The sequence below is a fragment of the Dromiciops gliroides genome, chromosome 1 (assembly GCF_019393635.1).
Source record: "Dromiciops gliroides isolate mDroGli1 chromosome 1, mDroGli1.pri, whole genome shotgun sequence".
In the NCBI taxonomy this organism is placed as follows: Eukaryota; Metazoa; Chordata; class Mammalia; order Microbiotheria; family Microbiotheriidae; genus Dromiciops; species Dromiciops gliroides.
Window position 1 is genome coordinate 630,716,395 of NC_057861.1, and position 245,709 is coordinate 630,962,103.

The following is a 245,709-nucleotide window of genomic DNA, read 5'->3' on the forward strand; positions in this document are numbered from 1 at the left end:
GATTTACATTGAGTGCTGGTAAAAAGTTTGAATTGCACTTAAAAATGCAAATGGGGGGGGCAGCTAGGTGGCACAGTGGATAAAGCAATGGTCCTGAATTCAGGAGGACCTGTGTTCAAATCTGGACTCTGACAATTCACACTTACTAGCTGTGTGACCCTGGTCAAGTCACTTAACCCTCATTGCCCTAGGGGGGGAAAAAAGCAAATCGGGAACTGGAAGCCTCATGAAACAGGGCCCAGTAAAAGGACTGTGCTTAGGACTCTTGGATTCTGTGTCTGGCTCATTACATGAAACAGAGAGAGAACATGCCACCTCCTTAGGCTTTCAAATTTCAGTACCTTAAAGAGTATCAAAAACAAAGTATTTTTCTTAACAGAGCTGGTACTGGTCAATCTATGTAGGGGCAGTTCCAAAATGACAGGAGGGTGAAGGGTAATAATAATTTTTTTTTTTTATTTTTAGTGAGGCAATTGGGGTTAAGTGACTTGCCCAGGGTCACACAGCTAGTTAAGTGTTAAGTGTCTGAGGCTGGATTTGAACTCAGGTACTCCCGACTCCAAGGCCAGTGCTCTATCCACTGCGCCACCTAGCTGCCCCAATAATAATTTTTAAATGATAATAATAACAATAATGTTAATATCATACTGTATTTATCCAGAAGTCAGCCTTCAAGCAACTCACTTATCTAGAATGGGTCCCAAAAGGGCCTATCAAAGTTTTTTGAATGCCAAATAGCTGTCAAAACCCTTTGCTTTGTGGGAAGGGCTTGTTATCCCAGCAAGCCATTCCACAGTTCTCACCACCTTCTGGCTTTCAGCAGACAATTGTGTGTAAATATTTTCAGCAAATTAGGAATAGTACTCTCATGACAGCATGAAAATTTGTCATTTGGCAGCAGAAAGAGACAAAAGTATGGTGGATGCTGGAGTTGTAGCCCAAGAACTGGGTTAAGATACAGGATCATATTTGTCGGGAAAATTTTTAAGTCTGACAGAAGAATGAAAACAACAAAGTTTTCCAGGCTAAAGCAGATAGGTTTATTGAGAGAGGATTAATCCCCCAACAAAGCTGGTCATCCAGGCATTGGACCTGAAAGACCCAGAATTACAAAATCCATGGGTTTATAAACCCTTCCAAAGTTACACTTGTACAGTATTTTATCATTAGTTGTGCTCCTAAAATTAAAACATATTCTTAGGAAATATGAGGAACTACCTAAATGACTATAAATGTCAGCATTATGATAACAATAGGGTGGATCATTGTTAGGCCACTGGTCAGCAGTGTGAACTCTATAGGAAAGTATGTCACTCATGATTACTAAAATATACCATTGCTGACTACTAGATCTTGTGATATTACCTAATGCTTGACATTGGAAAATCAGGAAATATGAGGAAAGACTTAACCTTTTTTTTTGTTTGTTTGTTTTGGCGGGCAATGGGGGTTAAGTGACTTGCCCAGGGTCACACAGCTAGTAAGTGTTAAGTGTCTGAGGCCGGATTTGAACTCAGGTCCTCCTGAATCCAAGGCCGGTGCTTTATCCACTGCGCCACCTAGCTGCCCCCAAGACTTAACCTTTTGACCTTATGTAATCTAAATGTAATAATATCTAAATATAATAAATCACAATTTTTTAGTTAATATATTATTATCTTAATCCAATCACTTATAACTATGGTGAATCTCTTATAACTAAGGGATGGGGAAAATCTCACTCACCTATTTACTGTGTGAATGTGTGCAAGACAATTATCCCCTCTGGGCTTTGGATTCCTTATCTATAGAATAAGATGGTTTTATGAGATGCCCTCTGAGGTCCAGTTTTAAACCTATGATTCTACCAATGATAGTTCCAATGCCTTTGAAAGATGCGAGAGGGAGTCACACAACTCTGCCCACTAGCACCATTACAAATTTCTTATTTCAGGGAGGGATTTTTAAACTTTTTTCTATCATAGACTCCCTTTGACAGTCTGGCAAAGACTAGGCCCCTTCTGAGAATCATATTTTTCATTGCATAAAATAAAATATATAGGATTGAATTAAACCATTGAAATAAAAGATTTAATTCTTTTCCCCATTCAAATTCATGAAATCTATCATTGGAACCCTGGGTCCATTTTAGTATCTTAGATTTAGAACCAAGAAACTTCAAGACCATTGTCCAAACCCCCTCATTTTTCAGATGAGGAAAGTGAAGAGTAGAGAGGTTTAGCGACTTGTCAAAGGTCCCACAGGTAGTAAAGAACAGAAACGGTCTTTTTACTCCAGGTTCAGGGTTCTTTCTGCTTACTTGTTATATAAATGTGTGTGTGTGTGTGTGTGTGTGTGTGTGTGTGTGTGTGTGTGTGTATCCTCTCATAGAATATAAACTCCCTGAGGGCCATGATTGTATTATAGTTTGTCTTTGTATTCCCATTAACAGTTCTTGCAATTAGCAAACCCTTACTGAATGCTCTTTGGATTGGATTGAATTGGATTTTGTGTAGGAACAAACAGTTTTAGGATAAACACCATTATCTCCCCCAAGAAAGCATTCTCTTATATTGTAGTATAGAAAATGATGCCTATAATGATGATCATGGGATGTCAAGAAATGATAAAAGTCATATGCCACATACTCTTTGGAAAAAGGGGCGGATCAGTCATATAACAAGATCCAAAGATAACATAGATAACCCAGAGATTCCCAAACTTTCTCAGTTCACTGGGCAATTAGTGTTCTTAGTAATTTTTTGTGGTGCCCATAGACCAAAAGAAATACCTAATGGGGGCGGCTAGGTGGCGCAGTGGATAGAGCACTGGCCCTGGAGTCAGGAGTACCTGAGTTCAAATCCGGCCTCAGACACTTAACACTTATTAGCTGTGTGACCCTGGGCAAGTCACTTAACCCCAATTGCCTCACTAAAAAAAAAAAAAGAAATACTTAATGGTTCTACTTATTAAGTTGTTATGTGCAAACTACTCAACAAGCATTTAGTTGTTATATGAAAAATTAACACAAATAAATTAAAAGAAAAAATCAATATTTTTATTTCATTCTTCAGTAACCACATTTATTTCCTAACGGGATATATGTGCCTGAAGGGTATACTGCATGGCTTCTCAAAAGTTGGAATCAGAAGACACTACCACTCTTGTTTCCTGTTCCATATTGATTTTCATTCCTTTGCTGTGTTGTGTTGTGTTGTTTCAGTTCTGTCCAATTCTCCATGGCCCCGTTTAGGATTTTCTTAGCAAAGATACTGGAGTGATTTGCCATTTCCTTCTCCAGCTCCTTTTTGCAGATGAGAAAACTAAGGCAAATGGGGTTAAGTGACTTGCCCAGGATCACACAGCTAGTAAGTGTCTGAGGTCAGATTTGAATTCAGGAAGATTAGTCTTCCTAACTCCAGGCCCAGCACTACCCACTGTACCACCTAACTGCTTTTTCAGTCCTTCATACTTGCTTTTTATTACGGAAATTGTTGAAAGTTTAGCTTCTCAAAGATTTGATGCTGTAAATGAGAAAGTTTGAGAAGTTAATGGCTGTAGCTGAAAGCACAAGTCAACAAAAACATCTCAAACATTTGAGAACATCATCAAAAGGAATGTAGCACGATCTAATGTTGAAACTGTGAACTACTTCAAGCTAGTAGTTCACAGGGTGTTAAACAGATGTAGAATATTGCAAAGAACACTGGAATATTTGAGATCCTTTGAGGGAAACAGCAACATTCAACAACTGAAGTGTTGGACCCACCAAGAAAATGACTCCAACAACAAAAACAACAAAGCACATAGCCCAGTGCCTAGCATATAACAGGAGCTTAATAAATGCTTACAAAACAAATCATAGAAAAACAAAACAAACACAAATAAATCATAGATGGATAGGTTAAAAATCTGCCCTGGGGCAGCTAGGTGGCACAGTGGATAGAGCACCGGCCCTGGAGTCAAGAGTACCTGAGTTCAAATCCAGCCTCAGACATTTAACACTTACGAGCTGTGTGACCCTGGGCAAGTCACTTAACCCCAATTGCCTCACTAAAAAAAAAAATCTGCCCTGTAGGAGAAAGTACCCACAAATATGTAATCAGTGTATGGCTACACTGATGCATATAAGCTTTAAAGCATGCACAACATAAGAAGGAAATGTGTCAGATACCTTTATTTTATTGATACATTTAGTTTTAAACAACAGACACATTGTAACAAATACACATCTCAAACACTTGGCCTGAAAACAGTTCATTAAAACAGCTTGTTCTCTATTTGTGATTGATAAAAGATGTTACATTCTAATTTTGTAGTTTTAGAAAAAGGACATTTTAGAAAGAATCCCACCAAAAAGTTAAAATTTTTAAGAAGTTCTGTTGCCTAAAGGTTGTTATCTAGAAAAATCAGCTTCCCAGATAATTAGCATTTTAGTTTGAGAAGCACTTTCAAGCTTCATTTTAGGAAAGACATTAATATGCGGAGAATATCTAAGGTAAAGAGACTAAGATGATGAAGAGGTCCCAGTAAGGACTGATTGAAGGAACTAGTGATCTGATATCTATACTTTGGGAAAGATTTGGGTGAGGGAGGGAACTCCTAAAAGATGGCTGAATATTTGAAAGTCTTTCACATGGAAGGGTGATTAGACTTATTCTTGGCCATGAAGGCAGAAATTGGAGTGATGGATGAATGTTTTTGGGAAACAGATGTGGGCTTGACATAAAGAAAAGCCTAACAAATCAGAACTATTATTCAAAAATTGAATAAGCAGACTTGGGAAAGAGTGGTTTTCCCCCTACTAGAGGTTTGCAAACACAGGTTGCATAAATCCTGGTTGTGGCTGTGGTGGAAGGGATAATCAGTCAGGTATGGACTGGACCAGTTGGCCTCTTCTGTCTCTACCAATTCAGATTCTGTGATTCTTTCTATGCCAGGGTTCAGCAATGAGTATTTCTGAAATTACAGGACTTTAAGTGTGTATTTGTTGTACTCTTACTGAAAATAAGGTGTAGACCAATGTCTCTTCTGTTCTTTCTACAATGTGATTATAGTATTCAAATCTACAGGTCTCTGAATCTATGAATGCATTGAGAAGTGATCTGAGAGAATAACATACTGTAGTGTGAGAGCTCAGCCATCTATAGCCAGTAGAATTCACATTTTACCATTTGGAGTGACTTTCCATTTCATGTAATCTTTTTTTTGGCGGGAAGGGGGGGGGCAGGGCAATAAGGGTTAAGTGACTTGCCCAGGGTCACACAGCTAGTAAGTGTCAAGTGTCTGAGGCTGGTTTTGAACTCAGGTCCTCCTGAATCCAGGGCTGGGGCTTTATCCACTGTACCACCTAGCTGCCCCTGTGACTTTCCATTTTATCCTCTGTATCAGGGATTCTAAACCTCAGGTCCATGGACCCCTGTAAATTTCAGGGGGAACATGAATTTGGATTGGAAAAAAAAATTATAGCTTTATTTTCACTAACCTCTAGCTGAAATTTATCATTTTCTTCAATTATTTAAAAACATTATTCTGAGGAGAGGTCCATAGGCTTTACCAGACTGCCAAAGGGGTCCATAACACATAAAGATTAAGACTTTCTGCCCTATATTAAATTGGAACCCCAATAGAAAAGCTTTAACTGAAATTGCTTCAGAGCCAATGCTGAGCAGAGGCTACCATACAGGGTAGAGTTTAGATTTTTGCAGGCTGAGAGCTGACTAGGGGCCATTCTCATAATATAGGTTACATTATAAAATGGTTGGGGGCAGCTAATTGGCTCAGTGGGTATAATGCCAAGCCTGGAGTCAGGAAAACTCATCTTACTGGGTTCAACTCTGGCCTCAGTTACTTACTAGCTGTGTGACCCTGGGCAAGTTTCTCTCTCTCTCTCTCTCTCTCTCTCTCTGGCAGGGCAATGAGGGTTAAGTGACTTGCCCAGGGTCACACAGCTAGTAAATGTCAAGTTTCTGAGTCTGGATTTGAACTCAGGTCCTCCTGAATCCAGGGCCAGTCCTCTATCCACTGCACCACCTAGCTGCCCCTGGACAAGTCTCTTAACCCTGTTTGCCTCAGTTTCCTCATCTGTAAAATGAACCAGGGAAGGAAATGGGCAACCATTCCAGTATTTTTGCCAAGAAAATCCCAAATGGGGTCAGAAAGAGTTGGACACAGATGAACAACAAAATAAAAGTCTTGGAGAACAGAGGACTGGGTTAGTCGTTTAAATATGGCACCACCTGGTGGACAACTGAAATAGCGCACTCAGATGATTAAACTGATGGATAAATAAGGCGGTGATGACTCTATAGCTCCCTGCAAGCTTAAGAAAAGGAAAACAAGCTACTACAAAATAACACCAAGAGGATGAATCTGCTCCTGAATGTTGACTTCTCGTTAATTGGCACATAGATTAGGAACAATGAATTCAAGCCTTGGAAGAAGGTACAGCTAAAACCTAGGGTTCTTATATGTCCCCATTCCTGGTCCCACTGCTCCAAATATGGTGCCCCAACTGGTGCTCTCCACTTGGGGTCCTCTCTCCCTACATATATTCCATCTGATATCTTTGTGCATTTCCTTGCTGCTGACATATATTCCCTCCTCCTCCTGCCTCAGCTCCTGCAGTCTCATATTTTATCCCCTTCTGGACAGTTTTCTTGCCTCCCAACTTGACAAATAGCTATAATTTTCTCTATTCACTATAATAACATCCTAATGGATGAAGTATATAGATGTTCCTCAGGCCCACTCGAGTTCTTAGGCCACAAGAATATGTTATGGGCCCAGAGCACCCCAGAAGTTCTCTGGGGGTACATCAAAGAACCTTCCCCTTGAGAAACTAAACCAAAGGACAGACACACCTAAAGAGATAAGTGGAATAGGATCCCTACAGAGCTAGCTTTGGAACCACCACCCTTCATTCCAGTCTCCCTCATGCCTGGGGAAATAAGATTAGGTGTGGCTGCTGCCTTTGTGGCCTGAGGACCAGAGAGATGGCTTGAGAGATCCCCAGCCATCCCTCACCCAACTCCTCCAGCCACCTCCAGTGGGGGATGGTCCTCCCTCAATAGGGGAACTTTCCACAGTTAGATGATCACCTCATCAGACCACCATCGGACCTCTATAAAAGTATCTGCCTGTCTCCTGCTGGAGGAGATTGGTATCTCAGAGCCACACTCTGTGCCATGCCTTTCTCCCCATGAGAAGAAGTCCAAGGATTTCTCTCTTGGTTTCCCTTCCCCAGCCCCTGAATAAACTATTATCTTATTCTATTGGATTTGTGTACAAGAGGGTGTCTTTTTTTTTTTTTGGTGAGGCAATTGGGGTTAAGTGACTTGCCCAGGGTCACACAGCTAGTAAGTGTTAAGTGTCTGAGGCCGAATTTGAACTCAGGCCCTCCTGACTCCAGGGTTGATGCTCTATCCACTGCACCACCTAGCTACCACTAGGGGGTGTAATTCTTTAAAGAGGAATTCCTAAAGACCCCAAACCCCTACCCTTTCCCAAACTCCCCTACCCTATTTCCCCACAACATATATTTGAACAATAGGACCTTCTAGAGGTGATAAATATTATTTGGCCTTGTATTTGGCAGGTTTTTTTCTTCAGGATTCCCTTTTGTCACAAATCCCTCTGGCAGGTGGGTAAACATTATTCTCCGAATAAGAATAATGTTTTTAAACGCATAAAATAAAACAGGATCATAAAGGAAAGCAATTATATTGAAAGTTGTCAAAATAATTGTATAAGATAATGGACTTGAGTCAGTTCTGTATGAAATGATGGATTTGAGTTAGATTAAACTCTGAGGATGGGGTCTGGAAGATACCCCCATCCCCAGTATAGTTAGTTTCTCTGTCTTTGCCTAAAGTTTTATTGCTTGTCAGTTCTCACTGTCTCCTTTAAGTTTTATTACCAATTAGCACCATTTAGCCCCTGCTTACTTGTTAGCTACCTCTTAGTTTTATGGCTTGTAATAAAAATAGTGTCTCTGACCAGTCTGCCCCCCCCCCACACACACATGTCAGAACCCCAGTCCCTGTCATGGATTAATTGCAATCAGATAGGGGAATGATTTCTGCCTCCCCTTTTCTTTGACATTCCTCAGACTTGTTACACCACCCCTCCTTCCCTCTGTTTGACCTTGTTCCCCCTCCCTTTCCCTGCCTTGTTCCTGGAACACATATGCATGTCTCCATACATTGATCACAAGCTAAGCACTCACCCTGGGTGAGACAGGATTGGGCATTAGCTTGTGAGCTCACCCTAGTGGGGACTTTCCTCCCCAAAATTCTTACAAAAATCCAAAGCATGAGTCTATTATTGTAACTCAGTCTGTCATTGAGTTTGCCCGTTCTCATGAGAATGTAATAAATCTGTCTCTGCTTGACTTGGTGGTCTCCTCGACTTATTTGGGTAAACTGAAGCAGTTTGTCCCAAACAATAATTAAAAAGCAAGTTCATGGACTCTAGTCTAAGAACTCCTGCTCTATATAATTTGGACAGGTGCTACAGAGTGACAAAAAATTGGAATCAGATGTAAGGAGGAAATTAGGTGGGACAGCATTTGGGAAGTTCTACACTTCTTTCAGTGACTTCAGACTGCTGCTGCAAAAGCACATTTCTTTACCAATATTCTCCCTGTGATGCTACATGGCTACAAGTCATGGAATGCCATACCAGTCTTGAAAGGATCCAAATTACAAGTAACTCAAAAGGGTTGTTGTGTCATGGGGAAAATAGGATAGGGGGTTTGGGTTTTGGGGTCCTTAGGAATTCCTCTTTAAAGAATTACACCCTTTTGATGTGGGCTGGAATTTGGGGTCAAATTGATCGTGAGTCATCCCAAAAGAATTATAAGACTCAGTGACTCAGTTTCCCAAGTTGTATTGCAATACTGTGGGTGACCACAGGGAGAGAACCAGAATAGTTGAAAGGTATTTCTCAAATAAGGAAAGGAAAGACAGTTATATTTATAGTATGGATAAATTGATTATCAGTCTCATTATAATAATCTCCACCTTGGGGAGGTACAAGGGAGGGCCTGTCCTACTTATTATAACATTCTCCACATAGGGGTGTTACAGGGGAGGGTTTATCCTAATTTGGAGTTCCTGGGGTCCTAAGCCAACCCCCGAGGCAGGTACCTTTTTCTGTGGAGGTGTGTTTTGGGAATTTACATGTCATAAGGTGAATCTGGGGACAAATCTGACCTTTTCTGCGCATGTCTCTTTCTGATTGCCATGGCTAGTTTCAAAATATAATCATTTTTCTTTAGAATCTCTATAGCTTTGTCTTTTCCTTTATTGTTATTTTGTCCTGACCCATTCTGGTCCGTTATGGATGCTGATTACTGTGGATATGAGAACCTAGCATTTTGACTTGCAAGTTATCCATTAACCAGGATCTAACTCCCTTTTGGAGCTAATATCTGAATTAAAGCTTGGGTCTTAAGTTTTTCTATTAACCCTTTTTTGCCTCCAACATCACTCTTGCACACAAAAGCAATTAGAATAAGATAGTAGTTTATTCAGGGGCAAGGGAAGGGAAGGGAAACCATGAAAGAAATCCTTGGACTTCTCATAGGGAGAAAGGCATGGCACAGAGCATGGCTTTGAGATACCAATCTCATCAAGCAGAAGACTGGCAGGTACTTTTATAGAGGACTGATGGGGGTGACCACCTGACTGTGGAAAGTTCCCTTAGTGAGGGAGGACATTCTCCACTGGCAGTGGCCGGGGGAGTTGGGTGAGGGGTGGCTGCAGATCTCTCAAGCCATCTCTCTCCTCAGGACGCAAAGGCAGCAGCCACACCCAAATTTATCTCCCCAGGGGCAAGGGAGACTAGAATGAAGGGTTGGGGTCCTGGAGCTAGCTCAGTCCAATCTGGTTCCATTTATCTCTCTAGGTGTGTCTATCCTGGTTTAGTTTCTCAAGGAGAAGGTTCTTTGATGTGCCCCAGAGAATTTCTGGGGTGCTATTGATGTGGGCTGGAATTTGGGGTTAAATTGATTGTGAGTCATCCCAAAAGAATTACAAGACTCAGTGACTCAGTTTCCTAAGTTTTATTGCAATACTGTGGGTGACCACAGGGAGAGAACCAGAATATTGGAAAGGCATCTCTCAAATAAGGAAAGGAAAGACAGTTATATTTATAGTATGGATAAATTATCAGTCTCATTATAATAATCTCCACCTTGGGGAGGTACAGGGAAGGGCCTGTCCTCATTATAATATTCTCTACTTAGGGGTGTTACAAGGGAGGGCTTATCCTAATTTGGAGTTCCTGGGGTCCTAAACCAACCCCAGAGGTGGGTACCTTTTTCAGTGGAGGTGTGTTTTGGGGGTTTACACGTCATAAGGTGAATCTGGGGACAAATTTGGCCTTTTCTGCGCATGTCTCTTTCTGATTCCCATGACTAGTTTCAAAATATAATCATTTTTCATTAGAATTTCTATAGGTTGTCTTTTTCCTTTATTGTTATTTTAACCTGACCCATTCTGGTCCGTTATGGATGTTGATCACTATGGGTATGAGAACCTAACATAAGTTATCCATTAACTAGGATCTAACTCCCTTTTAAAACTAATATCTGTATCAGAGCTTGGGTCTTATATTTTTCTATTAACCCTTTTTTGCCTCCTACATCACTATGGGCCCATAACAGTTGGTTACTAATGATGATGAGCATGAGAAGTCACCTAAAAGTGATCAAGGACATATATAATTACAAAAGAAAGTAGATTTATCAAGTAGCAGAAAACCTCCATTTAATGGAGCAGATCTTTTATGTAGGACCAAAAAAAAAAAGCTATGGACATTAGTTACATAGGATGAGAAAGCAATGGGGGTTGTTTTTAATTGCTAGTAATGAGAACTACAAGATTTACTGAGAACTGATTCCCCACCCTGTCCCCTCTTTCCCAGTCAAATGAATTGCCTGGGGGTAACCAATCTTTGTCATTTCCAGACTCTTGATGGATTTATGGACCTTCCCTCAAGCAATTTATCCCCTCCCAATGTTTCCCCACCTTACTCCCTGGACTTTATGTTATTATGTAAAAAGAGTCCACCTACATTAAGTAGTTTCTATCCAGAGTTAGTAGTGTCTATACTTAACTTAGGAGAAGTTCCATTGTTTCTTTTGTTAAAGGTTCATTTACATTAAGTAGTTGTAAGTCACTCTGGAGCAATCTTTTGGTTCCCTTTTTGTTCTGTTACCCCATTAAAAACCCTGTCCTCCATTCCCATCTTTGGGTATTCCTAGCTTCTGAGCTTTGTGATACCACGAGCTATAGTTCCTCTGCCCCTATTAAAGACCTTATTTCTTCTATATTGTTTCCTTAATTTCCAGGTTAACAGTAACCACACCAGTGAAATTGCAGATCCATTTAATTACCTAAGAATTTTATCTTTCTGTCATATTGACTTGTATAAACCAAGAGAGAAGAGGATTAAAATGTTACTGTCCAGTGGGTTTTGTTGAATTGTTTTTTCTTTCTTTTTCAAAGTTTAACCCTGGGAAGCACACATTTGGTTGTATAAACCCACGCAAAAAAGGCTTGGGTTCTAGTCTTAGCTTTGCCAACGAATTACTGTGTGACCTGGGGCAGTTCCACTCTCACTGGGCCTGTTTCCTCCTGTGTGAAATAAGGAGGTTGCTTTACAGGTATCACCCCTTCATATTCAGTTCAGCCCTGTCTTCTGTGAATTTCTTACTGAGATAGTTCTTATGATTTCAAAGTATTATCTTCCCATGTAGGAATGTAAATGGTTTGATCTTTTAATATCCCTCAAGAAGTCTTTTTCCTGTTTACCTTTTTATGCTTCTCCAGGGTCTTGTATTTGAAAGTCAAATTTTCTATTCAGTTCAGGTCTTTTCATCACAAATGCTTGAAAGACCTCTTTCTCATTGAAATCCCATTTTTGCCTCTGAAAGATTATACTCAGTTTTGCTGGGTAAGTGATTTTTGGCTGAAGTCCCAGTTCCTTTACCCTCTGGAATATCATATTCCATGCCCTTCGGTCTTTTAATGTAGAATTTTCTTTGTAGGGCAGACAGGGTGGGGTGTCTTATATTTGGGGCTGGATTTGGACTTGGGGACTCCTGGGTCCGTGGCTGGTGCTTTGCCACCTAACTAATCCATGATGACATCATTAAAATAGGGTTAAGGTGTAGGAGGAATAAACTGGGGGAGGGAGAAGGGGAGAGATGGTCTGGGGAGAGGTAGTTCACAAGAAGGACACAAGAAAAAAGCTTATGGAGGAGAGTAGAAGAGGGGGAAGGAGTTGGGGAGTGAGTGAACCTTAATATCATCAGAACTGGCTCAAAGAAGGACTAACATACATACTCAAGTAGGTATAGTAATATATTTTTGCCCTGAGGGGAGGAGAGGAGGGAGAAAAGGGGAGGGGGGAAGGAGGAAAGGGCAGATTGGGGGAGAGAGCAGTAAAAAGCAAAACACTTTCAAGGAAGATGAAGATGTTCTACATTACTGCACCAGTATGACATATTGAATTGCTTGATCTCATAGGGAGGGTTGAGGAGGGAGGAAGAAAAATTTAGAACACAGAATTAGCTCAGAGACCCTGATCTCATTGGAGTGGGTTCATGGAGGGAATAGCTTTCATACCCAATTGGGAGGAGCAATCTATTTAACCCTGCAGGAAAATAGGAGGGGAAGAGGATAAGGAAGGAAGGGTGAAAAAAGGGAGTACAGAGTGAGGGAGAGGATAGTCAGAAGTAAAACACTTTTGAGAAGGAATAGGTAAAAAGAAGATAGAGTAAATGTCATGGGAAGGGAGTGGGATGGAGGGAAATAGTTATGATGATTGATTATAATGGCAAAACCGTATGGTACCTACTTGGCTGGGCTTTTATGAAGAAAATTCTCTGTCAAGCTTAAGGTACTATATACAGGTTATGATGAACAGGATACTATCAGAAAAACCTGGAAAGACCTACATGAACTGAAGCAGAGTGAAATGTACAGTATACAAAATAACAGCAATAGTGGGGGATGATCTGCTGGGAAGCATGTGGTTATTTTCAGCAAGGTAATGATCTAGCATAACCCTGAAAGACTTATGAAGATTGCAGCCCATCTGCAGAGAAAGAACTGATGGTATCTGAAAATAGATGGAAACACATTAAAAATTTTTTTTTCTTTTCCTCTTTGACAATTCCTTAATCTGAAGTTTTGGGGTTTTTTTGACTGTTTTCTCTTACAACTAGCTAATATGGGAATTTTTCCATGACTACTCATGTATAACTTATTTGAATTGCTTGAGTTCTTGTGGGTGGGGGGGTGTGAATGGAGGGGGGAAGAGAAGTTGGAACACAAAGTTTTTTTTTTTAATTGATGTTAAAACTTTTTTTACATATATTTTGGAAAATAAAATTCTATTAAAAAAATAATGAGGTTGAATCAGATTGATATCTAACGTTCCTTGCAATCCAGCCTTGACTACGTCACTTGGACCTCAGTCTTTCTCCGCCTTCCCGCCCTCTCCCCAGTAACATGATGGGTAGGATCCCTTAGTTTCTTCTCGCCCAAATAACTCCAATCACGGGAAACAAGCTCTTTGGCTTCCACTGCACGACCCCGCCCCCACCCTTCTCTCGCGAGCCCCACATTCACGCCCAAGTTCTCGCGAGCGTTCGGGGAAGGGCGTGTACCCGCTGATTCGTCACAGAGGGAACAAGAGACAAGACAAAAAATAAAAAGACAACTAGCGTCGCTGGCCGTCCCATTCGGTATTTTCCTTTGATTTTTCCATTTGCATTTTGTTTCAGAGGTCCCATTCATTTTAAGAAATTAAAAGGAATCGGACGCGGTTGTAAACCCAAGGGGCGGAGCAGAGCTGAATGGCATCGAATCGGGGTTGAGGAGGGACGGTGCGCAAGTGGCCTCTGGGACTCGCTGTTGAGCGCGGAGGATCCCTGGGGGACGGAAAGCGTAGGAACAGCTGGGGGACTCGCTGATCACCACAGTCTGGAGTGGGGCGATGAGCCAAAGGTGCAATCTAACCCTTAACGGAGCTCGAGTGGGTGCTACAGTGAGTAATTACGCTTCCGGGACCGTCGTTACGCTAAGGGGCTGTGAGGAGGGACCCAGCGCTGATTGGCTGATCCTGGCACAAGGGCAGTGGAGGGTATGTTCAGGCTATTTGCCCTGCCATAACTGATTGGCTGGTGTTGGTCAGGTCCCGCCCTTCTCCTCACTCTCTTCCTTACTGGCCATGGGGTGGGTGGCTCCGCCCTTTCCCCAGATTGGCTTGTCTCAGAGTCTGAAAACGGCGTCCACGTGCATGGAACTTCCCAGATGGATTTCAAATGAATCCTTTAAGTTAGGAGGGGGCGGCTTCTTTGGGGGACGGAAAAGGACTCTGATTGGGGAGGCCCTACCTTGTTTCTGATTTCACTGTGTGACCCCCGTGTATGTCGTTTCTTCTTCAGGGCCTCAGTTTTCTTAACAACAACAACAACAACAACAAACCCACAATGAGTGGACTACAGAAGGGGCTTTAGTCCCGTGAAATAAAACATGATCAGATCAGGCCCAGAAAAGCGTCGGATGACTCGCTTGAGGCCGCACAGCTCATCCAACTCCAGCTCTAGTGCCCTTTCTGTCACATCGTGACAGACTGGCCAGGTTCTTAGAGATCACCTAAGGCCAGTTTCCTCCTTTTACAAAAAAAGAACTGAGGTGCAGGGAAGGCCCAAGTCACACAGTAGATTAATGACAATGCTGGGTCTTGCTTTTAGTCCTGTGTTCTATCACTAGGTCCGGCTGGGGTAATGAATTGTACAAGAACTATCCTCTTTAGGAATTTGTTCAGTCAATCAGTAAATGTTTATTAAGTGCCTACTTTGTGCCAGGCACCATGCTAGGGTCTAGGATTTGTTGTAAAGAAGTACTTTGTAAACTGCAAAGTGCTAAAGAGATTATTACAAGCTGAAAGTTCCAAATATTTGTTATCTAACTTTGTGGATAGCTAGCTTTCCTGTGTGACCTTTCATTAGAGCTCTTAAAATACAAAGAAAGGATTACTAAAGTATACCTGACTGTCATTTCAACTCAGCAAGTCTGCTAAAGTGGTAGTAGATAGAGGAATGTAAGATTCCTGTTTTCAAGGAACTTTGAGCATTTGTTTAAAGCCAAGGCATAACTGACTACCTGTTAGGACTTCTTGTAGAGGGTAATCAGTCCTACATCGAATGAGAATTTGGACAAGGGGGATCTGAGACCCTTTGTAGCTCTAGGTGCCATGCTTTTAGTGAAACTTGAAGAGAGAAAGAATCTTTAAGAAAAAAAAAGCCAAACTGCAAATAAACATTTGGAGAAGTAGGAAGAACCAAGTAAGTGCTCTCTGGTACTTCAGATTGGAAAGAGGCATTAAGAGAAGCAGGGTAGTAGAGAGGCCAAGGTGGGAAAACAGCCATAGGACGCGGTTATGAAGTGGTTTCTTAATGGTTGTGGCTTTGGTAGAATGTCAAGGGAAAGAAACCAAACTGGTAAACATCAAGAATAGAAGTAGCTGAGAGGAACAGTGATGTGCTCACACAGCTTATATGTGAAGGAGAGAAGAAAGGAAGAAGCTTCTAAGAGACTGTAATAACCAAAATATAATAGTTTTATGTGATGTTACAGATAATATTTATTCCTAACTATTTTTCTTTATGACTGGAACTGATCCCCAATGTTGGGTTTTAAATATATTTTTTTCCTTTGTTTCAGCTCTGATACTGGACACAATGGATCCTGAACTCTCTGAGGTCCGACACACTATACAAGAAGTTCTCCATATTCTTTCATCTTCTAGGGATGGGGTCCAAATCTCTGAGGCCCTGAGGTCTGTGAAGCACTACTTGAATGGAGTGCAGAGCACAGTCCTACCCAGAGAGAGGGAAGAATTTTCTAAGACATACTTTTCTACCTTCCTTCGATGTCTTGTCAACAAATTGAGCCCTGATTGGCTAGAACTGCTACCTGCAGGCCAACTAGAGGAACTGTGGGATAGCTTTTTTCTAGAAGGTCCAGCTGACCAAGCCTTTCTGGTGTTGATGGAATCCATCATTGTTACTGCTGGGTAAGTATAGTTAGCTGGATTTTGTGTTTTGAGATTTTTTTGTTTGATTTAAGCAATGACTTAAATGGTGTAAGACAAAAAGGGTTACCAGCTTACTGATCTTAATTCTATGAATAATCAGCCATTCTTACTTTTCTTATTAATAAACATTTATCTAGTAATTATAAAATTGGACCATTTCTCATTATCTTCTTTCAGACATTTTTATGTATCATGGATATATGGAGTGGGGCAGTATTAGGTAAAAGAGGAGTATTAGGTAAACAGGAGAAATAATTTTAAAACATTATTTTATCCCTTTTCTATTCGCGCCCCCCCCCCCCCCCAAACACACACACACATTGGGGAGGAGGTAGGAGTCCATCTCTGTAAGAAAGTGGGTAGCCTACTTCATCATTAGTTATGAGAAGACATATTAATGGCAGTTCACATTTATATAGTGCCTTTTTTCTTTTCTTTTTCTTTTTTTGGTAAGGCAATTGGGGTTAAGTGACTTGCCCAGGGTCACACAGCTAGTAAGTGTCAAGTGCCTAAGGCCGGATTTGAACTCAGGTCCTCCTGAATCCAGGGCCAGTGCTTTATCCATTGTGCCACCTAGCTGCCCTATAGTGCCTTTTTTTCAAATGGGTCTGAACCTTTGATTTCATTTGTGTGAGGGAGACTTGAAACTCCTTCTACTAGTATAGACCAGCAACCCCTCTATAATTTATAGTCTTAGAGAACTGCTTGGGGGCACTGAGCAGGTAAGTGGTTTATTTACCCATTGTCACATGGATCAAAGATTTAGAGTTGGGAGGGTCTTAAAGGCCCTCTAGAACAAACTCTTCATTTACAGGTGAGGCCCTGAGAGTCTAAGTGACTTGCTCTAGTTGATCCAAGAGGTGGCTAAAATAGGATTTGAATAAGGGCCGCTGTGGTAGGCCCTGGGGATAAAAAAACACAGTAGTTGTACTTAAACCTTCCTGTTTCTAAGACCTGTTCTTTATCCACTCTTGTCCCATTTAACAACAACCCTGTGTAAATAAATACCATGTTTACAAAGCACTTTCTTCATAGAAAGCTTCGAGGTAAATAGTACAAATATTATCATCTTCATTTCACAAATGAGGAAACTGAGACAGAAGTTAAGTGATTTGCCTATGTTCCATTTGTCTATGGATCACCTGTCAGAGACAGGATTTGAACATAGGCCTTTTGACTTAAAAGACCAGAGGTCTTGGGGCAGCTAGGTGGCGCAGTGGATAGAGCACTAGCCCTGGAATCAGGAGGATCTGAGTTCAAATCTGGCCTGAGACACTTGACACGTACTAGCTGTGTGACCCTGGGCAAGTCACTTAACCCCAATTGCTTCACCAAAAAAAAAAAAATAGAGGCATGACATGATCACACCTGTGCTTTAAGAAAAGACCAGAGGTCTTTCTAATGTAGATAATTAGTTTTTTCCCCTGCAAACAGAAATATTTGTCAGCATTATGGAATTTCAGAGTTGAAAGAGACCTTAGATGTGCCAAAGCAGAAATCCCACCTATAACATCCCTAGTCCATGGTTATATAGCCTTCAGTCTAAGACCTTCAAAGTTGGACCTTGAGAAGCATCCTGGATATCTCTAATTCTTAGGAAAACCCATCTAATGTTGAGCCAAAATCTCTCTACCTTTAATTTCCTTTTCTTTTTTTTTTTTTTTTTTTGGTATGTGTGTGTGAGGCAGTTGGGGTTAAGTGACTTCCCCAGGGTCACACAGCTAGTAAGTATCAAGTGTCTGAGGCCGGATTTGAACTCAGGTACTCCTGAATCCAGGGCCGGTGCTCTATCCACCGCACCACCTAGCTGCCCCTCTAACCTTTAATTTCTACCCATTTCTTCTAATTCTGTCCTTCAGGGCCAACTAGAATAAATTTAAACCCTCTGCTCCATGAAAACCCAGCAATTTGAAGACATGAATCATGTCCCCCACCTAGGCCTCCTGTTCTCCAGACTAACTCCCTGCTCCCTGCCCCCTGCCCAGTTTCTTTAATATTCCTATAACAGTTTCAAGACTCCTTCCTATTCTGGTTGCCCTCTTCTAGACATGCTCCAGCTCATTGCCCCTTCTAATATGTGGCACCCAGAACTGGGCACAGTGCTCTGGATTTTGGTCTCATTGAGAAGACTATGTTGGGGCTGTCATCTGCATTGACTTGGACACTGTTGCTTTGGTTAATGCAGCCCAAGATTGCATAAACCTCATGGGCGGCTACATATAGAGCTGACTCTTTGAGTTGGCAGTAAAATGATCTGGTTGTAGAAGACTGCTTGACCTTGTCCTAGTGCAGCCATCTGTCCTCAGAGTCAAAATTGTATTTCTAGAGCAGTGCCATCCTGTAAAAGAAGGCATGTCTAGGAATTGCAGATTTTGAGTTGTTATGCGTTTATACAGCTTCTTTGGGAGGTGGCATGGCTTGGCACATTGAGAGCTGGCCTCAGCAAAGCTGGATTCAGGCCGTGCCTCTGCCATCCTGGCTATTTCCCTAGGCAAGTCACTTAGCATCACAGTATACCTGGTACAGATTGCAGAAACAGCTGAAGATTCATACGAGGAGTTTCCTCACACTGATGAAATCATAGGTCCATACCAAAGAGCAATAACAGGAAGACTCTCTTCTTTCTAGAGAAGCTCAGGATTGTGTGGTGACTTCTAGCTCATGCCTCTTGGATTCAGAGATGCCGTAACCAGTCGTCACCATCTGTCTCCTCACTGTGGCCTTTCCTTTGACTTCCCTTTTGATTATAGTCCGAGCTATCGTCTGATGAAAATGGCCCAGGTGCTCACCAGGTTCCTGAAGAGGGGCAGACTGGCAGAACTGATGTGGGAGATGTGTCAGCCGCCGCAAGTGCCCCGGGGTTCCTGCCTTCTCCAGGAGACTTTGCTCAACAAAGTTGTATGTCTGCCCGATCACCTCAGTAACCAAATGAAGGAGCAAAGCCCGTCCCTGTTCTTTCCCCAAAACTACTTTCCCCTGCTTGGGGAAGAGATGATCCAGGTGCTCCAGAGGATCTCTGTCTCCCTCAGAGGTGAGCACAGCCATTGGCCCTCCTTCCTCCCAAACCATTCAGCAACACTGCAAAAGGCAGCTGGGATTTGTTGAATCATTTGTCTAGATTTAATTTTGTTGTTCAGTCATTTTAGTTGTGTCTAACTCATTGTGAGTCCATTTGGGGTTTTATTGGCAAAGACACTGGAGCAGTTTGCCATTTCCTTCTCCAACTCATTTTACAGAGTCAGAAACTGAGACAAAGGTTAAGGCCACACAGTAAGTGGCTGGATTTGAACTCAGGAAGATGAGCCTTCCTGACTTCAGGTTGGGTATTCTATCCAGTGTGCCACCCAGCTGCCTTATGAAGTCCCAGAATAAATTCCCATATTACTAGAGAACCTTTATCTTTCCCTCCATTCCTCAGGGCAAAGAGAGTGAACACCAGCAAGTTGCTTAGATTTTGACCTCTGGACAGCATGGCTTTTGTCTCTACTAGTGGGTATTTGATAAATCAGGTCAAGAGTGAGGCAGCTCAGGGGGCAGCTAGATGGCGCAGTGGTTAAGCACCGGCCCTGGATTCAGGAGTACCTGAGTTCAAATCCGGCCTCAGACACTTGACACTTACTAGCTGTGTGACCGTGGGCAAGTCACTTTACCCCCGTTGCCTGCAAAAAAAAAAAAAAAAAAAGAGTGAGGCAGCTCAGCTCTTTCTTGTTTGGTTAAAGGGGAAGTCACCTGCTATTGTAACAGCAAAAACTGTTTCACAGTCCATAGTAGAGAAGCAGAGATTCTTTCTTTTCTCGTTTCTGTGGCGAGTTTCCATGAGTCTTCGTTTACTATTCCAGTTTGGTTCTTGAAAATATTACCTAATATACCTTTGGTAATTAACATTATTGTTGAATAGTTATTGAATGATCCTCACAGAAGTCATAAGTCAAGGCCTACAGCTGGAAAGAGCCTTGAAGGCTGTGTAGTCCAACTCCCTGCTTTTACTGTTGAAGAAACTAAGGTAGTAAGAGGTTAAGTGATTTGCCCCATGTCACACAGGTGGTAAGTAGTAGAGATTGTATTTAAACCCAGAGCAAGTATTCTTTCTGTAGAACCATGCAGCATAGTCACAGTGTGATGGCAAAACAGACGATTCTAAATACGGGGCCTTCTGAGCTTTTAAATCTAAGCATCTTCCAGGTTATGTATTCAAGGGAGAATCAAATGATTTCCTTGAGAAATTTTCCTGTGTTGTAGGACTAGGCCCCCAGCTATAAATTTACTCAGACAGGGCTCCTCGATTAATGTGGATCCCCTCCATGTGAATGACAGGCTGTAGGAGCAGTCCCAAAGGGAAATGACTCACCTCGTTTTGACTTCTAGTTCTGTGTCAGAAAGTTGTTCTTGCCTTTGCAGTTGATGGTTTTCCTCTCTGTTGTCAAAGTTAAGCATCAGTGCTGTGTGTGAAGTTTGCATGTTGTGGGACTGCCTCTTTGTGAACCTTTGGTACTCTGCTTTACCTGGTGTTTATTTTGTGTGTGCATGCTGTCTTCCCCCCAAAGAGGGTAGGAACTGTTTCATGTTTGTCTTTGTGTTCCCAGCACCTAACGGTAATTAACATATAGGAGGTGCTTAATACCTGCTTGTTGATTGATTGTGATACTCGGGTCTGTTACTGTCTTTTTCTATGTAGAGGCAGCTAGGTGATTCAGTGGAGAGAACATTGGATCTCGAGTCAGGAAGGTCTGAGTGGATATGTGGCCTCAGACATTTACTAGATGTATGACCCTCATCAAGTCACTTAACCTGCTTCAGCTCAGTTCCCTCATTTGCAAAGTGGGAATGACAGTAATAGCACCTATTTCTCAGCTTATTGTGAGGACATATCGAGATGTTATTTGTAAAGTACTTTGTAAACCTTAAAACAAACAGAAATGCTATCACCAGCAGCAGCAGTAGCATCATGGACCTGTGGCATCCCCTTGCCTTGCCATAACTCATCAAATGTTGATGCTGGAAAGAATAACTTACATATTTGAAGGCATATAGCTCTGTGTTTATAAATGAGGATTCTAGAAGTAGATAAGGAAAGCTCTATGAACCTGGCAGTGCTTTTCTTGAAAGGCCTTTGTTTCAGCTCCTGGTTGGTGGGGAACTACAGAGATTTTCCCTTCTTTGATCCTCCCAGGCTCTCCTGGCCACCCCCATGCAAGTCTAGGGCCTTATCACTTGAGAAAACGAGTGCTCTGGAGGCAGGGAAATAGCCCATTAAATGACTTCAACAACAGATCTGTACTTCCTACTTGGTAATTCATTCAGAGCTGTTTCTAGGGTCCCTCTGGTGGCTGCCACCATTGGTTAGGTAGTGCCTGGTGCAGGACCTTGCACATGGTAGGCACTGAGTAAGTATTTGTTGAGTAAATGGACAAGTGAATCTCTGGGTCAGCAGGAGAGTTCAGTGGGGACAGGGTGGCTGTTAAGTATGTAAATTTCCCTGAATTTTATGGATTTTTTTTTTCCCTACTCTAGGAGGCTTGGATTGTTCCATCTCCTTTTTATCTCAGATACTAGCAAAAGTCTGCATCCATGGGAGACAAAGTGAGTACTTTGTAATCTTGGTTATAGGAACAACTTATGTTTTAATAGTAATTTCCGCTTGTGCATTCGCTATCGATCCTTCATGCAGGGAGGCATTAGAGGATCTCAGAATTAAAAAGTTGGAAGGGACCTGGGCATCCATCTAGTCCAAACCGTACATGAAAGGAATCCCTGCTATAACATACCCAGCAGCTGGTCATTGATAAGCTTTTGCAGCTCATAAGTGTCTGTTAAACTGTGATGTCCAGAACACTGAACTCAGTGCTACAGATAAGATCTTTTTTTTGGGGGGGGGGGGTGAGGCAATTGGGGTTAAGTGACTTGCCCAGGGTCACACAGCTAATGTCAAGTGTCTGAAGTCGGATTTGAACTCGGGTCCTCCTGAATCCAGGGCTGGTGCTCTATTCACTGCACCACCTAGCTGCCCCTGTAGATAATATCTTACAAAGACAGAGTCTTGTGGGACCATCACCTTCCTATTCCTTCACAGGGGAGCCAAAGAGAGTTTGGGTTTTTTGGCTGCCATGTCACATTGCTGATTCTCTTGAGCTCACAGCTCCCTAAAACCTCTAGGTCTTTTTCAGAGCAGCTGCCTTCTAACTGGGCCTTCTCCATCTGGTGCTTCTGATGCTGATATTTTTAGACTTAAGTGTTAGACATTACATTTATCCCAATTGAATTTTATGTTCTTAGGTTCAACTCAGTGTTCTACCCTGCCAGTCAGGGTGTTAGCTGTCCCTTCCAGGTTTGTGTAATATGAAAATTTGATTAGCATGTCATTTATAGGTTCATCCAGATCATCAATAAAATCATCAGCACAAGAGCAAGTAGAGATCCCTGGGGCACTCCACTGGACACCTTCTGCCATGCTGACATTAAGCCATTAACGACTATTCTTTCAGTCACTTCATTGTATTTTTATCTAGTTCACATCTCTTTATCCTCTCCACAAGAATAATAGGAAATATTTTATCAAAAGCTTTACTAGGGGCAGCTAGGTGGCGCAGTGGATAGAGCACCGGCCCTGGAGTCAGGAGTACCTGAGTTCAAATCCAGCCTCAGACCTTAACACTTACTAGCTGTGTGATCCTGGGCAAGTCACTTAACCCCAATTGCCTCACTAAAAAAAAAAAAAAAAGCTTTACTAAAATTTAAGTAAAGTAGCCATAGCATTTCAGCTGAACTTTTCTTGCTCTGACTCCTCTTCATAATGCTCTTTCTGCTCTCCAGGGTCCTGATGAGGGTCAGGTCTCTCCTCCTCCTCCTTAGATCTTTTTTTCATTCAAGTCTGACCTTATACAGCTACAATACCCTCAGCCCTTGAGAGTGATGGTTAGAGAGGCATTCTTCAGTTTCCTCCACCTCCTCTGGGGTGGAAATCAGCTTCCCCCTAAAACACAGATACCAAGTCCCTTGGCACTGGCAGAAATACAAACATTGTACCCTCAGTACACGTCACTACAACGTTTTCCCTCTTCTCCATATTACTTAAGATTTTCAGCCTTGTTTCTTTGAATTGCCTATGGGTGATTACACCTCAGTCCTAAGCACTTGGTTGAAATGTTTTCAGCCAATTAGCTCCTCTTAATAACTTGATAAACTCCACTCAATTTACTTTCCTTAGTCTTCACAGTTATACCCTATCTCCCTTTCTGCCTTGCACCAACTTACCTGTTTAGTCATTTTGCCTCCTTCCTCCCTCTACTCTCTAGAACATTTTGCTTCGTCCTTCCAATTGTTCTGTTTACTGCTTAGTTTTTCTTACTCGTGTTGCCTTGTATTGCTAACCACCTTCTCCTTTTCCTTCTTGAGGTACCCTGGAAGATTTTGTAATCCTCCTTGAGTGTCTTTAAATTTCCTTGATCCTGCTTCTCTTTCCAACCGGAAGAGGAATTGAGATAAATGTCTGGTTTGGAGATTGTCATCCTTTAAATTTTACTCAGTTTCTCCCAAGTTTTTCTAAATTTCTTCTCAAATTCAGCCTCTGACCTACTTCACTTAATCTAAACTATTTAATTTCTTTTTCCTTACTTAGATCAAGTGTTTTTTTTTGTTTTTTTTTTTGGTGAGGCAGTTGGGGTTAAGTGACTTGTCCAGGGTCACACAGCTAGTAAATGTTAAGTGTCTGAGGCTGGATTTGAACTCAGGTCCTCCTGAATCCAGGGCTGGTGCTCTATCCACTGTGCCACCTAGCTGCCCCAAATGTTATCAGTACTTTTTTTTTTTTAGTGGGGCAGTGAAGGTTAAGTGACTTTCCCAGGGTCACACAGCTAGTAAGTGTTAAGTGTCTGAAGTTGGATTTGAATTCAGGTCCTCCTGACTCCAGGGCTGGTGCTTTATCCACTACACCACCTAGCTGCCCAGATCAAGTGCTTTTTTATCCCCGGCCTTCTCTCATGGAAGCAAGAACACATTTAATTATATGTTATATCACTTCTTTAGATGTCCTGGTCATTTATTACCATTGATTAGTATTTATTAATTTATACATGAGAAACTAAAGTTCAGAGATTTGAAGTTATTTGCCTGGGGCCATATAGAGCCAAGATGAGAATCCACAAACAATTAATGTGAAAAAGTTTCCAAAAGGACCTCAGCTGTGCTTCACCTTAACTAACAACTGTATTCTTTCCATGGAATGCTCATCCTTCCCTTTGACAGCCACTCTTAGAAGCCTCTGCCTGGGGCCTTCTTCTCCTTACCAGTGACTCCCTCCCTTGGAAGGGTTCCAAGCATGCTTTACCTCACTCATACTTGGACTGTCTCCATGAAACCCTCCTCCTCATCTGCTGCATTGTTCATGATGTCCATTTCTCCCATTATGTGCTGTCTCCCCCTTGAGAAGGGTAGGGACTGTCTGGTTTGCTTGTATTTGCCTCCCCAACGTTTAGCACAGAGCCTGTCAGGTAGTGAGGGCTTAATAAGCGCTTTATCTCTCTGTCCGTATATCTCTTCATCTGTACATTCTTCCATTTAGGGATTTTCTTGGGCTGTAAACTCAACATGGGTCATCAGTATGATGGGGCACCTAAAAAGGCCAATCCAGACCTGGTTGAATCCAGAGTACAGGGGGTGATAGTCCTGCTGTCCTCTGTATGGCTTGTACAGGGCCCCGTAGCCCTGGTCAGACCACATTTTATGAAGGATGTTGTTGAGTGGGTACTCATCCCGAGGAGAGTGACCAGGATGGCTGGAGGTCTCAAAGCTGGCCCATACCAGAATTGGCTGAAGGAGCCTAGAGAAGAAAAGACCGGAGGAGGGGAGGACTTGATAAATATCTTTGGGTCTTTGGAGGGCTGCCATGGGAAGAAGGGCTAGTCTTGTTCTGCTTGCTCTCAGTGGACAACACTAGGGTCAGTGGGGCTGGGAGTTGCAGAGAAGCCGATTTCAGCTTTAGTTGTAAGGAAAACCTTTCTTACATCCAGAGTCCATTGGGCTGACTTTGGAAGCAGGGCTTCTCCTCACAAGGGACCTTTTCTCTTTTTTTTAATAATTAAAAAAAATGTTATGCTTTTTAAAAAATGTCATGATTACTTTCTAGGGATGGCCTGCCCCTCCTCCCCTTTGAATCTTTGCTTGTGGCTAAGATCACTGGAGCTCTTCAAGTGGAGCCTTGATGACCAGTGGGTGGAGAGGGGATCCTCAGACATAGGACTATAGACTTAGAATCGGAAGGGACCTCTGAGGTCGTCTTGTCCAGACCCTTCGTATGGGCAAACTGAGGCACTGTGAAGGTCAATGGCTGCTTCAGGGTTACACAGCTAGTTAGTATCTAAGAATAGGATTAGAACCTTGGTCTCCTTGCCCTAGACTCAAGTGCCCTATTCATCATACCTCAGTGGCTTGGACTATGGCTTCCGAGGTCCCTTTGAACTCTGCATTTTTGTGATTCAAATCATCCTTTTCATGATCAATATGTGGTTCAAGTTAGGTAAGGATTGCAGAGGAAGAGCGCCTAGAAACTTGCTCTTAGAAGTATTTGCTTTGAAATATTTATAGTCTCTGCTCCTGGGAAGGACTTTATTTTTCTGTCCTGACTCCATCATATACACATTAGATGTACCTTCCTTGGGAACCTGGTCTAGGAGTACGCCAGGTCACTTGTCTTTGTGTCTGTTTTCCCTTCAGAAGAGATTCTGGGAGTGTTGGTGCCCCGTCTGACAGAGCTCACCCAGGCTGACTGCATCTGGCAGAGGCTCAGTTGGCGTCTTGTGGAAAGTGTGCCAGATCGGGGGATGGAGCCTGTAGTGTCTGGACTTATCCAAGAAGCTCCAGGGTAAGAAATCAAGAAAACACTGTCCTAACATCTTCAGAAATCATTTTTGTTGAAAAGCATTGGCCCAGGGGCAGCTAGGTGGCGCAGTGGATAGAGCACCGGCCCTGGAGTCAGGATTACCTGAGTTCAAATCTGGCCTGAGACACTTAACACTTACTATCTGTGTGACCCTGGGCAAGTCACTTAAAAAAAAAAAAAAAAGAAAAGAAAAGCATTGGCCCAAACTATTCACATGATGATAGTGGTGCCATTGGGAGACTCTGCTGGTGCTGGGAGCTGCTCCAGCCATTCTCCCTGTAGCCATACCGCTGCTTTAAAAAATAGAGAAAGAGTCATGGAGAAGAGCTTTGACTCACTTGGCTAATATCTTCACTGGGTCTCCTTTTGCTTCTTTAGAGTCTACCTAATATGTGATTATAATGGGATTCACTGGAGTGGCCACCTTAATTTTTCTTGTTGATGTTTCCTTTTTGTAAATGGGTTTTTAAATGGGTTGTTTGCCTTAACAACGATGCTGCCTCTGACACCACCTGTGCGACCTTGGGCAAGTCATTCACCTTTCCATGCCTCCATTTCCTCATCTGTAAAGTGAAGGAGTTGATGTGGATCAGAGGTGTTGAACCCAGGCCTGTGAACTGTGCAGCCAGAACCAGATTAAAATATAATTGGGAAATACTTGACAAAACAATTAAAAATACCACAAAATTTAATGTTTGTGGTTTTCTTAGTCATTTGTGGCCCAGAGGGATCCTTACATGCATTTTCAGTGGCCCTCATTTCCATTTGAATTGGACACACCTGGGCTAGATGGTCTCTGAGGGCCTGCCCAGCTCTTGGTTTGTGCACTTTGTTATGGTGAAACATTATCTCTTCTTGACACTTGTGCTTGTACCTGATGATTCTGAGATGCAGGACCAGGGCACTCTAGCACAAGTCTTTGCTGACAAAGGCAATGCTGTTGGCACGGAGGTTTGTCCCTGAGGTCTCCTGAACACCTGAGCCAGAACACTCGGTGGGAATGGCTGGGAGTCCCATGATGGATTCGAGGGTGCTCCTTTTGGACAAAGGGATTTCTTTGGTGTGGCCTTAGCCCCAGGTGACCCTCTCCCACCATACTCCTCCCTGGGCCTGACTTCTTTTTTTTTTGGTGAGGCAGTTGGGGTTACGTGACTTGCCCAGGATCACACAGCTAGTAAGTGTTAAGTGTCTGAGGCTGGATTTGAACTCAGGTCCTCCTGGATCCCAGGCCGGTGCTCTATCCACTGCGCCACCTAGCTGCCCCCTGACTTCTTTTTTTTTGTAACTAGAAGAGCCGATAGTTCTGAGTTTGTATGGAGCAGTTTCCCTTTGGACATGTTCAGAAATGCTGAACGTGCTCAGGTGGCTGGTGTGCTGTCAGCCTGCTGTTCTTCTGTCTCTTTCAGGGCCAGAGTTCTGTCTCAGTTACTGGGGAACCTGGTGATGAAGAACAAGAAAGCCCAGTTTGTGGTGACCCGGAAATGCCTGTTGTTGCAGTACAGATACCCAGTGAGATTACGCATGGAAGAGGGTGGCCTACAGGTTCATCTGAGTGGTCTGTGGCTTGCTTGTCCACAGGCACAAAATTGTGTGCCTTTTAAGCAAGTACATATTTTACTGTCCTTGTTAAAAAGGCACATATTTTTGTGTGACGTGTATATTCAGCTACAAGAGATATCCCAGCATAGTGAATTTCTAGAAGGTAGGCCTTGGAGTCAGGAAGACCTGGATCAAGTGCGGTCTCTGATTCATACCAGCTGTCTGAGAACAGACAAATCACTTGCTCCCATGGATCTGTAGGTGGCTCCCTAACATTACAATTTATAGACAAGTGCCTAATCTGGTGAAGTATGGGGGAGTGGGGTTAATTTCCACACTGGGAGTCCCTTACACTAGTGAGATGCCAGGTCTAGATTTTATTGCAGAGTTAAAGCTGAGCTTTAAAAAACACAAACCAAGGGGCAGCGAGGTGGCACAGTGGATAGAGCACTGGCCCTGGATTCAGGAGTACCTGAGTTCAAATCCAGCCTCAGACACTTGACACTTACTAGCTGTGTGACCCTGGGCAAGTCACTTAACCCCCATTGCCCTGCAAAAAGAAAAAAAAATTAAAAAACACAAACCATCAAAATGTTTTAATGGATTGGTAAGGTCATCTATGTGATCACATCTTCTATTGGCACAGGTCCTAATGCATCTGTGTTCTCCTACCTTGTACAGTTCTCCATCTTCCATGAAGGTTCTACCCAACCTGCTAGAGGCCTGCCTTCCTCTACATCTTTTTTTTTTTTTAATGTTTTTGTAGGCCTCTTTTATTCTGAGGTCTTGCTACATGACTGACCTACCTCTGTTTCTGATCCTGCTTGCAAGTCACCATTGGAAGCATATTACAGCTTACTTTTACACCTCCCCCATCTTCTCTCCCTTGATCTTTGAATAACTCACAAAAATTATCATGACAAATATAGCTACTAAAATGACCATTTACCTAGGAAAAACTGTTCATGGTGACCATTTGTTCCAAGGATGGCTTACAGAACTGGGAGAGGTAGATGGGATGGGGAGATGGAATGGGGAGAAAGGGGCTGTGACCGAAAAGTTTCAGGACAACTGTCCTTAGGTGTCCAAAGTGTGCCAAAGGCGTTATAAACCACTTAGAACACATGTTCCTCTCTGATGAGATCTCAGGTTTTTATTCCACAGTCGATTAATCTGCCAAGTCTGGGTTTATTTGAGTGTTTGATGTTGATGGGCATGATAACATTTCGTCGGCCCAACTCATACTCAATTTGGATGTTTCCTCCAATGACAAAGAGTCATCCATTCATGTCTGTTCATCCTGTGAGTCTCGTGTCTGTGTCCTTTCATAACTTCTCCATAGGTTGGCTATCCGGTGTGCTGGGGACCTTCCTCAATTTATTTTGATGTTGCTCTCAGTTGTACATGCATAGACAAGACATGACCTGAATGTAATGAAGAATGTAGAATCTTTTTTTCCTCCTGCAAAGAGAGAGGGCCAAGAGGACTAAAGTTGTTTATAGGTAGTTGATGACCCAGGAGTAGGAGAGGCCTGTTTTCATTTGTTCAGGAATCGATTTGCCGAAAGAGTCATTGGCAGAATTGGAACTAGATTTCTGCATTTTTGATGTTTCATCCATTGCCTTAAACCCATTTCTAGGCAGGTATAGATATGATATGCATTTGATTCTGTGTGCCTGCATATGTGAGCAGTTCGCCTTCAGGGCTCTGTAGCCATGGGTGGGGCTTGAGTTCTGAAATTTTTAGTTAGAAAGGACCCATGTGAATTTTGTTGCAGACTGAAGTACTGCAAAACCTCCTCGGGTACCTGGCTTTGGACAGCCATCGGCGCACCCTCCTCTTACAGGTAACTGCTGTTAATTCCTTTTTCATTCCCTTTTGGGCTTTAGGAGGCAGCTCTTCTGAGGAAAGTCATTTGTCTGAGAGTGGTCAAATCCACTGGGCAGAAAGAAGCACAGAGGGGAAGAGGAAGACAATTTATGCACATCTGCCCAGTGGAACACAGCTGTTACTTCTTATTCAGCTGCTGGCTGGCTGGCTTATGAGCTTCTGTTCTTCATATTTTTACTCTTTTATCTCCAGTGACCAAAGCTGAGAATGGTTTTCAGTCTGATATTCTGAGAGGGTGTGTGTGTGCGTGTGTGTGCATGTATGCATGTGTACATGTGTGTATGTACATGAGACTGTATCCTGTGAGAGGAACAAAAGGATGGTTGGGTAAGAGAGATTACACCTGACCTGATGCCCATGTGGAGCAGGTGCTGAAGGACCTCTTAGAGACTTGGGGCAGCAGCAGTGCCGTCAAACACTGTCCAGTGGAGCAGCAGCTTTATGTCAGCAAAGCCATCCTGATCTGCTTGTCCCACCTGAAGGAGTCGGAGATAGAACACATTAGGGAAGGTGAGGGTGCAGGGCTGGGTACAGTCCTCACCTATTATATGAGTGATAGTGGGGAAGAGTGGGGAGGAATTCTAGTTGTCCTGAAAAAGGGGACAGCTGATTTATTCTTCCAGTGGCATCTGGGCAGATGTTTGGACTAGGAAGTATGGAGTTCAGCTCCTCAGTTCTTCTTTGGTTCTGTCCTACATTCATTTCAGAGCTGCTGACCACCATGATGGGAGGTGTGCAGTGCCATATCGAGAGTAGTCTGCCCCAGGTCCGACAGCTGGGAATGATTGTAGCAGAGACCATCAGTTCCCGGATACACTCTGAGGGGCCCCACCTGAAATTCCAGGTGAGCAGGGGAGGGAGCCCCTTCATTCTTAGTGGTTTTTATGGCAACATAATGTGATTGTTCATTTTACTGTGCAGCCCAACTGCAAATAATAAGCTGGTGCCCTCCATTTCTATAACAGTTTTATCTTTTTCAAAGTATTTTTCCAGTTCTTCTCTTAGTTTATGCTCATTGCAACCCTGTAAGGGAGGCAGAACAGGTGTTATTTTTTCCAAGTGACATGAGGTAGCTGAAGGTTAAAGAGGAAAATGACTTGTCCCAAGATCACCCAGCTACTTAGTGTGAGCCAAGAACCCAGTTCTCCTAATTCCCAAGCTTATGCCTTTTCTGTCGTATCATTATCCTTCCTTGAATTTCTTCTCTGGAAGTTGGCAGTTTTTTTCTCCTCTGGGCAGAGGAAACAGTATCATTATCAGTGATCATTGAATGCCTATGGATTTGTTTTTTCTATCCATGACTTGCTATGTTCCAGGCCAGTCCATGGAGAACAGATGGGAAGCTAGGGAACAGAACTGCCTGATTGTACTTATGTGTGGAGTGGCAAGGGTGGAGCCCTCTGAACAAGGGGCTGGATCTGCGATCCACATCAGAACTTCAGGGCTCCAGGGCCTATTTAGTTAACATCCTCTTCCATGGTACCACATAATGTGGTCAGTGGAGTGAGCATCATGAGATAGGGTTATCAAAATGAGATCTAAGGGGCAGCTAAGTGGCACAGTGGATAAAGCACCCGCCCTGGATTCAGGAGGACCTGAGTTCAAATCCAGCTTCAGACACTTGACAATTACTAGCTGTGTAACCCTGGACAATTCACTTAACCCTCATTGCCCACCAAAAAAAAAGAGAGAGAGAGAGAGAGACAAAGCTATAACATGGTCTCTTCCTAAAGGTTAAATATATCTAAGGGGAAGAACTGTCCTAGACTTTGCTCTGGCTTCACTTACTCTCACTACCAAGAATATTGTACCTGTAGTTTTGCTGAATGAAGTCATCTAAACCCAACCCAGGCAGCTTGGTGGTGCTGTGAATAGATCACTGGACCTAAAGACTTCATTTCAAATCCAACCTCAGACACATACTAGATAGATGATCCTGGGCAAGTCACTTCATCTCTGCCACAATTTCTTCATCTGTAAGATGAGGACAGTAATAGCACTTACCTTCCAGGGTTATTGTGAGGTTAAAAGGAGATGATGTTTATAAAACATGATGTAAATGTTAGCTTTCATCTATCTATCTAATTATTATTGTTAATCATTATTGTTATTGATTCTTCTTCTTCTTCTTCATCATCATCATCATAGTATGAAGAAAATAAACTGACCAGAGAATTGTTGTCCTTGGTGAATTTGAAGCCTGTTGAGGCCAGCCCTCCAGCTTCTGGGTAAGTCATTTCCACCCCCTTTGTTCCTTGTATGTTTTCCAGCTAACATGTCATTCTGTTTGTTTTAGAAATTATTGTGTCTGAAGTAGTGTTTGCATCATAGGCATGGAATGTGGGAGTGGGAAATAAATAGGAGCAAGCAAGACCCTTTCTTTTAGTGAATTTAGACCATTAGCTCAGAGGGAAAGACACCTGCACTGGATCCGAGCCTGATCCACTTTTTTTTTTTTTTTGGAGGCAGTTGGGGTTAAGTGACTTGCCCAGGGTCACACAGCTAGTAAGTGTTAAGTGTCTGAGGTCAGATTTGAACTCAGGTCCTCCTGAATCCAGGACCAGTGCTCTATCCACTGCGCCACCTAGCTGCTCTGCTGATCCACTTTTCTTGTTCTCATGTCCACAGGGATTCACAAAGGTCCCCTGTCATGCCAGCACCTGTCGTACAACCAGCCAGTCTGAGCTCAGAGGGTAAAGCATGCGAAGAAGAAGAAAAGGCCCAGGGGTCTGACTCAGATCTAGACAGGTAACATATCCATATTGCTGCCAGGGAACATGTGGTGTTTTGGTAGACCCTGTAAACTGCCCCTCTGAGAGTCATACACTGGGGAAAAGGCGGAGAACCGTGGGATATAGTGATGAAAGCAGTGGTCAATGAGTGTGTCCTCATAGCTATGTAGTGCTCCTTGCCTTTGCCCTTTGGCTGCTAATGGAGATACAGCATGTGACTTCCAGGTTATTTACTGATTTCTCCCTTGATTTTTCTTTGCCAGTGATGACGAATTTGTCCCATATGACATGTCAAGGGACAAAGAGCTGAAGAACACCAAGGCTCCAATGTACATCCGGGATTGCCTGGAAGGTTGGAGATTTCCGTGGGGTCACTCGTTCCTAGGGGCTAGGCGTCCAGCCTGTGGTGGCTGTTCCCCTTTAGTTCTATCCTCAGCCTTTACCTTTGATGCTGCCTTTGACTGACAATGAGAGGATGTCTTTGAGTGGAAGCAGACCATCCTACATTGATTTCATTGTAGGGCTCACTCTCTCGGATGGTCAGGCAGAGCTCTTTTATGTTCAGGGTTTGCTTTCTTTATTCTCTGTATCTGTGTCCACCCACCCCATAGTTTTGTTCCTCTTCCTGCCTAGTCAATTCCACTTGGCCCTTAGTGTCTCTGGCATGTGGGCCCTGTGCAAAACTTATTTCCCTCTTCCCTTCTTTAGCACTAATGTGGAATACCTGGGACAGTATTGAGCCTCTGTGTTCAAGTAGTTAACTCCTTAGTAAACTTTCCCAATTCTAGGGCCTTCCTTGGTTTGGGGGGACTGCTTTGTGCCACTGAGCAGTGAGATCCTTCCTTTGCTTAGGTGGGGCCTTGCTCCTGGAGGTGTGGAAGGGAAGCCACTTCCTACAGCTTTTCTTTACAGACACGGATGGGTCCACCTGGGGCCAAGAGTGGCCTGTCTCAGTGTGTATTTTGGTTTTATGTAGCACTGACAACTTCTGAGGATGTGGAACGCTGGGAGGCGACACTGCAGGTTCTAGAGAGCTTGATCAGAAGGAACCCAGCCGCAACAAAAGAGGTAGGGCTACTTCCAATGACAGAGCCCCTCCCATTTGAGGCGAGGTGCATTCAGATTTCTCAGTGTGGATGACGTGCTGGCAGTGAAGCACGCTCCACCCAGGATCTTTGAAGCCCTGCTTGGATTTCAGCACAGTGCTATGAGGAGGGTAGAAGGCTCAGTCTCTGAGGTTAGCTTGCAACAAGGCCATTTGCATCTGGCTTCTGTTTCTGCCACATTCAGTTTCAGGTTCTCTGCCAGGGACTCTTTTGTGCTCTCTCTTCATCAGCCCCGTGAATAGGACACAGAAGCAGTCACTGGAAGCAGCATAAGAGCAGCATGGCTTAGAGGGCCAGTAGAGCATCCCCTTTGACCTCACTGAAGGGCAGGGAAGTACAAGTTGCTAGAATCTAAGTTCCATTCCTTTATATTTTTGAGGGGAGGGGCACAGCTAGACTATATAAAGGTCATGGGGCATCTAGAATCTTGACTGTCGGTAGCATCTAGAGACTTCATTTCAGGCATACTGAGAACACTCTGTGCTACCATGGAGTTGCCAGGGCTTAGCAGTTTTCCTGGCCCAAGAGTCAGAAGAGGAAGGGATCTCCTAGAGTAGACAGCTGGCAATTCTAATATCTCTGTGTCCCCTGAGCAGGTGAGTACAGAATTAGCCAAGGTACTGCTCCATCTGGAGGAGAAGACCTGTATGGAGGGGTTTGAGAAGTTACGTCAGCGAGCTCTTGTGGCTGTCATTGTCACAGACCCAGTACAGGTAAGTCCCCACCACGGATAGTATGTCCTTAGACATGAACACAATGGTGAACACAATACAGAAAAGCAGTGAGTGTCAATATGGGGACATGGTATATACTTTTTAAAAAAATGAATTTATTTTGGCATGACCAATTCTTGAGGAAATCTTCTTCATCATCTTCGTGATGACGGGGTACCTTTTCTAAAGATTTATCCCTTTAAGGAGACATTCTAGAATTTTCTAGGAATAGAACTCATTGGCCTGTAGTTTTCAGACTCTATTCCCATCCCTTTTAAAAAATTAGGGATAGTAATTTCCAATCTCTAGTCCTGTAGTACCTGAAGTAGGCATGGTATATTTTTAAGAAGGACTATTTCAGGGGGCAGCTGGGTGGCGCAGTGGATGGAGTGCCGGCCCTGGATTCAGGAGTACCTGAGTTCAAATCTGGCCTTGGACACTTGACACTTGCTGGCTGTGTGACCCTGGGCAAGTCACTTAACCCCCATTGCCCTGCAAAAACCAAAAAAACAACAAAAACAAACAAAAAAGGGACTATTTCCTTTTTTTTAAAATAAAATTTTATTGATGTCATTAAAAAATATCACTATAATTGTCTCAGGTATCCTTCCTCCCCTCCCTCCCACCCCCAATCCCATATAACACTGTGGGGGTTTTTGGGTTTTTCTTCAGGGCAATGAGAGTTAAGTGACTTGCCCAGGGTCACATAGCTAGTTAAGTGTCAAGTGTCTGAGGCCGGATTTGAACTCAGGTCCTCTTGAATCCAGGGCCAATGCTCTATCCCCTGTGCCACCTAGCTGCCCCAACAATGTTTTTGAAAGACAAAAAAAGAAGAAAAAGAACAAGAAGATTATTAGTATAACTGATTAGTATACAGAAAAATGTGAAAATATGTGCAGTGTACCACACTCATGCACCTCCTTCCTACCTTGGAGAGTGGTGGGGTACGGTAGACTTGGAGTAGTCTTCTCAAATCTATTCTTAGAGCAATGCTTATTCTTTGTAATTTTGCAACGTTCAATTTTGATTTTTTTTGTGGTTATTCTTTCCATTTACATTATTGCTGTCATTGTGTATATTGTCTTCTTAGCTTTACTTACTTTGTTCTGCATCAGTTCATGTAGAGCTTTCCATGCTTCTCAGTATTTGTCACACACATTTCTTTCTTTTTTTTTTTTTTTTGGTGGGGCAGTGAGGGTTAAGTGACTTACCCAGGGTCACACAGGTCCTCCTGAATCCAGGGCTGGTGCTCTGGTGCTTTATTCACTGTGCCACCTAGCTGCCCCCCACATTATTTCTTTTTTCTTTTTTTTTTGGTGTGAGGCAATTGGGGTTAAGTGACTTGCTCAGGGTCACACAGCCAGTAAGTGTTAAGTGTCTGAGGCTGGATTTGAACTCAGGTACTCCTGACTCCAGGGCTGGTGCTCTATCCACTGTGCCACCTAGCTGTCCCGCCCCCCCCCACCCCAATTATTTCTTGTTCTAATTTTTTTTTTTAATTTTTTTTTTTTTAGTGAGGCAATTGGGGTTAAGTGACTTGCCCAGGGTCATACAGCTAGTAAGTGTCAAGTGTCTGAGGCCAGATTTGAACTCAGGTACTCCTGCCTCCAGGGCCGGTGCTCTATCCACTGTGCCACCTAGCTGCCCCCCCCCCCATTTTTTCTTAAGCACAATAATGTTCTATTATATTTATGTACCATAATTTGTTTAGCCATTCCCCACTGATGGGCATCTACTTTGTTTCCAATTCTTTCCTGTCACAAAAAGTACTGCTATAAATATTTTGGTATATATGGGGATTTTCTGCTGTCAGTAGTCTCTTTGGGGTGTAAGCCTAGTAATGGAATCAAATCTCTAGATCAAGGGTATGGACACCTTAGTCACTTTATATGCAAAATTCCAATTTATTTTCTATAATGATTGCACTGATTTACAGCTCCACCAATAATGCACCAGTTTGGGGGCAGCTAGGTGGCACAGTGGATAGAGCACCAGCCCTGGATTCAGGAGGACCTGAGTTCAAATTCGGACTCAGACACTTGACACTTACTAGCTGTGTGACCCTGGGCAAATCACTTAATCCCAATTGCCTCACCAACCCCCCCCCCCCCCCAAAAAAAAAAAAAAACCAATGCACCAGTATGCTTATTTTCCCACCACTATTATCCCCCCCCCCTACACAGGCATTGACTCATCCTATCCTTGAAATGAAACCTCAGGGTTGTTTTGGTTTGAATTTCTCTTATTATTAGCAATTTGGAGGGTTCTTTCATATGATTCTTAATAGTTTGTGATTCTTTTGAGAACTCTTTATATCCTTTGACCACTTAATCTGTTAGGGAGTGGCTTTTTGTCATACACACAGGCATGCATGCACGCGCGTGTGCACACACACACACACACACATACATATACACACATACGTTAATTGTTTATGTATCTTGGTTTCCAAACCCTTATCAGAGAAATTTGGTGCAAAGACTTTTCCCATTTCACTGCTTCTTGAGAAAGGGCTGTTTCTAACCAGACCAGGATCAAGGTGCCTGTCCCTAGAGATGTAGAGTACTATATAAGCATGTCCAGAGCTTTACTGATGAGCAGAGGGTACCTAAAATTTGATTGGCTTGTCCAAAGCACTGGATTGTGATTTCTCTTTCTTGCCATCTGTAGGTTGCACAATATCTGACTTCCCAGTTCTATGCCATGAATTACAGCCTCCGGCAGCGGATGGACATTCTCGATGTAAGTGGTACCCAAGCTTCATTGTGTCCTCTCCTGTCAGCTCCTTGCGGCATGAAAGTAGTATGTGGGAGCAGCAGATGAACAAAAGAGATGAGGTGGGCATTAGGATATCTGGAGGGCCTGGTGGTAGATGTTGCCAGAGTCTAAGTAGGCAGAGATCAGAACCTCCATGAGGACTTCAGAACAAAATGTTTTGGAGAAATTGAAAAATGAAAGAGGATTGAAGAGTGGGAAAGGTGGGTGATTTTTAGATTGTGTTCTTCAGAGAAAGGGGAAATGGGGCATCCAATAGTGATGCCATAGTTTGTTAATTCCCCAGGATTCCTGTAGGGAGGCAACAGTAGGAGGAGAATGGGGAGGAGCAGATAAATGATTTGGAGAGTAATGTTAATATGCCATGAAAAAAATAACTCCTTTTCTGCATCTTCTCTCTTTCCACCTCCAACAGCAAAACATAATGACAAAGTAGGGTCACACTAATGGATGTAAGGTTAAAGTTTTGTGTTTACACCAATATCTGGCCTCTTACAAAGTATATAAGTTCGGGGCGGCTAGGTGGCGCAGTGGATTAAGCACCGGCCCTGGATTCAGGAGTACCTGAGTTCAAATCCAGCCTCAGACACTTGATACTTACTAGCTTTGTGACCCTGGGCAAGTCACTTAACCCCCATTGCCCTGCCAAAAAAAACAAAACCAAAACCAAAATATATAAGTTTTTGGAGAGCAGAGATTGTATCTTATATGTAGGCTTGTTTGTGTCACTTTGCATCCTTGATTACATAACATGTTAATTTTGGGAGATGAATATTTCCCTTTGGGTCTGGGCATGGGCACTTTTGGACTTGGTATTTTGACTTTCATTACAGCTGTTCTAGTCTTAAAGAGAACAGTAAATTTCCTGGGTCTCTCCCTTTCTTCCCAGGTGTTGGTTCTTGCAGCTCAGGAACTCTCAAGTCCCAAGAGTCTAGAGAAAGTCATGATCCCTGGTCCTCCTGAGCCAGGTATCCAGCTCCTGCCGGCCCCACTGACCCCCAGTCTCAATAAAGTTCCTTCTGAAGACTGGAGGAGAATTGTGGAGGAAAGGATCAAAACCAAGACTCGTCGGTTTGCCAAGGTAGAGCCAGAACCTTTGGGGGATGGAAAAAAACAATGTGGTGGGGGAGGGGGAAAGAAAGGCCAGGGAGGGAGGGGAGAATGTGTGTGTGTGTGTGTGTGTGTGTGTGTGTGTGTGTGTGTGTGTGTGTGTGTGTGTGTGGTGTGTATGCGCACATGTGCATGCATCAGCAGCAGGAAGGGCAAATCTGGATAACATATGCTGCTGCTGACATTCTATGATTTAGAAGTTTATGTTACAAATTGAACAATATGATATGAAGTTTGGGGATAGTCGTACTTAATTTATTTTTTAAATTAAAATTTTGAAGATTTCCATACATCTCTGTTAGTAGCACTTAGCACCTTCCCTTAAGTAGGTTGGGCTGTTGTGTTATATGATCTCTTTTGGTGAAGTGTGAGCCCCTGGGGTGGGGCTGGGGGGAGGGGAGTCTTCCTGTCCTATGTAGCTCCATTCATTTTGCATGCTTTCCATTTGGCACCATTTCCATCATTTGTGATCTGGTCCTGCTCCACAGTGGGCTGAATGCACAGGATCTTTGGAGGGGACATAGGGCAAACACAGGAAATCAAGATGTGCATCTGTAGCAGCAGCAGAGGCTCAGGGCAGGATCAGCCTTGGAGTACCAGCCTTTTGCTTGGCAAGGGTCAGGTAGGGAGGGAGGAAATGGGAAGAGCTGCCATTTAACCCTTAATCTTTATGGCAGGGGCCTTCCAGAGCCGACACAGCAAATGGACCCAACAAGCTTAATTCTGTGGTGGGTTATTTCTTCTTCCCTCTCATTGAACGTTTTGACAGGTGAGTGGGGTTTCCTGCATGCTTGTGTATTAGGATGGATGGGAGCCACAGAGGGCATACTGTTGAATTCAGTAGATTTACTTGAACTGGATGCTCATCAGAGGTGACTAAAGCATGGCTTCTGCCCTCACAAGGGTAGTAATAGTGGTCTCTTTGGTGCAAGAATAAAATGAAGCTCATTCCCAAGTTTGGAGGCCTGGTGGTTTGGTCACTGGGCAGGATTGGCATCTGCTCCTCTCCTGTACTTATGGAGGAGCTGCTTGTATGTGTTAACAATAGTACTTATATCTGTTTTTCAAAGTGCTTCACATCTTTATCACATTTGATCCTCATAATTATTCCTGGGATATGATCTTAGTTTGACAAATGAAGAAGCAGACTGAGAGAGGAGGCAGAATGACTTGCTAGCAGTGACAAAGCCAGGCCCAGAACACAATACGTCTCCTGCCACAGTGGATGAAGTGGTGGATCTGGAGTAGTCAGGAAGACCTGGGTTTGATTCCCTCCTCTTACAAATGCCTTCTACTCTCTGAGCCTCAATGACCACATCTGTAATGGGGATTTTTTTTGGAGTGGGGGGTGGTTTGCAGGGCAATGAGGGTTAAGTGACTTTCCCAAGGTCCCACAGCTAGTAAGTGTCAAGTGTCTGAGGCCGGGTTTGAACTCAGGTCCTCCTGAATCCAGGGCTGGTGCTTTATCCACTACGCCACCTAGCTGCCCCCTATGACCACATCTGTAAGATGGGACTAATACCTGTATTATCTGCCTTATTTGTGAGGTTCAAATGAGATAATGTATTTGCAGTGCTTTGCACATTTTAAAGCATTATCCAGATACCTGTTATTTTCACTAGGCTGTGCTACCTCGGTTTCACTTATGTTTTATCTAACTATATTGAAAACCACTTTATAGGCCCTGTAGCACCTAGTACAGAGTACTGCCTTCTGTAGGTACCCAACAGAATCCTTGGGAGGCAGGGCCGGGCAGTGTGAACACTAGAGGGAGGATTGATGTATCCATAGTGGCCTGAGTACAGAATAGTAGAGAGGAGACTGAGCTTCTCTGGATGGGTGTTCACTTTGTTGGCCCAAATACAATTGTGTGGGGAATTGGGCCACCAGGGAGCCTTATCATTTCATCCCTCTTCAAGCAGTTCAGCCCTAAAAAGGAATTGGGCAGCTGTGAGTCTTTCTCTCTCTCTTTTTTTTTTTTTGCTGCAGATGGGATGGGGGTGGCCTCTGATGTGGTGCAGGGAGCTCAAGGCTCCAGCTTTGGGGCAGCTTTTTCATTTTCTTTGCTTCATGTGATGGAGGAGGCAGGCTTTAAGGAACTTTGTTTGGGGAGTTTCCAAGAAGCCAGTTGCTTCTCCTTGAGTGGGCCCAGAAAGGAATGGACCCGATATCTGGAATCCAAGTTTAGCCAGTCTGGATATGAGAACTCACTCAGTTCTTCTGTATTGCAGGCCTCTGGTGACATTTGACCTTTTGGGAGAGGATTCTTTGGTCCTGGGAAGGCTAGTTCACACCGTGGGAATCCTGATGTATTTTGCCATTAATACCACAGTAAGTAGAGAGGGAGGTATGAAACCTGGACCTGTTCTTGCAATGCTTAGAGCTTCTGCCTACATGGGATGAATTGGGGAAATGGAATTACAAATCCTGAGCAGCAGATGGATTGAAGTTTCAGCTTTCTTAGGAGCCAAGTTCTACTTGAAATTTGACTAAAATCGGGCATTGGATGCTACAGGGAATAACATCAGAGCCAGGAGGGACCTTAAAAAATACTCTAATCTCACCCTCTTTTTTTTTGTTTTGTTTTTTTGGGTTTTTTGTGGGGCAGTGAGGGTTAAGTGACTTGCCCAGGGTCACACAGCTAGTAAGTATCAAGTATCTGAGGACACATTTGAACTCAGGTCCTCCTGAATCCAGGGCCAGTGCTTTATCCACTGTGCCACCTGGCTGCCCCCCCCTTTTTTTTTTTCCTTTTTCCCCCCACCCTCTTATTTTACTAAGAAGAAAACTAAAGCTCAGGGACAGTGAGGACCTTGCTCGCGTTTAGTCTCATCCTTGAACTGGGCCAGGATTGCTCTCAGTCAGCTCCTGAGTAGATGGACACTTGCCTCTGAGCTCAGAGGAGTAAGTGTAGGTATTAACTTTTATTAGCTCTAGAGTGAGATTCTGTTACCGAGCCTTATTCTGGAGCCTGAATAACCTGTTAATGAATCCAGGGAACTGAATGAAAGGCCAGCCCGAGAGCCACTCCGTAGAGGTCACCCTTAATGTTTACCTTTTGCATGCCAATTCCATGGGATGGCACATGTCCTAACAGCTTGATTGATGTGTTTCTAGGCAGCTGTACCAATGGGGAAGGCGCTGTTGGAGTTTGTGTGGGCTCTTCGGTTTCATACAGATGCGTGAGTATCCCTTTTCGGTAGCTCCCTTCCTGTCTTCAAAGAATTTTTTTTCCCTTTTTTTTTTTTTTTTTTTTTTTTTAGTAAGGCAATTGGGGTTAAGCGACTTGCCCAGGGTCACACAGCTAGTAAGTGTTAAATATCTGAGACCGGATTTGAACCCAGGTACTCCTGATTCCAAGGCCGGTGCTTTATCCACTATGCCACCTAGCTGCCCCATCTTCAAAGAATATTGAGATACAATGAGTGGTTGGGGGGAGAACTCTTTTGGTGGGGGCAGTTTGGCATATAAGTAAGCTGCTTAAATATCACACCATCCTTTTCCAGAAGAGAGAAGTATGCAGTCAGGCCTTCAAAGGGACTGGTGTAGATGAGGAACAGCTAAATCTGGGCAGTTCAGGAGGCACAAAATAAAGTCATCACTGATCTCTTTAGGGGTCTAAGTGGAGATTTTTACCAGGTGACCTGCTGGTTCCTTTTGTAGGAGCTTTTGGGGCTGGTAGCCTTCTATTCTAAATAGGTAGTAGAAAAGGTGAGAAGCCTGTGCCCAGCTGTGGGAGTCAGCCTTAGCGGACAGTAAGTAATGTCTCTAGTTAGTCAAAATCTCCAATTCCTGAAGTGCCGTCTTGTGTGCCAGCCACTTTAGGACACAGTGATGATGTTTTTATTTGCTCAGACCTTGGCTCCAGCTGGGGAAACTTGCCAGAGTTAAAGGCAGCCAATGTAGCATGGGGAGAGAGACAGACATTTGAAGCGGACCCGATTCATCCATTTATTGCTGTGTGCTAGGTTTGTGCGTCAAGGCCTCCTGTATGCCATCTCCTCAATACTCTGGAGTGTTCCTGCAGAGCGCCTTCTAGGGGATCTGACAGATGAGCTCCTAGAAACCAGGTCCTGGCTGGCAGGTAAGCCTTACTATATTTACTGAACCCTGCCTGGCATAGGACAGAAGGTGACTGTGGGAGGGACCCCTTATTGGACAGCAATCTTCTGGATAGCTGACTGGAAAAAATGCAGCAGGATGGAGCTGTCAGCAGGGAGAAAAAGACTGACTCCTGACTCAGTGATCTGCTGCTAATAGTAATGACTCAAATCTTTATAGGACTTAATACTTTACAAAACATTTTCCTCACCATATCTGTGTGGTAGTAAGTGTACATGTTATTCTTCCCAATTGCAGCTGAGGAAACTGAGCCTTAAAGTGACTGATCCATGGTCATGCAGGAGTAAGTCCTTTCTTTAAGCCTGGGTCTCCTGTCTCTAAAGTTCAGAGCTTTTCCCATTCTTTCATGTTGTCACAGTCTGGTTCACACAGAGGACCAGCACATGACATTCACAGCCACGTTCCAGACACACGTGGTCAGTGCAAGGCAACTAACAGTAACTACTGTATCACTGACTTGAATTGAATTTCAAAGGAACAGGAAGTTCTGAATTCCTCGTTATTGCTGCCATTTAGGGATCTTGTGAGTGTTCAGGATTATTTATTTCCCAAGACCACGGGAAGGTGGAAAGAGTGATTCTGCCTTGGACTGTCTAGTCTGTTCATGTGGTGCTTGTGAAGAGGGAGGCCCAGCAGTGGGAACCTGAAATGACACGTTGCTGATTTTGGAGAGGAATTCTGGGTGGGTCCGTAGGGTTTCCTTCCAGAGCAGCAGGACATGGCTGCCTGTCACCACAGGGAGTTTGTTTCTAAAATCTACTTACTGGCTCTAACAGGCCAATCTCTTTTAATCTAGATTTCCCTAGGAAATTCTTAAGCCAATTCAGTGATTCAAGTGACTTAATGAATCACCATAGAAGGTTAATTCAGGAGATAGGATCTATGAAGAATGAATTTTCACATCCAGGCCCCCAAACTCCACAGACCTCAGTCCTAATAAACAGAGAGAGGTGGTATACCAGTATGGTGCCTGTTGCCCTCTGGGCACTTTTATTTTAGGAAAAAAAAAATTAACCAAAAATATTTTAACTGATCCTTAATAAATAGGGCTTGAGAATTATCAGCTCATTTTAGGTATAGATGGTTGAGACTGGAGCCTGTGGCTAGCATGTGGAGAACCCTGGTAGCTGATTTCCCAGGTGTCTTCTGTCTTTCTGAGAAGAGACTGAGGACATCCTCCCTAACTTTCTTAACATAGACAGACCTCCTGTTCCTTCCTTTGTCAGTCTCACATGGCTGTCTGTGGAAGAGGTATGCTAGTCCCCAAGTCCATTGTTGCCTTTGTACATTCCGACTTCCCTTGGTTCAGTGTGGCCCTTTCCCTACATTGATTTAATTTGTTCTCATAAAATTTGTTCTTTGCAAATGCTTCCTGCCAATGTCCAGGGGAGGGAATTCCCCTCTTATTCTTGGCAGGTAGGGAGCTACATAGTGACTAGGGGAGGTGGTGGGAAGACTTGACTCTTCAGTTGATGGCTTTTTGGTGCTGCCATTCTTTGTCCGAATGCCCAGAGCTGTGGCAACAGTGCATGAGGCAGAGCCTTCTCCCAGAGCAGCACCAGTCGCTAGGGTGGCATAGAAAGGCACTGATTTTCATTTAGAAGATTGGATAGCTCTGGGTGATGTCAGGCAAATTGAACTCACTGTGCCTTAGTTTCCTCAGCTGCAAAAGGAAGATAATAACTTATTACCTAGTTCACATTGTTGTGGGAAAGTGCTTTGTAACCCATAAAGCGCTACCTAAGCATGAGTAGTTATTCCCGTGACAACAGCACAGGGGAGGGGAGCTTTAAAAGGACATCAAGGGGAGCAGCTAGGTGGTGCAGTGGATAGAGCACTGGCCCTGGATTCAGGAGTACCTGAGTTAAAATCCGGCCTCAGACACATGACACTTACTAGCTGCATGACTCTGGGCAAATCACTTAACCCCCCCATAGCCCCACAAAAAACCCAAAAAAAAACAAACAAAAAAGGACATCAAGGGCAGCTAGGTGGTGCAGTGGATAAGGCACCAGCCCTAGATTCAGGAGGACCCGAGTTCAAATCCGGCCTCAGCCCCTTGACACTAGCTGTGTGATCCTGGGCAAGTCACTTAACTCCAACTGCCTCACCAAAAAAAAAAAAAAAAAAAAAGGACATCGAGGCACTTTGTAGCCATGATGGAGACTTTGGTCCTGTCCTTTTGCTTCCAGGGTAGTGTTGAGCTGGGGTTGGAATGTTGGAGCTAGACTGGCAAAAATAATCCCACTCCCCAGCATGAGTCCTGGCTGGGCAGGACCCAAGGCTGTGCTGGGAGCATATGGCCTGTGCGTACAGGATTTCCTCCTGTGGCCTCCCTGCTGTTCCAGTCTCTCCCCACTTGGACATCCTGAGTGCATCCTGGTTTTTACTTTGCCAAACTCATTAAAATCCCCTGAAATAATAGGTGCCAGCAAAGATTCCCATGCATAGCTACAGGTCTAGGAGATAAGTGGCTTTTGTGGGGAGGAGTTAAAATTCTAGAATTTATCCCAGACTTGCCCTGGGTAAGTCTCCAAATTGTATTCCTCATCCATATAAGAAAGGAGATAGTACTCATTCACTCAATCAACAAATAAAACCCCCCAAAAGTGCCTACTGTGTGCCTGTTGCTTACAAAGTGTGAGGTAGCAGAGGCATCATCCTGAAAGGTGTCATGTCTCTTGAGGTGCATAGACGACCTCCACAGTATTAGCACTGACTTAATGCTCTGAGCTTTCCATATGCCACAGCTGCTGAGATGGCAGAATTCCCCTTCAAGGATAGGTACTTATGTTTACACTTGACCCGGAATCAGGAAGACCTGAGTTCAAATCCAGCCTTAGATGCTTACTAGCCATGTGACCCAGTTAACTTCTACCTCAGTTTCTTCAACTGTAAAATGGGGATAATAATAGTACCTACCTCCCAGGGTTGTTGATAAAATGAGATATTTGTAAAGCTGTTGGCAAAACTTCAAGTGTTATAATCATCATCATTATCGACAACTTTCCACACAGCAAATATAAGGTAAATGCTGACTAACTCTTCCTCCAGAACCAAGTCAGCAGAGCTGATCTTCAGGCCACTTGTTTTACCTTAGGCCTCTCTGTGGCTCCTTTAATCTCTACTTAAGATTGACTAGATAGGAGAGAAAGTTGGCTCTCAACTCAACACTCAACACTCAAATCCACAAAGCCTGAGGTAGCTTCAGTAGATAAAAGGAACCTTTCTTCCACTGAATAGCCTTTTGACTGCTAGGAAGCTTACAGCTGGAGCCCTCTCCCTAACTCACATCACTTGCTAGAATTCTTGTGTCCTTTCCCTGCCCTAGAGTTCCCACTGCCATGATGGCAATTCTTTAGTAGGAAGTTATAAATCCCTTTTTCAAAGATGGGGTGGAGGGATGCTGTCAACTATGCTCTGTGCCTCCAAGGTGCTCTCTCCTTGGAGTCTTAGAGACAAACTTAGAGGGTTTCCTCTGGAAGAATACAGGTAATTACCTGCTAGTCAGAGCAGGAGCTGGGGTAGAGCCAGAGGTCCTTGTGGGCTGCTCTCAGATTTTTTTTTTCAAGTGGAGTTGTGATTTTCTAAGTGAAGCTGCCCATCATATTCAGTGGAGTTATCTGGGCTTTTTTTGTTTCCTGGGTAGCCATCCTAGGACTTCACAGTGCATTGTGGAACTCAACTTCCAGGCTCACTAGGTGGCCAGTTTGCTCCTATTTAACCAGTTCTCAAATTAGAGAGAATATTTTATCTTTGAATGGGTAGGATGATGGCTGGGGCCTGTCAGGGACTCAGGCCCTTTCCATTTTAAGACAGAAGTGTCATGAATATATGATTTTGTTTCTTTTGCAGCTGTAGCAGAGAATGACCCAGATGAAGACTGTAGGAAGCTGGCCATGCAGGCACTCCTCCTTATGGAAAAGCTAAAAGACAAACTCCAGATAGATTCTTCTTAGTCCAGATGCCCTTAACCTGGCCCCACAGGTGGCCTGATAGCATTTTGGGGCCGTCACCTGGCTGGCAAAGAGGAAGGCAGGGGAGGCTTCACTGAGAGTCAGGGAGAAACAAGGGCCTGGCCTGACATCTGGGCTTTGTAGTGGCAGCCAACTCTGTGAAATATTGATATCCGGTACTGAGTGTACAGATGCAGGAAAACGCGGTAGAGTTGCTGTCTTCCTCCCCTCCCCCTGCATGCTCAATGTGCTATTTTTAGCCTGGCAAGTTTGAGTCTTCAGCTAAAAATACAGCAAGCCCTGGACAGCCACTGGCTCTGTACCCAAACAGCAGGAGCAGAGAACTGGTTGCTCATGGTGTGGAAGGAGTCACTTGCATGCCTTAAGAAGCTAGGTCCAAGAAGGAAGGGTTTTAGCAAGAGACTTAAAACCTCCTGTGAAATTTCTTCACATTAAACCCCCACCACAAAGCTCCAGGCTTTTTTGTTCTAAGGGCATGGGAGGGAAAGGAATGGAAAAGAGGATGAGTCATTTCTAATGCGAGATTAGTTCTCTCTGATGAAAGAAACCTCCCCAGGACTGGATCTGAAGATTGTGTGGAGGCCCCCAGTGTAGACTGGGACTTCCTACCCTGAAGCTGCTTTTCTTCTCCCATCTTCTCCTTCCCAAAGGCACAGCTGTGGGACAGAATGAAGGTTCTCCTCTTTACTTGCTCACCTCCCACCCAGTGGGGGTCTTGAAAGGGCTGGGCGTATCTAATGAAGGCGCAGGCCCTGTGTCTGTGTCTCTGTGGGGCACAGCCCAGGTTGGTTTCCCCAATGGGCCATGCGGCAAGCTCTGCTCAGACTGGATTTGTTGAGGTGATCAACTTGCTAGGCTAATTTCCTGTCATTTTCATTCCATCGCACATTCACCAGTTTACAGCTATAGCACTCTTCAAGTGTGCTGTAAAGGAGAAGACATACGCTTTGTGATGACCCTGAGAAAAGAGAAAGGGCCAAGGGCCTCTACGGCCAGAGCTAGAATGGCCGGGGGAGGGGGGGTTCTCAATGGAGTCCTGGGACTCAGCACCCTAAAAGAGAAACGTGGAGCTAAACCTGCCTATTAAAGAAGCTAAGCAGAGGCTGGCAAAGGTTCCCTAGACACAGCTGGATTCAATTATGAGATGTCTTTGCACCGTAAGATTCCAGGGAATGGATTCAGAGCTAAGGCAACACCAATTTGGGAAGCAGCATGAAGAGCCAGCCACCCTTCCTGCTGGAGCACAGAGCCCCAGATCCATCGTCCCTCCCAATACAAGGAGATCCCACCGGACTCTGCCAGCTTCAGCTCTGCCTTGTCTTTCTGTTGCTGTAATAGAAAACTGGCCTAGAAGTCAGGGTTCAAGTCCTTGGACACATACTGGCTGTGGGATCTCGGGCATGTAATCTCACCTCTAGGGATCTAGTTGTCTCACTCACCAGCAGAGGGCCCAGTGCAGCCAGAACCAAATGAAAATGTAACTGGGAAATGTCTCACAAAATAAAAATATGATGCAACACCATGTTAATTTTTGATTTTCCAAGGTAATATGTAGCCCACAGGAAATCAGTTTCTTTTTGAGTTTGACAGCTACTTTTCTGGGTTACTCTTAAAAGAGTTGGGGTATAAAGAAGGTGCTGCTGTATGACCCTGGGCAAGTCACTTAATCCTCATTGCCCTGCCCCCCCCCAAAGGTGCTGCTACCCTGTATTACTAGAGGGAGTTTCCTTACTTGAGAGTACCTTATACATATGATGAAGTCGCAGGTCCAGTCCCCATTCCTCTCTTTTTTTATACAAAATTATTGTACTCCCCCACCCCTGGCTGAACTCCAAAAGACAATATAATTTTATTCCTTGGGTAGTGGATACTTTTCATCCTAATATAGAAATGTCAAGGGAGATGATAAGGCTCTGTGAAGACTGGAACCCATATAGTACATGGGTCATGGAGCCTCTCATCCAAAGGCAAAGGTCCCATCCTACTTAAATTTCATAGGATTTGAAAGCATAAAGATAAACAACTTTTTAAATATAAAATCCGGATTTTTTTAAATGTGGAAATTTAAAAACAAAACAACCGCCACTACCAGCAAAGTCTCTCTTCCCTTCAGGCAGCTCCATGCCTGAAGTTTCCTAGCTCTTGCTACAGCTCTGGTGCTTAAATAAGAAAAAGGTTTTTTTGTTTTTTCCCCCAGCAAAGAGTGGGTTTTTCTGCTGTAAGAGTACACAGGTAAAGCAAGTAGATGATGCAGGGTGCTTTTACTGCTAACTTCTGGGTGTCTGGGCAGTTCAGGAGTCATCCTCCACTTCCTCTATCACTTCCTCATCTACCTCCTTGCCATCTTCCATGCTATTATGGCGGATTCGCTCAGGCATGATGCGACTCAGTGGGATGCCCAGTCCTCGGTGTACTGCATCCATGGTCCGTTGGTTCACATAGTATGTCAGGTTTGCAGATGGAAGCCTCTTCCGGATCTCCTCAAGGTATTTGTAGGCCTGTGTCAAAAACAACCAATTATTTGCCTTCCACCACATCTACAACAACTAAGGTAAATATCCTCCCTATGTATCATGTTAACATTAACTAGGGTCAGGAAAATCTCTATTCACTGTAGTAGGTTTGGAAAAGAATTCAGAGTCCTTGGGGCAAGAATAATTTTAATAAACTAATAAATATTTTTGAAATAGTCATAGTCATACCTAGGAGTTAGTGAGAAATTACTTCTTAGCTTTTGTCAAGAGCCTGTGATATCATGTCAGCAAATTATAAGTATGATGTACATTAATATTTCACTCAATGGTTGATGTCAATTCAGTGATAACCAGATCACTAGATCACTAAAAGCTGCTGACTGAGTTTGAGAAAACGTTCTATATACTTGCTTTGATATCCTCCTCAGCTGTATAATAATTTTTCAACAACTTTGTATACAGAAACTACCTACTATTCTGCAGGTTTTATTATATTTAAAAACAAGGACATCACTCCGTAAGCAGAACTGTCTGTATGAGACTTGGATAAGCAAAGGCACAATTATGTAGGAATAACAATAGGAAAAAACAGATTGAGGGGATAGAACTCTAGGGCTTCCCACCCTACCCCACCCTAGTCTATACATTTGTTCAGGTAAAATAAAACAGCCTTTAAAAATTCCACTTGCGGGGCAGCTAGATGGCGCAGTGGATAAAGCACCGACCCTGGATTCAGGAGGACCTGAGTTCAAATCCGGCCTCCTACACTTAACACTTACTAGCTGTGTGACCCTGGGCAAGTCACTTAACCCCAACTGCCTCACCAAAACAAAACAAAACAAAACAAATTCCACTTGCACAGGCATATTTATTGGACCTCATCTGCTGTTTCTTAAAAGAGACTAAGACAGTATGGGGAAAATTGGTTTTTTTCCTAGCCAATCAACCAATGTTTTAAAAATGTTACACATAATATATATATGTGTGTGTGTATATATATATGTATATGTATATAGATATAACCTATATCAGATTACCTGCTGTCTAGGGGAGGGGGGGAGGGAGGGAGAAAAATCTGAAATTGTAAAGCTAGTATAAACAAAAGTTGAGAACTATCTTTACATGTAACGGAAAAAATAAAATACCTTATATGTAAAAAAAAAAGTTACACATATATATGTATATCTCACTAGAGCTGCAACAATTTATGAGTCATTGTCCTAAATAAGTTTATAATCTGGTAGGAAATATGACATATGTCTGGGAAAATATAACATGTATTGACAAAAACCATAATTACTTAAAGAGTTTAGGGGAGGGGACAGCTAGGTAGAGCAGTGGATTAAGCACCGGCCCTGGATTCAGGAGTACCTGAGTTCAAATCCAGCCTCAGACACTTGACACTAGCTGTGTGACCCTGGGCAAGTCACTTAATCCCCATTGCCCCGTATTAAAAAAAAAAAAAAGAGTTTAGGGGAGGAACATCACTTCTAAGGAGGTAGGACTTCAACTAGGCTTTGGAAAATGATTGGGATTTAGGCAGAGAAAAATAAGGGTGTCCAAATGAACTGCATGAGAAAAGTAGGATGATGGGTTTGAGGGACATTTGAGTAGACCAGATGAAGTATAGTTCAGGTTCATGTAGGATCATAGAGGAAATAATGTTGGAGAGGTAAGCCAGAAACCAGATTGTGGAGAGTCCTAAATGTCTGGATCTCCTGTGGTATATGGAGAATCACTGAAGATTTTTGAAAAATATCTTTTGATAATTGTGTTTCAATATATTAAATGATCCCACAGAATACTCCCAAGTAAATATCCCATGCTGTAGTATTCCTGAAAAGAATTAAACAAAAATAACATAAAAGAATAATTGTGATTGATAGTACATGTAATTTCACGTTAGTAAGTTTCCATTTGTTAAAAATAAAGGATGGGGGGGCGGGGCACAGCTAGGTGGCACAGTGGATAAAGCACCGGCCTAGGATTCAGGAGGACTTGAATTCAAATTTGACCTCAAACACTTGACACTAGCTGTGTAACCTTGGGCAAGTCACTTAACCCGCATTGCCCCACCAAAAAATAATAATAATAATAATAAAAGAAAGGAAGGCTGTGTGGCTTTACAAATGAACATGAACAACTGTTCAATGTTTTTGGTCTGAGTTTTGTTGCCATTTAAAGTTGTTTTCATTTACATAGGTAGTTGTAGTAATTATATATATTGTTCTTTTGGCTTAGTTTCATTCTTTGCCATTTCATAAAGTGAATTCTTCATAAATATAATTTATTATGACTTATATTTCTTTACTTTTACATGTCAGTTTGTTTAACCATTGCTCAATTAGGCCCATAGCATGTTTCCAATTTGTTGCTTTTACAAAGAGTTGCTATGAATATTTATACATGCATGAGGTCTTTTCTTATTAATAACTTCCTTGGATGAACCATACTATTTCTTTTGTTTTTGGTGCTGTTGTTTTTCTATTTTGAGGTTTTTCGTCATTGCTCTGATTTTTCTCTTATAACATGACTAATGCAGACACACACACACACACACACACACACACATATATATATATATATATATATATATATATAACCTATATCAGATTACCTGCTATCTAGGGGAGGGGGGAGGGAAGGAGAAAAATCTGAAATTGGGAAGCTTGTATAAACAAAAGTTGAGAACTATCTCTACATGTAATGGAAAAAAATAAAATACTTTATTAAAAAAAAAATTTAACCTCTGGAAAAAAAAACTTCCTTGGGATATAAATTCAATAGTAAGATTACTGGGTCTAAATATTTTTAGCACAATTTCAACTATTGTTTTCATGAATCCATCAGCAGCAGAAAAAGTGCCTGTTTTCTTTTATCCCTATCGGTAATTATTTTTACAATTGTTGTCAGTTTGACGGGTTTGAGGTGGTATCTTAAAGCTGTTTTAATTTTCACTGATTATGGGCTATTTTGAGCACTTATTTATTTATTTGTTTGTGTAAGAATTGATTGTAATTTGGGGACTCCATCTTTGGCTAAAATTAGAAAGTCTCCGGTGTGCCCCAGCTCTCTCCGGCCAGTGGGGGTATGCAAGGAAACCCTGTGTCCCAGCCGGCCTTGGGCGCCACCCCTAGGGGTGCCAATGAATTAGCTCAGAGTATATGGGTGGTCGGCCTGGGTTTCCTGTGAGAGAAGGGTTTTTTATTCTGGGGGGTAGAGAAGAGGGGGAGAGGAGACAAGGGGAGGAGATGAGAGGGCGGGGGAGGGGGAAAGGGAGAGGGAGAGAGGGAGAGGGAGAGGGGGAGAGAGAGAGAGAGGGGGGGAGAGGGAGAGGGAGAGGGAGAGGGAGAGGGAGAGGGAGGGAGAGAGGGAGGGAGAGAGGGAGGGAGGGAGGGGGAGAGGGAGAGGAGTTCGAGATGACAGGTGAGAGTTAAACATGGACGTGGGGGGATAGAGAGAGTTAAATGTGGGGCAGCTGAGTAAAGTGGGCGAGTTTGGGAGCTTGCAGGTTGTGTTTCCTCCTTGTCTTTGTCCTTATTTCTTTTTTTTTAGTGCCGCAAACGGGGTTAAGTGACTTGCCCAGGGTCACACAGCTAGTAAGTGTTAAGTGTCTGAGGCCAGATTTGAACTCAGGTACTCCTGACTCCAGGGTCGGTGCTCTATCCACTGCGCCACTTAGCTGCCCCTTTGTCCTTATTTCTAAACCCTATTTTTTGTGTGTGGTTTTTTTTTTTTGAAGGGAGGCTTTCGGGTCTTGTTTCTTGTCAGTCTGGGAGCAGCAGTTGGGGAGGGGGCAGTGTGGAGGAGAGGAGGCTCGGGACCTAGAGGTCCCCTGTTGTTTTCTGAGTTCCAGTGTTATGGCTAGCCTCCCAATTGGCTCTTCCCGTGTTGGATTTGGCCTTTACATTTGTTTGTTTGTTGCGGGGCAATGAGGGTTAAGTGACCCTGGGGTCACAGCTAGTGTCAAGTGTCTGAGGCTGAATTTGAACTCGAGGCCAAATTTGAACTTAGGTCCTCCTGAATCCAGGGCTGGTGTTTTATCCACTGTACTACCTAGCAGCCCTGAGCACTTTTTTTTAAAAAACCATTGTAACAGTTTACATTTATATATCTGTAACTCTTCCTCAGACCTAGCCTTTTGATGTTACAAAGTACTTTCTTCCCAATAACAGTGAGACAAAAAGTACAAATAGTATTGTCCTCATTTTGTAGATTTCAGAACATTTCAGTCATTTCAGTTGTGTCTGATTCTTTGTGATCCCGTTTAGGGTTTTCTTGGCAAAGATACTGGAGGGTTTTGCCATTTCCTTCTCCAGCTCATTTTGCAGATGAGAAAACTGAGGCAAACAGGGTTAAGTGACTTTCCCAGGGTCACACAGTTAATAAGTGTCCAATTTGAACTCAGGAGGATGAGTCTTTCTGACTCCAGGCCCTACACTCTATCCACTGTGCCACCAAACTGTCCTTCAGTGATTTACCTAGTCATAGAGAGCTAGAAAATGGCAGGTGGTATTTAAACCTAGGTCTTCTGATTTCAGTGCTCTTTCTACAAATTGTGCTGCTTCTAATAGTAAACAGATACACTCTTTTTTGTCTACACTAGTCCCTACTGGCTTCTTAGGGCAGTAACTGAATCCTTAGGAGTCTTATCAGCTAGAATGCTTTCATTTGTTCTCTCTCAACCCCCTGATTTGATAGACTTGTACCAGGTACCCTGGGGACATAATGGAGGTTTACTACCCAAGTTACCTTAGTCAAGTTGTTTTACCTAAATGGATAGATAGGTAAATAAGTGTCCTTATCTGTAAGATGAGAAGATTAGACTAGATGGTCTGGAGGTTTGAGCACTTACTTTGAGAAGTATTTGCTCATATCATTTGACATTAATCTATTAGCAAATGGCTCAGAATAATACAATTTGTTTACAATTTCATTGAAGATGTTTTTTTGCAGATATTTGTTCAAGTCTGTATCTTATTCTTGTTGCATTTATTTGTACAAAAGCCTGTTGCTTTTATATAAAGTAACCAGTTCTGTGTTTTGCAATATTCTCTGTTGTGGGTTACAGATCCATCCCTTGTCACAACTGTGAAAGATGTAACCTTCCATTTAAGAGCATGACTATGTTGGGGCAGCTAGGTGGTGCAGTGGATAAAGCACAGGTCTTGGATTCAGGAGGACTTGAGTTCAAATGTGACCTCTAGCTGTATGACCCTAGACAAGTCACTTAAAAGAGTATGACTATGTTAAATTTGTTTTTCCATTTATAATTTATTGTGTAGGCTAATTTTGCCATATAGCCACCCAGTTTTCCCAATGGTTATTGCTAAAATAAAATTCTTTCCCCGGCACCTTGTGATTTGGGCTATGTCAAAGATTAGCGTGCTGTAAGCATTACCTTCTATGACTTGCTTACCTAATTTCTTCCACTGTGCAATTTTTCTTATTTCCTTGTTGATAATTACTGGTTTATTATAGGATTTGAAATCAGGTAATACCAAATCTCCTTCATTCCTGTTTCTTCATTATTTCCCTTGATACTCTTGAAATTTTGTTTCTTATGAATTTTTTTGCTAAGGCCAGGGACTGGTTTTGCTTTTCTATCCCAGTTCTTAGCATAGTGTCTTGCATATATTAAGTGCCTAATCAATGCTTATTGATAAGCTGATTTGGAAGACCAAAGTAATAGAAGCATATTCACAGGAACACTTGGATATAGGAGATTATACCAGCAAATTCCTTATATAACCTTAACAAGAGGAAGCTACTAATTCAACACTCACCATTTGGTATTCTTCCATTTGTAAGTAATGTTCCACAAGGAATCCATAGACATCCCCTATCCGGATAGTACTGTCCAGATCTGGCTCTTCTAGGAGAAGTTCACATTGCTTAACTGCCTCCTTTGGGTCTTCTGTGTAAGTCCTGGTGAGAGGAAAGGGTCATTCTGAACCTTACATTCCTGATAAAGCAGTTAAAGGGTTACAAATTCACCACTTGGGTTGGTTCATAAAGCATGTAAAATCTTACCAAGGAACTATCCCTGGATATAGTGAAACTATCTTAGAGCTCCTCCACGGGTCAACTTTTTTTTTTAATTAAAAAAAAAATTTTTTTCCCATGGATCAACTCTTAGTCAAGGGTACTTTCCTTATGAATATAAGTGATGGTGTATTTTTATTTTTTATTTTATTTTATTCATTCATTCATCTATTTATTTATTTATTTTTGCAGGACAATGAGGGTTAAGTGACTTGCCCAGGGTCACACAGCTAGTGTCTGAGGTTGGATTTGAACTCAGGTACTCCTGAATTCAGGGCCGGTGCTTTATCCACTGCGCCACCTAGCCGCCCCCACCCAGGTGTATTTTTAAACAAACAATCAATAAACCAATATTGATTTGCTTTTGTTCTTCCTTAAAGAGTAGTCACCTTGGAAGACCACATATGTAGTCCAGCCATGCTATAATTCTTCAAAAACTTCCTGGCAATCCTCCTTTAGGAGATGCTTTCAGAGGTATTTTATAAGCCCAATCCTCTAGTCCAATCTTGTTTTGACCAAAAATGCCATTCAAAACTCATTCTTCTATCCAGAGCTTGGTGTTGCAGTGGATAGAAGCTGGGCCTGGAGTCAGGAAGACCAGCCTCAGACACTAGTTATGTGACCCTGAGCAAGCCATTTAACCTCTGTCTGCCTCAGTTTCTTCATCTGTCAAATGTATAATAGCACCTGCCTCTTAGGGTTGTTGTGAGGATCAAATGAGACAATAATTGTAAAGCACTAAGCACAATGCCTGGCACACAGTAGGCCCCATAGAAATATTAGCTATTATTATAGCTGCTACTCATCAGATTTGACCCCAAAATAAAATCTACTTTCAAAGGACAAAGATTTACCATCGATGAGGATTTATAGAAGAATGTGCCTCTGGCTTTGGACGTGATTACCATTAATAATGTGAGCAATGGTAACACTGTTGGAATGAGTTATATGGCTTTGAAAAGTGACTTCTCCCGGGGCAGCTAGGTGGCTCAGTGGATAGAGCACCGGCCCTGGAGTCAGGAGTACCTGAGTTCAAATCCGGCCTCAGACACTTAACACTTACTAGCTGTGTGACCCTGGACAAGTCACTTAACCCCAATTGCCTCACTAAAAAAAAAAAAAGATTAAGAAAAGTGACTTCTCCAGCAGAAAGATATCAAAAACCCTAGTGCTGTCTTCTGTTTGTGGTAGAGGAGATCTCAGTGGTTGTTCTCAATATCAGCATTCAACGAATCCCCAATATACGTGACAAGTGATCAACCAGCATCTGCTTGAAGACTTCCAAGGAGGAGGGCCTACTACCTCTCCAGGCAGTCCATTCCACTTTTGGATAGCTCTATTAGTTAGGAAGTTTTTCTTAACATCAAAACTAAATGTGTCTCTTTGTAACTTCCAGCACTGCTCCTGGTTTGGCAGTCTGGATCTAAAAAGAACACATCTGGGGCAGCTAGGTGGCACAGTGGATAAAGCACCGGCCCCGGATTCAGGAGGACCCGAGTTCAAATCTGGCCTGAGACACTTGACACTTGCTAGCTGTGTGACCCTAGGCAAATCACTTAACCCCTATTGCCCCGCAAAAAAAAATAAATTAAAAATTAAAAAATAAATTAAAAGGACACATTTAATTCTTCCTGTGATTCTATACCAGTAATAAGAATTACCTTCGGGCTTGGATGAATCTTTTCACAAGAGTCATCTTACTTTGTAACTGTGCTAGCTTGGTCTCTTGCTCCATGGGACTCTTTGCCTTGGCCTTTGAAAGGCACTTGTAGGCCTCAGTCAGTGCTCCATGGGCTTTGTCATAGTTCTGGTATTCATCAATTTCCACCTGTACAGAAAAAACAACAACCAAGAATGCCTGAGGTTTGGTCTCCCCTATATATTCCCATATACCCAAGAAAATGGAAAGCAAATCTATACCTGGGCACAGGCATCATAAAAGCCAGCCAAAAGATCCAGGGCCCTTCCTTTGGTGTAGAAGCTGATGATGTTCTTCATAATCTCTGGTTCTTTGCGCCAGTCCAGAGACTGCAAATAGTTGGCGGCCATGATATAAATTTCTTTTTGCCTAGAGACGCCCGCAAAAAATACAATTTTCTCCGTGTCCCCAGACTTCAGCAGGGCTCTCATGGCCTGGACAGAGGGAAGATGGCAGAGGCCAACATTAGCATGATGGGGCTAGGAGATAAGATAACTTGAATGGAAAGTTCTCTAGCTGTGCTAAATTCATCAAAGAAAATCTCAAAAACTGTAGGGTTATTTGTTTTGTCTAAGTAGGGGAGATCTCAATATTCTGTACTAAGAGTGAATTGCTTCATTATTCTCCTAGAGAGGCTTTGTAGTTATTTTCAGTACTGATCCTGACATCTGAAAACCTTTTAATACCTAGTAACCAAACTCACTGGCTTTGTTCACCCCACCCTGTGATAGCCTGCTATCGGTCCTCCCAGCCGTGGCCAGGTTTACCTTTAGTTTGTTTCCCGCTTGAGTGTACTTCTTGGTAGCTAAGTGGTAGTTGCCTTGCCGCATACAGCAGTTTGCAATTTGTTCTAGCAGTTCCCGACGTGACTCCTCAGAAAGGTCTTTGGAGTCTTTAGAGACTGTCATCTTTTCCGCCATCTCCTCTGTAATGATCATGTTTTGCTCTAGGCAAAGCTGAAGGGCATCCTGGTACTGAAACGAGACCACAGAAACCAAGACCCTGTTGTCACTTGTGAGTTGCTGACCACGATAGCTTCTTTAGGGCAGAGTGTGCTCACAGATCTGCCTCAGTCCTTCCTTGGATCTCTGGGCAGGCCTGCGTACTCTTCTCATTTTTCAGAAAGAGCAGGTTCTATTGATTGCTTAGATGGTGACTAACATTGACGGCTAAGCCTCTGAGGACATCTAGGGAAAGAAATGAGTTGTTGACACCACCAAGGGAGCAATGCACAAGACTTGGCAGCATCACAGGACCCTCTACTGCTCTACTTAGCACCTACCATGGGAAAGCAACCTTATTTTCACTGGGGAAGATGGAAGCCATGATGATTTTTTTGTCTCCATTCTATAGTTAAGGATTGGGATTTAAGTGAATCACATAAAATACCCAGTGAAATAGCCCCCCAAAAGAGAGGAAGGGACAAAAATTGCACATAAGTAGATGAAGAATGGAGGAAAGTAACATATCAGAAGTCGAAGTCAAAAGTATTGCCTATTTGTGAGTTGTTTTCAATATAGATGTGAGAAATGAGAATTTTTTTCAATTTGCATAGGCAAATTATGTCTAATAAACCATATAATGCCTGTGGAAATTTTTTTCTACTTGAAAAATACTTAAAAAAAATTCTTATATCTCACTGGCTACCATGTGAGGCCATGACCATAGAGTACACTTACTTACAGCTGCAGTGGTAAGCCCCAGTAACACAGAAGCAAGGGGAATTGATTTTATGTTCCTCTTTGTACCCTTTGGATGGGGTCTCCCTGGCTACTTCTTTGGATGGTAGCCATGTAAGGATACTTGTCTCTTCATAGCAATGAATAAGAGTACGTTTTGATTGTGGGGCAAAAAGGATGAAACCAGATTCAGAAATGTGACTGAATCTATAGGGAGGAATGGGCCAGAGTCTAGGGTAAGGGCGGCCCTTTAAATAATGGCCTGGCTTCCTCTTTCTGTTCTCTTGGGCTCAGGAGGGGCTGGAATCAAGGTACTTACCTTCTTGGCTGCGAGCAGCAGCTCCACTGCCTTCTCATACTGACTGTGCTCAATGAAGAAGTCAGAGCAGCGAGCCAGGAGGGCTGGGTCTGACTTCTCGTCCAAATCCTCGGCAATCAGCTGCAGAGCCACAAACTGCTGGGTGGCAAATGCCAACTCCAAGGCCTTGGAGAAGTGGCCAGCCTGCACAGGACAGGATAGCCCCTTGAGTTGGCATTCCAAGCACCCAGGAAGCATTTCTTAGTGCCTACTGTGTGTTAGGCACTGGAGACACAAAGACAAAAATGAAAAGTCTCTGCTTTCGAGTGTAAACAGAGGCATGTAGACAGGAAGATACTGAAGTTTGCCTTAGAGCATAAAGTGTAAGATGGGTAGTTACATGAAGAGTTATATATAGGCTTAACATCTCTACATGAACTGCATAAAAGGTCTATGATTTCATCTGTAGAGGGCACGACCAGAGTAAGTACTTTTTCTTACTGGTATTACTTTCTGGTATTACTACTTCATTATGACTTAGGAAATAAGTCCAAATACTGGAAAGCTGTCTGAGGCTTAGAGAAATTCAATGAGTTGTCCAAGGTCACAGTGCTCTGAAGTGGGAGGGTAGATTTTTTTGGGGGGGGGCAAGGCAATGAGGGTTAAGTGACTTGCCCAGGGTCACACAGCTAGTAAGCATCAAGTAAGGCCAGATTTGAACTTAGGTCCTCTTGAATCCAAGGGCCAGTGCTTTATCCAAGAGAGGGTAGATTTTTAATCCTCATCTTGACTCCAATAAATATATTCCATCCACTATATCAATGCCACACCTCTATGTACACTGCCATAGCATCTAATAGATAAAATGATAAATGATATGATATGTGGACTATGTATATATACAATTTGAACTATTTTTTGGGGGGGGCAGGGCAATGAGAGTTAAATGACTTGGCCAGGGTCACACAGCTAGTACATGTCAAGTGTCTGAGGCCAGATTTGAACTCAGGTCCTCCTGAATCCAGGGCCAGTGCTTTATCTACTGCGCCACCTAGCTGCCTTATTATTTGGTGTTTTTTTGTTGTTGTTGTTGTTGTTGTTGTTTTGTTTTGTTTTGTTTTTTGCAGGGCAATGCAAGTGTCTGAGGCCAGATTTGAACTCAGGTACTCCCGAATCCAGGGCCGGTGCTTTATCCACTGTGCCACCTAGCCACCCCCTGCCTTATTATTTGAACCATTAAATACAGATTAAATGTAGAAAAAAAAAAGTCTCTGCTTTCTAGGAGCTCCTGGCCTATTGGGAAATAATGTGTGTGTCTATGTCTGTGTCTGTGTCTGCCTGTCTGTCTATCTACCCATCCATCCATCCATCTAGAATTAATTGAAAATAAATACAAAGTAGTTTAAGAAGGGAGGATGTTGGTTGCAGGGGATCAGGCATTGCTTGAATTGAGTGCAAAGGGAAGAGCAGGCTTCCAAGCAGAGGACAGGAGAGTTCATGCTAGTGTGGGCCATAGCCAGGGGTAAGGTGCTGGGATAGATGGAGCTTAGTGTTAGGAAGTTCGTTTTGGCCAGCCTGTTGGTGTGCAGGAAGAGAAGAATTCTATTATTAGGCTCAAGGTGGGAAGGGCTTTCAATGTCAAACAAGAGTTGCTATTTGATGCTATAGGAAGCTGCAAGAAGAGAAAAGTGACCTGGTCAGAGCTATACTTAAAGAAAACTAATTTGGCAGCTGTGTGGAGGATCTAGTAGAGTGGGGAAAGACTTGAGGCAGAGATATCAAAGAGGTTCCTGCAGTGGTCCAAGAGAAAGGTAATGAGAGCCTCAACTGTGGTAGTGATTGTGTGAGTAGGGAGAAGGGGTCCGACAGGTACCATGTGGGACAGGACAAGGGTGCAAGGATGTGGGAGTAAAGGACATAGTGGGATTAGCTGAACTGGTTAATTAGAGGGTGGAGACTAAAAAAAGTGAAAAGGCAGGGGTAATTGTCAGAGAAAGAATGGAATGTTGAGAGGCATGGAAGGTCATGATGAGGATGAAGAACAGGTTTAGAAAACAGAGGGAGAGACAGAATGAGAATAGGTTTTCATCAGATACAGCATGGGTTCTTAATCTTTTTTTTGTCATTGACTCCTTTGGCAGTATGGTAAAGACAGCCCCCTTCTTGGAATGTTTTTAAACACATAAAATACAGAGGATTAAAAATAAAATAAAATTATAATGATAGATATTGAATTTTTTAAAAACCACCAACGCCACAGACCTAAGAATCCTCCAGCTATAAGTATGAAATATACTTGGGGTGCTGGCGCCCCCATGGGTAGAGACTCCAATCCACAAAAGAGTCTGATGCTAGGGAAGCCATTGTGGGGCATGAAGGATGGAGAGTGGGGAGAACTCAATGTGAAGGAGTTTACTGAAGTATGGATGTTCCTGGAAGAAGGAAAAGGGTCGTGTAGTCGCTAAGCTCAGGTATTTCTTCAGATCAAGGGAAAGCAAGTGCTTTTACCACCTGGTAAATTCAGCACTCTGAAGACAAAAGCACAGCCACCCCATCCGAGTTCTACAGACACTTAGAGAAGCTGAAATGAAATGAACTCAGACCCCCTGAACATACCAGAAGGCAATATTCTTCAAATTCAAGTTTGGTTAATAGATAGGAACCTTGTTTACCTTGTGATACAACATGACTGCTCTGTCCATTTGTTCTCCCTTCTCCTCATAATATCGTGCTGCCTCAATCATGTCTTCTGGGGAACTCAACAAAGCCAAATTCATCAGTTGGTCATCTAAGTTGTTCTCCTGGCAAAAAGAGAAAGAGAAGTCCCTCAGTCAAGTTTCCTTATCTGATATATTCTAGCTTCTACACAACTCTAAAAATGTTTCTGAAAGAGTCTGTGCCCTGGCCAAGTTTTGGGGGCCCTACCTTACATAAACGGATGGCATTATTAAAGGCCTGGGCCCTGGTGTAGAAGTGTACAGCCTGTTTGATTTCCTCCTGGCTTTCATATTGACGGGCCAGATGATACGATGCTGCCCAGTTCCCTGTTTCATTGGCTATTTCAGCAGCCTGAAAAGAAACCCATATTAAACTTAGGTTAGCTTCACTTTTTACCTAAACAAGGGCAAAGAGCCATCCCCTCTCCTAGCTGTCATGTATCTTTCAAAAGTGAATTTACCTTTTGAATGTTGCCTTGGAAGCAGTAAATGCGGACAAGAGAGAAATAATCCTGAGCCAATTCATAATACCGTAGTGCTGATTCCATGTCTGCCTGGCTTTCTAAGTATTGGGCCCACCACTTCCACAGGCTCCTGCAAAGCACAGTAAGACCACATTTTGCATGTTTCTGTCAATGGGGTCTAGTCCTGGCCTCCCAGGCTCATCTGAAAATGAAGCCCTTCTAAGCTTCAACTTGTTCCTTCAAAAAACATTCCTAGCCAACCAGAACATTGTACATAGTAACAGCAACACTGTGCTATGATCAACTATGATGGACTTAGTTCTTCTCAGCCACACAATAATCAAAGACAATTCTAAAGGACTCTCCACTCTTCACTTTGGGGGGGGGGTGTTTTTTGTTTTTCTCTTTCTCGTGGTTTGTCCCTTTTGATCTGATTTTTCTTTCACAACATGACTAATGTGGAAATTTGTTTAACATTATTATATATGTATAACCTAAATCAGATTGCTTAATGTCATAGGGAGGGGGAGGGAAAGGAAGAGAGGAAAAAATTTTGGAACTCAAAATCTTAGAAAAATGAATATTGAGAACTATTTTTACATGTAATTGGAAAAAATAAAATATGATTGAGGGAAAAAAATAGCCTAGCTTTCATTTCCCATCCTTGGAGGAAATCTAATAGCCTCAAAATGTGGGTCACCAGATGTCAGTAACAAGAGGTCTAAGCTCAGATTCTGCTCCTTAGGGGTTTATCTTCATTACTGAGGAGTCCCACTGTCATCTACACAGCACTATGAGTCACATGACGAAAGATGTTAGAAAGCATGGAATAAAAACAGGCTCCATTTCTCTATAGTTACTCTCATGTTGTTGCCCAAAAGAATGTTTTATGTAACAAATGACCCATTTAGGGAACGAGATGGAAGATCTAGCTGAGAATGTTGCTCCTACTGTCCTGAGAAAATCTCATTTGAAAAGAAAACCTTATGGATGAGAAACTCTAATTAGATCCACTCACAGACTTGTGATATGAAGATATATTAAGACCTAAAAACTAAGTCTCCCAAGGTAGATTCTATGTTCTTCATGGGCCCTGTGTCCACCAGGCTTAAACCCAGACATTACACCCAAACCACACTGACAGAGAAAGCAGCTTCTATAACAGCTTCAGTCATGTTACAAACACTTCTGATTTCTCAATGCCCAAACCTCTAGGGACAGGCCAGCTAGAGGACTTACTTATCTTTCATTTTATTGATGTAAATCTCCAAAGACTGTAGATCTTCTGAGAGCATCCTTGGCACCTCAAATCTATGTGTGTCTGACTTTTCATAGCTGTTAAAAGAATAATAATAAAAGAACAATTAGACCTGACACATGCAAGCAGCACTTACATCCATTACAAGATCTAATTTTTTTATTTTTATTTTTTTGGCGGGGCAATGAGAGTTAGGTGACTTGTCCAGGGTCACATAGCTAGTAAGTGTCAAGTGTCTGAGACTGGATTTGAACTCAGGTCCTCCTGAATCCAGGGCTGGTGCTCTATCTACTGTGCCACCTAGCTGCCCAGAAGATCATATTCTTTACCACCCTTTTTGTTCCCCAATAGCAACAGAACAGAAATAGAAAATAAAATGAATGAGAAACAACATAAGCAAATGCAAGTAAATACTTGCCTAATGGTTGAATGTTGGTACTTAGGTCTGTAGTTCTGTTATGGATTTTTTAGGATTATCAAATCAATGACTATATTTGGGCCCAGCTTGTTACAGTGCTAGCACACTATTTATGCTCACTATGACTTACAAATGGCAACGAATCAAATTATATAAGGAAGAAACCCATTTGGGAATAAGATGCTTCTCTTCTGAAGATGGAGAATATCTTTCCGAACTTTGGGTAAAGACTATAAAAGGTATGTTCCCAAAAGTGGGCAGTTTCTCTCACAAAAAAATATGAAGTCCAATAAATAATAAAGCAATTAAAAGGAACTAATGTGTACATTCTATAGCTTCAATCACTCTCAGAGCTCATAAAAAAGGATGTTCAGTCATGTATTCTTTGGTCTATAGAATAAATGGATCATATTATTTATTAAAATGGAAAATAAAAATCCTATTAATTCTCCTGAAGCTCCTGGAATATCAGAGCTAAATCTGTGAGGGAGGGGGAGGTGTTAAGTTTTAAAGGCAGAAAGTATGATTAGCCTACTATATGAAATCACAAATTCTACTGTAGTGCTATTTAGCTCTCTTGTGATCTTAGCATATGGTGTTTATATCAATGGACATCATTCCTTGATAATTTTTTGAGAGGTCTATCTCACCAGGGTACAAATGGAGAAGTAGAAGCCCAAAGCTATTAATTAGCTAAGTGCCAAAAAATCCCAGAATTAGTCTGAGAAGAGCCAGGGCACCCACATTCCTTCCTGTTTCCCTCCTATGCTCCCCCCACAGGCAATGCTTGAACACCCCTGCTCTCCATCACTCACTAGTTCAGTGCCAGGTTGCAATCTGCTGTGGCCTCTAAGTGCTTGGCATAGTTGTAGTAGGTGGTACGGAGGTGAACTCGGTCATGGGTTTCAGCTATCTCCACAGCTTTCTGCCACTGGTCTGAAGCCTGGTAGAATTTGTTCAGTAAGTCATAGCGTTTACACTTTTTGTACAGGTACTCTGCATCCTCCTGGAGGGTGAGAATGAGAGAGAGAGAGAGAACGAACACACAATCAAACAAGAGGGGCAAATTTCCTAAGTCATCCCACATAAGAAGACTTCTGGTCTACAAAGGCAGGAAGGGCACATGGTTTGAATACATGGATCAGTATTTGAGTCTGTTAGTCCTTCCCTTTGAGGAGCTGAAAGTCAAATTGTATCTAGCATTCTTTTTATACCAAGAGTGAGCCAGCTGTGAATAAATCCCAGTGCACTTAAAAAGCACATTTCCCAGAGTCCCCTCCCCACCGCCTTTTTTTTCCCCCCTTGGCGAGGCAGTTGGGGTTAAGTGACTTGCCTAGGGTCACACAGCTAGTAAGTGTCAAGTGTCTGAGGCCGGATTTGAACTCAGGTACTCCTGAATCCAGGGCCCGTGCTTTATCCACTGCACCACCTAACTGCCCCCTTTAATTACTTTTTAAGGGGGAAAAGGAGGAGTTTTATTAAGTAGATGGATGTTATTTTACCACAAGGATTATTCAAAGGCCTTGGGGTTAGTCATTAATAGTCTGCTCACTGATCTTGCCTCAAGTCTCTCTCTTTGCAAATCCCCCATGCTAGTGCACAGGTCTGGTCTTATCATTCCTTCACTCAAATTCCATTATTAGCTTCCTCCAGCCTATAGTGGACAGCGAGGTGGCACCTTGCTTTTGTTATAGCTAAGCCAATCTCCTTTTGTTAACTATTAGATGATCTACAGAGTATCTCATGTTGTTCCAATATCAAGCCTAATACTGGAGGACTCAGCTGCATCAAGCTTACCTCGGAATGGTGCACTAACACACACCAGCCCTTGTGTCTGAAATACATTCTCTCCTCATCCCCATCTGCTGAAGCCTTTCTCTAACTTCAAGCCTCAAACCAAGTCTGTTCCTAAAAACTCCAAATAAAAGTGTTCTCCCCTTCCAAAGTCTTCCCAGAGAACCCTGTCTTCTTGTTTGCTCCAATCACATTCTAAATTTTTTTTTATTTCTTTGGGCATGTTCTTGTACTTCCTATTAGATTTTACAGAGGGAAGCAAAAGGCATCAGACTCTGATGAGGACTATGGCCCTGCCATCAGCAACAACTTTCTTGTGATAATCCAAGTTCCACATGAGTTGAATCTTTATAAGACTCATCAGTATTCCAAGCATGGAGACATTCAGTAATTTGCCAAGATAATTCAGTATTCTAGTGTCACAGACAGCCTACTGAGAAACCTGCTAAAGATCCCTTTAGCCTTTAAGTCAGGCCTCATATGTGGTTTCCTACTGAAAAGCTCAATTAAAGAGATAATAAACCTAGAAGTTCTTGTAGAAAATAAAGGATGCCCATCAATTGGGGAATAGATTACATGAATATAATGGAATTTCATCATATCCTAATAAATGATAAAAGGTATGGTTTCAGAGAAACCTGGGAAGACTTGTATAAACTGATGCAGAGAAAAATGAGGAGAACCAGGAGAAATATTTTTAAAATAACAACACTGTAAAGATAAATATCAATTTTTTTGTGAGGCAATTGAGGTTAAGTGACTTGCCTAGGGTCACCGAGCTAGTAAGTGTCAAGTGTCTGAGGCCAGATTTGAACTCAGGTCCTCCTGAATCCAGGGTTGGTGCTTTATTCACTGCATCGCCTAGCTGCCCCAAGATAAATAACATTAAAAGATTTTTTCCTAATCTCACCTTGTACTCTGATCAATGCAATGAGCAACCCTATAATGAACCATATTCCCTACCCATAGAAAGGAGAATAAGACATTTTTTAAACATGGAAATGCAGAAATTGTTTTGCTTGACTAGGAATAATTTGTTATAAGGGTTATATTTTTATTTTCCTATTTTTTTTTTCTAGGGGGAGAAGGAGGTGAGAGGGAGAAAAGGTTAAATACAATTTAGAAGTTCTTCTGTCTCTCTTTATAGGAGGCTCTGGTTAGTGTTGGTAGACTTTTGTTTTTTGGTGTGAGGCAATTGGGGTTAAGTGACTTGCCCAGAGTCACACAGCTAGTAAGTGTTAAGTGTCTGAGGCCGGATTTGAACTCAGGTCCTCCTGACTCCAGGGCCGGTGCTCTATCCACTGTGCCACCTAGCTGCCCCAGTGTTGGTAGACTTTTATTTCTCCTCAGCAGAGCCAGTCACAGGAATATGTATCAGGCCTAGTCACATGATGAAGAAAGGTTGAAATCAATTTGAAGTAAACCCCACCTTGCTGCTCCTAAAGTTGGTTCATTTAAGCAGAAACAAACTTCTGCTTGACATAGAGATTCAGTTCTAGTCGAGTCTTGGTGCCTGGCAGCTTGGTGACACAGTGAGTGTATAGGGTACTGGACTTGGAGTCAGGAAGCTCTGAGTTTGAATCCTGTCTCAGACATTTACTATTCATATTAACCTGGGCAAATCACCTAATTTCTGTTAGCCTCAGTTTCCTCATCTGTTCAATGGGTATACCTCATAGGGTTGTTGTAAGGATGAAATGAAATGATGTATGTAAAATGGTTTGAAAATCATAAAGTGCTATCTCAATGTAGTAGGAGATTGGCCAATGCTTGCTTAGTCCTTAACTGTGTGAAGCTCAATGAGGAGAGTGATAAAAGAACCCTTCCTCTAACAATTGGTTTATTTTTGTTTGTTTTTTTGTGGTTTTTTGCGGGGCAATGGGGGTTAAGTGACTTGCCCAGGGTCACACAGCTAGTAAGTGTCAAGTGTCTGAGGCCGGATTTGAACTCAGGAACTCCTGTGCCACCTAGCTGCCCCCAATTGGTTTATTTTATATTGATGAAAAAGCCTTTTAATTGGCCAAGGGCCCTAAGAACTGAGTGTGCAAAGAAAAGCCTCCAACAGAGAAGCTCTCCCTCTCCTCCTTGAGGGCCTTGAGGAGTGTCTAGAATACAACTGTCTTCTGTGTGTCTCCTTTCCTTTGGTACCAGTCAGATGGTATCTTCCCGCAAGCACCAAGGGCCTACAACCAGAGCAACCATGATGGTAGCAGCAGCAGTAGACCAGCTGAAGGGGAAACAGCCAGTCACAGAAAGAGAGGCCCCCAGAAAACAAAGAAACTCCTTGGCGTTTACCAGGCTGTACTCAGGGAAGATGTACAGTAGCCAACAAGCAGCCCTGTTGCAAAGGTTCCCACAAGGAACTTGTCTATTAGCCTCTCGGCTGCCTGAAATCATTTTGCATCTTTACTGTGCAGTGTTCCCTTTCTGTGTGGGAAGAAAACAGCCTGTTCCGTGCCTGATTTGTGTTTTTTTCTGAGCACCCTCTACTTCCCGCCCGTCCTACTGGGGAGGACCCCTGAGAGTAGAGGGGTGTAATGGGAGAACTTGGCCAGTGAGGGTCTGGTCTATCCATTATATAACAGTTGGATATTATTATTAATTAAACGACAAAGCGACAAGTCGTCATTCTCACTATCAGCCCTTGGCCCCTTATTGTGAAAGTCAGGACAGCCTGCCCTCCCCGCCCCCCCCACTGTACCCTCTGCCCCCCGTGTCCAAGCAGCCTTACCAGCATGCCCAGTTGAATCGCTAGTACAGCCACTCTAGCTTCCAGCTCTGCTTCTTGCTCTGCCTCTCGTAGGGCTTTGGCGCCCCGGGCATGGCCCATGTTCCCAAGGCACACCTTGGCTACATCGAGCCGCTGGGTTTTCACACACATGCGGGCCATGTTCTCCCAGACAGCTTCACTGCAAGAGAAAGGGAAAAGCAAATGTTACATTGAATGGGCTCAAGAAACACTAAAAGGGCTTTTTCCGGCAGTGAATATCTCCCCACGCCAACATGCCTCTCATGAAAGATGTCCTTCTCCCCTGTCCGGAGGATGAGAAATGGAAACACAAGAAGAAGTGCCTGGTGCAGAGTTCAAACTCGTATCTCATGGATGTAAAGTGCCTGGGCTGCTATAAAATCACCATTGTCTTCAGCCATGCACAAACAGTGGTTCTCTGTGTTGGATGCTCTATTGTCCTTTGTCAGCCGACAGGAGGAAAGACAAGACTTACAGAAGGATGCTCCAGAAGGAAGCAGCACTAAGGACTGAATCAAGATGAATAAGGAAGTGTAAAGAATAAAACAAATTTGGTACCAAAAGAAAAAAAAAGAAAAGAAAGAAAGAAAAGAAACACTAAAAGGTCTAGCTTCCCATCACAATCCCCAAGTAGAGCCTACCTCAACATCAATACTATTTGTTTTTTGTTTTTTTGTTTTTAGTGAGGCAATTGGGGTTAAGTGACTTGCCCAGGGTCACACAGCTAGTAAGTGTTAAGTGTCTGAGGCCGGATTTGAACTCAGGTATTCCTGACTCCAGGGCCGGTGCTCTATCCACTGCGCCACCTAGCTGCCCCAACATCAATATTATTAACTGGCATTTTTACTCCACTTTTGGTACTCCCTCACAAATAAAGCCTGAGACATTATCCAAATGGGGCAGCAGGGGATAGAGTGCTGGGCCTGGAGTCAGGAAAACCAGAGTTCAAATCCAGCTTCAGTCAGTTACTACCTATGTGACCCTGGGTGAGTCACTTTACCCTGTTTGCCTCAGTTTCCTCATCTATAAAATGAACAGAAGGAAATGGTAAACCACCACTCCAGTATCTTTGCCAAGAAACCCCAAAAGAGGTCACAAAGAATTGGAAATGGCTATAAACAACTAAACAACAACAGAAATTAGCTTCTGTCTTTTCTATACCACTCAAGATGGACATTCTAGAAAAAGTCAGAGCTATCTTTGGACAAGGCTGCCCATTATGTATCTTTGTGCCTTGACCTTCACAAGGCCAGCTGTACTCCAGTTCAAGACAGTCTGATAGCCTCCCTCTATCACACAAAAATAAAAAACAGTTGTGTCAAAGACCTCTCTGTTTCCTCAACTGAGCAACAGACTCATTTATCATCTGACACTTCAGGGTCTTCTAAGTGACTCATGGTGGAAAGGGAATTCAACTTCCATTTGGCTTACAGAATGTTACTCTCATATAAAGCCTTTGGTCTGTTAGATGGAAAACATCCAACAACTATTTGGAATTCAGAAAGTATCCTAACCTGCATTTTCCTTTCTAATACCTCTTTCTTGCAGCATTGTTTCAGAGACATAAAAGAGAAATATAGTACAGAATGGGGACCTAGGGGCATCTGGTGGCACAATGGATGGAACACTGGGCCCGAAGTCAGGACGACTTGAGTTTTAATATGGCCATAGACACTTACTGGTTGGATGACCCTGGGCAAGTCACTTAATCCTATTTGTCTCAGTTTCCTCAACTGTAAGATGGGGATAATAACAGCACCTAACTTGCAGGATTGTTGTGAGGATCAAATGAGATATTTGTGAAGTACTTAGCACAGTGCCTGGCACAGAGTAGGCATTAAAAATGCTTATTCCCTTCCCTTTCCCTGTTTCATGAATAAAAAGTACCATCTGGGACAGAACAACTGTTATTATGGGACTGCTGCTAATTGCCACTTTATTCCAAAGCACTGAACCTGGAGCCAGAGGAGGAAGGTTCAAATCCTGCCTCTGCTATTCTCTCTAGGTCATCTTGGCCATATCAGCACAGTCTAGTGGAAAGAGCACTGGATTTGGAGTCAGAAGAACTGAAGTTGAATCTTGGCTTTATTTTATTTTATTTTTTGGCGGGGGTTGGGGGGTGGGGGGGGGACAATGAGGGTTAAGTGACTTGCCCATAGTCACATAGCTAGTAAGTGTCAAGTGTCTGAGGCCAGATTTGAACTCAGGTCCTCCTGAATCCAGGGCTGGTGCTTTATCCACTGTGCCACCTAGCTGCCCTTTATTACTAGTGTTACTTTAGGCAAGAAGTATCACTTCGTTAGGTACCAGTTTCCTTATCTGTAAAATAAGGGGGTTGAACTAGACCAGAAGCATCAAACATACGGCCTTCCTTATGCAGCCCACAACACCCCCAAGTGCAGCCTGAACCAGATTAAAATGTAATTGGGGGGCAGCTAGGTGGCACAGTGGATAGAGCACCGGCCCTGGATTCAGGAGTACCTGAGTTCAAATCTGGCCTCAGACACTTAACACTTACTAGCTGTGTGACCCTGGGCAAGTCACTTAACCCCAATTGCCTCACTAAAATAAATAAACAAATAAAAATAAATAAATAATTTTTAAAAATGTAATTGGTAGGGGGTGCAGTGGATAAAGCACCAGCCCTGGAGTGAGGAGGACCTGAGTTCAAATCCGACCTCAGACACTTAACACTTACTAGCTGTGTGACCCTAGAAAAGTCACTTAACCCCAATTGCTTCACTAAAATAAAAAAAATGTAATTGGTAAATATTTGACAAAATAAATGAAAATATATCAAAATATAGATAATATTACATTAAAAAACTAAACCAATATGCAGCCTACAGGGATTCTTATGGCCAAATTAGTGACCCCCCCCCCATTTCCATTTGAGTTTGAACTCACTGGACTAGGTCAAAGCTTCTTAAACTATGGGTTGGGACCCCATATGGGGTCATGTTACTGAATGTAGGGGTCATGAAAAATTTGCCAACAGTAAAAGGTTATGGATACTTATTTTATATACCTATATACCTGGGGTCCCATAAAAATTTCTTGAGTGAAAAAGGAGTCATGAGTGGAAAAACTTTAGGAAACCCTGGACTAAATGAGTCAAATTCTAGAACTTCTAAATATTCCTATTTTTCCCTCCCCGCCTCCCCCGCCCAATAGGCAAGTAGTATAACTCCCTTGGGCATTCATTTCCTCATCTGTAAAATAAGGGGGTTGGACTAGATGATCTCATTTGAAAGCCAAAGATTCTAAATATTCTTATTTCTCTTCCTTTCTCTTCCTACCTTCTTTACTCTTTGTTCTTCCTCATTCCCTGTTCCTGATGATTGCCTTCACCTATAAGTCACACAGATGCAACGTGTTTCAGGATCTTAGCTTTGTGACCATATGGACTAGGTTTGATCTTTGGAGGTTTCTCAAAAACATAATAATGGCTCAGCCCCTTGGAACATCTGAATTAGATTCCTGTCTCTCTAAGGGCCCTGCTCTTCTTGTAGACACAAATTCACAAACACTTAATAGAAGACAGACTTGTGAATAGATATGAATAGTAAAGGAAAAAGGCAGAAGAAACAGGCTTCTTGGTTAGCTCTCCTCCCCAACTGAGTTTCACAACTAGTGCTTAGTTAAGAGTGAATACTTCAGGGGCAGCTAGATGGCACAGTGGATAGAGCACTGACAGTGGATTCAGGAGGACCTGAGTTCAAATCTGACCTCAAACATGTAACACTTACTAGTTGTGTGACCCTGGGCAAGTCACTTAACCCCAATTTCCTCACAAAAAATAAAATAAAATAAAATAAAGAAAGAGTGAATACTTCACTGAAGAGGCAGCATCTCCTAGGCATTCATTCATCAGCCTATTGTTCTTGAGGGTCTGCTGCAGGTAAGCCAGTTTAGCTTCTCTGTCCTCAGTATATCAGACTCAGTTGAGGGCAGGTATTTCTGGGTCTCCTAAGCAGCCTGAGCATTCTACAGGGTGTTTCCTTGACCCCTTCTCCAGATGTATTTGGCCCACCTCTGGCAGATTCCTATAGGGCTCCTTCGGCTGGCCCTCTCATTGGGCCCAGGCCTGGTGCTTTTCCATTTAGGCAGCCTCACCAACTTCAAACAGTCAGCTAGTGGCCAACTGGTAGCCAGCTCCACACACTTCTGTCTTCAGTGGGAAGCTCTCTCTCCCCAGAGGTTTTCCTCAAGAGCTAAGAGGGACAACCTATACTGACCAGGAAGCTCCTCTCACACACCTCTGCGTGTTCAGAAGCCCCTCGTCCACTACCACTTTGTTTTCCAAGGGGTGAGCAGGCCACAGCCACGTGGGCTTGGCCTATCTCATCTTGGGAAGAGAGTTCACAGACCAGCCCCAGGAGCTACATTCTACTCCTACCTCATTAAAATGTTTTTGCAGTCCCTTGCTAAATGAATGCATTAGAGGTGCGTAGGTGGTACACGGCACTGAACAACAGGGGCAGGAAATCTCATACATGCAGGTTACCTATTGAGGACACACACATTGAGCTTATATATCTTAAATTTGTATAAGCTTGGGGAAGCTAGGTGGCGCAGTGGATAGAACACCGGCCCTGGAGTCAGGAGGACCTGAGTTCAAATACTGCCTCAGATACTTGACACTTACTAGCTGTGTAACCCTGGATAAGTCACTTAACCCCAACTGCCTCACAAAAAAAAAAATTGTATAACCTCTATTATTGGATGCATCAGCAGATACTGCCTGGAACCCTTACATATCACATTGTACTTGAGTCTGGTGACTGGACAGATTATCCAGGCACTTCTGATGTTGCTTTTGTATATTAAGTTTCTCCAATCCTGGGAGTAGGTTCACTGTCCTGTGGTCCACAGATGGCCTAGGCTGGACAGAACTGTCTCTGGCCTCCCTGCAGGTGGCTTCCATTTTGGAAGGCTGCTGAAGTTGAAGTGCCAAGTAGAAGAAAGGATGGCCTCTAGATTCAATCCCTCAGATTTATACAGACACTGATTTATAGCATGGCCTCAGTGCTTTGTTTGTTTTCTTCATTTTAAAAAGGCTTAATTGTTTTTATTTTTTAATGAACAACTAAAAAAAATTTCTCTCCCATTACTCTTACCTGCATTGAGAAAAAGAAATATGAAAAACAAAGCCTTAAATACATAGCTGTATAGTCTGGTAAACAAATTCCCATATTTTCCATGCTCCAAAATGTCCCTTTGTGCATTTTCAATGCATCACATTTCTGTCAGGAGGTGAATGCTATGAGGTCCAAGTTTTGGGTCATAGTAGCTTCATGAGGCTCCTTTTCTCAGCCTCTGAATAGCATTCTTTTGGATCCCTTGGTTCCACTTCTACCCCCCAGCAGCCCAGTATGGAGATTCAGTCCTTGTAGTCCTGTGACTGGCTCATTTTTCTGTCCCCTTACTCAACATGCTGCCATCTTGCTATCTCCAATACAGGCACACCTGCTCAGTAGTTCCTCCTGCATGAGTGCCCTTGGGACTCCTCTGGACACAGGCGTGCTATTACTGAAATCAGTAATCATCTCTTTTCAACTTTCCTAAAATGCATCAGTCTTGCCTCACTGTGATTGTGAAGGTCACTGTGTAGCAAGCCCTATCCCTTCAAGCCTCACAGTTACTGATGCAAGGGGTGCTGAGTCCACAGGGGAAAGACCCATGAAATATGGTACCCATCCTGGACCTAATTTCCCAAAGCAGAGCCAGTGGACTTTAGCTTCCAGAAAATCAATGCTGAATTCTCTCAAGTGAACAGAGCATTTGTGCCTGTCCACAGCTGGAGGTCAGTCTTTCAAAGGGTAAATGAGAACAAACTGCTTATCTTTACCCACAAACCACTTGTGGGTAAACTTCCCAATTATGTATGCCTGGCTCCATTTTCCAAGAGAAGAGAAGAGGAATCCAATGGGTGGGAAATTCCTTCCCTATTGCATGTGCAGGAAGCCTACACTCCTACAGCCCCAACTCCTACACAAATTAAGAAGAGTGCTCATAGGTGCCCATGCTCCTTGGAGCCACTGGTCACACAGACAAAATAGCTCAAGAAAAATTTATCTGGAATACTTCAAGGTGTGGTTTCCGATCTGACTTCTTGAACATATGCAATTTTATCCTAAGTAAGTCTAACTAGACGTCATGTTGCTCCAGATGTCAAGCCTTCTCTGGAGATCTAGGTAAAAACTGAGACCCCTTTTTCCTTGTGTAGTCCTTTAGCAACAAGCTGTGGGTTTTAAAGAAATTGGTTCTCTGTAATTTTTTTGCAAACTGTTTCTTCTGTCACAACAGGACTAATATGAAATATATTTTATATTATTGCACATATATAACCTATGTCAAGTTGCTCACTAGGGAGGGAGGAGAGAAAAAGGGGAGGGAGAAAATCTGGAACTCAAAATTTTACAAAAAATGAATGTTAAAAATTGTCTTTAAAGGGGGCAGCTAGGTGGCGTAATGGATAGAGCACCGGGCCCTGGAGTCAGGAGTACCTGAGTTCAAATCCGGCCTCAGACACTTAACACTAACTAGCTGTGTGACCCTGGGCAAGTCACTTAACCCCAATTGCCTCACTAAAAAAAATTAAAAAAAAAAAACAATTTTAAAAAAAATTGTCTTTAAGGGGCAGCTAGGTGGCGCAGTGGATAGAGCACCAGCCCTGGAGTCAGGAGTACCTGAGTTCAAATCCGGACTCAGACACTTAACACTTACTAGCTGTGTGACCCTGGGCAAGTCACTTAACCCCAATTGCCTCACTTAAAAAAAAATTGTCTTTACATGTAATTGGAAAAAAATATTATTTTCAAAAACCTTTTATCTCTACTGTTTTTTTAATCTTCAAAACATCTCTCTCACCTGACCCCTTCTCTTAACTTTATAGTTATTACATAAGTTCCAACCCTTATCACCTTTCACTTAAGCTGTTGCAATGGCCTCCAAATTGGTTTTCCTGCCTTATTTCTCACTACTCCAGTTCAATCTTCAAACAGCCGCCAAAGTGATTTTCTTAAGTTCAGCTCTGATGATGTCATTCCCCTACTCAATAAACTCCAGTGGCTCCCTATGGCCTGTAGGAGAAAATAGAAACCCCGATGTGAGGCATTTAAAGCCCTTTACAGGCTGCTTCCCACCCATCTTTCTAGTCTCAGCATCTATTATTTTACTCTCGATAATGGCATTCTACCTTCCATCTCCATGTCTCAGCACTGGCTATCCCTCATGCCTGGAATATAATTGCTTCCAAGAATCCCCCTCTCTCTTCAAGTCAGCTCAAGGACCGTTTTCTACAAGAAGCCTTTCCTGAGCTCGCCCCAAAGCCAGTATCTCTCAGCCTTGGTGTCCTTGTCTGTAAAATAAGAAAACTGGGTCGGATGGCCTCCAAAGTCCCTTCTAGTGCCAGTCTATATTCCTGTGATACTTGTCTTTTCAGTTTGGCAGCAGGGAAATTTCTGGTGACTTTTTGTCAGAAACTTTGGTAGGGAATTCACTGATGTGCTTTGCATTTTTATGTTTGGATCTAGCCCTCGGGCCTTCAGAAAAAGAGTATACTTTTAAGAAATAAAATAATCCAAAAGTCCAACATTAACAAAGAAACAGATATCGTTTTAGCTATTTCCCTTCGATTCAAACCAGCCTCAGAGATCTTTCTACGAATAAAACCAAAGGGAATCTGCTTCGGACTCGTGGGGGCTATGATGCAGGATTAGTTCAGCAAAGAAAGAGACCTTGAGTTGATTTCTAAACTCAGAGGCCCCTCCCCTTGCATTCCATAACTGCTTCCTGCCCAGTGGCCCCTTCCTCCCAGATAAAACTGTCAGCCTTCACTGTGATACAGCACATCTTGGAGGCAGAAGAGGATCTGATCCTCTTCCCACCTGGTAGGACAGGCTGGAGTTTCCAGAGGCAGGAAGCCTGCCGAATAGGGGGAGGAACCGCCCTTTCTTGACCCAAAGAACTCCATCTCTGAGAGGAACAGGAAGGTGGAAGGGAAGCTGCCTCAGGGGAAACCCACGCTTTGGGCCATATTGTTCCTGAATGAGCCGGGAGATACTTTGAGTAAGTTCACTGAAAACTGATTTGCTCCATTAAATGCTCTTTTCTAGCACTTTTTCCTGATGGTCTTACTTATTTCCAGATTTGCAATAAGGAATTCTGAAAACTTGTTTACCAGAAATCTTGACTCCTGGGGACTCTGTGGGACACAGAGAAAGGATTATCATTGAAGGAATGTGGCAGGTTCTGTTTTCTAATCTTTGGGCTTCATGGATAAATGAGAGACCCAGTCCTGAATGGGAATGCCAGAGCCTCCCATTAGCACCACACACAGTGGATCTATTGTTTATTCAAATAGCTCTGGGAAATGGGAAAAGCCAAGAGATGATTTCAGTCAACTCTCTTGCATGCTGACAAAATATGTCTGTGGCTGGGATGGTAAATACTTTGCCCACTTTCCTAGCTCGAAGAATGTACGCATTCTCATTGTTTGTGTTTGTAATTTATAAGTTTCTTGAAACATGTGGTTTCAAGTTTCCCCAGTCACAGGTTACTGTGCAAAAGAGCAGGGAGACTGAAGCATTTTAGTTAGTAAAAATATGCCCTAAGTTTCTACTGCTGGGAAGAAATAAGATCCATTTCCAAATAAAAATAACTCATTTTTAATAATGTCCCTCCATCACAGCATTGCTTTTTCCCATAGAGCTTCTCTCTTAAGTTAAGTAAATTTATGCAGCATAAGTATGAGTTAATAAGGAAACTATGCCTGGTACGATCAAGACTATACTAGAGAAATATCAACATATATCACTTGGAAGTGAGTTTAACCCCTCTCAACTATTTATTCTGCTTTAATGGGGGGCATTCGGGTGTTCTCACAAATGCTGAGGAGGATCCTCATTTGACTTTGTGGGCTACTGAGCCAAGTTCAGGAACACTTAAGTGCTTAAAAAAATACTAATGAAACTTAAACCAATAATTATTATCTTTTCTATCTATCTAATTCAGATTGATTTCATTCCTTGCCTCTTAAGTGGAGAATTCAAAAGCTACCCAATTATGACTGGCTTATTTACAGAAAGATCCTTACCCCATTTCTGCTGAGTCCAGAGGCAGCTAGGTAAAATAAACATAGTGGACCTGAAGTCAGGAAGACCTGATTCCAAATCTAGCCTCAGATGCTTTGTGTGACCCTGGGTAAGTCATGTAACCTCCCTCAGCCTCGGTTTCCTCCTCTGTAAAATGGGAATAATAACAGCATCTACCTTCCACAGTTGGTGTGAGGATGAAATGAGATCACATTGGTCAAATGCTCTGTAAACCGTCAAGTACCATATGAGTGCCAGCTGTTACTATTACTAGGTACATACTATCGGGATTATTATCCCCATTTTTCAGGGGAGGAAACTGAAGCTCAGAGAGATTAAATGACTTAACTATGGTCACAGATCTATTAAGTATTAGAGGTGGGATATGAAGTCTTTCACATTTCAAGTAGAGAACTTTATCTACTGTGGCCAAATTTCCTCTTTAGAGAGAAGGAAGATGGTTCAGAATTTTCTTGAGGGTGTGGGGGAACCAGATTAATGATTTAATTGGTTCAGGGAACGCCTGTGTAGGAAACTACCTCTACTAGGGGGCAGCTAGGTGGCGCAGTGGAGAAAGCAGCAGCCCTGGAGTCAGCAGGACCTGAGTTCAAATATGACCTCAGACACTTGACACTTACTAGTTGTGTGACCCTGGGCAAGTCACTTAACCCTCATTGCCCTGAAAAAAAAAGAAAAAAGAAGCACTCAAGGAAACTACCTCTACCAATGAAGATCTTCCATTGTTTTGCAACTTGTAGTCTTAGAGAGTTACTGTGGCACTGAAAGGGTAAGTGACTTGTGCAGGGTCACACAGCCAGGACAGGTCAGAGGTAGAACCCGAACCCTGGTCCTTCTGATTCTAACACTAGCATTGAGTATACCATACCATGCCACTTTTCAGAAACTACGTGCATTAAAAAATACCCTAAAGACACAACAACACTCTTAAAGAACATGTTTTCTATTAAGAATTGCATGTGTCTTATTCTTTAGATTACCCAGGGCAAGGAATCCTATGCATTTCAATTTCCATCTTGATAAAATGGACAGAAAACCAAAGCTTGTTTTCCATCTCTATTATGGAGTTAGATATCTGCCAGAGAAATTCTACTGAAATATCAACCAAGAGTGGGATATTGAGTCTACTGATAAAATCTGGTAATTTAGAATAATTCTCTAAATCATGCCTTCATTGAAACTTTATGAAACTTCTTCCAGTTCTTTATGAAACTTATGTCCAGTTAACATAATTAGACAATTTCAACTGGAAAGATATTATTTGAGATGGCGCAGTGGATAGAACACCGGCCCTGGAGTCAGGAGTACCTGAGTTCAAATCCGGCCTCAGACACTTAACACTTACTGGCTGTGTGACCCTGGGCAAGTCACTTAACCCCAACTGCCTCACAAAAAAAAAACAAAAACAAAAACAAAAGATATTATTTGTAAGAGACTTTTCAATTCTTTTACTAATCAAAAATCTGGGTATCTTGTGACATATGTACCAAAAGAGGAGGCCCTTCTCTCTACTTACATTTGGGAAAGAAATTTTACAGTTTTTGCCTTTCCCCCTTTTCAAAATTTGCCAAATGCTGGAATCTAGTGAGTAGGTCAGCACTTTTTCTAACATTTTGCATTAATTTTCAACCCTCTGTATAAGACAGCTTGGGATTCTGATAAGACCTACCTGGGTATATTTCTCCACAATAATTTGATCAGTGACAAAACCATGTTTATTTGGGTTTTTTTGGTGTGTGTGTGTGTGTGTGTGTGTGTGTGTGTGTGTGTGTTTTGGTGGGGCAATGAGGGTTAAGTGACTTGCCCAGGGTCACACAGCTAGTAAGTGTCAAGTGTCTGAGGCTGGATTTGAATTCAGGTCCTCCTGAATCCAGGGCTGGTGCTTTATCCACTGCACCATCTAGCTGCCCCCCTGTTAATATGTTTTTAAGGTTTTCCCTTGGGCTCTTTTAATTTTCTTTTTTTTGGTGAGGGTGATGGGGGGGTTAATTAAGTTTGTTTTATATATGGTTAATACTGAAAACTACTCTAAAGAGTAGTTTGCCAATAACTTCAAAGTTAATAGAGCACTACTTTCCATTTATTTGTGGTTCTCTGAAATGAACCAATCTGGGAGCAGCCATAAGCTTCAAATTTACAGTGAAACTATTTGTATTTCCTAGGAAACATCACATTATCATGATTACTATTGTCAACAACAACAACAACAACAACAATAATAATAATTCAAACTTTATTTCCAAGAAGTGATTTGGGAGAACATTCTTATTTTTGTAGGGATTTCTCATTACCAAACCTTTAGAAATATTGCATGCACAAATGTATAGAATTCTAAAATTGAACAGGCTATCAATACATACCTCTTTTCTTCCCAAGAGGCACTTCTTACAGTATCACCACTGCTTTTCTCTCCAATTACTTATACCTTTCCCTATGCTGAGAAGGCTTTCTGGAGAAGCCCTGATATTTGGAAAACCTCAAAGAAATTCATGTATTAGGAAAAGACTCTCTAGAGTAAGGCTAAAATGGAATCACAGCCATCTTTTCCTTTGTGGTATGCTAAAGGAATAAGGAGTAAGTTAAGTATGTGTTGGGGCCTTATTATGATCACCTGTTTTCAAAATCTGCCAGTTGAAATTCAGATCTGCTACAAGCATCTAAGCAAGAAAAAGGAAAAGAGCTGAATCCTGGCTTGGTACATACGTCTTACAACATCATTCTTATGCTGGTATCTCCACAGAACAGTCTTGATCTTGCTTCTACCAAGAGAAACTACCAGAGAAATTGTAAGGGACTAGAAAACCCTAAGCTTTTTGTTTGTTGTAGCAGATTCCAGAACCCACTGCATTCTAAAAAGTTAGCAGCCCCTGCCTCCATCCAACTCTGGAGAATTTCCTGTTCTCTGCACTTTTACTTGGAAAAAGAACTCACAGCTGCACTTCATCAAATCTGAACAGGGAATGTAATAAAAAGCAGATGGGGCAGGAGAGGACTAAGGCCCTAAAATGGATGTGGATCTTTCGGAAAGGGATAGATCCTGTGTGGAATACATTAATAAGTCAGAGAGGCCCTCTCTCCCAAGGCAAAGAGTGTGACTGGAGGACTCACTTCTTAACTGTAAGATTGCACGTGAATTGTTGCCAAGCCTTTTCATTCTACTTTCCCTTAAAAGCTCTTCTCAGGACAATCAAAACTGTTCCAACTGTGCTATTAATATGAATATAAGTGCTATAGATGGAGTGCTACACAGTGGTCTCAGGTTAACTAAAAAGCAAGTTCTGTTTTTGTCTTTAGCTTCAACTGTTTGAAAATGAAAAGCAAATTGCCTCTTCCTGTAAGAAATGAATGTGTATTCTTAGAGCTGAGTTTTGTGCTAGTCCTTCATTTCATGAATTTCTATTAAAATTTCTATTAAAAATTCTAATTTATTTATACCCCTAAAGGGGATTAATCTGCAGACAAGAAAAGGTATCATAGGACTCAGCAGTTCTCATTAAACAAGTCTCTTCCTAGCAAAGTGATGCCCTTCCTTATATATCTCAAGTGCAATATGGTAACAACAGATGTCTGATGCCTCAAAACATTCTGGCAACACTTGAGACAGGAGCCATCGAGGAAGAGCATGAAGGTGGATCTCACATTCTCCACCTGGACGTAGGCTATGCATAATTGTTGAGATGCTCTTAGTAGTTTATTGTGGAGATGCTACCAGGTCTATTCGTGCTGAATGAACCTGATTTGATTACTTTCATTTCCCAAAGAGGAAGACTCAGTTCAAAGCAGTAATTGCTCCCTGTAACTCAGAACCTACCAACCAAATCTTATATTTTTCAATGGGTCCTTCTTCCTATTCTGGTAGGGTGCCTTCAGCTCAATGAAGGCTAACTTCTCTGGCTTTAGAATTTAAGGTGAATAGAGATGATGCTTTTTATTTATGACAAAGATTCTGTGGCCTGAAGCTTTTCTCATTTAATTTCAGGAGAATTTATACCATCCTATCATCACACATTCCCTCCTTCCCTCAAACCATCTCCCCCAAACCTTTCCTGTCCCCTGCCCGTCCCTATAAATAACTCACTCTAAGGGAGTAGACGTCTTAGAAGACAAAGTAAAGCAAGCTTACCATCTGCTAAAAAAGAACACTCCAGGAATACTCAGTGCCCCCAAGGAAAATAGGGAGAGCAAATGTTTGCTTCCTAACTATGGAAAAATCTCATCTGTTTCAGGGTTGGAATAATTACTTAGTCTAAACAGATGAACCTTGGGCTGGGTCCTACGGGCACAGACATCAGCAGCCCCACCCCTTCTCCATCACCACCATTCTTGAGAAACTGTAAGGAATGGAAAATTATGGAATGGTACAACTGCAGGTGCTGCTACTTCCCAGGGAAATTCAGAATATTTACTTTTAGTTTTCAAACTTGTGTGTGTTTGCTTCCCATGGAAATTAGTCATACACAAAGAGTCATTATCTGCCTCAGCAATGATAGGAAAATCCTATTCTAAATTAACGTCTCTGAACTAACAGTGCTTGAAGACTTCTTGACATAATATCCCCAAAGCAGGGGATAAGAGAGGTGGACACTTCAGGCTAATAACTCTGGAACTTGATATGCTTGCTTATCTGCTGAGTTGACTGATAAAAGCATAGAAACAGATATTGGTTTTATACAAAATACTGCTTAGTATAGATTTGGTCAAACTGAAAAAAGTAGTGTTATAAATACTTGATAATGTTGCTGTACTATTTTTACATGTGGCTCATAACTAAAATTGGCAAATGAGGGAGCTACTACAGACACAGTGCATCTGGAAGTCATCTAGGCATTTCACAAAGTTTCTCAAGAAAAGAGAGAGAGAGCTATAGAATAGATGGTACAGTTGGGTTGATTTCGAACGGATTCAAAGAACTATTGATTAATGGAGGGATGTCACCTAGGGAGTATGCCTCTAGTAGAGTGCCCCAGTGACATGCTCTGCCTTCTGTGTTTGATACTTTTATCAATCACTTAGATGAAGGCATAGATGGCACATCAAATTTGTAGATGATGATGCTTGAAGGGATAGCTAACATACTGGGTGACGGAATCAAGATCCAAAAAGATCTCAACAGTTTATAACATTAGGCTGAATTTTTAAAAAATTAAATCAAATGTAGACAAATGTGAAGTCCTACACTTACTTGGGTTAAATCAATCAATAAATAAGCATTAACTAGGTCCTTATTATATGTCCAATGACTGTGCTGAGGATTGAGAATACATGCACAAAAGCAAAACAGATTCTGCCCTCAAAGAGCATATATTCAAATGGGAGACAAAATATGTAAATATATAAGTATATCAAAGTGTGTGTGTGTGTGTGTGTGTGTGTGTGTGTGTGTGTGAGAGAGAGTGATGAAAACAAAGTAGTTTTAGGAGAGTATCCTTGGCATCTGGGGTTGGGGAGGGAGTACATGTAAAAGGTAGCATGTGAGTTGATTCTTGAAGGAAAGAAATGATTCTAAAGAGACAAAGGTGAAGAGACAAGTACATTTCAGGCCTGGGAGTCAGCCAGTACAAAGCACAGAGAGGAGACATGGAATGAGCTGAGTGAGGAACAAGCAGTTTGGGCAGACCATGTATAAGAGTAATGTAGAAGGAAGCTGGAAAAGTAGGTCAGGGCCAGGTTATGAAGGCTTTTTAAAGGCTAAGCAGGAGTTTCTATTTTATCCTAAAGTTAGTAAGGAGCCATTGGCATTTACTGAGTAAGAAGATGATATGATCATTCCTATGCTTTAGGAAAACCAGTCAGGAGGCTGCAGAGAGAATGGATTGGAGAGGGGAGAGGATAAGGAGACTATAAGGCTACTACAGTAGTCCAGAAGAGAGGTAATGAGGATATAAACTATCATGGTGGCTAGGGTATGAATGGAGAGGAAGGATTGGGCCCAGGCCTCAGCAGAGAAATTAGGGCTGGAGATTTTACACACACACACACACACACACACACACACACACACACATGTATGTATATATGTATATATGTATGTAGCATACATACAGAAGGACAGGCATGTGGGAAAAGGATTAGGTTTGTTTTATGTGCCCGTGAGGTCAGAACCAGGAGCACTAGAGAGGAGCTATAGAAAGGTAGGTTTCAGTCCAATAATAGGAAAAGAATTCCCAATAATTAGAACTGTTCAAGGGGGAAATGGGCTGCATCAGGACACAGTGAGTTTCCTTGCACCAGAGATCTTCAAGCAGATGCTAGAAAACCACTTGTTAGAGGTGTTATGACAGAAATTCTTATTCAGGCATTGGTTGGACTACACGAGGCCTGAGGTTCCTTATAATTGATTTTGATACGCTATAACCCTAAAATATGATTTTAAACATTTCATTTCAATTAAACAAATAATTATTTGCTTGATTTGATCTGAAATGAGACTCAGTCTGTGAAAATATATTGAACATTTTGTGAATAGGAGGAGTGATACCATTTAGTTCTTATGTGAGTCTGAAAGACAGACTCTGCCCTATTATCGTTTCTGTCATCGATGCAAAGCGATAGAGGACTAGTTATCTGTCAGGCTCAAGCACCTCTGCTAACGATATTTCTCATGACAAGGGTCACAGTGTTATCAGAATTGGTGCTTGGAGAGGAGACTTAGTCTAATGGAAAGAGAACTGGAACTGGGAAGAGAAGTTGTGAGATACAGGTTTTGTCCTAGTATTGAAACAAATAAGCAATGTAACCTTGGGCAAATCAGTTGACTTCTCTGTGACTTAGCTTTTTTAGCTGCCAAACAAGATTGTTAGAAGGACCAAATAGACAATGTAAAGCACAGGTGTCAAACTCGAAAAGAAACTTATCCATTCAGGCTGCATATTCACTTAAAAAACCACAAATTCACATTTTCTAAATTATATTGTATTTTTATCTATTTTGTTAAACATTTCCAAATTACATTTAAGTCTAGTTTAGCAGCACTGGGAGTTTCGGTGGACACATCATAGGTAAAACACTTCGAAAAGTAGAAAGTGCTATATAAAATAAGCAATTGCTATTTTTATTACTGTTATATGTGATTTGAAGGATTATTTTTGTTATCATCATTATTATTATGCTTATACTGTTGTCAGTGCTATACTTAAGGCCTATACAACTATTGTTCCAAGAACCATTAGTAAGATCCTTTTGTTTCTATCCATTCACAGATTCATTCATTTACTGCTTTTCATTCGGCATCATCCTGCACATTATTTAACATGTGGCCATGTGGCTAAGTGGTCCACAGAGTAAGATAACCAGGAATGAGGATGTTTCAGTCTTGTAAAGCTGATGGAACAGCCTCCAAAAGTATCTTACTCACAGCATAATGTTTTGTACACCTGCCTCCAGGAAGTATAGGACAGGGGATGAAAAGGACATACATAGTCATTTCCCCTTGGCAAGGATATAGTTTTGGCAAGGGTGACAATACTTATGTGCCCCAGTAAGCAGCAATGTGCAGTAGCAGCAACAGTCTGTGTGCTGGAGGAATGAAGAATAAAGCTGGAACAGATGGCAAATAGGGTATCGGGCCTGCAGCAATTCTCCAGCTTTCTTAAGATGCCAGTTGCTATGCTCAAATCTCAGGGTATCTCACTGCTGAATGAAGAAGTGTTAACACATGCCTTTGGTACCAATCCAGTAACTGGGGGCTGGATTGATAGGTTTCAAGAGAGAATGAATCAGGCTGTTTTGTTCCACAACATCCCTGGCCTTTCCTTTTTGGAAAGGAAGGTGTGGAGAGGGAGCAGTGAAAGGAGGTGGGTTTGGGAGTAAGACTTTAGAAGTCTCCCCAGTCTTTTCCTTTCAGGAAACACATCCTGTTAGTGTCTGGCTGCTGTGGCAGTGCCTCTGTTTGTTGCGATTGGCTACGCCCTCTAGCTCACCAAAAACAGCCTCAAAAACATCCATTTCCTTTTTGCTGAAAGACAGGGGGAAAAGACCATACGCACACTTCCCCGCAGCCGAATCCCTACTCTTCAGTATCTGCTCCTGGCTGCTGGGACACTGGGCAAGAAGCCCGGGCAGGGAGCACTTTAGCCACTCAAAGCCCAGGTCCTTTCTTCATTACACTCCTGCTCTGGGGTGTGTGCTTTAACTACCACCAGTTTCACTTACTGGGTTAAAGTAGATCAGGGTCCTGTAATATTGGAAAAGGGGTTTCTAAACTGCTCCTTTGCCTCTGAAGAGATTCTGTTTCCTTGATTTGCTGCACTGTGGAAGACCGAGACATTGGGCTAACACATATTTGATACTCTTTTCCTCCAGGAAGACCACAAGCTCAAGATTCTGGATCCATTGTGGGGGCACATTGGTCTTCAAGGGATGGGCCTTTCTGCTGCCTGGTTCAGCACAGGACTGGCATTCCTCAAAGTGCAGGCGGGCGGATAAGGCCGTGTCACCAGGACGGTGCTTCACCTTGGACTTCTATGGAATATTCTCATCTACCTCAGAATGTGCTAATTTGCCTGGTTGGAGTTGACTGGGAAGCTGACTTTGATAATGAACGGTGATGTTCTCTAGCCACCCCTAATACTATCTGGTGGCTCTTTCATTTCCAGTTCTCTTTCAATGTGCCACAGCTGGCCGAGCCCTTGGATCTTCTGCAAATAGACTGACAGTAACTGACAGTCAGATATGACTGTCCAGAAACTGGTGGCCACAGCTGTGTTAGTGGCCCTAGTCTCACTAATTCTCAATAATGCAGCAGCCTTTACTCCCAACTGGGTGTACCAGACCCTGGAGGATGGGCGAAAGCGAAGCGTGGGCCTGTGGAAGATATGCTGGCTGGCAGATAAGGGAAAAGGAGGGGCAGGCAGTGGAAGCCGAAATGCTCAAGGGGAAGAGAGAGAGTGTGAAGCTTTGAGCTGGGGCTCAGATTCAGCAGGATTCCAGGAGTCACGAAGTACTGTCAAACGTAAGTCTTCTGTTCACTTTTCCAGTTTTCCCCCCAGTAATGGAATACAACCGTTTCTGGGTAGGTGGCCCAAGTGAACCGCTCAGCTGGTGATGCTGCCTCTGGCCATCAGGTAGTGCAACTGAGTAAAAGTATCCACCATGGAATAGGCCTGATGATCATCTATATACAGCAAGGGGAAGTACTTCACTCATTTGGAGGAAACTCACCCATATATTAAAACCATTAGCAGAGATATCTACCCTTCCGGCCCAATCCACCCTATTCTTCAAGATATTTTATGCAAGTGATAATGTTTAAGAAGAAAAAAGGAACAAAAGACATAAAAAGTTTAGGGTTTGTTTTGTTTTTTCCTTTTACTGGTCTGTAGTATTGGCTTGGTGTTAAAGACATAAATGTGTCCTAATGACAAAGCCAGAAGAACCCCACTTTTTTTCGTTAAAAATGCCAGAAGTTGAACAAGAAAAGTTTCAATATTTTCATATACAAGTAAAAACAAAAATAACATATTTTTTAAAAAATCCATTAATAATTGGTTTTCTTAGATTTGCAGGGTTTCTACAGAACATGTGAGACATAAAAGAGAGAGGTAGAAAAGCTAGTTAGCAAGAACTGAATTTTGGAATCAAGTGGCAGAATAGGACCAGGATAATATGAATAACTGATAGAGAGGCAACAAAGATTTTAAAAAATCAATATTGCTTTGAAGTTAGGAGAACAGGACTCAGCTTTATTCCTAAATAATAGACAGTTTGCTATGGGCTGTTAGGCAAATTACTTTTCTGTATTTTTTTTTCCATTCTGATAAATTAAGAACATTAATTAGGATTTTAAAATAAATATTTTGAACATCCCAGGAGGTGCTAGATAAGTTAAAAAAGTCTATTAGTTATCTTACTCACAATTTAAATTTTATTAAAAAGTCTCTGTCCCAAACTTAGCATTTTGTCACTCTTAGAATTTACAACTGCAGTGAGTATGATTATTTTGGAACGAAGTTTGACTAAATACCCTTATCACGGGGATCATTTTAAAAAATAAAAAAATTTTGAAAATGTCGAGTGAAATTTTAAAGTTTCAGATTTTCTCCTATTTGATATGTGTGTGTGTGTGTGTGTGTGTGTGTGTGTGTGTGTGTGTGTACTTTAAAAAGGAAATGTGAAGCTCATGTAGTAACTTTTATAACATGTTTTTGGACCTTTTTTTCAAAAAAGTCCTTAAATAATACAACAAATTTTACAGGGAAATAAATTACATAAGTGGCTATTATATTTTAAAGTTGCCATCTTCTAACTGCTCTTCCAGACATTAGCTATCTTTTAGTTTCAGGGCTTTCTATCAGTTACATTTTTTTTTAATTGCATGGGGCACTGTAAAACCTAAGACCTCTATTCAGTTTTCCATTTTTTTGTTTTGTTTGTTTGTTTGTTTGTTTGTTTGTTTGTTTTAGTGAGGCAGTTGGGGTTAAGTGACTTGCCCAGGGTCACACAGCTAGTAAGTGTTAAGTGTCTGAGGCCGGATTTGAACTCAGGTACTCCTGACTCCAGGGCCGGTGCTCTATCCACTGTGCCACCTAACTGCCCCCAGTTTTCCATTTTTTAAAAAATTTAGTTTAATCTGGGTTGCACTGAAATCCTATGGGAGTTGCAGATAGAAAATTCTTTTGAAAACAATATAGAGAGGAAATTATTTCTACAAATCAAATACACCCACAGTATGTAGGTAGGATGGTTCCATATGTTCTCTAGTATTATTTAATTTTTATATGTCTCTTTTCCCCAGCTAGAATACAAACCCCTTATTAGCAGTGATGATATATGATGTTATGTACATAAGTGCTCAATCATTTTTTGTTAAATGAATTACTAAATAAGGTTTTCAAGGAAAATTTCAATCTGATTAACTTCAGATGAATGAAAATTTCAAATACAAACAGGCTGAATTTTTAAAATGCGTGTATTTAGCAAAGAATTCTTTCTTCTAGAAAGTTCATGTTAGGCAGGGGGCTTTCATGCAACTTGAGATTATTGTTATTGTTTGAACTAATTATCACAATAATACAAAATTATTCAAGAACATCACAGATTCTAATTCGTTTTGAGTTTTGACAGAAAGTCATGTTTCTAGGAATTTAGCAGTCTAGCAACAGTGATTGATATGAATCTTTTTTTTTTAAATCAGATACAAAAATAACCATATGCTACTTCCTAAAATGTACAGTAAGCTCGCATACATAGAGAGTAATATTACATTCATGATAATTCTGACATGATTAATCTTGATCTTATCACTAACTGCCCAGTACAGGCTAGTATGACAGAATGCTTATTAAGTGCATGGTTTTGCAAGCACATAGAAAGTGAATTGGTGATCACTTAGTAGCAGCACAGGCTCATTAAAAGCCTGCCAGATCACCGGATCATAAAACTAGAGATGGAAGACGTGTGAAAGGTCATCTAGTGCAATCCCCCTCATGTTACAGATAAGGAAAATGAGGCCTGGAGAGATGAACTCACTTGTCCAAGCCAGGATCTAAATTCTAGTTTTATGCCTAAAAGTTCAGCACTCTTCCTACTGCACCCCACTGAAGAATTTCACCTCTTTTTTTCTTTCAGAATAACTAGACTGTTAGATCAAAGGAATGCTGTAAATAGAAAATCTCTCACTTTCAGCAAGGCATTTGATGATGTTTCTCATATCCTTGTAGATAAGAATAGTATAGTTAGGTGGATTCAGAACTAGCTGAATGGCTAGATCCTAAGAAAGGTGAACTCATCACCTTGGAGAGATGACTCTAATGCGGTTTTGTATTTGACCTTCTTCTTGGATTACAGCATTGAATATAAAGATTAGCAAATTTGCAAATGATACTAGGTGAGGACAGCTAATATGTTGTATGACAAAATTATGGATCCAAAAAAATCTTAATAGGGTGGAATGATGAGCTGAACTATAAAGGATGACATTTTATAGTGTAAAAATAAAGGATGGGGGAAAAGTAGTTCACAGAGATTTTATTTGACTAGAAATTCAATATGGGTCAATAAATATGAGCCAATAATGTTCAACAATTATTGCCCCCCCCATGTAACATCACCACAGAAATTAAAAAAAAACACCATTGTTACATTAGGCTTAATTAACATAAGTGTTTTTCTTTTTCTTTTCTTTTCTTTTTTTTTTTTGGTGAGGCAATTGGGGTTAAGTGACTTGCCCAGGGTCACACTGCTAGTAAGTGTCAAGTGTCTGAGGCTGGATTTGAACTCAGGTACTCCTGCCTCCTGGGCCAGTGCTCTATCCACTGCGCTACCTAGCTGCCCCAGGCTTAATTAACTTAAGCATCATGTTTGGAACCAGGGAAGTAATAGTTCTACTCTTCTTTGCCTATATCTAGGGTTGTGCTCCCTTCTGGGTACCACATTTTAAGAGGGACATTTAGAAGCTGGAAGGTCATAGGATCACAAGAACGTTAGAGGACATTTAGCTTTGTTCCTTCACTTTATAGATGAGAACACTGAGGCCTAGTTAAGTGATTTATTCAAGGTCACACAGGCAGTATATGTTGTATGAGGCTGTTCAAAGATATTCAAATGGGGCAGCTAGGTGGCGCATTGGATAGAGCACTGGCCCTGGATTCAGGAGTACCTGAGTTCAAATCCGGCCTCAGATATTTAACACTTACTGGCTGTGTGACCCTGGGCAAGTCACTTAACCCCAATTGCCTCACAAAAAACAAACAAACAAACAAACAAAAAAACCCCCAAAGATATTCAAAGGAAAGTAACCAAGATGGTTAGGGGGAAACAAAACTATATCACAATCATTATAATAAATATGAAAGACTTCTCTCTCTCTTGTTCTCCAGTCCTACGTCATCAATGCCTGCTGAATATCTCTACTTGGATGTTCAATTGGCATCTCAAATCAACAACTCATTATTTTCCCCCTAAAACCCACCGCTCTTTCAAACTTCCCTTTTTCTGCTGAAGGCACTGCCATCCTCCCAGTCACATGGTTCATAACTGGTCATTTTCAAATATTCCCTCTCCCTTATCCCAACTAATCAGTTGCCAAGTCTTATCAGTTCTTATCAGTTCTACCTCTATGACATTTCTTGCATCTGCCCCTTCTCTTCACTCAGACAGAAGCCGCCCCAGTTCAAGTCCTTGCTACCCCTCACCTGGATGATTAGAATGCCCTTCCAAAAGTCTCCCTGCCTCAATCTCCACACTCCACACAGCTGCCAGATTGATGTTCTCCAAGCACAGATCTGACCATATCACTCCTAAGCTCAAAAAGCTTCAGTTGCTTCCTATTGCTTTGAGAATGGAATATAAAGTCCTATGTTTGGCATTTAAGGCCCTTCATAATCTAGCTCCAATCCATGTGTCCAGACTTATTTCCTATTATCCCCCTACCTATGTTCTTGCCAAGCTGGCGTCACTGGTAAGGCCCATACAGGATAACCCTTTTTTTTTTTTTTGAATCCATGCCTTTGTAAAGTCTGTCTCCCATGTGTGCTGTGCTCTACCTCTTTATCTCCATCTCTTGGAATCTTTAGCTCCTTACAAGTAGTCTCAGCTCATGCCACCTCCTCCACAAGGTCATTCCTTGAATCCTTTCATTGTTAGCATTTCTGATGTACCCTCTCCCCACTCCCCTCCCCCACCCCCACCCTGCGGAAAGCCTTCATACTGATTTTTCATAAATTCATACTTATCTGTGTACCTGTTATTTCTCCCAGTAGAATGTAAGCTTATTGCCTGGTAAGGAAGATGTACCTAAATGCTTGTTGAAGTGAGTTGCATAGAACAGAAGAAGATTTACTCTAAATGGTTTCAAACTGATCCTAACTGGGACCAATGTCACAGAGATGCAGTCATATCAATAGGAAGAGAATTCAAAAACAAGTTGAGCCGTTTGAAACTAGAAGAATTTGCCTTGTGAGATAGTGAGTTCCTATCGCTGTACTTTTTCTAATAGAAGCTAGCTGACCTCTAAAATCCCTTTTAATTTTATTATACTGCTTCAACACTGCCCCACTTTGACCTTTTCCAGATAGAGGGCAAGAACACAAGAGGCAGAGTTCTGCTGGGGACAGAGATGGAAATTACCAGAATGTAAAAAAGTTATCTATTTCTAGCTGTATTTAATCCTAGCTACTAAATAGCCAATTTTATAGCTAGAAATACGGTATGCAAGAATTTCAGCATATATAGCCCACATTAACAGAGATGGGAGAGAAGAAGAAAAGAGACAGAATGATTGTCAAAATACTGGATTTAATTCAGGAATCAAACCTAAAGAAAGGAAGCCATGTGGCACAGTAGAAAGAATGTCAGATCAAAAGCCAAAAGTTCAAAAATTCTGACTGTGCAATTTACTGTGTAACTTTGGGCATGTGGTTTAACCTTTCTGGGTCCTCAGTTTCCTCACCTATAAGATGATGAGCAGCACAGATGATGTCTACAGACCCAGCTCTAAGTCTATGACCCTATCTATAGGTTATGGAATAGGAAAAGCAAGAGCGAAGCACAGCAAAGACTATATGAACTGGTCAAATTTTAGTTAGATCCCCAAATTGGCTCACTTGGTGGAATCACTTGGTTCACTAGTTTGTTTTTTAAACAGTTGCTGAAAACAACTGAAGGACAACATAGGTGGTATTAATTTGTGGGAAGAAGACAAAGAAAGATGGTACAGATTCATGAAGTAGTAAGATATTGGCTGATTTGGGCAGTCAACCAAAATGAATTAAGAACTTTATAAACCCAGAAGATCTGGGTTTTGAGTCTTATCAGAGACCACAGGAAGTCACTTAACCTAAGTTAAACCTCAGTTTCTGCATCTGTAAAATGCAGGTAATACTAGCAAATCCTTAGCTGTAAGGGAATTATTCTGTAAACTACAAAGTACTATATGAGATGAATGTGACAAAACGGAGTGACAAAGTTGATAAATTAAAAGCTAATTACTTTATTAAAGGATTCACCAAATAATTCTTTTAATTTGAGATCTCCCCTGTTGCATATAAAGTATTATGCATACAGAATGCGTGTAACTGTAATGGCCAAGTTCTGCCTCAGAGAGGAGTTGAGAAAATGCACCTCCCTCCCTTCACTCCAGAAGTAGGGCTTCTGGACGTGGAGTACTGATATAGTTTCAGACACAATTGTTGTGTTAGCTAGTCTTGCTGAGTTACTTTTTTGGGTCTTTCTTTTTTCAATCTTTGTTACAAGGGATGGCATGGGTAGAGGAAGGAGGGGGGAAAATATATTTGAAAAGGAATGTAATATAAAAATTAAAGGCATCAATAAAAATAAGGTTAAAATGATTTACATTTGACTTTTCTAGAACATATCTATTTTTGCTGATTTTATTGTTTTTTCTTAGTGCATTAAGATTGACAGTTTTCACCTTCTTTTTTTTTTTTTGGTGGGGTTAAGTGACTTGCCTAGGGTCACACAGCTAATGTTAAGTATCTGAGGCCGGATTTGAATTCAGGTCCTCCTGACTCCAGGGCCAGTGCTCTATCCACTGCACCACCTAGCTGCCCCGAACATACCTATTTTTAAAAGCCTTTGTCTATAAGATAAACCAGTTACTTACTGTCACGTTGCAAATAATACACAAACTACTTGCTTGTCCCTGAATTCTCATTAGTATGGTATTAAGATCCTCATAAGATGGGGCAGCTGGGTAGTGCAGTGGATAGAGCGCCAACCCTGGATTCAGGAGGACCTGAGTTCAAATCCAGCCTCAGACACTTGACACTAGCTATGTGACCCTGGGCAAGTCACTTAACCCCAATTGCCTCATAAAAAAAAGAAAAGTGACCAAAAAAAAGATTCTCATAAGATTATAAAGATATTATTTTACCAGTACATTTCCAATTTAATAAATATCACTTATATCGGGGCAGCTAGTTGGTGCAGTAGATAAAGCAGAAACCCTGGATTCAGAAGGACCTGAGTTCAAATTTGGCCTCAGACACTTGACACTAGCTGTGTGACCCTGGGCAAGTCACTTAACCCTCATTGCCCTGCAAAAACCAAAACCAAAAACCAAAACAAAACAAATATCACCTATATCACCTGTGGCACAAGTTCAGCTAGAGAACTACAACTGTAATTCTCTTTCCTATAATTCAAAAGGCAGAAAAATTCAGTATACGGAATACTCCCCCCACTAAAGCCCAACTTGTGTTGATTTCCAACTCTCCCCAAGTTTGTTCTTTATTTTAAATTGTTTTAGAGAGGCTTGGCCTTCCTTAAGAGGTCCTATTATATCCATGAAACTTGATTTTTGGTGGCAGCTAGGTGACGCAGTGGATAAAGCACCAGCCCTGTATTCAGGAGGACCTGAGTTCAAATCCGACCTCAGACACTTGACACTTACTAGCTGTGTGACCCTGGGCAAGTCACTTAGCTCTCACTGCCCCGCAAAAAAAAAAGAAAAAGAAAAGAAAAAAGAAAGAAACAAACTTGATCTCCCCTTCTATTCTAGTCAGATCTGTCTCCTTATTTCCTCACACAGTGGGACATTTCTTAATCACAGAAGTTACTTATTCTGCTTGTGCTTTCTTTGTACAAGCTGTTCCCTCAGTATAAAAAGCTATCTCTTCCCTCAAAGCCTATCCAGTCCTCTATATCCTGTAAGGTCACCCTCACACAGAATTTCAGCCGAGCCTACCTCCTACAGAATTCCTCAATGACCTCGGATCCCCAGATATCCCAGACTTTTTGGAACTTGCATGGTATCTGGGGTCTTCACATCACTTAGCACTGATGACAAAAGTGCTGAGTAGAGCAGCTCATAATGAAGACATTTGTTTTTTCTTGGTAGTATTTTATTTCCCAATTACATGTAAAAATTGTTTTCAACATTCATTTTTTTTTTTTGGTGGGGCAGTGGGGGTTAAGTGACTTGCCCAAGGTCACACAGCTAGTAAGTGTCTGAGGTCAGATTTGAACTCAGGTACTCCTGAATCCAGGGCCGGTGCTTTATCCACTGTGCTACCTAGCTGCCCCCTCAACATTCATTTTTGTAATATTTTGAGTTCTAAAATTTTCTTCTTTCCTTCCTCACCCTCACCCCAAGCCAACAAGCAACAAGATTTGGTCCATATATATATGTATGTATATAATTATATATTTTTTAAACCAGGGAGGTATAGTCAGAAAACTGTTGTTTCATACTTGTTCTAGCAATTTTCTAATGAAGGAATTTTAGAAGCTTTGCTATTTCCAGACCCCTCCTTAGAGTACCACCAAAAAATTCTGGTGGTATTCTACCCTCTACCACATGAATTTCCAAGCAGTGTTTGCTTCTACTTTCTCCATTCTGCTTCTATTTGCCCTCTCTGTCTTTTTTCTCTCCAGGCTTTCCTTTTTCCCTGCCTGTGTCTTCTTTAGTCCACCAGAGGGACTCAGTGCTCCTCATGGGTACTACTTTTTCTTTTTTCAGTTTACAAAGTATTCTTTTTTAAAAACAAATATTCTAATGAAATTTTATTTTTTTCAACCAATGAAAATATTCCTTCTCTCCCTCCCCACTGAAAGAGAAAGAAAAATAAAATCCTTTTCACAGATGCTACTTAGCTATATAAGTAGCAGAACAGGGATAAAGATCTTGGCTGGCATCTATACTGAATGTTAGTCAAAGAAAACAAGAAAAGACAATGAAAGAATTTAGAAAGAGAATGAAGAAATCAATTTGATTAGCTAACTAATGTGAGTTGTTACTATTCTAAGTAACTGGCCTGGAAAACTCATATCTAAATTCAAGCAATTCAATTCAATATTTATTAATCATCTTATCATGCACCAGGATTTGTGTTGGCTGGTGGGTATACTCTTAAGGAACTTACAGTCTACTAGGAGGGATGAAACCTGTACCCAAATAAGTATAATACAGGGTAGGGTATAATGTGATGTGGCAAGGGAGAGATCAAGGCAAAGTGAGAGAAAACTTGACAAAGGAAAGAACACAGCTAGAGACACACAAGAAAGTTTCAAGGAGACTGCAGTAGCTAGGCAGTGTCTTGAAGAAAGAAAAGGATTTCAACAGGCAGAGATGAAAGAGTCTATTCTAGGCATGGAGGAAAGAGAGAACTGTTCAGGCTAGCATTCCGTCTGACTACAATACAGAGGGCTTGCAGGGAAATAAGTCTGGAAAGAGAGGCTTCAAATAGGAAATAGAGGAATGCTTTACATGCCAGCCTATGGAGTTTGCATTCATTGTATCCTCCAGGCAATAGGGAGCCACCTAATTAAAGGAGTTGGTACAGTGCAGATCTACTCAAATAGGTACAAGATCTTGTTCTCAGAAGAAAGAAAGGTTATTTGCTATAATTTTATTTTAATCACAGATAATCTGCTCTCATTGTCAGCCTAGTCACATCTTTTTAGAATTTTTTTTGTCACAAGACAACCTTAGTATAGTCAAGTGAATAAATGAAATAGCATAAAATGGAATCCAGTTCTAACAGCACAGGAAAAAGGCTAACATACCAAAAAAGGGATATTCCTATATAAGTTGACAAGTTAAGATTTCAGTTCAATTGAACAGAACAAATATTCACTGAGGTCCTATGCCCTAAATAAAGTAGATAACAGTAGGTAATCATATAGTTAGTAATCAGTAAATACACAAGTGTGTATATATGCATTATATATGTCTATTTCTAGGTTATTACTGGTGTGACAGATACAAAAATGAGTAAGAACAGGTCCCTGGCCCTTAAGAAGCTTACAGTCTAGAAGAGGCAACAAAATAAAGTCACAATTAGAATACAATTCAAAATATAAGCAGTAGAAAATTCTATCTGACTTCTGAGGAGAGAGAGAAAGCATATCTAGGGGCAGGCAGCTAGGTGGTGCAGTGGATAGAGCACCCACCCTGGAGTCAGGAGGACCTGAGTTCAAATCCGACCTCAGACACTTAACAGTTACTAGCTGTGTGACCTTGGCAAGTCACTTAACCCCAATTGCCTCATCAAAAAAAAAAAAAAAAAAGAGAGAGAGAGAAAGCATATCTAGTTGGAGGGCGGAGGAGAGAGGAATCAATTCAAGAAACATTTATTAAGCATCCCCCCCTTGCCAGATGACAAGACACCGTCCCTGATTGCTCAGAGTCTGACCAGATGAGCACCCACATTGAAGCTGCCAATAGTTAATAACCCAAAACCAGGACATGCCCTTGATCCCAGTAATCAGTGGAGTAAGTGTAGCTTTGAAACTGGCTTCTGGGGGTATGTGACAGTGTGTTGAGAGCAGAGCATGTGGAGAAGGGAGCATGGACATAGAGTTAATGTGGTTTGAGTGACTGAACTGATGCAGAGAACAGTGGGATGAGGAAAAGGTAAGAGATCACAATGTGCTGTGAATGAGTGAGGCTATGTTTCGGTTCGGATCTCTGGAAGTTCGAGGGCATGTTTGAGTATGGATCCCCAGGAGGTTCGTATGTGTGCAGGTGGAGAAATCCCAGAATGTATATTGAGAAGATTGGGTTTGTCCTTAAGAAGAACTTCAATTTTAGGAAGCATGTAACGAGTAAGAATTAAAGTAGAATTGAGGTGGTTTTTGGCAAGATTTGAGTTGAGATGTCTAAGGGATTCCAGGGCCTGTTGCACAAAGCAATTCCAGTTCTGGGGAAAGTGATGAAAGAGTCTGTCAGGTGTGTCGAGGTGCTGAGATCCCTTTGCCTCTGCACATAAGAGTGTCCCAAGGGGTAGAGAGGGAAATACACAAGCAAACCTAGAACATTAGAGTGTGAGTGGTCTGACAGATAGACTGACCACTTGGGGCTTATAATCCACTAAGTATATTACAAAGATGCTAAGTGCCTAACTTGAGATAAACTGCTGTTTGACAGGTGAGATAAAGGGAGGAAGAGATAAAGAATGAACAAGACTTCAGAGTGAAGAAAGCCTTTAGACCAATGGTATGACATCTAAGTGGAAATGTCTGACATATAATTGGATACAGACAACTGGAACGAGAGATTGAGTGCAGGGATGGGGGGGCCCAATGTTGCCCATCTCCTTTAAATGTTATGTGTTTTGAGATTTTCAGATCTTCACCAAATCTCCATACCTTTGATAAGTAGCTTGAGGTATGATGAAATACTTTAGCCATTTGCCAATACCCACACCAAAGCTCTGGTTTCCTATTAAAGAAAGTATAGCAAGCCAGTATGACTAAACACTGACATTTTCAGTACAGCTCTCTGAACCAAGAAGCATTTTAATTAATTTAATTGAATCAATTCATAGCTTACATGATTCAGACTTTTCTCCCATCAGAAGAGTGACAAAGTAGGAAATGATTAAGGCTGAATCCATACACATGGTGCAGACATTCTTAGACAAAAACATAATTAAACATGGAGACAGCCTGGGCATCCTTTTATAGTGTGTGAGTGAGAATGCAGGAAGCCAGGACTTATATTCCACGATGCAGGAAAAGGGCAGGAGGGGAGGTAATTCAGAAAGTCAGCACAGAAGGGAACTAAATGTGATGCACATGAATGAGAATGCTGCCTATAAGTTTTTGGCCACTTCCTATCCTGGGTTCTCAGTGGCAAAGCAGAACTAAACCAAAGTACTGTTTACTGAGTATTCTCAAAGAGTGAAACCTAAATTCAGTACCAACAATAAGTTATCTATTGAACAGATTTTACTATTACCTAAATACCATCACTGACATAAAATGGCCAAGTCTCTAGTGAAGTCCTGGAAGGAAACAAGTTATTAAAAGATGAAGCCATGGGGACAACTAGATGGCACAGTGGATAAAGCACAAACCCTGGATTCAGGAGGACTTGAGTTCAAATCTGGCCTCAGACACTTGACACTCACTAGCTGTGTGACCCTGGGCAAGTCACTTAACCGTCATTGCCCTGCCCCCCCCCAAAAAAAAAGATGAAGCCACAAGGAGAGTTTAAACTATTGGGTAGCAAATATAAAGATGATCCATGATAACCCAAATGAATTAAAAAAAAACACAACAGAACTTAAAAGATGGCACATATCCAAGGGATGGTCAGCTCTTCAATATACACAAGATAGTAAGCCTGGTATAATGTTTTTTAAAAACTATATCTAAGTAGAAGAAATTTATTTCAGAAGGAGCTGGTTGGTATGCTATCATGAAGTATAGGTAGACTGTATTTGGGTGATAAGCCACCTATGTGGATAATTAGCCTTGCTTACATAAAACAGTATGCTGGGCGGCAGCTAGGTGATGCAATGGATAAAACACTGGCCCTGGATTCAGGAGGACCTGAGTTCAAATCCAGCCTCAGACACTTGACACTTGCTGGCTGTGTGACCCTGGGCAGGTCACTTAACCCCTCATTGCCCCACAAAACAACAAAACAAAAAAAACCCAGTATGCTAAAGCAAACTAATAAAAAGCCCCTAACTCCATAGCTTATCTTGCATGTATTAATTATATCTATTGATATGTCAATATAGTCAAAGACTTTTTTTAGTTTGGTAAAAATTCAATTTTAGCAAAATCTATTGAGGGATTACCACTATACACAAGGCACTTTTGTAACATGCTAGGGAGATACAGTTCTTAAGGCACTTAAAATGCAGATGGAAAGATAAGTACAAACAGAAATATAATACAAGCTACTATCTTATATTTTTATATTTGACAGTTTTATATGTTTTTACATTCAATATATCATTTGATACAAAGTAACATGGAGATTCAGAGGAGGATTAAGGTCATATCCAACTGGATCCAAGAAGAGCATTATGAAGAAAATAGCCTTTGAGATAGATAGACCTTGAAGAATGGGTAAGATTTTGACACAGATGGAGGGGAGAACATTCTAAGTTGAAGGAATGGTGTTAGCAAAGATGTTGAGGTAGGATAAATAAATAATAAAATTTTATAAATTTATGGTTGAGAGTTCAGTTTGGCTAGATTATACAGTAAATATATAGGAGTAGTGAGAAATCATCCTGGACAGGTACACTTTGGGGCTATGTTGTAGACATCCCCACTGGTCAGAGTAAAGAGGCTGGATCTTATCCTAGAGACAGTAAGGTGAGATCAAAGTTTTCAGTGCAGAAGGTGATCTGAGTAAAGCATTAGGAAAATTCATCTGTCAATGCTGGTGAAGAAAATATTCATTCATTCAATAACCATTTTTTATGTGTCCACTTAAGCCAGACACTGTGTTAGATGAAGAGAATACAAAGATGAAAGTGAAACAGTTATTGCCCTCAGGGAGTTTATAATCTTAACTAGAAGAGACTATGTATATGTATATATATACATTTCTATGTATGTATATGTATGTACATACACATATGCTAAGCAAAATAACTCCTAGGATACAGTTGGTGGAGCTTTGAATTGATCCAACTGTTCTGGAAAATAATTTTCCAGATGATATGATGACATACTTAGAGAACCCTAAAAAACTATTCAAAACAATTGAAAACTTTAGCAAAGATGCAGGATATGAAATCATTACACAAATCATAAACATTTCCAAATATTACCAACAAAACCCAGCAGAAAGAGATTAAAAGAGAATTTCCATTTAAAACAACTATAGACAATACAAAATACTTGGGAGCATATCTGTCAATATGAACCCAGGAACTATATGAACACAATTATGAAACCCTTTTTATACAAATATAAACAGACCTAAACAACTGGAAAAATATTAATTGCTCACAGGTAGGTTAAGCCAACATAATAAAAATGACAATAGTATCTACATCAATTTACTTATTCCGTACCATGCCAATCAGAGTACCAAAGAATAATTCTACAGAGCTAGAAAAAATAGTAACAAAATTCATCTGGAGGAACAAAAGGCCAAGAATATCAAGGGGGAGTTAATTTTAAAAAGGGAAGAAGGGTAATTTAGGAATACCAGATCTCAAACGCTACTACAAAGCTGTAATCCTCAAAACAATTTGATATTGGTTAAAAAAGAGAGAGGTTGGTCAGTGGAACAGATTAGGTACACAAGCAAATGAGTTTCTATATATTCTAGTGTTTGATGAACCTAAAGATCCCAACTAGTAAGAATTTACTATCAGGGGCAGCTAGGTGGCACAGTGGATAGAGCACTGGCCCTGGAGTCAGGAGTACCTGAGTTCAAATCCGGCCTCAGACACTTGACACTTACTAGCTGTGTGACCCTGGGCAAGTCACTTAACCCCAATTGCCTCACTAAAAAAAAAAAAAAGAATTTACTATCAGACAAAAACTGTTGGGAAAACTAGAAAGCACTGTGGCAGAAACTAACCAGAGACTAACATTTCACATAGCATATCAAGATAAGCTCAAAATTGGTACATGATTTTCAATGTAAAGGGTGATACTATAAGCATATGTGTGAAATAGGAAAGAAATTACCTGTTAGATCTCTGGATAGTGGAAGAATTCATGACCAAATCAGAGACAGAGGAGTTCGTAGGAGGCAAAATGGATAATTTTAATTGTGTAAAATTAAAAAATTTGGCAGAAACAAAATTAATCCAGTTAAAATTAGAAAAGTAGGAAACTGGGGGGAAATCTTTGCAGCAAATTTCGCTGATAAAGGTTTCTTTTTTCTTTTCTTTCTTTCTTTTTTTGCGAGCAAAAGTGGGCTAAGCGACTTGCCCAGGGTCACACAGCTAGTAAGTGTCAAGTGTCTAAGGCTGGATTTGAACTCAGATCTTCCTGAATCCAGGGCCCATGCTTTATCCACTGCGCCACCCAGCTGCCCCTCCCCTTGGAGTCTTAAAGGCCTTTTCTGTTTAGATCAGGAATCTGCCATGGTCCAGGAACTCTTCTACTTGGTCTAGAAATTCTTTACAATTCTCTTAGAGGAAGTTGGTGGTGCAGCATATATAACATTGGGCCTGGAGCCAGAAAGACCTGAGTTCAAATCTGACTTCAGAAACTTGCTAGCTTAACCTCTGTTTGCCTCAGTTTTCTCAACTATAAAATGGGGATAATAGCACAGCACCTACTTGGTAGAGTTGTGAGGATTAAATGCAATAGTATTTGTAGAGAGCATTTAATACAGTGTCTGGCAGATATTAGGAGCTATATAAATGCTTATTCTCCCCTTCCCTATTCCCCATAGCTTGGTCCACAAACTCCTGTCACATTAGTGTGTTCCTGTCTAATACTTGCTTATAGGAGTCCCTTCTACTTGCTCACTTGCCTTCAGGTTTAGTAAGTTATAGGTTTAAAGATAAAGGTGATTTAGGGGCAGCTAGGTGGCACAGTGGATAGAGCACCAGCCCTGGATTCAGAAGGACCTGAGTTCAAATCCGGCCTCAGACACTTGACACTTACTAGCTGTGTGACCCTGGGCAAATCACTTAACCCCAATTGCCTCACCAAAAAAAAAAAAAAAAAAAAAGATAAAGGTGGTTTGAGACACTGAGATCATTCATTCTTTTTTTTTTTTTTTTAAGTGAGGCAATTGGGGTTAAGTGACTTGCCCAGGGTCACACAGCTAGTAAGTGTCAAGTGTCTGAGGCCGGATTTGAACTCAGGTACTCCTGACTCCAGGGCCAGTGCTCTATCCACTGCGCCACCTAGCTGCCCCAGAGATTATTCATTCTAAAGTTCATTTAATTTATTTTTATTTATATTTTTTAAGTTATTATTTTTATGTTTACATCATCTTCATTTTTAAATATGTCCTTCCCCTACCCAGCAAGCCATCCATCCCTTGTAACAAGGAAAGAATAAAAGGGGACAAAAAGCAAATCAGTAAAACTATTCAACACATCAGCCAAAACTGATAACATATGCTTGTTGTACCATCTATGTCTCCTAACACTGCAAAAAAGGGAATGGGGTGTATTTCCTCAACTATTCTCTGGAGCCAAGAATCCAGTTCCAACATTTCTGTGCTTTCCACTTACATTGTTGTGGTCATTGTATGTTGCTGGTTCTGTTTCCTTTACCCTGTAGCAGTTTATATGTCTTCTCATTACTTCTCTGAATTCTTCATATTCAGTATTTCTTATGGTACAGTAATATTCCATGACATCAATGTATCATTATTGGTTAAGCCAATTCCTAATTGATGAAGATCTACTTTATTTTCATGTCTTTGTGGCAATAAAAAGAAGTTATGAATATTTTGGTGTATATGAGGCCTTCTTTTCAGTCTTTGACCTTCTTGGGATAATGCTCAGTAGATATTTTAGTTGTTTCAAGTTTCCTTTTAGAATGGTTGGACCAACTACCAATTCCCAGTGAAAAATTTAATATAATTGGTGGTGCTCTCACTTTGTGTGGTACCTTTTTATTATCCAGACTGATCATGGAAGAGAGGAAGAACAAGTCAATTTCTTACTGAATGCAGGCTAAGGATCTTCAGAATCTTTGGACTCTGAGGAGGCTGAAATACCTTTATGTGCAACCTTTGAAGTGCAGAGGAACATAAAAGCTACTTTGTAGATTTATGATTCAGAAAGGAAAGAAAGCAGCCAATTTTGTGTATTTTTAATTGTAATATGCACACCATGATGACTGTGCAACATGAAAATGTGACAATCACATCATGCTGAGCAGGTCACTGCTGGGCCAGTCAATCCTTTTCAACTCCTGGGCTCTTTCTCTATCCTATGATCTATGGGGGTTTTTTGTGTTTTTTTTTAAAGCAAAGTACAGAAGGAACCCAAAGGGTTGTGTTTTGTTTGCAACAGTCTAAAAGGTTCTGATTATGGGTTTGGAATTGTCTGTTAACAGCTGTACTCAACAGAAAATGGCCTTAGTGAAATGAAATTAATTTAAATTAATTTCCTATAGCCTATGCATTCCCAGGATCATAGACTTAGAGTTGGAAGGGATTGTATTTGCCATCTCAGCCAAAGACGGTTTCACAGATGTGTTAATTGATCAAAGAAAGTAATTCATCTAGGCTCACACACAGATCATCTAAAGCAGGATTCAAACTGGGGTCCTCCTGATTCCATGTCCAGCACTCTAGCCAATCCACCATGTGACCTCTCTTTAATTAACATTATGTTACAATTACAAGAAGGAGCATCTCTTAAAATAGATCATAAAGGGGCAGCTAGGTGGTGCAGTGGATAGAGCACTGGACCTGGAGTCAGGAGGGCCTGAGTTCAAATCTAGCCTCAGACACTTGACACTTACTAGCTGTATGACCCTGGGCAAGTCACTTAACCCCAATTGCCTCACCGAAAAAAAAAATAGATCATAAAGAGGCAGGCAGTGTGATATAGTGGCAAATGCCATGAATTTGGAAACAGAGAACTTTGGTTTTGATTTCTACCAGTTTAAATTTTGGCAATTTAAGTCAACAAACACTTGTTAAGTACCTACTATGTGCAAGCTTCGGTTTTAAGTGCTAATTAACCTCTGAGTTTTGGGGGCTTTGGTTTATTCTCCATCTCTCTGAAATAAGAATGACAATACTACAGCTACACCCTCCTAAGACTGTTATAAGGAGAACTTCCAGTGGGGCATTTTCTCTGACTCACCCCCATGCCTGCAATGCTCTGTGTGCTGGCTTCCCTGGCCTCCTAGTCCCTGCCAAAGTCTTACCTTCTACCAGAAGTCTTTCCCAGTTGCAGAATTCTTCAGTCAAAAAATAACTGTGGTCATTGTCTTCTTAGGATGAATCTCTCTGAGCTTGGCTAGTTTACTCCTCAGACAGATGTGCAGTCTAGCACTGAGTTCATACTGTACATTGTAAATAATTATGTAAATGTGAACTACTATTATTATCATCAACATTGTCCCAAAGACTTAAGTGTCTTTATGTTATGGCATCAACAATGTTATGGCCTAAATAAAAAGCTTGGGAAGTAAGGGTAGGGTCACTGGGGTTGAGATTCTATCTCTTGCTTCAAAAGGTGTGACAGGCCATCCCACTACATGCCTAGCTTGAACGTCTTCTTCATCTTCAACTCTTATAATCTTTTGCTTCATTCAAGGTACAACTCAGGTGGCATCTCCTATGAGCCTTTCCTGATCCTTCTGGTTGTTAGTCTTTCCATTTTCAAATTACAAATATTGTCTCCTCCATTAGAATGCTCCTGGGGCAGCTAGGTGGTGCAGTGGATAAAGTACCAGCCCTAGATTCAGGAGGATCTGAGTTCAAATCTGGCCTCAGACACTTGACACTTACTAGCTGTGTAACCTGGGAAAGTCACTTAACCTTCATTGCCCCAACAAAAACAAAAACAACAAAACAACAAAACAAAACAAAACAAAAAGAAATAAAAAACTTTTTGAGTGCTACCTAAACCTAAACTTACAAAATGATAGAAATATCATTCCTGACTAAGTGAAGCCTTGCGGAATAGAAGCTAAAATTACTTAAGTGTGGATTATCATTTATCCCATTGTTCTATTTAAATAAGAAATTATAGTTCCAGAGAAAACAGTATCCCTGTTGACTCTTATTTTAGCTTTTTTATTTTGTGATTCACCAATCCACAAAGCCATTCATAAAAACTAAGTAAATCTCATATCTGTGTGGATTTTTATGAGGAGTCTGAGATGATTCTCATTGGTTTAATACAGGGCTTTTTAAACTTTTTCCACTCACAACCCCTTTTCCCCTGAGAAATTTTTATACAACCCTGGGCATATAGGTATAAAAAACAGGTGTACAAATCAAAGATATACTGCCAATTTTTTTGCAACCCCCACATTCAGTTGACCCATATGGGGTCATGACCCACTGTTTAAGAAGCTTTGGTCTAATAGATAATGATGGTCTGATGTATCATGTGTGTGTCTGGGAGAGACAGGTGAGAGAAAATAGTAACAGGTGAGTAAAAGATAGCTGGAACTCGGGACAGGATGAACAGAACACCAAAGAAGGGAAGCAGTTCTAAAATACAATGTGAGGAACAAGATAATCCTTACTTCATAGTCTTCATGGGCAAAAGAATGCCATGACAGGAAGCGGCACAAGGCTGGGCCTGTGGCTACGTGACTTTCACAAGGGCTCAATATAAACGCTTGTCTATCCTCAGTGTAGGATTCATACAAACACATTTTCACCATGAAATACAGGGTGGAGTCAAAGGTGATTTATATGTGGCTCAGTGGGAACTTAACAGATGAGGCTTTAGGAGGCAGAAATGACAATTTAGACAATGCTGATCAACTCTGCCATTTGTTCTGCTTTGTGGTTAGGAATAATCGACCATTTCTTACACAACAATCTTAAAAGTTCTGAGAAGGCCCTGAAGAACAAATGAACTTTACATGCATCACAGGTAATTAGAGATGGTGCCTGAAAGAGAATAGATTTTCCTAAGAAGCCCTTAGTTACATTCAATATACTTACAGGGTTAAAGATTTACTGGAACAAGGGTTATTGAATGGGTAAAACTTCACTTACATAGACTTCACTGGCAGGCAGTCCAACTTCAACCATCCAGCAAACTAAAGACAACTCCAAAGTTTTGTTTTTGTTTTTGTTTTTGTTTTTCTAAAGGTCCTTGAGCAGTGAACAAAGGTGTCACTGAAGCTCATGCATTGTGGTTAGAAGAGAGCTTCTCGGGGGTGGCTAGATAGCACAGTGGATAAAGCACCGGCCCTGGATTCAGGAGTACCTGAGTTCAAATCCGGCCTCCGACACTTGACACTTACTAGCTGTGTGACCCTGGGCAAGTCGCTTAACCCCCTTTGCCCCACCAAAAAAAAAGAAAAAAAAGAAGAGAGCTTCTCAAATTCTTACTCAATATGTATTGATTTTTACTTTCTATATACTGTAACAAACTTGGTTATTTGACCTTCCAGCCCAAAGCAGATTAGACACAGCAAATTAAAAGGAAGGAGGTGTTGCTAGAGATACTGACAGGAGCAAAAAATAGAAGCTGACAATCTGAAAGTGAGGGAAGAGATGGGAAAACTAGAAAAATCTGATCTGAGAATTTAAAAAGCAAAACATTATGGACCCATTTAATGTAGTGGCAAACAGTTGTATGTATCTCAATAATCTCTGAGAACCACATTGTATCCTACTTCTGCCCTAGAATGACAATCCAGAGTCATTAAGAAAAGATTCAGGGGCGGCTAGGTGGCGAAGTGGATAAAGCACAGGCTCTGGATTCAGGAGTACCTGAGTTCAAATCCGGCCTCAGACACTTGACACTTACCAGCTGTGTGACCCTGGGCAAGTCACTTAACCCCCATTGCCCCGCAAAAAAAAAAAAAAAAGAAAGAAAGAAAGAAAAGATTCAGTTAGGTTGACTATACTCTCTTTGAGAAAGCAGAAAAGCATATAGTCCATTTTAGAAAGATTTACATCAATATGGTTAAACATTTATAAGTTTTGACAATTAAAAAGGTAAGCTTAAGTTATATGGAAAATTCACTTATATGTAGAACAAAATCCTTAAATAAATCCTTTCCTTAAATGATGCCAGACAAACAAGATGTTGCCATATTTTGATACACATTCTCTCCATTATTAAACTTTTAATCTTATGGCAATTGGGGGCATTACTGGATGAACAAGTTTTAAAAACCACAGATAATAAAAGAACACATTGTAACAGAAGTATTAATAAGTATGCAAATTTGAGTTGGGACAAGAACTTGGGAAAGAGGCCAGAGCCAGATATATGGAGGTGATAGCTAAAAGCTGTGAAAGAATGTAGCTAGAGAGAAGGACAGAAGACCATGGATTGAACTTCCCAGAATGGCCACTTTCAGAATGTAGGAAAAGTAAGAGGAAGCAATGAAGGAGATTAAAAAAAAAAGTGTTCAGAGAGAGAAGAACCAGGACAGTTGTAGTGTCACTGAAGCCAAAGGAGCAGCATTTTAAGGAGGAGAGGGTGATTGTGTTGAGAGCTGCTGAGTCATATCTTATGTAAAATGAAAAAATAAAAGATTGATTCGATACACATCCTTCATGACTTTACATACATCAGTCGGATTCCTTCTCAGCCTTCATCTTTCCATACTGAGAAGTCCTTAACCTTTCAATGCTCATATGATGAAAATGGAGGTTCCTGTCCCTGGCTTTTCTCTGGCTCCATTATTCCTCCTGTCATGTGTGGTGACCAGAACACAACAATGTACCCAGCATTCCATTTTATACCTGATAATACTCTTCACAGTTCTGCGGGCCCTTTTGGCTACTGTAGCCCAATAAAACTGTGTTCAGAGAGTAGACTATGATGAGTGCCAAATCTCTTCTAAGTTACCATTAAGCTCTGGGTCCATTATCCCAGTGGTCTCCAAAGAAGAAACCATAATCTTATCCTAGAGAGCCGTGGACTGACCCCAAAGGATAGGTGATTTATGAATCAGAGGGTGGGAAGATGGGTTGCATCTTTCCTGGGCTAGCCAATTGTGGGCCTTTTCTTCAATCAACCACAACTACCCTTATCCTCCAACGCTGTCAGATTCTTCCTTTTCCTCTGCTGTGCAACCTCCTAATTTCCTCATTTCCTCTTTTCTAAGCTTGAGGTTCATCCCTCAAAAGCAGCTATGAAGGTGTCATTGGGAAAATTCCATCTTCACCCTTTGACCCTCAGATCAACTGCTAGTTATTTCAGGTGGTAGATGTCCTCAGAGGGCAAGCTCAAGGGCCTGGAGTAAGAGCCCTGTCTTCTGCCCTTTCATTTTAGGTGGAACAGAGTAAGGCACACAGGATGGGCAGGCATGGATAGACTGTGATCTCTATCACAGATTACCATGACATTCCCCTTTCCCCCAAATTCACTCCTCTTCCAAACTTCCCTCTTACCATGGAAAGCACCACCATCCTAGCAGTCATCCAGGTTCTCACAACCTCAGTATCATCTTACCTCATTTTCTTTGACCCCACCCATCCAATCAGTTGCCAAATCTTGTTTCTACTGACATAACTCCCCTATCTGGCCCTTCTCTCCACTTGCATAGCCACCAACTCAAGTTCAACCCCTCATCACTTCTCTCCTGGACAATTTCAAAAGCCTCCTAATGGGTCTCTATGTATCAGGCGTTTCTCTTCTTCAATCTTTCTTCAATATCGCTGCCAAAGCACTTGTTCTAAAGCACATCACTCTCCTTAATAAATTCCAGTGTTTGCCCATTGACTCCTGGATCAGATATAATTTCATCTTTATCTCATCTTTTTAGTTTCTATTTTTTTGGTAAAAGTTTTATAATGTACATAATTGTTAGTAAAGTAGTACATGTGTATAATCTATAAATAAGTAAATATGTATGTATACATATAAGTAAATATACAAAAACACATATACATAAATATACACACATGCTGCATATGCTCAAAAATGTTTAACTCTTGGGGTACACAATCAAAAAAGTTTAGATGCTGCTATAACAGTCTCTAGTTTAAATAGATTAAAAACCACATCCACCTGGTATTTTCTTACTCAAAATGGCTTAGTGTGGCTATTCCACTTTGTAATATCACTTTCAGTCAATCCAAGACTCAATCCCTGGAGAATTCCATTGTTTATTCATTTAAACGAAGTACTGTTTCTCCTTTGTTTCCTATCAAGCCTTATCCCTCACTATTGTTAAGGCTAAAATTCTAGCTACTCTGTCTAAAATATCTAATGAGTGGTCGCCAAAAAATTATAAGCTTTAGCAAGAGTTAGGCTTTTAAGCATTTATTAAGGAGAATAAGAATTTGGTAAAGAGAGAGAAAGGTCTACATTCATCTATCTATTAAAGGGAGAGCACATTTCTAGCTCCACTCTCCGCCAGAGTCCATGGAAAAAAAGGCTGAATCAGAGCGCCAGGCTCCCCCTTCCTCCCACCAGCAAATGTCACTTCCTGACGCCAAAGAAAAGATGTGTGGTCTTGCCCTCAAAGACCTTCACCTCATGGTGGAGCTTTTCTACAGTAAGTCTCCAGCAGGTGGCATCATTCCAATCATTATACTATAAAAAAATTATTCCCTCCAATTACATGGTGACTAAATGTCAACTGATTTCCTACTATTGGTATTGAACTTTTAATTAGAGACTTTTTGAAAAGCTATAAAAATTATAATCAAACCTAGAGAAATGTGAATGAACTGATGCATACTTAAGTGATCAAAACCAGGAGAATAATTTAGGTTTCAGCAATAATATAAAGGTAAATAACTTTGAAGGACTTAAGAATATTAATCAATGCAATGATCAATCATGATTTCACAAGAATGATGATGATGCATGCTTCCTAAATCCTGGGAGAGAAGTGACAGACTAGAGGTGCAAAATGAGACCCACATTTTCAGACACAGCCACTGTGTGGATTTGTTTTGCTGGTTTATACTTATTTGTTACGAGAGAGGGCTTCTATTTAAGGAGGAAGCTGTGGAAGAAAGAGGTAATAAGATACTGATAGTGATTCAAGAAAAGATGAACATTAATGGAATATATGAAAACACACAAAAGTTTGAGAGGGAACACAAAGAACAGCAATTTTATTATTGTCATTTTAAATATGATATACACTTAAAATACAAATTATGCAAAATAGAAGCATAGGAGTTTGTATTTTATATAGAATTATTTTTTTCATTCTTTGAATATTGAAATACTCATGCTTGTTGATATTTGTTAAGCTCACAATAATAAACATTTTCATTGAAAAAATGAAATTCACAGATCCTTCTTTTAGCTACACCCATGTTTAGACCCTCAATTCTTTTTTTTTTTTTTTTTTTTTTGGTGAGGCAATTAGGGTTAAGTGACTTGCCCAGGGTCACACAGCTAGTAAGTGTTAAGTGTCTGAGGCCGGATTTGAACTCAGGTACTCCTGACTCCAGGGCCCGTGCTCTATCCACTGTGCCACCTAGCTGTCCCTAGACCCTCAATTCTAACAACATTGGTATAAAAATAAGACAACTTCAAATTTAAAGTGAGCTGGATTTATAAAGAAGGAAAGTTTTAATAATTACAAAATTTATCCTATCATATAAAATACCAAATAATTACTACCCTCTCCTGTCTGAGATAATTTCAGTTTCTCAAATCCCTGAAATTCACAAGTTGATGTGAGAAATTTAGCTAGATTTCTTTCTTCCTAACATTTCCCTGAGGGGTAGAGTTTTGATGCTGGCTATGCAATAGAAAAGACTACATGGTTTTGGAGAGGGCATTTGTAGGGATGACTTTGGACTACCAGAAAGTACAGAGGGCATCTGTGCCAGTAAAGGAGCCATGGTAGGAGGGAGAGGTAAAAAGGAAGGTAGAAGGGCTTCAGAATTCTTCCTTAACCCATTTATGTATTATAAATTCACAATTCTTCTATCTTCTTGAGCATCTGTTCCTTAGTCAGACCATATCCAGAAATAAAAAAGTAAATTTTACTTAGAATTTGTTTTAAATACTTTTTCTTTTTTTAATCACCTTATATTTAGTACAAAGTTATCATTGGAGAAATATATTATAAGAAAAAGAGGTGTGTTGGTTATGCAGTAAAAATGAGAGACAGGCTGGGTGTAGTGGCACACACCTGTGGTCCCTCCAATTGGGAGGGCCAGGAGCAGTGATCCATGATTGGGGAGGCTAAGGTTGGTGGATCCCTTGCATTCAGGAGTCCTGAAGTAAGGCTAACGTCGACCAAGTGTTTGCACTAAGTCTGGCACAAATATTGTGAGCCCCTGAAAGAGGGGTGGGGGGAACCAAAGGAGATACCAGACTGCCTAGGGTGGGGAAAACCAGGCCAGGTCAGAAATTACGTAGGTTCTGTGCTGATCAGCAGTGGGGTCCAGCCCAAGAGTGGTCATTGTATTTCCATGTTTGGAGACCCAGTCTCAAAAAAAAGGGGGACGAACATGAAAGAAAAATGACATGCTCCATGATACGTCTAGGTGCTCCATCCATGATATCAACAAATCTTAGATCAATTGTCTCCAAACTGGAGAATGTAAGATGGTCCACTGCACTACAGGAAGAAAAGATTAGAACTTCTCTTTCTATCTATTTTGCCTTGAAAAAATTAAATTGTTTTACTAATATTTAATATACAGATTGTCACTGGTGCCTTCACTTAGTTTATAAGTCAAATGGTTGTGTATTATGTATGATATATGAGTTAGCCTGAAAGAAGAGTAGGAATGCTATGACATAGACTAACAATGGAGCCCTCATTGATTCTTTCACTTTCAATATATTTTAATGTATTGCAAAGTTTACAAATGACTGAGTATAATTAGGTTTACATATCATATTATCTAGTTTCTAGTAAACTAAACATCAAAGAATGGTCAAGTGATCTAGAGAGTCTGGTGAAGAAACTTCAGATTGAAGAAAGTACTAATGTGAGCAGAGTTGAACAATAAGAAAATGGTAGAGCAGACAATTTTAGTACAATCCCTTTATCAGCTACATTATAAAGAAAAAAATGATTTTTTTGCCTACAGAAATTCATATATGTACACTTTAAAAACCTGGAAAAGATGGGGCGGCTAGGTGGCGTAGTGGATAAAGCACTGGCCCTGGATTCAGGAGTACCTGAGTTCAAATCCGGACCTCAGACAGTTCACACTTACTAGCTGTGTGACCCTGGGCAAGTCACTTAACCCCCATTGCCCCGGAAAAAAAAAAACAAAACCAAAAACCTAGAAAAGAATCCTCTATCCTATTTAAAAGTCTTTCAAATGAAGCACAATGGGTTTTAAAGCCATTTGTAAAACTATAAAAATGTAATACTTTCCAAACAGTTTAGAAAAACAATTAATATCTAAGAATATCGACGTTTACCAAGTCACTTAACCCCAATTGCCTCACCAAAAAAAAAAATTTTAAATGGGTATCATGATTTGGTAAGTACATTCAACAATATACTTCTTTCATTTGGATTGATATATCTTTGTGAGGTTCCATTATGCTTTGTTTTTGCCTTTTAGCTATGATAGTCATTAACAAGTATCAACATAATCTGAACTTAGAACCAGACTTCTAAATTATTGTATCAAAGTGTTAAACCAAGATTTACAAAAATGCTGAAGCATATTTAAATTTCTCTCATGAAAATATGAATATCTTAAGTGATAAAATGTTTTTGTACTGTTAATTAAAAATTTTAGAATACTATTATTTCATCTTCATATTATCTTTTAAATTTCTATTTTTAAAAATGTGAAATGAGGAAGAGAAAAAACAATGTGAAATTTTAAAGATGATTACATCATCTTACCAAAATTTCCCTTTAAAAATTCTAACAAAAAGATTTGCAAAAAAAAGTCATCAAGGAAAAAGAATAGAAAGGTAAAATGCATATATAAATGCATAGCTATTTATCTAGTCTTTTCTGGATTTCACTCATACCTTTTGCTAAAGTTATTCTTAAAATTTGGTCTCCATCCTTAAATCTTGGGCCCTCTAAAGTATTTGAGAAAAATTTCTGACCCCAAACTTTGCCTAAGACAACAATCTGACCCACTATTCCTCCTTTGGAGAGTAATGTTTTTCTTTGGGTAATTTTGGAAGTGAAACAATTTTGAATTCTTTACTTTGATGGGCAGCTTGGTAGCACAGTGGATAGAGCACAGGCACTGGAGTCATGAGGACCTAAGTTCAAATCTGGACTCAGACACTTATGACCCTGGCGAGTTACTTAATTCTGATCTTCCCCCAAAAAAATACAATCCCCCCTCCCCACATTCTCCTGAATTCTTTGCTTTGATTCAGCATATAAAACCCTATTTCCTAAGGTTCAACAAAGAGTTGAGAAATGTTATTTGAAATGTCTACATAACAATGCAGCATCAGAGTTCCACATGCCTTCCCTAATGAAGTTAAATAATCTATTTTAAGAGATAATTTTGGAATGGGAGTCTCCCTAACATCTTTAATGGCAAAGACCTAGGCCAGGTCATTTAACTCATTCTTTCCTCTTAATAGCTGTAAAATTCTAATATGCCTACAATCAAAGTCTGGTTCAGTAAGTTATGGGAGGTTATGATACGAGACAAACTACCATCACAAATTAAAATATATATGCAAGCCAAGCAGTCAGGATTAGGAGTTAGACAAGGTAGGTAGCTATGGAGGGATCAAAAGAAAAGGGTGGGATGAGGGGGTAGGAGGCAGGAGGGATATAACAAAGTCTAAGTCTTAATATTAACTTTAAAATGCATCCATTTTAATGCCCCTAAATCCAGTCTTTGTGGCATGTACTTATTTTATGATATACCAAATTGCAGATGAAGGCTCAAAATTTGTACCCCAGTAATATCCCCAGAAAAGGGGTCTGAGTTTTAAACATGAAGGTTAGGAAGAGTCTAATCTTCAGGCCTTGCCTAGGTTGCACAAATTAGTTGTATGATACATAAAGGCATACTGTTTTCTTCAGTTTGTATTATGATGAACTACTAGAATTTCTATAATAAAGAAACCTGTATTGTATATTGCTTTTGTTACCTTCTATTAATTTAATATAAACAAATTTAAAATAACTTTTCTTTTAAAAAGAATTCACTGAGATTGTATAAAAATGAAGGGAGGGAGAGAGAAAGATTTGGAACTCAAAATCTTATAAAAACAAATGGTGAAAACTATCTTTACATGTAAATAGAAAATAATAAAATACTTTTATGATTTTAAATAAACAAATAAATAAACGGAGAGAATTCACTAAGTGTATTATCTACTTTTCTGTCCTTGAGCGAAACTTTTGCACTGGTATCATCAAATGGTCCTGAGGCAAAATGTTTAGTGTAATGTTACCAAATTTTTTAGAGAAAAAGTCATCCCAATATGCCAGTATGAAATACTTAATTTTGTGAACTTATTGTTACCGAATGCATATGAGATAATGCTTCTCTATTAGCTTCTAGGATAAAATACCATCCCCTTTGTCATTTAAAGCTTTTCACACCATCTGTCTCCAGACTCTTCTCAAACTTATGTTGTATATGTATGTATGTATGTATGTGTGTGTATGTGTGTATGAGCGTGTGTGTGTGATGTTATAAATGTTACACAGAAATAAAAAGCTGACAACAAAGACACAATTGTGAATGTGTTAAATGAAGTGAAAAGATATGTCTTAGTTTTGTTATGCCTTTATGAAGTGGGGAAAAAGTTCCTCTCGTGGAATTAGAGGGGTAGCTCGCTGGCTGTGTGAAAACTGCGACAGCTTTGGAGGCCTTTCTTGTCTATAGGAGGGGAAAACCTAGTGGAGTGTGTCGCTACCTGGGATAGAGGAGAAGACATTCTCATCCCTCATTCCTCCTGCCCCTCACCCCCACTGGTCCAAGGCCATCAGTGGGGGACCTATTCACCCACCAGGAGATAATGTATTTGGCTGGGAGCAGTTCAGAAAATCGCACAGTTCAAAGTAGGCAGACATACATTCTCAAGGCAGATAATCAGAAAAGTAGCATTTACACAAGAAGGCAGTTTCAAGGAGCTAGATTTCCCTGGGAGCTCTATGAGACAAGAAAAGGCGTCAAGACCCTACCACATGTAGGTGTTAGTCATATTGGACACATTTTCCCTACACAGAGGCCTCATTATCACTGGATTCAGGGGTGTACTAGAGCCAGCTCGAACCTGTCCAATTGTTCAATTTTCAGTGTAAGCATTTACTCCTCAGAAATCAGCAAGCAAAAAATCAGGGCTTAACTTATTGTCTGGTTAATTGTATAGACTTAAGAAAGTGCTAATAGTGTAGGTAATCTTAAAAATATGTCATAGGGGGCAGCTAGGTGGCGCAGTGGATAGAGCACCGGCCCTGGAGTCAGGAGGAACTGAGTTCAAATCCGGCCTCAGACCCTTAACACTTACTAGCTGTGTGACCCTAGGCAAGTCACTTAACCCCAACTGCCTCACCAAAAACAAAAAACAAACAAAAAAAAATGTCATAATGTACATTTTGGGGAGGGCGGGTTGTTAAACACTGACCAGCACCCCGATGGTGCTCTTAGTTTGTCCACAGCTTCTCCTTGTGTATTATAGCCTCTTTTCTTACTCTACCATTTGGTAAATACTCTCACTTTGGGGTGTGTCCACAGGGAGGGCACAGGAGTGTGGCCCCTGTAGAGTTCTCTGCAGTAGCCTACGAGTCATGTCCTCCACGCACCTAGTTAGCATTGCACCGAATTGGCCCTCCTGCCCCATATCACTTCCCTCTGCCCTTTCTTCCTCCCAGTTTTCTTCTTAGGCTCAGTTCAAGAGCCCACTGCTGCCCATTAACTTTCCTGACACCCCCGGTTAGTCTTCTCTTCCTACTGAAGTTATTTTGTATTTACTCTGTATTGGGTTTAGCACTATCTACATCCTTGTATTCCCCAGTAAAGGGTAAGCACCAGGAGGACAGGTCTATTTCGTTTTGGCTGTTTCTCTCAGTGCTGACCATGGTACCTCACAAATAGTAGGCACATAATAAAGGCATTTTGTATGGCATTGAATTGAATTCTTTAGACTTGGATTGACATTTGGTTTTCCTTTCCATTTTCCTATTTGAAGACTGGTCTTCTTGTACTTTCAATGGAAATGCTTGGTTATCACACATAACAGCCATGATTTTATCAAATCTCAAGAAAAATAATAAAAATAAGCTATCCTAGAGTCTGGTAGGTAAGGGAAAGTAACTGACTAGAGGTGTTGATGTAGAGAATTCATTGCAATTTATGAGCATAAAGGTCACTGAGCAGAGAAATATCAGTGGTACAAACTGTTCACTTTTGCTTATTTTATACAGAAATATGCTTTGATAGCATCACTTGGTGTAATGGAAAGGATTTTCAGCAGATTTCATGATAAAAGGGAGAGGGTTCTGAAAAGTAGAAGAAACTATGAAAATGTAAGAGGATATTATTAATATTATTTTTAAAAGCATGATGAAATAGAAATTAAACTCGATAATTGCCCAGAGCAGTAATAAAGGCCCAGATTATGCAGAACTTTCTTTGTGAGGCCAGCGATATTGTATTATTTTATTCAGTATTTCAGTCTGAGACTAATATACTCTTTGGTCTAATATGATCCTCTTCTGTTCTGGTATGTCCCTCACAGTGCAGTTTGATATGATGCGGGCCTGTAACCTGATTGCTACTGTTGCCCTCACCGCAGGACAGCTCATCTTTGTCATGGGACTGATGGACTTGCCCATCATTTCACAGGACACTCAATGGTGGGAGGAAGCCATTGCTGCTGTATTCCAACTTGCAAGTAAGTACCATACTCAGCGATAAGGCAGGAATTGAAAACTACTTTATTCTGCAACGATGAATGAATAGATTTGACACTTCCAGGAAAGGAAACTACTGGAAGTCTAAAATGAATCACTCTGGAAAGATATAAAAATAATTCCCAAGATCCTAGCTTTCCTGAGAAACCCTCTTTCCAAAATGGGGTCAGTATGTGGAGCATGTTTGAAAGTAGCAATTACAGAATAATGAGGAACATAACAAATTCTACACTATATTAGGACTGATGGAATTCATTTGGTTATCTGTCAAAATTATATAGTCTTCAGGTGCTATTGTTTCAGAATGGGAAAAAAACATTTCAGAATAGCAAAAAATGGAAAAAGTTCCCTTCACAACAAACTTCATTGTCTTATAGCACCACTGGTGGAGAAGAGGTGATTTTTCCTGTACCAATGAGAAAATTCTTGGCAAGGAATTTGTATAATGGTGAAAATAGGTGTGTCCTGTACTCCTTTTTTGGTGCAATAGTTTTTTGTTGTTGTTTTATTTTGTTTTTGCAATCCCTGAAACAACAGTATCTATCTCCCAAGAATGGTTTGAGATGGTGGTGGTGGTGGTAAAGAAACTGAAGGGGAAAGCCAAGGGAGAGCACAGTGTTTTAGCCTAGAAAGTTTAAGATCTTTTCCCTGTATTTGGTGTCTCTCTCTCTCAATGGCCCCACCGTCACCCCCTGAGGCTCAATAGGTCTGTTTTGCCCAAAAAGGAAATGCATTTTGGCCCTCTTTAGACTTGTTGTTTCATTGACAAACAGTACAGTGGATAGCCATGTGCCTTTCTTCTATCAAACTGCTAATTTTAGACTGAGGTTTTTTTCCTGTGCTGGAGTCTGTTTTAAACAGAGTCAGAGAGAGACTGAAGGGCGCCAGGATATCCCGTCACAGGAGAAGGAAATGCCTGCTATTACCTGTTATGCAAGCTGAACCTTGAAATCCCTAGTGCTAGGGTGGGGAGATGGGGAGGGGGGTAGGGCTAGAGAAGAAGAGTTGGAAGTGATTAATAAAATGTTAATAAAAATAGGAAGAGAGGAAAAAATACTTCACCACGAGCTAAGTGGACTGAACAAAAAAAAAAAACCAACAAAAACCCTAGAAGGTTGTAGGAAAGTTACAAACCTCACAAATAGTTTACAAGGTATTTTCAGAAGTTTCTAGGTGAACAGCAGAGAATGTAGAGGTAGCTGTCAAAGATGGCCCGATTTGTGGTTATATATGAGGGTCCTTGTTCATTTGGAGCTTCTTTTTCATTTTGTGCAAACCTATCTAAATGTCGATTAAATATACCCTAAGAAAGGTCTCTTTCTTTTATGAGCTAGATGGAAGCAATTGTTATGTAGGGTCATGGACATAATCTTATTTGGCATTTAACAATACTAAATAATAGCATAACTGAATTATTTTGCTATATGCTTTGTAGCTACACATATGTCCTTTCTTCCCAATTTATAATCTTTATAACTGGAATCTTTAGGAAGGCAGGGACAGTATCTAGATTAGTCTTGGGCATATTAGATATGAATATTTGTTGATCATTTTTAAATCCCTATGGAGAAAAAGAATCACCCAAGTCAAAGTTGATCTCTGCCTCTAATACCGTCAAAAAACAAGAAGAGTAGGCAATGATGTTTATGACTGACTAATACCCTGCGATCCCCAAACGAATGGGCTACAACCCCAACCCTATATTCAATGCAGGAGCCTCCAACTGTAACTTCTCAAATACATTTCTACTACCTGATCATTAAATAAAGGGATATCCAATTCTCTGTGATGAGAATATTCCCTCCCGTCATCCTCCCTAATTCCAATATTTGGGTTCCCTTTATTCATATACTTCATGATTTAAAAATTGTAATCAGGTATTATTTTAGCTATTGACTTTAAAGATGGGAAAAGGCTTAAAAAAAAGTCCATACTCATGTGGAAGTTCCTCAGTCCCTCTGGATTACTGATTTTTTTCCTAACCTTTTTCTAGTTTCATAAATTTTCTAGATGTACAGTTTTTAGAAAAAAACTATGTGCACTTAAATATAATTTGGTTATACATAAAGGCAGGCCTTCTTAAACTTTTTCCACTCATGACCCCTTTATACCCAAGAAATTTTTAAGTGACCCAGGGTATATAGGTATATAAAATAGGTAGACATAACCTTTTTACTGTTGCCAAATTTTTCATGACCCCCACAATCAGTTATATGACCCCATGTGGGGTCATAACCCACAGTTTAAGAAGGTAGGCATAAAGGTAGAATAAGATTTCATGATTGATAACATACAGGTTTTTCTCAGCTCTTCTGGCTTCTGGGTCATATTGTGCTGGCTTTCTTTGGAGTAGCCTAAGACAACTCTTCACTGTCTTTTCTGTGTTGCAAATGATAGTTCAGCACTCTCCATGCTAGAAGTATAGCTTGAATTATTTTTTCCCTTAATTCACTGCCTGATACTTTCCCGCAATGAAGCTTGTCTGCCAATTTTCTGCCCAGTAAAACATTTTGTGAGATCTTATAGAAGTTCAGATTTATCAACTTGGCATTTTGCTAATCAGTAGAAGTCAATGTCAACTATAAAGTTAGAGATTTAGTTGTAAACACTCTCTTCTAGGTTCTTTAAAACTGTTCAATACTACTAGAACTCACATCAGGCACTAAAGGATATCACTTTTATACTTTTCTATGCAGTGAAGTACTTAATCCTTATTTTTTTCTTTGTCCCACCCAGTTCCCTATCTTGGAAAAAAATATTTTTTCCAATTCCATATAACTTCATTTTTAATGTCTTAGTGTGAATACATTTTTAAGGCTTTTTACAAGTTAAAATGAATTATATCTACTGATTCTTTCTCACCGATGCCAGAAAGACCTGGTTTGTGCTCTGGAAAAGACTAAGTAAATATAAAAGATTCTTTTTCTCATAGTAAGAGAACCAGCAAACATAGCTAGGGACCACTTGGTCTCCACTCACCTACTAGAATTCTTTATTAGATATCACAGGCACAATGAGGCTTACAGAACCTGCATGAGCACATGCTGGGGAAGAATTTTACACATTTTATTTTCCGTTTGCTCTTTATATCTTGCTTCTCTAAATTCTGATCACATTTTCTATACATTCCCTTTAAATACCACCAGCATTGTTTTTTCCTCTCTCTCCCAAACATTCTTGGTATTTTTGAGTCTTAAATAGCTGTCATAAATCACCCGAAGATGTTTTAGGACCCCTCTGAAAGCATATGATCTTATAAATTATTGTCCTCTAGTTTTTCCTTTCCAAGAATAATTCTCTCTAGGGAAAACATTTGAATAAGAGCCATTATTTTGCTGCTACCATGTGCTGGAAAATTTCAGCCTGAGTAATGTTTTAAGAGACTGTTCCCTTTAATTAATATGCTGTGTTAGTTAAGGTTCTCCTTGGAAACCAGTGTACTCCATCCAAATCACAGTTACTTGAAAGTAATTTTGAAAGTTTTCCTTTCTCTACAGCTGTCATTCATAATACTGCTATAATAAAGGCTTGCCCTACCAGACACAGCTGCTCAGCATTCAGGGCTCAGGAGTGTTCCAGTCTTTCTGATTTATGCCACCTGCATATATGTTTGACGGTCATTCAAAAAGGATGACCCTCTGACAGAAAACGAAGCCCTAGGAAGTAGGCAGGAAGGAAAGGAGAGAGGAAGCGGTGGTGCTCCGGAGGCTGAACTGTAATTCACACAACTCCAGGGCTTAAGGGCTTCCACACCTCCCAGCTCACAGGAAGAGAACTGTTTGCTTTGGAAAAATAAATTTATGAAGATAGAATCAATACCATGTGCAGAATTTCATTTATCAGTTCATAAATTTTTCTCTTTTTTCCTAAAATGGAGTAAAAGTTGAAAAATAACCATCTGCTCCAGAAGAAACTCCTCTAGGTATCTAAGACATGGAAAGGAAAGTGAAGTTTAATATTAAAAATAAGGTAGTATGAAAGACTGAATTCTCAGCCCAGGCCTATCTTTCCTTTCCTTGTTCTTTCTCTCGGCCCACTTTACACAGACATATACTTTTTTTTTTTTTAACAGCAATCAGCAAGAAGCAAATGCCTAATATCACCACAGTGACAGCACATACACTCAAAAGACTGCAACTGTATTTATACCATACTCCAAGAGCAAAAATGGGATCAGTTGAATATATGACCCATAAGTTTAGGATCAGGCTTACTGCTCTTAGTGGCATACCGATAAGATTTCACCCCAGATTTTGACTAACACAAATATCCCCCCATTTGTTTAATCATACTGAAAGATCTATGCCATTATTTAATGATGAAACTATTCTGTTGATTTCCTGTCATCCCAGACTTTTGGACTATCCATGATCTTGTCCTAATGTACATATATCACTTTATTGTTCACAATTTCCTGATGTGCAGTCTCCATTCCTGTCACTCAGGTCCCTTCACTGTATCTCTGCCCCCTCCTCTATGTCAGATCATTCTATCCCCTTGCCTTTGTTCATGCTGTTTCCCTGGCCTATCAGTTCCTCCTGCCCCTCTTCATCTGATCAAAATTTACACATCCTTTTTTTTTTTTAATGAGACAATTGGGGTTAAGTGACTTGCCCAGGGTCACACAGCTAGTAAGTGATAAATGTCTGAGGCCAGATTTGAACTCAGGTCCTCCTGAATCCAGGGCCGGTGCTCTATCCATTGCATCACCTAGGTGCCCCTACACATCCTTTAAGCTCCAATTGGAGACCTATCTATACGAAATCTTCCCTGAGTAGTCCAGCCCACATTCACCCCTTTTATCTGGGCTCCTACTGTAAAAGGCACAGAATCACTGCTTCTTAAGAGCTAGAAGGGACCTTCAAGTCCATCTGGTCCAACTCATCCCTGACCAACACTTTGCTCTATACTATATTTGACAAGTGATCCAGCCTTTGCTAGAAGACTTCCAGTGAGGGAATCTATTAGCTTCTGAGGCAGCTAAGTGGTAGAAGTGGGTAGGGTGCCAACTTAGGAAGACCTGAGTTCAAATCTGACTTCAGACACTTACTAGCTGTGTGACCTTTGGCAAGTCATTTAACCTGTTTCCTCAACTGTAAAATGGGGATCATAATAGTACCTACCTTGGAGGGCTGTTGTAATATCTGTAAAGTGCTTAGCACAGAGTAGGTGCTATATAAAGGTTAGCTACTATTATTGGTATTATTGGTATTTATTGGTACTATTGTTGGGAGACAGCCAATTTCATTTTCAGATGCCTCAAAATCAAGAGTTCTTAATTTCTGTGGACAGTTTGGTGAAACGTACGAACATACCCTACTCTGAATATTTTTTTTAAATGCCTAAGATAAAATACACAGGATTAAATTTCTTTTTTTTTTTTTTTTTGGTGAGGCAATTGGGGTTAAGTGACTTGCTCAGGGTCACGCAGCTAGTGTTAATTGTCTGAGGCTGGATTTGAACTCAGGTTCTCCTGAATCCAGGGCCAATGCTCTATCCACTGCACCACCTAGCTGCCTCAAATACACAGGATTACAAAGGAAATTATGTTAAAATATAGTTATCAAAATATTAATAAAGGCAAGTTGACACATCACAGTTAAGAACCCCTGCTCTAAAGGGTTACAAACAAGCAGTCTGGCATATGAGGGCTTATTACATTTTAGATACCTTATGATGCTAAATTACAAATACCAGATAGTTTTAATAGTTATAATAAACAAAGACACACTTTAAGTGATATAAACATTAAGTATTAATTCAAATGATTCAGGAAACAAACTAGGATATGTGCGTGTGTATAAATGTAATGTTTTCTAAAGAATCAGATGCCCCACACAATAACCCTGCACTCATAGGTACTTTGTTCAGCACTTCTGATCCAACAGCCAAGAGAGACTAAGGCCCCTCTCAGGGCACACTACAACCCTTTGAGGAAAGCAGTGACCCGGGGCAGCAGAAGACAGCACAACAAAGTCAGTGAATTCTTATTCCTTTAAGGAGAGAACAGTGGGAAAACTTCATGCTTCGTGTCCTTCCTTCCTCCCATCAACTGTACTCCTTTCATCTGTCACTCACTGAAGGCTCTTTTTCTTCCTTTTCCCCTTCTCCTGATATTTTGTCCAGCTCTCCTTCCTCTTTTGTCTTCTATTCTCCCACCAGCTCTCAAACCCTTTCCCACATCCTAACATTGTAACAGAAGAAACATGGTAACAAGCCAGGAGAGTAGACAGGGTCCCCAAGGGTGAAATGTCGCCTCTCACACCTTCCTCTTGAAGATGGGAATATAAGGAAGGAGGCAGGACAGAGGCTTCCGGGTAGCAAGTCTCCCCTCAAGGAATTCACCTTCCCAACCTGCTGGAAGAACCGGACTGTTGACCGAAATGGAAGACACATGTGTGGGGGGATGGGAGGGGGTAGTGGTTAAATGGTCATGAACTCACTATTATTGGAGTGGGAAACAGACATCAGTCCTTAACTGTGCATTGCATGGGTATATCTAACAGATTAAAATTATAACAATACGGTATCCTTCAAGATGAAGTATACACACAATTAAATAACCAAAATAGAAGGCCATCCATATTTATTTTCTTCTCTTAGTATTTTGATAGTACATTCCTCTGAGAAAACTTTAAGGTCATAAGGTTCTAACTGGCACAAATTTTTTTTAACAGGAACTTAAAGAGCTATCACTACTTGGCCAACCCTGTAAGAAGTATAAGTCAAAATTCCTGAATTTTAGGTGGAAAAAGAAGGAAAGAGCTTATAAAGTTTTGAGTCTTAAAGTATTGAGCTTTCAGTGCCATCTATACATAGTTTTAAAAAAAATTTTGTGTGTGTGTGAAGCAATTGGGGTTAAGTGACTTGCCCAGGGTCACACAGCTAGTGTTAAGCATCTGAGGCTGGATTTGAACTCAGGTCTTCCTGACTCCAGGGTCGGCTCTCTATCCACTGTGCCACCTAGCTGCCCCTATACATAGATTTTTTAAAATAGATTTTACATAAAGTATTTTTTGAGCAAGATAATTTAGGAGAGTAGAAAATTACTTTATTTTATTTATTTATTTATTTTGGTGGGGTTTTTTGGACAGGGCAGTGGGGGTTAAGTGACTTGCCCAGGGCCACACAGCTAGTAAGTGTCTGAGGCTGGATTTGAACTCTGGTCCTCTTGAATCCAAGGCCAGTGCTTTATCCACTGTACCACCTAGCTGCCCCAAAAATTACTTTATAAAAAAATCAACCTTTTATTTGTTAGACACTATATATATATATATATATATATATATATATATATATATATTTGATCCACAATCCTATCACTTTTTTTATCTGTATTTTAAAATCTTATTCAGCTATCTACAGATAACTTGTGGGGTTTAAGCATATTCCCTGTATAATTCAAAACAAAATAGATATATGCATTGCTTCCAGATTGCTAAAGATAGCTACAATTATGAATTAATATTCACAATATGTAATACATAAACAGCATGGTAAGAACTACTGAAGCTTGTGCTTCATTCAGATTGACTTCAAAAAACCAAGGTCCTCTCACTGCTGCAATGAGACCTGGGAAAAGGACTTTAGTGGGGACCAATGACAAAAAATGTGTTTGTTATCAGAGGACCAGGCTACCCAAGCTTTTCTAAGTTTATCACCAAAGGGTTGACCACCAGTTACTGACTTTTTTTGACTAAAGCAGTTCATGAAGACTTTCTGCTATGATGTAGAAGGATAATGATCTAGATCAACAGAACTCTAATGAACCATTCTGGCATCTCCATAAAGCAGAATGAAAGAGCTGCTTGGGTGAGTAGAGCACCACTTGCAGCCTCGAATAAACAGGTGAGGAAAACCTTGTGTTGCCCCAGAGTAGGAGGAGAAAAAGACACCAAGTTATTGGGAGGAGCAGACTGCGGCCAGGACAGAAAGGAGTTTGTCTAGGATCCAGCCAGTTGGGTGGGAAAGGGTGCAGGGAATGAAACAGCCATCTGGGAGCTTCCTATTTTAACTCATTCTTGCTAATGAGTTTCTCTGTAGCTGAAGAAGTGAAAGTTCTGTCAAAATGCAAATGTAAACATTATAAAATGACACATTTTTCAAAATCACTACTTTACACTATTTACACTCTCTCAATTTGGGGCTCTGGGGCAAAGTACTGATTATCTAGCTCTAGCTCTAGCTCTGAGCATAGGGGGAAAAAACATTCAAAGAGAAGAAATCACAGATCCCTGTAGCACTGGAGTAGGATCAGTGGTAGTAATATAGGGAGCTAGCACTATATCACATGTACAACAGATTTTCTTTTTTTAAAATGTATTTTTTGGGGCGGCTAGGAGTCAGGAGTACCTGGGTTCAAATCCGGCCTCAGACCCTTAACACTTACTAGCCGTGTGACCTTGGGCAAGTCACTTAACCCCAATTGCCTCACTAAAAAAATAAAATAAAATAAAATAAAATAAAATGTATTTTTCAATAACTATTTTTTAAGGAAGATGATGCAGGAGAGTGGACACTTTGCTACTAAAAACCTCTTAATTTGTTAGAGACTACGTATATATTTGATCCACAGTCTGATCACTTTTTTAACTGTTTAGGATATATGCAGCTATCCACAGATAACCTGTAGTTTTTAAGTATGTTCTAGGAATAAACTCCCTGTTCTTCTAATCACAGCGTTCACATATCATCTATTTTCTTCACACAGTAAGTGAAAAATGATTGTTTTCTATGAAGCAGAGGCAATTTGTGCCTGTTTCAATTGATTTGGCTAAATATAGAAAATGCCACACACTAACAATTCGATTATAATATTTAAAGGAGCAACAAAATACTATTCTCAAAAAGAATATTCTCAAAAGTCTGAGATGTTGATCTTTTTTTCAATAATTTAACTTTTAAAAAATTTTTAATCATAAAAGTATTATTACTTTCCAGTTACATGTAAAGATAGTTTTCAATATTTGTTTTCATAAGATTTTGAGTTCCAAATTTTTCTCCCTCCCCCCTCCCCAAGAAAGAAAGCAATCCGATATAGGTTATATATGTACAATCACATTAAACATATTTCTGCATTAGTCATGTTGTGAAAGAAGAAACAGAACACAAGGGAAAAATGAGATATTGATCTTATGGAGAGGAAGCATGGTATAATAGAGAAGCTGCCTTGAAATCAGCAAGACCTGATTCAAGTCCCACCTCAGATGCCTACTAAGTGATTCTTAGTAAGTCACTTAATCTTTCAGTGCCTTAGGCCAGTGGGGTCAGACTCAAATAGACATGGATCAATATGCCACCCACATGTTGACATAGGAAGCCACAAAATAACTTTATCTATGTTGTATTGTATTTTTATTTATTTTGCTAAACATTTCCCAATTACATTTTAATCTGTCTGTGGCTGCCCTCCTGGAGTTATGGTCACAGTTTGACAACCTCTGCTCTAGGCAAGTGTCTAAGACTATCAGGTGCAGGGAGCTTACCAACACTGACAGAGGGTTTCCTCACGTGGGAGTTTCCCCTACCAATGAAACCACAGGTCCAGTGCCATCTGTCCTCCTTTCTCAGATACCCAGATAATAAGATTAAGCCCTCCATCTGTGCTCTCCATCTTTATCCCCTGCTCCTTTCTTCAGGATCCTGCACTATCAATTGTACCCCTCTCCCCATTAGCATCTTCTCTTCCTCGATACTACTTCCTTCCCCTGTGCTTTCAAATACACACAACTCTCCCCATTCTGAAAACAAAATGATACCTTAGTTAACCCTGCTGCTCCCTCTCACTCCTTTTTTTCTCTCCTTCCAATGGAGTAGAGTGGAAAGAATGTCATATTTGACCCAAGAGTAATTGGTTCTAGTTTCAGCTATAACACTTGCTGGACAGCTAGGTGGCATAGTAGATAGAGCCCTGGCCCTGAAGTTGGGACAACCTGAGTTCAAAACTCACCTCAGATACTTACTAGCTGTGTGACCGTGGGCAAGTCACTTAACCCCAATTGCTTTAAAAATCTGGAACTATCTCCAATCGTCCTGATATGTATGTATATGTATATGTATATGAATGTATGTATGTATGTATGTCTTGTCAATGGACCCAGATGGCTCTGGAGGAGAGAGTGAGGCTGGTGACTTTGCACAGCCCTGCCTCCTTAAATCCAATTCAGTGTAAGTCATAACATCACTCTGATGCCATGGTCCTCTTCGAGAATGAAGAACAAAAAATAACAATAACACTTGCTAACTTGCTACCTCTACAACCCTTAGCAAGTCATTGAACATTTTGCTTCATATTTTTCATCTGTAAAGCAGGAATGACAATATTGCCTGCCCAACAATCACTGTCAGAAAGTATGTTATAAAGTATGCACATGTGAAGAGACATCATTCATCACTCTTGGAGCTGCCTCAGCCTGCTCTCTTTATTTCCTTACCCTTGGTAGTAATGACTCTCCTAAAACCATTTCTTTGTTCCTACAAAAAAGTCTAAGCAAAGTGTGAGCCTAAAAGTAGGAGCTCAATAAAAATTGGTTTACTAAAGAATCTGAAATCTGTGTGTTTCAACTTTCTTTTAGTATTTCTTTCCTACAAACTTCTCTTAATTTTTCCATGAAAACTTTGACCTAGGATAGGGCTAGCTTTGTAAAATAATTATAGCTTTCATTCAAGTTTTTATAATTCAATGCTAACAACTGTCAAATTAAAGGGTTTTTTTTTGTTTTTGTTTTTTAACAAAGATCCTTATCTCCAGACCTTTTCTTTATTCATCTACTAGTGATGCTAAGACTTCATTCATATAACATTTATCACAAGTTTCTGTAAGGGACAGAAAGTATGCTTAAGAGAAAGGGGAGGGAAGTGTTTCTATTAAGAAAAACAAAGTGTCATAGTTTGATTTTTTTCATTAAAATAAAATTAACAACTTCCATGTTTCACCCTCAACTTGGGACTATTGCTTGACTATAGTTAGGCTACCGTATATATTTACTCACTTCCATATGGTATGTAGTTAAAAAGTTGACACGTTCAGCCAGACTACAAAGTTATCAATTAAAATTAGGGGGAGGGGGCAGGTAGGTAGTGTAGTGGATAAAGCACTGGCCCTGGATTCAGGAGGACCTGAGTTCAAATCCAGCTTCAGACACTTGACACTTACTAGCTGTGTGACCCTGGGCAAGTCACTTAACCCTCGTTGCCCCCCCCCCAAAAAAAAACCGGGGAAATCTATTTAAAGCATCTGTATGTTATGACCCACAATAATATGGCCTTTTCTCCTAGTACTGTTAATAAAAAATGAAATATCGGGGCAGCTAGGTGGCGCAGTGGATAGAGCACCGGCCCTGGAGTCAGGAGTACCTGAGTTCAAATCCGGCCTCAGACACGTGTGACCCTGGGCAAGTCACTTAACCCCAATTGCCTCACTAAAAAAAAAAAAAAGAAATATCAATGAACTGTTAATAAAGAGTGCTCATCATTAGTACTAAGAAACTCCAAAGTTGTATCTGCTTTAATTGTTAAGTAAAATCTTGGAGAAATAATAAATTCACTTGAATTAAAAGAAAATGGGGAGGCAGCTAGGTGGCACAGTGGATAGAGCACCGGCCCTGGATTCAGGAGGACCTGAGTTCAAATCTGGCCTCAGACACTTGACACTTACTAGCTATGTGACCCTGGGCAAGTTACTTAACCCCAACTGCCTCACCAAAAAAAAAAAAAAAAAAAAAAGCCCATAAGCTTTTCACAAAGAAAAGGCAACACTATTCACTAATTCTTATAAGCTTTTCCTGGCATATGTATATAAGAACCTGAGACAACACTATCAGGAAGTGACACAGAAATGAGTCATTATTATCTGTTGAAGGCAGAAGCTTTCTGCAGTTCTCTTATCCAGGTGAGAAGTGAGAGAGGTAGCCAGATGATTGATTCATATTTCCAGGAAGGCCCTATAAGAGTGAAGATGCCAGGATGCTGCTGGGTGTTTTTAGGGAAGTCAAAATTTTCCCTTGGTGGACCTAATGTACTCAATTTCTGATTACTGTCCAAAGCTAGCAACTTTATCTGACAAGTATTTACATTTTGAGGAATTATTTGTAATTTCATATCCTAAAAAACCTCCAAAATCTGACAAATGAAAAAAAAGTGTCTTAATACTTCTATGTTCATATTGCAAATTCAAGAAGACTAATGGTAGCAAATATATTAATAGGTGCTTAATGGGAAAAATTTGTCTTATTTGATTCACTGAATTTCTGGGTAACAATTTGTGTTTTTTTCTGGAATACAGAAAGAAATCATTAAGAGCTACTTGCAATGACCAACATTAGAATTCCAATAGAACATAAGATCCTTGGACATAAGAACTGTTTTTTCATTTCTGTTTTCATTTCTCCAGCACCTAAGTTACTGATTTGTATATAGGAGACAATAAAAGGACATCCAGGCACATTCTAATATATAGTCTCAAGTTTGGAGGAATGGATTTGAAATTCTGATCAGTTGTGGCTTCCTAGGCCTGATGGTAAACCACATCTCCTGGCCCTTGCTGTTGTTGTTGATCCTTTGTTCTTGAAGAGGATCTTAACTCGTGAGTGAACTGGATTTCAGGGAGGCAAGGATGTGCTTCCCCCTTGGGAGAGGATAGAGGACCATAGGGTGATAGACCTAGGATTAGAAGGCACCTCAGATCTCATTGAGGACAACCTCTTCATCTTACAGGTGAGGAAGATAAGGCCCAGAGATACTGAGTGTCTTGCCCAAGGTCACATAAGTATTGCCATTTGAATCTAGATCCTCTGACTCCTCAGCCAGTGGCTCACCAGAGGTGTGGGATGAGTCATGTATTGTTGTCTGTGACCAATGTGTTTATTTGTCTCACCTACTGTGCTTCCTTATTATAAGGGAGGCCTCTATGATGATAATCAAGATGATACTAGTCATTGAGGAAGAAAGTACCAACAAAAAATTTTTTCCAACAAAATATTTTTGTTTTGTTTTGTTTTGTTTTTGCAGGCAATGGGGGTTAAGTGACTTGCCCAGAGTCACGCAGCTAGTAAGTGTCAAGTGTCTAAGGACGGATTTGAACTCAGGTCCTCCTGAATCCAGGGCCGGTGCTTTAACCACTGCGCCACCTAGCTGCCCCCCCAACAAAATATTTTTTAAAAGAATAGATTTCAAAAGATTCAGAGAAAGAATAAGCAGGATCCCATGACCTAAAATGCTATTGGAGAAGTCAACTCAAGGGGGATGGGATGCTCGAGAAAACACAATTTTGATTATGAGGGGAAGAGGAGAAAGAATAAGCATTCATTTGGTGTCTACTATGTGCTAGGCATTGTGCCTCAAATTTTTAAAAGATTATTTTGAAGACTGAAGGGCAATAACAAGAGAAATACATTGATGGGTAACCAAGGATGGATCTGAGAATAGTATAGTCCTTTAAGAATAATATAAAAAGGGGCGGCTAGGTGGCGCAGTGGATAAGCACCGGCCCTGGATTCAGGAGTACCTGAGTTCAAATCTGGCCTCAGACACTTGACACTTACTAGCTGTGTGACCCTGGGCAAGTTACTTAACCCACATTGCCCCGCAAAAAAAAAAAAAAAAAAAAAAAAAGAATAATATAAAAGGGGCAAGTAGGTGGTGCAGTGGATAAAGCACTGGCCCTGGGGTCAGGAGAACCTGAGTTCAAATCCAGCCTCAGATACTTGACACTAGCTGTGTGACCCTGGGCATGTCACTTAACCCCAACTTCCTCAACAACAACAAAAAAGAATAATATAAAAAATGCTCTAGTGTAGAATGAACAGAAGTGTGTGATGAATAAATACTAAGGATAACTGAAAGTGCTTTTTTAAAAAGCCATGCTGGGACAATAAGAAGACCAAAGAATGTATAAAACCACTCCTTGGAGTGGGTGAGAATGATGATAATATAGAAAGAAGGGAAGGCAGAAATACTCAAACCGTATGAGAAAACACTTAGCTGCTGCTCTTAATTCAAGTCCCTAGGTCTAGACAAACTTACATTCCAAAGTACCAAAGGAACTTGAGGATATGATTGTCAGTTTACTGTCTGCTACTGATAATGGAAATAGTTAATGGGAAACCTATCAGTTTCAAAAACAGGAGTCCACAGTTCAATATGGTAGTCAGAGATTTAATGTAGTCTTGCAATAAATTAATATAATCATAGCATAAAAATGAGAGAGCTTATAGTTCTTGGTCTGTGAGCATCTGAAATACTGCATTCAATTCTAGCTGCTGAACTTTAAGAAGGACATTTATAAACTGGGAAATGTGCAGAGAAAAGTGACCAGGATAGTGGGTACTGAAAACAACGGCATATGAGAATCTGAACTAGCAATTTTTAGCATAGAGAAGGCTATTTCCTCCATTTAGGGATGGGGTGAGAACATGACACTTATCTTCTGTCTGTAGGTCTTTTATGCAGATGTGGGATTAGATTTACTTTACTTGGCCTCAGGGTAGAATTGGCACCAAAAGATGGAAGCTTGAGAGAAACATACCCTTAAAGGAAGGAAAATCTTCCTAAGAATTAAGAGATGTAGAAAAGGAATATGGATTGCCTCAGAAAGTAAGTGATTTTTCTCATCACTGAAGTTCTTCAGCTAGAGATATGATGATCATTTATTGTAGATAAGATTCATATTTTGGGTAAGGACTGGGCTTTCAGTACCCTTCCAACTTTTGTTTCTGTGGTTAATCTGACTGCATGATGGCTGGAATGCTGGTCTCAGAGGAAGGGTAACATGAGTTCTAATCCCATCTCTGCCTCTTTCTTGTAGCTCTATGGCTATGACCTCAACTTTTTGGAGCCTATCTCCTCATCTATAAAATGAGGATAACAAAATCTGTGGTATCCACCTTAGAGGGTTGTTGCTTAAATGAGATAATATATGTGAAATGCTTTGTAAAGCTTAAAGCACTGTATAAATGTCAGCTATTATTAATATCATTATTATTGAAGGCAGCATCATTCAGTGCAAAGTACAAAGGACCTTGGTTCAATTCCAGCCTTAACACTTGCTATCCATGTGGCCCATGGTCTTCCTATGGACAGGAGTACGGCCTTTTTTTTTTTTTTAAGTGAGGCAATTGGGGTTAAGTGACTTGCCCAGGGTCACACAGCTAGTAAGTGTTAAGTGTCTGAGGCCAGATTTGAATTTAGGTCCTCCTGAATCCAGGGCTGGTGCTCTATCCACTGTGCCACCTACCTGCCCCAGTATGGCTCTTTTTAAAAGCACTCTTGGTTATCATTCAGTGTATGTTTCTACTCACTTTGGACTTAAGCAGCCTTATTATTCCGTCCCAGGACAGAGAAAGGGGAGTAATGTGAAATAAGGGTGGAAATATAGATTATGAGGCTAACCATGGCAACATAATTAATTATAAAAGGAAAGAAGAAAATTAGAGAACTGTCATTTTTACTTATATGCCAAACCAAGAATTTAAATTTTTCCAAATTTTATAATGATATTTTATGAAAATTATTATTTTTTTTTTGCAGGCTTTGTTCTGGTCATTGGCCTAGTGACTTTTTACCGAATTGGTCCCTATACCAACTTGTCCTGGTCTTGCTACCTGAACATTGGAGCTTGTCTTCTGGCTACCCTAGCAGCTGCCATCCTCATCTGGAATATTCTTCACAGGAGGGACGACTGTATGGCACCTCGTGTTATTGTCATCAGCCGCACCTTAACTGCTCGATTTCGTCGTGGGCTAGAGAATGATTATGTGGAATCACCGTGCTGAAAGTCAGCAAAGGGAGGGACTGTGACTTATACCAGGATATTGTCTATGTATCCATGTGATAATTTAATACGGTAGAAATTGATGGACAATTACAAAGTCATTTTCACCACTTGTGAAGTGGCTTTTGATTATTAATTTTATGGATTATAGCTATATACATATGTATGATACACATAAATAATATGTATATTATATATAAATAGATTATATGCCCCTACCCCTACTTTTGTACAGTGATAAAAGTTTACTATGTCACATAATTTCACAAGCATGCATTTTTCAAGTGTAGCTGCAAGTCAAAAGTTTGTGATATAAGTAAAAAAATATGCAAAGTGAAGCCACTTTATTCTCCATCTTAGTTTTAGATTAATTTATTCTGACAGAGGTCATACCTCAGTCCTGGTAAGGCCTCAGCTTTGAGAATGCTAAACAACCAGAAAGACTTAGAAAATGTCAGAGAAATACATTAAGTGTAGTTGCATTTACAATGAAATGGTTAAGGTTTTCTTATAGAACCTTGTCATTGGCTTATATGATGCCCCAATTATTTTTCTAAGTTAAAATAAAAGATCGAACATGCTAAAATGTCTTTTTAAAGTTTAATTTTCTCCATAAAATCACATGGGTAAAAAGAAATGGGTTTGTATTTTTTGGCCATTTTTGTGGGCCCATTAGAGAAGAGTCAAAATACTGTTCTAGGGGGCAGCTAGGTGGTGCAGTGGATAGAGCGCAGGACCTGAGTTCAAATCCGACCTCAGACACTTAACACTTACTAGCTGTATGACCCTGGGCCAGTCACTTAACCCCGGTTGCCTCACACACACAAAAAAATACTGTTCTAGAAAGCTGGGTGGAAACATGTATGGGAGATATCTCCTTCTTTACATTTTCTATACAAATGAGTTTTCAAAGTATGGTTTCTACAAAGAGTATGAAAACTGAGTCCTTCTTTGATGATATGTTTTGCTATCTGGAAAATTATGGAGGGAAATTAACCTATTTTGCTTTAAAAAGAAAATCTGTGAGGCAGCTAGGTGGCACAGTGGATAAAGCACCAACCCTGGATTCAGGAGGACCTATGTTTAAATCCAGCCTCAGACACTGAATACTTACTAGCTGTGTGGCCCTGGGCAAGTCACTTAACCCTCATTGCCCCATAAAAATAAATAAACAAACAAACAAACAAACAAACAAATGAATAAATAAAAATTTTAAAAAAGAAAATCTGAAACACCAAACAAATCCCAATGAACTATATTTTGTAACTGTTTATATTTGTATGCATCCATTTAAAATTCTATGAGATGGCTCCAATCAAATAGTGATACTATAGGTAAATAATGGAAATCACTTTTCCCAAGCTGTTTTGGTTTATTCACAGCTTATTTTTGAGTGGGTACAAGAAACCTTAATACTATATATCAAGCACAATGATCAAGAAAACCAACTTGCTAAATATATGAAGTATTGTTTTTGTTATGAGTGAATAAAAGACTTCTGAAATTTGAGCCTCCATTATTCCAAAGTGCCATAGGCTCTGAAATGCCCACCATTACTACATGAATTTTTCCCTTTAACTAGAATAAACTATGTCCTGCAGAAAATCTTTCAAGGCCACTTAACACAGGATCTTTTTCTTTTTTCTTTTTGGTTCTACTGTTAAAAAGAAATGAACAAGCAGGACCTCATATTTTAGGCTATACTAGAATTTTTTATTTAAAAAATTAATCTACCATTTTAACTCACTGATACCCTAGAAAAACATATATCAAGAAAAATATTTACTGATCACCTGTTATACCCCTACCACACAAGTGGGTACACCAGAGCATCTGATTCTTTTGACAGCTCCCATCAGTACATGGATAAGCACCAATAGGTCACTGATAGTCTGCTGGACTTACATTCCAGAAAAGTTCTTGTTTAAAAAAATTAAACATCATGCACTAAAATTAGTTGCAATTAAAAAATAGTTTAAGACATTATACCCTTTTTGTTAATATTATTGTATATGAATTATTGTAATGAGCATTAAAATTAAAAATTAGCTCTGCGGTTAGGAACAAACTAATATCACTGTGTTTACATTAAATGAATAAAGTATTCAAAGGTGGGATAACTCTATGCCATTAAGTCACTTATTGCTTTCCCAGATCATTGAAAAGGCAACTTGCCACTGTTGCCAATGTGAGAAAAACCAGTCCCCCAATTTATGCAAAGCAAGTTGGGGACAAAAAGAATTAGAGGAAAAAAGGACTATGATTCATGTGATATTTCAAAAGTTGCTTTATATTCTACAGAATTTTCCTTGCAGATGGCATCAGGTCTTTCTCATTTCCAAATGACTTTATTTCATTCAGATTTGTCTACTTTAGTTCTGTTATTAATGATGGTCTACCATCTCTCAGATAGTAAGATTTGCAATTGTTCCTACTAACAAACTCAGAATTCTTCTGGGTACTGCCTGACAGAACGTTGTTTGCAGAGAGCCTCTGACTAAATTTGTGAATGCCTTTGGAGCACACTACAAGTTTTAGCATTTTAATTAGCTTTTTACTTTTAAGTTTTGCTATTTATTATTTATCATTATTGGTATTCATTTGTGTGTTTGACCAGAGATCTACATATTATTGATGTATAACAACTACAAGACATTTAGCTAGAAAATACTCAAACCCCTTTTAAATAAATAAAAATAAATAAATAAGATATGATGATCTGAGTGAAGAGTCCAAAGAGCTTTGTTCATCTGTTTCCTACCACCAGATGTGTTTAAATAGAACCCCCTTTCTGTGCAACAGAATGTACTAGGCATGTCCTGGCATTCTACTAATCTCAATGGAATTTCACAGAGTGACAAACCCATAAAATGCATTGTGAAGAAACTGGAACAAAAGAGTTAATCATTTTCAATCTGATTAAAAAGAAAAGGAAAGTAGTAAGTGAAAGGATCTCAAAAGGTACCTACATTATCTTTCAAACCTTTAGTGAAAATAATCCTCACCTTTTGATGAGCTTGATGGATTTGAAAGCTTCATCCATATCTCCAATGGTGACAAAGAAGCTAAAATTTAGCATGGCTTCCCGGGTAGTCTTGTCACACTCTTCTAGACCAATAAAATCTCGTAGGGGTTTCTTGCCTACCATCTGGGGGATTCGATGAGTTGTAGACTCCACTTGATCTTCTTTATCTGTTTCACCTGGCTAAATGGTAAACGCCATCATTTCATTACTAATTTACATACCTTTTTAATCCCTATTCTCTAATTTCAACTTTTACAAGTATACTTATTATAGCCCATATGAGAAAACTGACCCATTTCCATGAAGACTGAGCTATCTGCAAATGGACCAAGCAGTCCTGCTGAATGCAAAAAGCCATTTAGGGTATTGAAAAACCATTAGGCCTGTTGGCTGTTACTTCGAATGTATAATATAGGCAAATAAAATCCTATCAGATGGTAACTAGTTCAACTATTCTATTTCTGCTTAACTCCTTAAAGCTACATTCTCAAAGCTTCAATGTTTCATAAGTATCTTCCTCTTTGCTATAAATTGTGTTTATTTGTCTGTCTAATCATGATAATGATAGTAACAAGTAGCATTTATATAGAGCTTTAAATTATGCAAAGCTTTTTGCATGTCATCTCATTTGATCCTCACCTTGTGAGGTATTTGCTCTTATTATCCCCATTTACAGATGAGTGTCTCCTGGCTCCAAGTCTAGTCCTCTTCCTCCCTGTCATATTGCTTAATAAGATATTTTCCATAAAAAAAAATCAGTTTATAATGTCAAGGACTGGAAGAGATAGAGGAATGCTCATTTGGTTTTCTATGGCTTTTTGCTTCTTCAGCAATAGTGAAATCCTTAATTACATAAAATAACACTTAGTAAATAACCTATGAAAATAAATACCACTAAGGACAGTTTTTTATTCAAAAGCCAGGGAGTGGTAAGCTCTATCTATTTTAAGAAATAACTTCATAATTAACACTAAGCATAAACAAAATCAGCAAAACATACTTTATAATTATATTTGTATACACACATTCATACTCCTTTTGTGTCCACTTGAATTTTCCTTTTGTCCAAGGTGTTGTTTTTTTTAAAATGGAATTGGGAGGGAGAGTGGGTTTAAGGATAGGGTAATCAATTTTTTAAAAAGAGGAAAAAAGAAAAGTGGGTCATTAAAATATTTTTTTTTCTTAAACTATATAGAAGAGAACAGAAGGAAGGCTAGAAGGAATAATAGCCAAGGACAGCTTTTAAAATTATTATATAAGTAAAAAGAAAAGAAAGCTGTACATAATAAAGATTCACATTTATAATTCCCTTTTCATTCTATTGTGAATATGCATATAGGTATTTATTTTAGTTGAAGTTTGTTAACACAAGAATAAAAAAAAGTTAAAAAGTTAAAAAGAAAAGAAAGAAGAGGAGATGATCAAAGGGACCAGCTTTTGGAGATGGGAGAACATTAGATCAACCACACAAGTAAAGGGGTTTGCCTTGACAAGGAGGCCTACCTTTTCATTAGAAATTTAAGCAAAGGGGAGATTGGGGATCATATTGAGGACATCTGAGGTACCAAAGTAGAGAAAATATGTCTCAGTTTTCTTGATCCAAGTATTTGATGAGGTCTTCTGCTGAAAAGGAGTGGAGAGGTGGTGGCATAGGTAGCTTGAGAAAAGAAGGGATGTTTTGGAACAAATACTGTGGAGAATTTTTGTTGTTCATTCGTTTCAGTCATGTCCAACCCTTTGTGACCCCGTTTGGAGTTTTCCTGGCAAAGATACTGGAATGGTTTGTCATTTCCTTCTCCAGGGGATTCAGTGAATCTAAATAGTCAGGCAATCAGAGATTAAATGACTTGCCCAAGGCTGAATTTGAACTAAGGTCTTCCATACTCCAGGTCCAGCACTCTATCCAATTATCCACCTGCTGCCTTGGTGAATGTGACAGTCAGTTAAGGAAGAGTAGAAGTATTTCCATGTGGCAGTGAGGACTCAGTTGATATAAGATAAATTTGCAAAAGATGGTAAACACAATAGAATTATTTCTACCAGCAGTGGTCAGACATAAAAATCAGAGAAACCAGATGGTAGAGGTGGATAGGGTTTGGAAAGGGATGCTTCACTGGTCAAGATTTTGAAGAAAAGAAAATGAGGCCAACACAGGAATAATAAATTGAGAAAATTGCATATGGGGATAGAGTAACTGGAGGTTGTGGCATGGACAAGAAATAAGTTTATAAGGGGAAAGACACAGGGAAAGATGGAAGAATCAGAGGTTAAGATAAAGGAATATTTACCTGGTGGTGGTATAATGTGGGGATGATCTGAGTCTCGACCCCAATCAATTTCATGAGATCACAGGGTTTGGGCCCTTGCAAGGAGCCAGACATGTCCTTCTTGCTAAGACACAGGTACTATAGGCCCTTGCTAGGAGAACAGAGTAGTGAACTCTAAGTGATCCCCAGACACTAGGCTTCCCCCTGTGAATTGACTGAAGCCTAGGAGAAAGGACTCTAAAGGAGAAAATGCCCGTCCTATGGTTTTTGAGTGAGAAGCTCCACTAATGAACCAAGGAGACCTTTTTTTTTTTTTAACACACTTTCTCTCCCTTGCACTTGGAAACTGAGATATGCATGTGGGGCAGGAGATCTCTCTCCCTCCCATCTCCTAGTAGAAATTAAGTAACAGACAGTAGAAGTACATGGAAATGGGATATGGCACAGGGGAAAAGTGGGGGTCCTTCGGTATTCTTCAGTAAAGAATTACACTCTCGTACACAGTCCAGTTAGGATTAAAATGGTCTTTTATCTGGTGCTGGAGAAAGTGACCCAAGACTTCACCCCTGGGGAGAAGGTGGTTTTGAAACATCCTCCTCCTGGAACAGGAGAAAGGCAAAAGCTTTTATAGAGAAGTGGAAAGTTCCTTTTGGGGTGGGATGGGGAAAGCTTGAGTGCTTGTCATATTCCTGAGAGTCAGGGGGATTTTTTTTGGAATGATGGTCTTGACCTCTGAGGTTATCTCTGTCTCCTAGCTCTGATCAGGTAGTAGCCACACCTAAGCGACTTTCTTGCTACGGAATTTTATCTCCCCTTACTTCATAGATGTGTCTGTCCTGCTATCTAGTTGGTCAAACTAAACTTTAATAGTCCCTGGATTCCTCGGTATGTCTGTCCTGTTACCTGGTCATCTTTGGTTTTGCTTCTCACAGGAGAAACTTCTTCTGACTTATCTTAAGCCCCATGTCAGAAGACATGCTTTGGAGGAAGCCTGCAACTGAAGTTTCTGGAGCCCAGCTGCCTTCGTCGACCTTTCTATTTGTTTTCCTGAGCAAAGGTCAAAGACTAAGGACCCTGAAGAGAAGGTTTTTAAACCTGGGGTCACTTCCTCATAGGGAATTCTGAACTTGAGAGTTCCTGAGTTTGAAAGCCAGGCACCAGCCACCCAGAGGGAAAAGATGAGCCTTTAACAGAATGCTTTTTGGAGAAGAGAAACACTGTCTCAGCAGACTGTCCATAGCTGATGGACAAAAGTTGTACCATGGCTGGACAGATCTGGATCTCACAAATGCTCCAAGACACTTAAGACAGTATGGGTGTAAAGCAAATGGGGAAGAGGTTTTGTTGTTGTTGTTGTTGTTTTTAACAAGTGCACAAAAGGTGAGTAATGAATGCAATGGGCTGTTTGATTATTCTTGTTATGATCTATTTTTGATCTGTTCTTATATGAGTAAGATTCAAAACCATGACTTAGGGGTAGATTTTGCAATTATTCTACACTGATTAACTTAAAAGGGATTCTTTGTGAGTAGGGTCATTCATTCAACACATATTTATTGAGTACTTATATATATGCAAGGCATTAACTGTACTAGGTATATACAGCATGGGCCAAAAGTCATGAAGGAATTTCAATATTTAATAACTCCTTTATTTTTTATTTTTAATTACATCGCCTTAGATTATATACAGCAATATAGGAAATGAATTTATATTATATATAAAAAATCAAATCTCATAAATGGTGAAAAAAAAGAATTTTCAAAAAGCTATTAAAACATTGTGACTTTTGGCCCACCCTGTCTGTATATTGAACATAAGTTGGGTAAGAGCTAGTCACAGCCTTCAAGAAGTGAACAATTTTAAACATGGTTCCCAAAAAGAGATAGAAGGCAACACTTTCTCCTATTCCTTTACAGAGGTAATAGGTCCACAGCTGTGGAATACTGCATGTATTTTCAGATTTTTTTCAATGCACTGATCAGTTTTGCTGATTTTTTTCTCTTCCTTTTTTTCTTTAAATCATTCCTTGTTGGGGCAGCTAGGTGGCGCAGTGGATAGAGCACCGGCCCTGGAGTCAGGAGTACCTGGGTTCAGATCCAGCTTCAGAAACTTAACACTTACTAGCTGTGTGGCCCTGGGCAAGTCACTTAACCCCAATTGCCTCACTAAAAAAAAAAAAACAAAAAACCATTCCTTGTTACATGAGATGGTTCTCTGGGATGAGGAGGTGAAGTCATGCAGGGGTAATTTAGGTGATGTAAAATAAAAATATATCAATAAACATTTATTTTAAAAGAACTGTACAAATTAAAGCAATCTACAGCCATATTTTTAAAATGTTCTCAATCACTACTGATAAGTGAAATACAAATTAAAACTACTCTGAAGTACCACCACACACCTATCAGGTTGTCTAATAATTGAAACATTAATGCAGTGTTGGTGGAGCTATGAATTGATCCAACTATTCTGGAGAACAATTTGGAAACATGCCCCAAAGGCTATAAAACTATGCATACCCTTTGACCTAGCAATACCACTACTAGGTCTATATCCCAAAGAGATCATTAAAAAACGGGGAAAGGATCCATATGTACAAAAATATTTATAGTTGCCTTTTTCGTGGTGGCAAGGAACTGGAAATTAAGGGAATGCCCATCAATTGGGGAATGACTAAACAACTTGTGGTATATAAATGTAATAGAATACTATTGTGCTATAAGAAATGATAAGTGGGTGGATTTCAGAAAAACCTGGAAAGACTTACATGAATTGATGCTGAGTGAAATGAGCAGAACCAAGAGAATATTGTACATAGTATCAACAATACTGTAGGATGATCAACTGTGATAGATTTTTTTTTTTTTTGCGGGGCAATGGGGGTTAAGTGACTTGCCCAGGGTCACACAGCTAGTAAGTGTTACGTCTGAGGCCGGATTTGAACTCAGGTCCTCCTGATTCCAGGGCCAGTGCTTTATCCACTGCGCCACCTAGCCACCCTATGATAGACTTTTAACTCTTCTCAGCAGTACAATGATCCAAGACAATGCCAAAAGACTCAAGATGGAAAATGGTCTCCACATTCAGAAAAACAATTATGGAGTCTGAATGCAGATTGAAGCATACTATTCTCACTTTTGCTGTTGCTTTTGTTGTTGTTGTTTATTCTTTCTTGCATTTTTTCCTTTTGTTCTGATTCTTTTCTTATGACACGACTAATATGGAAATATGTTTAACATGAGTGTAATGTATAACCTTTATCAAATTGCTTCCTGGCTTTGGGAGGTGGGAGGGAAAGGAGGGTGGGAGAAAAATTTGGAACTCAAAAAAAAAAATCTTTATATGTAATTGAAAAATAAAATAAATAGGGCAGCTAGGTGGCACAGTGGAAAGAGCACCGGCCCTGGAGTCAGGAGTACCTGAGTTCAAATCCGGCCTCAGACACTTACCACTTACTAGCTGTGTGACCCTGGGCAAGTCACTTAACCCCAATTGCCTCACTAAAAAAAAAAAAAAAGAAAGAAAAAGAAAATAAATAAAAGACATGTACAGTTTAAAATAGAATACATATATAAATAACTAAAATATAAGACAATGTGTGATAAAAGCCATAAAAGAAATATTATTCCTAGTACTAAGATGGTCTACAGGAGGTAGATATAGGATAGCATTTAGTTGGGGAAATCAGGGTAGTTTTCATGGAAGAAGTGACACCATGAGCAGAGGCGCAGGGGCAAGAAAGTGTAAAGTATGTTCAGAGAATAATGACTAGTTCATTTTTCTAAGACCATAAAGCAGTAGTGGGAAGCCATACTGGAATGGTGGATTGAGGCCAAATCATAGAACCTGAATGACAACTTGAAGCACATGAACTTTATTCATTAAGCATTCACAAGCCATAAGCAGGTTGATGCTTTAAAAGGATAAATCTGGTGGTACGTTACAGTTCTCCATTACCACCAAGGGACTGCTGCTGTTGGACTGGATCCTATCCTGGACTAGAACTTCCATCAACTCTGTCAGGAGGTATGTGCTTCATCATAGGTTCTCTAGAAGCATAGTGAATTACTTAATTGACCAGAATTCTCAAGTCTTTCAACGTTTTGTGTGAGTGTGTGTATGTGTGTGTGCGTGTGAGAGAGAGAGAGAGACAGAGACTTCATATTGAATTGATTATATTTATAAACCATTTAACTTGCTTTAAACCAATACTGATTTCACTTGTTGACTCTACATCCTCTATTTTAATGATCTCATCAGCAACCATGAGTTCAATTATCATCTCTAAGCATATATATGCATATATAAGCATATATATATCAACTACTTCCAATGCATCTCTACATCTTAAGCTTCTATAGGCATCTTAATTCAACATGTCCAAAATAGAATTTGTTATAGTCTCCCTAAAATTATGCTGCTTCTAAGATTCTCTATTTCATTTGGAAGCACCGCCATCCTTCCTATCAAAAAGTTTACAACCTCAAAGCTATCTTTAGCTCTTCCCTCTTTCTCATCTATGTATCTACAATCAGTGGCCAAATCTTCTCAATTCTTCCTCTACACTATCTTTTCAATTTCTCTATGCAGATGACTTCTAGATCTACAGATTCAGATCTAATCTTTCTGCTCAGCTCAAGTTCCATGCAACTACCTGCTGGACATTCTAAACAGCCCTCTGATGAGTATCTCAAACTCAACATGACCAAAATGGAATTTATTATTTTCTCTCCAACCACATTCCTCTTCTAATCCCCCCCATTTCTGTTGCATGCACTATCATCTTTCCAGTTTCTCAGATTAATAAATTTGATATCATCCCTGATTCTTCCCTCTCAATCATCTCTCATTATCCAATGTTTCTAAGACTTGTTGATTCTACCACCACCACATATCTTGCATCTGTTCCCTTTTCTCCACTCACATAACCATCACTCCCATATCACCTTTCATATGGACTAATTATAATAGCCTTCAAATTGGACTATCAGCTTTCAGTCTCTTTCCTTTCTATTCTACAATCCACAAAGTTATCTAAGTAATTTTCCTAATGTTGTTCAATGAAGTGATCAACCACAATTCTTGAGAACTAGTGATAAAGCATGATAACCACATGCTGACAGAGGTGACTGACTCAAGATGTAGAATAAGACATACATTTTCAGATAGGGCCAATGTGGGAATTTCTTTTGCTTTACTATGTATTTTTTTTTTTTTTGCAGGCAACGGGGGTAAAGTGACTTGCCCACGGTCACACAGCTAGTAAGTGTCAAGTGTCTGAGGCCGGATTTGAACTCAGGTACTCCTGAATCCAGGGCCGGTGCTCTATCCACTGCGCCATCTAGCTGCCCCTACTAGGTATATTTTTAAAAAGTTTTATTTTCGGGGCAGCTAGGTGGCGCAGTGGATAGAGCACCGGCCCTGGATTCAGGAGTACCTGAGTTCAAATCCGGCCTCAGACACTTAATACTTACTAGCTGTGTGACCCTGGGCAAGTCACTTAACCCCAATTGCCTCACTAAAAAAAAAAAAAAAAGTTTTATTTTCCTTGTGGTTTTTTTTTTCAACTTAGGAGTAGGAGTAGAAAAGAAAGTTGTGATAAAGAGGCCAAAACAATAAAGAAAAGAAAAAGAAAGAAAAACAGGCCAGTGAAATAATTTTTTAATGCTGAGAATAGAAAAGGAACAACTGAAAGAATCACAGACAAGCAGTATTGCTTTGAAAGTCACATATTGGATTTTTTACATATTATAAAAGAAAATCAAGTTGAATATTATAAGAGATTCATAGCTTCATGCATAATCTTTTCGTCTTGTTCTACTCTCTATATTAAAATGTTTATTTTATTTGGTGTTTGTTAAATTCAGAATAAAAACATTTTAAAAAAATCTTTCTAAAGCACAAGTTTGATCATGTCTACTTCTCAAGGACCTTTCTATTTATTACCTTTAGGATAAAATACTACTCAAATGCACAGTTAAAGCTTTTCACAATCAAGAAACCTTTATGGAAATATTTGACATTATTCCTTTCCATGCTTTCCATATTCCAGCCAAATTGACTTATTTGCTGTTCCCCAAACTTAGCATTTCATCTTTGGGCCTTTGCATTCACTAAGCCTTGAATATACTCCTTCTCATTAAATTGTGATCTCCTTAAGGGCAAGAACTCTCTTTTGTCTCTTGTTGTATCCCTAGCACTGAGCACCACTTAGTAAATGTTTATTGATTGTTTGATCCTCACCTCTAACTATTAAAATTCTTATCTTCTTTTGAGGTTCAGTTCATGTATCACTGCCTATTAGAAGCCTTTTCTAATCCACCAAGATGGTAGGATTCTCTCTCTCTCTCTCTCATTAAATAACCATATATATATATATATATATATATATACTTACCTGTTTACATAGTATCACCTTCCAGTAGAATGTAAGCTCCTAGAAGGCAGAGACTGGTTTTTGGTTTTTGGTTTTTTTGGTTTCTATATCCCTAACTTTCATATAGTTCCTAGCACATAGTAGCACTTAATAAATGCTTCCTGATTTGGACTGGGGAGAGGAAGGGACTATATCAGTGGATACCTGATATCCACTGGAAGCTAATGCAATAGTACTGATAAGATGTAATAAGATAACGTATTAGAGAAGTCACAGTAGAAATTTATTTTTTAAAGAAAAAGATGAAAAAAGCATTGTGAAAAATAATAATCTCTACTTGGCAAATAATTAAATGGGAGGGATGTTATGGAGAAGAAGAAATCAGAAGAAGTCAAAGATGATTCCAAAGTTTCATGTTGAGGCATGTGGAAAAATAGTAATATTGCCAATATCAGAGACAGGAAATTTAGGAGGAGGAAATGGTTTGGGACTAAAGATGATTATTTATGCATTTTGAGTTTGAGATGAAAATGGGACATCCTGAGAGAAATGTCTGGTAGTCAGTGGGAAATGCTGAACTGGAACTCAAGAGAGTGCTTGAAGCTACAGAAAGAGAGGCCTGGGGATTATCATCATGGAAGTCTTAATGAATGTGTGCACTCTGGAAGAAAGAAGACAAAGAGATGACGGTGAAAAAAGTTAGAGGTCTCAGAAAATGAGAAGGTGTGAAGTGGGACAGTGCGGAGTGATGAAAACTAGGAAGACAAATGTTACAGAAAGCTCAGAGGGAATGAAGATGAGAAAAAGCCAATGAACTTGGCAATCAGAAAACCACTGATGACCTGTGAGAGCAGTTCTAGCACAGTGGTAAAGGTAGAAGTTAAATGTTAAGGGCTTAAAGAGTGAGAAGATGTAAAGTAGTAATAGTTTCTTTAAAAAGTGTAAGGGCTAAAATTCTAGCTATACTGTCTAAAATATCTAATGAGTGGTCACTAATAAATTATAAGCTTTAGCAAGAGTTAGACTTTTAAGCATTTATTAAGAAGAATAAGAATTTGGTAAAGAGAGAGAGAAAGGCCTACATTCATCTATCTACTCTATTAAAGGGAGAGAGCATTCCTAGCTCCGCTCTCCGCTAGAGGCTACAGGAAAGAGAGTGAGTCAGAGCGCCAGGCTCCCCCTTCTTCCTCCCACAAGCAAACGTCACTTCCTGACACCAAAGAAAAGATGCATGGTCTTGCCCTCAGAGACCTTCACCTCATGGCAGAGCTTTTCTACAGTAAGTCTCTAGCAGGTGGCGTAATTCTAATTGTTACAAAAGAGAGATGCATAAAAGGATCAGTGAATAACAGTACATGTGACTTTGTAGACTTGAATCAGCATGATGTAATAACTTGCTCCTAAGCAATGCTTTGTAGCCCAGAATGGAGAGAAAGAAGACTGGCAGTAGAAGTTACAAGTGGTTGGGGGTTGAAATGGCAGGCATCAAACAAGCTTAGGGGGAGTAAAGGATTCTAGAGAATTAGTGAGAATACTGTCGAAATTGCCAACCAAGGGGCCTGGAAAGGGTATCCAGAAGGGGATGGATGGATTAAGAGAATGGGGAGAAGGGAGTGGTTGAGATCATGATGAAAGTGAAGAATCATTTCTATAGGAATGAAGGAATAGGAGCAGACAATGATGATGGAAACCCTAGTCTGAGAAGAGATGCTCAAAATCCAAGATCTTAAGAGGTAGAACAGTTCTGAATCATGACAAGGCAAAGTGGATAAGATTTTGCCCATCGTGTGATAAATGTGGATAAATAGGGAAGAAGAAACTAGAAGGTTAAGAGAGAGACTAGAATCATGTCAGTAAAAGTCATAATAAAGTGACAAAAAGACTTTGGTTATTACTAATGGTCACAGGCTTGCCTCTATAGGCAAGCAGAATTTATTTCCAAGGATAATTTGCTATATACAATTCTATGAACAATAATGTGGCCTTAGTATCAATAGCTTCCATTTACATAGTGTTTTAAGGTTTGAAAAGCACTTTAAGCACATTATCCCCTCTAACCTTTCTATAATCTGGTGAAACAGGAAAAAAAGCAACACTCCCCCCCCCCCCCCATTTTAGAGATAAGGAAACTGAAGCTGAGAAAGGTTAAATGACTTTTTCCAGGTCAGAGCCAATCAAGTGTTAGAGGTGGAATTGTAAAACAGGCCACTTCCTGACACTAAGTACAACACTCTCTCCACTACACCACCCATCTTCTGAGACCAAGTTACAGGCAGAAAATAATTGATAATAATAATCTCAAGTCCCTCATGTGGCCTGCCATATTTAAGTGTGCTCCACCATATTTCCCCTTTCTCCCATACCATCTTTTCACCTCCTGCCATACACATTCTCTTTAGCCCCTTGACCCTATATCTTTTGGAGTTCCTCTACTTACCAGTTCCAGAAACATAATCAAATCAGTATCATAATCAATCACAAATCAAAATGTTAATCTATTCCCTCATCTACTCTCCTTTCTATTCCCCTGTCGACACTCCATTCCTGTAACTTACCAAACGACAGTACTCCACCTGGGCCTCTACTCCCATATTTGTGTAGCCTCCCTCTAATAAAAATATAAGCTCTCTGAGGGTAGGGACTGCCTTTGCTTTTGTATTTGTATCCCCCCAAATTAGTACATTGCCTGGCACACAATAAGTACTTAACAAATGCATTTTCATCCATTTATTCATATTCCCCTAGTTCCTTAACTCCTACTTATAAAGGTGAAAGCAATAAGGCTGAACCAAAACAGAAATATTGAGCTGATAAAATGGGACATAGCCTAATAACTAAGAAAAGAGGCATACAATTCTTATTGGTTATTCCTCAATATCATTTTGTGAGGGAGATTACTAATAATTTTCTCTTTTATAAATAGGGAAGCACAGGAATGAAATTAAGCGAAGTTGATTTGTTCAAAGTCATACATCAAGTATCAAGCTAGAAATGATAGGACAGTCAATTAAATTTTGATTGAGTTATGATACCTCAAATGAAGAAAAAGTTTCATATAAGTTTCTTTGAATATATGGCTAAAACTAGACATGGTTGCTAAACACAAGAATATGTCAAACAGGGGACTGTTGCACTTTAAAATAAAAAACTTAGAAAAAACAGAAAAACAAAAGGTACAAAACAAACAAATAAACAAGACAATGTATACTTACAAATGCCTTATAAATACATCCTCTGTGGAACAACAACTATGATCAGTGGAAAATAAAAAGGAAAAAATGAGAAAAGAAGAGAAAAAACAAATGATGTATAAATATGAAAAAAGATATGCAGTTTAGAAATGATGAAAAGTCCTAGATGGAATGCACTGAGTAATCAATTTTTTAAGTTTTCTAGTTCAGAGAGGAGGAAAAAGGAGTGAAGAAAAATTAAATAAAACTCTAATGGATGGCATCTAATGACACCACTTCTGTCTATACTGTGAACAAAAACTTAAGAGACAAAGACTGGAATACCTCTTCACTCAGTTAATTTCAATTTTTTTTCACTTACCCTGAATATCTCTAAGCATAATTTTAATTTGATATTGTTTTACGCAAGCACTATTCTAAACATATTTTGGTCATTTTTATTAGATACTTTTTCATCTACTGACATGAGAAAATTTGGATATGTTGAATATACAGATTTTTTTTGTTTTTGTTTCCAATGCCTAATCTATAATGAAACATGATATGGCTCAGCCTAGGCAAGGCAAGGTGCTCTCACAAATTCAGGAGTCAAACTACATCTTTCTGATGATAACCAGCTCAGTACTCTTTCATTACAAGACTTTTCTAAAACAAAACGACAATGTATGGCTATCCATGACATGGTAACCCTATTATTATTTGCTGTACATTTTGGGTGCTAAATTATGGTGGTCTTCAAAAAAATAGTTAAACACTATGGAGCCAATTCATACTTCAGAACAATGGGAAAACTGGTATTGATCAGGGCTTAGCCAGGGAAATAAAGGATCAGAAAACTAATCTTTTCAATAAAAGACTCACTTTTTTGGTGAAGTAATAATGTGGCACTTCAATTCCCAGAAGAGCCTGGTAGGCAGAAGGCCGTGGAAAGCTGTCCTGAAGCAAGAGGCCATGTTCTTCAGTGCTGAAGAATGATATAATCAAAACATCTGCCTAGAAGGGGGAGAAAAAAGTATTGTTTTGGTTTTAATGTGGCATTATTCTTTTAAAATTTTGTTTTTATTTTCTATTTTCACTTAGCTGCCCCCTATTTTGTTTTTAAATAGATATTCTTGGGGCAGCTAGGTGGCGCAGTGGATAAAGCACCGGCCCTGGATTCAGGAGGACCTGAGTTCAAATCCGGCCTCAGACACTTGACACTTGCTAGCTGTGTGACCCTGGGCAAGTCACTTAATCCCCATTGCCCCATTTAAAAAAAAAAAAAAGATATTCTTACTATGTCTTTTTTCCTTCCATATTTCCATGCATCCATGATCTCACTGACTTCAAACTGGTGTCAATACTCCCTCCACTGGTTTGTAAGTTATAGTCCCTCTATGCCTTCTCATTCTGAATGATTTTTTTTCTGTTCCTTTTCATATATTCTATCTACATAGACATACCCAAGGTATTAGAGGCCTTTTGCTGTTTTAAAAAAAAAGATACATACACATATATGCAAGGACACTTGTATATGTACATATTTCTGTGTGTACATTTTATGTATATTTAGACATGTGTGTATAGTTCCAGTTCAGTACTTGTATTACCTATCCATTTGTTCTCCCCTACTCTCTCTACAAGAGTAACCCACTACCTCTTTGAGTCATATAAATCCTTCACTGTGACATCTGTCACATAACAGTCATCACTTATCATTGCTCTTTAAGATCATGATTTATATCCTTATTGCATCATTAGAAAATATTGCTGTTAAAGGAGATGGGCTTTTGTCACAGTGGGACACTTGAAATCATTGAAAAGACTGTGTAATTTTCCAAATTAAATACAGTTTAATATTCTTATTCTAGTCAATTCTGGGCAAAGCACAAAAGCTAGTCACAGCACCCACCTGTTCAAGACATGTACTGATGGCCACTTATCTAACAGCATGCCATAACTGGGGAAATTTGTGCTCTTCGTCTGATTTGTTTTTCCTGTGTAGCTGACTTGGCCAAATTGTTTTTTAAGTGGCCATGGATCACACTGAGGAGGTGCAGCATTGTTAAAGGTTTTGATGCAATCAACACAACATCAGTTGCCAAGGAGTGTTGGCAAGGCCTGTTGTTTCCTAACATCTCTCAAATACACCCCCTTCTCCTCTCTGATACTGCCACCACCTTAGCGTAGACCTCCATTTCTTTATGCCTGGATTCTTACACTAGCCTGCTGATAGGTCTGCCTGCTACAAGTCTCTCCCTATCTAGTCTACCCTCCACTCAACTGTTAAAAGTGATATTTGGCATTCAAAGCCCTTTATAAGTCAAGACCCCACCCCCTCCCTCTTCCAGTCTTCTTATACCACCTCACAATCTTTTTGATCCAGTAACACCAGCTTCCTGACTGTTCTCCATGGGCTGGATATTCCCTGTCCTGACTCCAAGCACTTTCATTGGCAGTTCTCCATGCCTGGAATGTTCTCTTTCCTCACCTCTGCCTCCTGCCTTCTTTCAAGTCCCAGCTGCAATCCCACCTTCTACAAAAAGCCTTTCCCAATACCTGTTAATTCCAGTGCCTTTCCTCTGCTGATTATTTCCTATATATATTCCTATACTTGTATTGTTTGTTCAGTTGTTTGCATGTTGTCTCCCCCATTAGACGGTGAGCTCCTTGAGGACAGGGGCTGTCTTCTGCTTTTCTTTGTATCCCTAGCACTTAGCACAGTGCCTGACACATGGTAGGCACTTAGTAAATACTGATTGACTGATTGACTCTATAGCTCTCAGGAATTATGTAACTGAAGACGTAGACTTCTACAAGAAAATTAGTTGCTTGTTGCCTTCTATTTGTCATCAGGGATGCCTTTGATGTTGTATAGTTTGATACAGAAGTTAGAAAGTAGACATATGGATCATTTGCTAATGTCTTCAGTCACTTAAAAAAAACACAATAAAGTACCACCTTTGGTCTTTTGCATTTTTTGGAAATCATCCACTATTGGAGACATCTTGAAAGTCAGTTTCTGAGCACATTTAAAATTATATACCTCTAATATGTTTTGCATGATTGTACATGTATAACCTATAACTGCTTACCATATTTTTGTTTGTTTGCTTCGGTTTTTTGTGGGGCAATGAGGGTTAAATGACTTGCCCAGGGTCACACAGCTAATAAGTGTCAAGTGTCTAAGTGCCGGATTTGAACTCAGGTCCTCCTGAATCCAGGGCCAGTGCTTTATCCACTGCGCCACCTAGCTGCCCCTGCTTACCATGTTACAGAAGGGAGAAGGTAGGAAAGGAAGAGAGAATTTGGAATTCAAAATTTTAAAAAATGAATGTTAAAATTGCTTTTATATGTAATTGGTAAAATATTAAAAAATAAAATTATGGGGCAGCTAGATGGCGCAGTGGATAGAGCACCGGCCCTGGAGTCAGGAGTACCTGAGTTCAAATCTCGCCTCAGACACTTGACACTTACTAGCTGTGTGACCCTGGGCAAGTTGCTTAACCCCAATTGCCTCACTAAAAAAAAAATAATAATAAATAAAATTATGTCCTTCCAGAATGGATTATTTTTTTCCATGTCAGGTCTACCTACTCTTCTCAAATTCATCTTTTTAAGAACCATTGTCACGGTGAGGCCAAAATGGTGAAGTAGCAGGAAGAAACACAACTGAGCTTTAAACCACAACTCCTCAAAACAGATTTAGAAAATACCTTCGAGTCTTCATAGAGAGATCTCAGCAATTCAGATTATAATAGGGAGAAAGAGAGTCATAAGAAGTCTCAGGCCTTGATCTAATCAATAATGGCAGCAAGGAACATTTCAGTTCAGGGAAAGATTATATCCCAGGGCAAGAAGGGATTGCAAATACAACAGAGAGAGGCCCAAACTTGTGTAGAGTTCCAAGTGGCAGCTCTACTCCCTACTACCCAATACTAGGTCATAGATCCAGGACTGAATAAGGATGGGACTTGTTCCTAGGGGTGGTGTTATAGGGTAAGGAACAGTTGCAGGCCTTAAAACCGCATACCAAGCAAGGAGCAAATTCAGAAGCGAACTACAATCATATGGCTCTGACCTTAGGAGCTGAGTGAGGTCTTAGTTCTAGTTCCCATCCCAGTCTGAAGCCTTCAGTGGAATAAACAGAGCTGGAATCCCAGAACAAAGGGAAGCCTCCAATTCTTTCATTTTGAACCAGTATGGTTTTCCAGTTGACTCTTAGTAGCTGAGTCCAGTACCAGCCTACTAGAAATCCAACTGAAACAAGCCCACAGATGTGTTGCTCAAACCAAAACCCAGGTCAGGAATTTGCAGAGCTCAGACCAAAAGGGTAGAGATCAGACTTTGTCTAGGATTAGACTATTCTTTTTTTTGTGTGTGTGTGAGGCAATTGGGGTAAAGTGACTTGCCCAGGGTCACACAGCTAGTAAGTGTTAAGTGTCTGAGGCCGGATTTGAACCCAGGTACTCCTGACTCCAGGGCCGGTGCTCTATCCACTGTGCCACCTAGCTGCCCCAGGATTAGACTATTCTTAAAAAAAAAAAAAGGATTAGACTATTCTGAAGTCTAGCTTGTAGGTCCTCATCCAGACTAGTCCCTGAGATTCTGGAATGACAGATTTAATACTCTAAGAAAACAGCAGCAAGACCCTGGAGGACACAGACTCAGCCCTGACATTTCTTCCAAAAGACTTTAAACATAAAGTCTAAAGTCAGGAAGTAGGGTAAAAAAATGAATAAATAAAAAAAAGAATCCCACCATAAAGAGCTATTATGGTGACAGGGATGCTCAAGACATAAACCCAAAAGAAGAAAATTACTTCGAAATATCCACATATAAGGACTACAAGAAAAACACAACTTGGTAACAATTTAATTAGACTTCCTGGGAGAGATGAAGCAAGAGTTTTAAAAAATTATTTTATAGGGGGTAGTCACTTAACCCCAACTGCCTTAAAAAAAAATTATTTTATAAAGAAAAGTGCTAAAAAAAAACTGGGAAAGAAATGAAAGCTATGGAAGAAAGAATTGGAGAATGATTTAACACCTTGGCACAAGAGACACAAAACTTTGCCAAAGCTACAAACTCCTTGAAAATTGGAGCGGCCTTGGGAAACTGATTCAAACATACTGTGGAACAATTTAGAGCTATGGCTAAAGGGCAATAAAACCACGCATACTCTTCGACCTAATAATAGCACTGCTAGGTTTATATCCTAAAAGAGATTAAAAAAAAAGGTTGAATTAGAAATTGGGGTGATGCCCATAAATTGGAGAATGGCTGAACAAATTGTGGGATGAAATTGTGATGGAACACTATTGTGCTGTAAGAAATGATGAGCAGGCAGGGTCTCCTGGGTCCAGGGCTGGTGCTTCGTCCACCTACCTAACCCATGATGACATCTTTAAAATAAAGTTAAGGGGTAAGAGGAATGTACTGGAAGAAAGGAAAAGAGAGAGGTAGACTGGGGAAAAGTAGATCACATAAAAGAAACAAGAAAAACCTTATGGAAGGGAGGGGAAGTGAGGGAAGCAGTGGGGTAGTGAGTGAACCTTACTATCATCAGAACTGGCTCAAAGAGGGAATAACATACATACTCAAGTGGGTATAGTAATATATATTTGCCCTGAAGGAAAGTGGAAGGGGAAGGAAGGAAGGGCAGATTGAGGAAGGGAGCATTAAAAAGCAAAACACTTTCGAGGAAGGTGAAGATGTTCTGCATAAATGCACATGTATGACTTGTGTTGAATTGCTTGATTTCACAGAGAGGGTTGAGGAGGGAGGGAGGGAAGAAGAAAATTTAGAACACAGAATTAACTCAAAGACCTTAATCTTATCAGAGTGGGCTCTAGGAGGGAATAACATACCTACCCAATTGGGAGGAGTAATCTATCTAACCCTGCAGCAAAGTAGGAGGAGAAGAGGATAAGGAGGGAAGGGTGAAAGAAGGGAGGGCAGAGTGGGGGATGGGCAGTCAGAAGCAAAACACTTTTGAGTTAGAGAGATGCAAATTAAAACAACTCTGAGGTACCACCTGACACCTATCAGATTGGCTAAAATGACAAAAAAGGAAGATAATAAATGTTGGAGAGGCTGTGGGAAAATTGGAACACTAATGCATTGTTGGTGGAGCTGTGAGCTGATCCAACCATTCTGGAGAGCAATTTGGAATTATGCCCAAAGGGCAATGGAGCTGTGCATACCCTTTGACCCAGCAATTCCACTTTTAGGTCTTTTGCCCAAAGAAATCATGGAAGGGGGAAAGGGACCCACATGTACAAAAATATTTATAGCTGCTCTTTACGTGGTAGCAAGGAATTGGAAGTTGAGGGGGTGCCCATCAATTGGGGAATGGCTGGACAAGTTGTGGTATATGAATACAATGGAATACTATTGTGCTATAAGAAACGATGAGCAGGAGGAGTTCAGAGAAACCTGGAGGGTCTTAAGTGAGCTGATGATGAGTGAGATGAGAAGAACCAGAAGAACATTGTACACAGTATCATCAACATTGAGTGTTGACCTACTGTGATGGACTATATTCTTCTCACCAATGCAATGGTACAGAAGAGTTCCAGGGAACTCATGATAGAAGAGGTTCTCCAAATCCAAGAAAAAAAAAGAAAGAACTGTGGAGTATAGATGCTGATTGAACCATATTATTTCTTTTGTTTTGGGTGCTGTTGTTTTTTTTTTTCTATTTTGAGGTTTTGCATCACTGCTCTGATTTTTTCTCTTGTAACAGGATTAATGCAGAAATAGGATTAATGTTATTATGTGTATATATATGTGTGTGTATATATCTATATCTATATGTATATGTATAGAGATATATAGATATAACCTATATCAGATTACCTGCTGTCTAGGGGAGGGGGGAGGGAGGGAGAAAAATCTGAAATTGTAAAGCTTGTATAAACAAAAGTTGAGAACTATCTTTACATGTAACGGAAAAAATAAAATACCTTACACATTAAAAAAAACACTTTTGAGGAGGAATAAGATAAAAGAAGATAGAAAATAGAGTAAATATCATGGGAAGGGAATAGGATGGAGGGAAACATTTATGATGATTGATTATAATGGTAAAACATATGGTACCTACTTTGCTGGGCTATTGTGAAGAAAATTCTTTGTCAAGTTTAAGGTGCTATATAAAAGTTATGATGAACAGGATGCAATCAGAAAAACCTGGAAAGAACTACATGAACTGAAGCAGAGTAAAATGTACCGTACACAAAATAACAGCAATAATGTAAGATGATCTGCTGGGAAGGACGTAGTTATTTTGAGCAATGCAATGATCCAATATAACTCTGAAGGACTTATGAAAATTGCAGTCCATCTACAGAGAAAGAACTAATGGTATCTGAAAACAGATTGAAGCATAATTTTTTTTTTATGGTTCCTTAATCTGAAGTTTTGTTTTTATCTGTTTTCTCACAACCTGGCTAATGTGGAGATGTTTTCCATGACTACTCATGTATAACTTATATTGAATTGCTTGAGTTCTTGGGGTGGAGGGTGGGAAGGGAAGGAAGAAGAGAAGTTGGAACACAAAGTTTTAAAAAATTGATGTCAAAATTTGTTTTTACATGTAATTTGGAAAATAAAATTCTAAACAAGAAATGATGAGCAGGATGCTAACAGAAAAACCTAGAAAGATATACATGAGCTGAAGCAAAGTAAAATGTACTGTATACAAAATAACAGCAATATTGTAAGATTGCTGTAAATGACTTAGTTATTTTCAGGAATGCAATGATCCTAGACAAATCTAAAGGATTTATGAAAAATGCAATCCAGCTACAGAAAAAGAACTGATTGTATCTGAATACAGATTGAAGCATACATTTTTTATTAATTCCTTTTTCTAAAGTTTTTTTGTCTGTTTGCTTTTACAACTTGACTAATGAGGAAATGTTTTGCATGACTACACATGCATAACTTATACTGAATTGCTTGAATTCTTAAGGAAGGGTGGTGAGGGAGGGAGGAAAAGAATGTGGAGCACAAAGTTTTAAAAATCAATGTTAAAATTTGTTTTTACATGTAATTTGAGAAAATAAAATTCTAAATATTTTAAAAGAAAGAAAAGAGAAGAAAATTGGAGTGGTCCAAAGAGAAGATAATGACTCCTTGGGACAAGAAGAAACACTAAAACAAAGTCAAAAGACTGAAAAAAAATAGAAGAAAATGTAAAGTATCTCATAGCAAAAACAAGTGATCTGGAAAAGAGATTAAAGAAAAATCATTTAAGAATCATTGGGCTAGGAGCAGCTAGGTGGCACAATGGATAGAGCACAGGCCCTGGAGTCAGGAGGACCTGAGTTCAAATCCAGCCTCAGACACTTAACACTAGCTGTGTGACCCTGGGCAAGTCACTTAACCCCACTTGCCTCACCAAAAAAAAAAAAAAAAAAAGAATCATTGGGCTAAGTGAAAGTAATGACCAAATAAAGAATCTAGATTTTATATTTCAAGACCTCTTTAGAGGTCCAGCTATCTTAGAACCAGAGGGCAAAGTAGAAATAGAAAGAATCCACTGCTGACTTTCTGAAAGAAAAACCAAAATAAAAACTGCTAGGGACATGATAGCTAAAACCCAGAAATTCAAAGTCGAGGTAAAAATATTGCACAAGCAGCCTGAGACAAAGAAAAGAAAGAATTTAAGAACTGAGCAGCTATAGTCAGGACCACACCAGATTTAGCAGCCACTACAATAAAGGAATGGAGAGATAAGAATATGATATTCCAGAAGGCAAAGGATATAGGCTTACAAACAAAAATAACTTACCCAGCAAAGCTGAGTATAATCCTTTAGGGGGAAAAAATGGACCTTTAATTAAACTGAGCACTCCCAGGTATTTCTGATGAAAAGACCAGAGCTGAGTAAAAACTCTGAAGTGCAAACACAGGAGTCAGGAGATACATAAAAAGGTAATTATGAATAGACAACTGTAAAAGACTAAACAAGGATAAACTGTTTACATTATAATATGGGGAGATGATACATGTGCCCCCTCAGAATCCTATCAAAGGTCAAAGGGAGAGTCTAAATAAACAGAAAGTCTAGAAGTAGTTCTGTTATATTTTAATGATCTTAAAAGAATGGAAAGGGAGAGTAAGAGGAATAAAAGAGAGCATAAAAGAGAAGATGGCTGGGAAAATATCTCACATAATTGAGATTCACAAATATGTTGATACAAATATGGAAAAAGGAATGGGTGAACAGCTGACACTTGAACCTCACTCTCATCTAAATTGGTCCAAAGGAGGCAAGAATATACACACACACACAGTTGGGTAGAGACATTCCTGTGTTGACATTCCTGTGTCAAAGAGAAACACAGGAGGATAAGGCAAGAGGGGAAATGGGGAGAACAAGAGGAAGGGCAAATTAAATAAAGCATTAATCCTAAGCAAAACAAACTCTTAATTAAGATGTGCAAAAATATTTATAGCAGCTTTTTTTATGGTGGTAAAGCAATGGAACCTGAGCAAGTTCCCATCAATTAGAGTGTAGCTGAATAAGTCATGGTAAAGAAATGTGATGGAATACTATTGTACTGTAAGAAATGATGATGGGGATGATTTCAGAGAAACCTAGGAAGATGTTAATGAACTGATGCGAAATAAAGTGAGCAGAACTACAACAATACCATTAAAAAAAAACACCTCTGAAAGGCTTAATAATTCTGATCATCACCATAACCAACAATGATTCCAGAGGACTCATGATGAAACATACTAGCCACCTTCTGATAGAAAGGTGATAGACCCAGAGTGCAAATTAAGGCATTTTGGGGGGGGCATGGACAATGCTGGAATTTTTTTTTTTGCTTGCTTGTATATAGGGATTTTGTTTTTCTTTCTCAATTGAAGGTGGGAGGTAGAATATTAGTATTGTTGATTAAAAATTAATTTATACCTATCAGACTGGCTAATATGACAAAAAAGGAAAATAAATGTTGGAGCTGTGGAAAAATTGGAACACTAATGCATTGTTGGTGGAACTGTGAACTGATCCAACCATTCTGGAATTATGCCCAAAGGGCTGTGGGACTGTTCATACCCTTTGACCCAGTGGTACCACTGCTAGATCTATATCCTAAAGAGATCATAGAAGAGGGAAAAGGACCCACATGTAAAAAAAAAATATTTATAACAGCTCTCTTTGTGATGGCAAAGAATTGGAAATCGAGGGAATGCCCATCAATTGGGGAATGGCTAAACAAATTGTGATATATGAATGTAATGGAATACTATTGTGCTATAAGAAACGATGAGCAGGAGGAGTTCAGAGAAACCTGGAAGGACTTACATGAACTGATGCTGACTGAGAGGAGCAGAACCAGAAGAACATTGTATACAGTAACAGCAACAGTGTGTGATGAACAACTGTGTTAGACTTGGCTCTTTTCAGCAGTGCAATGATCCAAAACAATTTAAAAGAACTCCCGATAGAAAACGTTCTCAAGATCCAGAAAAAAGAACTGTGGATTATGAATGCAGATTGAACCATACTGTTTCTACTTTGGGGCTGGGTTTTTTTTTTCATTCTGTTTTGAGGTTTGTCCCTTGTGCTCTGATTCTTCTTTCACAATATGACTAATGCAGATATATGTTTAATGTGATTGTACATATATAACATATATCAGATTGCTTTCCGTCTTGGGGAGGAGGGAGGGAAAGGAGGGTGGGTGAAAAATTTGGAATTAAAAATCCTATGAAAACAAATGTTGAAAACTATCCTTACATGTAACTGGAAAATAATAAAATACTTTTATTATTTAAAAACATAAAACGAGAGGGTTAGTTAAATTGACCACCAAGGACTCTTTTAACTATACAAAAAATGAAGAGTTATACAAGATTTGTAGAACCTAAGATCTAGTATGAAAACTACCTCAGTGACAGCTAATAATTCCTGAAATTTTAAGAAGTCATTCAGGTGAGAAAAAGAAAATTAAAAAGTAACATTCTTTTTAGAAAAGAATGGGATTTGAAAAAAAAAAGAAAAAAGAAAAGAATGGGATTTGAATCATCAATCAAATAATTAAAACATAAAAAAGAACCTTTACCACTTCCTGCCACAGAGGAAAATATGTCAGTATGATGTCTGATATTACATCATGTAAGGACTTCTCTATTTGGTCGGTGGATGTTACATCCAACAGAATTATCTATTGCTGATCTTTGAAACCAGAACCTTCCAAATACAAATAAATATTTTGGGGAAGGGCGTGATTTGTCATCTATGAACTGACCCAAATCGCTTTTTGGAGGCTATAATAAGATTTTTTTTGTCTGACATTTTCAAGAAATATGGTCTTCTATATATGTGATCTTCCAAAACTTTGAAGCTTATAAGTACTTATAATTTACATTCCAAATTATAAGTAATTCTTTCCAAATTACATTACCAAATTCCTTGCCTTCTTAAAATGGATTTCGGTGAACATAAATTTGCCTTTTCTTGGTGATTTGGGGTCTTTATTGTACTGTACTGTGTTGTATGTAATGCAATGATATTCTAAGAGGTTTACTGAGAGGTGTGTGGAGATAGGAACTCCTATACTAAATGGCTCAAGATTGCTACACTTTTTTTTAGTTCTTCCATTTCGTTGTGAGGCTATTAGTTGTAACCTCTCATTGATGTTGGTTTATCTGCGTCTAATAGATCTTTTCCCTTTCACCCATTCTAATCTCCTAAGGGCTGGGAAATAACATAGACAAGCTTTTTAGAATTATGTGTAGATAAGAGTAAGAATTTAATTCAAGAGACTTTGAGAGAAGACCTGAGTTTCTTCCTTAAGGAATAAACTGCATGGGTTTTGCTATTGCTTTCTTTTCTGCTTACTTTTGGGTTCTGTTATGCTCTAGATGATGGAAGGAGCCAGATGTGTGAATGGGACAAATGGACCATCTTAGTGGTCTTCACTTATAGTGATGAGTCATATTAATTTAGTACCTATTGTATAAACTAGTAATTCCATTTATTTTCTTCAAATTTGCCTCTTTCAAGTTTCAGGCCAATAAGGTAGCATCTGCTCGTTTATGTTTCTGTCTTTAGGCAGAGTCACAAATTGACTAATGTTAATTATACTTTAGTTTCTTCCTTTTTGAAGCTGTTGGCAGGGTCAAGTCAATCAACAGGAAAATAGGGGACTAGGAGCAAAAGAAATAGTGGTCAGATGATGATTCACATCTATAAACCCCTTATCAATGCTTTGGTCATTTTTCAATTTGATCTTTACAACCAACACCTTCCAATCTTTACTCTCTTTCTCATGGTGAATTCAGAATGCCACAAACAAAATAATCTTTATCTATCACTGTAATAATAGTTAACACTTTCCAGGCTGCCTCATTTTATACTCACAAATCACATTATCAAATGACACTAGCTCCTTGCAAGTCCTAAGTCAATAAAACACAAGAGAGGAGTACCATGCTGTTAGGATTCTCCATGGACAGCTGTTTCTTTTCAGCAGGTTGTTGATGGGGAGTAATAGCTTCCTGGACTGCTTCACATACAAAAAGTCTTGGCTCACTCTGGTCCCAGAAGTGGCTGATTGGAACATGATCAAGTAGATTCAGATCCCCCAAAATAGGATTTCTGGGTGGAAAAAAAGGAAGAAATATTTATCTAATACTAGAAGACCATTATTATTATTATTATACTCACTTCATAAACTCCATTGAGGCCTAAACTAAATAGCAACACAGCACAGTCTCATATTTTCCAAAGAACCAGTTTAGATACTCCAACTCAATGTGTTGTAATAGGCCTCACTATATGACTTTTAGCCAAAAGTAATAAAAATATGAAAATTTTGTGTTTGTTAAGAATAAAAAATGTAAAAGAACATATTAGGTGATTATCTGGAATAATGTAATAATAGTGGGCATTTATAAAGCACCTTAAAGTTTACTAGCACTTCACATACATTACTGTAGCTGTACTATTTGTAATTATACAGTTTAAATTAAGGTTATAGCCATCATTACAATGCATTTATTTTTATATCCTTTTAGATATTTATGAAAACATTAGAATAAAGGGGTGCCCTCTTATTGGACAATGTCTGAACAAATAATGGCACATGAATATAATGAAATATATAAGAAATGACAAAAAGGACGATTTCAGAGAAACCTGGGATGACTTGTATGAACTGATGCCGAGTGAACAGTCAGAACAACTCATATAGCAACAAAAATATAAAAATGATAATAATAAAAAGTAATTTTTAAAAATTTAAGAACTCTGATCAATTCAGTGCCCAACCACGATTCTAAAGTACTGATGATGAGGCATGCCTCTTAACAGAGGGGTGATTCAAGATGCAGAATGAAACACACCTTTTTGGATATTGACAATATGGAAATTTGTTTTTCTTGACTATGTCTATTTTCTAAAAGAGTTTTATTTTTCTTTTCTTTCAATGGGAAGTGGGGCAGGTAGGGCTAGGAGGGAGAAAGGAATAAGATAGGGCTGCCAAAAAAAGAAAAGAAAAAAGAAAAGAGGAAGGTTTATTCAAGCATTTTTTAAAAATGCATAGCAGAGACAAAGAAGGCCAGAAGGAATCACAGATAAGCAGGGCAGCTTTGATACATACCGAACTTATGTATTTTTTAAAAATTTATTTTAATAGCATTTTATTTTATTTTATTCCAACTACATATAAAGATAGTTTTCAACATTCATTTTTGTAAGATTTTGCATTCCACATTTTTTGCCTTCTCTTCCTTCCCTGCCCCCTCCAAAAGCCAGCAAACAATCTGATATAGGTTATACATCACAATCATGTAAAACATATTTCCACATTAGTCATGTTGAGAGAGAAGAATGAGAACAAAAGGAAAAACCACAAGAAAGAAGAAACAAACAAAAAAACAAACAACAAAAGTGAAAATAGTATGCTTTGATCTGCATTCATCCTTCATAGTTCTTTTTCTAGATGTGGAAAGCATTTTCTTTTTTTTTTTTAATAGAATTTTCTTTTCCAAAATATATGTAAAAAAAAGTTAACATCAATTTAAAAAAAACTTTGTGTTCCAATTTCTCTTCCTCCCTCCATTCCTACCCCCCACCCACAAGAACTCAAGCAATTCAAAATAAGTTATACATGAATAGTCATGGAAAAATTCCCATATTAGCTAGTTGTGAGAGAAAACAGTCAAAAAACCCAAAACTTCAGATTAAGGAATTATCAAAGAGGAAAAGAAAAAAAAATTTTTTAATGTGTTTCCATCTGTTTTCAGATATTATCGGTTCTTTCTCTGCAGGTGGGCTGCAATCTTCATAAGTCCTTCAGGGTTATATTGGATCATTGTCTTGCTGAAAATAACCACATGCTTCCCAGCAGATCATCCCCCACTATTACTGTTATTTTGTATACAGTACATTTCACTCTGCTTCAGTTCATGTAGGTCTTTCCAGGTTTTTTCTGATAGTATCCTGTTCATTATAACCTGTATATAGTACCTTAAACTTGACAGAGAATTTTCTTCATAAAAGCCCAGCAAAGTAGGTACCATACATTTATTTTGCCATTATAATCAATCATCATAACTATTTCCCTTCATCCCACTCCCTTTCCATGACATTTACTCTATCTTCTTTTTACCTATTCCTTCTCAAAAGTGTTTTACTTCTGACTATCTTCTCCCTCACTCTGCACTCCCTTTTTTCACCCTTTCTTCCTTATCCTCTTCCCCTCCTACTTTCCTGCAGGGTTAAATAGATTACTCTTCCCAAATGGGTATGAAATCTATTTTCCATCTTGAGTCTTTTGGAATTGTCTTGGATCATTGTACTGCTGAGAAGAGGTAAGTCTATCACAGTTGATGATCATATAATGTTGCTGTTACTATGTACAATGTTCTTTTGTGAACCCAAGTACTTTAAAATAAAATTAGATTCTACATATCTACAATTTTATGTACATCCTCTTCTACTGTACTGTGTTAAAGGAAATGCTCATTTTTTTGGTATATATTATATTGAGAATTAAATTTTTAAAAATAAAACAGATATTTCTCTGAAATGGTATAATAATAATAGTAGGCATCTATATAGCACTTTTAAGTTTCTTAACACAAAGATTGTCACATTTGACCTTAAATGTACTTTGAAAGAAAAATGTTAATGGCATTATTATCCCAGTTTTATAGATGAGGAAACTGAGACTGAGAGAGTTTAAAAGACTTTCCAAGGATCAAATTTTTTCCAAAATTAGCTACAGGTCAAATAAGTATAAGAGGTAGGATTTTAAATGAGGTAGAACCTCCTTGAATCCATGTCCAATGTTATGTCAATTATGCCACATTGATTATAGGTGAATCTTGCTTTGAGGCTGTTGATCAGAGAATTTTCCTTTTCCAGGACCAGATGGTACAAACATTCAGTTGTACAGTGAACTCTGCTGGGCAATATCTGATGCTACACGTAGCTTAAGACTTTCAACTTAAGTATATAAAACACAGTCCACCTTGACTCCCACCCTACCCCTCGCCCCTTTACAAATGATTGGACAGAAAATAAGGACAGTTTATCATCACATTTTTAGTTAGGGAATGGTTTGAAAATGACATTGTGGTAAGCTTAGCCCCCCAAGAAGAGATATGAAAAGATACCTCTTCCCATTCCCCTGTGGATGTAGATAGGAGCAGGGGGTGTGGGGAAGGGACATTGGTGGAGAATGTTGCCTATATTTTTAGGTGTTGGTTTTTTGTTTTTTTTTTATGTATTGCCAGATTTTACTGATTTTTTTTTCCTGTTCTCCCATCCCCCACCCCAATTAAAAAAAACTTCTTTGTTATAAAGAATGGAAAGAGGTGCAGGAAGAAATTCAGGTGAGGTAAAAAAAATATAGAAAAAATACTTATATAGAAAAAAGAAAATGACATTGTGGTAAAATAGGGAAGAAGATAACAATGAAAGAGGAGACAAAGCAGTAATAAAAAAGAATAAAATATGTGTATTTGAATTGAAAAAATATTTTAACATTTTTGGAATCCATTAATTTTATATGTACATGTCTACATGCTTTCTTCCTTTCAAAGACATCTTAACTTAGATAAGATATTTAGCCCCTGAAATGCAATGGAAAAAGCACTGAATTAGGAGGAGGGATGCCAAGTTCTGATACCAGCTTCCCTGTTAATTAGCCATGAGCCCCCAGATAAGCCATTTAGCCCCTCTGGGCCTTTGTGTCTTTCCTAGGGAAATTCCAGAGAATGTTGTGGAAAGGAGAGTTTGTGGCAATCCTTAAGGACTAGCATGGGTTCAGCAACAACATGTCAGTCTCATCAGCTACATTGCATTCCTTTTTCTTTCTTTTTTTTTTTGATAGTGTTATTAGAAGGGTACAACAGGGGAATGAATGCTAGTGTCACAGAACGTCTAGATTTCAGCAAGAGATTTGGCAAAAATTCCTTATGCTCTCCTCCCTAAGAAAAAGAGAGAGATGCGGACTCAGTATGCTTAGGTGGACTTGGGCCTGGTTGAAGGACCTGCAGCAAAAAAGGTCATTAATGGGTCAGTGCTAAAAACTTCAATATTGTAGGACCCCAGGGAATGACATTTACTTCTGTGTCATTAATATTTTTATTAATGACTTAAATTAAAGCATAGTGGTATGGTTATTAAAGTGGCAGATGACATGAAACATGAAGGGAGAGATAACATGCTGGAAACAGGATCCAGAAAGCATTGGAGAAGGGGCAGCTAGATGGTGCAGTGGTTAAAGCGCCGGCCCTGGATTCAGGAGTACCTGAGTTCAAATCCGGCCTCAGACACTTGACACTTACTAGCTGTGTGACCTTGGGCAAGTCACTTAACCCCTATTGCCCAGCAAAAAAACAAACAAACAAACAGAAAGCATTGGAGAAAGATCTCAACAGGCTATAGAGATATGGGGTTGGAAATGTAATCAAATGTAATTTAATAGGTTAATATAAAGTTCTACAGTATATATGTGCAGGATATGAGGGGAAGCAGGGTTGAAAAAAGATCTGGGGACCTAAAAACTCAATGAGTCAAAAAAGTTACATGAAAAATTAATAATAATAATAATAATATTTACATAGAACTTACTATGTGCCAGGCACTATGCTTAGAGCTTTACAAATATTATTTCATTTGACCCTCACAACAATCATAATAGCACATTATGATCCCTATTTTATAGCTGTGGAAACTGAGGCAAACAAAGGTTAAAGTGACTCTTCCAGGGTCACATATCTAGTAAATGTCTAAGGCTAGATTTAAACTCAGGTCTTCCTGTCTCCAGTGCTCTATCCACTGTACCACTTAGTTTCATTCATTGTAATCATGGCTTCATTAGAAGAGGCATATAGTTCAGAACAAGGGAGATGACAGCTCTGCTTATACTGGGCTCTAGTAAGGCCATATCTGGAATATCATGTTCTATTAGGGCCCATATCTTGCACCAGGCAATGTTCTATTTCGTTCTTATCTATTATAGTTCAGGGGCAAAGACATGTACCCACAGACTCTTCTCAACAGCAATTTCAGGCCTCCTTCCCTAGAGAGATGATGTGACATAACAGCAGGCTGTAGTCATGAAGAACTGGGTTTGAGTTTACCTCTGACACTCATTTGCTGTTTTTTGTAGGCAACTCATTTAGCCTCTTTTGAAACTCATTTTCATCTGTAAAATGGAAATAATATCTATAGTACCTGATTCATGTGATTATTATGAGGTTCAAATTACACACACAAAACACACACATATATATTCCATATATAGTTGAATTATATATAAATATAGATATATAGACATATACATTTGTGTATATACATGTACATCACAGGGATTTGCAAAGTATAAAGAACAATATAAAAGTCAACCATTATGACTTTTATTATTCCTTCTGGTAGTCTAGCAGACATACAACTAATGCCTGTTTCTATAGGAAAGTGCAAAAAAAAAAAGGTTCTTAAATAATACACATTGTCTAGAAGTTGGAAAATGGTAGATTGTAATATTCTAAAAATTTTAAGATTCAATACAGTCAAAACAAGATTTCTTACTTTTTATTCTCTTCACCCATAAAGGAGAATGCTTCTTTTCCATCAGTTTCTCCAGTCTTGAAGTCGAAGACAGTGACTGTGTCCATTTCAACATCATAGAAGCACATTTTGGAATCAAGACTATTGTCAGGCTAGTGGAAAGAAAAATGAGAAACAAGCCAGTTCGTATATACTGATTCCATTACCAAAATGCATGTGTTCTAGGTCTTTGTGTTGCAGATGAGAAGAAGATCCATTCTGAGGGTAGAAGAAGCACATTTTATGTTGTTCTGGCTCACAGACTACTCAGGACGTTCAGGGAACAACATGAAGGTACAATTGTTGCCTTTCACTTTTTTAGCTTTAAATTATTATTATTAATTTTAATTTTTTGTGGGGCAATGAGGGTTAAGTGACTTGCCTAGGGTCACACAGCTAGTAAGTGTCAAGTGTCTGAGGCCGCATTTGAACTCAGGTCCTCCTGAATCCAAGGCCGATGCTTTATCCACTGCACCACCTACCTGCCCCTAAATTATTCTTTACTGTCATCGGTGTTCATACTAATCATGATTTACAATGAATAAGAAAACAGTTGGCAGATTTCTAAATGTCAAATTAGTTCACTAAACTATCATCACATCTTTGGGATGTTCTCCCAGTGGAAGTAGCTAGAATCAAAGGCACATAGACAAAATTGTGGGTTTTGATCAATCATTGCCAGAAACATTTTTTCCCTAGGGCTTAAGAGCTATGACAATTAGGAATTCTTTATTACTGGCTGAATATTCATGTACCTTCTCTCTCACCCTCTTCTACCTATATTCCACTCTCTGGCATCCTTCCATTTCTTCCACTTTTGTCTTCTATACTATGTCCCTGTCACTGTGTCTATTACTTCTCCCAATTCTTTTTCACTCATCACAAATTGTTTTATTACAGTGTTATGTGTGTGTACATGTGCATTTGTATATTGCATGTGTATGACTTGAAACTAAAAAAAAGGGAACCTGGCTGATTTGGACAAGATCTTTCCTCCCTGTTTTGACATTTTTTCCTTCCATCCCCAAATGGCATCTAAAGAATGAGTGTTTGTATACAAAGTATTAGTCTCAGACACAGCTGTGAAAACCAATACAATGGATACACAGAGAAAGTCCTTGGGTTACAACATTCCCCCAAGAAAAGCAATACATACTATAGTGAAAACCAGAGATGAATAGATATTTTTAAGCTTTTTTTGTTGTTGTTTTGTCCCATTCCCCCCCCCCCCAGGCAATGAGGGTTAAGGGACTTGCCCAGGGTCACCCAGCTAGTAAGTGTAAAGTGTCTAAGGCAGGATTTGAACTCAGGTCCTCCTGAATCCAGAGCTGGTACTTTATCCACTGCAACACCTAGCTGCCCCAATAGACATTTGTAGACTATACTTTCTGACATCTGCAGACATTACAATCCTCATACCCAAGTCCTATTCCAAGGCCTCCTGTGGTAAAGCAGGTAACCTTGGGTTCCAGAAGGCCAAGCCAACAGAGACCAAGCTTTCACAAGTTCTCCCTTGCTAGAAAGGCTTTGCAGAAGGCCCCAGCTAGAGACCATTTTCTAAGAACCAACCTAGCTAAGTATGGAGAGATCTATCACCCTTAGGATATCCATTTAGTGATGAATTATTTGCACGTGACAACCTGTGAAAGAAAAGACACAAAATGGCCCTTAGATCTGCTGCTTCTGACAGGGACCGAGCACTAGACCTTGGATGCTCAGTCAGTTTTGTGTCATAGACGTTGTGGACCTCTTCTCAGAATGTTTTTAAATGCATAAAATAAAACATGCAAGATTACCAAGAAACTAATTATACTGCGATAGTTATCAAAGTGTTGGGGGAAGAACCCTAAGTTCACAGACTCCAGGTTAAGAAACCCTGTTTTAGACTCTAAATGCATTTAGCTGTTGGCAAGTATGATATGCTTATAAAATGACGGAGGAGTTGAAATGGAGGGACTGAATTGTATCAATGTGGGCACTCTCCCTAAAAAGGAAACCCCAAAACAAAAGGAAGCTGCAGCCCAATGGAGGAATGGTTCACAGGCTCTCCCAGGAAAGGCAGATAAAGGAGTTGGTGGAATTGGCTTTATTGTGTATCCTGAGACAATGAGAAGCATTATTTCCTGAGGTCTTTGGTCAATTTGTATTGTAGTGCTCATAATAAATATGTGCAAAAAATTACTACAAAAATAACTGCAGGGGGCAGCTAGGTGGCGCAGTAGATAAAGCACTGGCCCTGGATTCAGAAGGACCTGAGTTCAAATCCGACCTCAGACACTTGACACTTATTAGCTGTGTGACCCTGGGCAAGTCACTTAACCCTCATTGCCCCATAAAAAAAAATGCAGCTTGTGCTTCAACATCTGTTGTAGAGGGAGTAGAGAAATTCTACTAAAAAGTTAAGAAAATCTACACTCAGAAAAAGAACTATGAAGTCTGAAGGCAGACTGAAGTATACTATTTTCACTTTTGTTGTTGCATTGTTGTTATTCTTTTGTTTATCCTTTCTTGCCTTTTTTTTCCTTTTGTTCTGATTAATGTGGAAATATGTTCAAGAGGATAGTAATGTATAACCTATATCAAATTGCTCGCTGGCCTTGGGAGGGGGAAGGAAGAGAGGATGGGAGAGAAATTTGGAACTCAAAAAATATCTTTACATGTAACTGAGAAAATTTTTTCAAAAATTAAAAAAATTGGGGGCTGCTAGGTGGCACAGTGGATAAAGCACTGGCCTTGGATTCAGGAGGACCTGAGTTCAAATCCAGCCTCAGACACTTGACACTTACTAGCTGTGTGACCTTGGGCAAGTCATTTAACCCTCATTGCCCTACCAAAAAAAAAAATTTAAGAAGTTAAGAAAAGCCTCCAAATTAAATCAATACATATTCTGTGATCCAGAGACTTTAACATAATGGTGAGCACATGGGAGAAGTGGTTAAAAAAAGGGGGGTTGGAGATGCCAAAGATTTGAAGACTGCACAGAAGCCTCACACCTACACAGCTTGAAAACCCCATTTACATAAGTGGTGTGGAGGTTCCAGACATGGCAAAACCCAAATAACAAAAATGAAATGTAATATACTGGAGTAGTAGAAGGGAATGTCAATGTAGGAGTCATGTCTGCTAGCTATTTGTTGTAATGCCTGCTCACTAGAGCAAAGAGCAAAATGAATGCCAAATATATATTTAGTTAAACAATTCCAACCTAATATAGTTCAAAAAAATAGGTTTTATTGCTTTCATTTGTTTTGAGAGCATAGACACTTCCTGACATACACACCCCCTTCCCTGTGACAAAGAAAAAATCATTAGGAAAAACCCCAAAATATAATTATTGCATCTGACTGTGTAGCAATGTTCCATATCTGCAGTCTCCAACCCAGCAAGGACAGTTAGAGGGAGGCATGACTCATTATTTCCTCAATTAATAAGCATGTATGAAGAGAGATAGCACAGTGTAGTGGATAGAGAGCTGGTCTCAGTGAAGGAAGAAATGTATTCAAATTCATTATTGGATGTTGCTTAATTTAGTATGTTTCACTGTGGTGTTTCTAGTGCCATACCTTCTTCCTATAAATATCAATTGAAGAAGAAGACAATGTGGTGTAGTGGGACTTAATGTTTTCTGTCATGAGTTATGAAGTCCAAGCTTATTCCCTCCCTTTAGCATCACCATTCACCTCTTCTTATGCAGTATAGCCTACTTTTGAAACTGTAGTCCCTTACCACTAAGTTGCTGACCACTACCAGGGGCCCATATACCTTTTCTTGTGGTGCAGGATCAGGGTTGTGCTGGTAAATGTTTAACAACTGGCTCTTCAAAGGGAAAAGGGATAAGCAGGACAGATTTTCAAGTTTAATCTGCATTCTTTCCATTTTTTCCATCATTTTCTTAAGACTAGTCAACCAACCAACCAATAAATAAATAAATAGAACCCTGATTTTTAGCACTTGTCAATTTTCAAAGGTGTATATGTTACATTGAAAATTTAACAATTCGCTCTCCTGAAGTCATTCTGGGGCTGGCTCCAGAGGCTTCTTGGGTAGCAGGCAAACATAAGCAGCATGGCCCTTCCTTAGAGAATACGACCTCTTAAATTTCCCATACACCCAAAACAAAACCTAGTATGGAACTCCTGTCACTCTATTTCGTGGGAACATGCTTTAGTGGCGCTACATCATTCCCCATTCTATAAAGAGACAATCTGCCCATTTCCCCTGACCTTTGTCCCTCTTTCCCATTGATTTCACTGTGCTCTCCTTAAGAAATTCAGTCCCCTTTTTCTCTTTTCACTAAAGCCAAGTGGAAGGATATCTCTAGCTTTCCTCTATGTCTTACCACTCCTTATTCTATTTGAGTGATTTCCTTGTTAGCCTTCCTATTAAAAAAAAATGGATTCACTTTAGGAGAATTTAGATTTTAGCCCATGGAATATGAATTCAACACTTCCTTCTCCTCTTCCATCAATTCTCTCCAACCTCTTATGTACTCTGGTGATTCCTCCCTGTTCTCTCCTTTAACAACTTCATCTTACTCTGGAAAAATGAGAACTGAATTCATTGCTTAGTTTTGTAACAACACACTTTCTTGTGTTTGCCTTAGTTGGGTATACTGGCAAGTAAAATGTTCAGCTCTCTTTGTTATATTTTAGATGAATGATTCAAATGCCTTTCCTTTGTTGATTGATTATTAGGTTCAACTTTGCAGGATGTTATTTTGGGGGTGCATCTTGATTTCATGTTTCAGAATAGCAAATTCTAGTCTCTGATTTGATATCATATAGATGAGGAATAGGACTAGGATATTAGTATCCTTCATAACTAAAGTCTTTGGTAGCTTATTAATACTAATAGGAAGCATTTACATAGCACTTTAATATTTACAAAGCTCTTTACATATATTAACTCATTTGATCTTCACAACTAAAGCCTTTCCAGTAGGTGTTGTTATTATTATCCCCATTTTACAGAAGACAAAACTGAGGCAGGCAGAAGTAAAGTGACTTGCCCAGGGTCACTCAGTAAGTGTCTGAGGAAGGATATGAACTAAGGTTATCTTGCTTCCAAGTTTAGCACTATATCCACTGCACCACTTAGCTGCCTCTTTAACTGTTGTTTGACAAAGAAAATCTGGAATTTAACAACTATATGTCTCAGGGGGGTTCTCCAGTGATGTGGGGATTATATCCATTAGAGCTTTGCTTTTGGTTTTTTTTATACTTCTAGACAATTCTCTTATATTATTTTCTTCAATGTGGAACTTGTAATTTTAAAATTTCATTATTTTCTGAAGGATAGATGATGCTAAAACTATCCTTGTACATGTAATCTTCAAAATCAATCATGTTATGACTAATGCAGAAATATGTTTAATGTTATTATGTGTATATATATATATATATATATATAAAACCTATATCAGATTACCTGCTGTCTAGGGGAGCAGGGAGGGAGGGGAGGGAGGGAGAAAAATCTGAAATTGTAAAGCTTGTATAAACAAAAGTTGAGAACTATCTTTACATGTAATGGAAAAAAAATAAAATGCTTTATTAATTAAAAAAAAAAATCAATCATGTTAGTCTGTTCCTCTGTTCTTCCGAAGTTGTTTTCTTTTGTTTTTGTTCAGCCAAATTTTCTTCCACCTCTACATTTCTGAGTTCCAAATCTGTTATACTCTTTTTCAGCACCCCTACTATTTTGGAGAGATTATTCATTTTGTGTTCCAAGTTGTCTATTAATTTCTGACCAATCTGTAACTTCCTTTAAAATTTCTCTTTTGAAGCATTCTGGAATTTACTATTGTTCCATGATCTCTGGGGAATATACAGAATATATTTTCTTGCTCATTTTTCTTTACTGGGCATTATTTTCCTTTTCTTTCAAAACATAATTTTTATTCATGATGTTGTGGTTTTTTCTAGAATGCTTTCTAGAATCCCTTTCTCTTCTATTCATGGTACCATGAATCAATCATTCTCACTATATGGTACCTTATTCTTCCACTGTCCTAGTTTATGTATTTTCCTGTCCAGACCCTCAAGGCTAGTTGGCCTCTCAACCTTCTTTAGTTGGGGCTAAGGTATGGTGGTTTGTATGGGTTCCTGTTAACTCAGCTTATAGGGGCCTTTTCCTCTATATAGAAGCTCCTTTCCATTTATCCGTTCTTTACTACCATGTTCCTTTTCTATTCTGTTACTGGATAGCTATTTTATACAGGGGTTTTATATTATGTTCCTGACATGAACAAAGAGGAACTTGAACTTCTTCAGAAAAACCTTAAAACACAGGCCTCTCAGATTGTTGTCAATTATACATGTTCATCTAGGGGTGTTTAGGATGAGTGAGAATGTCAAGTAGTTTGACACTTCTATCTGAAGGCATTACATTACGTGGAGTTCTTTGAATCTTTTTCTCTTCTTGCAACATCTTTAATTGACATAGATTTTGGTACATTTTTTGACGTATTTTGTTTATAGGGCAGGCCAGATATGCTGAAAACAACAACCCTGACATCTTTGTAATTACCTGGCTTTCAACTTGAATTATGTAAACAAACTGAAACTAAAAACAGGAAATGAATGGAAGAATAGACATTGACACAGATTTATAATAATTTCTTAAAGAAGCTCAACCAACACAAAAAGAGCCTTATGCTCAACTAGGAAACATTTGAGCTCTCAGCAAAGCAAAGAAATATGGTAAAGAAAAGCAAGACTGGTTTAGTATACCAATTTGTAAGATCTAATGGAGAAAGGGGAACTAGGTGGCACAGTGGATAAAGCACAGGCCCTGGATTCAAGAGGACCTGAGTTCAAATCTGGACTCAGACACTTGATACATACTAGCTGTGTAACCCTGGGCAAGTCACTTAACCCTCATTACCCACCCCCCCCCAGACACACAGACACAAACCATCAAGATCTAATGGAGGAGATCAGTGAAAGACTATGAATAGTATTGCCTCATAAAAGTCAAAATCAGTGATGGAATAGACAAGTTTTGAGAAAGCTTGGTGTGGCTGTCAACAAAGCAAAGTGTTTCAGAAAGCATTAAAGGATGAAACTGGAAAGAAGACAACAAAGAAATGAATGGTAGAAAAGATCTGTAAAGATTTTTTTTCTTTTGTATGAATAAAAAGCAGTTTTTTAGCATTTACCATTTCAAAGCACACAAACACAAAAGTCCTTTCCCTCAAGAAGCCTAACTCTAATTAGGAGAGATAATACATACCAGTGATTGGTGACCTGGGAGGGATGTTCTGGTTTGCAAATTCATAGGGATGGTAGAGTGAGAATACTGACACACAATAATTTCTAAAACAAAATCTTTACCATCAAAGAAGAGACACCACACCACATTTTTCTCTAACATCACATTATTATGCTATATCAGGAAATAGAAATGGCGATAGAACAATGAAGATTAGAAGGACTGCTGGACCAGACCAAGTACATAGAGAGGAGGTCTGTGGTACAGATGACATCATTTTGAGAGAGCTGAGCAATCAATTCTGAAAGTAGGGTGGGGTACCATGGACATGGAAAAAATGTGCTACAGAGGCAGAAGGGAGGAGGGGAGAGGAGGGGTAGGCTGGAAACTAAGAAGAGTATTGAAGGCACAGGAAATGAAATGAAATGAAAAGGCTACAGATGAATGAGAAGAGTTGGGGGAAAACAAGATGCAAAGGGGACATATAGCAAAGTGCAGAGAGAAAAGGAGATGAGGGGCAGCTAGGTGGCGCAGTGGATGAAGCACTGGCCCTGGATTCAGGAGTACCTGAGTTCAAATACGGCCTCAGACACTTGACACTTACTAGCTGTGTGACCCTGGGCAAGTCACTTAACCCCCAATGCCCTGCAAAAAAAAAAGAAAAAAAGAGAGAGAGAGAGAGAAAAGGAGATGAAAGTTCTTTGAAACAATCAAGAGGGGCAGCTAGATGGCGCAGTGGATAGAGCACCGGCCCTGGAGTCAGGAGTACCTGAGTTCAAATCCGGCCTCAGACACTTAACACTTACTAGCTGTGTGACCCTAGGCAAGTCACTTAACCCCAATTGCCTCACTAAAAACAAAAAAACAAACAAACAACAATCAAGAACATAAGAAACAGAGAAGCAAGGGATAAAAGTGGGCCCATTTCCTCATGTCCCTTCCTCAGGGAAATCTCTCTCCACACTGAATCCACTGTGGCCTCGGGCCTCACCTTGTGGAGGAGGATGCTGATTTTGTTACCATTGGAGTTACATTTGATGGAGGTAATGCCGCCTATGCCAGGAATTAACTCAGCCAGGTTCTTACAGTTGCAATGCACTTTGGCCTCTCTGTGGAATCAAACAAAATTACTTTAACACAACTGTTACTACTATATGTATTTAATATTCATTATTCAATGATAGGAAATACAACTTAGTAGATGAAGAATACCCACAGTCTACACTAGGACTCTAGGTAGATGGATAATTCACAGGCCTAACTCAGCAGTCTATTAGTTCTTGCAGATCCTGAAAATGCCCAAAGGCTCAGATGTGAAAAGGCAGTGGGAACAGACCACGTTGGGGAAATGGCACCATGTTTTGAATGACCCCAAGCTGCCTCTTGCATCAAAAGCTTACCTTTTAAGTAACAGTGTTCTTTCAGGGCAACTGTATAGCTATATCTCATGGAATACCAGTTTTCTACAAACTATAACTGAAAGTCACTCAAAGGACAAGGGAGAAGTGCATGGTGGGTGTGAGGAGGCTGCCACATGTTACCAAGAAGTGCATGGGATGGGTGGTGTAAAAGATAACATCAGAAATATGTAGGATCAGCAGGATTGATAAGCATATAAAGCAAACTGTAGGCTACACTGGTGGCCATGCAATGTCAAGGGATCTGAAGACACCATGGTATAGTGGACAGAGTGCTAGGCATGGAGACAGGAAGACCTGAGCTCATATCTCAACAATACATGGATGATTCTGGGCATTTCACTTAATCTTTCTCATCCTCCATTTTCTCACCTGTAAAATGGGGGTGATATGTTTGGCATAACCTCATAAGGTTGTCGTAATGATTAAATAAAAGTGTAAATGAGCACTGTGTAAATCTTAGAGAACTTTATATTACTGTTATTATTATTATTAGAGGAAGGAGCCCAGCAGGTTGGGCTGACACTCTGTGGAAGATTTAAGGGGGATCGTGGATGAGAGCTGCAAATGATGAGAGGGTTTAGATAGGGAGGAGAGAGTGTCCATAATGAGAGTGCAGACCCATGAAGAATCCAAACATTTGGTCACAGAATGAATAGCTACTCATCTGGATAGTATGGGGCTTTTTTTCTTTCTTTCTTTCTTTTTTTTTAGTGAGGCAAGTGTGGTTAAGTGACTTGCCCTGGGTCACACAACTAGTAAGTGTTGGGGCTTTTTTTCATGGGGCTGGGAGCCTGTCCAGTAAATCAATTTCTAAGTGCTGAGTGGTAGCTATGTGCCCACCAATATACCAAACTCAGAAGACAAAATTGGTTTGTGTTTAAGACTGTAATGCCTATCCTAAAATGTGGCAGGAAAATATTCTTTGTTCTATCTTGCTACCCACAAGGTTATCTCACTCCTCTGACATAAAAACTAATATTTAGGCTAAAAACCACATCCATATCTGTTTCTAAAATTGCAACAGATTAATGGGTGTCGAGATAATCTGATTATATCATACCATATAAGAAATTAGATATTTAAAGATTCATATAACGCAATTATATATTGTTTTGTTTTTAGAAGAAACAAAGAATGGAAAAGATGGAAAGAAAAATTTAGGAAACAGTAAATGGGTGACTGTGCTGTTTTAAATATAAAGATGGTAGCATGGTGGAGGGCAGGTGTCAAATTCAAATAGAAACTGGAGCCACTCATCCTTGATAAGGATACTTGAGAGTCACATATTGACTTAGTTTTTAAATGTAATTTAATCTGTGTTTTATTGTATTTTTATTTATCCTGTTAACTATTTCCCAATTACATTTAAATCTGGTTCAGACCATTCTTAGGAGGATGGTGGTCTGTGTGTTTGACACCTCTGGCAGTAGAAAGAAAGTTAGATTTGGATTCAAAGGACCCAGATCTGAAAATTGGCTCTATGACTTTGGACTCTCTGACTCTGACTTTGGACAAGTGACTGAACCTGCCTAGATTTCAATTTCCTTTTCTGTCAAGGGAAGGAGCTGAACTCTCAGATCCCCTACAGGTTAATCCTTTGGACTATGGAGTCTTCGCTTTGAGTTATTTTTGCACTAGTGGTAAGTTTATACTGATCCAAGTTTTTGTCTCTGTCCCCTCTTGTAAACAACAGCACAAATTTGGAAGATGTAGGTGAGCCAGAAGACTGTCCACAGCCAAACATTTCTAACTTACAACCTTAGTCATGTTAGTACTAAGATAAATAGAATGCATAGTACAAAAAGTCAATGAGCTACACAACATACAAACCTTGCCTAGAAGCCAAGTATATACATAGCATGTTAAGGTGGAAGGAAAGACAACTGAGTCCAGCTCTCTCATGTAAGCAGCTAGGGAGCCACTGGATGAAGTGCTAGACTAGGAGTAATGTGACCCTGGGCACATCACTTAATGTCCATCTGCTCTATTTTCCTCATCTATAAAATGGGGATAATAATAGCAGCTATCTCACAAGGTTGTTGTGAAGATCAAATGAGTTATTTGTAAAGTACTTTAAACACCCTAAAGTCCTATGTAAACTTGAGCTATTGTTATTTTTTAGATTGGGAAACTGAGTCCCAAATAAGGCATATGATTTGCCTAAGACACCAGTTAGCCAGCCGACAGAATAAGAACTAGAAGCCAGATCTCTTGATTCCTACTCCAGAACTATTTCCATAATATCGTACTCACTCTCTGTGAAAGTCTTTAGCTTATCTCACACAGGTAAAAAGATTCAAATTTAAGCCAAGTCAAAAGTGGCTCCAAAAACTGGAAGGTCTCTTCCCAGCTTATCTCCCAGTTTTTTTCTCTCCTATCTCCTTGTTGTTGTTCAGTCATTTTCAGTTGTGTATGACTCTTTGTGACCCCTTTTAGGGTTTTCTTGGCAAAGTTATTGAAAATATTTCCCATTTCCTTTTCCAGCTAATTTTACAGCTGAAGAAACTGAGGCAAACAGGGTTAAGTGACTTACCCAGAGTCACACAGTAAGTGTCTGAAACTAGATTTGAATTCAGGAAGATGAATCTTTCTGACTCCAGGCCTGTTACTCTACCCACTGCGCCACCTAGCTGCCCTGGATTATCTCCCAGTTTTTTCTCTCCTGTCTCCTAACCAAGTTCAAACACTATATACACTCTTATTTGGGCATCAACAGTACCTTCGGGAGAGATCAAAACTTTTAAAGTGAGCCAAGTCTGTTCCTACAACCAGGAAATTCCCACAGACATCCAAGGAGCATGGATTTCCCTCTGTCTCAGAAAACATTAGCAGCTGTTTGACAGTTCCCTGAGGAAAAAAGAAAAAAGGAAAAAAAATCACTGAAGGAACTTAAGGAAGGGTGCTTTGTATTCTTATCAGTCAGCCAGGAAATTCTACTTCATTCGATTTACTAGACATGTGGATTTTACTGTTGATGTTCCACACTGCTGTAAGAGTGAGACTAAATACTTGGTAGGGGCGTGTGGATATGACATTTCTTTGCAATTTAAGGCAATCCACTCATTTCTCTCTTTAAATATTAAGGTAAAGTGAGGCAGCTCCTTTTTAAGTTGATTGATACTGTTACCCAGAGTTCATTTTAATTTGATCCCTGGGCATAGATGGGTTTTTTTTTTTTAAACGAAGATTACTAGAAAGTAATAAGAAAAGGGTAATTCTATATTTGCTTCAATTTCTTTTAGCATTGGAGTTTAATTTAGGTTCATATTATTTGAGCCATATTTGTATGTTTATTATGATCTTCTAGTATGAATAGATTTGAAATTTAATTAGAAGAATTTGTTTAAAAAACTTACATCTCGGTCCTTCTGTTGTGGCTGTCATTGAGGCTACAATTGTGCCACAGCCATGGCCATCCGCTATCCCATGGCCATGGGCCTCAATAAGAGCCACAAAGTTACCAAGAACGTTTCGAAGCTACAACACTGCTGCCACCATGGGCGCCTGACCAAACACACCAAGTTTGTGTGAGATATGATCTGGGAGGTGTGTAGGTTTGCCCCTTATGAGAGGTGGGCCATGGAATTGTTGAAGGCCTCCAAGGATAAGCGAGTCCTAAAGCTCATCAAAAAAAGGGTGGGAACTCACATCCGTTTCAAGAGGAAGAGAGAGGAGCTCAGCAACGTCCTGGGTACCATGAGGAAGGCCACTGCCAAGAAGGACTAGACTGGACCCTGCCTGCCTTGCCCCAGTTACCCAATAAAGATTTGACAAAAAAAAAAAAACACCTTATATCTCATAATCCTTCATAATGCCCATGATTTTTAATAGTATTTTAGTTTTATTCCAATTACATGTGGATAATTTTTAGCATTCGTTTTTTTTTAAATCCTGAGTTCCAAATTTTCTCCCACCCTTCCTAAGGCAGAAAACAATTTGATATAGCTTATATATGTGCAATTATGAGAAACATGTTCCCATATAAGTAATGTTGTGAAAGAAAAAACAGACCAAAAGAAAAAAACTACCAAAAAAATAAAGAAAGTGAAAATAGTAGGCTTTGATCTGCATTTAGACTCCATCAGTTCTTTCTTTGGATATGGAAAGCATTTTTCATCATAAGTCCTTTGGAATTGTCTTGGATCATTGTATTGCTGAGAATGGCTAAGTCATTCATAGTTGATTATTGTATAATGCTGTTCTTACTATGTACAATGTGTTCTTCTGGTTCTGCTCACTTCACTTTGTATCAGTTCATGTAAGTCTTTCCAGGTTTTTCTGAAATCTACCTGCTCATTACTTCTCATAGCACAATAGCATTCCATTACATTCACATACCATAACTTGTTTAGCCATTCCCCAACTGATATGCATCCCCTCAATTCCTATTCTAGGCCACCACAAAAAGAATTTCTATAAATATTTTTGTACACATGGGTCCTTTCCCACCTTTTTAAAAAATGTCATTGGACGCAAAAAAAAAAAAAAGTCATTGGGAGACAGACCTAGAAGTGGTATTGCTGTATCAAGGTGTATGCATAGTTTGATTGCCCTTTGGTCATAGTTCAAAATTTCTCTTCAGAATGGTTGAATCAATTCACAACTCTACCAACAGTACATTAGTGTTCCAATTTTCCCACATCCTCTCCAACATTTATCATTTTCCTTTTTTCTCATAATACCCAATTTGACAGGTAAGAGGTAACACCTCAGAGTTGTTTTAATTTGCATTTCTCTAATCAAAAGAGATTCATCTGACTATAGATAGCTTTAATTTTTTTGGTCTGAAAACTACCTATTCATATCCTTTGACCATTATCAAACAGGGAATGACTTGTATTCTTATGAATTTGACTCAGTTCTCAAAATATTTGAGAAATGAGACCTTTATTAGAGACACTTGCTGTAAAGATAATTTCCAAGCTTTCTGCTTTCCTTCTAATCTTGGTTTGCCCATGATTTTAAAATAATCTTTTGTATGCAATTTTGTAGTTCACTTAACATAATGCATTTTCTTTACATTATATTTTATTCAATATTAGATTTTATTACTTTTTTTTCTAGAAATAATTATATTATTTATGTAACGTTCCATCCATGGGTTGGCCTTCCCTTCCCCATCCCCCAGCAATGGCAGGTTCACTGCCCAGATGGCAGCTACTACAACTCTCAGGGTTCTAGGTATAACCCTGGCACTATACCTCAGGAACCCTCACTTGTATGATCCCCTTTAACACTGGGACTGCTCCAATCTGCTTTATTCTGCTTCTAGTTCCTCTCTCTAATGCTCTTAGAAAATATGAGCTCACTTAGAGTTAAGAGTTAACAACCAGTATTTTAAAGAAATGTGATCATTTGTGTTTTATCAAAAAAGCAAGTTTCTTGTGGTAAGGCATAATTGTGCAGCAGAGGTGATTTTATAAAATAGTAGGTGCAAATTAATGATGAATGAATGTTTGTTTTGTCTATGGCAGTCTCATAGTATACATTTTAAAAACAGAAACACGATGAGATGAATTGGATATGAGGACATATAAACATGTTTTTGGTACAATTCAGAAACAGGTTTTGACTCTGTCTAAAGCTCCCTATCAACACTTTCCACTTTCATCTTCACAATTTACCTGCCAAGTGCGAACTTGAACTCGGTTTGGCTCCACTGTATAAACATTTTCTTCATGCATTGCCAACACAGGAGACTCACATAGGAAGGAACCTTAAAAAAATAAAAATAGTTTAGACTACAACAATTAATCAATACCTGCATTCATGTCCTCAGCAGCTCTCATGTAGATGATTACAACACCCTACTAAGTAATCAGTCTCCTTGTCTCAAACTGCCCCCTCCAGTCCATCTTCTACATGCCTGCCATTGAGTGCAGATGTGACCATGTCACTCCTCTGATCCAACAATTCCAGTAGTTCCCTAACATCTCTAGCATAAAATAGAAACTCCTCCCTTTAGCTTTTAAAGCTTTTCATAAATCTCATCCCAACCTATTATTTCAGCTTCACCAAACAATCCTTTTCTTGCATTCTAGAATCCAGAGAAATTAGCCTTTCCTTTGTTCCTTACTCTGGACCTTTCATCTTCTGTCTCTTGGCCTTGGCCTGGACATTCCTCTTGCCTAGAAGTCTCTCTTTCCTCATTTAGACTTCACAGAAGACCTTTCTTTCTTCAAGATGCAGCTCAAGCACCATCTTTTACATAAAACCTTTCCTGATTCCCCATACTACTAATTCCTCTCTGTGTGTCTTTCAAACTGTTAGCATGTAAGCTTCTTGTGAGTAGGTACTGTTTCAGTCACTATATCTATATCCCAAGCATAGCACACTGTCTGGCAGATAGATGTTTAATAAATTCTTCTTGCCTAATCACTTGTATAGCTACACTTTCCCCCACTACTCATGCTGAACTTTCCCAGATGATGCTGTAACGATTGGAATGACGCCACCTGCTGGAGACTTACTGTAGAAAAGCTCCGCCATGAAAGGAAGGTCTTTGAGGGCAAGGCCATGTGTCTTTTCTTTGGCATCAGGAAGTGACGTTTGCTGGTGGGAGGAGGAAGGGGGAGCCAGGCGCTCTGGCTCTCTCTCTTTTCCTGAGGACTCTGGCAGAGAGCAGAGCTAGAAATGTGCTCTCCCTTTAATAGATAGATGAATGTAGGCCTTTCTCTCTCTCTTTACCAAATTCTTATTCTCAATAAATGCTTAAAAGCCTAACTCTTGCTAAAGCTTATAATTTATTGGCGACCATTCATTAGATATTTTAGACAGAATAGATAGAATTTAAGCTTTAACAATGCTTTGAACCCCAGTGAAGGACTTTCCAATTATTCCTATTAAACTTCTTATTTTTTTAAGATTTACCCCAAATTTATACCAATTAGAATAAAGCACAAGATGAGAAGAAAACAAAAGTTTTCTGTCAATGTAGACAAAGCTATTGACTTTGGAATGAGGAATGGACAAAAGCTAAGACATTGATTCTTATCATCACTATTTCTCAGCGAGGTTAAGCCACAACAAAAAGGCCAAAAGAGCTGAAAAGCCCCTTTCCTTCCCAAGCAGAATCATTTAGCAACCAAGGACAACACTAGTTTAGAATACATGCTCATTTGTAAAACATTATGGAAGAACATGATAGAAAATTGTGGGTAGTATCACCTCAGAAAACTGTGTAAAGCAATAGAGGGGGAAATGTGATTGCAAAGAGCTTGCAATGAGGCTCAGCTAAGCCAGAGAATCCCAAGAATATTTGTAGATGAAAGTAGAAGGAGGAGAACCAATAGACATAAAATGAAGGAGAGCTTTTGATTATTGCTATAGTGAGTGAAATTACCTCATCTGGATTCTGCCTCCACAGTGCTTGATTCATATTGAGTTTACAGTCTATCAGAACCTCCGATCTTTTTTATATGTCAAGTTATACTTTCCTCAGCCTATTCTTGTGCAGTGGATTTTTTTTTACCCAAATGTAGAACTTGACTTTTACCAAACCCTTTTTAAATTTCATCTTTTTAGACTTCTCTTATTGTTATAGCTTGTCATATCTTTTTGGAATCTAACTCTGTTGTAAGGAAACAATGGCACTTAAGATAAAATCATCAAGAATGTCTGGACCTAACAAAATATGTACAGAAGAAATCTGGTAGTTACAGAATTTTAAAGACGAGCAGTAATTTATTTTCAAGATCTCAAAAATAGATCTTTTCCAAAGAGAAGAAAAGGGGAGCCAAGATGGTGAAGGAAAGGCAGTAACCTCTCAGAGTTCCCCACACACTATCTCCAAAAACCTCCAAATAATGCCATAAGACAGTTCCTGGAGCAGCAGAACCCACAAAAGGATGGCATGAGATCATTTTCCAGCCAAAGATGGCTTAGAAGATCGGCAGAAAAGGTCTGTTGTATCAGGCTGAGAATGAAGCACGCCCCGCAGCTGCACATGCAGATATAGCCCCAGGCAGGCCACACCAAAGAAAGAGACTCCCAGAGCCTCTGAATCAGCTGCAGCAGCGGCTTCTTCTGGAACTCAGCTCAGGGTCTGTTAAGAGGGCTGAGTGGTTGGCCAGGGGGAGATTACAGGGGTCTCTGCTGGCACTGAAGCAGAACTCGGTTGTTTGGCCTGTGCTGGGAACCAGGATGCAGTCTTGAGTGGTGGGCCCAGGTGGGGGAGGGGTGCAGCCTCATCTGAAGCTTGCAACCACAGCAAAACAGATTTTTTTGTTTCCAAGTTAAAGAGCAAGTAGGTCTGGCATTATTTACAGACACGAGCACAGTCAAGGCAAGTGCAGAACGTACCTCTCCTTAAATCATACCACCTGGGACCCCCTGAAGCTTGGGACAGTGTGTCCTGGAAGCAATGCCCCACTTTAAGAAGGAGTTAAAAATCAAGAAATAGTCTAGCAAAATGAACAGAACAAGATGTGGACCACAGAAAGTTTCTTTGATGACAAAGAAAATCAAAATGCACCCTCAGAAGAAGATAACAAAGTCAAAGCTCCTCTATCTAAAGCTTCCTAGAAAAATATGAATTGGTCTCAGGCCACAGAAGCACTTGAAAAGGACTTTGAAGATAAAGTAAGAGAGGTAGAGGGAAAAGTAAGAGAGGTAGAGGAAAAAATAGAAAGAAAAATGAAAGTGATGCAGGAAAGTCATGAAAAATAAGTCAACAGCTTGAAAAGCCAAATGGAAAAGCTCTCTGAAGAAAATAATTGCTTATGATCCAAAACAATTTTAAAGTAATCATGATAGAAAATGTTCTCCACATCCAGAAAAAGAACTGTGGATTCTGAATGTAGATTGAACCATAATGTTTCTACTTTTTGGCTGTTGTTTTTTTCCTTTTTTTTTAGGTTTTTCCCTTGTGTTCTGGTTCTTCTTTTACAATATGACTAATGCAGAAATATGTTTAATGAGATTGTACATATATAACATATATCAGATTGCTTTCTGTCTTTGGGAGAGGTAAGGGAAGGGAGGGTGGAAGAAAAATTTGGGACTAAAAATCCTATGAAAACAAATGTTGAAAACGATCTTTACATGTAACTGGAAAATAATAATTTTTTTAAATTAAAAGAAAAAACAATAATTGCTTAAGAATTAGAATTGAGAAAATGGAAGCTAATGACTTTATGAGAAGTCAAGACATAATAAAGCAAATCCAAATGAATTTTTAAAAAAAGAGGGAAATGTGAAATATCTCCTTGGAAAAACAGCTGACCTTGAAAATAGATCCAGGGGAGATAGTTTGAAAATTATTGGACTACCTGAAAACCATGATAAAAAAAAGAGCTTAGACATCATCTTCCAAGAAATTGTCAGAGAAAATTGCCCTGATATTCTAGCAGCAGAAGGCAAAACAGAAATTGAAAGAATCCACCAATCACTTTCTGAAAGAGACCCCAAAATGAAAACTTCCAGGAATATTATAGCCAAATTCCAGAGCTCCCAGGTAAAAGAGAAAATATTGCAAACAGCCAGAAAGAAACAATTAAAGTACTGTGGAACCAAAGTCAGGATAGCACAAGAACTATCAGCTTCTACATTAAAGGACTGAAGAACATGGAATATGATGTTCCAGAGGGCAAAGGAATTGGGATTACAACAAAAAATCACCTACCCAGCAAAACTGCATATAATCTTCCAGGGGGAAAAAATGGGACTTCAATGAAAAAGAGGACTTTCAGGCATTTGAGATGAAAAGACCTGAACTGAATAGAAAATTTGACTTTCAAATGTAAGACCCTAGAGAAGCATAAAAAGGCAAACACAAAAAAGAAATCATGACAGATATTAAAAGGTTAAACTGTTTACATTCCTATAAGGGTAGATGATACTTCTAACTCATAAGAACTTTCTCATTATTAGGGCAGCTGAAAGGAATAAATTTAGATAGAAGGCACAGGTGGGAATTGATTATGAAGGGATTATATCTGTAAAGCAATTATTTTTTATCTTTTTTTTTAAGGGGAAGTCAGAGGTGGGTGGCATGCCCAGGATCGAGCAGCTGGTATCTTGTGTCTGAGGCTGGATTTGGACTTGGGTCCTCCTGGGTCCAAGACAGGTGCTTTGTCCACTGTGTCACCTAGCTGCCCCATGATGAATTTTTTTCAGGGCAATGAGGGTTAAGTGACTTTCCTAGGGTCACACAGATAGTAAGTGTCAAGTACCTGAAGCCAGATTTGAACTCAGGTCCTCCTGAATCCAGGGCCAGTGCTTTATCCATTGCCCCACTTAGCTGCCCCATGATGACATTTTTAAAATAAAATTAAGGGGTGAGGGGATTGCACTGGGAGGTGATATGAATTGGTCTAATCATTCTGAAAAATAATTTGAAACTGCACACAAAACTGTGCTTACCCTTTGACCCAACAATAAGACTAACAGGCATCCATCCAAAGAGGTCGAAAATTGAGATAGGACTGATATGTACAAAAATATTTATAGAATCACTTTTTATTGTAGCAAAGAATCAGAAACCAAGTAGGTATCCATCAACTGAAGAATGGCTGAGGCATATGAATGTAGTGGGTTATTTTTGTTTCATGAGAAATGAAGAATATAACAAATTCAGAAAAATCTGGAAAGATTTGAACAGTGAAATGAGCAAGACTAGAAGAATAATTTACATGCTGACCACAACAATGAAAAGGAAAACTATTTTGAAAGACTACAGAACTCTGAGCACAGTGACCAATCATGATTTCAGAAGACAAATGATAATGCATAGCATCAACCTCATAGAACTAAAGGTACAAAATAAGATGAATTTCCAGAAACAGCTATTGGGTTGAATAGTTTTGTTTAAGTATACCTTAACCAATCCACAAACATTAATTAAGTGCCTACTATATGCCAGGCACAATGCTAGTCTCTGGAGATACAAAGACAAAAGCAAAGAGTACTTGCCCTCAAAGAGCTTACAGTCTAGCCAGAGTGAGACAACATGTACACAGGGAATGGGGACAGTGACCGGCCTGTGATTTCATTGTTATAGGGAACTCCCAGACAAAGAAACTCCTTATAGCAATGCAAGTCAGCACCTTCAGTCATTGTCTAGAGTTGCTTTGAGCCCTGGGAAGTTGAGTGACTTTTCTAGGGTCACAGAGTCAATGTGGGTAAGAGGTGAGACCTGAAGTCAGGTCTTAAGGTTAGCCCTCTATCCACTACATTAAATTGTTTCTCAACCTGTATGTATATAGGTATATATACAATAGATATGTTTGTATGGGTAGCAAGGAAGTCCTAGGACACCCCTTTCTCCTGTTCTCTTATCTCCATCCTCTTCAACTCTAATGCACACCCATGCCCATTTCCAACCTACTCCAACCCTTCTCCTGTGTCCTTTGGAATTCCTTGCAGTTGTGAATAAATTCCCCATCATTCTGTACCTCTTTCTATTACACTCCTTCTATTTACTAGCCCTCAATGAGAACTAGCTCTCCTGTGATAATACTCCATCTCTGGCTATTCTTTCTAGCAAAGACCTAACCTCACCTCTCTCTTTCCTCCCATCCCACACTATTGAAACTTGAGGGACAGTCAGGCTGTCCCCACAGCCACTTCTAGAACCTCCAATTACTACCTTTACCTTCCTTTATTAAAGCATTTAGCACCTGATTTACCATCTTCCTTTCCTCCTCAACTCCTAGCCTTTTACTAGGGAACTTCAACATCTATACTGATGCTTTTGCAAACTCTCTAAGTTCTCCATTACTCAGTATTCTTAAAACCTAAGACCTATTCCTTCACTCTACCTCAGCCACACATGGGAATGTTCACACCCTGGATTTCACCATTACCTATAATGGTTGTACTTCCTTAACCAAAAACTGACATTTCTCTGTATGACTATAACTTCCTAACATACTCTCTCCTTAGGCTATGCCTCCTAAACCTATTATTCCTCACTGTGCTCTCTAATTCCTGTACCACTCAGCACTTTATCTGGGTTTATCTATGGTCTAGCTTCACTTTCCTCCATTTAAAATCTTGACCCTAGAGTTAGCCAATTCAACTTCCCCTTGTCCTATGCTCCTGAAGTCCTCACTCCCTTGCCCTATTACTGCTGATTCCTTGGCAAATCTGGATTACTCCAATCATTTGCCTCTTCTACTCTTCATCACAGGCTACTGAATAGAAATCAACAACCATTTTTACTGGGTACATTATAAATTCATGTTATCCAACTTCAACTAGCCCCTCCTTGCAACAATGCAATGCTTCCTCCTCCCTAATTCCCTCTCACTCTTCACAGAAATTATTCCAAATCTTCTTTTTCTCCTTAAGCCTTTCTTCCCCAGGGCAGCTAGGTGGCGCAGTGGGTAAGCACTGGCCCTGGATTCAGGAGTACCTGAGTTCAAATCCAGCCTCAGACACTTGACACTAACCTGTGACCCCAGGCAAGTCACTTAACCCCCATAGCCCCGTGGAAAAAAAAACAAAAGAGAAAAAGAAGAAAAAAAAAAAGCCTTTCTTCCCCACCCCACCTTAGCTAAGAACTTTGCCTTACTCTACTAAGAAAATTCAGATCATTTGATATGAGCTATTTCCTCTCCCCTTTTCTTTATCTCAAAACCCTTGACGTCATCCTCAGTTCTCTTATCTTATGTAGAGATCATCTTGCAAATAAGCACCCATCTGAACTTTGTCAGAAAGGTAAAATAATTAGCTTGGAACTTTACTGATTTAGAAAATTACCTGCATTTCGTAATGTGGCTCCAGAGGGCTCAAAAATAGCAACCTGCTTCCCATTCCAGACTGCAACAGCATCCTGAAAAGAATAAGTATAATTAAGGGAAAATTCTTTTAAAAGTTGACATTCTGCCCTTACATTGGAAACTCTTTTCTCTCTCTGTTTTATTTAATAACTCCTTTCCATTCTTTGTCTTCCTGTTTATGTATCCTCTGAGAGCAGAGCTTACGTTACTCAAAATAAGCCTTATCTTTTAATATTACTTTCAGTGTAGAGGTGATATATCATGTGTTTCTCCATGAAAAGATGCTAACAGAGATGCAGGAAGAGCATGAGAGATGCTAAGAGTGGAGTCAGGGGTGGCCATCTGTCATTCTTAGACTAATACTCCAACTGGGAATCTATTCTAACTGGAATGCATTCCATTTAATTCAGGATGAAGGGTCACTCTGACTACCTTGGTGGCAAAAGCGCCACTGATGTGCATTTCTGTGCGCAGGCTGTATGTCATTCCAGTGAAGAAAAAGGTCACATTCAGCAGATTTGGTGACACCTGCACCACTGCCACCTGCTGGTGGAAGTGGGACGACATGGCCTGCTCGCTGAGGATGACCACGGAGCTGATGTTGTTCACTGCCAGCAGATTCTTCCTGGAGCCCCACTGCATTCGAATGGTGAAAGAGAAACATGAGGTATTGGAAAAAGAAGAGAGATGGGGCAGCTAGGTGACACAGTGGATAGAGCACCGGCCCTGGAGTCAGGAAGACCTGAGTTCAAATCTGGTCTCAGACACTTAACACTTACTAGCTGTGTGACCCTGGGCAAGTCACTTAACCCCAATTGCCACACCAAAAAAAAAAAAAAAAAAGAGAGAGAGATATTAAGGGGAAAAAGCTTGATAACTAACAGTTAATAATTATCTAGGGATTAGAAAAACTAGATTGGTTGACATTTACTCCAAATTTAGGATAACCAAAAGTTTTACCCTAGGAAAACTGTTTCTTGAATCAAAGGCAAAAATGTGGAGGCATGAGAAAAAACATAGTAGTGATGAATGGATTCCTTTGATCTCAATACACTGATAGATATTCATAAAGGAGATAAGTATTGATTAAGTCCTTACTCTGTGCTGGGCACTTTACTAATCTAAGTTCATTTGATCCTCATAATAACCCAAGGAGGGAGGTGCTATTATCCCCATTTTTACAGTTGAGGAGACTGAGGCAAACAGAGATGAAGTGACTTGACCAAGGGTACAAAGCTAGTGAGTGATGAGCAAGACTGAACTCAGACATATATAACCTATATCAGATTGCTTTCTGTCTTGGGGAGAGGGGAGGAAAGGTAGGGAGGGAAAAACATTTGGAACTAAAAATCTTATGGAAACAACTGTTGAAAATGATCTTTAGGGGGCAGCTAGGTGGCGCAGTGGATAGAGCACTGGCCCTGGAGTCAAGAGTACCTGAATTCAAATCTGGCCTCAGACACTTAACACTTACTAGCTATGTGACCCTGGGCAAGTCACTTAACCCCAATTGCCTCACTTAAAAAAAAAATGATCTTTACATGTAACTGGAAAATAATAAAATACTTTTATGATTTAAAAAAAATTACTTGAAAAAAAAAAGACTAAACTCAGGTCTTACTCACTCTAAGCCCAGGGCTTTCTCCACTGCACCATTTAGTTTGCCTCTAAAAATAGGAAAGGTCATTACTATAAAAATGATCATTTTCAAAATAATGTATAACACCCAATATAACACCAATGTGGCAACAGAGATTACAAAGAATTTAGACTAAGCATCTACTCTAGAGATCATCCATCACCAAGGCTCTTTTGAGTTTATGGTCAGCAGAAATTGAAAAGTGACTACTTCTAAGCCCAACCATTGCACCAGAAAAAGATAAGCTTTTATGGCTAACTAAACATAATTATCTCACAAGTAATTCTTTTAATTTATAACTACTACTATGTCACAAGTTATATAATGCACATTTGTTATCCTAGGAAAGTAACCACATGGTATACCAATGACTGGGTGAACTATGTATTCTTTTTTTATATATATATTGTTGAATTTATTTATTTTTTTGCAAGGCAATGAAGGTTAAATAACTTGCCCAAGGTCACACAGCTAGTAAGTGTCAAGTATCTGAGGCCGGATTTGAACTCAGGTCCTCTTGAATCCAGGGCCAGTGCTTTATCTACTATACCACCTAGCTGCCCCCTGTATTCTTTTTTTAAAAAAAAAATCTTTAAAATGTTTCTTAAAATTTATATTAATAGCACTGTGGATATATAAAGATGTAACTGAATTCTTAATCAATAAAATCAGGGCTGATGGCCTGGAAGTCACAGTGAGGATGAAGAACAGACTTAAGTCTATTGTTAGACTTAAATCTAAAAGGAGAGTTGGAATGACAACAGATTATGATCAGATATAAGGAATTCCAGATTCCATAAACATGGAAGAACACTTGTGGGTAATAGCAAGATCAATGGTATGACCATCTCTGTGTCTTGTTAAGGTGGGATGGAGAAATAGGTCATAGGAACTGAGAAATTAAGATTTTTGAGGGAATATCTATATATATTGTGAAATCCCTTATTATAAAGAAAGACTGTTAGCTGGGTTCTAAACTCATTGAGGAAAGAAGAAGGGAATCATGGAAGCTAGTAAATAACAAGAAGGAAAATATGAGTAAATTGCTTCTTTCCCTTACACAATAACAACAATAGTGTAAAGACTAGAAACTTTGACTTAGGAACTCTGATCAACATGATGGAACAAACCACAATTCCAAAGGACTCATGATAAACATTTTATCCATTTCCACATAAAGAAGTGATGGACTTAGAAAAAAAAATAATTAAAAAAAGAAAGCTAGGGGAGCAGCTAGGTGGCGCAGTGGATAAAGCACCGGCCCTGGATTCAGGAGGACCTGAGTTCAAATTTGACCTCAGACACTCGATACTTACTAGCTGTGTGACCCTGGGCAAGTTACTTAACCCTCACTGCCCTGCAAAAAAAAAAAAAATTAAATTAAATTAAAATTTAAAAAAGAATCTACCTACAGTTGGTGCCTCCACTTTTTTTCTCCTCACTCCTTGATAATTTTCTGTAATCTGACTTCTGACCTTATTTATTGTTCACTTGAAACTGCTCTCTCCAAAGTTACCTATGATCTCTTTTTTTTTTTTTTTTTTACCTATGATCTCTTGATTGCTAAATCTTTACCTTTTCTTAATCCTCATCCTTCTTGACCTCTCTGCAGCCTTTGACACTAGTGATCAGTATCTTTTCCTTAATACTCTCTTCTCTCTAGGTTTTTTCTCCACTGCTCTCTTGTGGTTCTCCTCCTGTCTGACTGCTCCTCCTCAGCTTCCTTTGCTGGGTCTTCTTTCAAGCCTGGCAGGCTAATTGAGCATATCCCCCAAGGCTCTGTTCTTGGCATTCTTATCTACTCTTTCTAAAATTAACATCTCTATGCAGATGATTCTCAGGTCTATTTATTCGGCCTCAACCTTTCTCCTTACTTGTAGTCTCACATCATCAATTACTCATGGCTCACTTAGAATTAGATGCCCTGCAGACATTTTAAAAGTAAACCTTTTCAAAACTGAATTCATTCTCATATTTCAAGCCCTCCAATCTTTTAATGGTGAAGTTGCCAGGTCCTGTGTAATCCTGATTATTGCTCCTTGATATTTAAATTGTTTCTTTCTCCCTGCTTGCAGTATTTTCTCCTTCGCCTGATAATTCTGGAATTTGGCTAAAATATTCCATTATTCCTTGGAGTTTTCCTTTAAGGGGGAGGGGTCTCTCTCAGGAGATGATCAGTGGATTCTGGTTCTAAGACACTGGGGCAGTTCTCCTTGATAATGTTGTGAAATATGCTGTCCAGGCTCTTTTTTGGATCATGGCTCTCAGGTAGTTCAATAATTCTTAAACTGTCCCTCCTGGATCTATTTTCCAGGTCTGTTGTTTTTCTGAAGAGGTATTTTATGTTTTCTTCTACTTTTATATTCTTTTGAGTGTGTTTTCCTGCTTTCTGATGTCTCATTGAGTCACATTAGCTTCTATCTGCCAAATTCTGATTTTTTTTTTAATTTTTTTTTTTTTTGCGGGGCAATGGGGGTTAAGTGACTTGCCCAGGGTCACACAGCTAGCTAGTAAGTGTCAAGTGTCTGAGGCCCGATTTGAACTCAGGTACTCCTGAATCCAGGGCGGGTGCTTTATCCACTGTGCCACCTAGCTGCACACCCCCCCCCACACACATACCAATTCTGATTCTTAAGGAATTATTTTCCCCAGTCAGCTTTTGCACCTTCTTTTCCATTTGTCTAACTCTATTCTTTAAGGAGTTAATTTCTTTTTCTAAGCTATTGCCTCTCTCATGTATAACTCTCATTTCTTTTCCCATTTTTTTTTCTACCTCTCTTATTTGATATATAAAATCCTCTTTGAACTCTTCTAAGAGGGCTTTCTGGTCTTGAGATGAATTCCTTTTCCCATATAAGACTTTGAATGTAGGCATTTTGACATTGTTGTCCTCTTCTGAGTTTTTGTTTTGGTCTTCCCTGTAGCTATAGCAGTATTCTATGGTGAGAGTTCTTTTCTGTTTCTTATTTATGTTTTGCCTATTTCGTGCCTTTTAAAGTTGAGCTCTGCTCCTGGGCTACAGGGTACACTGTCCCAAGATTCCTCTGCTGAGGGCCAGGGGCCTGATCACTGGCTTTCTGCTCTGAGGCCTCAGTGGCTTACAGTTTGCTCACTGCACTGGGGTGGCCCAACCTAGTTGTGCCTGTTGTGTAGCAGATACCCCAGCTGGAAGTTTGCCTTCTGCATTGAAGCTGTGGGCCTCACAACTGTCCTGCTGTGCCACTAGTTTGCTCAGCTAGGACCAAAAGGGTCTTCAGCTGCTGATCTGTGTTATAGCTAAGAGTCTTCTACTGGTCTGCTCAAACACCCTCTACACTGAGCAGTGCTCCCCTTTTAGCCAGGTGAGACAGACCATTCCTGAAGTCCTTCTAGATTATCTTAAGCCAGGAAATTGTTTCACTCCATCTTTTCATAGGTTCTGTAGCTCTAGAATCTGTTTAGAGGCTTAATTTAATGTTTCTGAGACAAATTTGGGAGAGCTCAGGCAACTTCCTGGTTCTCTCTGCTATCTTGGCTCCACCCCCAATTGAACTCATCCTATACCTTTCACCTTGCTTTCTTCCAACGGCACTAGTATTCTCCCAATCTCCCAGACTTGCAACTTCTCATTTCTGTCATTCCCATTTCCAAACTGTTGTCAAGGCCTATCAATTTTACCTTCCCAACATGTCTGACATGTTTCCATTTTCTCCTCAGACATTAGAATCACCCTGGTGGAGACCTTCATCATATTATACCTGGACTATTGCAATAGCCTTCTGGTTGGTATCCCTGTCTTAAGTCTCTCTCCACTCTAAAACACATTCCACCTAGCTACCAAATTAATTTTCCTAATACACAGCTCTGACCATGTCACAAAAAGCTCCAGTGGTTCCCTGTTACCTCCAGGATCAAATGTAAAATTTTCTGACATTTAGGGACCTTCTTAAACTGCCTCTTCCTACCTTCATACTCTTCTTACACCAACTCCTATTTACTTTGTGATCCTGTGACAGTGACCTCCTAGCTGTTCCTTGTATAAGAAAAGCCACCTCTCTTTTGTGTATTTTCACTCACTTGGCCCCATGCCCAGAATTCTCTCCCTCCTTGTTGCCACTTTTTACTTTCCTTGGTTTTCTGGTCTCAGCTAACATCGCATCTTCTCCAAGAAGCCTTTCCAAGTTTCCCTTAATACTAGTATCTTCTATCTGAAATTATCTCCAATTTATTCTGTGTATATCTTGTATATACATAGTTGTTTGCATATAGTCTCCCCCATTAGATTGAGAGTTCCTTGAGGGCAGGAACTGTCTTTTGCCTTTCTTTGTACCTCCATTGCTTAACACCGTGCCTGGCACAAAGTAGGTGCTTAATAAATGTTTGTTGACTTGACTATTGGCATCACCATCATGGGCCAGGTTATAACTTGATCAATCTCAGTTTTGTATTTTCATTTCGATTGGTAAACAGTCTCCAGAGTTGACCAGTTACCTCATTCTGCTAGTATCTAGAAAAGCAGAATATTGTATTTTGACAATTGGAAGTGGGAGAGGAGGGAGGTTGGGAGGACATGTAACATATACATGCAGGCATAGAGACATATTAAAAGGAAGAGCTGCCACCATTTAGGCTATATTCTGGTTGGTTAAAAATTTACAAAATGATTTGCATAGGAAATATTGGTTGTGAAATTAAAATTTAATTTATCTTCAAAGAGTTATGTTTTGAAACTAGATAGCCTGAAAAATAGGCATTTCTGTGACCTTTATCTGAGTGATATTCCCTTCCAGCTCAGTCGGGGTTTGCAGAGTCCACCTGTCCTTGCCTTCTAGGACCTGAGAGTTCTGGTTGCCCACTGGTACTTTCTTCCATATAGCGACTTGGCCTTTATTGGTACCTGCTGCCAGAAGACCTATGGTTAAAAATAAAGTTGGTTAAAAAATAAAGTAAGTAAGCACAAGGGAAAAAGTAAACAATAAGATGGACTAACACAGGAGTCAAGAATGGTTCAGTTTTTACTACTGACCCATGAGGTGGTTGCAGAGATGACATAGAGCTATTGTTAGCTTTTGTTACCAGTCCTTACTTTGCCACTAGCTAGTTTTGTGACATTAAGCGAGTTACTTCTCTCTGGGATTCATTTCTCTTATCTATGAAATGAGGAGGTTGGACCAGATTATCTTGAATATTTTTTCCAATTCTAAAATTCTGTGGCTCTAGAACTCTGAGATTACAACTCATTGTTTCAGTAAATTGTATTTTTATAAAAAACTCTGGTCACCTGCCAAACTAAAGGAGAACTAGAGATATTTTCTTAGTGGAAAATGTAGTGGGATTGGAATGGCTATTGACAAGAGAACTAAAAATCAGAATCACAACATCTCAGAACTAGAAGGAACCTAAGAGATCATCTAATTTCTTAATGTTATTCATGAGGCCCAGAAAATAGACATGACTTGTTAAAGTCATAGAACTTGAAGACTAAACTGCAGGTGATCTGATTCTTAGTCCAGTGGTCAACTAATATTGCTATAAGTACTGAAGTTTTATATAATATTTTTAAAATAATAATTTATTTTCCCACAATTACATGTAAAAACAATTTTTAACATTTGGGCTTTTAAAAAAGTTTTGAGCTCCAAATTCTATCCCTTCCCTCCCCACTCCCTGAGACAGTAAACAATTTGACATAGGTTATACACGTACAATCATATAAAACATTTCCATATTAGTCATTTTTTGGAAGAAAACTCAAACCAAAAAAGGAGGAAGGAAAGAAAAGAAGAAAGAAAAAAGATAAACAGTACAATTCAGTCTATATTCAGACTCCATCAGTTCTCTCTCTAGATATAGATAGCATTTTTCATCATAAGTCCTTTAGGATTGTCTTGGATCATTGTATTACTGAGAATAGTTAAGTAAGCACCAGCCCTGGATTCAGGAGAACCTGAGTTCAAATCTGTCCTCAGACACTTGACTAGTGTGTGACCCTGGGCAAGTCACTTAACCCTCACTGCCTCACCAAAAAAAAAAAAAAAAAGCAACGTCTTAATCCACTGTGGGTGGAGTTGAATAGATCCAACCATTCTGGAGAACAATTTGGAGCCATGCCCAAAGGGCTATAGAACTGTGCATACCCTTTGATCCAGCAATGCCACTGCTAGGTTTATATCCCAAAAACATCCCCAGAAAGAGAAAAAGACCTATTTGTACAAAAATATTTATAGCAGCTCTTTTTGTGGTGGCTGAGAATTGGAAATCAAAGGAATGCCCATCAATTGGGGAATGGCTAAACAAGCTGTGATATGTGATTATAATGGAATATTACTGTGCTATAAGAAATGACAAGCAGGATGATTTCAGAAAGGCCTGGAAAGACTTATATGAACTGATGTATAGTGAAGTGAGCAGAACTAGGAGAAACATTATACATAGTGACAGCAAAATTGTTTGATGAACAACTGTGAATGACAACTACTCTCAACAATACAATGATCTGAGACAACCCCAAAAGACTAATGATAAAGCAAACTATCCACTTCCAAAGAAAGAACTGATATTGATTGAATAGACTTTCTTCCATTTTTTTCTTTTATTCGACTTTCCTTTTACAAAAAGACTAATATGATAATGTTTTACCATAATTGCACATATATAATCTATATCTGATTGCTTACCACCTCAGGGAGGGGGAGGGTTTGGAACTCAAAACTTTAAATAAAAATGACTATTATTATTTTTAAAAAGAATAGCAATTTGTTTAAGAACAGCAATAAAGTATTATAAAAAGAGACCAATGATTGGCCTTTGGAACAAAAGCATAAATACAATTACAATTTATCAATGTTAAGTTCAACAAATACCATTTCATTGATCTTAGAGCTGATAACCAAGATTGGGGCCATCATTAATTAAAAAGACATATAATTTGGGGGACAGAGGTGCCAGTATAATTTAATATTGTCAAAACATTTTTAAAAAAACCAAACTGGTATAGCTGGTACTTTACCAGCCAGAAAGCTTTAGGAACCAATATTTCTGATCTCTCTTTATATTAATCTTTTCATGAATCTTTGATAATATCCCTTCTGAGATTAATCAGAAGAGTTAGGGTTTGTTACAGTTCATAGAATCATCAGAAGACTGTTATTTGAGGGAAGAATGTATCTCATAGTGCTACTCAAAGGTAGCTCTACCAATTATTTGTGATACCTTGCACAAGTCATTTAATCTCTCTGGGCCTGATTTTTCATCTGTAAAATGAGGCAGTTGGTCTAAATTACCTCTAATGTCCAGACGTAAATCTATGATTTACTAATGTGTAGATCACCTCTCTTTCCTTCTAAAGAGGGAAACAATGACAGCAGAATCATGTGTTACAGTACAAATTAAATTTTTGTTAATCCAAGTTTTTGACAAATCCCATTTTCTGATATGCTACATCCCAAGGCTTTTACTGTACTTTCCTGAGTATGTGTAGACTTTAGTTATATGATCAACTTTAACTAAGTTAGATTATCCTTTAAAATCTCCAGGTTGGGGATAGCTAGGTGGCGCAATGGATAAAGCACCGGCCCTGGAGCAAGGAGGACCTGAGTTCAAATCCAGTCTCAGACACTTGACACTTACTAGCTGTGTGACCCTGGGCAAGTCACTTAACCCCAATTGTCTCACCCAAAACCCAAAACCCAAAATAAAACCAAGCCATAAAATCTCCAGGTTTTCACTATAATTATAATACATAATGATAAGTCAATTAGTCTGTCTAAGAAAAGCAAAAATTCTCACCTTTAGCCTTGCAGTATGAGACACAGTTTATGTGCACCCCTGTTTCAAAACCAAACTTCTCCTCTGGACTAAGCACATAATTCTCTCCTCGTTCCAAGTCCCAAAATCTAAGAGTATCAAAAAGAAACAATTATTGGAATTAAGCTAGTCTTGTTCATGACAGATTCCTCAACTCTGGCTACTCAACCTTGCCACCAGCTATCTAGTGAAAGGTTTTGCCTGAGACCTGTCCTCTTGACTAGCAAGTCCCTAGTCATAATTGCCTTTTCTTTAGGAGCCCCAGCCATACTGCTCTCTTCATTGCCAGCTGAATACATACTCCAGAATGATGGCTCTGTTCCCTACCAGTCATTCCTTCTACCCATCCTCATTCCTGCTCCCCTTTATCTTTTATCTTCCCTTATTAAAAAAGCTCCTTGAAAGTTAAACCCTTCTTGCTTTTGTGTATTTATATTCTCAGCACTTAACACAGCACTGGACATATAGTAAGTAGCTAATAAATGCTCTATCTCTAGTTCTCCTTTAGTTTGGCTGGGTTGGTTTTATATCAATAAACTCACACAGAAAATCTTCAAAGTAAGAGAAAGAAATGTGGCATTTTAAATACTTCAATCAAGGAAAATATATTTTTACTATTTTTTATTTATAAAGGAAGTAAACAAGGATAAAAAATAGTGTTAATTCACCAAAAGATGAAGGTCTTACCTGAGGACTGTTTCCCCAATTGCTGTAACGAGGAGACTACCTTCAATCAAAATGATGTCGGCAGAGTGGCCTGTTTTTCCACTTAATTTGACCTGTATACACAATCAACAATAAGCAGGAAACACAATTACTCATAAACAAGAGTGGCTAATTTGCATAAAGAATAAAATAATTTTTCCCTAATTGAATATGTGTATGTATAATGTGTGTGTGTGTGTATCAGAAAATTAATTATACAGTAGCTGATTTTGGTGAGTGCACAGTGGAATTAAGCAAATGCCTTTTAATCAAGAAAAGACCTGAGTTCAAATTCCCCAGACTCCCCTACCCCACCAACTTAAAAACTATTCTTAGGTCACTGGCTGTATAAAAATAGCAGAGAGGATTTGGCTCATGAAGTATGTTGACCCCAAACAAGTAACCTAAGCTTCAAATAACAACTATATTAACATATAATGTAATGTGCCTACTGCCTAAGATTATAACTACAGTATTCATACTAAAAGGAGAAAACTGATAAATCAAGGTAGTAAAAGTCTGACAAACTAAAAAACAGGGCTAAGTGTTATTCTATTGCACTCTTCACAGCCTCTTCTTCCCTGTGCCCTTCATCTTCCTCGCCTTACCTTCAAGATCTCTTCTGCTTCCCCCTCAGGAGTGACAGTATAAAGCGACAACAGAAGATTCTCTGTCACCACCACCAATACCTCTCTCTTCTCGATATAAAACATCATTTGGATTGGACTGTCTACAGACACTACACGGGTGGTCTTTCCTTTTTCATCCACATAGTGCACTGTTCCTAAAGACAAAAAACATCACTGACGGGGATATCTGGATGGATAGATGAGGATTAGAGACACCAGAGATACTGCTACTCCATTTAACCACAGATGCTTTAATGTTTTCTTTGGTCTAGATCTTTGAATCCTTGTAAGGGAACTATCTCTAAATGTAACTGGAAAATAATAAAATATTTATATGGGGGGAAAAAAGTTTCCTCTATTGATCCAAAATAGTCTGTCACTTAAAATCCAAGTTGCCCATGACCTTTAGGAGATTAAGGGATTTTCCTCTGGGCATACGAATGGTAGAGGAAGAACTTGACCCTGATGTTGGGAAAGATTGAAAGCAAAAGGAGAAGGGGACAGCAGAGGGTGAGATGGACAGACAGTGTCAGGGAAACAATGAACACGAGCTTGAATAGACTTCAGGAGAATAGTGGAGGACAGAAAGCCATGGTGTGCTATGGTCCATGGGGTCATGAAGAGTCATACATGACTGAATGACTGAATAATAACAAATGTAAAACCTTTTCTGAGGTCTTTCAAAGTAGTCTATATTATACTTCCAATCACCATCAAATTTAACTAAACCCCAAACTTTCCCAAGTATGGTGAACAAAATATTGGACAGGGAGTCGTGAAGATCTGGGTTCACATTTTTCCTGATTCTTACTAGCTATGTGATGCCATAGTCAAGTTATTTAATTAATCAACCAATCACTGAATCTCTCTGAACCTCAGTTTCTTCATCTGTAATGGGTACCTATCTCATAAGACTATTGTGAAGCTCAAATGAAATTATTATTATTATTATTATTACTACTACTACTAGTACTATTATTATTATTATTATCATGGGCCTAGTTCAAATCCTATCTCCTCCATTAAGTCTGTGTTGACTCTCCATCTCTCAGTAATCACTGTCTTCCCTGAAATTCTATACCACTTATTTGACACTTAGCATGTATTACTTTACATTTTCATTTGTCATTTTATGTGTCTTTCTACCAGTATTGCTTGTATGCTAAGACTCATGGAAAACTATGATCTTCAAAAAATTTAAGATGACAAGAAGCAGAGGCACATGCTGTGTGTAAGCAAACTATAATACATAAAAATAAGAAACTATAAAGAGTATAGGATGTCTGGGGCAGCTAAGTGCTGCAGTGGATAAAACACCGGCCATGGATTCAGGAAGACCTGAGTTCAAATCCGATCTCAGACACTTGACACTAGCTGTATGACCCTGGGCAAGTCACTTAACCCTCACCGCCCTGCAAAAACAAAACAAAACAAAACAAAAAAGAGTATAGGATGTCACTGAAGAAATGTATGACTGAAAAAGTAGATGAATTATTTACCTGATGAGAATGAAGAACAACTCAGAGTTATGTGAAAACATTATCTAAATTAATAAGGCTAAAACTAGTTAATTAGGCCACTTTGAATTGTGTCTATAAGTTTAATTTCTTCCCTTTGGTTGAGAGATGAAGAGTATATAAGTTGCAACATGATTTCCTAGGCTTAAAATAATCCCTCAATAAAATTCCAAGAAATGTATTGCAGATTGCTGTAGGTTTTTACCTAAATTTTGATTCTCACCATCCACCAGGCTAATAAAGAAGGATAATCCTTCCTGAGATCCCATTTTGAGGAAACCTCCAAAGCCACTTTTTCTCCAGTTAAACATATCCAGTGCTTTTTCATCACCACTCACAGCTGCTTTTGCCAGTTGAACCAAGTCCCTGGAAACAATTAAGATACACACAATTTAAGATTTTTTTACATGTCTCATTTATGTTATCCCATAATTTCATTTCTTATTCACCAAAATGATGTTACTCTTTTCACTCTGATCCAAAGCCAGAAGCTTTCAATGTACTCACTCGCCAGGTGGGGGAAGCCGAAAAATGCAGTGAGTCAAATGCTTTCCATACTCATGTTTCAGTAAAGGTGTTCCTTGTACTCTGCCTCTTTGGTCTAACCGCCACAATACCAGAACACCAAGCTAAGGGAAATTCAAAAGTTGTCATTAATGAACATATTTCAGAAAATAGAGAAATTCAGTAGTCAAGACAGGACTTCTGCAAGAGGCTGTAGTTTTTTTAAATCATTCTAGACATTTCTAAGTATAACAAGAGCATAAAAATCAGAAAACCTAGGTTTTAGTCCAAGCCCTACTCATAATGTAGTATTACCACCACCACCCATGGCCCCTCTTCTCCCGCCTCCCACCCCCACCCCCACCTCTCGCCTCCTACCTAGGAATTAACTTGTGCTTCAGTATGATCTTTTAACAGATTTAGGATAACTGTACTTGCCAACCACATCTCCCATAAGGGTATTAAGAACCCCAAAAACTCTTCAGAGCACATTCTAAGTCCCTCCAAACAAAGACATTAAACATAGTAAAAGCTGTTTTTTACCCAACACTTTATTAACCTCAAAGATTGAGAAATTGAATTTCTCCCCCAGTATCTTCATACTAGAAGCTGAATTAAAAAAAAAATGCAACTAACTAGAACCCACATAGAAACTATGTGGAACCAAAGAGCTACGTTGAGCAGTCAGAACAAAACTCAAAAAAAGTCATTGTCAGTCATTGAGAAGAGCATTGTTTATGTTTACGGAGGAGACTGATGTTCAATGTTTTTCCATGGAAGTTATAACTAGTTCTAGATCCTAACTTCGAAGCACTTAACTGGTGCAGTGCCTACACTGCGGGTTATTGATGATCATTATAATTGTCACCTAACATTTACTAAGCACTTACTAAATATAAGGTGCTGTGCATGATACAAAAATGTATAAAACAGTTTCTTCTCTCTCACAGATAATTAATTGAGGAGGTAAGACATATAGATATACATATATGGCCATGTTTACATATATATATACACATGCTAACATTTCACAGAATCTATGATTTTAAGTGTAGGTGGCAGGTAACAATTTAGGACATCAGACAAATATAACATACTCTAATATTTCACTGGATCCACGATTTTGTCAATGTGGGTACTCCTTTATAATAGTGTCCTCCCATAAATCTTCCATAGGAAATCTACTTGTCAAGCCGGGAAGTTTCCTCCAGGATTTTAACATTCTGTGAGTACCAGGGTTGTATTTTAGCTTTCCATCTGTCATCCGACATTCTTATTATATGACTGTCTTATCTCCTTTTCTAATCACATTTTCTTCATTTTCTTTTTTTTGCCGGGCAATGAGGGTTGTGACTTGCCCAGGGTCACACAGCTAGTGTCAAGTGTCTGAGGCTGGATTTGAACTCAGGTCCTCCTGAACCCAGGGCCAGTGCTTTATCTACAGTGCCACCTAGCTGTCCCAAAGAAGAAGATAATCTGGTAATACAAAATTGTTTGTTTGTTTGTTTTAGGGAGCAGGAGTGCAGAGCAATGAGGGTTAAGTGACTTGGCCAGGGTCACACAGCTAATAAGTGTCAAGTGTCTGAGGCCACATTTGAACTCAGGTTCTCCTGAATCCAGAGCCAGTGCTTTATCTACTGCACCACCTAACTGCCCCCTATTCACCTTTTCTTAATGATAATAGCTGTTTTAACTTTTAAAAAATTCTAGTTGGAACTGTGGAGAATAGATGCTAATTGAACCATACTATTTCTTTTGGTTTTGGTGCTGTTGTTTTTCTATTCTGAGGTTTTTCCTCATTGCTCTGATTTTTCTCCTGTAATATGACTAATGCAGAAATATGTTTAATGTTATTATATATGTGTATATATATATATATATATATATATATATATATATATATATATATATATTGTAATGGAATGTACTAAATTTGATCATTGACAACGCTATGCTAAGGTTTAGTAAAAAATCCAGCAATTCAGTTAAAGAAGAAGAATCCAGCTTTCCAGACCAGAATCCAGCTTCCTCCTGATGACATCTTACCACTCCAAGAAGACAAGAGAACTGAGAAAAGACTTCCAAAGACTTAATTATTTTTTACTGTTTCATCAAGGAACACCTGTTCCTAGAAGAAACAAAGGGGGGAATGTGATGAAATAATGGGATTTAGCAGATACTCAAAGACCCACCTGGAGATTAATCAAGACTGATTAAATCAAGTGAGAGTGATTGACTGCTGATTAGCCTACTTCAAGTTAATTGGATTGTATCAAGTTAATTGGATTGTGATCATACCTGGCTATCCCTTAAGAAGGTGTAATTCTCAGAAACTAGACTGTGAACTCAACTTGAGAACACCTTCAAAGACAATGGATTTGGATGATGCCAACCAATAACCTTGAAGCAGTGTGTAAGGACCGCCTCTGTTCCAGATCTATAAATAAGCTTCCAAAAACAGCTTGAGAAGGAGTAGCTTTTTTTTACCGGCTTGGCGGGACTCCTGGCGGCGCGGCACAGACGGTCTGACTCACTCCAAAGGTGGCCTAAATCGGTTTGGTGAGTTTTTATAAGGAATATAGACTAAGCTTAGATTTAAGACGATTTGTACTGTATTTCTATTTTCCTATCCTTCTAATCAACAACACCTTGTATACAATAAAGGCTCTATCTAGAAAACCAGAAGCCTCTTCCATTTACTAGTCTGGGAGATAAATTAAGGGAAGGGTTAAGTAGGGGAGATTTATGATCTAATATCCAATTTTAAATCTCACAATATATTATATATATATATATATATATATATAACACCTATATCAGATTACCTGCTGTCTAGGAGAGGGGGGAGGGAGGGAGAAAAATCTGAAATTGGAAACCTTGTATAAACAAAAGTTGAGAACTATCTTTACATGTAACTGGAAAAAATGTAAAAATTAAAAAAAAAAATTCTAGTTGGGGCAGGCTAGGGTGGCACAGTGGATAAAGGACCATGCCCTGGATTCAGGAAGGACCTAAGTTCAAATCTGGCCTCAGACACTTGACATTAGACACTAGTTGTGTGACCTTTGGGCAACCTCACCGCCCCGCCCCCCCCCCCAAATTCTAGTTGATATCTTTTGTTTTTATATCACTTACTTTATGAATATTTCTTCCCTACGCAAGCAAAACCATAACTTATAATAAAAATTTTTAAATGAAAAAGGAAATAAAAAGCAGTTCAGTAAAACCAATCAATGTATCAACAGTGTATCAGTATCTGCAATACTTCACACATGTCCCTTACCTCTACAAAGAAGGGAGATAACATTTTCTCAACTGTTTGACCAATGTAACTGCTCTGCATTCAGTTTTGCTTTTTTGTTCCTGTCATTTACATTGTCATAGTCACTGCCACTACTGTTTTCCTGGCTCTGCTGTTTTACTATGCATTAGTTCATATATTTCCATACATTTCTCCCTTCTTCATGCTTATTAATTCTTACAGTGGGATATTCTTTTACATTCATGTACCATAATTTATTTTAGTTGGACTCTGAACAAGTCATATAACCCTGTTTGCCTCAGTTTCTCATCTGTAAAGTAAGCTGAAGGAAATAACAAACCACTCTAGTATCTTTGCCAAGAAAACCCTAAATGGGGTCACAGAGAGTTAGATGTGACTAAACAACTCAACAACAAACCACAATTTAGTCATTCATTCCCTAAATTGATAGACTTCTGTTTTGTTTTTTGTAATAGCTTCTTTAAAAAAATTAATGCTTTATGCCTATATTATAATCATTTACCACAAATTCTCCATATTACACTTTCCCTTGAAACAAAGAAAAATAATTAAACAAATATCTGATACAGTAATATAATTAATACAATATTCTGTTCTAATAGTTTCCTATTTCTACCATGAAAGAAAAAGTATGTTTCATTATCTCTACTCTGAGATACTGCCACTGGTTTTTCAATGACTCAATTTAACTTAGTTTCATTAATTATTTCATTTTTATTTTAATATAATCACTGTGCCTATTTCCTCTTGGTTCTTCTTATTTTGCTCTGCATTCATTCACAAAAATCCTTCAATGTTTCTCTGAATTCTTGATATTTACAATTTCTTTTGTTTTGTTTTAGTTTTTCTTAGTGAGGCAATTGGGGTTAAGTGACTTGCCCAGGGTCACACAGCTAGTAAGTGTCAAGTGTCTGAGGTCAGATTTGAACTCAGGTACTCCTGACTCCAGGGCCTGTGCTCTATCCACTGCGCCACCTAGCTGCCCCTACAATTTCTTAATATACAATATTTCATTACATTTAGCATAACTTTTTTCAGACATTTTCCAACAGACAGTTACCTACTTTATAATGCCTTGTTAATACAAGGAGCAATGCTGTGAATATTTTGGTATACATTGAACCTTCGTTTTTGTCTCTAATTTAATTAGAGTATATGCCCAATAGTGGCCTCACCAGAGTAATATGTATGGTCAATTTAGTCACTTTTTCAGCATAATTCCACATTGAAATCCAGAATAGTTGGATCACTACATATCTCTACCAACAATGCCTCATTGTATTATATTTATGCCAGCCCTTCAATTATTGTTTTCTATCTATTGTCACCTTTGCCACTTTACATGGTATGAGGTGAAACCTTGGAACTGTTTTAATTTGTATTTCTCTTATTATTAGTGATCTTGAGGCATGTATTATGTGATCATTTGTAGCTTGCCATTTTCTTCTGAAAAGAGGTTTCTCAAAAAGAAAACCAAATACTATGTAATTATAATGACCATGCTAGACCCTAAGGATGAGATAAGAAAACTTTACCTCTCCCTTCTTTGGAAAGGTAAGGACCCTGAAACATTACATAAACTATAGGACTTGGGCAGGGAGGGTGCATGTAATAAAAGCTTTGTTCATATTCTTTGACAACTACTAGGGAATTAAAATATATAATTATAATAACTATAATGAATATATTAACATAATGCTCCTGGTATTATATGTGTGTCAATTCCCCATATATTTTGGATATCAGATATAGTTTAGTGATATCTGATACAAATATTTCATTTCTACTCTATTATTTCCCTTCTAATCCTATTACCTTATAAAATCTTTTTAAATCTACAGTCAAAATTATCTATTTTATCTTTTGATTTCTTCTATTAACTACTTGATTAAGGTCTTGCTAATTAATGATAGTTGTGAAAGGTACCTGATCATATTCTCTTCTTTTTCTGGCATAACGTTTTTTATTCAAGTTGGATATAAATATTGAACTTATTAGGGCAACTAGGTGATACAGTGGGTAAAGCACTGGGGCTTGGAGTCAGGAAGACTTGAGCTCAAATCTGGTGTCAGACTTTTACTAGCTGTGTGACCCGGGCAAGTCATTTAACCCTGTTTCTCTGTTTCCTCATCTATAAAATCATCTGGAAAAGGAAATGGCAAACCACTCCAGTATCTTTGCCAAGAAAACCTCAAATGGGTCCATGAAGAGTCAGATATGACTGAAAAAAGAATATTGAATTTATTGTGGTATATGGTATAAGATTTTCATCTAAATCTAATTTCTGTCAAGCTACTTTTCATTTTCCCCAGTAGTTGTCAAATGGGGGAGTCAGTCCTTCTAACAATTTAGTTTGGGGCTTGTCAAACACCGATCTATTGTTCAAATTATTTGTTTCACATCTAATGTGTTCATTGGTATAATTTTTCTCTATTATTAACTAGAACCAAAAAGTTATGACTACATCTTTTGATAGAGTTTGAGATCTTACTCTTACTTTTTCTTCATTATTTCCTTTGAGATTCTAGATTTTTATTTTCCAAATGAGTTTTATATAATTTGAATGATATAGCACTAAACATGTAAATTAATTTAGGTAGCACTATCATTTTTATTATATTAGCAAAGACCAATCATAGACTATGAATGTGTTTCAAATTGTTTAAGGCTTCTTAACTCTTCTTCAATGTTTGTTTTATTTAAGTAAATCTTAACTGTATCTTCCCAGGTTAACTCATAGATATTTTTATACATTTTGAATGGAACTTCCCTATTTTTTTCCTGGTATTTGTTGGTACTATAAAGAAATGCTGATGATTTTGTGGATTTATTCTGTATCCTGCTACCTTAGTAAAGCTATTAAATCATCTCAGTTTCTTTGCTGATTCCTGAAGTTTTCTAAGTATTGATGTTGTTTTTCACTTATGTCTGACTCTTTATGATCCCATTTGGGGTTTTCTTGGCCAAGTTACTGGAGCGATTTCCCATTTCCTTCTGTTCATTTCACAGACGAGAAAACTGAGGCAAATAGGGTTAAGTGACTTGCCCAGGGTCACAAAGCTTGTAAATAAGTGCCCCAGGCCAGATTTTGAACTCAGGTCTTCCTGACTCCAGATCCAATACTTTATCACTGTACTACCTTGCTGTCCCTTTCTAAGTATGTTATTTGCAAACAGGGATTATTTTGTCTTCTCAATACTGATGATTACACTTAATTTTTCCTCTTTCTTTCTCTAGTTAGTATTTAAAAGTATCACAACAGAAAGTAATCACAGTTCATATTCCCAGTGAGTATCATACTTCTTCCACCATGAAAAATCTCAATCCCCTTAAAAATTACACCAATAAATTAAAAGAGTATTTCTATACAGCCAGTTCTGCTGTATAACACTTGTTTTGAAAAAGCAAATTTGTTCCAACACAAGAAAATAATTTGAGCATAACATAAATTTCATATTTCTTATGTGCAATTTCTTTTTTTTTTTAAGTGAGGCAATTGGGTTAAGTGACTTGCCCAGAGTCACACAGCTAGTAAGTGTTAAGTGTCTGAGGCCCGCATTTGAACTCAGGTACTCCTGACTCCAGGGCCGGTGCTCTATCCACTGCGCCCCTAGCTTGCCCCTCTTATGTGCAATTTCATCCACCAGAAACAGTGAGAATGCAGAAAACTGTACCACTGCCTTCCAATGTCCACTTCCACAAGCAAACTTTGGTTCTTTTCCAAGTACAGTGGCATATTTATTGTTTATTTTCTGGTGTAGCAGGAGCTGTGGAAGGAGAAGGACTAGTCTTCAGCATGTCCTCCAACCCCACCTTCTTTGATGGCTTGTCAAGGCTCACCCTCACCTGAAGTCCTCTACTTCAACTTTGCCCGTCCAGTCCTATAGTAACCAGGGCCAAGGCTGAGCAGCAGATGCAGGCCTCAGATGTCACCACTATTTATTGCGGTATTTTGTATTTCTTAACCATAACATGTAGAAAACTGTGCTACCATTTTTTTTTTTTTTTGCAGGGCAATGGGGGTTAAGTGACTTGCCCAGGGTCACATAGCTAGTAAGTGTCAAGTGTCTGAGGCTGGATTTGAACTCAGGTCCTCCTGAATCCAGGGCCAGTGCTTTATCCACTGCGCCACCTAGCCGCCCCCTGTGCTACCATTTTTATTAGATTAATTTTTCTTTTAATATATCACTGACAAAGTTTTTAAGTGTTGTCTCCCTAGCCTATTTTCCCAAAAGCCTTGTGGTTTTTATTGTGTTATTTTGCATAGCACCATGATTTTTAGGAACACATATGTCACGTTATAGCAGAACTGACTATTTCCAGTCTTGTTCTTTCTCCTGAGCTCCAATCCCTTATCACCAACTGCTACTGGACATTTTAAATTGGATATACCAGACGAACCTTAAGCCAAGCATATCTAAAACTGACTCATCTTTTCCCAAACCCACCTCTCAACTGAAATTCCCCAATTTCTATTAAGGACACCACAGTCCTCTCCTAGTTACCTGGATTCAAAATCTTAAAGTCATCTTCAAATACTCTCAACCAAACCTCCACCTACACAGAGTTGCCAAATCTCATAATTTCTATTACTACACTATCTCTTGCATCTGTGTCTGTCTCTCTATTCAATATCCACCCTGGGTGAGGACACCCTATCAGTTCTTTTCTGGAGTACTATAAAATCTCCTAATCGGTTTCCCTGATTTGTTGTTCTCCTCTCCAAACTATCCTTCACAAAGCTACCAAACTAGCGTTCTTTTTTTTTTAATTAAAATTTCAACTTTATTTGGCTAATGTGTTCAGTTTCAACATTATAGTGGAAACATTTAAAGTATTAACAAGTCTGATTGAACTCAAACACCCTTGTCCCATCCCCACACATCTGCCTTCCCCAGTTTCCAATAATCAGAAATGTCATGATTTGCTGTATCAAGTAGGCCTTGGAACCCAACTTGGAACCTTGAAAAGATCCAACATTCACAAAGCAACAAAAGCCTGTATCCTAACAGGAAAAAAGATAGTACCACTTCTTGATTTAGTCTAAGTAGGAGAGCCAGAAATTATCTTCCCCTTCACCAATCATTGTTGTCACAAAAAACCAATAATGGCATTGTCCTATCCACCTCCAGAGTATTGAAAACGTATCTTCAAAGCAAAATACAAGGACATTCAGCCATGGTAACACTGGCATGAAGGGGAGAGTCCTTGCACTTAGCTTAGTAGTTGCCCCTCCCCAGACTGAGGAATGGTTAATGACACTGCTGTTTGACACTGACACATTCAAACTAACATTCTTTTTTTTTTTTTAAGTGAGGCAATTGGGGTTAAGTGACTTGCCTAGGGTCACACACTTCAGACACTTAACACTTACTAGCTGTGTGACCCTAGGCAAGTCACTTAACCCCAATTGCTTGAGTTCTTGTGGTTGGGGGTTGGGAATGGAGGGGGAAAGAGAAGTTGGAACATAAAGTTTTTTTAAAATTGATGTTAAAATTTTGTTTTTGCATACATTTTGCAAAATAAAATTCTATTCAAAAAAAAAGAAGAAAAGAAAAACAAACAAACAAAAAAATAAACTGCTAGGGGCAGCTAGGTAGTGCAGTGGATAGAGCACCAGCCCTGGATTCAGGAGGACCTGAGTTCAAATCTGACCTCAGATACTTAACACTTACTAGCTGTGTGACCTTGGGCAAGTCACTTAACCCCAATTGCCTCACCAAAAAAAAAAAATTTTAAATTAAAAAATAAACTGCTAGAATACTACACCTCACCCACAGAAGAACCAGATGAACACACCTGGTGTGAAAAGGTGTCCACTAAAGGACTTTCTTACAGTTCCTTGTACACAGATCCCTCCCGGTTCAGGGGCTCTTCTCAATTCCTCACAGATACTCCCTTCTTCCCACTGTTGCACAGAACCCTACTTTCCTTCAAGGCTTAGTTCAAGCACCATTTCTCCAAAGCCTTTCCTAAGCCTCCTAGGCTATTTGCCTTTCTCTCCTTCAACCAAAAAAAAAAAATTACTCTATATCTTTTGCATATGCTTGTATTGGCACATGTTCTCTCCTCTAGCTAGAGAACAGGAAGCTTGACGATAAGAACTTATTTCATTTTTGTTTTTATATTCCCAGTGACCAGAACAGCTCCTAATGCAGAGCCGGCACTTGCTCTTGATTGACTGAATGTCTTAAGTCTCATGACACCATTCGGGAAAGCCTCAGTCTCTGAGGGGAAAGCTGATGGGTTACCACTATATTCTTAGACTAGCAGCTAGCATTCCTAAAACCTTTTCAAAAAATAATGGGGAGGGAGCAGCTAGGTGGCACAGTGGATAAAGCACCCGCTCTGGAGTCAGGAGGACTTGAGTTCAAATCTGACCTCAGACACTTGACACTTACTAGCTGTGTGACCTTGGGTAAGTCATTTAACCCCAATTGCCTCACCAAATAAATAAATAAATAAAAATAATGGGGAGAACCACTTTTACTTTAGCTTGTTTTTATTAGTAATGTTTTAGTGTTTCTCCATTGCAAATAATGCTAGTTCTTGATTTAAATATATGCTTTCAATCATAGGAAATTAGAGTCTTTTAATGCTTCTGTTCTTTGGGGGGGAAGGTTATAATGTAAACCTGTTGTATTTTTTCAAAGGTTTTTTCCTTCACCTATTGAAAAATCATGGGGGTTTTGTTATTCTTTTTATATGATTAATTATCTATATTATTTGCTTGATATTGAACCATGCATGCATTTCTTATATGAATCCAACTTGGTTATAGTGCATTATTTTCTGGATGTTTTTATGTAGTTAAGAATTTAAAATCTCTACATCAATATCATTGGTAAGATTAGTCTATAATTTTCCTTTTTCATTTTGTCATTCCCTGGTTTGGTAATTAGAACTATATTAAAAGGAGTTTGGAAGAATGCCTTCTGCCTCTTATTTCTGAGAATAATTTTTATAGCATAGGGGTTAACTATTCTTGTTGTTTGGGGGGGCGGGGCAATGAGGGTTAAGTGACTTACCCAAGGTCACACAGCTAGTAAGTGTCAAGTGTCTGGGGCTGGATTTGAACTCAGGTCCTCCTGAATCTAGGGTCAGTGCTTTATCTACTGTACCACCTAGATGCCCCCAGGGATTAACTATTCTTTTTTTTTTTAATTATTTTTTTTGCAGGGCAATGAGGGTTAAGTGACTTGCCCAGGGTCACACAGCTAGTAAGTGTCAAGTGTCTGAGGCTGGATTTGAACTCAGGTCCTCCTGAATCCAGGGCCAGTGCTTTATCCACTGTGCCACCTAGCTGCCCTGATTAACCATTCTTTAAATGTTTTATAGACTCCATTTGTATATCCCTCTTCCCCAGGTTAATTTTTCCATTAGTAGTTCACTTGTGGCTTATTTTTCCTTCTCATACTGAGTTGTTTAAAGATCTATATTTCTTATCTTTTCAATTTGAGTATTTTCAATTTTTAGAAATACTCAACTTCATTTGAATTTTTAGTTTTCCTTAAGTATAACTGTATATATGGTAGTTTCTCATAATTAAAATTTTTTTTTCTCTGCTTTCTGTGAATTTACTTTGTGTTTCTGTGTGTGTGTATGTGTGTGTATATGAGACAATTGGGGTTAAGTGACTTGCCCAGGGTCATACTTTGGTTTTTAACTTAGTAATTTGATTTTCCTCTCCTTTTCTTGATCATACTAGATAATGGTTTATTAGTATGGGTAGTCTTTTCAAAAATAGCTTTTAGTTTTTAGTTTAGTTTTAATCTCAGCTTTTTATAATTTTCAATATGTTTCCCTTTGTACTTATTTCAGGAATGCTAATTTGTTAATCATAGAAAATAATCATTTGAATTATACCTCGGGGCAGCTAGATGGCGCAGTCGTTAAAGCACTGGCCCTGGATTCAGGAGTACCTGAGTTCAAATTCGGCCTCAGACACTTGACACTTACTAGCTGTGTGACCGTGGGCAAGTCACTTAACCCCAATTGCCTCACTAAAAAAAAAAAAAAAAAAAAAAAAAAAAAATTATACCACCTCTTTTTCTATTTAGCTGAAAAAATTTCTCAGAGAAATAAGTTTCCCTCTGAAGACTGTATTGGCAAGGGCAGCTAGGTGTCACAGTGGATAAAGCACCGGCACTGGATTCAGAAGGACCTGAGTTCAAATGTGACCTCAGACACTTGACACTTACTAGCTGTGTGACCCTGGGCAAGTCACTTAACCTTCATCACCCACTCACCCCCCAATCAACATACAGTTAACTAAAACCTCAAAGAATTTGAATGTTTTAGGGAGACTTTTGGGACAGCTAGGTGGCACAGTGGATAGATAAAGCACCAGCCCTGGATTCAGGAAGACCTGCGTTCAAATCTGACCTCAGACACTTGACCATTACTAGCTGTATGACCTTGGGCAAGTCACTTAACCCTCACTGCCCCACCAAAAAAAAAACAGAAAAGACTGTATTGGCTGTGTCAGCTAAAGTCTCATATGTTTACCATTATCAATAAGCATGACCTTCTGTTTGGGAGGCTCTGTGCTAAGCTTGTAAATGCAAAGACAAAAACAAAACAGGGTTTGCCCTCAGGGTGCTCATATTCTAGTGGATGACAACACATACATAATATATGCAAAATACATATAAAATAAATGTAAGGTAATTTGATTGGGATACTCATAGCTTGGGAGATCAAGAAAAATCTCATGTAGAAGGTAGTGTTTAAGCTGAATTTTGAAGGAGACTAGAGAGTTAAAGAGACCAAAGTGATGAGAGAGTATATTTCCAGGCATGGGGATAGCCAGTGCAAAAGCACTCAAATGGAATATGGAATGCTGTGTTTAAGGAACCACATGAAGGAAAAGAATATGACTCTGGAAAAAATAGATTGTAGCCAAGCTGTAAGGGCCTTTAAATGCCAAATAGGGCTGTTTATATTTTATCCTAGAGATAAGAGAAAATTCCTAGTAATTATTATCTTTTGCATAATTATTTTCAGTAATTTATTCTGAATTTGGAATGTAATCAGTCTTCAATGAGGTCTATAACTTCTGCTCATATTTTATTTGTTCATTACTATTTTACTGCATCATGGTGCACTAAGGATCATATCTTTTCACATTTGTTTTAGATTCCTTTATGCCCTAAAGCATGATTTTAGTAAAAGCTGCTGAGAAATATGTGTAGTCTTTAAAATTCCTATTTAGAAGTGACCAAGGCCCAGTGGATAGAGCGCTGGGCCTGGAGTCAGGAAGACCTGAATTTAAATCTTGCCTTAGATACTTGCTAGCTGTGTGACCCTGGGCAAGTCATTTAACCTCCATTTGCCTGAGATTCCTTTACCTGTAAATTAGGGACAATAATAGGACCTATCTCCCAGGGTTGTTTTGAGGATTAAATGAAATAATAATTTTAAAGCACTTAATACAATGACTGGTACATAAGTATTATATAAATGTTATCTATTGCTATTATTATTACTAAATATTATTTTTCCAACAATTGACTCAGGTTTACATTTTCCTTCTTGCTTATTGTTTATATTCTTTCAGCTCAATGCAAGGAATATTAGTCTCCTACTCTTTTATTAACCAATGTCTTTTTGTAATTCTAGTATTCCTTTTAAGAACATAGCTTCTATGCCACGTGGCTCTGAACATAACATAGTTTCCCTATTTATTTCTCTTTACTTATCAGTTTTTATTAGTGCCTTATCTGAGATCATAATCATAATATAAAGTATAACAGATTTTGTTCCAGCCCCTCATTTTTATCCTTTAACCTGATCTTTCCTTAAAGTCCCTCCTTCCCATTAATCTAACCAATCCTAAATTTCTTCAACTTATTTTTTATTATTTTAGTAGAATAACAACTCCTTGAGGGAGGGAGCTGTCACTTTTGCACTTATGTTCCCAATGCTCAGAACAGTGCTTGACATAAAGTAGGTACTTAATAAAGACTTATTTGATTCTCTCATTTTTTCTTTTCCTTTTTCTCAGCTCACATATTAGTACTATGCAATTAGACAATGAATTCCTTGAAAGCATACCTTTCTCTCTATTTCCAGTTTACAGACATAACTTGAAGATATTGCAAGTTTGGGTTCCAGACCACCCCAAAAAAGTGAATATCGCAATAAAGGTAGTCACAAGAATTTTTGGCTTCCCAGTGCATATAAAAGTTGGTTATATAATAGTGTAGTATATCAAGTGTGCAACAGTTATGTCTAAAAAAATGTATATAGCTTAATTTAAAAATACTTTATTGCTAAAAAAAAAATGCTAACCACCATCTGAGACTTCTGTGAATCATAGTCTTTTTGTTGGTGGAGGGTCTTGCCTTGGTGTTAATGGCTGGTGACTGATCAAGGTAGTGGCTTAGATTTTAGCCTATCTTAGCTTTCAATATGCCTTCCTCACTGAGCTTAATCATTTCTGGTTTATGATTTAAAGGGAGAGATGTGTGACTCTTAGGATCCATTGTAGGGTTATTAGCTGGCCTAATTTTAGTATTGTTGTCTCGGAATAGGGAGGCCCAAGGAGAGAGAAAAAGACAGGGAACAGTCAGTTGGTGGAGCAGTCAAAACACACAAAACATTTATTGATTAAGTTTGTCATCTTATATGTGTATAGTTCATGGTGCTCTACGACACATTACAATAGTCACATCAAGATCTCTGATCACAGATCACCAGAACAGACATAATAATAATAATGAAAAAGTTTGAAATGTTGCAAGAATTACCAAAACGTGACACAGAGATGTGATGTGAGCATATGCTGTTAGAAAATGGTGCTGATAGGTTTGCTCGATGCAGGGATGCCAAAAACTTCAATTTGTGAAAAATGCAGTATTTGAGAAGTGCACTAAAGTGAAGCACAATAAAACAATATGTACCTGTACCTACCATAATTCCTGGCTCTTAGGAGATCATTAATAAATGCTAGTTGACTGATTGAAAGTGTCTAATCCCTTCTGTCCTTCCTACCACCTGTGCATCACCTTTTCTCTTATTTCACTTACATTAATCTGTTAATGCTATTCCAACCTCTTTCTTACTTCTTTCCCTTTCTGGGATACTCCAGAGATCTATCCCCAGGAACATTAATTCTTGATAAAGGCAGTGGGGTACAGTAGGAAGTGTTTGGTGACAGTACTCTGGGGCAGGGGAGGGAGGATTCTGTTCTTTGCCTTTTCCCTCGCTGCTTGTCTCTTTCGATGTCTCCTCATCTTCCATTTAAATCTATGCCTCCCAGTTCAACTCTTTCCAAATCATATGGCTATAGTGTCCTGAGCAGTTCCTCTCCCCTAGTGATAATTATTGCTGAGACACCCCCCAAAGAAGAGTTCATTACATTTCACCCCTCCAGTGCAAGTGTGAGTGCTTCGTAACTTCCTTTCTGCTGGCTGGAACCAAATCTCACTCCTCCTTCTGTGATCTGTCCCCAGGGCTCTGTCCTCACTTTCCCAGGACCCTAAGGGCCTCATTTGCAACTCTCCTTTTAAGCCCCGGCCAGGGACTCTCTGGAGCCTATTCAATCTTCTCTGCACCAATAGGTGTTCCTCTATATTATGAAATGTTAATTATTATAATAATAGCTAGAATTTATATAACTTTACATTTATACATTTATAACATGGTATCTCATTTGACACCCACAATTACTCTGTGATGTAAGTACTACTATTATTGCCATTTTATAGATGAAAAAACCGAGGCTGTGAGATGTTAAGTGACTTGCCTACAGTCACAAAAGTAAAATGTCTGAGGGAGGACCTTCTTGACTCAAAGTCCAATACTGCATATACTATGCCCCTTCACTATCTCACTTCTTCCAACTATTCTGAATTTTCACATTATATTTTTTGCTCCACAGATTCTTTAGCCCATTAAAGTTCCTTTGGCCTTCCCAATGCATTTCAGTCAATATGCAAAATTTAAAAAAATAAGCCTCTCCTCCACATTCAAGTCTTTTTGTCTAACTTTAACCAAATGAAAACAAATGCTTAATTTCTTTGGTTTTCATTAATATCTAAAAATATTTTACTTTATGGTGCTTAGTCAGTTGGAATATTGTATATAACTTCCTCATTTCTGGAGTCTTCTAAAGAAATGATTTAATTCTTTCCCTTTTACTGAAACCCAGTTATTTTCATTGATATTTCAGCCTTAGCTTTGCAGGTTTGGTTTTTTTGGTCAATTTTGGGATGTCCCTCAATCTCTTTTGCTCTTCAGAATATTGTGTCTCAATATTTCCTTTAACTTCCCATAAGCATGCAATAATCCTGCACTTACTTGGAATGGAAGGGTTTGTTTTTTTCCCCTCGCTACCTTCAAAATTCATTTTTTTGTCCTGTAGTTCTGAAATGTAACAAAGTTGTTACTTGGTTAGCTAAACATGGAATTTCTTTCTTTAGTGTTGAATATGATGATCTGTACTTTGCTATCTGCTTCCAATATCTTATGGGCAATTTTTCTGTATGATTTCTTGAAGTATGAAATCCAGATTTTCTATAAGACCTATAACCTTAGATTATATCTTCACATTTTATCTTCAGGTTCCATATTCTTATTTTGTTGAACTCTTCCATATTCTAATCTTATGAGGTTTTTTGTTCCATTATTTTTCCTTTTGCCTCTGCTTTTTTGCGTTTCAATTCTGTTCTTTTTTAAGAGAATATACCGGGGGCAGCTAGGTGGCGCAGTGGATAGGGCACCAGCCCTGGATTCAGGAGGACCTGAGTTCAAATGCGGTCTCAGACACTTGATACTTACTAGCTGTGTGATCTTGGGCAAGTCACTTAACCCTCATTGCTCTGACCAAAAAAAAAAAAGAGAATATACCATTGTAAAATGTGTATTTTGTTCTAAAGTCTGATTAGATTTGCTGATTTCTTAAGAAATTTAATATCTTTGTTTCCTATTTTCAGTTAATCTTTTTATTTTCTTCTGAACCATTCTAAAGGTCCTCTGCGCTGCTCCATTGTCATTGTAGGGGGGCAGGCTCTTGCAGAATTTTTGCACTACCCTCATGTTTCACATGGGATCTTTACTCAAGTTCCTTTGCTGTGAAGTATTTGTCCATTAAGATAGCTCTTTTCGGGGCAGCTAGGTGGCACAATGGATAAAGCACTGGCCCTGGATTCAGGAGTACCTGAGTTCAAATTCAGCCTCAGACACTTAACACTTACTAGCTGTGTGACCCTGGGCAAGTCACTTAACCCCCATTGCCCTGCCAAAAAAAAAAAAGATAGTTCTTTTCCTTGAATTTTTATTAATTTCTTCTCCTTAGCTTTGTCTTTAATAATAAGTGCTAGTTTTCACATGGTATTCTTATTAAAGCCATGCCTGTTCCACCAATAAAAAAAAAAAAGGATAATACATTTGGGATTTTCCTCCACCCATGCTAGGAGTAGAGATCTCTGAGATACTGCCACAGGATTAATTTTGAGATGTCATTTATGATCTACCATATTCCTTAATGCTTCACAAATGGGTTTATATCCACCATAAATAGGTTGTCTTTAGCTATCAAGTATCTTTGCTTCACAAGGAAATCATGTATTTTCTGGCTAAAGTGGTTTCTAAATTTTTTTTGGCCTTCTCATTGTGGTGAATGCTTTATATCCATTAAACTTCTATACGGAGTGGTAATAATTGTAGTAAATGTATTTTCTTTTATTTTCAAGAAATATTTTATTCATGATTTTGGTTTTTTATATCATCGCTTTCTAATATCCATCCCTCCAAGGACCCTCCTTTGTAACAAAGAAAAAATAGTTAAGCCAAACAAATTGTAGCAGCAGCTGCAACTGACAATGTATATAACATTTTGCATCATCTCTTTACTCAGAATAAAAACATATATTCATCATCGGTACTCTAGAATCAAGATTAGTCATTGTGTTTAACCTAAATTCTGCTGTCCTATAGTGTTGTTTTCATTTATATTATTGTGGTCACTGTGTATATTGTTTTCCTGATTCACCTTTCTTCTCTGTATCAATTCATACAAGTCTTTCTGTGTTTCTATAAATTGCTAATGTTTACCATTTAATACACCCAGTTGTAAGATCTCTGGGTAAAAGATCATGAACAGAAGATGTCAGAATGAGGCAGGAATTTAACTTGCTCTCTCAAATTACCCCACAAATAATTTAAAATAATGCCTCAAAGTGAACTTTAGAACAACAGAAATAATTAAAAGTCTAAATAATTAAAATAATTTTTAAAATAAATAAAAGCAATTGTCCAATTTAAGACAACTTGGGAAGACATTAGGAAAAACCTGACCTCCCAGGGTGGTAGTCTGGTCTCCTTGAAGTGTAGATACCTCTAGGCAGATAAACAAACAAGTCCTAGGGGCAGCTGCGTTATTGGCAAGAACTTTCACCCTATGGACAGTGTGGGGGGTCAGACTGATGATCAGGGGAAGATTGCAGGGCCTTTGTCTGGTGCTGAACTTAGGACCCATGGCTGTGGGTGAGGAATGAGTATATGCTGGTGACTGCACCATGGCCAGAGTAGCAGGGCTTGCTGGCTGTGGTCACTTGCAAGAGAGCAGAGTCCCAGGCTTTGGTTCTGGGACAGAGGAATAAGCTGAAGCTTGTAGCGTCAAGAAGGAGTGTAAGGAGTAAGAACATTTGCAGTGACAGCATTGCTGGGGACCTTGATCATGGCTCTGGGGCAGAGAGGAGTACTTGAGGTCAGGCCCTCAGACAAAGCTTAGAAAATAACTGAACAAAAAACCTGAAGTCTAAGACATTATCCCCCACTCTTTGAGACTACAGTCTGACTCTAATATCAAGTTGACAACCCAAGAAATAATCCAATAAAAAACTGAGTAAGCAAAAAGAAAGAACTGGACCATAGACAGCTACTATGGTGATAGAGAAGACCAAGATTCCAAACTCAGAAGAAGATAATGAAGTCAAAACGACTACTTCTAAAGCTCAAGGAAAAATGTAAAAATGGTCATAAGCCCAAAAAGAGTTCTTGGAAGATGTTAAAAAGGACTTTAAATATCAAATAAGAAAGGTAAAGGAAAAATTAGGAAAAAAAGAATAATGGAATATGAATACTGAGAAGCATGGAAGTCTTATAATAAACTAATGCAAAATGAAGTAAGCAAAATCAGAAAAACAATATACATGATGACTACAGTAATGCAAATGGAAGGAACACAAATAAGAACAATACAACTGAAACTATATACATCAAAGTTATAATGACCAAGCTTAGACCCAAAGAAGAGATTATGAAATAAGACTTCCCCTTGCTTCTTTGTATATAGTGGGGTCCATGGATGCACATATAATGAAAATTGTTTTGCTATGTTGATTAGTTTTGCTGACCCCCCCCTTTATTCCTTTATATATAGGATGGCTCTCTGGAATGAGATGGGAAGAGGAATACAGTGAGAATTGTAATGGGGGGACTAACCAATGAGGGCCCAGTCCTGGAAGCAAATGTATCTTGTAAACCTGCTTCTGGAATTTGTGAAGACACCAAATCTATGAGCAAATATTTGGTGACTATTTCCTGTCCACTTAAGGAATGGTTAAGAGGGACTCTTGGGTGGATGCTGAGCCAGAATTGAGAGCAAATACAAAAAGTTTAAACAGAGAAATTCACTCTTTCCTTCCTGGTGATATAAAGACATAAGTCTTCCTCCTCATTTCCTCCCACTGGGCTAGACAAGGAAAATATGACTTCTGAAGCAAGCCTTTGTGAGGGATGGGGCCACCTCTCATGTCTGTCTTCTTTCCTTTGGTACAGGCCATCAGATATCCAGAGGCCAAGTTTGGGAAGGAACCAGCCCTGAGAAATGACCTGCTTCAACAGGTCTAGCAAGCAACTCCATCCATCCAGGACTGCAGAATATTTAGAAATGAATGGGTGAAGAGAATACTGTGTAGCAACCATTTTAAGTTTGATCTCACTCTTCTCCAAGGCTGAGGAGGTGGAAGAGAGAATGTACCCCAGTTTGGAGGGCTGTTTTTATGTTTCTCTGCTTGCTGTTATCTCTTCAGTAAATAGACCTTTGTAAGAGCTAATTGATGTTTATCAGTAATATCATGGAGATACTAGTGAGTCAAATGAAATTAAGGCAATCATCATTGGAGATATGGGCAGCTAGGTGGCATAGTGGATAAAGCACTGGCCCTGGATTCAGGAGGATCTGAGTTCAAATTTCAGTCTCAGACACTTGACACTTACTAGCTGTGTGACCCGGAAAAGTCACTTAACCCTCATTGCCCCGCAAAAAAAATAAAAATCACTGGAGATTGATATTGGGGAGAATGGGGATTCAAACCACTAGCATTAGAAAAATATGCCAATTCTTCAGGGGTACTCCTATATCCCTGAGGAGGTAATGTAGCTGCCTCTGGGGATCTGCCTTGGTGATGTGAATGGAAAGTGAGATAAGGACCCCCAGAGTTCACATAGACTACATAGGTAATGTAAGAAACAAGAGATATAAATAAAAGTTTATATTAAAATAATAGTCCTTGTATCATTGTGGTCCCAAATTTAAATAGGATCTGTTTAAGACTTGACCATTCACTTTCCTTTAGCAGTACAATATTAAAATTAAGCGAGTTAGGGGCAGCTAGGTGGCGCAGTGGATAAAGCACCAGCCCTGGAGTCAGGAGTACCTGAGTTCAAATCCGGTCTCAGACACTTAACACTTACTAGCTGTGTGACCCTGGGCAAGTCACTTAACTCCAATTGCCTCACTAAAAAAAAAAAAATTAAGTGAGTTAGATGAAAGAGCTGGAGGACTTTTAAATCTGTGTGATTTAAAGTTAAGTCATATGACATATATACCTCAATTGACCTCATAATTTTATCTGATAGATACAACAATCTGATTATAACATATTTTGAGTCAAAACTTACCCATAAAATAATTACATGCAAATGAACTCTGAAGAACCAGACTAACCTAGGGGTTAAAGCTGTATTAAGTGGATGAGAAGAAAATGACCCCTGCTCAATAATTCTCTGGACCTCAGCGGTGGCAATGGAACAAAGACTCGTTTATTTCTTCCTCGTGAGAAAGGGTACCCCAGTGTGCAATTGGTGAGTGCAAAGAATAGGGGCTCAAAGGCCCCATTTTAACCCCTAGTCCCTAACGCGAATGGACCCCCCCCCTTTTTCATCACTGGTCAATTACTCAAAGGTTACAATCTACACAAAAACTAGCTAACCAGAACACAGTATTATTTTTTTTGGTGGGGCAATGGGGGTTAAGTGACATGCCCAGGGTCACACAGCTAGTAAGTGTCAAGTGTCTGAGGCCGGATTTGAACTCAGGTACTCCTGAATCCAGGGCCAATTCTTTATCCACTGCACCACCTAGCCGCCCCCAGAACACAGTATTATTAACCCTAATTTCCATAATTATTCTTTGGGTTCTTAGCCAATAGGGGAGGTGACACAGGGACATTTCTTCAATCTTCCTTGATATGGACACAGCCCAGAAGAGGACCTCATGGAGACCAGCTCAAGGCTACTTGAACCAAGTGATCTTGTTTGCTGGAGGGGAACTGAGATCTTTATTCTCAAATAGGTCTGAAGGAGTGTAATGTGGATGGTGACTGTTATATTCCTATTGAGAGGGGACCATTCTCTTTCCTCACAGTGGCTTAAGCAAAGTTATGGTACACTGGACAGTGAAGAGGCGGTGAGGTTTAGTACAAAGAGTCCTGAGTTTAGATCATGTATACCTGTATGACCCTGGGCAAGTCACTTTCCCTTTCTAGCCCTCAGTTTCCTTATGTTAAAATGGGGGAGAGGGGACAAAGAGGAGGGAGTAGAATAACCTCTAAGGTATAGTGGGAGCCCAAGAAATCCAAAAGATTCAAACCCCCTGGGCCAAGGGGAAAACAGCTTTCTCCCATCTCAGGGATGAAGTGCAGTAGGGCATGGCCTAGTATGCTGATGAGTAATGCTAAAGATCTGCAAGATGATATGCAAGATCTGGATGGTTGCTGCATACTCTACTGATACCCTGTTATCAAAGACCTCCCCTTAGCTATCTGGCCCCATTTAATTTTGTGTTTCTTCTTGTTTTGTAATTCCCTCCCAATTCTTTGTTATTCCCTTCCCTCCCTTTTGTCTGGTAAAAATACAAAAGACCAGTCTTCCCTGACTTCAGCGGGACAGTCACCCAGGTGACTTGTTCTCTCCTAATAAAATCTCTTTTACAAGATTCGCATTGAGCCTCCAGTTCTTTGGGTGAGCTAGCCCCCTGAACCAGGTCAGAAGTTCTGCAGGTCACATAAGGTACCTACTACTTCTAAATCTATGATCCTATGACTTCCGTTTGAACATAGCCTATCAAAGGTTAGTGAGAAAAGTTTCAGACACCATAATTCCTCACTGGTTAATAATTGAAAATCTGAGAGAAAATAACTTGCCATTTATTAATTTAAATTTAACTATATTATATTTACATTTATCATATGATTTATATATAACTATGCCTAGAAATAACATTTGCCCCAACCACCCAGATATTTAGGATTAATGGTTCTTCTTATAGTTCACCTATTTTCCTTAGTTATGGAAATCAATGGAAAGGAAGAAAGAACAGAACAGAAAATCTGTCCTAGTTGTAAAATATCTTTTTCCAGGACTATTTCCTTTTACTCATTATTAAACAATTTTTATACTTGAATGAATCAACAAGCACAGTGCTAAGTGAAAGAGATACAAATATAAAAGCAAAGACAGTTCTTGTCCTCAAGGAGCTTACATTCTACTGGGGGAAACAATTCATATGAGGTGAAGCACTTTGCTCTAGAAAGTCACAGGTGTGGGGAGTTGGGCTCAATGGCACGGTTGACTTGATCATGGCACATGGTTCCAGAATGGAGGGGGCATAATGGAAGGAAAAGATATGCTAGGTAGTTGGCAAGGCTGCTAGAGAGGAAACATTCCCTTATTCCTAATATTTAAAAGTTTTGTCCTTACTATGGATTTTCTGCTGTGTAGTAAGCTTTTGGCTGTGTCTTACCCATGCTGAATATATTCATAGGGGGTTTTTTGTGGTGTGAATTTTAAATAGGGCAATAGAGCGTGGCCTGAAAGTACTAAAGGTTTTGTTGTTGTTTTTTTAAAAACACATTCTGTACATTCATAATGTTTCTTTCCAGAAACTCTCATTAAATAGCACCTCTATAATTTGGGGTTTTCTTAAAAAGATTAGGTACCTGCATTTCTATCCTGGAAGAAATTCTAACATGAAATGACAAAGGGGGCATGAAAAAAAAAAGTATTTGTGAATGTATTGACATCTGGGCAGATATGGTTGATGAATAATGAAGAAAGAAGGCTGTTAGGTTAAAGGCTGCTATAGAAATAACAGTATTGGGGGCAGCAGTGGATAGAGCACTGGCCCTGGAGTCAGGAGTACCTGAGTTCAAATCCGGCCTCAGACACTTAACACTTGCTAGCTATGTGACTCTGGGCAAGTCACTTAACCCCAGTTGCCTCACTAAAAAAAAAAGAAATAACAGTATTGATGGCTTTTACTGTCATCTATTTGCATAAGTGTGGTTTACCAGCAAGGTCTTGATAAAATAGCTATATCTTGGTAGAGAAAGATCTAGAATAAAACTTTCCAGTCTTGTTCTATAACTGGTGCCTATGCCACACTCCTTCGTCTGTGTTGGGCTGGCATGTGCCCCAGGCCATGGTTGTTGGAAACAAGAGAGAAGGCAGTAAAGCTTCCCTCCCCGAGCACCAATTCCCATCTCCCATCCCTCGGTGAACTGGCACTGCTTCTCCCTCACACAAGAGCATGAACTCACAGTGAACAAGATACCGTTAGGGGATGCCATCCAAAGAACAGTGACAGAGCAGTACACAGATACATGGAAATGGGTTCTCTCTCTTTCCTTCTGTTTGCTTTAAGTAGATGAAGCCTTCTTTCCTGTCCATGCAAAGAATGGGGACACCTGGTTGCTGACAGTGACTTTGGTCACTGGAACTCTTGTGCTGTGATGATGGTGCCAGTGTAGCTGCAGACAGAGACTTCCTAGCAGCCATTCAGGAACAAAGGTAGGGACAATCATGATTGCTGTCAGTTTAAGAATGCCCTGTTACAAGTATCTATGTTCCACAGGGAAACCTGGCCTAGCAGTCAGGGAGCAAGCATAACTAGGACCAAAGCCAGCTTTCCAAAAAAGTCAGAGGCTGTTGAGAAGAACCTGCTGGCCTTCTTCCCCGTCCTCCCCGGGGCCCTCCTCATTTTTTCTTTTGTTTTTGTTTGTTTTCTACTTCCAGGTCCAGGATGCAAATCTGGGTCCTATGGACCCAGTACGTTCAGGCTATGATTGAGTGGCATAGGAATGTTGAACTTTCCCCTTGCTTTTTTACTATGTTGAAGAAACTGAGTGGCCAATGATTGCTGTTTACCTAAATCTTATGGATGTGGTGGTTTATCACAAAATCATAAAATTGAGAGCAGAAAATTTCCCTGAGGTGGAGTGGTGGCAGAATCCTAGGTACCATATCTTAAATATCCCAAAGCAATAGTTGCTGTTTCATCTCCTAAATTCGGAATCCAGTCAACAAGAGTTTTTGTTTGCCTATTTTTTTTTTACTTTTTTTTTTTGGTGAGGCAATTGGGGTTAAGTGACTTGCCCAGGGTCACACAGCTAGTAAGTGTCAAGTGTCTGAGGTCGGATTTAAACTCAGGTCCTCCTGAATCCAGGGCCAGTGCTCTATCCACTGCACCACCTAGCTGCCCCCAGTTTGCCTAGTTTTTTGAAGCTAGTGGATCAAAGTGTCCTGAGAATAAGTCTCCTTTGCATGTGTGTTGAGAGGCCTAGATGAGACCACTGGCCTGGGGGGGGCTAGAGGTATACTGCCACTGGTGGAAAAAATTATAAACACTCCCTTATTTCTCATCCTATCCACCCTAGCCTTATATCTTTCACTGGTCCTCCTAAGACCATACTGTAGGTCAAAGCTTCTTAAACTGGTGTCTTCTAGTTCACTGTGAGGTTTCCCCCACAGCTTTTGCTTTTTTGTACTTGCATTTACCACTTTTCTCTTGAATAAGTCACATGAATGGAGTTCAGTTCTTGCCTTTTTAAGGCATTGGTCTTACCCACAATAGTGAGCTCTTCCATTACACAAGGAATGCTTCAGGCTTACTGGAGGTGTCCAGTTCAGTAGTGACTTACTAGCCTTTCTCCTGCCGTCTTGGTGTGGATCTCATGTGTGCAGTTGGAGGGCTAGCTCTGCTTCGACGTGCCTACGGACTTCTCTGCTGCTTGCCACTGCGTCCCACTCTGGCTTCATGTGGAATTAATCCCATGTTTTAAGTAAAGGATGCTAAGTTAATGATACTTGTAGTCCAGAAACTGGATTTTATTTTCAGCCTTCAGCTCAGTAATTTGACAAGTAGATATTCAGTTACTTTAATTTTTGAACCATTCTCTAAAACACTCATTGTTAGAAAACTGGATTTTTGCTGACCTTGTATTCTACTAAAATGATAGGCTATTGAAGGACTCTGAGAACAGTCCACATCAGAAGTTTTGTACTGGGGCTGGGGTTGGGGGGGGGGTGTCTTCAATGTTTATTTTAAAATAAAATAAGTTCCTGTCTTTTCTCAAAAAAAAAAAAAACTTCTTAAACTGGGTCGCAATCCCATGTGGGATCATGTAACTGAATATGGGGGTCACGAAAAATTTGGCAGTAAATGTTTGATTTGTATACCTATTTTATATACCTATATACCCAGGGTCTTATAAAAATTTCTCAGGCAGAAAGGGGTCATGAGTGGAAAAAGTTGAAGCAGGCCTGCCATAGGTGACAATATGCTCGGCTTTGGAACCACCAAGTTGGGCTGTAGCTATCCTGACTGGTGAATCAGACAGCATGAATACACATAACTTACAGTATCCAGCTGGCCCTAAAAGCCAGAACACACTTCATATCCCCTTTGACTGCCCACTGCTGGTAACTTCTTTGCCATCTACCTGGCTACCATGTGCATAATTTTTTCCTCCTTATCCCTCCCCTGCTTTCCTCATCTTGCTCTGGGAATGACAATAAAATAAATGCTACCATTGCTTCTGGAAAGGATTTGTCAATTGATTCTCCAAAGGCTCTACACACCATTTTTGTGACTGCTCCAGTCAAAGCACCCTTTCTTGGCCTTCATGCCTTTGTATGTGTTGCCTCCTAAGCTCCTTGAAAACTCCTTGAGTCCTTTGGGCAGAGACAATCTTCTATTTCTATGCTACATGTTTAGCACAGTGCATGGCATACAGTAAATGCTCAATAAATGCTCTTTACTCAGTTATTCATTAATTAACAACAAAATCAGTAGCTGCTCTGTCCATGACCTTATGGAAGGTGGGGCACAAGGTGAGGTGAGCCCATGCAACTACTCCTGTACCAAAAGTATCATAGGACACCCACCCACTATAGGTTTGAATATGAAACAATATCAATAATTAAACCTTAGAGGTAACCTTTCACAATCAAAGGAGTATGAAAAACGCAGAAATCACACCTTAGCCCTTACATTTTTCACCAGTTCTGGCAGATTAGATTACACTACACCTACTTTTCTGTTGCTTAGCATCTTTGAAAGTTTTAAAGTTATGGAAAGTAAGATGAAAATGTGGCTTACTCACCCTATCCCCAGACACGAGGCAATTTCCATTTGTGCTCCAGTTCAGGACTGTAATATCAGCAGTATGGGTGGTGGGGACTATGTGCTGCTCCTTATCCTGCTTGTTAAATACTATGACTTCTCCAGCTTCCCAGCCAATAGCCAGGATCATTCGAGTTGGGTGCCAGCTCAGGGACATCACACGGAATGACCTCTCAATGTGCGTTTCAGGCACATGTTCACCCTACACAGGAAAAAAAGATCATAACAGCTAATGTTGAAGAAATGATCAGCTGCTAGACTATAAAAACACCAGGGATCAATGGATCAGTGTGGAACTGAGGCTAATGTTGTTTTATTACATTTATGGGGTTTTTGTTTGTTTTTTTGCAGGGCAATGGGGGTTAAGTGACTTGCCCAGGGTCACACAGCTAGTAAGTGTCAAGTGTCTGAGGCCACATTTGAACTCAGGTCCTTCTGAATCCAGGGCCGGTGCTTTACCACTGTGCCACCTAGCTGCCCCTATTACATTCATGTTAAAGGAAAAATGCTCATTAACTTTAACATATGAGTTCAAACTTAACTTGTAACATTTCAATTCTAAAAGACTTTGAGCACCTCTATGTCCAGCTCTATGCGAGGTACTGTGGGAAGATAGAAAAAAACATAATCCCAGGGGCAGCTAGGTGGCACAGTGGATAGAGAGCACCAGCCCTAGAGCCAGGAGGAAAAAAACATAATCCCTTTCTTTCCTCAAGGGTTACTGAACACTCACTAGGGATATAAGACATATATGTGAAGCAATTAAATAATAGCACGATGATATGTATGATTAAATGCCAACATGAACAGTACAGGTATAACTGTTATAGATCATAGAAAGGAGATAAAAGAATCTAAAGGATCTTAGTTCATTTAGGAAGGAAAAATAAACTTCACAAATGCCAGTTTTGGAATGACTGCCTCGGTTAAAAAAGGCTCAGATGCCATATGACCATTAGCTGAACTCAAATCACTTAATAACACAAGTATTTTTTTAAAAATATGATTAAGTGCCCAAATGAACAATATAGGCATCAAGTGACATAGGATTAAAGACTTGAATACTAAAAACTGAGAAAAAAACTAGACAAATTTATGGAAGGATAGTACGATGATTCTCTAAATATGGTAAATGTTATTAAAATTACTTAGAGGTAGCATGATGTGATAGATAGCTAGGCTCAGAGCAGTGTAGACCTTGGTTCAAGTTCCAATTCTAATATATATTGGCTATGTGACCCTAAGCAGGTCACTTAACCTCTTAGTGTCCCAGGCAACTAAAATCATACTGAAGACTATTCTTTTACACACATGTACCATAAGTATCCATGAGTTCCACTAATGTCTGTATTTGTGGGAAAGTATGCTTCAGATTTATGGAGAAAATGTTTTATTGCCACCTTTTCTTGTTATTATCCAAACTCATCAACATCTAAAAAGAATTTCATCCTACAAAAAGACAGAAAAAACCACAAAGAAGAACTACTATTCTTTTTTTTTTTTTTAGTGAGGCAATTGGGGTTAAGTGACTTGCCCAGGGTCAAACAGCTAGTAAGTGTTAAGTGTCTGAGGCCAGATTTGAACTCAGGTACTCCTGACTTCAGGGCCGGTGCTCTATCCACTGCGCCATCTAGCTGCCCCTTGAGACCCTTTTTTACCCAAGAAATGTTTACATGACCCCAGGTATACAGGTATATAAAATAGGTATACATAAACTTTTACTGTTGCCAAATTTTTCACAATGCCCATATTCAATTATGCAACCCCATGTGGGTCTTAAACCCACAGTTTAAGAAGCTTTGGTTTAGAATAAAGCTCATTCTCTTCCCACCTCCTCAACTCATCCCTTTTCCAAACTTCCATGTTTTTACTGAACTGCTGTCTCTCAGGTTTGTAATCTTAGTCATTCTTAAAACTCGAACTTAACTCAATTAAATAAGTATTTGCTAAGTATCAACTATGTATCAAGTACTATATGCTAGGCACTTGAAATGTAAAGATAAAATCAAAACTGTCCCTGCTTTCAAGGAGTCTCCTATGGAAGGATACAAGATTGTCTTATGTATATAGATAAGTAAATATAAACTATCTAAGCAAACACTTTCTTCTTCATACCATACTGAGTCAGTTGCCAAATCCTACAAATTCTACCTCCCCTAAATTTCTCACATTTATTCTTTCATGTCCACTCGTGTGCCTACCATCTTAGTTCAGGCCCTCATCACCTTCGAAAGCATTATCTTTTTTTTTTTTTTTTGGTGAGGCAATTGGGGTTAAGTGACTTGCCCAGGGTCACACAGCTAGTGTCAAGTGTCTGAGGCTGGATTTGAACTCAGATCCTCCTGAATCCAGGGCCAGTGCTCTATCCACTGTGCCACCTAGCTGACCCTGAAAACATTATCTTAATAGAAAACCAATTCATCTCTCTGATTCCAGGCTCTCCCCTCCTTATAGTAATCAAAACAATCTTTCCAAGGCACTAGTGTGACCATGTCATTCTACTGTCAGAGAGTCAAAGAATACTAATAAAGACAAGAAAGAAAAATTTTATTGTGAGAAGAAATAACTTGAAAGAAGACTGATTAATTTTACAAAAAGCAGTCATATTTTACAGACTGGGACGTCACATTGCTACAACTTGCTACACTCCATTTTATGAGAAAGATGCAAAAAGTAAGAATTCATATTGCTATCAGGGACTTGTTCAAGAATGCAAATCTAGGGGCAGCTAGGTGGCGCAGTGGATAAAGCACTGGCCTTGGATTCAGGAGGACCTGAGTTCAAATTTGGCCTCAGACACTTGACACTTAACTAGTTGTGTGACCCTGGACAAGTCACTTAACCCTCATTACCTGCAAAAACAAACAAAAACAACAAAACAAAACAATAAAAATGAATGCAAATCTTACTCATGATGGAAAATGTTCTCCACATCCAGGAAAAGAACTATGGTGTCTGAATGCAGATTGAAGTATACTATTTTCACTTTTTTTTTTTTCTCATGGTTTTTTCTGTTTTGTTCTGAATCTTCTTTCACAGCACCACTATTGTGGAAGCATGTTTAACAATGTACTATACAGCCTATATCAGATTGCTTGTTTGTCTTAGGGATGGGGAAGGGACGGGAGAAAAATTTGGAACTCAAAATCTTACAAAAATGAATGCTAAAAACTATATTTACATGTAATTGGAAAAAATACAATTAAGAAAAAAATAAATCTTAGAAAAATATCCTGCAATTAATAAAAATTCAGCCCAATAGTATTTTATCTAATTGATAGAATAATCCATGAACTGATTCCCTGGCTCATCATAAAAGCCCAATTTGTAAATAGTATCTTATGTTTATCAAGAGAGGAATACTGTAAAAAAAAAAAACATGCTCATATATAAATATATATATATATACACACATATCTATATCTATATATGTATGTATGTATTTTTTGTATGGGGGGCAATGAGGGTTAAGTGACTTGCCCAGGGTCACACAGCTAGTAAGTGTCAAGTGTCTGAGGCTGGATTTGAACTCAGGTCCTCCTGAATCCAAGGCCAGTGCTTTATCTACTGTGCCACCTAGCTGCCCTCTATATGCATTTTTTTAAAGCTTGCCATCAGAAGGTGTTACAACATCCCCAAATCATGCTGGATAACTAAGGAATTACTATATTATGTTACAGACACAGTTTAACACTTAATTTATCTCTAATTGATTCAAATAGTTTAACTTTCTTTTCCCTGCTACATTTTAAATTTCTTAATAACAAAATCTATTTCTGAACTTCTTTGTATTTCCCACAGTCGGAAGCTGTGTTAGGTACATCATAGGAGCTTAATAAATAGTTGCTGAATGTATATCCAGTGACTGAAAAAGTTGCTTAGGTTAAAATATAAATTTAAGTTACCTGTTCTAGGTATACATCTACACTTCCTCCAGAAGTCGTGCTGACAGAAGCAACTGCTAACAACGGATGAATAGGATGCCACGTTATATGGGAAGGAGACCCAACTGAGTCAGGGGCCTCTATCCGGTGATCAAAGTAGAGTGCCATGGTTAAGTACCAACTTAGTAACTAAATCTGCAAAGAAAAAATTTCAAGCAGATCATTAAAAACAAAACAGACCTTGTATAGAATTAGAAATGCCTCTTATAAAAAGGAAAAATTACCAAAATACTTTAGTAAAAGCATTCAGAAACTCAAATCATCACATCAGTAGTGTTTTTACTACAGATAAACCAGGGTGACACAGACAATAAATAATCCTTGCTCATTTTGGTTTAATGTGCAACGAGGAAATTTTTCACTTATGTAGCTCTCATTTATGGATATTTATAAAATTAAGCAGCTGCACAGATGTAAAACTGAACCCAAACCAGCTGCCTTTGTTTCTTTCAAACCAACCTAAGGTTGTTTCCTACATCTTCTATTCTCAGGAAGGCATAACCTGTACAACACAGAATGGTGTAAGAAATCTGGTCAATTTATTTTTATTCAGAGGGAAGTTAAACTCAGAATCATAAAATCATAGACTACCAGGGCTAGCTCAAATCACTGACTTTAGAGATGAGGAAATACAGGAGTCAAGCCCAACCCCATAGTCACCCAGACATAGAGATGAGGAAATTAAAGCTCAGAGAAGTAAGGTAATTAGCCCAAGGTCACAAATTAATGGAAGAATTTGAATAGGAATCAAATTTTCTCTCCAGCTAGAAAACACTGGACCAAGGAAGGAAGAAAACAGGATGGGTAGGATTTAAAGTCTTTTATCCTCTTAAATCATCTATGTTCATTTGATTATCTCTTAAAATTTTGCTCTGAAATGTTACTGAAGTTTAGTCACACTCCAATGTTCCCAAATTGTCAAGAGTTAATTTTTTTCTGATATAGTTGATCAAGATCCTGAATGTTGAATTTGGGCTGAATTTTTAAAAATTAAGTCCTTTTGGAAGATGAACAAAGAGAGAATATCTGGGTTTGCTGAAGTTGGAGAAGCTTGGCTGAGTGGATCACAATTGTCTGTTACCTTAGTTATTTCTCTACCTCTCACCAGGAGATAGATAGTAGGAGCTGCTGGCTGGAGGAAGCCTTTTTTAAGCTATTGAGGCCATATGGGGTAGGAGTAGGGGGTGGGGCCAAGGAAGGAATTGAGTTTCTAATTTTCAAAACATTAGCAACTGCAAAAAGTAGGGGAAAAAACCCTCAAATTTAAAACTGGGAATGGAAATCAAATTAAAATCATTAGAAGAAAATCTTAAATATATACAATGACATATAAACTTGAAAATTCCAAAATTTCCCCACATGGTGATTCAATCAGTGATTTCTGTGATAATTTGAAAGAGTAGCCAAAAAAAAAAAAATCTATTCTGGCACTGAATGGGGGCACTTTACAAGGAAAGGTGGTCAGTGAAAAGAAGTATAGATAAGAATGAGGCCATAAAAAGAATTCATAAGATACAGTTTTGCTAGATCTTTGGTATTTAACAGATCAAGTTAAGCACTAATTATTGTTGCTGATTTTTATGGTTTATGTAAATCTAAAAAATAAATACAGTTAAATAAAATGCATACAAGTGTAAGAATAAAAGCCCAAAGCTTAAATAAAAAATGTTTATGTCCTTTACCTGCTATAGACAATGTTTCAAATTCTAGATTATGAAAATTATCATTTAAAACTTTTATTCTTTATGATTCAATTTGTATAATACTGAGATTCACTATACTTACTAATCTCGTACCTTAATTCACTAGTCAACACATGTGGTATAATTGTGGAATCGTTCATTTTGTTAACCTTAATAACAGAAAATTTATGGCAAACATTTTAACTATTAATTTCTTATGAATCATTTGATTTGAAATAGAATTTTCCATGCACTATTAGAAACCCTAAACGTGGGGGCGGCTAGGTGGCACAGTGGATAAAGCACCGGCCCTGGAGTCAGGAGTACCTGAGTTCAAATCCGACCTCAGACACTTGACACTTACTAGCTGTGTGACCCTGGGCAAGTCACTTAACCCCCATTGCCCCGCAAACAAACAAACAAAAAGAAACCCTATATGTTCCACACACCTTTGTAAATGTCACACTATTGTATGTTTTCAACTGTGTCCAAAGGGCAAAAAAGGCAGCTTAAACAAATCATAGAACCATAACTTTAGAACTAGACAGGAAACTTGGAGGTGATACAGTCCAAAGACCTCTCAAGAAAAATGACTCTGAGAGAGGTCAAGTGACTTGTCCAGAACTCTTTGGTCACATGAGGATGACTCTTATCTGGTCAGGCACAGACCAACAAACTTTTTTTGGTCCCAGGAAATAGATGACCAAAGAAAACTGACTTTTTGCCACAACCTGTAGCTCTATAGTATTACTAAAATTAGTAGGGAGACTGACCTGAAAGAAAAATAGCTAAGCCCCTGACATTCTGTGAAGAACTTTTGGGGGAGTGTTTTGGGGTTGTTGTTTTTTGCCTGGGGCTACAAATCTTAGTTAAAAATCAGCACTCAGTAGCCTTAAAGGGAATGGAAGTGCAGGTCTCCAAACAGTGGTGCATTCACGAACCATTTACCCTATACAGTAATTCATACAACCCTTAAATTAGGTCATAGGATTTGGCTGGGAAACCAGATGGGAAGCTAATTCCAAAGTGTGCTGAAGAGAAGGGAAGTTGGTTCCAGGGCTCAAGCTGGAAGAAGAGAGCATTAGTTCTTGTATTTGATCAAAATAAAAATAACTGGGAGGTAGGTCCCTGTATTAGATTAGCAGCCAATATTTGGCTTTTGCTACTGCAAGTATGGAAGAGTCACAAGAGACATTAGAGACAGTTAAAGTTAAATGACCGAATAACTAGCTGTTAATTTTGAATTATCTGGATTTGAGGGAGAGGAAGAGGTTGAGGACTTCAGGACTGTATCTTACCCAAATCAAAAACTGATACTGCTCTAAATTTAGTGGGTGATTTATATATCCCACACATGTACATACAGTTATTTGCAGGTTATTTTCCCCATTACGATGTGAGCTCTCTGGAAACAAAGAGACTATGTTTTTGACTTTTCCATGGATCCCTAGCACTTAAGATAAACTATGACTGGATGGAGGGCTGGGCCCAGTTGGAGTCAGGAAGATCCAAGTTCAAATATATCTTCAGACACTTACTAGTTGTATAACCCTGGGTAAATCAATTCACCTGTTTGTCTCAAGTTTCCTCAACTGTAAAATGGAGATAATAATAACACCTCCCTCCCAGGATTACTGTGAGGATCAAGTGAGATATTAAGTGCTTAGTAAGGTGCCTGGTACATGGTAAGTGCTATATTAATGCTTATTCCCTTCCTTACTCCTTAGTCATTGGCTGACTGACATATCTCCAATTTACTTACTTTGGTTATTGAAATCTGACCACTGAATTCTTTTATGAGTTTCCTTTGGAAAAACATGTTACATGCAAACATGACTTTTTCATACCCAGTAGATAAATATATGAAGAGAAAATAATTATTCATACCCAGTATGTTTAAAATTTGTAAGTTACCAAAATAGAGTTTGGAAACATATTAGAAAGTAAGAGTTATTCAGATGAACTTAAGAATTAACATGATTTAGTAACTAATTCATTTAGAACAAACTCTTAGAATGTCTCTGAGGGGGAAAATTTTTCCCCCAGGCTGTGCTTTGAGAAATCAAAGGGGGAAAACCCCCAACATTTATCTGATTCCCTTTTCTTTATCATAAAATTCCTTTCTTCAACACTCTTTTTAAATACCAATATTGTCAGGAATTTCTATTTTACCTTGTTAAAGCCAGTTTTCAAAAAAGATAAGATAAACTCATTCTTTTTAGGATATAAATGCTATATGATGCTTAAAATACTGCCTTCCAAAGCCATTATTTGGTTTTTTTGTTTGTCTGTTTGGTTTTTTTTGGTGAGACAATTGGGGTTAAGTGACTTGCCCAGGGTCACACAGCTAGTAAGTGTTAAGTGTCTGAGGCAGGATTTGAACTCAGGTACTCCTGACTCCAGGGTTGGTGCTCTATCCACTGTGCCACCTAGCTGCCCCATTATTTGTTATAGAAACAAAGAAATGAGTAGATTTTTAAACACTAGGAGGTTAGATGGGTATTTTGGAGAAAAAGGAAGTTCTCCCAAATCCTGAAGTCATACTATTGGCCATTCTTTTTTTGGATGTTTTTTGGAGCAATCGTGTCATGAGTTCGAGAGCTCACTGCCTCTCCTCCGCTATCTTGGCCACTATTGACCATTCTTTAGGTGATCATAATTCAAGAAAATTTGATCACACTGGGGAATTAGTTTACTAGTAATTTGTTAAAATGGGATAAAATGTATAAACTTTAGTTATAATGTTTGGTCACTCAGTGTAAGAATTCTTTCTATGAACCCATACCACAATGTATCCATACCTTAGCAGACTGCTAAGAAGCAGCTGATGGGGGCAGCTAGATGGTGCAGTGGATAAAGCACCGGCCCTGGAGTCAGGAGTACCTGAGTTCAAACCCGGCCTCAGACACTTAACACTTACTAACTGTGTGACCCTGGGCAAGTCACTTAACCCCAATTGCCTCACTAAAAAAAAAAAAAGCGGCAGCTGATGGTGCAGTGGATAGAACACTGGACTCTAGAGTCAGGAAGTCATGAGTTCAAATACAGTCTCGGACACTTATAGCTGTGTGACCCTGGGCATGTCACTTAACTTAATTGCCTCAGTTTCCTCAACTATAAAATGGAGATAATAATAGTACCTACCTACAAGGTTTGTTGTGGGGAATCAAATGAAATCACTGTAAAGTGCCTGGCATGTTGTAAGCACTATATAAACGTTAACTATTATTATTATTATTATTACTAATCTCAATTTCCTCAACTGTAAATATGGGGATAAAAATAGCATCTGCTTCACAGGATTGTTGTGGGAACCAAATGAGATATTATTTGTTAAAAGCTTTCAGCACAGTACCTAGCACATAGTAGGTGTCCATCTTAGTCCTGTCTCTTCCCTGCTATAGACAAAAAATTAAAGTCCTAGTGGCCAGAATTCTGGTAGGGTACCTCTCTAATCCTATCTAAGCTATTCCTTCTAGAGAAAAGACATTACAATTCATCTGTTGGACCTATACTCAACTTTCTACTTTAATAGGGTTTGCTGGTGACAACTATGCTTCAACAGGTCTTTGGGAACCTAGAGCCATCTTCATACAATAATAAGACATGCAAGTAGGCTTTGTTTGTTTTGGTTTTTTTGTGGGGCAAGGAGAGTTAAGTGACTTGCCCAGGGTCACACAGCTAGTAAGTGTCAAGTGTCTGAAGCTGGATTTGAACTCAGGCCCTCCTGAATCCAGGGTTGGTGCTTTATCCACTGTGCCCCTGCAAGTAGGCCTTGAAAAAAGATATTTATATGTAAAATGTTTTATTCCCTCAATCAACTCTTCGCCTGGTACATATCAATAAAGGCTGAGGTGAATTGAATGTGAACTTTTTCCTTTCAGAGTCCATACCAAATGGAACCACTGATTAACTGAAAAATGCCAACATGAAGAAGTTACAAGGTTTGATTTTTTGTTTGTTTGTTTTTGCTTTGTGAAATCTGTAATGAGTTTCTCTAAACTTGGGTAGACTGGTCCTCAGACAAGATGTATATAGTCAGTCTGTCACTGAAGCTACTGGAAACCTTTCCACCTTCGTAGGGACCTAGCAGAGGTTAGCTATTAAGAAATAGGGGTCGGGGCAGCTAGGTGGCGCAATGGATAGAGCACCGGCCCTGGAGTCAGGAGGTCCTGAGTTCAAATCCGGCCTCGGACACTTAACACTTACTAGCTGGTGTGACCCTGGGAAAGTCACTTAACCCCAATTGCCTCACACACAAAAAAAAAAAAGACAAGAAATAGGGTTCACTTCCACACCAAGATACAGCATCAGTGAAGTGTTTTAGTAAAGAATTCTCTCTGAAACAAAATTAAATGCACATTGTATAACTTTGCCCCTTCTCTAGGCCTTAGTTTAGCTGCTATGGAAAGGTAGGGATTAGACTAAATGGTGAAACTGCTTGAATGCTAGTGGAAAAACCACCAGAAAACCATGGGCAGATAAAAATTTCTCTGAGCTTCAGTTTTCCCCAATTGTTAAAAGACAAACTTTGTTCATTTCTAAAATTTCCTAAAATCCCAGTCCAGCTCCACCATTCTATGATATCACCTGCATGCTAAGGTAAAATTTGAGAGTGCCTGTCATATAATACTTAGTTTGCAAACCACTTTACATACATTATTCCTGAGATTCAAAACCACCCTATGAGGTAGGTACTACAGGCATTTTCAACCTCCTTTTTTCAGGTTCATAGGTGCTGTGTCAAGCCAGATTATAAGAGATAAGCCAAGATGCTACTAGAATGAATGGAAAACATTTAAGTGGCCACTCAGTCTGTAAATTTAGGGTGTAGCATTTGAAACCTTCCTGGCTATAGGTGTACCACCCTAATAATAATGGCTACCATTTAATAGCACTTTGATGATGATGATGATGGCGGCAGTGGTGATGATGGCTAGCATTTATATAGCTCCTACTATGTGCCTCACACTGTACCAGACCCTTTCCAAATATCCCATTTGATGCTTTCAACAACCCTGGGAGTTAGGAGCTATTATCCCCATTTTCCGGGTGAGGAAATTGAGGAAGATAGAAGTTAAATGACTTGTCCAGGGTCCCACCGGTAATAAGTGTTTGAGGTCACATTTGAACTCAAATCTTCTTGACTCTGGGTCCAGTGCTCTATCCACTGTACCCTAGCCAGCCCTGGGCACGATGCCTCACTAGTAAGAGTGCAGCCTTTTTCTTCATCCGCAAAATGGGACTAATAAACAGGGGCGTCGGGAGGAAGGACTCTGTAAACCTTAGTCAAGGTGAGCAGTGGTAGAGTAGTTATTATGCAGGAGTGTGCATCCCCCCTAGGGTCTTAGCTACCAGCCTGCTGGGTCTCTGACTACGTGCGGTTCTACGGAAGTTGGTTAACATTTGGAAGACAAAGTAGGAGAGTAACGAAAGTCGGGGAGGAAGGAGCAAAACGCTTCTCCCTATGGGGGCTGCCTAACTACCTGCGAGGGCTCAGCGGCGCTTCGGGCATCAATCAGTCCCGCGGAGGCCGGAGGAGAGGACCGCCGGGGATAGCTGCAAGGCCGCTCCAGGGCCCGCCGAGGGTCCGCGCTGGGCTGGGGCAGTGGGCGGCCGCTCCAGGAGGCCTGGGAGAGGCGCTGGGGCCCCAACGTCCGGGAAGCCCCTGGAGGCCGCTCGGGAGCGGGGTCGGAGGGAAGAAGAGAGCAGGCGGCGGGGCCCTCGGAACCAACTGCTCGGGCTCTGGCTCCAGCCTGGCCCCGCTCCTACGCTTCCGGCCTCTGCAGCCCCTTCCCCAGGGCGGGGGCGCAATCCTGCCTCGGACCCCCCCCCTCCCCGATCCGTACAGAGCACGCTAGGGGCAGCGGCTGGGACTGGGCGGAGTAAGGAGGGATTGCAGGGGTGTGTGGGGGTGTTAGCTCGGCTCCAACTCCCCACCCGTATGTGACCGCCCTCAACCGAAAGGCGATGCTGGCTGTTACCCCTGACAACGGCTAGGGGCGGAGAGCGGAAACAGCCGAAGGAAGAGGATGTGGACGCGAAGGACCACGAAGCTTCGACGGAAATTGCCGGGAAGGACCGAAACCGCTCGGTTTCCTTCGCCCAGCCGCGAAGAAGTGATGGGAGGGGCGGGTCAGAGAGTTGGAAGTGGCGTAGGATGCTCCAAGTAGAGAGAGCTATAGCATTTAGAGATGGGAGATCTACAGTGAGGCTGGGTGGGGGCTGGAGGGATGCAGAAAGGAGAAGGCTGGAAGGGGCAGGACAGTTACACCCCAAGAAGGGAAGGGAGAAAGGAAGGAGAAGGAAGGGAGGGAGGAGAAGAAACCAAGCAAAAAGGAAGAAGGAAGAAGGGAAAGAGAAGGGAAGAAAAGGAAGAAAAAAGGAAGAAGGAAGGAAACAAGCATTTATTAGAAGCCTATTATGTGTTACTGTTTTAAAAATATCATCTTAAAAAAAAAAAGAATGTGTTCTTTTTTGGGGCAGCTAGGTGGCACAGTGGATAGAGCACCGGCCCTGGATTCAGGAGGACCTGAGTTCAAATGCGACCTGGGACACTTAACACTTACTAAGCTGTATGACCCTGGGGCAAGTTACTTACCCCAATTGCCTCACACACACACAAAAAAATCATTCTTATTAATCCTCACAACAATTCTGAGAAGTAGGTGCTATTATTAGCCCGAATTATACAGTTGAAGCAGCTAGAGGTTGAGTGGCCACATAGGTAGTATCTGAGGTTGTATTTGAATTCTGCTTTCCTGACTCCAGGTCCCACACTCCATCCACTGTGCCACCTAGCAGCCTGTGGTCTAATAACAGCATTGGGAAATCCCCTCACCCGATCAATAATTCACTGTTGGCTCCATAGATGGGAGGCAACTAGCTAATTAGGCAGCGTGGTGGTTCCTGAGTCTGGAACACGGGTTCAAACCCAGTCTGACCTTTATTCTCTGTGTGACCCTCTGTAAGTCATTTACTTTCTCAATGCTTTAGGCAGTTCTTTCAGACTATGAATTAATAAACTATTGCTGATCTGCCTTGCTAGATGGAGTCTTCTTCTGGAGTTTCCCTCCCCTATGAAATCACAGGTACAGACCAAAAAAGGGGGTGGTGGTGGTAGTGGGGAGGTGCTCTCCCGATAGAATTATAGATTTAGAGCTGGAAGGGACCTTAGAGAGCAACAAAATAGGATGGGAAGTCATGAAGGTAAGAAGCAGCAGTCAGATTTCAAACTCAGGCCCTCTGACTCAGATTCTAGTATACAGTGCTATGACTTCACCACTTCCTGACCTCTGAGGTTACTTAGTTGGCTCAGTCATCTAGTATCAGAGGGAAGTGATTTAACATTCTTGAATGAAACCGAAATAATACCACCAAAGACCAAGTTTCATATGCACCATGCTGAGATTGATTTAATACCTTTATGGATATCATTATGGCGTTTCTTACAAATACTCATCACCAGGTTTCCAATAATATAGCTTTTTTTCTTCTTCTCAGTCAAACTCCTCAGAAAAAGTCCTCTTAAGGAGATATGTCAACTCCCTTTTTTCCTTAACCCCTTGGAAACTGGCTTCATTCAACTTAAACTGGCCTTTACCAATTACCAACTGCTTCTTTTATTTGCCAAATCTAATGAGCCCTTCCCCATCCTTACCCTCAACCTGCTGCATTTAACACTCTACCACCTGCTCTTCCTGGATACTTTTTTTTTTAAGTGAGGCAATTGGGGTTAAGTGACTTGCCCAGGGTCACACAGCTAGTAAGTGTCAAGTTTATGAGGTCACATTTGAACTCAGGTCCTCCTGACTCCAGAGTCGGTGCTCTATTCACTTCGCCACCTAGCTGCCCCCTTCCTGGATACTTTTAGGACACTTTTCTCTCTTGTTTTTCCTACTACTTGTCTAACTGTTCCCTCTCAATTTCTTTTGCTGAATCATCATTCATGTTATGCCCACTAAGTGGGACTGTTCCTAAATCTCTACCTTGGACCCTTTTTTCTCTCCACAGGCTGGCTCTCTCTCTCTCTCTCTCTTTTTGGTGGTGAGGCAATTGGGGTTAAGTGACTTGCCCAGGGTCACATAGCTAGTAAGTGTCAAGTGTCTGAGGCCGGATTTGAACTCAGGTCCTCCTGAATCCAGGGCTGGCGCTCTATCCACTACACCACCTAGCTGCCCCAACAGGCTCTCTCTTGATGACTTGATAGATTCTCATGGCTTCAATTATCACCTGTCTCTATGCACATTCCCAGATCTATATGTCCTTCTCTAGTCTCTCTCCTGAGCTCCAGTTCTGAATCACTATTTCACATTTCAAACAGGAGGTTTTATAGGCATATCAAACTCAACATATCCCAAACCCACCTCATCTTTCTAGCAAAACTTATCTTTCTTCCAAATTTACCTCTTCCTGTCAAGGGTACCACCTACCCTAGTCACCCAGGTATGCAACCTCAGTATCATTCTTGACCCCTCACTCTTCCTTATTTCACATATACAATCAATTACTAAATTGTGTTTGTATTTTCTACATCTTTATCAAATATATCCTCTTCTCACCACTCACACAGCCATCACCCTTATTTAGGATTTCATCACCTCTTATCTGGATTCTTGCAATGACTTTCTCACTGATCATCCTGCTTCAGGTCTCTCTTCACAGATGCCAAAGAAATTTTCCTAAAATAAAGGTCTGATTCTGTTATTCTTCTATTCAACAAATTCCAGTGACGCTCTACTGTCTATCCTCTAAGATCATTTTTTTTCTTTCTTTCTTTTTTTAAAAATTTAGCTACCACATTAGTTCAGGCTCTCATCATTTCTTGAACTATTCCAATAGTTTTTTTAGTCTTCAGTGGGTCTTTACTTTGGCCTGTTGTCCACACAGTTGCCAAATAGATTTTCCTTTTTTTTTTAATTAAAAGAAGGAAGAAAACAAGCATTTATTAGAAGCCTATTATGTGTTACTGTTTTTAAAATATCATCTTTAAAAAAAAAGAATGTGTTCTTTTTTGGGGCAGCTAGGTGGCACAGTGAATAGAGCACTGGCCCTGGATTCAGGAGGACCTGAGTTCAAATCCGACCTGGGACACTTAACACTTACTAGCTGTGTGACCCTGGGCAAGTTACTTAACCCCAATTGCCTCACACACACACACACACACACACACACACACACACACACAAAATCATCTTATTTAATCCTCACAACAATTCTGAGAAAAAATGTTTCATTCTATATTCATAATCTATCAATTCTCTACCTGGACTTGGATAGTATTTTTCATTATGAATCCTTTGTATTTACCATGGATCGTTATATTGATCAGAGCTAAGTCTTTCACTATTGATTTGTTACATTATTGATGTTACTGTGTGCTTTGTTCTTCATTTTTTATCAGTTCATAGGGTCTTCCCAGGTTTGCCAGAAACCATCCCTTTCATCATTTCTTTTTCTTCCTTCCTTCCTTCCTTCCTTCCTTCCTTCCTTCCTTCCTTCCTTCCTTTCTTTCTTTCTTTCTTTCTTTCTTTCTTTCTTCTTTTTTTCTTTCTTTTCTTTTTTTTTTTTTTTGCAGGGCAATGAGGGTTAAGTGACTTGCCCAGGGTCACACGCCTAGTAAGTGTCAAGTGTCTGAGGTCACATTTGAACTCAGGTCCTCCTGAATCTAGGGCTGGTGCTTTATCCACTGCTACCTAGCTGCTCCCATCATTTCTTACAGAATAATAATATTCTATACCATTATATCATAACTTGTTCAGTCAATCCCCAATTGATGGACATCCCCTTAGTTTCTAATTCCTTGCTTACATAAAAAGAGTTGCTATAAAGATTTTTGCATATATAGATCCTTTGATCACTTCAGTGATCTAGTAAAGGTATTTCTGGGTCAGGGGTATATCCAATTTTATAGCTCTTTGGGCATAGATAGTTCTAAATTGTTTTCCAGTATGATTGGATTAGTTCCCAACTCCACCAATAGTACATTAGTGTATTTATTTTCCCACATCTGTAGCATTTGTCATTTTCCTTTTCTGTCATCTTAGCCAATTTGATGAGTTTATACTCATTATGAATTTAGTGGTTCCTCAGAATTGTTTTAATCTGCATTTCTCTAAGCATTACTGATTTAGAGCATTTTTTCCATATGACTATTGATAACTTTATTTCTTCTTCTGAAAACAGCATGTTCATACTCCTTTGATCATTTAGAAATTGGGGTATGGCTCTACAATTTTTTTTATAAATTTGACTCAATTCCTCACATATTTGAGAAATGAGATCTTTATCAGAAATTTACTGAAGGGCAGAGCCAGGATGGCAGAGGCAGCAACCCAGCTAAACTCTCCCAATATTACCCTCTAAGGAACTTTAAAATAACATGTCAAATCAAATTCTTGAGCAGCATAGCCAAGAGAATGGAGAAATGAGAAAGAGGGATGCACTGGTAGAAGGGGGAAAGGAGAGGAAGAATGAGAAAATTACCTCACATAAAAGAGGAGGGGCAAGGGAAGAGCTTTTACAGTGGAGAGAAAAATGAAGGAGAGGTGGTGGGCAGTGCTTGAACCTCACTCTCATTAGAATTGATGCAAAGAAAGAAGAAAATATACCACATACACATACACATTCAGTTGGGTATAGAAAATTAGCTTACAGAGAAGTAGGGAAGGAAGGGGGATAAGAGAAAGGGAGAGGAGTGAAAAAAGGAGGTCAGATTAAGGGAAGCCATGGTAAGAAGCAAACAGATTTGTGAGGAGGGACAGTGTAAAGACGAGAGTGAGAGAGAAGAATAAACAGAAGAAAATAGGATGGAGGGAAATACACAGTAATCATAACTGTGAATGTGAATAGAGTGAATTCATCCTTAAAACAGAAGTGGATAGCATAAAATAGAAGTGGATTAGAAACCAGAATCCAGGAATACTTTTTTTTTTCAATCTTAATAGTATTTTTTAGTTACATGTAAAGATAATTTTCAACATTTGTTTTCATATGATTTTGAGTTCCAAATTTTTCTTCCTCCCTCTCCTCCCTTCCCCTCCCCAAGACAGAAAGCAATCTGATGTAGAGTATATATGTACAATCATATTAAACATATTTCTGCATTAGTTATGTTGTGAAAGAAGAATCAGAACAAGAGGGGAAAACATCAAAAAGAAAAAAAAGAATAGAAATAGTATGGTTCAATCTGCTTTCAGATTCCACAGTTCTTTTTTCTGGACTTATAGAGAGCATTTTCCCATCATGAGTCCTTTGGAATTGTCTTGGATCATTGTATTACTGAGCATACATTGTTTACAAGAAACTCACTTGAAATAAAAAGACACATACAGAGGTAAAATAAGGAGATGGAGCAGAATCTATTATACTTCAGCTGAAGTAAAAAAAGGCTGAGGTAACAGTCATGGACTTAGAAAAAGCAAAAGCAAAAATAGACCTAATTAAAAGAAATAGTCAGGGAATCTATTGTTTTCTAAAAGGTATCATAGACAATGAAGTAATATAAGATTTTATAGCAAATTTATCTGATAAAGGCCTCATTTCTCAAATGTATAGGGAACTGAGTCAAATTTATAAGAATCCAGACATCCCCCAATTGATAAATGGTCAAAGGATATTAATAGGCAGTTTTCAGACAAAGAAATCAAAGCTATCTATAATTATAAGAAAATGTAATTTGAAACAACTCTGAGTGCCATCTCACATCAATCAGTTGGATAACATGACAGAAAAGGAAAACGACAAATGCTGGAGATGATGTGAAAACATAGGGACACATGTACTGTTGGTAAAGTTGTGAATTCATCTAACAATTTTGGAGAATAGTTTGGGACTATTCACAAAAGCCATAAATTGTTCATGCTCTCTTTTTTTTTTTTTTTTTTTTTTTTTTTTTTTTTTTTTTAGTGAGGCAATTGGGGTTGTGACTTGCCCAGGATCACACAGCTAGTAAGTGTTAAGTGTCTGAGGCCAGATTTGAACTCAGGTACTCCTGACTCCAGGGCTGGTGCTCTATCCATTGCGCCACCTAGCTGCCCCCATGCTCTTTTAAAACTCTTCAATGCCCATAATAGGTATATAATCCCAAAGAGATCAAAGATAAAAAGGAAAAAAAGACTTACTTGTATAAAATAATTATAGCAGCTTTTTGTGGTGGCAAAGAATTGGAAATGAGGGGGATATGCATCAATTGGGAAATGACCTGAACAAGTTGTGTCTTTATGATTGTGAGGTGAATACTATTGTGATATAAGAAATGACAAGCAGGATAGTTTCAGAAAAACCTGGAAAAACCCATATGAATCAATGCATAGTGAAGTGAACAGAACCAGATCATTATACACAGGAATAGCAATATTGTAAGGATGATCAACTATGAGAGATTTAGTTACTCTGATCAAAATAACAATACAAGACAATTCTGAAGGACCCCTGATGAGAAATACTATCCACTTCCAGAGAGAGAATTGATGAACTCTGAGTGCAAATTGAACTATAATTTTTTCACTTTATTTTTTGCAACATGGCTAATATAGAAATATGTGTTACATGATTTTACATGTATGATTGATATATTGTTTGCCTTCTCTATGGGTTGGGAAGGGTATGGTGGAAGGGAGACAATTTGGAACTCAAAATTTAAAAAGAATGTTATAAATAAATAATAAAAACTTAAAGAACAAAACCTATAAACTGCCCCCCAAGTTTCCTGCTTTCCTTCTAATTTTGGCTGCATTAATTTTGTTTATGCAAACCCTTTTTAATTTCATGTAATCAAAACTATTTATCTTACCTCCTGTGATCTTCTGTATTTTCTTTGATAATTAACACTTTTTCATCCATAGATCTGACAGGCAATTTTTTCTTGCTTTCTCTAATTTGTTTATGATATCACTCTTTAAGTCTACATCATATACCCATTTTTGAGCTTATTTTGGTCTGTGAATAGTTTTTTTCTAGTTATTTTCTAGTTTTTCTCAGCAGTTTTTGTCAAAATGTGAGTTCTTGCCCCCAGCATCTTAGATATTTAAATTTATCCAACACTCTGCTTATTTGCTTCTGTATATTGTGTAAGTAATATATTCCATTGGTCAACCACTTTATTTCTTATCCAGTACCAAACTGTTTTGATATCTGGTACTGCCAGGCCTTCTTCCTTTTCATATTTTTTCCTTCTCATATTTTAAAAATTGATTCACTTGATATTCTTGACCTTTTGTTCTTTCCAGATTTGTCATTATCCTTTTCAGCTCAATAAAGCACTTCTTTGGTAATTTGATAGGTATGGTACTGAACAAGTAAAATAATTTAGGTAGTATTGTCATTTTTATTATATTGGCTCAGCCTACACACTACCAATTAATATTTCTCCATTTCTTTGGATCTGTCTCTGTTTGTTTGAAGTAATTTGTTTTGTAATTGTGTTTATATGGTTCCTGTGTATATTTTGGCAGGTAGACTCCCAAATATTTGCATAAAACCTGCAGTTATTTCAAACAAAATTTCTCCTTTCTATCTATTCCTGTTTGGTTTTGTTGATAATATACGAAAATGTTGATGATTTGTCTGGGTTTATTTTATATCCTGCAACTTTGCTAAAGTTGTTTTTTTGACTTGTTTTTAATTTATTCCATAGGGTTCTCTTTATATACCATCATGTAATCTGCAAAAAATTATAGTTTTGTTTCCTCATTGCTTTCTTTATTGCATCAATTTCTTTTTCTTGTCTTCTTGTTATAGCAAGTATTTCTTTTATTTTTTATAGCAAGTATTTCTAGTACAATATTTGATAGTGTGACAATGGACATCCTTGGTTTATCCCTGATGTTTTTTGGAAAGGAGCCTAGTTTATCTCCATTACAGATCAAAGAGATTTTTCTAAAGTACATGTATGACTCTTTCACTTCAGTGTTCAATAAAATCCAGTGGCCCCTTTCCATAAAATATAAATTACTTTGGCATTTAAAGCCCTTTAAGACTTAGTCCCATTAGTGAGTCAACAGACATTTATTAAGTACCTGCCATGTGCCAGATTCTCTGCTAAACACTGGGAACACAAATATGATAAAAGAAAGAAAATCCCAACCCTTAAGAAGCTTACAATTTAATATCAAAAGACAATACACCAACAAAAACTGAAATGAGGCAGCAAGGAAAGTACCTTGAGGAGGTTTCTGAAATGGTGAAGTCAAAGAAGTCTAAAATAAACACAGCTAAGGAAGTCAAAGAAGTTCAAAATTAGTGAAGTCAGGTGGGAAATGAGATAACTGTCTCAAGCCCTCTCCTTAAATGGAAGTTGACAATTCATGGTTCTCCCCTCCAATCAGAGGAGCAGAGATTACTGATGAGGTGTAGTACAAAGGCTGATTGGATCTTTCAGGTACCTGAGTGCATGCTGGAGAAGTTAAGTCCAAAATGAGTGAAGCACTACAGCCTACATTACACATTCAAAACTTCCTTCTACGTATACTGCCTATCCAAACTAGGCTTCTTATTGTTCCATACACATAACATTCCTTCACTATTCTCTATGCCTTTCCTGCAATGATCTTATAATTCCTCCCAAGTTCTAGTTTAATGCTGCTTTTTAAACAGAGCTCTTCATGATCCCTCCAAATGTTAATGCCTTTCACCCTAAATCAACATGTCTATTTTGCATTTACCTGCCTATGTACACATCTCCCCTTGGTAAATGATGGTGAGAATTCTTTAATTTGTTTTTCCATCCCCTGTCACCTAATAGTTACTTAGTAAATACTTGTTGATCGATGGAATGAACTAAAACATTATTATACTATGCACATTATTTTATGTGCAGAATATTATGCACATATCTAGAGAGATAGATTAAGTGAAACAGACCCTGTCTATGAAAGGCAATATGACACAATGGAAAGAGTGCTGGGTTTGGAGTCAAAAGACCTTGGTAGGAATCCTGACTTTGCCACTTACTACTAAGGACCAAGGACTATGTCACTTAACCTTCTTGGCTTCTAGTCTAAAATGAGAGGGCCAACTAGCTAGACAGGTTGTTTCTTCAATGATAGTTCCTAGCGAAGAAATTCATTACTTTCAGAAGAGAAGGAAACAATTCCATTTGATGGAATATATAGGATGGTAATGGTTAAACTAGGATTGGATCATAATTTGAATTTGAGAACATTCACTATATTAACACGATTGTCTTTATTACTGTAAGCAAATAAAAATTGTATTCATCAGGTGTCATTGAGCAAGACCACATATAATCCTCTAAACTGGTGTTAAGTACAGAACAATTTGATACGACCCTGTATTAGCCGGCATCGCTTTCGATAAATTAAATATTGTATCTCCATCATTTACAAACATTTCCATTTCCTTATCAAAGGCCAGGTTAAGAACTGCTCTTTCTTACTAAGGCACTCAGTTGCAATCTGTTTTCCCACGCATTAGTCAACACTGTCCCGACCCAATCACACCCTCTCTCTCTTGACTCCCTATTGGCTGTCACCCCACCAATCCGAATTGACCCCGCCGGTACAGTCGGGGCAAAAGGCATCATAACATTACTTCATTC

General features: G+C 39.5%; 3 protein-coding genes and 1 pseudogene across 8 annotated transcripts; 3 read left to right on the plus strand and 1 right to left on the minus strand.

Moving 5' to 3' along the window:
* The first annotated feature begins 13,659 nt into the window (after positions 1-13,659).
* Positions 13,660-47,461, plus strand: TELO2 (telomere maintenance 2). Of its 6 annotated transcripts, none has more exons than XM_043969786.1 (21): positions 13,660-14,136; positions 15,723-16,074; positions 18,846-19,126; positions 21,607-21,675; positions 25,804-25,951; positions 27,376-27,511; positions 29,286-29,354; positions 29,767-29,908; positions 30,106-30,242; positions 31,547-31,626; positions 32,027-32,146; positions 32,394-32,482; positions 33,107-33,198; positions 33,833-33,949; positions 36,620-36,691; positions 37,614-37,805; positions 38,512-38,603; positions 40,066-40,165; positions 40,952-41,016; positions 41,803-41,918; positions 45,812-47,461. In XM_043969786.1, the coding sequence occupies exons 2-21, from the start codon at positions 15,740-15,742 to the stop codon at positions 45,913-45,915; spliced, it is 2,556 nt and encodes an 851-aa protein (XP_043825721.1). In that variant the 5' UTR covers positions 13,660-14,136; positions 15,723-15,739; the 3' UTR covers positions 45,916-47,461. The 6 variants fall into 6 exon arrangements, 5 of the variants coding, with proteins under 5 accessions (XP_043825721.1, XP_043825713.1, XP_043825741.1 ...); XM_043969778.1 differs by having other exon boundaries at positions 13,660-14,040; XM_043969806.1 differs by having other exon boundaries at positions 13,660-14,040; positions 27,376-27,478.
* A 144-nt stretch (positions 47,462-47,605) lies between these two features.
* IFT140 (intraflagellar transport 140) lies at positions 47,606-235,763 on the minus strand. The gene is made up of 30 exons (XM_043969752.1): positions 235,637-235,763; positions 228,430-228,603; positions 224,505-224,726; positions 198,552-198,673; positions 198,250-198,410; positions 196,507-196,682; positions 195,881-195,972; positions 195,176-195,282; positions 192,151-192,299; positions 186,202-186,405; positions 185,750-185,822; positions 178,672-178,763; positions 175,767-175,894; positions 172,618-172,735; positions 164,400-164,530; positions 158,786-158,954; positions 147,212-147,343; positions 134,494-134,693; positions 67,511-67,688; positions 63,801-63,991; positions 62,549-62,644; positions 61,307-61,439; positions 61,054-61,197; positions 60,801-60,929; positions 58,150-58,332; positions 56,919-57,125; positions 56,373-56,585; positions 56,114-56,280; positions 54,194-54,335; positions 47,606-48,431 (listed from the first exon to the last, which is right to left on the minus strand). Exons 2-30 carry the CDS (start codon positions 228,574-228,576, stop codon positions 48,225-48,227), a joined length of 4,413 nt encoding a protein of 1,470 aa, XP_043825687.1. The 5' UTR covers positions 228,577-228,603; positions 235,637-235,763; the 3' UTR covers positions 47,606-48,224.
* TMEM204 (transmembrane protein 204) lies at positions 75,351-132,606 on the plus strand. Its single transcript, XM_043969820.1, has 4 exons — positions 75,351-75,601; positions 84,946-85,594; positions 115,545-115,700; positions 131,245-132,606. The coding sequence occupies exons 2-4, from the start codon at positions 85,315-85,317 to the stop codon at positions 131,487-131,489; spliced, it is 681 nt and encodes a 226-aa protein (XP_043825755.1). The 5' UTR covers positions 75,351-75,601; positions 84,946-85,314; the 3' UTR covers positions 131,490-132,606.
* On the plus strand, positions 176,456-176,773 carry LOC122730637 (annotated as a pseudogene).
* Positions 235,764-245,709: the final 9,946 nt, after the last annotated feature.

Bases quoted from the DNA above. Each gene is read 5' to 3' on its own strand.
- TELO2 (XM_043969786.1), top strand. From the start codon at position 15,740: ATGGATCCTGAACTCTCTGAGGTCCGACACACTATACAAGAAGTTCTC. The intron at 25,952-27,375 runs GTAAGAAATCAA...TGTCTCTTTCAG, and splicing joins CTTATCCAAGAAGCTCCAGG to GGCCAGAGTTCTGTCTCAGT. The intron at 27,512-29,285 runs GTTCATCTGAGT...ATTTTGTTGCAG, and splicing joins TGGAAGAGGGTGGCCTACAG to ACTGAAGTACTGCAAAACCT.
- TMEM204 (XM_043969820.1), top strand. From the start codon at position 85,315: ATGACTGTCCAGAAACTGGTGGCCACAGCTGTGTTAGTGGCCCTAGTC. The intron at 85,595-115,544 runs GTAAGTCTTCTG...TGTCCCTCACAG, and splicing joins GTCACGAAGTACTGTCAAAC to TGCAGTTTGATATGATGCGG. The intron at 115,701-131,244 runs GTAAGTACCATA...TTTTTTTTGCAG, and splicing joins TGCTGTATTCCAACTTGCAA to GCTTTGTTCTGGTCATTGGC.
- IFT140 (XM_043969752.1), bottom strand. From the start codon at position 228,576: ATGGCACTCTACTTTGATCACCGGATAGAGGCCCCTGACTCAGTTGGG. The intron at 198,411-198,551 runs GTGAGTACATTG...AATTGTTTCCAG, and splicing joins CGGCTTCCCCCACCTGGCGA to GGACTTGGTTCAACTGGCAA. The intron at 185,823-186,201 runs GTAGTCAGAGTG...TATTCTTTTCAG, and splicing joins GTGGCGCTTTTGCCACCAAG to GATGCTGTTGCAGTCTGGAA.